Below are 262,323 nucleotides of genomic sequence, written 5' to 3'. Positions count from 1 at the left end.
GTTAAAGGTCATCGTTATGACCTGGAGTTTGGTGTGGCAGAACTCAACAAAGAACCTCCTCATTTCCCTTCTCAAATTGGGGTCAGAAGTTTATGTTCTAACAAGAAAATGTATGTCAGTAATTCTAATATGTATAATGAAAAGTCAGTGAGGTTTTTAGTAATCAGAACCCTGTTTTGCCCCTAGTAAGCACTCAATGTTTACTCTGACTTATTGACTTTAATTGCCTTAAAATGCAAATGTATATTGTGATTCAGAAATGGATTTTTAAAGGGAGATTATTATTCTGGGAAGAAGGAGTCACTTACCTGTGTGAAGTTGCCAGGTTATGCCCAAGTTATGGGTTAATAAAATCTGTGACAGTGATTTTCTAAGTGTGGTCTCCTGATCAGGAACATCAGTATCACCTGGAAACTTGTTAGAAATGCAAATTATCAGAATTTCTACATTACACATTTGTGGGTGGGGCCCAGAAATTTGTGTTCTAACAAGCCCTCCAGGTGATTTTGTTGCATACTCAAATTTGAGAACCACTGCCATAAGAGAATTCAGGGTGGCTAATCAAACGTTCTGAGATGGTACCAAAAAGAGAACATAAATGAGGGGAGAAACAGAGTTTCCTGGAGCAAGAATAGTTGAGCCAGAAACTAAATAGCTTTATTCTTTAAAATACCAAGGGAACTCTCTTGCATTCCTATACACTAATGATGAAAAATCTGAAAAAGAAATTAAGGAAACACTCCCATTTACCACTGCAACAAAAAGAATAAAATACCTAGGAATAAACCTACCTAAGGAGACAAAAGACCTGTATACAGAAAACTATAAGACACTGATGAAAGAAATTAAAGATGATACAAACAGATGGAGAGATCTACCAAGTTCTTGGATTGGAAGAATGAGCCTGTGAAAATGACTATAATACCCAAAGCAATCTACAGATTCAATACAATCCCTATCAAACTACCAACTGCATTTTTCACAGAACTAAACAAAAAATTTCACAATTTGTATGGAAACACAAAAGACCCCAAATAGCCAAAGCAATCTTGAGGAAGAAAAACTGAGCTGGAGGAATCAGGCTCCCTGACTCCAGACTATTACTGTAACTACAAAGTTACAGTAATCAAGACAATATGGTACTGGCACAAAAATAGAAATATAGATCAGTGGAACAGTATAGAAAGCCCAGAGATAGACCCACACACCTATGGTCACCTTATCTTTGATAAAGGAGGCAAGAGAATACAATGGAGAAAAGACAGCCTCTTCAATAAGTGGTGCTGGGAAAACTGGACAGCTACATGTAAAAGAATGAAAGAACACTTCCTTACACAAAAATAAACTCCAAATGGATTAAAGACCTAAATGTAAGGCCAGACACTATCAATCTCTTAGAGGAAAACATAGAACACTATATGGCATAAATCACAGCAAGATCCTTTTTGACCCACCTCCTAGAGAAATGGAAATAAAAACAAAAACTAAAAAATGTGACCTAATGAAACTTAAAAGCTTTTGCACAGCAAAGGAAACTATAAACAAGACGAAAAGACAACCCTCAGAATGGGAGAAAATATTTGCAAACGAAGCAACTGACAAAGGATTAATCTCCAAAATATACAAGCAGCTCATGCAGCTCAATATCAAAAAAACAAACAACCCAATCCAAAAATGGGCAGAAGACCTAAATAGACATTTCTCCAAAGAAGATATACAGATTGCCAGCAAACACATGAAAGGATGCTCAACATCACTAAACATTAGAGAAATGCAAATCAAAACTACAATGAGGTATCATCTCACACAGGTCAGAATGGCCATCATCAAAAAATCTACAAACAATAAATGCTAGAGAGGGTGTGGAGAGAAGGGAACCTTCTTATGCTATTGATGGGAATGTAAATTGATATAGCCACTATGGAGAACAGTATGGAGGTTCCTTAAAAAACTACAAATAGAACTACCATATGACCCAGCAATCCCACTCCTGGGCATATACCCTGGGAAAACCATAATTCAAAAAGACTCACGTACCAAAACGTTCACTGCAGCACTATTTACAATAGCCAGGACATGGAAGCAACCTAAGTGTCCATCGACAGATGAATGGATAGAGAAGGTGTGGCACATATATACAATGGAATATTACTCAGCCATAAAAAGAAACAAAATTGAGTTATTTGTAGTGAGGTGGATGGACCTAGAGTCTGTCATACAGAGTGAAGTAAGTCAGAAATAGAAAAACAAATACCATATGCTAACACATATATATGGAATCTAAAAAAAAAGACGGTTCTGATGAACAGGGCAGGACAGGAATAAAGATGCTTACGTAGAGAGTGGACTTGAGGACACGAAGAAGGGGAAAGGTAAGGTGGAACGAAGTGAGAGAGTAGCATTTACATATATACATTACCAAATGTAAAATAGATAGCTAGTGGGAAGCAGCTGTATCCCACAGGGAAATCAGCTCGGTGCTTTGTGACCACCTAGAGGGGTGGGATAGGGAGGGTGGGAGGGAGTCTCAAGAGGGAGGGGATATGGGGATATATGTATGCATATAGCTGATTCACTTTGTTATACAGCAGAAGTTAACACTCCATTTTAAAGCAATTATACTCCAATAAGGATGTTAAAAAAAAAAAATACCAGTACAAATACTGGTAGAAGAATGGAAGATGGAATTTGCAAGGCCTGACCAGTACAATTGTAATCGCTAGAACGGTGGTTTCCAAGCCCTGTAGTTTCTCTGAATCACTTGGAGAGCTTTAAGAAAAACATACTTCAGTCCTAGAGATTATGATTCTCAGTCTGGTGGAAGGCCTGGGTAGCTAATTTGTAAAAAACATTCAATGATTGTAAAGGGCAGCCAGAAGTGAGAATCACTGACTTGGAGATGTTGACTTAATTTAGAAATCAACAACCAAGGGTGAGAGGGGAAAAGTTTGAATGTGTTCTGGCTTTGGAAAAATAGACAAGGGGTGGGGCAAAGAGTGAAGAAGATTTCACTTGACAAGAACAGCACAAACAGGATGGATGGATGGGGCCGGGAAACAAACATTCTGGAGACGATTTGATTTTGCAGATATCTCAGACTGCTAGAAAGGAACCACCCTAAATAGTGCTCTTTTTAAATTTTATCCATCTTTGGCTTAGCGTTTCCTAAAACAAGGGATGATAGGGGACAAGAGAAAGTTAATAATTTTGTTTAAAAATATTATATTTCAAGCTGAATGAGAAGTGAAAAGTAAAATGATGCATTAAGGTGATGGCATTATGGGTGGGGTGTTTTTCTCTCATAAATTTTTGGATAATTCATTCTTAGTAACTATGATGTTTTTCCTTTTATGAAGGCTCAAAGGATAAACCATGGGTATTCACATTAACTAGTTAGGTACAGCTGTGAGAGAACTTGGAGGTAAAATGGGCTGTGGTAAAGTTGGGGGGATATAGACGTACCTTCAGATAATGGAATATTGACAGTGCACTACTGTAGCGTAGAACAACATGGTCTTCATATGCTGTTCTCTCTGAGCTTGGGCATTACTTGGAACGTCTTTGTGAAATTTGATGATGTAATTCAGACTGATGTATGAAGCAAATATGCTATAAGAATTCAAGGTAATCCACTTGGAGTTAAAGCTTTTCTGCGAGAGGCTTAACATGAGTCCTGTAGCGTAATACATGAATTCAGTATTTTATTATGGCCTCTTAAAGATGAGAGGCCTAATAGGCTTGCCAAAAGCTCAGTGAGTCAGTGTTGACACCAAATATGTTTATATAGACATAGCGTTTTCAAAGTTCTGAACAAAGGACAATGTAAGAATGAAAAGTCTATCGTCATAGCTTCATGACTCATTGTTTCCACATCAGTTTTCTTATTTCTATCTCAGTGACTCTACTTCTCAGGAAGTGTTACTTTACAGATTTTCTTCTGGCAGGCAAAGTTGTTTTTTTTTTTTTTAACAAAATGATGTGTAGAACTCATAATATATATATTTTATATGGTAAAATAAATAACATAGGTGATACGAATAAGATTGAAATGAGACTTGACAGATTTCGTTTTAAAGTTTAAAATTTCTCCTAATTTACGTATTTCTAAAAGATCTGAAATTTGACAGAAGGGAGATTAAATCTCATGAACATACAAAGTGAGTAATTAAGTAATGATAACTATGCCCAGCATTTCATTATGGTGCTTAACCGTGAGCCAGGCATGTATTAAGCATGTTATGTACATTGTCTCATCTAATCCTTATTACTTTCCTATGAGGTGAGAACTCTTACTGTTTGGTCCATAAGGAAACTGAGGCTTAGAGGTTAAGTAAATTGTTTAAGATTTTATATCTATCCAGTAAGAAGCAAAGCTGGAAAGTGAACCCAGAGTCTGAATCCAGAGACCCACTCTTTTTGTTAATTTTTTAATCAGAAAATTTCAAACATACACAATAGTAGAGAACAGAATAATGACCCTTTGTTACTTAGTTCCTAACAATTAACATTGGCTAATCCTGTTTCATTTAATTCCCACTTCCCAAACCCCAGTGAGTTACTTTAAATTTAATTCTACATAAAAACCTTAATATAATTCTTTTATATCATCTGCTATAGACTGGATGTTTGTGTCCTCCCAGAATTTATATATTGAAAGCTAACCCTCAGTGTGATAATGTTAGGAGGTGAGGCCTTTGGGAAGTGATTAGGTCATGAAGGTGGAGTTCTCATGAATAGGATTAGTGCCCTTATACAAGATACCCCAGAGAGTTCCCTTGCCCCTTCTTCCCTGTGAGGACACAGTGAAAAAAGATAGCCATTTATCTATGAACCAGTAAGTGGAAACTCACCAGACAGTAAATCTGCCAGCATCTTGGTCTTAGACTTCCCAGCTTCCAGATATGTGAAAAGTAAATTTCTGTTGTCTACAAGTCACCCAGTCTATGGTATTTTTGTTATAGTAAGCCTGAATGGACCAAAACATCATCTAATATCCAACCAGTGTTCACATTTCCCCAAGTATCACATATTTATCTTTTTAATATTGATTTATTTGAATCAGGCTCTGCTTGAGTTCATTTATTGCCTTTGACTATTTGTCTGTTTTTAACCTATCCAGGTCCTCCTCCCTCTTTTTTAAAAAGTATTTATTAGTTGGAAAAAATTAGTTGTTTTTCCAGTGTCATTTTGCAGATTTTGGATTTCATGTTCATGGTGTCCTTTAGCATTTTCCTCTATCTTCCATATTTCCTGAAAATTGTAGTTGAATCTGAAGTTTGATCAGATTCAGGCTTTTTTTTTTTTTTTAATAAAAAATACTTTGTAGATGGTTCTGCATACTTCCAATACAACTTAAATCTGGATAATTCCTCCAGACCTCACTGAGGTCACCTTCAAATGAGATTGCAAGCCCTTTAAAGATAGAGGTACCCAGTGGTGCCCAGCAGTGGGAAAGGAGTCCAACTTGTCAAAGGAAGCCATTTCTCCAAAAAGCCTTGGTTCCTTTGAATAAGAAATGGTATTTAGATACTGTAAATATCTAGGCACTAGTAGTATTTATTGCTAGAGGTTCTAGACTCTTTTAGGAGACTGAGCTAGAAAATACATTTTGTCTGTTGTGAAAAGAAAAATATGATGTGTTATACTGATAATTCCAATTTTTAAAAATCAGGTACTTTTGGACTTTATATTTGTGTCCCTTCTTAAGCTGAAAATCTTGGTTCCTAACAATCAGTGTAATTATTTATTTTCTTTATATTACTGTGATGGTTAATTTTATGTGGCAACTTGGTTGGGCCATGATGTACAGATATTTGGTCAAACATTATTCTGGATGTTTCTGTGATAGTGTTTTTGGGTAAGATTAACCTTTAAATTATTAGACTTTAAGTAAAGCAGATTGCCCTTCTTACATAGGCAATCCCTTCAACTCCAATCACAGTTGAAGTCCCTAATAGAACAAGGACTGACCTGTCCTGGGCAAGAAGGAATTCTGCCAGCAGATGGCCTTTGAACTTGAACTGCAACATTGGCTCGTCCCTTGGTCTCTAGCTTTCTGGTCTACCCTACAGATTTTGGATTTACCAGTCTACAATTGCATTAGCTAATTACTTAAAACAAATCTCTCAATATATACACACATCCTATTGGTCTGTTTCTGTGGAGCTTAAGAGAGACTAACTGGGTTTGCCCTCCTACCTGAAACAACTAAAAAACCAGATTAAATAAATGAAACAATGGCACTGAAGACATTGGCCATCAGGCAGTGAAGGTCAGTAATCCCTGGGAGACAGGACATAAATGAAGTAAGCCCTGTGATTGTTCCAGATGGCTGCCTGGAGAGGATTTGCAGGCAATAGCGCAGGAAGGAGGAACTAGGAAAAATATGGCTGTCTCCCTGAGTTGAGGAAATAGAGCTAGGAGTTTGGGAAAGCCAAAGTAGCTGGAGTTCACAGCACAGCATACTAGAGAAGAGAGAGCTGCACAAAGAAAACAAGATCTGCAAAGGCACTTCTTTGAGTATTCAGTTGAGTATGATCACATGTGTGCAGAGAAACTACTTGAGGCTGAGGAAAGAACCATCTGAAAGGACAGTGCTTGGAGTGGAAAACCTCGTAATTCACACTATTGGGTAGAGTACTAAGAAAGTTCTTGTTTAGACTAAGTGCAGTTCCTGTGCAGCCTAACAAAGCTTAAAAGCAAGGCCGAAAGGATCAAGCTGTGTCCACATAATTTAATGATGTCTGTATTATTTTTTTATTGCTGCATAACAAAACCATATATATTTTCTTATAGTTTCTGAAGATTCAGAATCCAGGCTTAGCTGCATGGTTCTGGCTCAGGTTCTCTCATCAGGTTGCAATCAATCTGTCATCCAAGGTGGAAATCATCTGATGGCTTGACTAGGGCTGGAGAATCTGATGCTAAACTCACTCATGTGGCCATTGGCAAGAGTCCCCAGTTCCTTTGCTATGGAGCCTCTCCAGATTGCTGCTTATAACAGGGAAGCTGGCTTTCCTCAGCATGAGTGATCCAAGCAAGAGAGAGAGCAAGCAAGATGGAAGCCACAGCTTCTATAAGCTAATCTCAGGAGTCACACAGCAACACTTATTGAATTTTGTATTGGTCATTTATTGTGCAATACTGGAAGGGACTGCTTAAAGGTGGCAGAGATCATTAGGAGTCATCTTAGAGGCTGGCTGCCATGAACATAGGTGTAAAATTCTTAACATTTTAGCAAATTGAATCCAATGATATATAAAATGGATAATGTATTATAACAAAGTGGGATTTATCCTGGGAATGCATGATTGGTTTAACATTTGAAAATTAATCAATGTGATTCACCATACTAACAGCCTAAAAAAGACAAATTATAGATTAAGAAAATGCATTTGACATAATTCAACATCCTTTGCTGATAAAAAGTCTTACTGCACTAGGGATAGAAGGGATGAATGAGATAAACAAATGTCATGTATGTAGAATCTACAGTTTAATATCACAATGGTGAACGATTATGTGCTTTCTCTCCCAAATCAGGAACAAGGCAGTATGTTCATCCTCACCACTTCAATGTTGTATGGAAGTTTTAGCCAGTGTGATAAGGCAAGCAAAAGATACAGAAGGCATCCAGCTTGGAAAGGAAGAAGTAAACCTGTCTTTATTTGCACATGATATGACCATCTACCAAGAAAATCCTATGGGATCTACATAAAAGTTATTAGAACTGATAAGTTGGTTTACTCTTCGAAGTTGTACCTCAATTAAGAAGAAAAAATAGATATCTTACTCCCTATGCGTTTTGAGTTTTAAAATACATTTAAAAATAATTCATTGATCAAAGAGAAAGTTTAAATAACATCTAAAATTCCGTAACTTAGTAGATGGAACAGTAGGAATGAAAATCCACCTCCATCTGACTCTAAAACCCCTGCTTTTCATTACTATGCTATCTGCTTCCTGCCGTGCCTTCTCCTAATCCCAACAACATTCTAAAAAATGCTATGTGCACCAACTATAGCTTTTGAAAGAGAAAAGTAATGTAATAGTTGTGTGTTGCAACTCCTAAGTTGTCAAGGTTGAGGAGGAATGGAAAAAACTAATAGTGAAGGGAGAGCAGTTGCTCTCAGTGAACTTCACAATTAGCAGTTCAATTGAAAGGCAACTTGGTAAGAGATTGGTTTGGCCTACAGTCTCAAAGGAGGAAGGATTTTAAGCACAACAAGAGAGATACCAGATGATGATCAGAACCAGATGGCTGTCGCCAGGGCCGTGCTCAAGTCAGTGTGAAATAAGGGGAATCACGACAAGGTTATGCAACACCAGTCCCAAGCCAATTACTGTTCTTGAGCCTACACTACATTTCCTCTTTGTAGGAAAGCGTGTGTGTGTGTGTGTGTGTATGTGTGTGTGTAGTTGCGGGGAATAGCAAAGAGCAGTTCTGGGAGTAACTAACCAACATTCGAGAGTAGACTTGGGCTATATTTAGATAAGTGTAGTTGTTTCAATGGAAAAGTTTTTCTCATACTTTTTCCCCCCTCCCTTTCTTGTATTCTCAGCCTACATCTGTCCACTGCTCATAAAAGCCATACTAAGGGGCAGTGCATTTGGCAGGCTGAATTTGGCACTGGTTGGGTTGTCTCAGCAGAGAAAAAGGCCAGAGGACACTAAATTCTATTCAATCCCATTTACTGAGCTGTTGGGAAATGGAATGGGAATCTTGATAACTTGCTTCTGGGGAGTGAGAAGAAAAACAAACACAAAGCTACAGTTGTACTTTGGGTTGCAGGTGGAAGTTGAAAACTTATCCCCGCAGAGAACAAAGTTGTAAGACTAACTACTTTGCTTATTGGCCTATTCTCAGAGATGAGAATACCCTAATGGTGATCAAATTAAGGGCCCATAGTACTCTTTCAACTAACGACTATTAGGAAAGTGCTTTTTTGCCTCACCCTATCCTTGTATCCATCTTTCAGTGGCCTTCCAATAGTGACACTCCCAGGGACTTGTTTCTGGAGTTTTCTGGAGTCCTCTGGAATGTGGCAGCAGCCCTTGGCCCCCTTGCTTGTCCTACCTTAATTTGCCCGGCTATCAGGGGGCTGGAGTAAGCAAAACTTGAGGGTAATGATGAGGTCATATCTGAAGTACTGGAGCAGAATGTATTTGCTTAAGCAGATTTTTATAGCTTGATTTTTCACTTGTTTTCTGACTGCATTATAGGTTAGTTCCTGTGACTCACTTGCCTCCCAGAGGGCCTTGTCCTGGCTGGCTTTGGTTCTTGGAGGCCTCCTAGCCTTCCTGGTGGGATTTTTTCTGTGCAGTAGAGGGCAGCAGTTTCAAATGCTCAGCCATTAGGAGAAAAGTGGGAACTTGAGGTTCCAGAATGTTGGAATATGTATGTGTATCTCAGAATGCCAGCATAAGTGCTCCGTGAGTCCACTTCCCGCTCCAGATTAACATTTCAGGAGGAGTCCTACCACAACCAGACCCACACAAACGTGTCTCCTTCGTTACCACTCTTATCTGCGGAAGGCATAAGAGATCACTCATCCGAGTACTTCACTTTACAGACAAGGCAACCCAGAGCCAAAGAGAAGTGACTCCCCCCAGGTCGCATGTCTCATAAGTGACAAAGTTCAGACTAGATTCTAGGTCTGAGCTGGAGTTAGGATTTGGGGGTCGTCAACTTATTGAGAGTAATTAAAGGTCTAGATGTGGATAAAATGGTAATGACTGTAGAGTAAGACAAGGAAGGGCAGAGTAGGACGGGGCCTGGACCGAGTCCCAGAAACAGTACCAACAGTATGGGTTAAAGAAATTTGTGAAATTTTCTTACTTTCATATGCTCTCTCCAGATTTCGCTCCAACAAAAGCCCTTTTGCGAAAAGGATCCAATAAATTTATTAATACTAAAATGATGCTTCACGGATTTCATTTGTTACTTCCCTTGATGTGTTTAGAAAATTAAGTGATAGTAAAAGGATTATTAAAACAATACTCATCCTCTGCGCCACTTCTACTGAACCTCCCTCCCAGTCCTGTTCTGTAGAAGTAACCACTTTAAATTCTTGTAGCTTTTTCTTCTGGTATTTACTTCCATATTTCCATATACAGATTTTCCTCAACTTACGATGCAGTTACGTCCCAATAAATCCATCTCAGTTGAAAATATTGTAAGTTGAAGTGCGTTTAATACACCTAAGCTACCAAACATTATAGCTTAGCCTCACCTACTTTAAATGTGCTCAGAACACTTACATTAGCCTGCAGTTGGGCAAAATCACTTAACACAAAGCCTGTTTTGTAATAAAGTGTTGAATATCTCATGTAATTTGTTGACTACTGTACTGAAAGTGAAAAACAGAATGGTTGTAATTATATCCATTGTTTACCCTGATGATACTGGCTGACTGGGAGGTGTGGCTCACTGCTGCTGCCCTGCATCACAAGAGAGTATTGTACCACATGTTGCTAGCTGGAAAAAAAAAAAATCAGAATTCAAAATTCGAAGTATGCATTCTACTGAATGCATATAGCTTTTGCACCATCTTAAATTTGAAAAACCGTAAGTCAAACCGCAAGTCAGGGACAATTTACACATGTATTTGTATATGTATATACTATGATTTATTAATTTATCAATTTTAGATGTTATCCATTAACTTTCTGTTATTGTAGATGAGGAACTAGCCTTCTAACACCTTCTCTTAATTATCTCCCCTTCATTCTCTTAATATTCTCCTAATATAATTATATCACAATATTTATAGTCTTATGTTTATATAAATGTGTCCCATAATTGCTCCAAGTAGTATGCTGTGATTATGCTTTCTTTTATACGTAAGTTTTGTTTAACCTAGGGTTAATAATTTCCTCATTTTTTCCATTTGCTTTGCTTTCTACTTACCTACTGCTATTTTATCTGAATACTCCAAAAAATCTGTAATGTACAAACAATAGTATTTTCAAAATTCTCAAACACCTCAGAACTCCCTTCCACTTCCCTCTATGCTCCCACATGAACTGGTTGTTTTCTAAGCCTTGTTCATGGCTTTTGTCCAGGTTCTTTCTTTTGCACCTTTTTATTGTTGGATTCTCTGTTTCCATGTCTTCTTCACTGACTTACTCCCTTGCAATGATAGAGAACATACTCCAGTACCTTCCCAAGAAAGTGTGTATGACAGGTAAATTTTTTGAATCCTTGCATACTATAAAATATTTTTCTTTACTGCCATACTTGATAGTTTGGTTGGGTACAATTTTTTAGGTTAAAAAATTTTTCCTTCAGATTTGGGAGGCATTGATTCATTGCCTTCTAGCTTCCAGTACTGCTGCTGAGAAATCTGTTGCAATACTGATTCTCAGCATAGGTCTCTGTGTGTATTGTTTTCTCTCTATAAGCTTTGAGAATCTTTTATCTCTGTTGTTCTGATTTCATGATAAAATTCCTGTTATTGATTTTGCTGACTTCTTGAGGATGCTTTCAAACTTGAGATTCATGTCTTTCAATTCTGGGAATCTTTTGTATTATATCTTTGGTAATCTCCTCTCCGTTAATCTCCTTGCTCTTCCTGTTGTGAAACTCCAGTGAGATATTGGACCTGCAGAATTTATTCTCTAATTTCTCATATTTTCCAATCTATTTTTCTTTTCTTTTTTTTCTACTTTATGGGGGATTTCCTTGTATTTAGTCCCTAACCCCCTTTTTCCTGAATTTTTTATCTTGTCTATCATATTTATTTAATTTCTAGGAGCTCTTCCATAATCAATTATGTTTTTAAAAAATATATAACATCTTATTCTTATTTTATGTATAGTGTCATCCCTCCACTTTCTTCCATAAAAACAAACTTTATCTTGAAGGTTTAAAGTTTTGTCTGTATTACCTCTGTTTTCTGCATTAGGTATATTTTCTCTAAATACCCTTCTTTTTTGGTTTATTTTAGTGTATTTCATGTTAGAAGTTTTCCTCTAACATTTATTTATATACAGTAATTGTATTTGTTTTATTTATAAACATATTTAAGAGTAGCTCTTAAAAAAAAAGGGAAACTCCATGTGCACAGCAAGGCTTGTGTCCTTGTGAGTTTGACTGCAGGGTCTCGATGGGTTTTAGCTGGCGGTTTGGTTGGTTCAGGCTGTGCAAACAACTTCACCAAGCTCACTCTGCTTTCACATCTGTGCTTTCTGCTGCCCTGTGCTGTTCCTGTTGCTCCTGAGCCCAGAGCCTATCTGATTAAATTTCCCTGAGAATGAACGTTGGTTCTCCCCTGGCAGAGTGGGCACAAATTGGAGATCCTGACTGCTTGGGTTGTGGAGGAGAGTCTCCCTCTCCTGTGAGCCCTGTGCCTCATCCCTGCCTGCTTGGCTACATGGGGCTTCTCAGTCCTAAGCTTTTCCAGTGCTCTCTGGGGACAATGTGGCCCACTTTTCATCCACATTTCCCTGTGGAGGCACTTAAGCTTTATGATACTTCAGCTCTGCTAAGTGTGTTAACAAATCCTAATTTATCTTCCTAAAATTTGTTGAAATCCTTGTTCACTATTGCTTCCTGTCCCACATGATCAACCCACCATATTTAGTTAGGAAGTATCATGTTTATATTTTAGAATTAGAACTTTAAGTCAGAGAAACAAATTCCTAGTTGTGTAATTTTGGATATAATGACAGCTGTTTCAGAGATTTTTGTGTTCGGGAGGGCAGGGAGATGGAGTGGGATATGTGTTGGGAGACTATAAAGAAATCTTTATTGAAAACTAAACAAGACAAATTAAAATCTTTTCTGTTTGCTGCCTCTTAGTAGTTTAAAAGGAAAAAAGAGTCTGTCTTTAAAAAAAATACAGATGAATGAGTGAGGGCAGTTTGACTCAGAGAGGAAATAGTAGAGAATTATAAATGAAGAATATCATATGCTACTTTTCAAAAAAAATAAAATTTTAAAGCACAAATAAAATTCCCCTGTAGAGAAATAAGCTATTGATGACATTTGGGAAGAAAAGTTGAGACTATTTCTAATCATAGAGAAATAGAAAAGTATTTTAAAAATACCTTCTCAATAGAAACTGCAAAGACATTAGGATTGCTGTAAGATCTTCTAGTAGTCTCAGAATTGAAACAAAGATTAGAGCCTTTTTATAGCTATAAAGAAAGTGAAGATGTAGATACGTGAAACTTATAAATTTACGGTAGACTGAGTAGCCGTAAGCACACCCAGTGTCAGATCTTGGTTTCTAAATACCATTCCTTAGGGCTTCTTGGAGAAACAGCTGATTCTATGGCTGGGACAGGGAAAACACAAATGAGCATCTTGTAGTACCAGGAAGAAAGTACACAATCAACCAAAAGGATGGGGCATGTCAAAGGAACGCAGGAGTCAACTTGAAAGAGCTCCTGATGATCAAAGCTGGAATAATTTGAGTAACAAAATAAATAATGAAGTGTTGGATTATAAACTAAGGTATGAAATAAAAATACATGAGTCCATACTGATATAAATGAGTGAATGAATGAAAGGGGGAGAAGAGACAAATCTTTCTTAGAGAAGAATTCTAGGTGAAATATGCAGATACATCCTTCTCCAGGGGGTGAACCTCAATTATCATCCACCTCCCCTTGAGAGTGGGCTAGATTTAGTGATTTATCTCCAAAGATTAGAGTAGGGAAGGGGACACTACTAATTTAACCGTGGAGAAAACTTGCAAACCCTGGCTTAACCAAGTGATGAAGGTTAACATCACCAGTGATGTCATGTGTGTGTCATCTATCATCTGATATGCAACAAGGCAAATTCAACTCTGTGCTATTTCTTCCAGAAACTTATAACTTCAGTATAGTCATGAGAAAAACATGAGACAAATCCAGGCATTCTACAGGATACTTAGCAGTACTCTTTTTTTTTTTTTTTTTAGCAGTACTCTTGAAGACTGTCAAAGTCATGAAAAATAAGGAAGGATTGAGAAACTCACAAACCAGAGGAGACCGGAGAGACATGACAGTTAAATGCAATGTGGTACCATGAATTGGATGCTGGAATAGAAAGAGGATATTAATGGAAAAACTAGTGAAATCCAAATAAATCTGAGGTTTAGTTAATAATGTTCCAGTGTCAGTTTCTACTTTTTGAGAAATGTAAGAGTTAACAATGGGGGAAACTGTGTGAGGGTCACATAGGACATCTGTGTACTATCTATGCAACTTTTATAAATTTAAAATTATTCCAAAATAAGTTTATCAAAAGGAAAAAAATTAAAAGTACAGTAGAAAAAAGGATACTTTTATAATTTATACTGGAGCTACCTGATGTCCCCTGCTCTCTCTACTGCTTTTGAATAGAATTGCTTTTGAAAGAAGTCAATGTATTTCCTTAGGATTTGCCAAGCCAAGCATTCCTGCTCTATCTTTGTTGTGTGAAATGCCCACAGGCCTTCCTGGTTTTTCTTAAATTTATACTATGGAGAAAGCTGCCTAATTCATCTACCCTTAAAGCCAGGTCAAGTTACATGTAATGAGTAAAAACCCACCCACCGTCGGAGAGGTGCTAACATCATCCATGCTTGCACTCATCTGCCTTATTCTAGCAGATTAAGGGAATTCACACGCATTAAAGGAAACTCGGAAATGCAGAGAAATGGAAAGTGTATTTAAAGTCACCTCTTCTCTAATGCAGATGCTACTAATGTTTTTGTGTTTTTCTCTCAGATATTTTTTCTATGTATTGATACTTTTAAAAAGTCTTTAAGTAATTGACATGGCAGCATGTTGTTATTTAATATTTATAAACCTAATTTTTATTTGCTGGATAATGTTTCTTTGGATGGATTTGTTGGTCTAACCTTTTCCTTAGTGTTAAACATTAATATTTTTCTTCTAGATTTTTGCTACTATAAATAATGCTGTGACAAATATTTTTTTTAAATAAGAGGTTTTCCATATTTATGACTATTTCCTGTGTATGTATTCCCAGAAGTAGAATTATTTGGTTAAAGGATATAAATACTCTTAAAGTTCTGATTACATATTTTAATATTGCTTTCCTACAGGATTTTGCCAATCTATACTTTTACCAACTATGTTAATTTTCTACTGTTACTGTAAGAAATTACCACAAACTTAGTGGTTTAAACTATATACCTTTATTATATTTGTGCAGGTTAGATGTCTGGTATGGCTCTCACTGGCCTAAAATCAGGTTGTTATTGGGACTTCATTCCTTTCTGTTGGCTCTAGGGCAGAATCTATTTCCTTGTTCAATCAGGTGGCAGAGTTCAATTCCATGGGTTTGGTCTGAGGTCCCTGTTTCCTTGCTGCTGGCAGCTGGCAGCTGCCCGTAGCTCCTAGGGGCCTTTCTCTGCTGCGTACACGGCCCCTACTTCTCAGAAGCAGCAATGGGTATTGAATCCTTCTCATCCTGCCATCTTCCAGCTGACTTTTCTGCATTCCATTGTCTCATCTCTCTGATCCAGCCAGGAAAAGCTCTCCATTTTTAAGGGCTCATGTGATTAGATTGGGTCCACTTGGATAATGAAGGATAATCTCCCCATCTCAAGGTTCGTGCTCTTAATCACATCTGCAAAATTGCTGTTGGCTGTGTAAGGTAATATATTCATGAGTTCCTGGGATTAGGGCATAGACATCTTTGGGAGCCATTATTCTACCTATCACACCAAAAATAGACAAGTTGTTTATTTCACCCAGTCTTAACCTCACTGGGTAATATAATTCCAAACATTTTTGTGATAATCTGATAGGTTAAAAAAATGGTATCTTGTTATTTAAATGTGTATTTTTTATTTACTTGTGAGGATGAACAGTTTTCATACTTCATACAGTTATTTTTGTCTCTTGTAATTTTTGTTTATGCTTCTCTTGTTAGCAGAAGAACATATGCCTTTTCTATAATATTCCTACCAATTCTTCCTATTGCTTGGAATTTATTACATCTTTCTTCTTGAAGACACATCTACTTCTTTCTGCCACATTCTTCTTGAAATCACAGCTGTATCTTTCTTGGTTTTCATTCTCAGTTTGCTCCAAGTGTCCTCAAGCAACATCCTCAGAAAGTGTGAATGAGAATTAAACTTTCTGAGTTCTTACAAACTTTATTCTCATACTTGATAGATATTTTGTCAGAGTAGAAAATTCTAAGTTGGAAAAAATTTTCCTTCAAAACTTTAACAATCTCACTTCATCATCTTCAAACATCTATTGTTAATGAAAAGCCTGATGGCAATCTGTCTTGTTTATTTATAGGTAAATTATTTTTCTTTTCTCTGGAAGATTTAAGAATTTTCCCTGTATTCTGGGAGATGAAATTTCACCACAATATGCCTAATAGAGGGTATGTATCCTGATACTCCCCCCCCCCTTTTTTCTGGTAGTCTTTTAAAATTAGTTAATTTAAACTTTTTATTATGAAAAATTTCAAACATATAAGTAGAGAAAATAGTATAATGAACTTACTTGTATTCATGTACCCCTCACCCAATCTTGACGATCAATTTATTGCCAATCTTGTTTCATTTGAACCCTTCATTATCCCCCCAACTGAATTATTTTGAAGAAAATGAAAAGCATTATATCATTTTATCCTTAAATAATTCATTGTTTCTTTAAAAGGTAAGGAATTTAAAATTTATAAACCACACTAATAAAAATTCCTTAATATCCTTCAAATATCCAGTGTGTGTTAAACATTTCCCTGATCTGTCCTTTCTTTTGTGTTTTTACAAGTTTTTTCCAATCAGGATTTAAGTAAAGTCCATACACTGCAATTAATTATATGTCTCTTAAGTCTTATTTAAGCTATAAATTTCACATCCCGCCATCTCTGTGTGGGTCTCTCTCTCTTTACTCCCTATGTAATTTATTATTTTAAGAAGATGGTAAAGAGAGCTTCCCTGGTGGCACAGTGGTTGAGAGTCCACCTGCCGATGCAGGGGACACGGGTTCGTGCCCCGGTCGGGGAAGATCCCACATGCCACAGAGAAGCTAGGCCTGTGAGCCATGGCCGCTGAGCCTGTGCGTCCGGAGCCTGTGCTCCACAATGGGAGAGGCCACAACAGTGAGAGGCCCGCGTACCGCAAAAAAAAAAAAAAAGAGCTTCCCACAGTTTTGATCTTATTGATTGCAACCCTAAGTAACGAACTGCAGTATTTTTTTGTGAATTGGAGTGAGATGAGAGGCTTGATTATATCATATTCAATTTTTTTTTGGCCAGAATATGTCATAGATGGTGTCTGCCAGAAGGTACATAATATCTAGTTCTCTTTTCTGTTTGTTTTTTTTAAACTTGATCCTTCCTTCCTGCTGCAGCTATTCCTCACATTCTGGTAGTCAGCTGTTGATTTGTATTTAAGGGGAGGAAAATACAGCTGCCTGGGAACTCTGTGATTGTTTCTTTCTCCTAGTAGTCTTTATTTTAGTACAGATAGGCAAAGAGTAAGCTGTTACAGTAGTACCTCCCAACTGCCATAATGTGAGAGCTGTCTTGAGTACTGTTGCTTTTTAGTAAGTTTTGAAATTGGGAAATACGAGTCCTCCAACTTTGTTTATCTTTTTCAAGATTGTTTTGGCTGTCCTGGGTCTCTAGCATTTACATTGAATTGCTGGATCAGTTTGGTAATTTCTGAAAAAAAAAAAGCCTGATGGGAATTTCATAGGGATTGTGTTAAATCTGTATATCATTTTAGGGAATGCTGTCATCTTAATGATAGTCTTCTGATCTATGAGTAAGGAATACCTTTCATTAGGTCATTTATTTTTCAACAATTTTTTTTTTGCAATTTTCTGTGTACAAGTCCTGCACTTCTTTTGCAAATTTACTCCTAAGTATTTTTCTCTTTTTGTTACTATTATAAATGAAATTGTTACCTTAATTTCATTTTTGGAGTGTTCATTGCTAATGTTTAGAACTACAATTGATTTTTGTATATTGATCGTGTATCCTGCAACCCTGCTGAGGTTGTTTCTTAGTTTTAACCATTTGTGTGTGCATGTGTGTGTGTGGATTCCTTAGTATTTCCTATATACAAGATCATGTTACATGAGAATAGAGATATTTTTTCTTCCTACATACTGAGCTAGATTCCTTTTATTTCTCTTTCTTATCTAATTGCTCTGGACCTCCAGTGTGATGATGAATCGAAGTGGAGACAGTGGACATCCTTTTCTTGTTCCTGATCTTAAGAGGAAAGCTTTCACTCTTTCACCAGTGAGTACGATGTTAGCTGTGAATTTTCATAAATGCCATCAGTCAGATTAAGGAAGTTTCCTTCTACTCCTAGACCGTTGAATGTTTTTATCATGAAAATGTTGGATTTGTTAAATGCTTTTTTGTCATTAATTTAGATGATCATGTGCCTTTTCCTTCGTTCTACTGATGTGATGCATTACATTGAATGATTTTTACATATTGAAGCACTCTTTCGTTCCTGGTAAAAATAGCACCTGGTAATGTGTAAAATCCTCTTAGTATATTGCCATATTAGCTTAAATTTTTAAAATTAATTAATTAATTAATTTGGCTGCATCAGGTCTTCGTTGTGGCACACGGGATCTTTGTTGTGGTGCGAGGGCTCTTCTTGCGGCGCGTGGGCTTCTTTCTAGTTGTGGCGCATGGACTCTAAAGTGCGAGGCTCAGTAGTTGTGGTGTGTGGGCTTAGTTGCCCTGCAGCATGTGGGATCTCAGGTCCCTGACCAGGGATTCAACCTGTTTTTCCTGCATTGGAAGGTGGATTCTTAACCACTGGACTTCCAGAGAAGTTCCCATTTTACTAGTATCGAGGAATTTTTCTGTCTATATTCATAAGGGATATTGTTCTGTAGTTTTCTTTCCCATGATGTCTTTGTCTAGCTTTAGTATCAGAGTAATGCTGGCCTTATCAAATGAGTTATAAAGTGATCCCTTCTCTTCTATATTTTGGAAGAACTTGAGAAGAACTGACATAAATTCTTCACATGTTTGGTAGAATTCACCAGTGAAGCCATGTGGGCCTGGGCTTTTCTTTGTGGGTAGCTTTTTGATTCTTAATTCAGTTTCCTTTATTATTTTAGATCTATTCAGATTTTCTGTTTCTTCTTCAGTCAGTTCGTGTACTTTGTGTTTTACTAAGAAATTGTCAGTTTCCTCTAAGTTATCCAATTTGTTGGCATACAGTTATAGTATTCTCTTATAATCTTTTAAAAATTATTTTTGTAAGGTTGATAATAATGTCCTTCTTTCATTTCTGACTTTAGTAATTTGGGCCCTCTCTCTTTTCTCTTGTCAGTCTAGCTAAAAGTTTGTCAATTCTGTTGATCTTTTCAAAGAATCCACCCTTGGTTTTGTTGATTTTCTCTATTATTTTTCTATTCCCTATTTTATTTATGTCTGCTCTAGTCTTTATTATTTACTTTCTTTTGTTCGCTTTAGTTCTCTTTCCTTTTTCTAATTTATTAATTAGAAAGAAGCTAGAAGTAGAAGTTAGGTTATTTTCAATATTTCTTTTTTAATATATACATTTACAGCTGCAAATTTCCCTTTAATCATCTTTTTCTGTCCTTTAACTCTAATCTATATGTGTGTTTGAATCTAAAGTGGGTCTCTGGTAGATAGTGTGTATGTATATACAGACACACAAACGTACATATATATTTAATTTTGGCCTTTTAATTGGATGTTTAATCCACTTACATTTAATGTAATTATCAATAATGTAGGATTTACATCTGCCATTTTGTTATCGTTTTCTATTTGCTTTATGTGTTTTTTACCCTCTGTTCCTACATTAATACCTTCTTCTGTTGGTTAAATAAGTATTTTCTAGTGTATCATTTTAATTCCTTTCCTTTTTCTTTTACTATATATTCTTCATTATTTTTTAGTGCTTTTCCTGGGGATTACAATGAACATGTTAACTTAAAAGAATCTGGTTCAAATTAATACTAACTTTATGTTGGAGAGGTTGTGGTGAAAAGGGAACCCTGTACGCTCTTGGTGGTAATGTAAATTGATGCAGCCACTAGGGAAAACAGTATAGAAATTCCTCAAAAAATTAAGAATAGAACTACCATATGATCCAGCTATTCCACTTCTGGGTATCTATCTGGTTGAATATGGAAATGCTAATTCAAAAAGATACATGCACCACATGTTCATTGCAGCATTATTTACAATACCCAAGATATGGAAATAACCTAAGTGCCCATTGATGGAAGAATGGATAAAGAGATGTTATACACACATACACATACACACACACACACACCGGAAGACAGAATACTACTTAGCCATAGAAAAGATGAAATCTTGCCTTTTGTGACAACCCAGATAGACCTGGAGGGTATTATGCTAAGTGAAATAAGTCAGACAAAGAAAGACAAATATCTCACTCATATGTGGGGAAAAAAATGAACAACAACAAAAACAACAAAAACAAACACATGGATACAGAAGGCAGATTAGTGGTTACTGGAGGGGAAGGGGGATTGGGGAAGGGCAAAATGTATGAAGGGGGTCAACTGTATGGTTACAGGTAAAAACTAAACGTTTCCTGGTGAGCACACTGTAGTGTATACAGAAGTCAAATTACAGTATTGTACACATGAAACTTATATAATGTTATAAATCAATGTCAGCTCAATAAAAAACTACCAATTTAATTTTAATAATATACAAAACTTAGTATCCACTATTGCTCTTCTCCTTACCCACTCCTTTCTGCTATGATTATCTATGCAAATTATATTGTTATATGTTATATAACATATTTTTATAATTCTTGCTTACGTAGTTATCTTCTAAATCAACTAGAAGAACAGTGTTAAAAACAAAAATATGTTTATACTGTTTTCACATATACTTGTATGGTTACTTTTACCAGTGCTTTTAATTTCTTCATATGGTTTTGAGTTTCTGTCTACAATTCTTTCATTTGAGCCCGAAGTACTCACCTTAGTATTTCTTTCATAGAATGTATGCTAGCCAAAAATTCTTTCAGTTTAAAAAATCCCTGGTAATATCTTATTTTCTTTCTCATTTTTGAAGGATGTTTTACAGGAGATAAAATTCTTGGTTGCCATTCTTTTGGTTTCAGCACTTTAAATATGTTATCCCACTGCCTTCTGACCTCCATGGTATCTGATGAGGAGTCAGCATTTAATCTTAATTTTGATCTCTTGTTATGATGAGTCAATTTTCTCTTGATGCTTTCAAGATTCTGTTTTAGTCTTGAGTGTTCAATAGGTTGACTATGATGTATCTAGGTGTAGATCTTTTACATTTATTCTCCTTGGAGTTCATTGATCTTGGATGTGTAGATTAATTTTTGTCATCAAATTTGATATGTTCTTGGGCATTATTTGTTCATATATTCTTCTTGTCCCTTTCTCCCTTGTTTTCTTCCAGGGTTCCCATTATGCATATGTTGGTACATTTGATAGTATCACACAGGTCTATGAGGCTCTGTTCCTTTTTCTTTATTATTTTTCTTTATATTTCTCAGACTGGGTAATCACAATTGATCTCTCCTCAAGTTACTGATTCTCACTTCTACCAGGTCAAATCTGTTGAGCCCCTCTAGTGAATTTTTGATTACAGTTATTGTACTTTTCAAATCCAAAATTTCTACTTAGTTATTTTTTGTAACTTTTATCTCTTTATTTATATTATCTATTTGATGAAACATTGTTCTCATACTTTTAATTCTTTGGGTATAGCTTCCTTTAGTTCTTAGAAAATATTTATAATAGCTGATTTAATGTCTTTGGCTAGTAAGTTCAACATTTGGTCTTCTTCAGGGATAGGTTTTGTTGACTGCTTTTTTTCCTTTGTGGGCCATACTTCCCTGGTTGTGTTCATGTGTCTTTTTTTAACTGGACAATTCAGATATAATTGGCAGTTCAGATATAATGTGGCAACCTAGAAATCAGGTTCTCCTCTCTCAGCAGGGCTTGTTGGCTTTTTGTTATTACTATTTGTTTGTTTAGTGACTTTTCTTGACTAATTCTGTAGTCTGTATTCTTTGCATGTGTGGCCACTGGAATCTCTGCTGTATTAACTTAGAGGTCAGCTATTGATTGGACAGAGATTTTCTTGAATGCTTTGAACAAAAAGTCTACCACTCTTTGCTGAGGGGCTCTGTCTTGCACACACCTTCAATACATTGACCATCAGTTTACAATTCTCCTTAAGTCTTTAGTTCCTACTTGCACAGAGCCTTGATGTTAGTTAGAGGAGAGAGTTTAGGTCTTTCTCAGATCCTTCCTGGGCATGCCTACAGATTTATATATGTGTGTGGCCTTCTAGGAATATTTTGGGACTTTCCAAAGTCCACTATGGACATAACATACCCAGATTTTCCTTTTTAGTTTTTTGACCAGCCTCTTGTTTGCCTCAACTAGTATTGCTGTCTTACATCACTGCAGTGTTAAACCATTGCCACTGATTGTTTTTTTTTTTCATTTTTTTTTGCGATACGCAGGCCTCTCACTGTTGTGGCCTCTCCCGTTGCAGAGCGCAGGCTCAGCGGCCGTGGCTCACAGGCCTAGCCGCTACACGGCATGTGGGATCTTCCCAGACCAGGGCGCGAACCTGTGTCCCCTGCATCGGCAGGTGGACTCTCAACCACTGCGCCACCAGGGAAGCCCTTTTTTTTTCTTTTTTTAAATAAATTTATTTATTTATTTTTGGCTGCGTTGGGTCTTTGTTTCTGTGCGTGGGCTTTCTCTAGTTGCGGCAAGCGGGGGCTACTCTTCATCGTGGTGCGCAGGCTTCTCACTGCAGTGGCTTCTCTTGTTGTGGAGCATGGGCTCTAGATGCTTGTGCTTCAGTAGTTGTGGCATGTGGGCTCAGCAGTTGTGGCTCGTGGGCTCTAGAGCACAGGCTCAGTAGCTGTGGCTCATGGGCTTAGTTGCTCCATGGCATGTGGGATCTTCCTGGACCAGGGCTCGAACCCATGTCCCCTGCATTAGCAGGCAGATTCTTAACCTCTATATTACTATTCCTCCTATAATATACTGGCCTAAACACATCTCACACAGGCAAATTATTTTATAATCATGTCTCAGGGTTTGTGAACATAACCTTAAAATCTGGAGTTCTAGTTAAAAGAGAACACATATCATGACTAATCTAGTGACTTTGAATTTTGGAGAGAATACAAACTGGTGGATGGCAATGCATCCATATCCCTTTTTGTTTTTTGCGGTACGCGGACCTCTCACTGCTGTGGCCTCTCCCGTTGCGGAGCACAGGCTCCGGACGTGCAGGCTCGGCGGCCATGGCTCACGGGACCAGCCGCTCCGCGGCATGTGGGATCCTCCCGGACCAGGGCACGAACCCGTGTCCCCCGCATCGGCAGGCGGACCCCCAACCACTAAGCCACCAGGGAAGCCCCATATGCCTTATTTTTAAAGGATACCAGGTAAAAGATACAAATATTTTACTCTCTTGACAGTTCCCTTAAATATATACAGACATTGTCCTTAATGTTCATTTTTATAAGTGGACAAACTGAAGCATTAAATTTTATGGTTCAGACCAGAATAATTTATAACCTATGGTTAGCTAAGAACCATTAATCTTTGAGCCTTTGTTCATCTTACTTGGTTTAGGTGAATGAACCAAAAAGGATTTAATGGGTAGTAAAGTTGGACCCAGAGCTTTGCTACACCTTTATAGGAATGCAAAAGGTGAGACCCAGAGGCCTCTTTGTCTGCTGTCATTAAAAAATCTCCCAACACGTTGCTTTTCTTACTTCCCATACTCTGCAAAAGATTCTCTATAGGAAAAAGCTGTTTAACTCATGGAGGAAAACTCTACCTAGTATTTACAAATAAACCCTTGACTGAAAGCATAATGAAAACATCAATTTTCAGCTGGCAGACGAAATAAAAGTTCTATTTTAGACATTTTTTTCTTATTGTTTTTCAAGTGTGCAGCTGAATTTATGATGGTAGTTTCACATTTCTATAATCTATTTTTTTCTTTTTTTATATTGGGCCTGTTTAGGTCCCCAAACCCAGAACACCAATTTTATTTTCATTTGATTCTTCTTTTCTTTGAAAACTACAAATTAAGTCCCTTTATATTATTCCAAAAACAGGCTTCCTTTCTTTTCTCCATCCTGGTTTCTCAAATAATTGCTCCTTTGTGAAGAACCGAACAATAGCAAACCACTGGTAATCTGTTGTTGGTTTAAGTCCTATATTTAACCAGCAAGTTGTTTAATCAGAAACATAATCTGACCCATTGGGTAACCAAATTTTGTTTAATATATCTGAGAATAATATATCTCCATTTCTAACTGAGACATTCTCATCTAGTTTTCCGTGGACAACAGAGACTTTTTAGTACAAAACAAGATATACCAAAATTATATCATTTGATAAAATTTGAAAGTGGAAAATTAAAAGTGGAAAATTAAAAGTTTAACCAATATTTTGTTTTTATTTTTATCATTCCACAGAAGGTTTTTGTGTGGTTGCTTTTTCTACTTTTTTTTTCATTTTCTTTGAGACATTATTCTCAGATGTACATTTTGGGATATGATTATGATTATACAATATTGTGTTTCAGATTTGGATACTTTGTGGGTTGTTTCTAGAGCCACTGTCTTTTAGACTAATTTCAATATAGAAATAAAAATGCTGGAGGATTGAAACTGAGATATAGGAGGCCAGTTCAATGCAGCCGGTCCTCAGTAACCTTCACATCTTAACTTCTCTGAGTCTCCCTCTTATTCTACTAGTAAGTCACTTCAGATCTTGATCAGCTGGTTGGGTCACCTTTACAGCATTTTCTGTGAGACGGTTGCTCTACACTGGATTGGGAATCAAGATCCTTAGGTCCTCATCCTGCCTTGTTATTAACCAGGGTGACCCGGGATCAAGTTATTTATTCTTTCTGAACCTCAGGTTTCTTCATCTATAGAATGAAGCAGAGTGTGTGGCAGGGAAAGAGCTGGGTTCAGTGAGCTTTAAGTATATTATTCTATGACTCAAAAGAGAAATATTTCTAGTTATGCAATAAAAGCCTTAATTACCCAGTGCCTTTGACTTTTCCCAATTTCCTTGATAATCATCCTCTGTCTATATATATATGTGTGTGTGTGTGTGTATGTGTATTTCTGTCTTCTGTATTCTAGCTAGTTAACATTTATTGAGTGGTAACTATGAGGCAGATACTGTTGTAACTGCTTTATATTTATTAGCTCATTATTCCTCACAACAAGAATCCAAGCTATCTATCATGGAAATGGGGCTCAGAGAGATTAAATAAGTTGTTCAAGATCACTCTGATAGCAAGTAGCTTAACTCAAGATTTAAACTCAAATAGCCAGGTACCAGAATCATGTCCTTAAATGCTGCATTGTATCACTTTTATGTAAGAATCCCATGCTACATCGTAATACAGCTTCAAACTACTTTTTATTCTTTGCCTTTCACTATAAAATTGTAGAAAATATTATTCCTCATTCAATGTTCTTTCTTTCCTCCAAATACTCATTCCTCAACACCTGGCAAGCTGACTCTTCATTCCCATTTTGAAGAGTTGTAACACCGAATTCAGTATCTCTTTCTCCTCCACATTCTGTTATCTTCTCTAACAGTACCTGGTTTTTACTTTTGCTCTTCCTGTCAACCACAAATGCCTTCCTCTCTTCTCTACTTCAGATACACGCAGGCATATTTGGGACCTTGTCATCGTTTCTTTTTGCCACTAAAATGTGGTCTGCACTTTCTGGCCTTGATATCTCTGTTGGCTTGGTTCTATCTGCCTGGAATTCCAAGTTGTATTTGTTCTCCAAGACCTTGAAAACTGCTATTTTCTCCATGAAGCCTTTGTGATCCATCCAACAGGTTGTTCTCTCTTCTAAAATCATATAACATTTGATATAACCCTCACTAATGGCATTTATTTTCTACCATGCATTATAATTCTGCTGGCATGGATTGAATTCCTACTATGAGCTAGAGATACTGGGAATACAAAGATGAATAAGGCACAATATTAATTTTCAAGAGGTTTTGAGGATGGTGGAGGTGACAGTCATTTGAATATTCAACATGGAGATGTGGGAGGGGAGGGAGAAGGGACTATGCTAGGTAGGGGTACTGAAACTGAAGCTTCCCTGCAAATATGCCTCTGTGGGAGGGTTTCCTGGAGAGACTAATGGACCCCAGTTAATCATCATGTTCTGTGACTGTGTAGAGGACCCTTCTTTCTTTGGGAAAATTTCTGGCAGAGACACTCAAGGCTTATTGTAATCATTTAGGAAAGTAACTGTTATATTTTCCAGGTGGGAGCACTTAACACTTGAGAGGGAATTAAGACACTGATGGACTTAGATCTGGGTAGGATTGAAGGAAATGGTATTTGGGAGCCTGGAGTGAGCAGAAAGACCATTAAAGGAATTGGTCAAGCTTGCATTTAAGAATGATAATTATATTATAAAGGTAATATATAATGGTATAATTATAATTGTAATAATGGCTAATACTAACTGCAGAATTCCAGCACCATTATAGATTCTTGAAGTCTTGCAGCACCAACTCATTTATACCTATTTACATTTCCACAGGATAGATACTATTAACATCCCCATTTTACAGGTAAGAAAACTGAGGCCCAGAAAATTTAGGTCATGGGTAGAATGGCTTCCTTTTAAGTTGCACAGAATCCTAGAATGAAAACTTGCCTTGCTCACTGTGAGAATTTTGGTAAAAGTCTTGCCCAAATTCTCATTGTTAATAAGTGGCAGAGAAGATAAAGGGAAATGAGTCAAGGGGAACAAAGTTTTAGTTGTGCAAGAGGTATAAGTTCTGGAGATCTAAGCTACAGTAGTATGAATATAGTTGATAATACTGTATTGTATACTTGAAACTTGCTAAAGGCTATATATCTCAAGTGTTCTTACTACACACACAGAAAATAACTATGTGAGGTGATAGATATGTTAATTAGTTTGATTGTGGTGATGCTTTCACAGTGTATGGATATATGAAAATATCAAATTGTATACCTTAAATATGTACATTTTTTGTCAATTGTACCTTAATAAAGGTAGGGAAAAATGGTGGAACATGGATTAAAACACTGTAATTCTCAGGGACCAGCTAAGTCACCTGATGGGAGCATGCTCAGGGACTTGGCTGAAGCCACACACAACTACACCCCTGGTGAAAGGCCTGCCAACTGCAGACTTGACTGCAGATCCAGCAACAGCTATAAGACTTGGGCCCTGCTTGACCGCAATTCTGGAGGCAGTCCCATTAATCCAGGGACCCAGCAGGGAAAGGTCTTTCAAAACCAGTCTGTAAAGACTGGAGGAGGTGTCTGCTCTTATGCATAGACACCAATGCAAGACTACGTGGATCATGAAGAATGAGGCAAACAAACATAACACCATCAAAGGAAACTAATAAAGCTCAAGTAACCAACCCTAAAGAAACGAAGAGCCATGAACTGCTAACAAAGAATTCAAAATAATCATCTTAAAATCGCTAATGAGCTACAGGAGAACACGGACAAGTGAACAAAATTAGGAAAACAATACACAGACAAAATAAGAAGTTTAGCAAAGAAATAGAAACTGTTAAAAAGACCAAAAAGAAATCCTGGAGCTGAATAATACAATGACTGAACCAAAAAATTCAATAGAGAACTTCATTAATAAACTTGATCATGCAGAGGAAAGAATCAGCAAACTCAAAGACAAGTAATTTTTTTTTTTACATCTTTATTGGAGTATAATTGCTTTACAATGGTGTGTTAGTTTCTGCTTTATAACAAAGTGAATCAGTTATACATATACATATGTTTCCATATCTCTTCCCTCTTGTATCTCCGTCCCTCCCACCCTCCCTATCCCACCCCTCCAGGCAGTCACAAAGCACTGAGCTGATATCCCTGTGCTATGCGGCTGCTTCCCACTAGCTATCTACCTTACGTTTGGTAGTGTATATATGTCCATGCCTCGCTCTCACTTTGTCAAAGCTTACCCTTCCCACTCCCCATATCCTCAAGTCCATTCTCTAGTAGGTCTGTGTCTTTATTCCTGTCTTACCCCTAGGTTCTTCATGAGAAGACAAGTAATTTGGAATGATCCAATTAGAGGAATAAAAATAATAAAAAAGAGGGAAGAATGCCTACATGACCTATGAGACAAAAAGGAAAGAACTAGTATATGCATTATGGGAGTCCCAGAAGGGGCAGAGAATAAGGAAGTGGCAGAAAGTGTATTTAAAGAAATAATATCAGAAAACTTTCCAAATCTGCAGAGGGAAATGAACATCCAGATTCATGATGCCCAAAGAACCCCAAATAGACTGGACTTCAAGAGATTTTCACTGAGACGTATTATAATCAAATTTCCAAAAGACAAAGAGAGAATTTTGAAAGCAGCAAGAGAAAAACAACTCATCACATAGAAAGCAGCCCCATAAGACTGACAGCAGATTTCTCAGCAGAAAGTTTGTTTGGTTTCTTGAAAAGATAAAGTTGACAATCCTTCAGCTAGACTAAGAAAAGACTCTAATAAGATAGTAAAAGAAAGAGGATACATTACAACTAATACCACAGAAATACAGAGACTACTAGGAACAATTGTATGCTAATGAATTGGATAACCTAGAAGAGACAGAAAATTTTAACAGACCAATAATGAGTAAGGTGATTGAATCAGTAATTAAAAACTTCCCAACAAAGAAAAACCCAGGACCAGGTGATGTCCCTGGTGAATTCTACCATACATTTAAAGGAGAATTAACACCAACCCTTCTCAAGCTTCCAAAAAAATAGAAAAGGAAGGTTCACTTCTGAACTTATTTTATGAAGCCAGCATTACCCTCATACCAAAGCCAAACAAGGACACTACAGGAAGAGAAAATTACATGACAATATCCCTGAAGAACATAGACACAAAAATCCTCAATAAAATACTAGCAAACCAAGTTCAATAGTACATTAGCATGATCAAGTGGGATTTATCCCTGGGATGCAGGGCTGGTTCACCATCTGCAAATCAGTAAATGTGATACACCACATTAACAGAGTGAAATTTAAAATCATATGATCACCTCAAAGGCGCAGAAAAGCTTTTGCAAAATTCAACATCCTTTCATGATAAAACCTCTCAAAACCTTAGGTATAGAAGGTATGTATCTCAACATGATAAACGTCATTAAGACAAGCCTACAGCTAACATCATATTCAACAGTGAAAAGCTGAAAGCTCTACCTCTAAAATCAGGAGCAAGATAAGAATGCTCATTCTTGCCACTTTTATTCAGTATAATGCTGGAAGTCCTAGCCAGAGAAGTTAGGCAAGAAAAAGAAATGAGGCATCCAAATTGGAAAGGAAGAAGTAAAATTGTCTGTTTGCAGATGACATGATCCTATATATAGAAAACTCCAAAGACTACCAAAAAACTGTTAGAACTAATAAATGAATTCGGTAAATTTACAAGATACACAATCAACATACAAAAATTGTTTGTGTTTCTATACACTATCAGTGAAATATCCAAAAAAGAAACAGAAAACAATCCTAGGGAATTCCCTGGTGGTCCAGTGGTTAGGACTTGGTGCTTTCACTGTGGGGGCCTGGGTTCAGTCCCTGATTGGGGAACTAAGATACCACAAGCCACATTGTGTGGAAAGAAAGGAAGAAAGAAAAGAAAGAAAGAAAGAAAAGAAAAGAAAGAAAGAAAGAAAAAGAAAAGAAAAGAAAAGAATCCCATTTAAAACAGAGTCAAATAGAATAGAATACTTAGAAATGTATTTAACTGAGGAAGTGAAAAATCTGTATACTGAAAACTACAAAACATTGATGAAAGAAATTGAAAAAGACAAAAATAAATGGAAAGATACTCTGTGCTCATGAAGTGGAATAATTAATATTGTTAAAATGTCCATACTACCCAAATCAGTCTACAGGTTCAATGCAATCCATGTCAAAATTCCAATAGCATTTTTCATAGAAATAGGATAAACAATTCTAAAATTTGTATGGAGCCACAAAAGATCCTGAATAGTCAAAGCAATCTTGAGCAAAAAGAACAAAGCTGGAGGCATCACACTTCCTGATTTCAAACTATATTACAAAGCTATAGTAATCAAAACAGTATGATATTGGCAAAAGAACAGATACATAGACCAATGAAAGAGACTAGAGAGCCCAGAAATAAGCACATGCATATATGGTCAATTGATTTTAGACAAAGGTGCCAAGAATATACAGTGGGGGAAGTATAGTCTCTTCAATAAATGGTGCTGGGAAAACTGGACAGCCACATGCAAAATAATGAAACTAGATCCCCATCTTAATACCATATACAAAAATCAACTCAAAATAGATTAAAGACTTAAATGTAAGACTTGATACTGTAAAACTAGTAGGAGAAAACATAGGGGAAAAGCTATTTAATATTGGTATGGATGAGGATTTTTCGGATATGATCCCCAAAACACAGGTAATAAAAGCAAAAATAGACAAGTCTGATTGCATCACACTAAAAAGCTTCTGCACAGCAAAGGAAACAACAGAATGAAGAGACAACCTATGAAATGGGAGAAAATATTTGCAAACCATACATCTGATATGTAATTAATTTCCAATATGTATAGGAAACTAAAATACCTCAATAGCCCAAAACCAAATAACCTGATTTAAAAATGGGCAAAGGATCTGAACAGACATTTCTCAAAAGAAGATATATTAATGGCCAATAGTTATATTAAACAGTGCTTAACATCACTAATCATCAGGGAAATTCAAATCAAAACCACAGTGAGATGTCTGCTCATACCTGTTAGGATGGCTTTTATCAAAAAGTCAAGAGATGACAAGTGTTGCCCAGAATGTGAAGAAAAGGAAACCCTTGAATACTGTTGATGGGAATGTAAATTGGTACAGCTATAATGGAAAACAGCATGTAGGTTCATCAAAAAATTAAAAATAGAAGTACCATATGATCCAGCAGTCCCACCTCTGGCTATATATCCAAAGGAAATGCAATATGGAAACAACCTAAGTGTCCACTGACTGATGAATGAATAAAGAAAATGGGATACACACACACAATGGGATATTATTCAGCATTTAAGAAGAAGGAAATCCTGCTATTTGTGACAAAATGGATGAACCTAGAGGACATTATACTAAGTAAAATAAATCAGACAAAGAAACACAAATACTGCATGATCTCACTTATATGTGGACTCTAAAAAAGTTGAACTCATAGAAGCACAGAGCAGAATGGTATTTTCCAGGGACTGGATGGTGGAACAAACAAGATGGTCAAAGGGTATAAAGTTTCAGTTATATAGGATAAATGAGTTCTGGGAATCTAATATATAGGATGGTGACTATAGTTAATAACTCTGTATTGTATACCTGAAATTTGCTGAGAGAGTAGACCTTAAGTATTTCCATCACACACACACACACACACACACACACACACACACACACACACACACACACAAGGTAACTCTGTGAGATGATGTAAATGTTAATTAGCTTGATTGTGGTAATCATTTGACAATGTATATGTAAATCAAAGCCTCACATGTAAACCTTAAATAAATACTATTTTTTATTTGTCAATTATGCTTCAATAAAGCTGTTAAAAATGAGCTCTGTAATTCTCACTCTAGAACCCCTGCTCCTTACTGCTCTGTTTCCTGTACTGTTTTGGATTTTTCCTGCTGCTGGTGAAATGAGGGGACCATTGCTACATAGCCATAAGCTTTTATTCCTCCCTGGTTAGAATGCATTGGCAGGTGCGGGAGAAATGTGAAATTTTGGGATGCAGAGAAACGAGAACAAGGGTTCAGGGATAGCCCCTTTAAGGAAGTATCAGGATCGGGCTGGCCCCTAGTTTGGGTTCCCCCATCTCTATGAGTCTCATAAGGAGCGCGTTTCCTAAGAACTGCTGGGATTTCAGGCTCCACTAGCACCATGTTTTTCTTCAAGTCATTGTGACTCATCCTCCAGTGATGGAGACATAGCAGAGTGAATGATGCCTGGAATTCTTCATTCCTGAGTGAGAAAATCTTATTCTCTCCACTTAGGCAAGCATAACTTGTTTTGAGGATAAGGAACAAAGCTCATAGCTAGCCTGGACCTATACTGGGATTTTCTGAAGGGATGGAAAGACTGCCAAACCCCAAAGTCTCCATCCCGATGTCCCACTGCTCCCATACTGCCACATACATGCCCCTGCTTCATCTTTATCTTTTAACAGATTATCTTTCTCCACTATGAGGCTTAGATACCTCATGCAGCACCAGCTCATTTGGCTTATTGGAGTAAGAGCTGCCGAAAGAGCTGGGTACCCTTTTTTAAAAATTTTATTTTTTTGAAGTATAGTTGATTTACAATGTTGCGTTAATTTCTGCTGTACAGCAAAGTGATTCAGTTATACATGTATATACATTCTTTTTCATATCTTTTCCGTTATGGTTTATCACAGGATATTGAATATAGTTCCCTGTGCTATACAGTAGGACTCTGTTGTCCATTCTATATATAATAGTTTGCATCTGCTAATCCCAAACTCCCAATCCATCCCTCCCCACTCCCCTTCCCCTTGGCAACCACGGATCTGTTCTTTATGCCTGTGAGTCTGTTTCTCTTTCATAGATAAGTTCATTTGTGTCGTATTTTAGATTCCACATATAAGTGATATCATATGCTATTTGTGCTTCTCCTTCTGACTTAGTTCACTTTGTATGATAGTCTCTATGTCCATCCATGTTGCTACAAATGGCATTATTTCATTCTTTTTTTATGGCTAGGTATATTCCATTGTATATATGTACCACATATTCTTTATCCATTCCTCTGTTGAAGGACATTTAGGTTGTTTCCATGTCTTGGCTATTGTGAATAGTGCTGCTATGAACATAGGGGTGTATGTATCTGTTTGAATTATAATTTGTTTGGATATATGCCCAAGAGTTGGGTACTCTTGACCCCTACCTTGCTCATTTTAGTCCTTATTCCAGAATGGCCCTGAACGCTCTAGGAGCTTTGGTGTTTATCTCTCTCCAGGTGACTCCTAGAGGTGACTTCTAGGATGGGCAAAAGATATTCTCTCTGTTTTCTTTCTGTCTTTTTTGTTTAGAACACACACATTTCCAGCTCTCTCAGTTCTTACTGTGGGCATTACTTAATTAAGTCATTCAACATTCAATAAATATTTATGAGTTCCTACTATATGCCGAGAACAATTATAGACATTTGGGAATATGGTAGTAAACAAAATAAATAGTGTTTACATTCTAGTGGATATGAAGAAGTATATAGTGTGTTAATCAGTTGTAAAATGAAAAAAAAAAAGAAATGGCAGATAGAAAGTATTAGGGTAAAATATTAGAAATGGTGGTCAGATTTCACTGAAAAGTCCTGTAGGAAGTTAGGGAGAAATCCAGGTGACTAGGTGGGGAAGATTATTCCATGTAAAGGGAATAGCAAGTGCAAAGGCCCTGGGGCTGGTTATCTGATCTAAGGAGGCATACTGGCATATTGGAATAGTTGAAGCAAGTTGGAGCTGCCTTAGAAAGGCCATGGTTTAGGATTAGAAACATTCTGTGGAGAGGAGTGGTGCCTGGCACACTAAACCAGGTATAGCCATTGAAAGAAGGTTCAGGTGGCACAGCAAAGACTGGCATCTAAGTAAGGAGGGCACACGTGGGTGGCAATCTGGACAAGACATTGGTAATGGGTGGAGAGTGTGTCCAAGTCGTGGTGATTTTGCCTGTTGTCTCTCAGCTTTAAATCCATTCTTCTATGCTCTGTTCTGTGACGCTGGAACTGGGTCTCAGAGATTCCTTTACCAACAGACCTCCTTTTAGATTCTGCCAATAAGAGGCAGGAGATGAGTGAAAGCTGGGAGGAGGAGAGAAGAGAAGAGAGTCATTTCCTGTTTCTTGGTATCAGAGTTGTTACTCCATTAGTGGCCCTTAGCTCCAGCAGTAGCATTTCATGCCATCAGGGCAGTTTGGTCCAGGTTCCAGCTTCTTTCCACACTCCCATAACCAGCCTCAACATGTCATATCAATGGTACCATAAGAAACCAGATTATGAACCATCTTAGATATGTGAGCTGTAGTTACGTGGTGCCCCCTCCTTCCAGCTCCTAAGTTCTCATAGCCCAAACCCCTTTTATTCTCCCAGTGTTAGGGTGGTGGCTGATTTCTGCAGTTATTATTTCTGATTGGTCAGCCCTCCAACACCTTTATGGCTAATTCCTTATGTAAGATCCCTTCTGTTGAAATAGCTAGTGTGGTGTGTTTTCCTGACTGGATCCTGAATGATACAGGAGAAGAACTCAGAGCACAGAACTCAAGAGGGAGATATTACTCAAGAATCCAGGCATACAAGTAGTTGGTCAACAAGTAGTTAGCCAAAAAGTTACTGGGAATGCCTAGGTGAGACTCTGAGTGGGTTTTCTTGTCAGTTATAATTGGAATAAGGATACCCACCTTCTATTCTTGTTGAGGTGTTAATTTACCAGAAGAGATGCCTGTGCAGAGGCCTAAAAGGAGTGTGATTTCAAGTTAAAGAAGCCCACTTGATGCAGTTTGAGCAACACATGTGAATGTATTATAAGGATACAGAGTGTCTTATGGGATCCAAGAGCAGGAAATGCATCCTGACCTTGGAAGGAGCTTGGGACTGGGAACTAGAAAACTGCCAGGATTCTCAGTTGCCTTTTCATTTTCTGTACATTGACTTCATTCTTTTCTCGCTGTAGACCAGCTTTCTCTGCTTCCGTGGTCCATGTGATGCAGAGACTATTACCACCTAGGGTTTCAGAGTCAAGATCTCCTCTTTCTAAGAAACTAGTTCAGACTGGAGTTTGCAATCCCTTGATGCATTTTCAAACTTTATGGAATGATTTCTTGCATTTTATGAAATATAATTCAAAAAACAGCTTGGATCACTAGCTTGGGTCACACACTATTCAGAAAATAGCTTGTATATTCCTGATCCCTTCAATTATGGCCAAGGAAGTGAAGGTTATGTAATACAAGCATGGATTTTGGTAGTCCACCCCTGTAGGAGAGAGGGCAGTACTGAGGTCACTGTGGATTGAGCAGACCTACAGATATTTACTATCCTCGTCCTCAGATAAAACTTGGAATCAGGGCCATGACAAGATGTAGGTCTTTAATCAAAGACAGACCAGCCATGACTGCACAGATCCTCCTATATCAGGCTCAGAGTGATTCTAACAAGGTCGAGGGAGAAGGGGGTGCAACCGAGTCTGCAGGTGAGGATCCAGGGGCCTCCATTGTAGGGAGTGGAAGGGATGCAGACTTAGGATCCGTCTCTCCATTCACCTCTGCCACATCTCTCTCAAGCGTATTTAGATTTCTCATGACAAAATAATTCTACCTCTATCTAACCTTCATCCTGTTGAAGAAACTGGGGCTGCCCATGGGCAAAGCAAAGAACAAGAGACTGTAGGACTTCATCTGTGTTCTCAGAGACTGCTGACATCTCATGAGGTGATCTTCTCCAGACTCCATTCCCATCTGGCCACTCCCCTGGCCTTCACTTGGTCTACAGATGCTTTACCTATTTTTTCCTATTTATTTTGTTGGCCTTAAATATTTTAACTGTTTCAAGTAAAAAAGTATTCTGTGCAATTGCACGGTGCTTTGGAAAGAGTAATGAATAGGGACTCAAGAGAGGTGAGTTCTATGCTGTGCTTTCCCCTCCTGTTTTGTGTGACCTCAGAAAAGCCACTTAACTGTGCTGGGACTCAGCTGTAAAACAAGAGCGCGAGGCTTGTTGACCTCGGAGGCTTCTTCCAGCTTACGCTGAACTGGGGTCAGCGTAGAAGAATTTGCCCTTGCTTTGTGTCGCACGGGTTTTACAACTGAAACTTGTCTTGCTAGTTGTGAGAGCTCTGTCAAAAGGCCACTGGAGAATTCTGATGGAGCCTGGCTTGGTGTAAATGGTTCCTCTCTGGGATGTGAAGGGCCCTGGAGAACGTGGATTCCATCCATAAGACTAACATCTGAGCTTTCCCAGAAGCACACAAGGATTACATGGAATCAGAATCTGGTCTTTATCTTGAAAGGCAATTTGAGTGCTGCTGGACATTCCAAACTGGAATTGTACATGGAAAAATAACATTGGCCTATAAATTCCTTTCCGCTTTGAAATATGTTGTGTGTTAGAAACAGAAAGGTGGTGTTTACGGTGTAACTCAGGGCAATGGGATGGAGTTATGCATTGAAAGATGAATGATAGGGCGTTAAGCAAACAAAGTCTCTAACGTGAGATATTTTAGAGGATAAAATAATATTTGATAATTCTGTAGCGCCTTCCCCCCACCCCCCACAAGAACTCAGAGATATTAATCTCTGAAGCTTCTCAGTGCCCTCCATAGATACATGAGGAAAGGAGGATGAATCCCTAAAAGCAAGACTCAAATAACTAAAAGTCCTTTGATTTTTCCAAGTTTCTTGGATCCCTAACAGGACAGTCAGTGGGGATTATGTTGTTCCTCTTCCAGACGCCGGAAAAACCCCAGCCTGGACGAGAGGCAGCTGAGGGTCTTCAAATTTCATAAGGAGGGTTATCATTATGTATAAGATGATTGCTCCAAACTGGGCCTGAGCATGGAAAAATAATACTGCTGCTCAAACTCCACTCTGCTCTGAAATATGTGTGTATAAGGAGCTGGGAAATAATTTAGCTGAGGGTTATTTTCACTGAGTGCAGACAAGGAGGAGGTAACATGGTAGCAGGGGAGATTTGGGGTAGATAAAAAGCAGAACTTTTGACACTGAGTGTTGGTAAACACGAAGGCTGTTGAGAGATCCTCTTCCCTTGGAGATATTAAAAGTAGGTTACTTTCTTATCTGACAAAGACAGTTTAGGTTTACAGACTTTAGCCCGGAGAAGGGTTACATTCCTAGGATGAGTCTGTGAAATGCATTGTTTTAAAAACTCTTTTTGTAACCCTCACTCTCCTTAGGAAATCTAAGGCTGAGCTACACTTCTGAGTTCTCCATGTCTATTTTCTCACCCCTCATCTCAGAATTTCTACCGCGGTGAGGGTTTTGTTATTCTTTCTCCACAGTGAAAAAGGAAATTGAAGAACAGTAAAACAGGGAAACCAGATAACCTAGTTAACTAGAACTGGGTGTAAATCAAGAGGCTAGAGGCTCTCAGGTTTTTTGTTGATGCTAAATGGGCAGAAAGAGAACTGCGAAGCAGAAGAAATGGATTCAAACTCAGATTCTGCCATTTACCAGCAACAACTTCAAGTAAGTTACTACTTCCCTGAGCTTCATTTTCCTTATTTGTCAAATATCTGCACTGAGTACATATTGGGGCTGTCTGAGGATCAGATGAAGTCATGTCTGTGAAAGCACTCCTTTAAACTGTGAAATATTATATGTGGCATTGTTAAAAACACAAGTGAATAAGAACATTATTTTGGCCATTAACCTCAGCTTCCTCTTTACTTGACTTTTCAGCTCGTCCATGGAAGAGTCACAGACAGAATGATTTTAATTTTAAAAAAATTTCTCGGGCTTCCCTGGTGGCGCAGTTGTTGAGAGTCTGCCTGCCGATGCAGGGGACACGGGTTCGTGCCCTGGTCCGGGAAGATCCCACATGCCGCGGAGCGGCTGGGCCCGTGAGCCACGGCCGCTGAGCCTGCGCGTCCGGAGCCTGTGCTCCGCAACGGGAGGGGCCACAACAGTTAGAGGCCTGCGTACCGCAAAAAAAAAAAAAATTCTCATTTCTTTCTCTGGTGGAAGTGCTAAGAAGCAGTGACACAAAGATGGGCTTCAGGGGAGAAAGAATGGAATGGAAAATAATGTAGATGATTCTCCACATGGATTACCAGACTTCAATCCCTGAATAGCTAAGAATTGACTCTTTCCCACACACTGTACATCTTTCCTGTTCACCCATAAACACACACACTTTACTATCAACAAAACACATATATACATACATGTGGTCTAGCTCACCAGGTATGATCCTGGGCAAGTTTGGATTTTTGTGCATTAATTTCCACATCTGGACCTTGGGGAAATAATAGTACGTACCCCATAAAGTTCTTTTGAGAAATGAAATGATAAATGTAACGTTCCTAGAGGAATGCCTGCATACAGTAAGTACTCAGCAAGTGATTCTTTTCTGATCTAATTTTATTCTCACAACCCTGTGAGTTGTGCATTCATATCATCCTTCATTTTATTGATGGGAAAGTTAATGACTTGTTCAAGGTGACTCTGATCACAAGGGGCTTGGACGTGGATCATCTTCCACTGAAGTCCATCAGAGAAGAATGGCATCTAGTAGTATGTAGAGTTAAGACCCAGCCCATTGAGGGAAAGATCTCTTAGGGTTAAGATTATCTTTGAGACCTTCAAATCACTTATAAATGTAGCATTCATGCTTTTGTGGATACAACTCCATAGGATAACTATTAAGCACACTAAGATTCTTGAATCATGAGCTAAACTCAGGAAGAAACCAAAGGAAAGTCTATATGCAGCTCTCTGGACATTAAGACCACTCTGCTTTTAAGAAAATCAAAGTATATCTATTGCCTACAAGATTTCCTCTGTATTGATTTTTTCAAAAATTAAGCCTTTCTGACTTAATACATGTCAATGGATTTATCTGTTATGGACAGATTAACCAATAAAAAGACATCTTATTTAAAGGATTAGGTTCTAAAGTTGGTACTTAAGTTAAATATGTACACAATATGACTTCGCTGTATTCTTTGTCCTCTTGTTTTGTTTGGTGAAGTATAATTTCTTTAAAATCCAGGGATTGCTTTTGCGCAGCAAAGGAAACCATAAACAAGACCAAAAGACAACCCTCAGAATGGGAGAAAATATTTGCAAATGAAGCAACAGACAAAGGATTAATCTCCAAAATTTATAAGCAGCTCATGCATCTTAATCACAAAAAACCAAACAACCCAATCCAAAAATGGGCAGAAGACCTAAATAAACATTTCTCCAAAGAAGATATACAGACTGCCAACAAACACATGAAAGAATGCTCAACATCACTAATCATTAGAGAAATGCAAATCAAAACTACAATGAGGTATCATCTCACACCAGCCAGAATGGCCATCATCAAAAAATCTAGAAACAAAAAATGCTGGAGAGGGTGTGGAGAAAAGGGAACCCTCCTGCACGGTTGGTGGGAATGTAAATTGATACAGCCACTATGGAGAACAGTATGGAGGTTCCGTAAAAAACTACAAATAGAACTACCATATGACCCAGCAATCCCACTACTGGGCATATACCCTGAGAAAACCATAATTCAAAAAGAGTCATGTACCAAAATGTTCATTGCAGCTCTATTTACAATAGCCCGGAGATGGAAACAACCTAAGTGTCCATCATCGGATGAATGGATAAAGAAGATGTGGCACATATATACAATGGAATATTACTCAGCCATAAAAAGAAACGAAATTGAGCTATTTGTAATGAGGTGGATAGACCTAGAGTCTGTCATACAGAGTGAAGTAAGTCAGAAAGAGAGAGACAAATACCGTATGCTAACACATATATATGGAATTTAAGAAAAAAAAATGTCATGAAAAACCTAGGGGTGAAACAGGAATAAAGACACAGACTTACTAGAGAATGGACTTGAGGATATGGGGAGGGGGAAGGGTAAACTGTGACAAAGCGAGAGAGAGGCATGGACATATATACACTACCAAACATAAGGTAGATAGCTAGTGGGAAGCAGCCGCATAGCACAGGGAGATCAGCTCGGTGCTTTGTGACCGCCTGGAGGGGTGCGATAGGGAGGGTGGTAGGGAGGGAGACGCAAGCGGGAAGAGATATGGGAACATATGTATATATATAACTGATTCATTTTGTTGTGAAGCTGAAACTAACATACTATTGTAAAGCAATTATACTCCAATAAAGATGTTAAAATGAAAAAAAAATAAAAATAAAATAAAATAAAATCCAGGGATTGTCAGGCTTTTTTAATTATTGATGTAGCAGATACTTTTGGCTTGTCTTTCTTTTTTCTTAAATTTATTTTTTATTGAAGTATAATTGATTTACAATGTTGTGTTAATTTCTGCTGTACAGCAAAGTGACTTAGTTATACGCCTATATACGTTCTTTTTTATATATTATTTTCCATTATGGTTTATCACACAGTATTGAATATAGTTCTCTGTGCTATACAGTAGGACCTTATTGTTTATCCATTTTATATGTAGTAGTTTGCATCTACTAACCCCAAACTCCCAGTCCTTTTCTCTTCCACCCCCACCCCCTCCCCCTTGGCAACCACAGATCTGTGCTCTATGTCTGTGAGTCTGTTTCTGTTTCGTAGATAAATTCATTTGTGTCATATTTTAGATTCCACATGTAAGTGATATCATATGGCATTTGTCTTTCTCTTTCTGACTTAACTTAGTATGATAATCTCTAGTTGCATCCATGTTGAAGCAAATGGTATTATTTCGTTCCTTTTTATGGCTGAATAGTATTCCATTGTATATATGTACCATATATTCTTTATCCATTCCTCTGTTGAAGGACATTTAGGTTGTTTCCATGTCTTGGCTATTGTGAATAGTGCTGTTATGAACATAGGGGTGCATGTATCTTTTTGAATTATAGTTTTGTTCAGATATACTGGCTTATCTTTCAATGTATGACACCGCTTTTCTGAGAATTGACCTACCTGTGAACGTGATGGAGCAATTTTCATATTACATGACCCATTGCCCTCACAGTTTAGAGATAGAGGATGAATACATGAAACACACCTGACCAATCGAATTCTTCATCTCAGGATTCCAGAACAGGGCTTCAAAAAACTAGTCATTCTTTCTCATTCACTTGAAGTGAGGAGATATATATATATATTTGAGAGATAAGACATCATTTTAGGGTAACCACCTTTAATAATGTGTGAAAAGAAGTAGAAAAGTCTGGTCTGCTGAAAAAGAATAGGTTAAAGCAAGATGTGTAGAGATAAGGAGAGAGAGATGGGAAATAAATGAATGAATGAACAGAGAGATATAGGGAGGGAGGGAAGAAGAGAGGGAGGAGAGGGAGAAAAGAAGGAGGAGAAAGAGAAGGAAAAGAAAGAGAAAAGAGAAGACAATTAATTAGGCATGAGGTTACTGGTGGCTAATTTCTGATTTTAATTCCTTGTGAAGCTTAAATATACCAACTGGGTTTGGTTTCTGTGAATACCCATATAGCCTCTTAAGATTTGTGTGTGTGTGTGTGTGTGTGTGTGTGTGTGTGTATTTCTTAAACTGAGTTAGTTACGTTCCTTTTATTTCCATCCTTTATTTGACTTCCTATGGCACCACAAATGTATCCAACCCTTGTGAATTTGGAGACAGAAATACTATAGTTATTTCAGCTCTTAACACTTGTATTTACTTGAACCTTGGTTTGTAGACTAGAAAAGATCTTGAAAAGTAATCTTGCACATTTCTTCCAGTTAATCCTGCATCCTGACCATTCCAGATAGATCTATCTTATTTTTAGTGAAGTCCAGGTAATGGAATTCTATTACTGTTTGTCAGTAATTCGTTTCTAGTGTGAAACAGTCCTCATAACTAGGATATGTTACCTCCCATGGAACATAAATAATTCTGATTGCAATGACTCATGTTTCCCAAGCCAGTCCAGGGGGCAAAATCTGTTCACAAAAAAGTAACGAAATCATATTTCTCCACATCTGTTCCCACAATTTTAAGAATTCCAGGCTTACTCAAAACTCTGTCAAATAATTATGAGAATCTCCAGGAAATGTTTTCTGTGTATTCTGCGAATCACTGCTTTCAACTTTGAAGTGGCATTTGCCATTGTCTTTCTTTTCAGCTGTGGCTTCGTGCAGCCGTGGCTGTTGTCATATCTGAAGGAGCATACCCCTCTCCCCCAACCAGATCTGTAGACTCAAATCTGATGATCCCTCCTGATGCTTTCAGTATCCCTCAAATATTTTAGTAAAATACTGCTTTCAGCTTTTCCTTACTCTATTTTTGGTAGCATCTTCTTCTTAGAGTTCATGATTAGACCCCAGATTTGCATAAGAATAACCTGAGTTATAGACATGGTAGTTTTCTTAGAGCTTCTCCTTACTTTTGACACAGCTTGGTTGCACTTGGTGCCTGTCTTTTGTCCCTTGGTTCTTTCTTCACTGAGCGAGTTCTTCCCAAAAGTCTCCTTGGTCTGCATACCAATAAACCCTTGACAGGGCTACCCGTCATTCCTCAGACAGACCCCAGTGTGTCTGAGTTTTGGAGTCAGCATCACTGGCTCAAGCTGGATTCCTAGTTATACACATACACAGACAAACAACCAACCCTGACTATGGAGTAGAACCACCTTAAATACTGGTGTTTGAGGATTCATACTTTATCTGTCCTTTATTAGCTTCTGGCTTTATGAAATTATTATACTGTTTTCCGTATCTGACTTATAGTCTCACCAAATCTGTGAAATTATAGGTCAGGCTATCAGTGCGTTCTTCATGGTCATGCCAAAGAGGTAAGCAATTACAGGGCTAGATATTTGGGAGGATTCTAGGACTATTTCTATAACAAGTTGTCTGTAGTTGGTTCAGGCAAGCACTCAGTAAAGTGCCTGATAAATGCTCAATATATATTTATTGAGTTGAGCTGAGTTGGTCACCCTCAGCTAACTTTGGGCTTTCTAAGTTATTTGAAGTCTTCTTAATAGGTTTATCTCTGTGCTGTTTCTTCTCTTTGTAAAATAACCCTAGTTCTAGTGTTTCCTCTTAGGTCTTGTTTTCTACCTTTAATCATCTCTGTGGCTGCCCTCTAAGAACTCTCCGGATTCTCTGTGTCCTCTTCTTTCTGGCAAGTACAGATATGAAAGGCCACTTTCTGACTGAGCTTAAGGGCTTTTTTAGGGACTGAACACTGGCAGCTTGTCTCCTCATGGCATCCCAGTTGGAGGTCTTCTTGCCTCCCTGCTCCTCGCCTGAAGTACCTCTCGCTCCAAACTTACCATGGGGACGTCCTTCCATGATCTCTTTCCACTCTCCTCTTCCTGTTTGTCACACCTCTCTTCTTGCTCCTCCTGGGGGCATGCAATCCCAGATTGCCTGCCAAAGTACAAGCAGAGAAGAGTTGGGGATAGCTTAAGAGCCCAGAGGCAGTAAGTCTCTTTACGAGGAGGCCAACACTCAGAGGTGGGTTAGGTCTTTTTTTGTCTGTGTGGTACACGGGCCTCTCACTGCTGTGGTCTCTCCCGTTGCGGAGCACAGGCTCCGGACGCGCAGGCTCAGCGGCCATGGCTCACGGGCCCAGCCGCTCCGCGGCGTGTGGGATCTTCCCGGACCGGGGCACGAACCCATGTCCCCTGAATCGGCAGGCGGACTCTCAACCACTGCGCCACCAGGGAGGCCACGGTTAGGTCTTCTTAACCTCTCTTTTGCCATCTACCTTTCTCTACAGATCTCCTGAACTTGAGTCTCTGCTTACCCTGCATTTCCTGTACTCACAGAGAATCAAGACCTCTAGGGCAGACCAAGCCTGTGCTTGGTAAAGAATGATCCAGGCTTGGAAGGGTTAATGCCAGGAGCCTTGATGGATGGGAAGAATTATTAGTTACTCTTTTTAAAGAGCCAAGGAAGGGTTCCTCCCTGTCACTTACACTCCCCTTTCACATGATCTCTCTTCATGGCCGTGGATAGGAAAAAAAAAAAAGAGGAAAATGAAAAAAGTTTCAAAATAATTTAGAAAGTCCTCACAAACGCTTGTGTTTCCATTTAGCAGCATGGATTCAGGACAGCCACAGACCCTCAGAGGGAGCAACCAACTGGGAATTGAGTGGAAAAAAATAGGAATCCTAGACTCTCAAACTATCCAGTTTTTTTTTTTTTTTTTTTTTTGGTGGGAGAGATAGTTCCGGAGCAGGGAGGATTAAATCAAATCTTTTAGGGGAAGGGCTCAGCTCTGGGCTTTCATGGATAAAACACTAAAGATCAGCTCCATGTGTGTGACCCAACTGTCCTGGAAGCGTCAATTGGAAGAGAATCCAAACCTTAAGTTGTGCTCATAGCTTCAGCTCAAGTAAGAAAAATGAGGTGGGGGTCACAGGGTGGGGACCAAGTCTTAGATGGAAGAAGGGGAGGGCTTGGGGATGGATGCGGTGGGGATAAGGCGGAAGGGAGCTATGTCTTTAAGTCTGTCCTATGGTTATACATATTTTTTCTTCTATGAATGGGTTTTGCTGTAAATTATAGCTTTGCCCGTGGTCCCTTGGGTCAAAAGAAATAGTCTCTAAACAGAAAACAGCTCTGATTGGTGACTTTCCTTCTTCCCTCCCCAACCCCCTTCCTAATTGAAACCAAATGTGCAATATATTGGATGCTGGGATCCCTGGCGCTTTCCCAGGAATCCTCAGAATGTGAGGTTTCTCTCAAAGGCATCTTGCATCAGCCTGTGGATGTATGCCTACCACCGGGCTCCTCCACCGGCAAAGTGGAAAAAGAAGCGTTTCACAACAGATTCTTCTTTTTGGGTTGGGGGAACGCAGTGGATTATAGCTCTGTTTTCTTCTTTCCCAAACTGTGCACTCCTGGATGAACGTAAGTTGTGTGTTTTGGGGCTTTTTTTCCCTTCATTTTTTTTTTTTTCTTTCTTTTCCGAAAACGAAAGCTCTAAATATCCTTCTCCTGGTGTCTCAGGAAAAGTTTTAAAAAGGAGGCAGAAGGGGGTTTCAAGTGAGGCGAGGAAGGGAAGGGAATGGGGCACCCTAGGCACGAGAAATCCAAGATTTCACGTTTTGGGGGGGCTGGATTTATGTTATGGAGAGAAGAATAAAGCACTGCTAACCAAAGAAGACTGAAGCATAATAAACGAATCCATCGCAGCTGCAAGATACAATAAACAACGTTCGCAGGGTTGAAGCTGTTGGCAGGCAAGACAGGCCGATCACAGAGCTGGTTAGGTTTTCGGCATTTAGTAGCGGCGTTCGAGGGTCCTGAGTTTGGGAGAGGACAGCTTTTTGTATGTTTGATTTTTCAGGGGAGTCGTTGACCTAATTGTGAGAAGGACAACTTCGGGTGACGGGTGCCTTCACCTTGAGGTTTGAGGTGGTTGGGGGTCTGGGTGGATGGGGCATTTTCCAGTTGGTGAGGATCCTTATCTTCCCCATTTCGCTGGCCTGGGTGCCTTTCCCTTTGTTACCGAATGACTTGGGACTGTTTGCAGTTGGGACCTCTGAGTCCTGGCTGAGGTTCAAGAGTCCCATCCAAGGGGAAAGAGAATTTTTCCAAGTGGCTGAAACTCTCAGGCCAGCCATTTGAGGCGGGAGTTCGCAGTGTTCAAGCCAGGAGGGGTTCAGCACCATTTTGCTGACTGCTTGCCTTCTGCCTCGTTTCCCTGGAGGAACGACAGAGTCAGAGTCTGTGAAGAGCCTTAGAGATCTCTTCTGACCTCCTCATTTCACAGGCGGTGGAAGTGACAGAAGGGGGGTTGACACATTCAGGGTCAACACAGCACGTTAGTAGTGAAGTTGCAGATGAAATCCAAGTTTTCTTTACTGCTAATCAGTGCTCTTTCCATTCCATACCTCTATGTTCATGTTCATTTCTCTCGAGACTGAGGTGATAGAGGCAGTTTAATTAACAAGTCCCCACAAGGACGTTAGTTATCAGCAAGAGAGCATGCTAATGGCGGTTCATCAGCAGGTGGTATCTATGGTCATGTTTAGTTTTGTGTCTGTGTGTAAAATAAAAAAAGCTAAGTGCTTGCTCTGCACCAGGCTCCATGCTCAGAGCTCTATGTACATAATTTGATTGAATCCTCAGAGTTCCTGAGGCATTATTCCTATTTTATGAATAAGGGCATTAAAGCTTAGAGAAGAAGAATGATTTGCTTAAGCAAGTACAGCTAGTAAGGTTGAGACTCATGCATGTCTGACTCTAAACTCTGTGCTCTGAATCACTCTGCAATAACACTGCCCTCCCCCACTCCACACACACGTTTGACTACTTTCCGAGTCAAGTTCCACGTTTCCCTCGGTGACTGGTGACTAGGAGGTGAAGGTGTCAGGCTAGGGGAGCAGTGCAGATCCTCTCTTGAAGGCCACTTCCGCACTTGGATGGGTATTTATCTGGATACCGGAAAGGGGCTGCGGGTGGGCAGCTCTCTGCATTAATTCTGGGTGTTTGGTATATACTTACCTTTGTTCTGCAAAGAGCCTGGGATTTAGATTCCGAACCCAAGTTCAAGTTCTGGCTCTACCTTTTATTATTTGGCAAAGTTGCTTTACCTTCCTGCACGTAGGCCTCTGTATTTATTACACGGTAAAAATAGCGATACTTTCAGTATTATTGTTGTTGTTATTGTTTTTAAGAATTTTATTTATTTATTTATTCATTGGCTGCGTTGGGTCTTCGTTGCTGTGCGCGGGCTTTCTCTAGTTGCGGCGAGCAGGGGCTACTCTTTGTTGCGGTGCACGGGCTTCTCGTTGCGGTGGCTTCTCTTGTTGTGGAGCACGGGCTCTAGGCACGTGGGCTTCAGTAGTTGTGGCACGTGGGCTCAGTAGTCGTGGCTCATGGGCTCTAGAGCGCAGGCTCAGGAGTTGTGGAGCATGGGCTTAGCTGCTCCCCGGCGTGTGGGATCTTCCCGGACCAGGGCTTGAACCCGTGTCCCCTGCATTGGCAGGTGGATTCTTAACCACTGTGCCACCAGGGAAGTCCCCAGTATTATTGTTTCAAGAGACATTGGATGTGAATGCGTTCTGAAGGCTGTGAAGGCCTTTCCCATACCAGTTCTTGTGACAGTGACCCCTGAACACTGGAACAAAATGTGAGGCAGCCTCTGCCATGCTGGGTCATGCAGGTGGTGCTGATGCTGGCGTGAGGGTGGCTGTATTGGGCTGTGTGTGAAACCCTGGAATGGGTGGCCTTGGTCTTAGTGCCCATCTCTTTTGAGTGGAAGCAATCCCTCCTCACAGGGAATATTCCCAGGTTTTCTTTTTTAATTAATTAATTATTTATTTATTTTTGGCTGTGTTAGGTCTTCGTTTCTGTGCGAGGGCTTTCTCTAGTTGTGGCAAGCGAGGGCCACTCTTCATTGCAGTGTGCGGGCCTCTCACTATCGCGGCCTCTCTTGTTGCGGAGCACAGGCTCCAGACGCGCAGGCTCAGTAGTTGTGGCTCACAGGCCTAGTTGCTCTCTCCTCCCAGACCAGGGCTCGAACCCGTGTCCCCTGCATTGGCAGGCAGATTCTCAACCACTGCGCCACCAGGGAAGCCCTATTCCCAGGTTTTCTATCTGAAACTTTCCTCTGGTGCCTGGCTTGGCCATGCTTCCTCACCCAGTGAGCTCAGTGGAAGCTGAAGGACACCATGGTGTTCAAGCTTCCCTTGCCTGGGTCTGTGCGGTCTCTGAACGAGAAAGGTTTAGTTAAGATCAGTCCACAAGTCTCTCCTCAAAGGAGATGGCTTTCGAGGAGCTTCATATCTAGTTGAGGGTAGATCCTTGACCCTGGATCTTCTTCATGTTCACTCCTCTGTGCCTGTCATCAGAAGGAATGCAGCTGCTCCTGGGGGTGGGATTGGAGGCCCAGCAGGGGGTGGGGAGGCCCCTGCCTCTGCTTCTGCTTAAGATCTGTTTGCTTTATAAACACTAAAGGTAAGGGAAGTAGGGAAGGCGTTTCCAGATTCTTTTACTTAGAATCCACGAGTTGTGACTCCAACAGTATCCATGTCTGTGACATATGCAAAAAATATATATTGGTCTCTTCCCCTGGCTCCTGGCACAGAGCTCCTGAAACTCTTGTAGTTTCCTAAGTGATAAGAGCACTAGAGCATCTTTTGTTCTAATATTTGGTCTCTGACTCCCATTCCTGACATAGAGCTCTTAAGTCCCTTGGAATTTCCTGGGTGAGAGGAGTGTCTTTTGTTCTAATGAGGTGATTTTGGGTGGGCTCCTGAATGGGGGCTTTGTCCCCAGAAAGACCAAGCCATGCTTAGAAGCTAGGAATTTTCAGCCCCACCTCTTCCTTCCAGGCAGGGAGGCAGGGCTGGAGACTGAGCTGATGATTAATCATGCCTACATGATGGAAATCCCCAAAGTATCAAGTTGGAGGAGCTTCTGGGTTGGTGAACACATCCATGTGTTGGGAAACTAGTGCACCCCAACTCCACAGGGACAGAAGATCCTACGCTGGAGACCCTTCCAGACTTTATATATCTCTTTGTCTGGTTGTTTATCTGTATCCTTTATTATATAATAAACTAGTACACATAAGTGTTTCCCTGAGTTTTGTGAGCTGGTCTAGCAAGCGATTGAATCCAAGGCTGGCAGTAGGGGAGGGGTCATGAGAACCTCTGATTTGTAGCCAAGTTGGAAAGAAGTTGTGGGTAACTTGGGGACTTACTACTCATAATTGGTGTCTGTGCTGCAGGGACGGTCTTGTGGGTCCGAGCCCTTAGCCTGTGGGGTCTGCACTAGCTCCAGGCAGTGAGTGTGTTAGTAGGGGAAAAAAGTGAGTTTTTCCTAGACGATGTCCAAGCACAGAGTGGGAGTGTCGTCCAAAGGAGTCTCATCACCTCCTCACTCTCCCCTCGCCTCTCTGTTAACTCACTGTTTTCTTCCCTTCTTATATAGTCACATCCCAGACTTTGTCATATGAACTATCTCTCACATGCAACAAATCTAGTTCAGACCTTTCCATATGATTACACTTTTAATAGACACACTAAAAAATTAGAGTTTCCCCCCTTATATTAATGTCACACCATTTTAAATTAGCATTAACTCTCAGGCACTTCCTCCCAAGTTTCTTTGTAAGGTCCACTTTCAGGCGCTTTACATCACCCTCACCTCAAACGCACATCTCACAGGCATTCAGAAAGCTAACGCCACTCTGAAAACGGACCTCCACAGACCTGCTGATGTCATGCACCAGTTGACATAAATGGTGACCTGCCCACAACTCAGACACGCTGGATTCTTTACACCCCTTGCCCTGTTTGAAGCCGCGCAAGGTATGAGTGGACCCTCTCCTGACACTGACTACTCAGTCCAGATATGTGTCCTACATCCCCAGGCCTCCCAGAGCTTCTCTGAAGTCAGCAACCGTCCACAATGAGGGCTGCTCACCACTACGTTAGGAAGCTCGGGTAGACCTTAAGGATCAATTAAATTAGAGTATCTGAGGGTAGGGGTTGAAGTGAATACACTTCAGTATTTTGAAGTGTTCCCCATGTGATTCCAACCTGAACCTCTGCTGGTAAGTCTCCACGTTTGTTGCCTCAGCCATTCCTCAGTGGGGAGTAAGGGCGCCCTTTATAGGACAACGCCACCCCTGTTGTCCTGTAAGGAATTTACGGTCAGTGCCTCCCTCCTCTAGGTGGCTTCTTTGATCTTGGTCAGGACCACCTCATGGTGTCCACAGCCTGCCTCTTCCCCTTAACACCTGCCTTTTCCCTGGACACTTGCCCAGGCCTCAGCCTCTTTCTGATGTGAAGTCAGACCTGATTTCCACTCCCAGCTCTATACGCACTGGCTGTGTGACCTCGGGCAAGCCGCTTCAACTCTCTCAGTTTCCTACTCTGTAAAATAAGGATCATAATTCCCATCTAATAGGTATTACACATACCTCTTGTGAGTACATAGCATAATGTTTGGCATGTAGTTAATAAATGAAGTTGATGATGATTGCTTTTATTAATAATTTGGCACAGATGTTCAGCCACATAGCACCAGCCCAGCTATTTTTCCATATCCTTAGTCCAAAAACATTCTTCCAGGCAGCAATGTTCACCCACCAAAATCCCCTTCTACAAATAATGCTCCTCAAAGTACTTTTGCAGTGAAAAGGATATGGGTTTAAATTCTGGCTTTGCCACCACTTACTAGCCGTGTAACCTTGGACGAGATCTTGAACCTCTCCAAGTCTCATTTTTCTTACCTCATAGGTTTGGTATATGAAATAGGGGCCATTAGATATGCAAAGAGGCCAACACAGAGCCTCATACGTAGCAGATGCTCTGAGTAAGTGAATGCTCACTCAGTGTCACTTCTCTTTCTTCTTCCGGTGGAATCTTCAATGCTTTGTGGTTTAAAAGCCTATCATGTGTGAACCATCGAGATTGTTATCTTGGATTGATCCCTTTCATTTGAACACTTTGGTTTGATCATGGATGCGATCTGTTGGAAATTTGCCCTCTTTGATTTGAAAAGACAGCTGTCCATTCATCTCCTTGCCTCCACTCCCTCATCCATTCCCACCTCACTTTTATCCAACCTTTCTCTTAATGCTCAAAACACACTTGTGCATAATGCTGTCTTTACAGGGGAGCTAAACACAAGAGTGGATTACTTGGCTAGGGGTCCGTACAACACCAGAAGAAAAAAAGGAGTTGGCACTTTGGGGCAGGTAGGGAAGAAGGGATACTATATATTATATATTAGACAAGATAATCCTATTACAATGGAGAGATTTAGTGGGCAGTATAAAACAGTATGGGTCACAATTGCTACTGCTGTTGTACCTAAATGCGAAATGCATTCAGGAAAGGGACAGATGAGTTAACAAAAGAGAAATACAGGTTTTGTGCTTCTGTAGAAGTCATCCAGCAACTAGCTCGTCCCACCAAGGCCTCCAAGATGGAGGGACCACTGGGGGAAAATTGGTCTTGACTTATGTTCACCATTCTTTTCCTCTCCTACTCCTAATGCCCAAGTCTCTGCCCCTTTTCCCCATCTGGCTACTTTTTTCAGTAGTTCCTAACCTGTTTCTCTCCCTGATTGTTCTGGAATCCCTTGGCAATTCAATTTTATTTTACTTGGCTTAATTCTATTTAGCAAGGATTTATTGACTGCTTCCTAGTGTAAGGTACTCTGCTTAACATTTTCTAATAACAATAGCTTAATAAAGGAACTGAGATGTCCAGATACCTGCCTGGGGATATTCATCAAAACACCAATCACCTAATGGCTAAAGTGATGGTCTCTCTAAACTTTCTCCATCTCTTTAAATTTTATTTGCATGCATTTGGACCTGTTATGATTGAGCCTATGTTATTCAGATATGATTTGGCTGAAAATAATTCTCTTCTTATTTTGATTTTCTTTCTTATTTTTGCTTTCTGTCCTTCCTGTTGTGCATGGAACTATTTGATGTTTCCAAGTTCTGTAATTCTCCAAGCAATGGAGATCCCAGCCTTTGACAAGTTGTATACTTATTAAATGGAATCTCACTTTGGTCTCTAAGCACCGAGAAAGGTTAGGTTTGAGCCAGCCCAAGTATCACTGAGGCCTGGAAGAGCAGTGAAAAGGCAGAAGGGTTTTAAATGGTGTTTAGACTTACTTTGAAACTCCTGGGTTCAGCTAGGCTTCTCCAGGAGGTTGGCATTGTCTATAATGGATTCACTCATTCAACTGTCTTTTGGCTTGTGTTTTGTGCCTAGCGAGACCCCAAAGAAATGTTTGAGGAGTCCCTTGTACCTGCTGGTCAGAGGTTAATGCTGTGTGCTACGTGGTGTGGGTTTATAAGAATAGAACCTTGTGTGCAAAAGGTAGTGAGGAGAATATGCAGTAAGTTTTGGTCTCAGCACCATCATTTTCTAGATTTTTTACCTCAGAGAAGTCTTTTACCTTCAGTGGTCCTCAATTTCCTCAACTGTTTCCCTCATATACTTTTTTTATTTTTATTTTTTTGCGGTACGTGGGCCTCTCACCATTGCGGCCTCTCCCGTTGCGGAGCACAGGCTCCGGATGTGCAGGCTCAGCGGCCATGGCTCACGGGCCCAGCCGCTCTGCGGCATGTGGGATCTTCCCGGACCGGGGCATGAACCCGCGTCCCCTGCATCGGCAGGTGGACTCTCAACCACTGCGCCACCAGGGAAGCCCCCTCATGTACTTTTATATCCTTTTTTTATGTTCAGAAAAGGTAATGTGTCAGAAGCTTTGTAAAGGGGAAAGCACTGTGCCTATGAAGATGGTAGGTGGGGATGCCCTTTTGAACGCATTTCATAGATAGCTAATCCAGCAAAATTTACTGTGCGCAAGGTTGCCTTGGAAGTGCTCATGCGAGCTATACCAACAACATGCCTTGCAGGACTGTAAGCATATAAAACTTAGACGAGTGGTGAAGGTTACAAAGGCTGTTGGGGCTTGTCCTTTAGGATGTACTCTCTTGAGATTCGGGGGAACAAGTTGATCTAGAGGAGAGAGTAGTGGGAGTTAAATTCACTCAAGAGTAGCTAATCGTTCCTCAGACGGATGTAGTTCTAATTCTAGAATGTGTACACTATATAGATTTTTAAAATTGAGATAACAATGTTAAAATAATATCAAAGGAAATTAAAAATAAATCCTAATCCCCCCCCAAATCCTAGCAAGTTATCTTGTGAATACTGACAAACTGATTCTAAAGTTTATATGGAGAGGCAAAAGACCCAGAATAGCCAACACAATATTGGAGGAGAAGAACAAAGTCAGAGGACAGAAATTACTTGATTTTAAGACTACTGTAAAGTTACAGTAATTAAGACAGTGTGGTATTGCTGAAAGAATAGATAAATAGATCAACAGAACAGAATAGAAAGCCCAGAAATAGATCTACGTAAATATAGTCAACTGATCTCTGTCAAAGAAGCAAAGGCAATACAATGGAGCAAAGATAGTCTTTTCACCAAATGGTGCTGGAATAACTGGACATCCACATGCAAAAACACACAAATCTAGACTCAGACCTTACATTCTTCACAAGAATGACCTCAAAATAGATCATGGGCCTAAATGTAAAATGCAAAATCAGGAAACTCCTAGAAGATAACATAGGAGAAAGCCTAGGTGGCCTTGGGTATGGTGATGACTTTTCGACACCAAACGCACAATCCTTGAAAGAAAAAATTGATAAAGTGGACTATGTTAAAATTAAAAAGTTTTGCTCTGTGAAAACTAGTATCAAGACAATGAGACTACAAGCCATAGACTGGGAGAAAATATTTGCAAAAGACACATCCGATAGAGGACTGTCACCCAAAATATATAAGGAACTCTTAAAATTCAACAGTAAGAAAATGAATAGCTTGATTAAAAACTAGGCAAAAGATCTGAACAGACAGCTCACCAAAGAAGATATACGGGTGGCAAGTAAACATGAAACAATGTTCAACATTATATGTCATTTGGGAATTTCAAATTAAAACAACAATGAATTACTACTACCTACCTGTTAGAATGGTCAAAATCCAGAACACTGACTATACCAAATGCTGGTGCTGATATAGAGCAATAATAACTCTCATTCATTGCTGGTGGAAATGCAAAATTGTACAGCCACTTTGAAAGATAGTTTGGCGGTTTTTTATAGAACTCAGCATATTCTTATGCATGATCAAGAAATCGTGCTTCTTGGTATTTACCCAAACAAATTGACAACTTACTTTCCCACAGAAACCTACATACAGATGTTTATAGCAGTTTTACTCATAACTTCAAGACCTGGAAGCAACGAAGATGTCCTTCAGTAGGTGAATGGATAAATAAACTGTGGTACATCCAGACAATGGAGTATTATTTAGCACTAAAAAGAAATTAGCTATTAAGTCATGAAAAGACAAGAAGGAACCTTAAATGCACATTGCTAAGTGAAAGAAGCCAATCTGTAAAGGCTACATACTATATGATTCTAACTACATGACATTCTGGAAAAGGCAAAACTATGGAGACAGTAGAAAGATTAGTGGTTGCAAGAGGCTACAGGGGAGGTGGGGATGAATAGGCAGAGCACAGCGGGTTTTTAGGGCAATGAAGCTATTCTGTTGGTGGTGGATACCTGCCATAAAATTTTCCAAATCCATAGAATGTGTAATACCAAGAGTGAACCCTCATGTAAACTATGGACGTTGGGTGATAATAATGTGTCAGTGTAAGTTCATCAATTGTAACCCATGTACCACTGTGGTGAGGGATGTTGATATTGGGGGAGGTTGTGAGTGTACGTGTGGAGATATATGTGAACTCTCTACTTCCTGCTCAATTTTTCTGTGAACTGAAAACTGCTCTAAAAAAAGTCCCAAATTCCCAAAACTCTGATTTTATCCTGGCTATTTCTTTCTTATTTGATGTCAGACCTTGTAATATAGTTATATAATAGACTCCTAATTATTAATTTTGTTTTTCAGTTAAGTATTGCCAGTTTATCCTAAACTTTAATAATATTATTTAATCTAATGGAAGCAGAAACTTAAAATTATCGAGAAAGACTAATTCAACAGGTTAATAGCAGATATTTGGGAAATCTCTTAGTCACATCATTCAAATTAGAATAACTTATCACTTGAAAGAATATTCATTGAAATTGTTTTAACTAATGCCACGTACAAACATTCTCACTTAAAATCATGGTATGGTGGAAAGAGTGATGGGCCAGGAGTTAACAGGGTGAGATTTAAATTTTAACTTTGCCACCTACTAGCAGTTGAACTTTGTGCAACTATATTTTTTAAACTAATTGCACTTCAGTTTTCTCATCTGTAAAGGGCAATATAAAATTTCTACATTTTCCAGTTCAATTATGCTAATCACTGCCTATACCAGCACCCATACCCCCAATATTCACTTTCATAGTTAAGTGTTGAATCATTTGTCTCCACTTCAGTTTTCACTACCCACCCCCCCCCCGCCCCCGCCCCATACTGTAAGTATTCTCCTCTCTCCTCTCATGTTAGCCAAATACCACCGTTCCTTAAAGGTTAGCTTAAGTTTCCGACCCTCTGGCCAACTCAGATCTTACTTCTTGGAATCCCTAGTTCTTTTGGTCAGTATCACCTAGTCTAGTAAAGGTCATGTCTTAGGCGATCTCTATAACTCATCTTAGAACATAACCCATAAATATTTACTGAGTTCTCAAGATATAGTATGTTAGAGACTTATTACATACCTCGCATAGTAATTACTTGTTGCCAGAAAAATTCTTAGAGGGGAGTAATTGAAGCCTCACATACTATACTTTTTGTGGATTTAACAGGGCTCAAAAATTTTCTATTACTTGGTTATTCTGTAAGATTGGAATCTCAAGAGAGCCAGGTCATGGAGAGATGGTGTAAGCACTAGGTTTGCTATCAGAAGCACTGGGTTCAGATGGTGCTATTTTTAGTTGTGAAAATTGCAGGCAGTCATGTCTTCATGAGTACAAATGTGGAGGAATAGATAAGCTCACATATGAATACTTGGTGTGTACTGGGTATAAAATGCACACAGGGCTATTTTTCTTTAAGCAGTAAATAGAAAATGGTTATTCCCAGAGGGTGATGATTGTCATTCTAGGTTTTAGGATACAGCTGCAGATTTGGTTTTTCCTGGTTTGACCATGGGCAGAGCTGGTGTCTTTCTCCTCGTCATGCTTCTTTCCTTATAGGTGTGTCCAGACCTCTGATAATAGAAGTGCTTACCTTTCACTCTTCCCTTTCACACTGAGTGGTCTCTCTTCCCTGAGACCACTTTCATTAAAAAGAAAATTCTCATTTGATCATTTAGTGTCATGTAAAGAGTAAATTAACTGCTATTTAATATCATGTTTGGAGGTAAAGATTTTTCTAAGCCTTTTGTTCAGTCATTCATTAGCAAAGGGGTGTCAAGCTTCGATGTCAAGCTAGGATGTAAATTCTAGACTTACGTGGATCCCTCGAGGGAGTGTGAAAAGTTACTTACTAATCCTTTTGTATTAGCTGTATTGTTGGTGACGGACTTGGCCTTTGCAGGGTAAAAGTTGATTGAAGCTCTTCCCATTATCTCTCCTTCACAACTGTGATGTTTACTTACATCTTTCATTTTCATGACTTAGGGTGCTAACTTCTTGCCCTCTCCTAGATCCACAGGCACCCCACACCCTCTATAAAAAGGGGGCTGTGCCGTGCCTTTTGCTCAGCTGTAGGAAGTTCCCCTTCTAGGCTCCCGGGTGCTCACTTTCATTTTCCAACTGATCAAGTATTGCCAACATTTACAAAACATATTCTGTCAAAGACCTCAGGCTGTCTAATGTTATCCCATATATATATGTAAAATTCAGTGACTGTGACAGTGACCCATGTCCCCTGAATCGGCAGGCGGACTCTCAACCACTGCGCCACCAGGGAAGCCCTAGCATTATTTTTTATAACAAAGTACTTGGTGAGGTGGAATGGGGAGGTTGCTATAATATTTTCAGCGCTTGGCGCCTCTAAAGGTCTGAATCCAGCCCTTTGTAGGAACAGAAGCTATTGTCATCCACAACTTGTTCCTAAGTGTACTCAGTCACCATTCCTCAGAGCTACTGGGAAAAGTACTATTATGCTCTTCAAAAATACGTTCAAGGGCTTCCCTGGTGGCGCAGTGGTTGAGAGTCTGCCTGCCGATGCAGGGGACGCGGGTTCGTGCCCCGGTCCGGGAAGATCCCACATGCCGCGGAGCGGCTGGGCCCCTGAGCCATGGCCGCTGAGCCTGCGTGTCTGGAGCCTGTGCTCCACAACGGGAGAGGCCACAACAGTGAGAGGCCCGCGTACCGCAAAAAAAAACCAAAAAACGTTCAAGTCCATCCTTACCATGAGGATGTTATTATGGTTACCACTGCATGATTCAGTAATTGGTATTGGGGAAAAATACCCACCCCACTGATCATGGGGTGTTAAAATACTTTCTCGTGGATAAAGGAAGTTTAGGTGAGAGTGGTGACAAAGCATTGGGATATTTAGGCCCATGTCATTTCCTTTCATCACAGCTCAATAATCTCCCCCCATCACCAACCACACTTCTTAAGGCCAAGTAAATGGCTTCAAGTGTAAGGTAACTGCTGTTCCACATTCAAAGAAGTACTATCTTCCCCATCCCCACTCTCCCCAACATAGTAGCTTTGCTGCTGCTGATGGAGGGTCCACTGGGAAGATAGACAGCTGCTGAGGCTGTAGGAAACTGACATCTTGTAGCGATGGTTTTAGTCATGGGTTTCTAAATGAGCAGGTTCTCTACTGCTTCCCTTGGGGAAAAGGCTTGACAGGCTTTTTCAAGAGAGACAGAATAGACTCAGCGCTCTAAAAAACTTCCCTTAGGATTATCTAATTTGGTATTACTCAAACCTGAACAATATATGGACCAATTTTATAGGGAAATTTTTTTCAGCTCCTTAGGATGATGGATCGTTTGGACACTATTAAAACATGTACAAACATAAAGCTAGGTATACACTTAAATGAGGTTCCTGGACCCAATTTCCACATGCGTGTTGTGTGCGTGTGTGTGGGTGTTCCCACACAACACCTAACAGTTCTCTGGACACCACCTGAGTGTCCTACAATTCAAATGAATTCTGACACTACCCAGAGATAGCATCAGATTCCCCAGGTTAAGGGTTCAGTCCTACAAGACCGCCCCCACCCCTTTCCTACACCTCAGTTCAGAGGCCATTTGCAGGCTCAGGCTGCTATACCTGTGCTTCGGATCGACTGGCTACAAATCAGAGACTCCCAAGACCCCCTTCTTGGGTTTGATTAATTTGCTAGAGCGGCTCACAGAACTCAGAGAAACATTTTATTTGCTAGATGACAGGTTTATCATAAAAGGATTTAACTCAGGGACAGCGAGATGATGAGATGCATAGGGCAAGGTATGGGGAAAGGGAGAGGAGCTTTTGTGCCCTTACTAGGCACCATTCTCCCCAAATCTCCGTGTATTCTTCAACTTGGAATCTCTCTGAACCCTGTCCTTTTGAGTTTTTATGGAGGCCTCATTACACAGGCATGACTGATTAAATCATTGGCCCTTGGCGATTGATTCAACCTCCAGCCCCTCCTCTCCCTGGAGCTCAGTGGAGTGGGACTGAAAGTTCCAGCCCTCTAATCACAAGGTTGGTTTCCCTGGCAACCAGCTCCCATCCTTAGGTGGGGTCCTAGAATCACTTCATTAACCTAACAAAAGGCCTTTATGGCTCTTGTCACTTAGGAAATTCCAAGGGGTTTGGGAGCTCTGTGAGCCTGCATCTGTGGATGAAGTCCAAATATATATGAGAAATATATTTTGGTCCTCTGAATGACCAGATATTTATTTATTTATTTTTAGCATCTTTATTGGAGTATGATTGCTTTACAATGGTGTGTTAGTTTCCGCTTTATAAAAAAGTGAATCAGTTACACTATATACTTCTTATAAATCACAATATCACAACATCTCTTATGCTTTAGTTCTTGTGCAACTATAAATCCAAAGCAGATTTATAAGTGAAATCAAATATAGTTATAAACTCAACAAAACATTATTTTAATGCGTGAGATGATTTGGTTTGTTGAAACTAACCACTGGTGTGGAGGTTAAAGATAGAGTGGACACATGTGGCCCCAGGGCCTGGTCTATATTTAATTTGGGTCTGTTGTTTAAGCAATTAATACTCATGCACAAAATGCCTGTTGGAGTGAGTTAAACAGATAGTTATTAATAGCCTTAAGGGGTTATGCGTTGAGGGGGTGGGAATCAGACCTCATACTTACTTAACCAAAGCTCTACTGGTAGACAATAGTCAAATGTTAGTTTTAACTTGGTATCATTAGATAATTTGTTAAATTGTCTATTCACTTGAAGATAAGGTTAGCATGGGGGTGATAATGAAGTAACTAACAATGGGTATCTAATCTAATTACTAATAGAATTAGTGACAGAACCACTGTGCTTTGTGTGTTTATGCCTTATAGGTTTCTGTCTATAAACTGATAGGCTTCGGTATATAGAGTCAGAGCCTGCATGACACAGCTGCTTGCAGCATGAACACGGCGCTGACCACAATGGCTGAGCGGATTAAACTGCCCTGTACCACCCAATGACTCAACTCTCCCACAGCCCGTTGCCTCTGTTTCTAGCTTTGACTTGCTCCGGCTTTCATTTGGCATTTGGACGATTGTAAACACAAAGAAAAGGCAGGCCCTGAAATCGCATGGCAGTGCTTGGTTACCATTAGTATGAAAAGTTCCAAATTATAGAATCAAAGGTATAAACTTTAAAACATTCTAGAAATGTTGAGGACTGAAAGAATACATTTACACTTGGAGATACTCTGTTTTAAAACTAAATTTAAGCTACTATTTTTTTCAGGAAAACCTTTCTGATCTGCCCTTGTTTCTTTAAATTTCATTAATAATCAAAAATGTCTAGGGAATTCCCTGGTGGTTCAGTGGTTAGGACTCAGAGCTTTCACTGCTGGGGCCTGGGTTCAATCCCTGGTCAAGGGAACTAAGATCCTGTAAGCCAAAAAAAAAAGAAAAAACATCCATTTGTAAATTTATATATATAATAGAACCTATCATGACAACGTAGTGATGAGTGCTTATTGTGTACCAAGATTTATGTTAAGCACTTTATATACTTGATCTCATTGAAACCTTATATAATTGTGTGAAGTGGGTATTTTTCTTATGTTATATATGAGAACACATGACACTAAGAGAGGTTCACTTGCATAGTGAATAAGTAGCAGAATAAGAATTGGAACCTAGGTCTTTCTCACTGCAACACCTAACTCTTTACCACTGCTTCGTTACTCTCCTTGAGCCTGTGTCATACCTTGTGGATATCTTTTTTTGCAAGTAGGCGCCACTGTTTTATAATCTTCTCCTTATATGCCCGTCCTTCCATGGAACCAGAGAGTCTCAAACTTCAGTATACATCAGAATCACCTGGAGTTCTTTTTAAAAATGCAGATCCCAGGGCTTCCCTGGTGGCGCGGTGGTTGAGAGTCCGCCTGCCGATGCAGGGGACGCGGGTTCGTGCCCTGGTCCGGGAGGATCCCACATGCCACGGAGCGGCTGTGCCCGTGGGCCACGGCCGCTGTGGGTGCCTCAAGGACCATGATTGTTTTCTATCCACCCTTGTAGCTCAAGGATTCACTCAGTAAATGTTTGTCAAATAGTTCAAAGAATGAAGGAAGGAAGGAACAATTGTCAGTAGAGGATATGTTCTTGGAAAAAACATTCTTTTGGCTAGACCCGTGGAGAATTTAGAGATACATGTTTAAATATCACCTAATGTACTCTGTCTAGGCTGTCTCCTGGAGGCCAAGCACTGCAGGGAAACTATGAGAAGGAGCAAGAAAGCACAGCTCTGTCTGTAAAAAAAAAGAATGAAAACTCGCCAGCTGCCCCAGGATGGGGTAAAATCAATCTTCTTCCCCTTTCCTAAAACTAAGATCAATTGAACTAAAAAGGTAGAAATGCCTTTGAGGCGCAGAAAAGGGTTCGTTTTCCTAGTGTTTTGTAGGCATGAAATTTTCTGCTTAACTCTTTGTTCCGAGGTTAATAAAGGATTTATTCCTTTATGCAGCAAAAGGTTTGTTTTGTTTTGTTTTTTGAGCATTTACTGAGTGCCTTGACTGTCATAAGGCACAGTCATTTCCTGAGTTTGTTATCAGTTAGAAAATTCAGGAAATGGTAAAGGAAACGTGGGGCTAGTTGCTCAGTGCCTGCAAGCACAGGAGTGCAGGGAAGGGGTTGTATTGTCAGGGGACTTGAGCTGGATGCTGGAAGTGGAGTAAGAATTGGATGGAATTAGATAGGCAGGAGGCAAAGAGCAGGAAGAACAGAGGCTTGGTAGTCAGACTGCTTATGACCCGCCGGCTCTGAACAGTGAGGATGTGAGCCTGGGGTGGTGGAAATTTGCACTGGAGAGCATGGAGAAATAACCTTGTATAGATGTGTTTTATTACATTAAGGAGAGCTGTGGATGTCGTGGAGTTTTGAACATTTTCCTTTATCTTAAAGCAGGTGCAGTGCTGTTTTGAGAAGATTAATGTGACGGCAGCATGTCAGGGAAGTTGCAGGGGAGAAGGAGTTAAGTTGGGGAGACTCACCCAGGCTGCTGTCAGTCCTCCAGATGTGAAGTGACAGGGTTTCGACCAGGGTGGTGGAAGGAGCAAGGACAAGCTAGAGTCGCTGTGGATGTAACTTGACGGACACTGATGAGAGAGTATTGCTACTAATGGTGGGGCTAGAGGCAGGGTGAAACCCGCACGCTAGCTGATGTGGAGTGTTTGAGAACCTGGAAACCCATTTTCCCACAAGAAGTCAAGGTTGGAGATGATTTCCACTTCAACTGCCTTAAGCTTATAACCAGGATCCTGAGTCAAAACTTCTCAAGTAGCTGTTTCGCCCTTTGATGTTGGCAGGGCAGATGGCTCTGGATGAGACTGGGGCTCTTTGCTGTTTCTCTCTCCTTCTCTGTCTCTCACTGCTACCCCACCCGGTTCACACAGGGAGGACCTCAGTATTGGCACTTCTTCTTGGGACCTAACAAAGGAAATCTTGCTAACTGGGCAAAGGTGGTGCTTCCCAAATTACAATCCTTGGAAACCAGTGGGTTTTTAAATGGAGAACGATAGGGCCAGGGCCAGGGCCAGAGTTCTGTGGCCAAATAAGTTTTTGGGAAGTATTCTTAGAGACTTGAGCAGGTTTCTTTACTGCAAGGACTTCCCAAGGTCTTTAATGTGGTAATAAGCATTTTGACCGTCCAAGAGAGATATAGCTTATAGCACTCCACAAACATTTTGGACCATGGAGCTCGTTTTTTAAAGAAGCATCTTGAGGGGAGAGGGCTACATAGCATAATTTCAAGAAATTAAAGACACGAAACATTGTCTTAAAAATAAGTCTCTTGCACTAAGGGTTGGTAGTGTAATGGAAAGAAAAAAAGAGTTTGGAATTTTAGTCTGGGGTCTACTGCTAACTGGTCATCTGGTCATTGAACTTCTCTGGCTCTGTTTGCACAGGGGCTGTACTAATACTAGATGAATTCTTAAGTTCTTTCAACTCCGAAAGTCTGTGGTCATGTGCATATTCAGAAGAGGAAAATAATCTGATTTTTCTACTCTGTAATAACGACGGTAGCGGAGACAGTGGTAAGGAAAGTGAGGGGAGAGGGACAGTGACAACAAGATGAGTAAGATGTGGTTTGAACCCCTGAGCTGATTATATGGTTGGGCAGGGTCACAGTGCTGAACTGATGGAGCAGAGGTAAATGAAGCTTCTGGTTTGCTCTCAGGCTTCTCTGAATCCAAGCATGTCATACGGTGCACATGCAAGTATCCAGTTGCTAAGGCAAGACTAATTCCCAAGTCACTTCATTTGTCTAGTCTCAGTTTTGCTGATAAGCAGCTGTGAGGCCTTGGATAAATCAGTTAACTGTCTGGGCCTGAGTCTTCTTTATCTGTAAACTGAGGGAGGTGGGTTAGATCAGGGGTGCTGATGTTTTGTGAGGAGGAACTGTTTTTAAGTTGTCTTGAGTCTCACCCAGAGGGTAGTAGGGGAAGCAGAGACGTTCTTCCACCAGTCCGTGCAGATAGGCCCCAGGGTTCTGTCTTTAGTTTTCTTCTTTTCCTTCTTCCCAGATCATCTCATCTTCTCAGACTTTAATTATTGCTTTTATGGACTTGATGTTCAAATATGAATCCATAACACCAAACTCTCTCCTTTTTATGGCCAAGTAGTATTCCACTGTGTGTGTGTGTGTGTGTGTGTGTGTGTGTGTGTGTGTGTATTCTTTATCCATTCATCTATTGATGGAACCAAACTCTCTCTTGAAGGCCAGACTCAGATTTCTACTCCTCTGCTCGCTGTATTAATCTGTTTCCATTGAGAGGAAGCCAAATTCTTTATGTTCAAAACCAAACTCACAATCATCCTTTGTAAACCAATCCCTCTTCCAGTTTTCCCAGGTTTTGTTAATACGTAATGACGTGCTCCTGGTCACTTGCAGGCTGGAAACGCAGGCTTCCTTGACTCCTTCCTTCTTCCCTGCTGTAGCTAGTCGCTGAGCGATCCAGTCCTCGCCACCTGATTATTATCATACCTCCACGTTATTTCTTTTCCCTTCCTGATGTCATTGTTCTAGGTCAGGCTCCCATTGGTCACTCTGCCCCTCTCTCTCCTCTAAAGCATTCCACATGCCAGGTTAAGCCTTATAGAGCCTCCCTCACCCCGTCATTCCTCTTCCAAAGCTTTTCCTGGGTCGCCTGTTCTCACCTCTTGCCAGCGTCCATAGCCTCAACCATCTTCCAGCTCTAGCTTCAATTACTGAGCTTTTCCTGTCCTCCAGCAACTATTTATTGATATCCTCATTCCATAACTTGCCTATTCAAATTGTTCCCTTTTCTTAGACTTTTATTTTTACTTTTTCTGACAAAATCCCAGTTATATTTCAAGAGTCCACTTAAATGATGCCTTCTCCCTCCTTCAAGTCTTCCCTGAACATTCCACTGGCTTGATTTCTCCTTCTTTTAGTATCTTATTCTTTTCTATCTTATTATCTCACCAACCCAAATATATATATTATGTATATATATATATACTATATATAGTAGTTATATCTATTATATCTTATAATATCCACTATATCTTCTTCTTCAAGGACAAGGAACATGTTTTCTTCATCTTTAACACTTATAGTACTTGATGTATACTAGGAGCTAGAAATACTATTGGCTAAATTAAATTATTAATCTATTTTTTAAAATAATAATCTATAAATTGAAACAACCTATTAATCTTAATAATTGATCTAATCAAATGCAAATAAAATAAGATAATCTACAAATCCAAAACTAATAAAATATTGGTTTTGGTGTCCTGCCATTCTACTTTGCATCTAGTTGAGGTATGATTTTCTGAAGAATTTTGATTTTGATTTTTTACACTACTGGGTTAGTAAATCCTTAACTTACAGTTAAGGATAATTTCTCCCTCTGTGAGACCATTTCCATGAAGCTGCCGGCCTTGCTATGTCATGACAGGACTGGTTTCCTTTCTAGTTAGAGCATCATATGATGATGTGGTTAAAAATTTGAGCTTTGGAATAGGACAAACCTGGTTTTGAGTTCCCACCCTGCCCTTGTTAGCTGTGTTACCTTGGGGAATTTACCTAATGTCTCCAGACCTTAGTTTCTTCATCTGTAAATGGAGGTGATAATGATTCTGTCTGTAATTATCGTAAGTGCTGCTTCTACTCCTGGGAATTGTTCAGAAGTAAATCTCTGCTCATCCTCACCTGAGGGGTTCCTCCAAACCTGATGGATTTTCTGTAGAGTCTGTGGGCCTAAAAGTGCAAACCACGCTGGCCTATATAATTTCAGAGACAGATGGAAAAGTTGAAACAGAAATGCCGGAAATGTTGGTGCCAGTTTTCCTGGCCTAGTGAGGAGGAAAGCAGACCTGTGTCTCTCATTTTGAATCAGACAGATGACAAACATCACAAGAGGAAAAAAAAATCTCCATCCTCTTCTCTTGTCCCAGTCTCTTATAGCTCCAGACTTCCTAAAAGACTAGATTATTGGGGTTCCCTGAAAAGCCAGCTCAGTCCATGACATGAGATCAGTCTCACACATTATTTCTGCTCATAGAACAATAAGGGGAGAGGGCTAGCAGTCACTGAGCATTGAGCACCTACTGTGTGGCAGGCACATTTACTAGAGAATTACAACTCTTCTTCTTCATAACTATGTGAGATAGTTATCATTATCTCCATCTTACAAGTAAGTAGAAGCTAAGTAACTCCCAAGATTATACAGCTAGTAAATCTCAGAGTGAGGAGATGAACGCAGGTAGTCTGCATACATTTTAGCATTTGAAGCCTGCAATGTAATTAGACCAAATTAGCCCTATGAGGTGAGGGTTTCCTTCAGATGACAGGTTTTCTATGTCAGGGAAATTGTGATCTAACAGGGCTAACCTTTGTAACCTTAGTACCACAGGGAAATAGTTTTCAGAAATACTGTCTGGGGACCCTTGGACCCTGATCCTGCTTTCTTCCCCCATGATGATGTGGCGCTGATGATAGTATGTTTCAAAAGAGGTTGATGTTTGTAAACATTGTGGTACAAACAGGCACAGAGATATTAGTACAGGTTTTTCTGGAACACTGAGGGAAGCCCCAAGTATAAAAGGACAGTAGTATTGCCAAAGTTGGGATATTTTCTCAAAGTTTGAAGACTTCAGCTGCATGCCTTGTTAGGGAACTAGAAGTCAGAGGAAGGCTGTACTAATATATGTGACATTCATTCTTGCTCCATGTGGCCACTTTATTTGCATTAAGTTCTAAATCCTTCACTGAAGAAATTGGCAACTTATGGTAGCCGTTCAGTAACCCACTTGGACCCTGTGGCACTATGTAGAGGTATATATCCTTGTATCCATTGAGTGGAATACTATAGACCTGTGAAAAGGAATGATGTAACTACAGATGCTGAAATGCAACTGCCCCCAACATGTATAACAGAAAACCCAAGGTGAAATATATGGGATGCTATACTTGATTTTTTTAAATTAAAAAAATCCTATCCATCCATATATTTTTACATATGTTTAGGATAGTTCTAGAAGACTACTCAGGTAACTGATAACTAGCTGCATCTGAGGAAGGGGACTGATAGTCCGAGGTGGAAGCGTGACTTCTTTTGACCGTATGGAGCACTGGTTCCTGTGTACTCGGGGGATCCCTGCGAGTTCTTGAGACCCTTTCAGGGGGTCCACAGGATAAAAACTGTTTTCATAATAACACTAGGATGTTTTTGCTTTTTTCACTCTCATTCTCCCACAAGTATATGGTGGAATTTTCCAGAGGTTAAATGACTTGTGCTATTACTGCAACAAATTGAATCCAGAAGCAGATAGAATCTGTTTGATTAAGCCAGATATCAAAGAGATTTTTAAAAATGTAAAACAATGTCACTCTTCTCACTAAACGTTTTATGAAAAATTCTTATTTGTGTTAACATAGAATTATTATTTTAATGAATTAATAAGTAATAAATTAAAAATTCAGTTTTTTTATTTCTAAGTTGGTAAATATCAATAGCATAAGCCCCATAAACAAAAACTCTTTGAGGATTTGTCAAATTCCTTCAGTGCCAGGGGTCCTGGGGAGGCTTCTCTTCGATAGTGGTGGGCAGAAACGTCAAACAGGAAAGAAAACATGAATGAAGAAAACATCTGTAATAAAACATTGCTTTCTGTTTTTTCCCCCTCTGTAAAGGGAGATCTACAACTAGTCGGGGGTTCAATGCTCTAGAAAGTGCTGAGACTTGTGACTTGAAGCAAAGAAGCTACGATCATTGAAGCGAAGCAGAGGCCAGCTGTTCCTGAGGATCCTGCCCCTCAGAGGATGTTCTGCACCCGTTGATGTAAGTAGGGCAGTCACTGAAGCTGGGTCACCACAGGAGATTGGGGGTGACAGTGTGGCTCCCCTCGAGCCCCTCACTTACCCTGGTAGGTGTCATGGGGAAAGGTGAGCCTCGGGTTCTGTCCTAGAGCTGATATCAAATGAAAAGATCATGGATTTGATTGTACAGGGAACCTGATACTGAATGTCTGTTTCCTCTTTGTACTTCATTGATCCAGTTGTAGCCAGCCCAGATTAGAGGCCCCTCCTGGGGTGTCCTGTGTCCCCAGCTCCGAGTGACCCAGGATCTCTAGGTCTTCCCTGTCCCTATAAGACCCACTGGAATCTCTGGGGTTCCTGGATCAATCTGGGCCTCTTCTAATAGAAAAGATCATTTATAAATTTTTAAATAAATTGCCCTCTTCCAGCAATAATTTGAGGTGGTTTAGAGAAAAATAATACTTAACAGAACTACTAAAATCAGGGTAAGAGAACCAGAGCCCTGAAATAAGTTTTGGGAGAGTTAAATGTACAAGAAAACCTAGCCCAGGGATGCTTATTGCAGTTAAGTGTACTACTTAGCTCTGGGACCCAAGGCAGAAAGAGAAACATGATACACTGCAGAGCTTTCATGAGGAAACCAAAAACGTTTGCACAGGTCTAGGTGGTCTGCTGTAGGTGAATTTTGGTCTGAATGGGACTTCTCAGTTCATGCTTTAGGAGACTCAAATCCCATCAACAAAACTAGAACGGTAGCAATTGCACGTGTCTGAGACCTTCTCAGTCTGGAGCTTATTGAAGGCAGAAACCACATCTCCTTCATGCCTGCATCCCTAGCATCTAGCATGGGGTCTGGCATGTGGAAGATGCTCATTGAGGACTCAGTGCCTTGATTTAGACTTACATCGCTCACAGCTTCTGTAATACTTGTTAAGTGAATGTGCAACTGAGTAAATAATGTGGACCATGTTTGGGATGAAGGATGAGGATGGGAGGGTAAAGTACTATTTCCTCACATTCCCCAGGAGATTTCTTCTCACTGTCAAATGCTCCTGGGGTTATATACTCCTTTCTGTTTATGATCTAGGTCATCCTACCCACCCTCCCTCCGCATTACTCCTTAGCTTCCTTGTGGTGATAAAATAGCTTGGGTCCCTTTATTCCCATAGATTGCCTTGAAACTAATTTCGTCCCTCCCTCCCTCCCTCCCTTCCTTCCTTCCAATAGACTCTTGATACTGGAGAGCTAAGCAGTCTTAACTTGAGCCTTCATGGTGTACATTTCAGAATGAATAATCCATAGCTACACTTAACCACTAACCAGAGGTTACTGCAGGTTACTGCAGAGTTTCTCTATTCCATTTGACTCCTCAAACATTATTTATCTGTGACCCATTCTGCTTTACCTTTCAGAAGGGTAAAGTTACCTATCATTGTGGTCTTTTCTTCCCCTGCCACCCAACCTTAAATGACTAGTTCTAGAAATTATTATTATTATTATCTAAGCAGAGGTCTTCTTAGAAGCCCATATGATTTAAATCTATTTATTTATTTATTTATGGATGTGTTGGGTCTTCGTTTCTGTGCGAGGGCTTTCTCTAGTTGCGGCAAGCGGGGGCCACTCTTCATCGCAGTGCGTGGACCTCTCACTATCGTGGCCTCTCTTGTTGCGGAGCACAGGCTCCAGATGTGCAGGCTCAGTAGTTGTGGTTCGTGGACTCTAGAGCGCAGGCTCAGTAGTTGTGGCTCACGGGACCAGTTGCTCCGCGGCATGTGGGATCCTCCCAGACCAGGGCCCGAACCCACGTCCCCTGCATTGGCAGGCAGACTCTCAACCACTGTGCCACCAGGGAAGCCCTAGAAATTATTATTTCAATATCCAAGGCACGTGCTATAAATAGCCTTGGCTCGAGAAGCCTAATCTTGGTGCCTTCCCCACCCTTACCATCATAGTATTATGCCTAGAATTATCTCAAGTACTTTGGTTCTCCCAGGAAGGAGTCCTGGTTTCTTCTGGTCTCTTCTGGTCACCAATGCAGGCTTCCTCCTTTTCTGAGAATGATGAGACTAAGTATTTCAGTCTGTTTAGAGACTTAATAAGTTTCAGCTTCCTGTGTCTCTTATTAATAGGAAGCGTGAGTAATTTAACATCTAAACCGGAACACTTGTGAGGGAAAGGGGACATTATTAACAGAAACTCTGGAACATGAGGCTTCGTCTGTATGTATGCTCACGGACTTTTCAAAGATCTTGCATCTCTAATGAAGGCTGAATGCAGAAGGTTAACAAGAGCCTTTGGGGACAGACTCCCTGAATTCTATTCAGTTGTCTGTTTTGGGCCCAGGGGACTCTGACATACACTTCAGAGCTCTGAGTGTTTCTAATAAGCCAGTGGAGAGCCTGTCCCCTGGTGGATGACACAGCTCCTGGGGGAGAGCGGCAGGGTTGCCACAGAACTGGTGGCCCGTGTTCGTTAGACCCAGCGGTGCAGGCCCCTCCTCCTCTGCCTTTTCCACCTCCTCCTCTGCTCCCTTCTCCTTTTGTTTTTGACCCTCATTCTCTTGCTCTGCGACCCACCTCCTTCCGGTTTGTGCCCCCCCCCACCCCCGCCCTTATCTGTCTTCCCTCTTCTTTTCTCTCTTGTCTCCCTCTCTTTCACTATTTTCTGCTCTCCATTTGTCACTCACACTTCCTTCCTTTCCCTCTGTCTCCCAAAATGGCTCTTTCAACACTGCTGGAGGGCAGCTGAGAAGAGCACTGCTGCCAACGTTACTTTCTCCTTTAAAGGAAAATCTTGTATTTCCAACTGTTTTCCCTTTGCAAGTGGTCTGTTTCTCACGAGCCACTCTGATGGAAGGTTCTGGTTTCATGTGTCCTGGGGGACATGTGTGCTAGGGCATGAAGACAGCATGGGGGGGCTGTTGGAGGGGGGAGGCCATGGGGGTGGGGGGAAGTTGGGGCCGTGACAGGAGCAAACCTGAGAGGCGTCTGCTTGTCACAGAATGGATTACAGTTGAGACGATTGAGACCCTGTGATCGTGCTGCTGCATAAACCCGAATGTCTGAGATTTTGGAGTTTGGGCTGTGCCGGGATCATTTTAGAGAAGGCAAGGTCTGGGTCAGCATCTAACTAATCAGGGAGCCACAGGTATGGTGGGTGTGCCACCGCAGGACAGGGGAGGGGAGCCCAATAGAAATGGAGGAAGCAAACTTGGCACAGGGAACTGGGGCTTGGATGTGCCAGAGGTTGATTTGGACGTTTCTGGATGAACAAGGCTCTGAAAATGTTCTGAAAAGGAGAAACAGAACGGACCATGGTGATCTGAAAAAGAACCTATGGGTTAGACTACATGCTCTTTTTTTGTTGTTGTTCATGGTTATCCAAGGACTTTGCATAGTATTTTTACTTACTAACATAATAACGCTGTTTATGGAGCACCTGTGATGTGTAAGCGACTCTGGAAGTGACCTGAAGGGATTCAAATATAAACGAGAGAGAACCCAGCCTGAGTTGCTCATGGCTAATACGAGAGGGAAGGAGCACAAAAGAGAAGTACGCTCCAGGGAGGTAAGGATGCGTCAAGAGGGTGATGAAAGGTTGAAGGAAGGAGAGAGCACTTGTGTCCGGGCTGGTCAGAGAACAAATGCCTTGACTATGGAGGGCGTGGAGCTTGGGCCAAACCTTGGAGGCCAGGCAGGGATTCGATACTCAGAAAGGTGTGGGTCAGTCATTCTTGGCAGAGCGGACCTAGGCAACAAAGATACAGAGTGACCAGTAAACAAGGATCGGATTGGGCACGTGGATGGAGGGGAAGGAGGAAATAGTAATCTCCTGGGAGCAGAGTGTTGGGGTCGAGGAGGGGTGGAAGATAAAGCTGGAAAGGAGGGAGGCTGCCAGCCTGGGGAGGGCTCTGCCTGCTGGCTGGGCTGAGACATCTGGATGCCGTCCTCGGGACTGAGCATCTGTGTGGTACATGCTCTAGGAGAGGGGGATGACGTTGCTTTGGGAGATGCTCGTTTCTGATGCCCCTCTTGCTGAGTGTGGGTGCAGTTCGGAGCCAGATTTAAGGTGTCGTAATAATAAGTCTTAGGGGGAAGTATCTGGAGGCCTAAAAATACATATGCATGAAACACTTTGAGCCTGTTTTCTAAAATCTCAGTCTCTCGTTTTTGCTTTGATCTTTGTAGCTTTTAAGAGTAGATTTAAGGGTCAGCCACAAACTGTATTGCCCTCAGAGTTTACGTAAGTCTGGTAGAATCTTATTTCCATTGTTTTAATATTCAATGCCTTATAATTTCTCATATTACATCAGCTCTTTTATTCAGAGATTGTGGGCTGAAGGAATCGTGTTGTGTTCCTGGCTGGAAATGTTCACTGAATTTCCTCCTGACCCTGAATCTACTCAAAATTCCTGCTTCCTGGCTTACAGAGCCCCTGGTTCCTCCCTTTATGACGGATGGGAGGGATTGAGGGTCTTCCTGCTAGACATTCATAGCATATGTCAGGGTTTTTCACTGATGTCGTATTGTCTTACAAGAGACATTCATACAACCTCTTGTATTGATTACTTTTTTATTTATATGAGGTCCCCCCCTCAAAAGATTGTGAGACCCTCTTACTCAAGGTCTCAGTCTCTGTCAGATATTTTTGCTTTGGCATAACATTTAGCATAGTATTATGCATGCATTATTCTGTTTGGAGGTAGAGAAACTGGGTGGGTAGTGGTGGGCTGCTGGTACCCACCAGTTCCCATGTTCTACCCCAGTATTGGGTTTTGTAGAGAATCACCAAAATAGATCTTTGCTAATTAAACATCATCCACTGACAGCATCAGTATCACCTGGTAGCTTGTTGAAACTACAGAACCTCAGGCCTCAGAATCTATCAATATAATTTGATCAGTATTTGAGACACATTGGTTTCCAGATGTACTGTATACAGATCACCTGGAGATCACGTTAAATGTAGGTTCTGATTTTTTTTAGGGGTAATTTAGGTAATGGTAGAACAAGTAGGCCAGTTTTTGTAAATAAAGTATTTTGTAAATAAAGTATTATTAGAACCCAGCTATGCTCATTTATTTACATACTGTCTGTGAATTCTTTTGCGCTACATCAGCTGAGTTGGATAGTTGCAACAGAATTCTTCTGGCCCACAAAGTCTAAAATATTTGCTATCTGGGCCTTTACAGAAACAAGTTTGCTGACCCCCCCGCCCCCCCAGCATATGAACTGAACCCTGTTTCCTTAAAGGAAAGGACGGTAGCTGTGATCTTTTGCCCCAGTGGCAACATTTGCAAGCCCATTTTAATCCATCATGGAGTAGCTGAATCATTAAATCTTAATTCCCAAGAGGGCAATGAAGGCTCTTGAGCCCCAAACTGATCCAAATAATGGTACCAAAGAGTCTGTGACTTTCCAAGGCCCATTTCATATCTCCCTTCTTAAAGAAATGACTGTGATTTTATTGATGTGACTCTCCTCCACAGACTGATTTCATCAATCGTTCAAAATAAGTTAGACTTTCCTCAAGAATTGGAAAGAGCCAAGAGGAAATTCTGAGTAGAAATGTTTGGGACCAAGGAATAAAGACAGCCTTGTATGGGTTTGGTAGAATCTGCCTTTTAACTACTGAACCAGTAGCCTTAGCCCAACCCACCCGTAGGCTGCTCACTGGGCAGCCAGACTCAGACGGCGTGGGCTTGGAGTCCTTCTTTTAATTCCCTGGGAGAATCCTACCACCTGTCTCTTATTTGGGGTTTCTGAATTGTGCAATGATGGCACACACAAGCTCCAAGCTTGCTGCATGTGTATGCCAAGCACACGAAGACAGAAGGCAGAGATTTGGGCCGAGAAGCAGGAAGTGCAGAAGGGGGGTTGCTGGCACGGAGACATCTGCTCCACAAACACAGTGGAACAGGAGGTTGTGGGAGGAGACGGGCAGCCCCATGTAAACACTTGAGGATGTGGGCACATTGCTCTGATCTTCAAGTCTTCGAGATCCTGGCTTTCCTCCTTGCAGAACCAAATTTCAGAGGAGGTAGGCGTAGGAGAATTAGGATCCATTTTCCTTACACAGAGTTATTTGGAGCCAGAGGGGTTTAGTGTGGGATTCTGTGGGAATCTTTGCTGTAGCACTAGGAACTCTGGTCTTACTTAGTTTCTTTTCCCTCTGTCTGCAAAGCCCAGGACACTAAAAAAGGTTTTTTGAGGCAGTGGAGTAGACAAAAGTGGTGAGTCCTCTCCTCAATTCTAGAATCTATCAACCAATTCTGAGAGATTGTAGGAGTGAATTCGGGCTCCATATGTTGAGAACCATCTGCCTTGTTGCCAGGGAGCCCTCCTGGAATTCCCTAAGGTGCATTAGCTGATTAGCTCAGCTGGTCAGAATGTGGGAGTTTTAAAGCCAAAGTTACTGTTTGGGCTGGCATTTCAGCCATTCTCTCCACTGGAAGAAGCATAATGTATTCATTCATTCATTCATTCATTTCTTCTGTTACTCAATGAATATCCATTGAAAACCTACCGTGTCACAGGATGGTGGGAAAAACATGAATTGGAGAGTTGGACAAACCTGAGTTTAAATTCTAGTTTCCCCACCTGTGAGCCAATGACTCAGTCAAGTTGTAGTTTAGTTGACATGTTTCTTCCCTCCTCACCCACTTTCTCTGAATCTCCCTGAATCTGTGGGTTGGTCTGGATGATGTCTTCTCTCTACTTGTGGTGCAGCTTCTGCCTAATCTGTCCTCACACCGTATTACGTCGAAATTATTCTTTTAGGTATCTCTCTCTCTCCCCAGATTGTAAAGTCATTGATGGCAGAGATCTTTGTGAATACTTGTTCACCCTTAATTTCTGACACACATTAGAATTTAAACATATGTCTGTAGCACAGAAAGGAACTGGCTATGTGACATAAGTTCCCTAAAGCATGGTTTTCTCATCTGTAAAATGAAGATGATAAGAACATACCTCGTGATTTTGTTGTGAGGGTTAAATTACAACAAGATATTGTGTGAAGAGTTCGGAATGTTTGAAAGAGTGTTCTGTAAATATAAAGTGTCTGCAGTATTGTGGTTGTTCTAATGTCTGGATTGATTGGGATTTGGTAGAAGACCAGTCCAAGAGAATCATGAGGATACATGGGGATGCCCTAGTCCATTTTTCCTAAACTAGATGATTGAATGGGGGAGGACCTGGAGACTTAGGTTTCTGAGGCATGGTTTGGGTGTATGAGTTGACACTGGACAGGGGACACCCTCCTGCAAACTCAATGTCTCCTCCACTAGATTATCTGCTCTTGCAAGTGGGGCATGCCTTGTTTATTTCTGTACCCTTCTGTGTTCCTAAGCCCTCACTACTAGGAAAGTGATTAAGTAGATAGCTGGATTTTTTAAAAAAAATATTTGTTTGGCTGCACTGGGTCTTAGTTGCGGCACACGGGATCTTCGTCGCAGCACGTGGGATCCAGTTCCCTGACCAGGGATGGAACCCGGGACCCCTGTATTGGGAGCGTGGAGTCTTAGCCACTGGACCACCAGGGAAGTCCCAGATAGCTGGATTTTGATGGGCACTACAAGGCCGAAATCTCCTGACCCCGATATCTCCCTATATTCCTGGCTTGTATCTGTCTTGTCTTGAGAACCTGGATAGTGGGACCATTCTATAGAAAACGTAGATTGCAGGGGAAGAGAGTAAGTTCCGTTTGAAACAAGTTGAGTGTGAGAGCCAGCCGTCAAATATGCAGGGCTGGAGAACTGGAAGTCGGTGGGAGGGGGAGCCTTGTTATTTAACTTTTCACATGTCTGTTTCAGCTCCCAGAACCAGACATAGAGCTCATTGTATAGCTCCCATGGTGCTTAGTGCTCACTCATTAACAAGCACGTGCTAAACATTTATTGATCCACTGCAAACTGTTGGGCCCTGTTTCGCACGTAGGTAACAAAGAACTGCAGCAGATGTTGGAGCAGAGTTTTAACACGATATGACTTCTGCTCCAGGAAGACCTGACCTTGCTGCGGTATATGAGAAAGATTGGAAGGGGAAGGAAGGAGGTGGAGGTGGGGAGCCCAGCAAGAGAGCAGGTGGGCAGTGAGGGAGTCTGAAGCAGAACTCTGCCAGGAGGGACGGAGAGGAGGGGGTCTGACTATACGAGAGGCCGGTGACTCATCTCTCTCCCTACCATTAGCCCTAGAGAAGTCTCCCTGCTCTGGGAGGAGCAATGACCAGCCTCGAGTGGCTTTGGAACGAAAACCAATGACTGCATCCAAGGGAAGATAATGAGAAACACACAGGCCATGAAGATCAGGAAAGCACCACTAATCTTTTTTTTTTTGCAAAACTTTACTTCCCGAAGCCCTGGGCAAGGGTGCAGAAGCCTCTGTGTGTGAACTTGGCCTCTTTACTGAGGTATACAGGATGGAGTGTCCCTTGATAAATCGCAGAACTGATCATATCCAAGAATCTGAGAGGCTGGGAGAGGAGAGGGGTGAGGTAGGTTGTGAGGCAGGGAAGAGGGATGTAGCCCTAATCAGAAGACAGGAGAAAGCAGCAATACAGAAAATGCCCAAGCGTGAGCAGACATTAAATTTCATGTAAAAACCCTCTGCCGCCCCCTGCCCTGCCCTGCCCCAGCAGTCTAATTTTATAGAGATTGTTTTTTTCTTCAAATATGATATATTCTTGTAATTAGAGAAGAGCCATTAAAAAGGAGAAACTGCTTTCATTCCGTTAAAAACTCTAGCCATTCTCTCTATATAAAAAGACCCCCAGAATTATAAATCAATTCAACAAGATGAATGAATGACCTTAAAAATATGTCCATGCTATTTTATGTAGGAATTTAACTTTTATGACTCTGTTCTGAGAAAACATCCTGAAAGGGACAAAATTTATACACAAAGATGAAGCATTAGATACAAAAAAGAAATAATGTAAGTGGCTAACATTGAGGATATGGTTAAGTATAAAGGTTTTAAGCTTTTGAAATGATAGTTTTGAGGATTTTAGACACCACAGGAAGGTATTTTTGGTTTTATATTAAGTAAAATTAAAAGTCACAAAGCTATATAAAGGTATGGGATCCGTTATATAAAACATGCACAGGAAAAAAACCTCTAAAGGAGATATACCAGAAGATTAACCATCTTTGATTTTAAATGAGGAGATTACAGGATCATTTTTGGCTCTTCATACAACTGAAATTTCATAAATAAGCATGCATTACTTTTATATCAGAAAAAGACAGAAAAGAAGGTATGTAAGTTTTTAAAAAGGAAGATATTATAAAAGAGTATTTGTTCTTTTCAGAGAGAATATATGAAAAATCTAGGTACCCTCTTTCCTTCCCTGGGATTCAGAGATTATTTTTATTCTCAGGAAGATCTTTCCTTGCTCTAGTTAAATTATCCTCACAGGTCAGTCTGTTTCTGGGGAGGAAAAATAGCGAGTTTACAATCTGAGCTCTGCTCCAATATATGTGGTAGTTCTGTGTTACCTTCTTGGGAAAAATGGTGTAAACACATTGATATGGTATTCAAGGCCTTTCAGAACAAAACCCCACTCGATCTTTCCAACTTCATTTCCCATCAGTTTCCTACATGTATTTTAATTAATTGATTAATTATTTTTATTGGAGTATAATTGACCTACAACATTATGTTAGTTCCAAGTTTACAGCATAGTGACTCGATATTTCTATTCATTACAAAATGATCACCATGATAAGTCTAGTTACTATCTGTCACCATACAAAGATGTTACAATACTTTTAACCATATTGCCCATGCTGTACATTTCATCCCCATGATTCATGTATTCCTACCTGTATTTTCTGCTCAAACCAAAACCCCTCTCAGACTTGCTGTTTCTTGCCTGTGTCCCCAGCTTCCCGTTTCTGAACCTCTCCTTCAGGTTCCTGGGGACATGTTCACAGAACACGTATTAAACAGTCAAGCAGACCAGGGGCCTCTTTCAACATGACCAGGATGCTACTGCTGTGTGGTCTTTACAAGCCATTGCACCTCTCTGGACCTTAGATGGTACACCTGTGACATGAGGTAGGGTGATAGATGGTTGCCAAGGTTCCTTGCAGCTCTAGAGCTTGGCGAGCCTTGCTCCCTCATGGTCCTAGGTGGGCTCATTCACCTGCCTGCACCTTGTCTTGGGTTGTGACTGCTGCCGTATGTGCCCATGGCCCTCCTCTGCACCTGTCAGAGTCTACACTTCCTAGCTCATGTGCCTTGTCCTTCATGACGTGTCCCCCGCAGTTCCAATTAACAATGACTGTGTGTACCAGTCCTTTGGCCACTCATATGTACTGTCTCTTATGAAAACCATGTTGCATGCCAAGGATATAAAAGATACTATCATTTGAAAAATATTCAACTCCATGGGGGAAGAAAGACAAATTAAGTGAACTTTGAGATGAAGGTGCACACTTCTCTAAATCCTTTGTTTATGGTCCAGTAGGGCCCAATCTGTGATTCCCATATATATAAGGAGAGAGACTTATTTGCAATATTTAGACTATTTACAACATTCCGAAAATCCTAGGAAAAATCACCCATGAACCCACAGTAAGTCTGTGTTTCTTTATTTCGACTCAGAGGAATTTTTTCCTTTTTCACCAGCATATAAATGTGAACTTCACAGGAGCCATCAGAGAATAGTTCCCTGCTTCTATCAACCATTTGTTTAACCTTCAGTTCATGTATCACTTCTTCCACAACCAGAGCCTTCCACTCCCTTCAAATTTCTACAAATACATTGCTCCCCTCCTTTCTCTCCACTCACCGTATGTTCAAACGGGACAAAAATAAGAGGTTGGTTGAGAAAACTGAAAATATGCCCAAATGTCGAGAGCATCTTTGCCATGTTCCAGCACAAAAGGGCACTTTAGAAGGAGCGGGTCAGAGTCATCTTCTGACTCAACTTCACAAGGGTAGCCGGGGCAGATGGACAGTTCCCCACTGTTTACTCTCTCTCTGCCCACGAAGCATTCCTTTTCCTTCCGTTTCTTATAAACAACAAAAGAGACTGTGAACTGCTGAAGGGCAAAAATTTTGCCTTGTTCATCTTTGCAGCTTTTTCTGGAACCAAGTGTGGTGCTAAACACAGGGTAGGCATTAGTAAGTGTTAGTAGAATGAATGAATGAACAAATGAAGGACAGACAGACTCTGATGGTGACAGGAGCAGTGTGAACTATGGAAAGAGGACAGGGTTGTAGTCAGAGTGGTGGATGGGTCATTGCTCTGACTTACTGGTTATGTAACCTTATGTAACCTTGGGCAAGCCCCTTCATCACTGTGACATTAGTTCCCCCAGCTGTTGAAAAAGTGTGAGGGCTGTGTGTGTGTGTGTGTGTGTGGTTTGTGATGGAAAATGTGTACCTTAAGAAGAATATATGCAAAGTCATGTGGCACATGGTTGCAGCTAAAGAGCAGGCACTTATGTAGCACTGTTTTTCCTTAAATATTTTTAAATTAAAAAACCTGAAAATCGCTCAGGAAACGCAACCCATAATCCCATCATTTAAGAATGATGTGAAATGAGAAGTAAAATTTCCCTTCTCAGCCATCTCTTTTTTTTTTTTTGTGGTACGCGGGCCTCTCACTGTTGTGGCCTCTCCCGTTGCGGAGCACAGGCTCCGGATGCGCAGGCTCAGTGGCCATGGCTCACAGGCCCAGCTGCTCTGCAGCATGTGGGATCTTCCCGGACCGGGGCACGAACCCATGTCCCCTGCATCGGCAGGCGGACTCTCAACCACTGCGCCACCAGGGAAGCCCAGCCATCTCTTTTAATTCCCCAGAGATAACTACTTTCCTTAACATTTAAGGTTTGATGCTCATCCTTCCTGATATTTTTGCAAAGTTGCATAGGCATGTCTATATGCACACATACCCACATTTTCAACACAGAACTATTCATATCTATTTGCCTATCAATTATCTATCATCTATCTATCTATCTACCTATCTTTCTTTTACCTACCTATCATTTATCATCTCTAAGCTGATTATTTTTTGAATGATAGCAGAATTATTCATTGTTTGAATATACCATAATGTATCACCATTGCCACAGTTGCACTGTTTTGTGATTACAAACAATGCTGCAATGAACTTCCTTATACGTATACATTTATAAGCTTTTGTTTAGCACTTACTTTATCAACAAGGCACTTAAACTTTTATTATTTTCTTGACTCATAACCACTATGAGAAGGAAGGGTAGATATTGTTACTCCATTTTACGGATAAAAGAGAACAAGTAACAGCTGAATTGTGGCAGAGCCAGGAGTTCCCGGTGCCTTGAATTCTAGCTCAGAACTCCTCTTATCAAACAGTCAGGTGTGACAAAGCACTCAAAGCCCTAGTCAAGAGGGAACAGCCACAACCAGACAGAGAAGAGTGAGTCAGTGAGCAGGCAGCTGCATTAAAGTATATTAAACACACACACACACACACACACACACGCACACGCGCACACACACACACACACACGCACACGCACACACACAAAACAGAAAACACAAGAAAACTCAAGGCCGAACATATTTAAAAGACATTATTTGGAAGAAATGCACTAGCAGCGAGTGGGGGACCAGCATATGATGACCTGTTCTTATCTAGTTATCATCTCTTTTGAAATATTCTCCAGGTGACATCGAAAAGGTGAGGGAGGCTTAGGTTGCACAGATGTGGCAGGAGAATTACAAAGGACACCCCAACAGTTCCAACAATGACATTACTCCCACCCCACCCCACCCCAGGGAAGTATCTAGAAAAGACCTGTAGACTTCAGCTTAGGATTGGCCTTAACTGACATCTTCCTCAATTATCTGCAGGAAATATCAAGTATGTTATTAAAATTCACAGATGCAGTCGATTGTCAGAGTCACTGGAGACCAAGCATTGTTTCACAGGCATCAAGACTGTTGCGGAGGCTGGCAGGAAGGAGAACAATTCAGCCTGGAAAAATGCAGACTAATGGACACAGTGGGAAAAGGCTTAGGGGAACAGGGCTGGAGACGGGGTGAGTCAGGGAGGCACTCACTTCCGGTAGAACTTTAAAGGGGCTCTAGACACCCAGTGATCAAGATAAATAACAACATATTAAGGTACAGCAGCAAGGGAGATCCAAGCTAATTCTCTGACATGTGAAAGCCTTGGTTAAGCATGTGGAAGACATACCAACCTTAGGCTGTAATTTACAGAAAAAATACTCCGGAAGAAAAAGAATAAGTGGGTTTATTTCTGTTCGTTTCCTAGGGCTGCCTTAACAAGTTGTCACCAACTGGTTGGCTTAAGACAACAGAAATTTATTTTCACATAGTTCTAGAGGCTAGAAGGCCAAAATGAAGGTGTCAGCAGGGTCATGCTCCATCTGAAGGCTCTAGGGAAGCATCCCTCCTTGCCTCTTCTAGCTTCTGGTGACTCCTGCCGTCACTCCAATCCCTGCCTCTGTAGTCGCTTAGCCTTCTTCCCCGTGTGTGTCTCTAGGTCTCGTGCCTGAACCTCCCTCTCCTTTCTCTTCTAAAGATACCAGTCATTGGATGATATCCTAATCTAGTATGACCTCGATTCAACTTGATAACACCTGTGAAGATTCTGTTTCCAAATAAGGCCCCATTCATAGGTACTAGGGGTTAGGTCTTCTTTGGTGGGGGTGGGGACACCATTTGACCTACTACACTATTAAGCACTGTGGGAGCAGTTCACTTAGATGCAGCAGAAACATATTATCTGTTTGTAGGAATCTGGCAGCTGAGGCATGGGCCAATGCCTGCCATGATTTAAATACCTAAGGAAATATTTAAGGAAATACAGTTTGGTTTCTTTGGGGTACATATGTTATAGCCTCTGCTAATGGACAGGGTGAGAAATAGATGCAGGATGTTTAAGAGTAGTCCTGATTTCAAATATTCAAATAATAGTGACTGGAAAACCTTTTTGCTCAATTTTATATTTCTTTTGTTGACATTTTATTTTTTTCTATAAAAGCAATTTACTAATTGATTATGAGTATAATATGGATTCATGATATGAATATGATAACTTTTAGAGATTTTTCACATAAGTGCGCAAACTAGAGGAAAACAATCCTTTGTCAGACCCAGCATCCTGAATTTTGGTTCATGAAATATGGCTATTATGCCTCTAAGACCTGCTAGAAGGTGGTAAAACAGTGGGGATCTTTGGATGTCGTTTGCATTTTAAAATAAGTTGAGATGTACGTGGGAACCAAATCTGTTTCCTCCCATTTTTCAGACACATCCCAGCCAAGTTCCAAAACATAAATGGGGCATATAGTCCTTTTGTGAACATTGTTGTTATTAATATGCAATTAACATACAATTCGTTGTATCAGCAATAATAATAATATTAGTTATTTTGATTATTGTCTCATTAATCCATGATTATTATATAATCAATGTATCATAATTAAGTTAATGATTCAATAATAATAGCTAATATTTGAGTGCTTTTTATGTACCAGACACAGGGATAGATCCCTTTATGTGCATTATTTCACTTACTAATGCAGTAATTCTTTCTTACGAACAGTATTCTGTTTACTTGGGTTTGACATGGCCTGCATATTTTTTCTGCTTTTGGTCAAGGATCACTAGCCCATTTAGAGATAATTCTGTACGTAGGCTGTTTTCCATATGAGAGCATTTAACCTGAACTTGTAGGAAGCATGGCCAGCAAGGGCTGCTGGCACTGGTGAAGGAGTGAGTCCTGCTGTAATGAACAGAGAGAAGTCAGTTGTCATGAACATGCACATTGTTGATACATTCATTAAACTACTAAAACATTTTTTAAGAGCTTGAAAAGAGTTTACTTTTTCAAAAAGGCTAAACTTCTCTCTGCAGTGTAGTTTGTAGAAGTGATTGATTTGCTTTGTAAACATTTTTTTATAGTACAAAGGTAAAATTGAACTTATTTTATTTTAATTCAGTTTATCCCTCATTATAAACTAAAATCAGTAGAAACTAAATAACTACATAATTTTAGAAAGTGTCTAAAGAATGAAGTCCCAGAATTTGAATTAAGTGACTAAAGGAGTTTTTTCTTTTTCACACACACACACACACACACACACACACTGTATTTTATTTTTACAAGAGATAAATCAACTGACACCAAGCATTGTAAATGGATGACCACAGCAAAAGCAACAATGATTGCAATTACCAAACAGGAAACACACTCATACTATGTCATAATATTGACATTCAGTCCAGGAATCCTCCACTGTAACAGCTCCTAAAGGAGTTTTTAGACTTTCCATTCCTGATGAAAATTTAAATTTGTTTAAATACCCAACATTTAATTGCTTTAAGTATGCACTTGTCTTGAGGCAGGAGAAGGGACTAAAATAAAGATTTGTAAATCTGAGGTTCACACACGAGTTCTTTGGGTAGAATTTGGAGGGGGGTGTTCTAGCCTTGGATAGGAAAAAAATTCTGTATTTATTTTTCTAAACTCTGACCAAAATTTAGAATTTCTTCCAATTAGTAGAAATTTATAGTATTTTTATATCACATTATAATTTTAGCAACAATCTCAAAATATTGTATATACTCATCAGCCCTTTGAAACTATAGTGTTATTAGACTCTTGACTAGATCTTGTTATTTAATGGATTAATAAGATCTATTATTCTACTATACTTTTTAAAATATTTTGATAACTGTATTTCAAATATTTTATAACCAGTATCGTTCGTTTTCTTTGTAATCCTATGTTCTTTTTTTTACGCATTTAACATTATTCCTGGAAAAGGCTCAGAAGATTTACCAGACTGGAAAAAGGGTCCATGGCACAAAAGGTCCATGGGTTAGGAACTTCTGGGTTGGAGGAGCCCTGCTGGGCCCTTCTCAGTTTTGATTCTATCTGTGAGTTCATAAGGGCTTGGGTGTGATGCTGTATTAGGATGTGTGTGTGTGTGTGTGTGCGTGCGCGCGTGTGTGTGATAGCAGGGTGTGGCCTTATAGATGGCTGATGGGTCAATAGGAAAGAAGTGAAATAGCTGTAAAGTTTTCCATTGCATGACTCCTTACTTAAGACGACACTTTGCTGTCCACCTTCACCCAGGGTAGTGTGCAGGCATCAGAATGTACATTGACTTGGAGCAGAGAGGCAGGCATCTGATCTGCACCTGGCTGCTTTGTAAGTGTGTGACCTTAGTCTGATCAACCCCTCTGTGTCTTATCTGTAAAATGAGGTGAATAGCATCTCTCTTGCCTCATGTGATTGATCTCAGTGGTGATCGAGCAAGAGAGAGAGAGAGAGAGAGAGAGAGAAAGTGAAAGAGAGAGGGAACGGAAAACTTGCCTGTAAACTCCAAAGTGCCCTAGAAGCATAAGGGAGTCCTGTGGCAGAGAGCTCATCTGGACGCTGATCTAGTTTGACCGTGCCGCCTAGCACTATGGGACAGGCACAAGGAGAAGTGGGCAACTATACCCGGATGCTCTTTGGCCTGGGATGGCTGAGAGCAGAGGTAATCTAGTGGGAGAGGGCAAGGGGCTTTTGGTAGGCTGAATGATGCCCCCTGAAGATGCCCATGTCCTAATCCTTGGAACCTGTGACTGTGTTACCTTACATGGTAAAAGGGACTTTGCAGATGGATTAAGTTTGACCTTGAAATGGAGAGATTATTCTCTATTATCTGGGTGGGCCCGATGTAATCACAAGGGTCCTTAAAAGAGGGAGTCAGGAGATCAGAGTTAAAGAGAGAAGATGTAAAGATGGAAGCAGAGGTCAGAGAGGAGAGAAGATGCTATACTTCTGACCGTGGGCCCAGGATTGTAGGCAGCTTCTAGAAGCTGGAAAAGGCAAGAAAATGGATTCTCCCCTAGAGCCTTCAGAAGGAAGAGAGTCCTGCCAATACATTGATTTTTAGGACTTCTGACCTCAGGAGAATAAATTCGTGTTGTCCTAAGCCACTAAATTTGTGATAATCTGTTAACAGCAACAGTAGAAACCGAATACAGGGCCACTGGGCCTTTTGTTGTGGCAGAGTGCTACTGGCTTGTACAGGGCCCTTCTTGCCACACTGCTGATGTTACCTCAATTTTTTGACTGTCATCGTTTCATATTTTTCTCTTGTTTTACCTTTGTTTCTTTAGGCTGGTGTGGATAAACTTGAGTTACTAAAACAGCGAATAAAGAAAAAAAGTATTTTCTGACTGTCTGCATCCCCAATTAGAGAATCACCAACTCTTTCCCTTTCGTGGCATTCAAATCTCTTCTAATAGCTGCAGGGATCCTTAGGGGACGTCTCTCCAGTGGTTCAGGAACACGGGCCCCTCATCTACCCCGAGGCAGCTCCATTTTTCTCCTCTTCTTTCCCCACTCGCGCATCTGCCCTTGAGGGCTCTGATGCCTGCACAGCAGGAGGGAAGGTGTCAGCTCCTGCCGCTGCCACCACTGTTTCCTCTACAGCCACACCTCCTGCCCCAACCCAGCCCAGGGAATCACCCATGAATGTCCACCTCTGGCAGCTGTACCAAAGCTGCACTGAGACAACTCTGCGGGACCCCACCTGCCGAGTCTTGCCAAACTCCAACCCTCTTGATACCACATCTGGGTTTTTCACTGAAAAGGAGGTATCCTTTTCATCCAACTTTAATGCCAGGATCCAGCCTGTCTGGTGTTTTCAATGCCTCACAAAGAATATATATGTATGTGAGTGTGTATATATATATTTAAAATGAAAACAGATTTGTTTCAGCCTTAAGTTGAAGATCCCTCTCCCAGGTGCTCAGACACCAGGTGTGTCAGCGGTGGCTGGCGTGAGTATGACACACTGCACTGAACTCATTGCCATCCTCTCCATCAACACGGAGGTGGGTCAAGTGGCCCAAGCTTATAATCCTGATTCTCTCTTCCTTAGGAGGAACAGTTTCCCTGGTGGAGCCTCGGTCCCTCATCAGACAGACTTCTAGAAAATTCCATCTCAAAATTCCTCCACCCAGGCTAGGACATATCTGAATCCCACACAGAACTCCACACAGGCTCTCTGCTGCACGTGTGCAGTGTGGAATCCCAGCTGGACCTTTGGTTTCAGCTGAAAAATCCGTGGGCGACCCAGAATTGCTGGACGCATATTAAAACGATCGTTCTGTTCTCATTTTGCCTGAGTTTCCAAGTGTCAGGGGTTCAAGTGTATACTCTCGAACTTATAACCTCTAAAATATATGCCTTAGTTGAGGCTAAAAAAAACCATCCACCTTTGCACTATATTCCCCACCCCCAACTGTGAAAAGAACATTTGAAGGTGGGATGCGTGGCAGGGTCGAGGTTTCAAAGGCCTGACCTAGGCTGGGTGGCAGAAGACAGAGTTTGTGTTGGATGCCCTGTTTTCCCTTTGGGCTCCTTCATCCTTTTGTGACTTAGAATCTACTTCCCTGAGCCCTGTGCCCAGGGCTGCTCTTGGCCACCCCTCCTAACTTCACTGCTTAGAAACCTGCTGTTTTTGTAGAGTTCTCCCTCATCTTAGGAAAAAGTGTTCAAAGGTTTTACGTCTATCAAATGGATCCTATTCCCTTACTCCCTTTGGAGTCCACATTTATGAGACAGCTGGGAAAGGGGAGTTCCAGGTACGTGCATTTAAGAGGGTTTGCAGCAACCACCAGCACCAAAGGCGGGGTTTCAGGCTGGCGTGAGAGGCACCTCTGGTGAGGCAGGCATCCTGGCGCTCATACACCACGAGATAACAGGCAGCAGCCCACTTCACCTGTCTTTATTCTGTTCCGTAGCCTCTCTGCCATCTAGAACAGGACGTGGCACCTGGTAAATGCTCAAAAAATATTTACTGACTGGGTGCATCTGTTCAGAGGTGATTCCAGATTGTGTCATTCAGGGTTCGAACAGAGAAGCAGATCCAGTGGGAGATACATATCACAAGCTTTATTGCAAGGATTTAGCTTGGATGATGGTGGCCACTGCCTAGGGAAGTCCAAAATCCACAGAGCAGACCATTAGGAAGGGCGGGCTGGAGCTGCTGTTTACAGTGGAATTTCTTCTTCAGAGAAATCTCAGCTCTGCTTTTAAGCCTTCCTATTGATCGAATTGGTTCCCTCCAGATTATCTAGGATAATCTCTAGGATTATCTAGGATAATAATTGATTATGGATTTTAATCAATTTACAAAACACCTTCACAATAACACACACAAAACTTTTTTTTTTGCTTTTGAATCAGTATATTAAGGAGACATTCATACATTTCAAGAATTGCCTAAATTCTGATATCCAGATTTAAGCTTGTGAACATATGACTTTAAACATATAATTAAAGCTATTCATAATTTGCTATTCTACCAACATTAAATTACAGTTACTTTGGAGCATAAGTTAAATGGTTTAAAGTAATATATGGAATTTAAGAAAAAAAAATGTCATGAAGAACCTAGGGGTAAGACAGGAATAAAGACACAGACCTACTAGAGAATGGACTTGAGGATATGGGGAGGGGAAAGGGTAAGCTGTGACGGGGCGAGAGAGAGGCATGGACATGTATGCACTACCACACGTAAAATAGATAGCTAGCGGGAAGCAGCCGCATAGCACAGGGAGATCAGCTTGGTGCTTTGTGACCGCCTGGAGGGGTGGGATAGGGAGGGTGGGAGGGAGGGAGACGCAAGACGGAAGAGATATGGGAACATATGTATATGTATAACTGATTCACTTTGTTGTAGGGCAGAAACTGACACACCATTGTGAAGCAATGATGCTCCAATAAAGATGTAAAAAAAAAATAAAGTAAGCCTGTAACATACCTGCAAAACACCTTCCTAACTCATACATGCAAATTACTTCTCATCACTCTAACCTCTAAGTTACCCTGCTCCAGAAGTGACTACTCTAAGGCTTACTGTGGTCCAAAGAGAAGGAAGAAAAAAAAAAAGTAACCAGGACCAATAGCCAGATATATTAAAAAATGTTTAGTATTTGAATAGTATTTAGTATTTGAATAACTGGGCACTAGAGCGCAGCCAAGTTGACAGATCAAAAAGACTAGGAACTGGTGATTAAAGAAACTTCCCTCTAGTTTCCTCTTGGGCACCGACAGCGTAGCTAATATCAACCTGAATACTTCTGATGATGTTGACTGAATTCAGCTTTGTTGCTCTCTCTGACTTCAGTTGCTTTAACCAAAAGTGCAAACCCTGAGCTGCTTCTGTCATCTGTTGATGCTCAAGGGTTCGAGTGGTCTGGAAGGGTAAGTGGCTCCTCTCTGATTTGCCAGAAGCGAGTGGTTAGGTTAGCTGAGGAGCCAGCACACTAATTTCAGTGATTTGACTCTGGTACAAGTTCTGCGGGGTCAGAGGGTGGGATGATGCTTTTGCCTTTGGCCTCGGTAAACATTTTATGCTTGTTCTGGTGGTTGAAATGCTGGATTTGATCTTTTATTTATGCGCCAGGAGGTTCACAGTAAATGAGGGGTGTGGTCTGTTAGGGGAAAGTGGCTGTGGCTTGGCCGCTGTGCACCCTGTCAGCACACACGCATATTCTGTAACATGTGAATGCATCGTGCGGGGGCTGCTCCTGAGAAAGTGTGGGCAGTGGTCTGGGGGAGGGGAGGGGAGGCGGTGGAGCATGGTAGAAGCAGCACCGGCCTGGGAAGGAGTTCCTATTGCTCACTAACTCCTACTACTTCTCATCAGTCAGGTTTCTCCAATCCTCTAATCATTCCTTCATTCCCTAGGACATACTGAGTTAGTGCCAGGCTAAGCCATAGCCTTCTAGAATTCAATAGTGAACAAGACAGACCTACCCCTGTCCTTTTAGAGCTTACTATCGAGCATATACTATGAGTAATAATGATCCTATCCTTAGTACTTACTGAGGGTTATCCTGTCCTAAGCATGTTGGTTATGATGGAAGTAGCAGGGAGTTAGTGTACGTTAGGTCAGGGGAGACTCTGGAAGATGACTAATTATTAATGCTTTTCCTACTTTGGACTCATGTCGTTTCTCTGACCTCATTTCCTCTGCTCTGTGTCCTGTCCCTTGGCTGTTTCGGGCCACCCCCTGGCTTGTCTACTCTCTTCAAAGACCCTCTCTCTGATCATCCTCTTTATCCTGACCTTTTGCTCAGGCTCTTGTCTTGAATCTCCAGCTGCGTGATGGACACCTTCTCATGGGAACCCTCAGGCATTTCAAAGGCATGACATCTGTGGAAGAACTCAACGTTGTCATTATTTTTTTTTCTTCCCTTTTCTGTCTCTGAGAATTTTATCACAATTCTTTTTTTTCATTATGTTAAAATCTTAGTCACCTTTGACCTACCCTCTCTATCACGCCTGCCAGTCACTTAGCCCTACCCTTAGTACCTGGGCAAGTTATTAACCACTGTGTTGCAGTTATTTCATCTGTAAACGAGTCGTGTCCATCTCATAAGGTTGTGATAAAGGTTAGATGAGTCAATGTGTGTGCAGTGCTTATTAAAGTGCCTGATATAATATCAGCATTCCATCCAGGTACATCCTCTGACCCCTTGTTTCTTCATGTGTTTCCTCTTGTTCCTTAACTTTTTGCTTTTCTAACTCTGATTGTCTATTATATTTCTAAATTATCGTTTGCAAAGTAGTCCACAGACTAGTGGCTGGACCTACATGAACTGCATGATACATGATATACTTGTTTTTCTTCACATTTCCCTGAAAACTCTCTCTCTCTCTCTCTCTCTCACACACACACACACACACACAGGTATACATATAAATATATACATATATACTAAACTATAACACACGTATACACACATATGCATATATGTACTGAACTGTACAAACACACACACATATATATATAGATTCACATATACTCTCTTCTTTGATTCTTAATTAATTGACTCAATGTTTTGATAATGCTTCAAAAAGAAAAAGACTTATTGTGTGATGGTGAAAGATTAATTTTTCAAAACTGTCCAGAGAATAGCTTTCCATCCCACTCATCATGATATATATATATATGTATATATATATATATATATATATACACATGTATACATTTTTTCAATGTCCCAATCTTTCTGATAAGGGTGGATTTGCTGACTGGTCTTAGTGAAAATTATCTGGGGTGATGTTCTCAGGGACTCTCTGTCCCTGTGAAATGGATCCACTCAAGAGACACAGAAAACCTTCCTTAGATAAGCTCATGTAAATGGTTTCTGTGATGAAAATAGCAATGTGAGGTAGTGCCAGGGATTTCAGGTTCACGGAGTATAGTTAGGATTTTTCCCGACTCATTGCACACTGTCATTTCATCATTATGTACATCTTTTAATTATGGGCTCTAATTGCCTATTTTAGTTCTGTAATTAGATATAAAGATGTTAATTTTGTAGATATTACAATCAGCTCAAATATACTTCCAGATTCTTTCCCCCACCCTACCTTTCAAAGAAAATTAATATATCATTAAAAAGTTTGTGCACAGGGCTTCCCTGGTGGCGCAGTGGTTCGAACACGGGTTCGTGCCCCGGTCCGGGAAGATCCCACATGCTGCGGAGCGGCTGGGCCCGTAAGCCATGGCCGCTGAGCCTGCGCGTCCGGAGCCTGTGCTCCGCAACGGGAGAGGCCACAACAGTGAGAGGCCCGCGTACCGCAAAAAAAAAAAAAAAAAGTGCCCAGAAGGAGCGTCTCAGAGGGCAGCTTTTGGGAGCCAGTGGGTGTTTTCATGGGAAGGATATGGGAGCATTACCCTGATTATATTCCCTGTAGACTGTGCAGCTTCATGTCAGAGAGACCTTGCTGGGTCTAGGGCAGTGAGAACTCCTTTTATTTATATAGAACCAATTTCTCTTGACTGGAGTATTTAAGGTGACATCAATTCTTAATGAATCTCAGGAGAGGAAGGAACTAATGTTAGAGCAACTCTGGCTTTTCGTTTCTCTTGTGACTTATTATTTTTTTTAACTTTGTTTTTTTAAAAAAAATTTATTAGACTATAGTTGATTTACAATGTTATGTTAGTTTCAGGTGTACAGCAAAGTGAATCTGTATTACATAGACATATAGCCACTCTTTTTAAGATTCTCTTCCTATATAGGCCATTAGAGTAGTGAGTAGAGTTCCCTGTGCTATAGAGTAGGTTCTTGTGACTTATTGAAGATGAAAAAGCATTTTAGATTCATGAAGTTTATAGTTTTTATTTGTGTATGGGCAGCTGATTATCTATGTTTCTATCTATCAGTCTATCATCTCTGTATCATCAGAGAGAGGGAGAGAGAGAGAGAGAGAGACAGAGAGCAATTGCCTTACATTTTTAACAAGCACAGACCTTAATTAAACTAGAATTTATTTTATAAGAACTCTCAATAATTCAGATCTCTCTTCATTTCTTTCTCTAGCTATAGCACTTTAAAAAAAGACCTAAAAGATAGGGTTTTTCCCTATGGGCCATACTATATATTCTACATATTTATCAAGTTGCCCCTATTTATAAATTTAAGCAAAAAGAGGAGTTTGGTAGAGTAGAAAGAGCCTTAGTAAGGGTCCTGGCCCTTTCATCTTCTCTTTTTGCATATATAGACTCTCTCTATTTCATCTCATTGGTCTCATACTTTAAATGCTGATTATATGCTTTTGTTCTTCAAATTTATATCTCTAGCCCCAACCTCTCCTCTGAGCTCCAGATTCAGGTAACAGTTAGAACTCTTGATATTCCCACTCGGATGACTCATAGGTATTTTATGCTTCTCGTGTCCAAAACTGAATTTACTTTTCCCCCAAACTCTTTGTTCTTCTATTCTTCCTAGACTCGGTAAATGACAACACCATTCACTCAGCTAGCCAAGGCAGAACCCTCAAAGTCATCCTCAGTGGTCCCTCTTTCTACACGTGAGCCATCAGCAAGGCTTGTTTTTTCTCCAGAAAATATCTTAAATCTGTCCAGTTCCCTCTTTCTCTGTTGCCAGTGTCCCAGTTCAGGCTGCCACCGCTGCTCACCTGGCTGACTGCAATAGCTTCTTGTTTTCTCCTCTTTGGTGCCTGTCCCTCTTCATCTTTCCCCCAATGCCAGCAAAAGCAATTGTTATAAAAACAAAACAAAAGATTGGGTCATGTCACTCCCTTGCTTAAAAAATTTTATGAATTTCCTTTGTATACAACTTGAATATCTTACCATGGTGTATTAATCATTTCGGGCTGCCGTAACAAAATGCCACAGACTGCGTGGCCTAAACAACTGAAATTTATTTCCTCACAGTTCTGGAGGCTGGAAAGACCAAAATCAAGGTCCGGCAGTGTTTAGTTTCTGGTAAGAGCTTCCTTTCTGGCTTGCAGAGGCTGCCTTCTTGCACGTGGCATAGAGAAAGAAAGTGAGTTCTCGGGTTCTCTTCTTATAAGGACACTAATCCTATCAGATCAGGCCCCCACCCTTATGATCTCACTCAACCTTGTTTACCTCCCTATGCGCCCTATCTCCAAATACAGTCATATTAGGGGTTATGGCTTCAACATGGATTTTGGGGGAGACACAAGTCTGTCTATAGCCCCTGGCTTTGAAGCTTTCTGTGGTGTGGTACTCTCCACTCACCATGGTCATCTTCATTCTAGGCACTCTTAACCCTTCTTCGTTTCTTCAACAGGTTAATTTCTTTTCTGTTTAGGACCTTTATGCAAACTATTTTATTTGCCTGGAACAACTAGCATCACCCCCTGCTTCTGCCCTTTCTCCTGGTGATTCCTTTATACCTTTCAGGTCTGAGCTTTCACCTTCTCAGGGAAGGCCTTCTATCTGCAGATACCCTTATTATTCTCAGTCCCTGTGTGCTGGACGTTTCTGTCACAGGACTCAGCATGCCTTGTAATTATTTCCCCCAACATGTAAATTCCACTAGGGCAGCAATTCATATACTCACTGATGAGGCTATCCAGCATTTAACACAGAACCTGGAACATATTCTATACTTGGTAATATATATTGAGGAATGAACGAATGAGTAACAGACACTCTGCCTCCTAGGAATGAATAATTCAGAGCAGGATTAGTGCATTTTCATAGGTAGTCAACGAACAGGGTAAAGTGTGACATTTACTTTTGGTGAGAGCAGACCATGCCTTTTGCTTTACTATTTCACCAACAAATCTCCCTTTTTTCCAGTTTTTTCTTGTGGTAAACACACATAATATAAAAATACCATTTTTAAGTATACAGTTCAGTGATATTAAATATATTCATAGGACTTCTCTGGTGGCGCAGTGGTTGAGAGTCCGCCTGCCGATGCAGGGGACACGGGTTCATGCCCCGGTCCGGGAAGATCCCACGTGCCGCGGAGCGGCTGGGCCCGTGAGCCATGGCCGCTGAGCCTGCGCGTCCGGAGCCTGTGCTCCGCAACGGGAGAGGCCACAGCAGTGAGAGGCCCGCGTACCGCAAAAAATAACTAACTAACTAACTAACTAACTAACTAAATAATTCATAATGTGCAACCATCACCACCATCCATCTCCATAGCTCTTTTCATCTTGTAAAACTGACACTCTATAACCATTAAATGATAATTCCCCATTTTCCCCTCCCCTCAGCCCCTGGCTACCATCATTCTACTTTCTGTCTCTCTGATCCCCCTTTTGTTTTCACCAGTTCTTCTGAACACAGAATTCAGTCAGAAGTCTGAATTTGAGTCCTATTTCTGCCCCGTCCCTCATATTCTGGTGGATAATATTGTACTAAACTTATCATTTGCTAATTACCTTGTAATTATTATTACTAAAGCTAATATCAACGTTGGAAACCCATCTGGATTTTCCTTTCTAGAACCACTTTAACAGTGAGGGATAAATACTGAAAACCAATTTTTCACAATTGGGAACCGAGGAGAAACACTGCTTCATTCAACAAGCACTTCCTAAGGGCTTCTCGTGGTCCAGAGACGATGCTGGACCCTCTGGATATGGGAATGGATAATACAGGGATCACAGGCTAGTGGGAGGATGGGAATGTAAACGAATGAGTGGAAGAAAGGGATGCTGGTGTTGGCACAGCACTCACCACACAGCAGAGTGGATGGGACCACGGAGGACATGTGGTCAGTTCTGTGAGGGCATGATGGTGAGAGAGGGGAGGCTGGTGATCATGTCACTGTCGGTGGTGAGTTTACCAGTCAAAAGGCACAGATGAGCAAAGACTTGGAGGCTGGAGATAGGTTGGGGCTTTCAATGAACCGCACTTCAGCCTGCTGAAGCGTGTGTTTCAAAGAGAATGTGCCTGGCCCAAAGACTTGCACATAGTAGTCACTTAGTTTATATTCAGTAAATGAATGAGTGGATAAAAGTGGCAGGGGGAGGCCAGAGACATTGGGAGAGGCAAGGTCATGGAGGGCCTCGTATGCTGTGCTAGGGCTGGTGATGGGAGTTGAGAGGTGGCCAGTGGAGTCTTCTTGAAGCAGGGAAGAGAATTGCAATTTTTTAAAAATCCCTTTGGCTGCAGAACAGAGGATGTATTGGAGAGAATGAGAGTGAAGCCATAAGCACAGACAGGAAGGGTCATAGCATTAGGTGGGAGCTGAAAGTGTGGACAAGAAGGGCCTTCAGAGATGGTTATATAATCCAGGGAGAAGGCCTGGGGCTGGCTGAGCAGTGTGGAGAGGTAGAGACAGGCAGGTGGAAAGCCACAATCTGGGAACTGATTGGAATGTGTGGGCACAAGTTGCATGTGTGCATTAGAGAGAGAAAGTTGGAAAGTGTGTGTTTGTGTGTGTGTGTGCATGCGTGCACATACATGTAGGAATGTGCAAGTGAGCAGTCAGAAATGATTTCTACTATTGCTTATCTATTTGGCCTAAAGGCTCATGAAGTACTCCTTATGCCTTACTCCCGATCACATACTCATGATCACATGCTCCAAGTCACATGCAGAAATGGGCAGAACAGCTCAGCCCAGTAATTCCTCCCTGAATCACACTAAGCTGTTTCCAGCCAACTTAATTAATCACTCCCCCCTTATGCTCACACAGCACTTTCCCCCATTACACTTGTCACACCACTATTTTTACGGGTTTATATAATACTTTCTCCTTGTTAGCGAAAGGAGAAAATGTGAAATCCTTATGGATGGGAAAACACGTCATTTATCTTTCTATCCCCAGAGCCTAACTTATTCAGGCACATAGTAGGTTCTCTAATGTTCGTTGAATAAGCTAACGGAAAAGCAGCAGTTTTGTAGCTTACTTAGCCAAAACCTACAGTCTCCAAAGCAAAGTCTCATTATTGCCTCCTGTATTTTGGAAACAATACTAATAATGGTTACCAACTTTAAAGAACCTGCTATGTGCTAGTTACGATGCCAGGTACATTATGTGCAATGTTTTTAGAGGTCCTTGGAGTTTAAAAACTCCTAGGAGATGAATAGTATCAACTGCCTTCTACAGATGACAGAGGGAGGCTCATGAAGGTCAAGTCACTTACCAAGTTACACACCTAGAAAGTACAGAGCTACAGCTGGAACCAAAGCCTGGCCCCTAACTCCTGTGTCCTGCAGCCTGCCGTTCCCTGTGGTGCGCCATCCCTGCACTCTGTTTCTTGCATGATGGCAAAAGTCACTGCCCTTCCTGTGAGAAACGAAAGGTTTAATCTGGTCAAAGGAAACAGTGTTTCCTCTGTGCTCAAGGAGGTTTGGCCAGTTGCAGAGAGGGAACCAAAAACAATATTATCCCAGAGATGTGGCCAGTTTGGGTTAACTCCAGTGCTGGAGGCTGGGAGCTGGTTCCCAGGAGCACAGGAGGAATGATAATTGTTCAGTTGAATTCCAAGCTCATGGCGGGTTGAGGATAAAGGTTCCCCTTCCCTCGAATGTTGGCCTTTTTCTTTTCTTCCCCTAGCATTCAGGCAGGATGCTTTCTACTCCGGGGGTGGGGGGGTCACTTACAAATTCTGCTGCTACTGGGTTGCAAACTCCAACTTTACTGAGGGTTTGCTATTTCCAACTCTAGTTACTATGGTGGATTCAAACAGAAAGGCAAAGACTCCCTATCTCCAGATTGCCTTGCATGTAGTTAGTATTCTATCAATATTTTATTTGTTGATGGGTCCTAACTGGCTGGTTAGTCTTTGCAAGGCTCCATTCATGGATAAATCACAGTTGGTCTTCCCAGGCTCTTTAGCTCTTTTCCCAGTGGGTTTCTCATTGTCGTGGGTAACCCAGGGAGAAAGAGGAAGCACAGAGGAGGCTCTCCCGCATGGGCAGGTGGGGGTATCCAAGGGAGGTGTTTTAGCTTGTTTTCTTTCTGCCTGACTTTTCTACACTCTCCAGTTTGGATGACTCATCCACACAGTCTTTTTATTTAGCATCTTGGGACTGAATAGCACCTCCCAGGGAGCCCTAAGCCCTGGGAACTGGGCAGAAATGAACACGGGGAGGTTGTGAATTTTGGGCAGTCAGGGATTTGGGGGTTGCAGGGAGGTATCCTACTTCCAAAACCACTTCCCTCATCTGCTGGATATTAGCTTCATTCCCTTAGGCTTAGATCTCTACTTTAGACACACTGTTAATCACCTCTCTCATTTCATAGTATTTATACCTATGTGTTGGGGTTTGGGCAAGGGTTTAAAAAAAATTATGGAAGGGGATCCATGAAGAGTTTGGGCAACTTGTAGGGAAGGGAGAGGGTGAATTTAGTGAGACCTGAAGTCAGTAAAGGTCACTCATTTGGGAGACCCTGAGTTCTGCAGACAGATCTTCCAACATCTAGAAGTTATGTAAGATATATATAGTTACAACTGTTAAGAACATGGCCTTGCAGCCAAACTGGCTGAGTTCAAGAGTTAACTCTGTTACCTACCAGTTTTCTGGCCTTGGGCAGGTTAGGGAACTTCTCTGAGCCTTATTTACTTGTATGTAACTTAATGATAATAATCATTTTTACCTCATAGTGTTGCCGCAAGAATTGGATAACACGCTACATGTAGAAAACTCAGAATAGTACATGACACGCAGAAAACACTCATTAAAATGAGCTATTATTAATATTTGGTTTATCTAAATAAAGTCTGTCCCACCTGATATGTCAGTCTCTCTCAAATAAACCCTCTGGGATTTAGCATTAGAAACCTAGGCTTGCAAAAAGTTAGGGGTGGGAGGAACCTTAGAGACTCTGTTTTGTAGTTGAGGAAATGTAGGCCCAAGGTCGCAGAGTGAGTCACGGAGGCATTAGCAAACGGTGTCCTGTCTGTTGCCCAGAACACGTTTCTTCTCACAGAGCTGCCCATCGTTGGCCTGGAGGGCAGATGGACCAGTCCTCCAGGTGTGACCTCATATCTCCCAGTAAAGCCATCTCCTCTCAAACAGTGGCACAATTTCTATGGGAGTCTGTCAGATAACATGGTATAATAGGTTGTGTTCAAAGACCAGTGAGGGAGAGAAACTGCCCCAGCCACTGATCCCCGGATTGAACTTGGTGAGGGGAGTTCAGTGGAGTCTGAGTGTCCTGGAGGCCTGTGTGTAAAGAAGTCTTTGGTAGGGAATGAGGAACACAAAAGTTCTCAAAGATACAGTTGAACATATTTTTGAGTTGAGGACTTGGGAAATTTTTGTCGTGATGGTTCCTGCAATGCTGAGGCATGTTCTTAACAAAAATGTCGCTCCCTAGCTCATTTCTTTCTTGTTAAAGGCCTCAGTTCACTAGTCTTAGACATATTTACAATGACGTTGGGGAAAATGGACTCCTTTAAGAAAAAAAGTATAAAAATAATACAGCCCAACCTTAGAGAAGATTTTTTTTCTGGCGGAGAGGACTTTACTCATCATCCTATCAGCTGAACACACTTGAGTCTTTTTCTATAAACACAGTGTTTTATAAAGTTGAAATTATAGAGCTAAACATTTCTAAGAAAACTCAAGTCCTGCTCTTGCTGACTATTCTCAGGGTAGTCAGTCTGGCTTCTTTTGGGGGAGGAACATGTTGCATCCTTACAAATGGGAGCATTGGAGTCTATTTCTGTGATGGATGTGGTGGAAACCAGACTCTAAGCCTGAGCTCTGCTTCTGTGTTTGCTGGATGACCTTGAGAAAGTGTCTTCACCTTTCTGGATTTGCTTTCTAGCTTTTGGAACATAGGTTACTGATGCACGGGTGATAGTTACCAGCTGGTTTACTGTGTACTGTGCTCAGTCTTGACACAGGCAAAACGTTTCCAGGGACTCAGGCTAAATTCTCATCTGTGTGGTCTTTGACTGCAATTTAGTTGATTGATTTATATGATTTGTGATTGTGGATTGATTGAGAGCTTTTACTATTTGTTTTTCTTCTATGCTCCAGGTCCTCTCCTCTCTGTGGCAACAGGGTTCATTTACCAGATCATTTTGTCCTTCTATTTTCATTAATTAATCCACTTAAGCCAACCCAGATCCCAGGAGACCTTGCGTAGATGATGGGGGTGGTAGGAGAGTGAATGTTCCCAGTGCAGAAATGTTCACAGCTGAAGGGAGCCATGAGCTGTGTGCAGAACTCCACTCCTTTGCCCTGAGTCATCTTATTTGCTGCTTCATTTCAAGAGAGGAAGGTTAATTTTGGGTCCCCTTTGGAACATTCAGGGGACTCTTGCCAAATCCAGGATAGCCTTGAACGGTAACCTCATGAGGCCCCTGGATGTGTCTGTGTGTCTGCTTTGGACCAGACCCAAGGTGCTGCCCTGTGTCCTATCCACAGTGAGGGTGGAGGATGGGGCTCAATGTTTATCTTGGTAGACCTCACTTGAACTGGACACTGCTGTTTTGTTGGCTCAGGTTGAAGTATACCTCTCTTTTTTTCATTGTTCGGGGACTCTCTCCCTGAACTTGGTCTGCTGATGATTTTGACCCCTGTTGCTCAGGTCCTCTGGGATCATAAGGAGAGCACTCTTTCTCCCTGCCTGCCCAAATCTAATAGCAGTCACTTATGACCAGCATGCATGGCTCCAAGTACTATCAGGTCAAAGGTCTAGCCAGTGAACTAGAACTTCACTTCTCTCCCTACTGGGGCTGAAGCTCCTGGGCAGGTGGACCTGTTAGAATACACATAGTCTGTGCCGAACTACTCCTGGGGCAAGAACAGGGTAGCCTGCTTGCTGCCTAGCTCAGGTTGTGAAGCACAGTGGAGGCAAGCAAGCATGCTGGTGCTAGGCTGGGTTCAAATGCCAACTCCACTGCTACCTGGATTTGTTAACTTAGGCAAACGTGTCTCAGTTTGCTAATTTGGTAAAATGGGTGTATTTTGAGGATATTGTATTGAGGATTAAATGAGCTAATACGTTAGATTGAAGCATATGTAATTGCTGATATTTTAACTGTTGTAAACCTATAAACATAACAAAGATTAGCAGAGTGTTGTATTTTTTTTAAAGATATTTTTGATGTGGACCACTTTTAAAGTCTTTATTGAATTTGTTACAATATTGCTTGTGTTTTATGTTTTGGTTTTTTTGGTCGCAAGGCATGTAGGGTCTTAGCTCCCTGACCAGGGATTGAACCCACACCCCCTGCATTGGAAGATGAAGTCTTAACCACTGGACCACCAGGGAAGTCCCTAGCAGAGTGCTTTAAAAACATGACTTCTATATGCTGTCTAAGAAACTTACTTCAAATATAATGATACAGGCATGTTGAAAGAAAAAGGATGAAAAAAGCTATATTATGAAAATATTAACCAAAAGAAAGCTGTAGTGGCTATATTAATAGATGTGAAAGTCCTCAACAAAATATTAGCAAATTAAATACAACAATGTATTTATACATTCTTTTTAAAGAATTGTATGCTACAACCAAGTGGGATTTATTCCAGCTATGCAAGGATAGTTCAATATGAAAAATCACATGATTACATTAATTGATATAGAAAAGTCACTTGACAAAATCCAACACCCACTCATGATAAAAACTCTCAGCAAGTTAGGAATAGAGGGGAATTGCCTCACTTGATAAAGAATATCTATAAAAGGTCTATAGCAAACAGCATACTTAATAATGAAAGACTGAATGCTTTCTCCCTAAGACTAGGATCAAGACAAAGATGTCTCCTCTTGACACTCTTATTCAACATAGTCCTGGAAGTTCTAGCCATTGCAAAAAAGAAATAAAGGAATTGGAAAAGAAGAAATACAGCTATGTTTAAAGATGACAGGATTGCCTACTTATAAAATCCCAAGAAACCTACCAAAAAACCCCCCTCCTGGAACAAATAAAGCGTTTCAGCAAAGTCACAGGGTACAAACTCAACAAGCTCATAAGATACAAAAATCAGTTGTATTTCCATATATGACCATGTGGACACCAAAATTAAAAATACAATGACATTTATAATCACTCAAAAATACTTACATATCTATTTAATAAAACATGGACAGAACTTGTTTGCTGAAAATTATAAAACCTGAGAAGAGAAATCAAAAGGACTAAATAAATGGAGAAATATACTATGTTCATGGATCAAGACTCAATATAGTAAAGATGCCAGTTCTCCCCAAATTGATATATAGGTTTAGCACAACTCTTATCAAAATATTAACAATTTTTTTTAATGAATACAGACCAGATTACTCTAAAATTTACATGGAAAGGTCAAGGAACTATAACAACTAGAACCATTTTTAAAAAGAATAATAAAGTGGGAGGAATCAGTCTACCCTGTTTGAAGACTTAAGTAGCTACAGTAGTCAAGACTGTGGGTACGGGCTGAAAGAACAGACACACAGATCAAAGGAGCACAATAGAGAATCCAGAAATAGACCCACACAAACATGGCTCTGTGTGGCTTTATTTTGCAAAAAAGCTCTAGATCCAGAGTCAGGAGGCCCAAGTTTAGGTCCCAGGACTACTATTCACTTGCTGTGTGGCCTTGGACCAGCGACTTCTTCCAGTTCTAAATGTCTTTGATTCTTTGGATCTAAATCACTTAACTTTTTCTGTCTCAGTTTCCTCTTCTATTTAAAGGGGACATCCTGTCCTCTTTTTTCCAACCCTCTGTTTACGGTGGGGCGGGGGGACAAAATACCTTTCTCTTTTATGTATCAAGGACTCTACAAGCCAAAAGAATTACTACATTGATTGAATTCTTTTTTTTTTAATGAAACTCTTTTTTTAAAAAAATAAATTTATTTTTGGCTGCATTGGGTCTTTGCTGCTGCATGCAGGCTCTTCTCTAGTTGCAGAGAGCGGGGGCTACTCCTTGTGGTGGTGCACGGGCTTCTTGCAGTGGCTTCTCTTGTTGTGGAGCACGGGCTTTAGGCACGTGGGCTTCAGTAGTTGTGGCACGTGGGCTCAGTAGCTGTGGCTCGCAGGCTGTAGAGCGAAGCCTCAGTAGTTGTGGCTCACGGGGTTAGTTGCTCCGCGGCATGTGGGATCTTCCCGGACCAGAGCTCAAACCAGTGTCCTGTGCATTGGCAAGCGGATTCTTAACCACTGCGCCACCAGGGAAGTCCAACATTGATTGAATTCTTAATAAACCTCAACACCATCAGAACTTGACTCTGTGCCCCCAAAGTCAAATGCCAAGAACTTTAGTGTAATTTGTTAATTTGGTTTCTTTCTTTCTTTCTAACACCATCAATTCCTCATCTGGACTTCTTAAGGAGCATGAGGAATGGGACTCATTTTTGTGGAAAAGATTTTGGAGTTCTCCAAGGCCCAAAGTTCTGGGTTTGGCTACGTAATAAACTCCTGAGAATGTCTGTGAATAAGACATTTATAGTAATTTATGAGAGGTTCAAAGATAGATACTGTGTTTCCCAGTAGAATACTTCTGCTTGTGTGGGCAGAAAGATCTTGAAATAATTCAACCAACTATCAGCCAATCACCCAAAGAAGATTATATGTAAAGTCATGTTGTGTGGGTACTGGGAGCTTCGAAAGCCACATACATGGAATGCAGATACACAGATAGACACACACACACATACAGTCTCACACACACACACACACACACACACACAGCAATAGCACCCTTAGCATCTATGCCACCTTCTGTGTTTAGTACCGTAAATACTCCTGGTTAAAACCAAGTAAGAAAATTTAAAATATATAGATGTCGTTAACACCCAAACTTTAACTGGGCCATGAGAACTTTTCTCTCTTATGCTACTGAGGCAGTACAGTATAGTGGTTAGAAGTATGAATTCTAGAGGCAGACTGCCTGGGTTGAAATCACAATCTCACCGTTTATTAGCTATGTTTTTAGACATATTATTTAACTACTTTGTGCCTGGTTTGCTCTTCAGTATAACTGGAATAATACCTGTCTCATAGGATTGCTTTGAGGATTTGAAGAAATAATTTATGCTGAGCTCCTATGCATAAAACACATTTAGAACAGAGTAAAACAGACATTATTGTGTCCTTTCATATAATGTATGAATGGAGTGGGACAGTTGGAGGCCCACTGCCCTAAAATAATTTCTCCATATATCTCGTCATGGTACTGTTGCCACAATACTCCTACAACATTATTCATTTCTTTGTTTGAGTCACTAAATACAAAGATTTTTTTGAGGCAGGTTGGTGGAGTGATTTATAAACCAGCTTATTAGACTGAGGGGCAGTTTGAAGACCTGGGTTAGGGGCCTGGGTCTAATCTCTGGGCGCCTGTTAATAAGGTTTATAATTGTGGAGAAATCAGTTGGGAGTCGCTGAACCTCATTCTAACCTGTACACTGAGGAGGCTGAACTGTATGATCACTGAGGTCCTTTCTAGCTCTAACGTCTGAAGAGACAGGGTGCTCCTTAGATGAAGAGATTGTTCTCCTATGGAAGCTTAATAATAGTTAGATATTCATCGAGCACTGTTTCTGTAGCTGCCACTTTTCTGAGCCTTTTGACCTGTTGAACCCTTGCAGCGATCCTATGAAGAAGGCTTTGTCATGATTCCCACGTTATATATATGGAAACTGAAGCAGAGAGAGGCTAAATGATCTGCCCAAGGTCACGTGGCTATTAAGTGGCAGAACTGGGATTCATATCCAGGTAATGGAGAGTACACATGCTAGGCATTTTGTTCAGCAGCAGGCAGTGCTGGGCAAATGATAATTAAAGAAGAGGGTCTGTGTGAGAATACCTGGAGCTTCATATAGATCCTCAGTAAACATTTATCATTCTTGTTGTTGACTATGCTGATACAGATCTGGTGGGGATGGAGGAAATGCTTGAGGCACTAAACCAGAGGTGATATTGCCTGGACCAGACTGGGGTCAGGGAAGAATTTGAATTCTAAGACCTTGACCTCATCAATTTGGGCCCCAATATAGTTACTAACCTGATCCCACGATGAATAATGAGTATTTAGAGTACACATACCAAGCATTAATGGTGTAATTGAGTGGATCATTTTTATTTATTTATTTATTTGCGGTACACGGGCCTCTCACTGTTGTGGCCTCTCCCGTTGCGGAGCACAGGCTCCGGACGCGCAGGCTCAGCGGCCATGGCTTACGGGCCCAGCCGCTCTGCTGCATGTGGGATCTTCCCGGACCAGGGCACGAACCCGCATCCCCTGCATCGGCAGGCGGACTCTCAACCACTGCGCCACCAGGGAAGCCCGAGTGGATCATTTTTGTGGGTCCCCTTTTATAAGTTAGTAAAACCAGAGAAACAAGACATGATGTAGGTGGTCATCTGGTGTTTTCACTCGCAGCTTTTAGAAACTGCAACCCAATCTACTAAAAGTTTCCAGGCTGACTCAGTGCAAAGGTGACTGTTGTGGAAAATCTGAATGAGATTGGTTCAGCAACTCGAGTGTTATGCAAGTGAAGGGATGAAGGCAGTTGAAAGAACTTTTGCTCTGGACACATTCTAAGTGACTTTAACCAGGGGGAATACTTGAGCATGGGTTAAGGGTGAAACATGTAAGACTAACATAATTGTCCTGTCAAGCGCCGGCACACACAAATGAACATAGTCTCTTGTTCTGTACAGTGTGAGACTTCTTCTGTGTTTCCTTTCTCTTCATGTGCACAGATGCCTTTACCACCCAAATGCCTTTACCATTTGTCAGATACTTCCTAAGTGTCTTACATGTTACCTCCTTTAGTCTCATGGAAGTCATATGCCGTAGGTATAATTGTTATGGTTTACTGATAAGGCAGCCGAGGCTCAGAAAGGTTAAGATCTTACCTAAGGTAAGGAAATGGTTCAGCCAAGATTTGAAGTCAGGGGGCACCTGGCTCTAGAGTCTAGACTTTTAACCACAATGCTATACTGTCTCTATAAAATCTGCAAGGTTATTGAGTTTAAACTCTGTTAATCGCAAAGCTTTTATACTCTATTTCTGTTAAACATCTGAATTGTGTGTGGGTTATAGATCTGTCTGTAAGGAAGACTCTGCAGGGGGGCGTCAGTAGACAAGATAATCCAAAAGCTGTCCTAGGTTGAACTCACCTGTTACGGCTGCCACAACCGTGGCTGAAGAAGGTCCAGGAAACTACAAATGATGGAAAGGTAACCTGAGAATGCTCAGTTCCCGGGAGCCCCTGGGCACCTGCCAATCCGTGGCTCAGCTGGTTCTGGCTGTGGTGCTGGCTATCCTCAGAGTCTTGTCAATGAGTTGATATTTTGGCAGCTTTGTTTCCCCTGTGATTCCCTTACAGCGTTCTGCCAGGGAATCGCCCACATTTTGTTGTGTGATGCGGTTCCTTAATTCGGTCTGGTCGACTGGACTTTGTTCCAGTAATCAGTGTTGTCATATGTGTTATTCTGCGGAAACGGGCTCTGGAAGGATGGGCTTCTCTAACATACTGCCTTGCACTTCAGGCCAGTGTCAGGGCTGCCCTAGGGGTTGGGACCATGGTTCTGGTGCCAGCTGTAACATGACCAACAGTTGCAAAGACAACCAATGGCAAGACAACAGCACAGTCCGTCATGTAGCTGAATTCATGGCAACACACGTGGATTCACATGAATGTCTGTTGTGGGTGGTGATGGCTATACTTGTAGTGCCATCCAAGTGCCAGTCACTGTTTTGTCCTCACCATGACCCTGTGTGGTAGCTGCAGTTATTAAACTCGTTTTATAATTGTAGAAGCAAAGGCACAGAGAGAGTATGTCACTTGGCCCGGGTCACTCAGTAAACAAATGGAGGAATTGGCATTTAAAGCTAAGCAGTTGAGGCCCATCATCTGTGCTCTTGACCACCAGGCTATCCCAGCTGCCCTCTGCTGGGCTTCATAGGGGATGAAGTGACAATTAACACAGGACCTTCCCTCAAAGATTGTCTCATTGGCCTCATTTATTTAGGTTTTTGGTAGTCTTCGGGTTTACATTAAGTTGATGGACTTCTGGAAGAAATATAAAGTGTCATTTATAAGTAATGCTTCAAGGTTTTGTCTCAGGCAAATTTTCCAGAGGGTTTCCCAAGAATACAGAAGGCAATGCTGAGCCATTAGGGCATAAGATCATTTAGTCCCACCTTATTATCTGTGGTTGATGGTAACGGCCATTGTATATTGAGCACATCCTGTGATCTGGGCACTTCCTAAATGCTTTATGTGTGTTTTCTCACCTTATGCTCGCAACTGCTTTCTGGGAGTGGATTATGATTATTCCCATCTTATGGAAGATGAAATTGAGGTTCAGGGGTGCTATATAAACAGCTTGCGGTCACACAGCTAGTAAATGGTAGGGCTTGGTCTAGGAACCCAGGCAGTCTGGCTCCAGAGTCCATGCTTTTAATTAACCACCACTTTAGGGTGGAAAGATCACTGGGGTTAGGACAGTCATGCCAACTCTGCCAAAATGTCAACATGTGTAATGCTGGCCATTTCTCCGGTTCTCATTCATTCAGTCAGCAACCGTTTATAGCACACCTACTGTGTGCCAGGCGTGGTTAGTGCTGGACAAATCCTGGTGAATAAGACAGACTTGGTCCATGCTCTTGTAGAATTTACAGTTGAATTATCAGTTTTCTCATCTGTAAAAGACAAGAATTAAAATATATTAACAACATTTCTCATCCTTTTGAAAACCCATGCCTCTTTTTTAAAATAGAAAATGTTACGCCTTCCCTAATGGTTTTTGAGATTTCTAAGTAAGTGAATTACCATGACTAAAAATAAATGAAAGCAATTATAATATTGAGTAATTTTTGTTTTGAATAACACAGGCCCTCATCTCTACCCCTAGGGAGATTCTTATATGCTGACCACCCCCCCCCCCACCAACCCTTGGCATTCTTTCGGTGAAGAATCATTGGGATGGTATTCTCACTCTAACAACAAAGGATCTACAGTTAAATTTTCAGTTGCTTTGAAATGTTGGCATTGTGTCTAATTTGTGTTCATTCTTTCGCCAAGTTTACGCTCTTGGGTTTGTGTGGCACATAAAACTTTACTCACTCCTTTTACTGAAAACCCCTCTCCCCATCCAGGGCATTGTCGTGAGTCATGAGCTCTCTCACCATCCGACGTTTCATCATCTTGTTTACGGAGGGAACACCAAGGAACACGCCCATGTGTCTGACACAGAGGCCCACAGGCTCCTCCTCTTTCAGTGGCCCTGTTAGGTGAAGCTTTCGGCTCTAGGAAATGTCTGGGCTGTTTGTACTTTGAAATTTGCATGGGAACAATGCTTCACAGACCTCTTAGGAACACCAAGTGGCTTATAAGTGCCTCGTGAGAAGTGGGCTCTGGAAGGATGGGCTTCTCTAACATACTGCCTTGCACTTGCTTATGCGTTACCCGTGCTGCCTTCTCATTGCTTCGGGGACTCACATATAAACTCTCAGGTATGGTGTCAGCATGCATAGTAAATGAACACGACAAACATGCTGGTTGTGCTGAAGAAGCAGAGAGCAAGATTCTTCCAAAATTTTTTTTTTAAGATTTTTTTGATGTGGACTATTTTTAAAGTCTTTATTGAATTTGTTACAATATTGCTTCTGTTTTATGTTTTTTTGGTGTTTTGGCTGTGAGGCATGTGGGATCTTAGCTCCCCTACCAGGGATTGAACCTGCAGCCCCTGCATTGGAAGGTGAAGTCTTTAACTGCGGGACCACCAGCGAAGTCCCTTTTCTTTTTTAGTTTTGACCAGAACATGAAATCTATCCCCTGAACAAATTTTAAGTGTGTAGGACATTGTTAATGACTGTAGGTACCATGTTGGACGGCAGATCTCCGGAGTATAACCCTCTTACTTAACTGAAACGTTATGCCTTGTTGATTAATAACTCCCCATTTCCCTTCCCCACCTCCTCCAGCCCCTGGCAACCACCATTCCCGTTTTTGATTTTATGATTTTGACTATTTTATATTCTTTGTGTAAATGGAATCATGTAATACTTGTCTTTCTGTGTTTGGCTTATTTCACTTAGCATAATGTCCAATTATAATGAGAATTTATTTACTTGGGGTTCTATAAGGTGTGATACGTGTTGTGAAAAAATGCAATTTAATTCAATAAATATTGGTGCAGGCACTATGTTCAGTGACAAGCGTATAGAGATGAATAATACCAGTGTCTAGTGGTATGCTGGCAAACGATTAACAACGGGCTCTGTGCGGGAGGGAGGAGCCCTAATGTGGAGCATTTGCTGACTTCCACACTGTGAAAATACTCTGGTTGATTTAAAATACCATGGTTGATTTCAAGCTACTGACATAATGTCAACTGGCTTGCAGACTTCTTGAAAATTTAATAGTTAGCTCTCGTGAGCCTGTACAAGCTGGTCCTGTACTCTGTTGCCAATGACTGCTTTCAAGAAGTTGTCAGTTTAGACTGGAACATAGATAAATTGCAATGCAGTATGATAAGGGCAGAGATAGAAGTACATACAAGGTAGAAAGCTGTTGTGGGAGACAGTGATTAAATTCTGTGATGGGCACATCCCCTGAGCTGCAGGAGCAGGAAAGATTGTGTAGGGAAGGCAGATGGGTAGGTGGAGACAGGACCTTAAAACATCGCCATTGTCTTCAGGTCAAAAGGAAGCACCTTGGCCAATTATAAGGCCCCTCTCAGTCTAGCGTCACCTTTCCTGGCTAACCTTTTCTTCTGGTCTTGGGAACACATCCCTGCCTTAGCTCACACTATATCCCTCCTTTGCAAAACACTTTCCCTTTGTCTCCATTTCCCTGCTTTCCTCACCCTCCTTTATGAACTCTTTCAAGTCTCAGAAAGTGTGAACCATAAAGGTAAAGATTGATGAGGCAGATTACTTCAGAGTTAAGAATTTATGTTCATCAAACCTCAGTGTTAAGAAAGTGAAAGGCAAACAAGAGAGTCAGGGTAAATATTTGCAGCAGTTCTAACCAATGAAGAGCTTGTATTTGGAATGTATTAACAGCCCTTACAAGTCAATAAGACAAAGGCAGAAAAAGGGAAAGAGACTTGAACAGGAACTTCACAAGCATTGATCCCCAAATGGCATATATGAAAAGATACTTACCTTCACTAGTCATTGGGGAGGTGAGATACCACCACCCACCCACCACTAAAATGAAATAGGTTTGCACTACCAAGTACTGTTGAGGATATGGAACAATGGAAAATAACATACATTGCAGATGAGAGTTGGAATTGATACAATTATTTTGATAACTTTTAGGTAGTATTTATTAAAACTGAACATATCCGTACTCTATGACTCAGCAATTATTTTCCTAGATATATAGCCCACCCTCCCTACCTTCCCAAATACATATGGTCACCTAAAGGTATGTACTGGAATGTTCATAGCAGTGTCAGTAGTAATGGCTCCAAATTGGAAGCAACCAGATGTTCATCAATAGTAGAAAGTAAGCTATGGGCCCTTCATAAAGTGGAATCCCATACAGCTACAAAAGAGAAGGAAGTATTGCTCTGTATAAAAACATGGATGAATCTCGCAAATCTAACATTAAGCGAAAGGGGCAAGACACAAAGAATACAAACGAAATTATTCCATTTATACATAGTTCAAGAACAGGTAAAGCTACTGATGGGGTTAGAAGTCAGTTTCCTGGTTACCTTTGGGGAGGAGCAAGGGGGTGAGTGATTGGGAGGGCCATGTTGGGGGCTCTGATGATGTTCTTTTTCTTGCTCTGCCTGCTGGTAACATGGTATATTCATTTTGTTATAATTCATTGAGCTGTACATGTCTGACTTGTGTACCTTTCTGTGTGTCTTAGAGTTTCACTGAAAAACAAAGGAGCTTCTGAACCAAAGTGTTACAAATAGAGGCAAGTGTGTGTTTTCTTAAACCACTTTTGTGTTTTCTCTTTCAGCGTTTCCTACCTTGGTGAATTTAATCATGAAACATTAAAAGATATGCTGAGGGTGACCATATGCCAGGAACTATTTTAGATACTGCGGATATATAGGGAACAAAATAGAAAAAAAATGATGCTATCATGGAGCCCACATTTTCATGGGGACAGAAAGGCGGCTTAACAAATACATAAAATGTCAGGTGGTGATAATTGCTGTGAAGGAATATTAGGGGTTAAGAGTATAGCGAGTAATGGGGCTGGGGGGAGAATTTGGGTACTGATTAAGTTTTGTATAGGATGAAGAAGACTCTGATAAGGCAGTAGTTGAGCAGGAGCCTGAATGAGGTGACAGAGGAGCCTCGGAGGTATATGGGTGAAGAGTATTCCAGGCAGAGAGAACAGTAAGTTCAAAGGCCCTGTGGTGAGACCCCCAGCTTCCCAAGCCAGAAACTTGGGCCTCACTCTTGGCTTCTTTCTCTCGTATTCAAACCAAACCACAAATCCATTTAATTCCATATGGAAACATCTCTTAATTTTTTCACTTTTTCTCCATCCTTAGTATTCTTGCCTATCCGGGCAACGGTTTCTTAACTCTGCCTTCTCATGTCCCATTTTTTTTGGAGTCCTCTGATGGGGTGCCCCTGTGCTCAGAGTAAATGCCCTACAAGACTCCTGCTTTCCTCTCTGGTTTCATTTCTTGCTGCTTGTGCCTTGTACCCCATGCTCCAGTCAGAAACGAAAATGAGTCCACTTCCCAAGATTCCCTCTGAGCCTCTGGTCTCTGGGACTTTCCACATGAGGGTGCTTCCTCTTTTGCAACATTCTTTCCCCTCCGCACCTACTTATTTCAGGCTTTGCACATCCTGCAGATCTTGCCTTGATATTGTTTATTCTGGGAAGTTTTTCCTGCCCCTTAACTGTTGGCCAGGTGTCCTCCCCAGGGGCTCTCATAGCACCCTGTGTCTCTCACTCATTGCTCTCTTATGTCATTCTGTAATTGCCTTTTAGTTTTCTGAACCTCTCGATAAACTCTAAGACACAGGTGGGAAGTAACTGTTTCTGTTTTGTGTCCCAGTGCTGAGCGCAGTTCCTGAAGTTTAGAAATTGCACAATAAATACTAAATGAATGAATGTGTGTTGAACTAGATCCCTGTGATATGACAACAGTCTAGGAGTGTTTTTATTAGTCACTGATAGAAATATTTTATAGTCAAAACAATCTTCATTAACTCCCAAAGGCCAGACCAGCTTTGTGTTTAAGTTCTTGTTCCTGGTAATTTTGTGTTCCATAATTTCTCAAACACATAAATATTATCTTTCAAATGTTAAGATTATCTTATTTCACTCAATCCCATGTAAAACTTCAATTCAGAGAGCTTTGAATCTATTCGCAAAAAAATTCAAATGTTGGGCTTCCCTGGTGGCGCAGTGGTTGAGAGTCCGCCTGCCGATGCAGGGGACGCGGGTTCGTGCCCTGGTCTGGGAAGATCCCACATGCCGCGGAGAGGCTGGGCCCGTGAGCCATGGCCACTGAGCCTGCGCGTCCGGAGCCTGTGCTCCGCAACAGGAGAGGCCACAACAGTGAGAGGCCCGCGTACCGCAAAAAAAAAAAAAAAAAAAAAAAATTCAAATGTTGAGACCCAAATGTGTTGCTCCGGCTGCAGAGCAGTATCATTATTGTGACTTATTTCTAGAGTTGAGAATTTCTAGAAAAAATTTCCAAATTAAACTGTATTAGTTTTGTCAAGTTTTGGGACTGGTAGGTGGACATTCTTTCCAATTTATCAGGTATGGAAATGAAAGCTTTTAACATGAGAGACTGGGAGAAGCAAGAGAAAGAAATAATAGAAACAGCAAAAGTAGTTCTTCTTATGCTGATGGTTTGTACTTAGGTGACAAGTGATGTGCTATTGATCCCTGTGGCATGAGAATTAGAAGAGAGTTGAGCTGGGACTTAAAACGGGGATGGGGCACTGTGCTAAAGCCTCTCAAATTGACCTTTAAAAATTGTTTTAACAGGATTATTTAGAGAATTATAAATATTTGAGCATCAGACACACTCATAGCTGCCATTTATTGAGGGTTTGCTCTATGCCAGGCAATATAACTGCTTTAAGCAGACAATCTTATTTAATTCTAATAACACTTGTGTGGAATCAATACCATTATATCCTCATCTTGCAGATGAGAATGTAAGGCTCAGAGAGGTTGAGTGATTTGCCCTAAGTTACACAGCAGGTCAGTAGTCATGCTGAGCTATGAACCCATTCTCTCTGGCTTGAAACGTGCAAGGGTCCTAAACACTAGGCTGTATTGCCTCCCGTATCAAAAGACAAACCATCTACTCCTTCTAAAGCAAAATGCATCTGACTTTAGGTTATCTATTCCTGTGGATTAACCATGGCATATTCCACCCATTATGCTCCTGTTCTGGTTAAAGCGTAGGAGAGAAGCAATAGCAAACTCCATGCAAATGTGGGCATCCGAACTACAGAAGACACGGAAGCATCATCTTTTTTCACCAAAAAACACGAAAAAAACTTCACCAAGCAAGGATTCGTAAAAGAAGATCTCTAAGTTGTGGGTGGGGCAGGTGAGTATACTCTTTGAGCAAAAATGAGTTCCTCCTCTTTGGGGGAACATTGATCCTGGAGAGAAAGAGAGAGAACGGCTGGCCATCTTTCCCCGAAGGGCCAGCGGCCCCCTCTCTGGCCTCTGGGCTCAGAGCGCTGGCTGAGGGTGTGTTTGTTTGGCTGTGACTCTTTTCCTGCAGTTCCCCTCTCTAGGTGTCATATTTCGTGAGCTCCAGGGCCAGAGCCTGCCACAGAGCTCCAGGCTCCCGCCTGTTTCAGCCTGAGCCCCTGGCTTTCATCCCTGCCTCCTTGGCCAAAGTAGGGTGAGGGTTTGAAAAATGACACTGATTGGATGCACATTTGATGGGAGTGATTGCTGGACAAGCAACTCACCCATCCCCAGCCCAAAATGAAACTGACAGCTACGCCCTCCTGGTTGGGGCCCAAACCACCACCTTATTAAGAGAGGCCCCTTGCCTCTCCTCCCCACTCACACCCTTGCAGCTTGCCCAGCTCTTCCTGCTGAAATCAGAGGTAGGCCATGTGCTTCGCAGCCTTCTTCCCTGCTCTGTCCTCTGCCCAGCCACTAGTTTTCCTCTGACAGAAAGCCCCCGCTTATTTAACTGGGCTAATCCTCCGCTTCAAGCTCCAGAATTCACTTCTGGATTTCTGGACCTTGCGTCCCTGTACTTAGCTGCCTAGAATCTCCATTTCCCTGCTGAGGTTTCCATCAGAGGCCAACCCAGAGCCCTCTCCTTGTGCCTCCACTCCTCATCTTGCTGAATCCCCCATCACCCCTCTGGGTGGAGGTGAAGGTAAGATTGGTGGGGACTCAGGCATCTGAGCATCATCTTAGGGCGAAAGCACAGAAGAGAATTAATAACACATTTATAAGCAACTCTTTCTCTGCTAATTTGTTTTTTTGAACTTCATAGAATTCATGGATTAAGTTTATTGGTTGAAGTGTGTGTTTCTTAGACAAGATGAAATTAGAGACTGTTTTTTTTTTTTTTTTTTTTTTTTTTTTTTTGCGGTACGCGGGCCTCTCACTGTTGTGGCCTCTCCCGTTGCGGAGCGCAGGCTCAGCGGCCGTGGCTCATGGGCCTAGCCGCTCCGCGGCATGTGGGATCTTCCCGGACCGGGGCACGAACCCGTGTCCCCTGCATCGGCAGGCGGACTCTCAACCACTGCGCCACCAGGGAAGCCCGAGACTGTTTTTAAGAAGAACCAAGGACTGTCTTCCAGGAGTGCACAGAGCAGCTCAGCTATCGGAGACAAAGTGGTCTCCTGGGAAGGTCAGAGAACCCAGGTCGTGAGACCCCCTGACAAGAAGAAATTGAAACTGCAAAATCTCACATAATCATTTGCTGAAAGCTGAAGTATCCCAGTTACTTTATAACTAATGTAGCATTAGACATACTTGGAGGAATATATTCCAGGAAGAGAATGAATCTGGCAACTTTGCATGCTAACCTGGACGGCTTTTTGTTAGGGCAAAGGAGGCGGAGCTTTTCGTTTGTTTTTGGTATGTTTGTTTTTGCTGCTAAGGGGTTGTAATGTCATGATTATTTATTATTATACGGATGAGCCCTAGCCATGTACTAGGGATAGTCAAAATAGATTTACTATGAGATGAGACATGCTCCAGTCGTTTAAACATCTCCAGTTGTAATAATAATAATAGCTACGATTTGAAGCCAAGCACTGTTCTAAGTATTAGATCACGGCGGTCCTTTTAGGAAGTTCTGCTGTTAGTATCCCATGTTTTAGATGAGGAAACTGAGGCCGAAGCATTACATAACTTACTTAAAATCACACAGCTAGTCAAGATCAGAGTAGAGATTTTAAGCCAGGCGATCTGGTTCCAGGGCCTGCGGCTCACCCACGGAGCTGTGCTGCTTGTTATGACTGTTGAAGGAGGGGTTACAGCAGTAGGCGGTCTAGGGTTCTCCATTTCCAGCCCTGAGGGTCTAGACTTACTGACTGGAATGCTAGCAAGTGCCAATTAAACAAATCTTCTCTGAGACTGAGAACAAAATCGAGGAATTTGTTGGTGACGGATGTTTGTCATTTATCTTCTTGTCCATGTGCCTTAGAACTGTCTTCTCAGGACACCTTGTTAAAGGAAACTGAACACTGAGACAGCTGACTGAGGGGAAAACCCAGAAGGTGGGAGAGTTGAGAAGGGGGAGAGGTCAGACAAATGGCAAAGCTCTGTGGGGTACCGTGTCCAAGCAGAGCAGTCCAGGGATTCAGTTCTCAGAAGCTGTCCAGGTAGATGCTCTGCTTACAGAGGGAATCAGCCCCTTGCTGTGTGCACGCTTGAGACTGTTCAAAGCCCAGGGAACTATGTATATTCAGTATCTTGTAATAACCTATAATGGAAAATAATCTGAAAAAAGTATATATTACTGAATCACTTTGTTGTACACCTAAACTAACACAATATTGTAAATCAACTATATTTCAATTAAAAAAAAAAAACCCACCACATCAGGGGAGGCACGGTCTCTGACTCATTTAAGGTGTTTAATCCTGCTGCCCCTTTAGGCCTGCCCAGCATGAGGATGTTTTAATTTACCCTTCCATCTCCTGTATTTTCACTCTGGATGTGCCGTGGTGATTGTTTTTCAGGGGAGAAGGAAGAATAGTACTTATCTCAAGCCGGGTTGAGGTCCAGCCCAATGATTGGGGTCGGGTTATTCTCCTCCCAACTCTCCCCTGCCTCCTGCTGTGTGGGTACAGCTTACGCATCTTCAGGGCCGGAGAGGGTCATGGTGAGGAATGTGCCCACCAGCAGAGGCTGACCGCTGGGAAGCTCGTAGGCACCTTGCAACACACAGCTCTCCTCTTGAACTATAAGGGCGTCCAAGGAGCCTGTTCAGAGGGCTCCTCCCTAACTGCTCCCATTGCTAGCTTTGGAGGGCTTCTCCCATCAGTCATGGGCTCCTAAAGAAGATGCTTTATTCCTAAAGGCCTGTCCTGGGTTTTCAGAGGAAAAGGAGGAGAGATTAGTAGGTTCTCCAAAGCCTGAAATTGCTCTGTTTGATTCACAGGGCGAGGAGCTTTTAATATGTAATCCTCTGGGGGCTTTGGGGGTGCTGTGAGTATATTTTCTGAGGCTCTCCATATCCTTATTTAACCAGAAGTATCTGCAACAGGATGCTCCCTTGTCAGGGAATGAAGAAGGCCAGCATAGACTGCTAACTTACATCAGTGCACCATGATGCCTGGGAACATGGGCAGAGGGCAAGGAGATTTTGAGAACTAACTAGAGGCATTTGCATTTGTCAATGCCGTGTAAAAAAAATGTTTGTTGAATTGAATTGAAACTTGTCTCATTAGTGTTATAATTCTAAATGCAGGCCTTGCTAGGCCATAACGATTTAATGATTGCCTTCATAAGATCTATGTTGGTTCCACTCACATCCATTTACATCCCATCGTTTCAATTCTGCATTAATTTTGGACACTTCCCTGATGTCAGTTGTTTGAAAAATGTTTACCCTGTCCTGCGCTGCAAATGCAATTTCTGTGAACAACTGACTGTCGTAGTTGCTCTAACTTGGGGTTGGTTACTTTTATGGACGTTGGCTTTGAAGAGCATGGGGTGTTGTTGGAGAACAGTTGTTGGAGGCTGAATGTGGTTGTGTGATCTGGTTCCTACAAACTGTCAGGCTGGTGGCTGGATACAGGATGTCATTCTCTATTTTGTGTGTGATTCATTTAGAGCATGAGAAAATAAAAGCCAAATGTAGAGTATCTTCAACGTGTTCAACTTCTCTTAAGTTTGTTTTTACTTCCTTTCTCTAAGAATCGCTCATTATTTCTACAAATGCCATCAATTTTATGCAAGTGAAAACCCAGTTTTAGTTTCATGACACCACGGATATAAGAATAAGAGCAAAAGTTCTATACTAAAATTCTTAAACATCAATACCAAGAGTTTTGGGTTTGCAAAGAGTTTAGATAATACTCAGAAAGATCTCTTCTTCCTGATTAGCTCCCATTCTCACCTTGGCCTGTTATGTTAGTTGGTATGTGATTCAGTTAGTCAGGAAAGTGATGTCCCACACATGCCCTGAGTACAATCATAGGCATTTTCAAACAGGGGTTGTTACTCATGAGAGAGCTTCTTTATTTTTTTCTCCTACCTTTTAATAATCTTTTATTTATTATTATTATTTTATTGAGGTATAGTACAATATTATATAAGTTTCAGGTGTACAACATCATGATTTTTAAAGGTTATATTTCATATCTAGTTATTATAAGATATTGGCTATATTTCCTGTGTTGTATAATATATCCTTGTAGCTTTTTTTTTTAAACTTTTTGTTTTATATTGGAGTATAGTTGATTAACAATGTTGTGTTAGTTTCAGGTGTACATCAGAGTGATTCAGTTATACATATACATGTATCTATTCTTTTTCAAATTCTTTTCCCATTTAGGTTGTTACATAATATTGAGCAGAGTTCCCTGTGCTATACAGTAGGTCCTTGTTGGTTATCCATTTTAAATAGAGCAGTGTGTACATGTCAATCCCAAACTCCCCAACTATACCTTTCCCCCTTCCCTTCCCCCTGGTAACCATAAGTCAGTTCATGAGAGAGCTCCTTTAAACTGTCATGGACCACACAGAGGGGGCATCCAGCACATTGGCAGTGACCGTAACTTTACTGTGAGCCTATCTCTCACTATGTTTCTTGCTTGCAATAGTGTAGGATCCAAACCTTAGGATTTGCTGTCTTCTTTTCAGCCTTAGCTCACCCTTCACTTGATGTTCATTCAGTAGCAATACCCTGGCTTCCACTGGGAACACTATCTTCTGCCACTTTGGGCAAATGTGCTCCTTCCTCTCAGCCCTGGATCCTCTACCCAGGCTTGGGACTTTGTGAGTGCTCTGCCTATTGGGCTATCGTGGACCCTACAGCCATGACCTAGATCCCTGTGTGTGCTACACCTCTTTTCAGGGAGCTAGGTCAAGGACATCATGAATCTCATTTGAGTGCTAGATTGAAGATTTACACCCAGGTGAATATTTTGTTCTGGGCAGCCTGAGACTCTGAGACTCCAGGATTGTAAGGATGGTATTGAGCTTTCAGAATTTTTATCATATGATTTCAGCGTTGGGATCCTTTGGTACATGCAAATCTCTACACAAGAGGAAGTTATTTGCATAGAAGCATGAGCATGCTTGAGTTGGGTCATTCTTTTACTAAACATGTTTAAATGTACATTCTAACCAAAATTTTAGAAGCAATGGCACTCCAGGACTCTAACATTGGGATTTGGGACCATGACAAGCCATTGGAAGAGATATTCTTGAGATGATGCAGCTCTGAGGTGTTACTCAGAGACATTAATTTCTTACAGGGCACTGTGAGGAACAGGACAGAGTCCATGCCCTCAAATGGCTTATAGCTACTGTGTAGAGACAGAAAAGGAAACTATACTCTGTGTAATTAAACCAGTATTTACCTTCCCATATTCTGTCTTCTACATATGTTGTGGTGAAATGAAATAAGAGAAACCCTGAGCAGTGTTGGCTTACATTTCAATGGTATTCAAGACCCTGATAAATAATTCAGGACTTAGGGGGATCAGGACATGAGAGGGGGAACTCAAAAACAAAGATAATTTACCCATGTATACTTACAAATTAAAACACTTGAATAACTAGGATTTTATGACTGACTACAATAAATCTAATTATTCTTTACAACTATTAAGTGGCATGAAATAGGTTGACCATATTTTCTTGGAAGAGTGATCAGTTTTGCCCTCCAGATCCACTTCTGACTGAAGCTCAAAGTTGCTGTAAACAATTTGGCTGTAGTAGAGAGTAGTCTTGTTACGCCACTAAAGTCTTGTTATGCCACTTTTGCCACAGAGTCTGGACCAGATGGTATATGCATAACAAGAAAAGTGACAATGACCAGCTGTGATGTGTGCATGTGTATGTGGTGTGAACATGTGAGAGACTCCATATGTCTACAGGCCATGTGACTCTTGGGCCGGAAGTTATCATTATGTGAGACTTCCAATCTGTATCAGCATAAATAAATTGTTCTTTCAACACCTGGGTACCTCTCAGAAACAGTCTATATCTGGAAGGGAGGGATTCCATTGTGGCACAGTGGTTAAGAATCTGTCTGCCAATTCAGGGGACATTGGTTCGAGCCCTGGTCTGGGAAGATCCCACATGCCGTGGAGCAACTAAGCCCGTGCGCCACAACTACTGAGTCTGCGCTCTAGAGCCCACGAGCCACAACTCCTGAAGCCCGCACGCACCTAGAGCCCGTGCTCTGCAACAATAGAAGCCACCACAACGAGAAGCCCGTGCACCACAATGAAGAGTAGCCCCCGCTCGCCTCAACTAGAGAAAGCCTGCGCACAGCAACAAAGACCCAATGCAGCCAAAAATAAATAAATTAATAAAAAAAATTTGGAAGGGCGTTTTGAAGTTAGCTAGCACAATCGCCTGCACAGAGAAGGACTCTTTCCTACAGTCTCCTAAATAAGATGATTATTCAGCCTTCACTTGAATGAACACTTCCAATAATGAGGAGCTCATATCCTCACAAAGAAATACACCCCAATTTCGGATGATTCTAATTTTTAGGATGTTCCCCTTTAGTTTTGGTCAAAGTCTTCCTCTCTGAAACTTCCTTAGTTATGATTTTGAATGTCTGTTGTATAGCCTGGATCCTTCTACTTCAGGACAGTGTATCATGTATATGAAGACCATTAACTCCCAATGGAGTCTTCTTTTTTTTCCAGTTGGAACATTCCAAAGTCTCCTTCAGTGAATCCTTTTGTTTGCTTTGTAGAGAAATAACCTCTCCCCTCTTCCCACTCATTGTGTATTAAACCCCTTGAACCCGTGGATCCTGGAAGTTCTGCTTCCTTGGACTTACACAAAGTCTAATACACCCTGTCTGAGGAAAGTCTCATTCTTCTTATTAGTTCCAGTTGTACAGTTTTGAGTTCTTCTCTTGATCCTCTTTGTCTTATTTTTCTTCTCAGCATTCTTATCACACAGGCATTATTGTGCATCGAGTACTGAATCATTTTTCTTATCTTTGCTCCTTTGCAGTTATTGTCACTCTGCCTTCCTTCTTGGATTATTTCCTCCATTGTCCTTTGAAAATTTTTAACTTCTTCATAATCTGCAGAAAAAAGAGATATCTTTAGTGTCTTTTCTTTCTCTTCCAGCTGTAAAACCGGATTATATTTACAGCTCATGAGTTCAGAAAGACCAAGAACAATGTAAAGTCTTATATTCACTCTCATTTTGCTTGGATGTTGTCTACCCAACTAGATTCATGTGTGTGACTCAGTATAGACGATTTGTTGAGTGTCTATCACTACTAAAGTCTCTGGGTATGCAGTTTGTTGATGTGGGCTTAACAGTAGTTGCTTCTATGGGTAGTTTAAATTTTACCTCCAAACTATTTCAACCTCATGGCTCTCATTTTCCTCTCAATAGCTATAGCAGTTTTACTTTCTACCACAGAATGTAATCACGTAAACTTTGGTACTGCTCATTGTGAAGAAGGAACAGAATATGAGAGAGGGCATGTCCTTGGCAGTCCTTCCCTTTGTTTTGCGGATTAAGAGACAGAATCTCAGGGAGAATATTTGGTTCATCCAAGGTTACATCATTAGTTGAGCAAATGGTCAGATACTGTTTCTGCTAGACCACTTAGCTAGCTAACTCTTTTGACTTTAGTAGAGAAGGAGGCTTAAACTGTGATATTTCTGACCTCTATTGTGTGCACGTGTATGTGTGTGTGTGTGTGTGTGTTCATCTTTTCCCTTTTGCCACCTAGCACATTGCCTGATATACGGTAAGTTCTCAATAAAAGCTGGTTAACAAATGGTTAAAGTCTTTTTTTTCTCCTTTTGAAAGTTGGGAAGATGTTTAAGGGGGAATAGACCATATTGAATAATGAGGAATTAAGTATAACTAGGGAAGTTGTATCTTGGGAGAGAGAGACTGTGAGTTTGTTCAGAGATAGATAAAGCATCAGGCTGGGTGCCATGGTGCCTACAAAGCATGTGTAACTTAGTCCCTGATCTCAGTGAGTTTATAATGAGAGGAATATAGTTGGCACTATACAAATGGGATAAAAATAGAGACAAGACTGCATCGTATGAAAAAAAAATTAACTTCCAGTCCAAGAGAGAATATATCAAGATCAATGAGGAGCTCAGAGAAGGGAAGGTAATAGAGGGCTTACTAGTATGTTGTTCTTGTTGGAAGGGTGGTGAGTATGAGGAAGGAAGGGAGGCCAGATGGAAAGCGAGAAACAGGTGTGCCCCAGAACAGCGTTATCTATTTAGTTCCAGCCATGAGTGGCAAACAGACCACAAACCCACAGTCAGCTTAAGTTCCTGAGCTGGAAGAGATTAAGAATGTAAAAAAGGGAAAAAGAGTTTATTGGGCACCTACTATACATTAATTCCTGAGCACCTGCTCCATGGCAGGCAGTGTGTTAGGTGTTGGGGAGTCAGCAATGATCAAGGGAGATGCTCTCTCTGCTTTTGTGGAACATAAATTCAAGTGCCGGTTAGGCCGTGTGCTAGGAACCATCTATTCCAGGTTCTGGTTTCCCTGTTTAATGGATTTTGCAGTAGCTTCTTTCCCTCCACCCAGCACCGGCCTTCTGCCGAGTCTCTGTCTTTCCCAGGCCTAGTTCTATCCTCTGTGGGCATGCTGGGATCCCCACGCATTGGTGACACCACCCGCCATTGGATGCGTTGCTCGATGCACATTCCTGAAGTTACTGCTGAGTGAGGTCCTGGCAAAAGGAGCTCAATCCTTCATTTAACTTCAGACCTTCTGCTTCCCTTTGAAAATGTCTGACTGACATAGTTATTGAGAAAGCTCAGCCTGAAAAGATCCTAAAGCTTAGAAAAGAGGTGCCCACGTGTGTTTGCTGTCAAACACAAATCACTGGCAGCGCTCCTCTTCACTTCCTTCTCTGGTGGAAGCACCACGTGTTAGAGGGTTCAGGGCATGGGGTTGGCGTGGTGTAGAAAGGGCACCTCCCTGGCCCTAAGCCCCATCTGTCCTAAGTGCCATGTTCCCTAACCACCAGGGACAGCCTTGGAGCAGTGGAGTCACACAGCCTGAGAGCTGTAAGCGGCCGGGGAGCCAGGTTTGCAGAGTATGTGCGTGAGCCTTTTTTCCTGTCTCTGTGGAGGATTGCTTGTGTGCATGTCCTTCACCATAATTTGACACATGCCAACATCAAACAACTAACTGATGGGGCCTCTGATCGGTCACGGACCATTTTATAGAATGTGGGTTGACTAGGGACTCTTTATGGTGAGCTGAACAGCTTAGTTCTTGCTTCAGGGAGTGGGCCTTGTAGGGTCTGCCGGCTTCCCCTGAGTATTTGCCCTTTGGCTTTGGGGAAGCCCCGTGGGAGAAAGTCCTTTCCATGTCGCCACAGCTCCTTCCCTTCTGATGAATGCTTGGTGTTCTGCTCAGCGGATGTCTCCCAGGGCCCTGTGGGGGAGACCAGCCTCCTTTCTGTGGAGACCTTTGGCTGGACTCCTCTGGCTCTCCTAGAGGTGAGAGACCGCGGTTCCTGCAGCCTCAGGCCTGGCACCAGCTCATCTCTGGTGGATCCAGAACCCTGATCTCCACCCTCACTCCAGCCAGGGCCTCTGTGTCCCAGAGTGACCTTGCGGGCTCTCCCTCCCACTGGCTCTTCACAGCCCCTGCCGTCGTTGGTGATTTTCATTCTAGACATGAGCCAATGGATTCCTGAAAGGGGTGTGTGGGCTCCCCTCACCATCTCTGCTCTGGCCTCGGTCTGGCGGCACTCTCCTCTGTGGTCTGGGCAGGGAATGATGATGAACCCGGGCTGCCCGTTGTTTTTGTTTTGTGATATTTAAAGCAACCTAAGCTCTCATTACTGTAATACAGTATGTGCCTGGGCTGGAGGGAGAAGCAGCATCCCTCCTGGACCAGGGGCGGTTCTGCGATGTTGCGGTGAAGAGCCTGGGAAAGTGCTTGGAGCCATGGCTGCTAGAGTTCAAGCACCAGGGCTGAGAGGGGCCGCAGAGCTCCCCCATTCTCACTCATCCCAGCCCCCTCATTTGAACCAGGAGGGAGCTGAGCCCGTTCGGGGAAAGAGATTGCTCAGGCAGTAGCGTGGTTAGTGGCAGAGCTGGGACTAGAGCTCGGGTCCTGAGGTGGGTTTGCTGATAGTGGGTGCAGCTTCTGCTTCTGCCCTCCTCATTAGTTCAAGATCCGTTTGAGGCCCTGAACTTAATTTTGTATTTGTAATTTTATATTATATTTCTTAATCAAATGGACCCTTCCAATGGTCTAAGCTTCGAGAGCCACAGAAGCATCTGCCCCTGCCCAGACCTTTCTACTACACTGAACTGCCTGTGTGTGTGAGTGGAAGGGGCAGGTGTGAACACTGAGCTGTCCCAGTGCTATGACGCCAAACGCAGCTCTGAGGTCCGGTACCTGAGAGGCTCCAGGTCAGCCAATGAGAAGCAAGGAGCACAAGTTAGAGGCAGGTGCATTGGATCCTGCAATCCCGCTCCTGGGCATATATCTGGAGAAAATTCTACTTAGAAGAGATGTATGCACCCCAGTGTTCATAGCAGCACTGTTTACAATATCCAAGACGTGGAAGCAACCTAAATGTTCATCTACAGATGCGTGGATAACGAAGATGTGGTACATGTATACAACGGACTATTACTCAGCCATAAAAAGGAATGAAATAATGCCATTTGCAGCTACATGGATGGACCTAGAGGTTATCATCCTAAGTGAAGTCCGTCAGAGAAAGACGAATATCATATGATATCACTTACATGTGGAATCTGAAATATGATACAAATGAACTTATTTACAAAACAGAAACAGACTCACAGACATAGAAAACGAACTTACGGTTACCAAAGGGGAAAGGAGATGGGGGGATAAATCAGGAGTATGGGATTAGCAGATACACACTACTGTATATAAAATAGATAACCAACAAGGTCCTACTGTATAGCACAGGGAACTATATTTAATATCCTGTAATAAACCATAATGGAAAGGAATATGAAAAAGAATATATACATATACATATATATGTGTGTGTGTGTGTATCTGAACCACTTTGCTGTACACCAGAAACTAACACAAATTGTAAATCAACTCTACTTTAATTTAAAAAAGAGGTGGAGGCAGGTAGGGACTGCCTCCTGAAGACAGACTCACTTGCTGGCAATGTGATAGAAATCTCGCAAGTAGAGGAGAGCTGAGCATACCTTTGTGCCCGAAGAGAATGTCCAATTAAACGGGACTGGGTGGGAAGAATGTGGCAGCACCCAGCTCCTAGACCTCATCAACCATCCATAGGTAACGACATATTGAAAGCTGTTGCATTTGCTACTTGTGTGATCTTGGGCAAATTATCGACACTCTGTGTCTCCATCATCTTCTCATCTGCAAAATGAGGATAAAAATAATAAAAACCTCAGAGAGTTGTTACGAGGGCCAAATGAGAAAATTCATATTGCCTGGTATATAATACGTGCTCCAGAAATATTTATTATTACTCTCATAAGCACTGAGAGATGAGAAATATTCTTGCCCTTCAGGAGCTCACAGTTTTACTGTGGAGACAAGATTTTCACAGACATATACAAGCACAACTAGGAAGCAATGTAAGTCACTGTATGGTGTCTGCTAAGTTACAGAGTATAGATGTGATGGAGTCGAGAGAGGAGACTCCGTTATGACCTGGAAGAAGTGCCAGAGAGGAGGTAAGAGACTAGTTGAAAAAGCCGGCACACGCCATATCTCAGCTGTTAGCAGTGAGATGGATGGGCAACTGCCACTCCTGGATTCTAAGGACCCCTCTGGTCATCCATTCATCTGCCCAACACATTCACTGATTATCTCTAGACTCTGCACCGGAAATTCAAAGAAGGCATGAAAAGGTCCCTCCCTGCAGGAGCTTACACAGTCTAGCTAGGGAGGGAGCATGCAGAGAAATATTGCAACTAACAAATGTTACATTCATATCTATTTATATCTCCAAGCCAATCATCTGAGCCCAAAGGTGGGATGGGGCAAGTCAGACAGGTGTTCAGAGCAAGAGTTTGAAGGAAAGCATGGATCTACTTGGTGAAAAGGGGCAACTCAGAAGCCATGAGGTCTTATTCAAAGAGCTGGTAGGTGTGAGTCTTTCTTCAGGAGAGGTGGAGTTGACTAGAACATTCTGAGACCGAGACTGGGGGAGCTTTGAGGCCAGGATCGGGCAGGCTTTTGGTCTCCCACTTGGCCCTGGCAATGTAGGGTCTTTGAGCTGGGCTACGAATTGGAGAGGGTTAGGCCTGGCAGGTTGGAGAGAGGAGGCTCTTCACACATCAAGAGTAAGTACCAGGCCCTGGTCATGCAAAGGGAAACTTCCTGAAGTCAGATGAAGTCTGCAGATGTTTCATAGCCTTAAGTAAACTTATATTTTCCGCACCTCTTGGTTCAGAGGCTGCCAGTGAAAGTAACACAGAAGGGAATGTCCAGCTAGCAACGTGAAGGAAGCATGAAATAGAAATGGCTGGAGGCTGAACTTCTCTTCATCAGTGACATTATTATTTGGGCAAGGATTGCAGGAGCTGCAGGTGCAGAGAGAGTGACTTGCTTGAAGAAAACGGTAGCATCCAGGAAAGGAATCCCAGACACTTGGTCCTAACCCAACTGCTGAATGAAGTTTTCAGGCTCTGGGATTTGGGCAGGAGCTCCTGAGCTGTATTTGTCCAAGGTCTTGGGGCCCATGAGCCTTCACTCTTAGTGTCTATATGTCCCCATGCCAATAGTTGCATAATACCCCGTCTTCCACTTTGCTCTGCTACTCCTAAACTCAGAGCAAAATGAGAAGATTAAATTTATCACTACCGCTCCATGTCCTTGCCCTGCTTGTTTTTCCTAAGACTTTTGAGTCTAAAAAGACCTTCCAAGTCCCTGAGAGGGTCTACAAGGTGTCAGAGCCTGGTAGTGATGGCAGATAAGCTGGTCAGCTCTGAATTCCTCTTTCTCTTTTTCTCTCCCATCCTTGAAGGTCTTCGTGAGCCTTTGCCTCTTTCATTGGCCAGACCATTCAAACGTTGGCACTTTTTCATGATTCCTTATTTTGTATTTTTCCTTCTTGGTCTTTCCTAAAATCTATTTGTCCACGTCCACTTGTACATCTCCTCCTCTGTCACACCATCCCTGCAGCCATGGCCTGCCATGAACTTGCGTGCCTACTATCTTTGTTTTTCCAAATGTTCACGTGTGCCAGCCATGTAAATCTCCTGATGCTTTTTTGTTGTATTACCTCCAGGTGACCCAACCTATCCTGGGCTCACAATAGATGCCCAATATATATGTGTCACCTTGACTACTGATCGTTTTTTCTTCCTGTACACCATTCTATTCATAATACCACTACTAATGGCTAAATCTTTTTTTTTTTAACATCTTTGTTGGAGTATAATTGCTTGACAATGTGTGTTAGTTTCTGCTTTATAACAGAGTGAATCAGCTATACATATGCGTATATCCCCATATCTCTTCCCTCTTGCGTCTGCCTCCCACCCTCCTTATCCCACCCCTCTAGGTGGTCACAAAGCACTGAGCTGATCTCCCTGTACTATGCGGCTGCTTCCCACTAGCTATCCGTTTTACGTTTGGTAGTATATATAAGTCCATGCCACTCTCTCACTTCGTCCCAGCTTACCCTTCCCCCTGCCCGTGTCCTCAAGTCCATTCTCTATGTCTGTCTGCATCTTTATTCCTATCCTGCCCCTAGGTTCTTCATAACCATTTTTTTTTTTTAGATCCCATATGTATATGTGTTAGCATACTAAATCTTAATAAGTACTTACTATCTCCCAGGCACCAGTGCTTTAAGTCCTTTATATACATCATCTCATTTAATTTTAATTGTGACACCATTTTCTACTTTTACCCATATTTCGTACTTTCCAGATCTATAGAAAAGTGTCCTTTTTTTTTTTTAAGATTCCACATATAAGCATGATCGTACATATTTGTCTTTCTCTGTCTGACCTACTTAACTCGGTATGACAATCTCTAGGTCCATCCATGTTGCTGCGAACTTATGGTTACTGGTGGTGGGGGAAGGTGTGGGGAGGGATGGTTAGGGGGTTTGGGATTGACATGTAAACACTGCTCTATTTAAAATGGACAACCAACCAGGACCTACTGTATAGCACAGGGAACTCTGCTCAATGTTCCCTAACAACCTAATTGGGTAAAGAATTTGAAAAAGAATAGATACATGTATATGTATTACTGAATCACTTTGTCATACACCTGAAACTAACACAACATTGTTAATCAACTATACTCCAATATAAAATAAAACGTTAAAAAGAATTAATGTTGTGCCCAGCCAAAAAAGGAAAGCAAAGTGCCTTTCAACCCAGAGGTTTATTCGTTTCTGGCTGTTTTAGAAGTGCTTGACCTGTATCATTGCTGAAAATGTTCACTACAGAATATGGTTGCAAAGGGCTAAAAGGTGAACTCCTTGCTTCCTCGTTCAGCTGATCGTTTCAGAGAAGGTGAGGGGTCTCCCTTCTCTTCGTGGCGAGAGCACTGGTGTTAACCCTCATATACAGGAGTCTCTGAATATGTTAAGGGAAAGACACCTAGGTTTCTTTGCTGAAAGGGTAGATGCTGGCTGGTGTCTGGGAATGTGGATCCAAGTGTCTCCCTGGAGTTCCTCCTGCAGGGAACTGGAAGCAGTGTTCATTGGCATCACACCAGATCTCTTCTGAGGTTCAGGAGGGTTTCCTATGGCTGGATGAGATTGAATTTATTCCTGTCCCAGAGGTGCTTCAAGCCCATGTTGATTGGGCCTGTGCAAATTAGTAAGAAGCCTGATAGAGTCACGTGTTCTAAAGAGGCCAGCACGGCCACGGAGCACAAGAATAGGGCAGGCCTGGTGGAAACAGCATGACTGGAACAAGTTCTTGGCCCTCGCGGCTTTGGGTGGCTGGATTGGATGGTCTTGGGGGCGTGTGTGCTCTCTCACGCGGGAGCAGAGCAGCACTCGATCTAGCAGTGTGATCACATCACTGTCCCTCAAGACGTGGCCAGCGCCCTTCTCTCCTCGGCCCCAGGCTGGTTTCTGCTGTGCTGGCTCATAGTTAAGTGCATGAGTCTTTCGTGACCTCTGAATGACTGTCCATAAAGGGTCAAGTCACTTTCTCCAGAGGCAGCATCACTCAGGATGTACCCAGCAAGGTTTAGTGCGCTTGTCAAAGGCGAGGAGTTTGTACTGTTGTTCTTGCCTGTTTTATTACCATTGAAATGACCTGCCAAGCAACTGGCATCCACTGTGTAGGTGTCAGCTGATACAGATATAAGGAGACGGATGGGGGAGGCATGCTTTTTGCCCCTAACTTGCAAATTTATTGAGGATACAAGGCCTGGGCACAGTAAAAATAAAATAGAAATACAAATATACGTGAACATTTGTGAGCCGGGCATTGTTCTAAGTACTTCCTGTGTAATAACTCATTCCATCCTCATGACATTCTACAGGAGCAGGTGCCATTATTGCTCTCATTTTACAGGTGAGGAAACAGAAAAACCAAGGTTCAGGGGTGTGTGTGGCCAGGTCTACATACCTGGTGCAGGAGGAGACAGGATTCAAACCCGGCAAGTCTGGCTATGGCCGTGGTGGCTGAGAAGGGCTGCCTGAAGAGCTAGTCCTACCTCTGGGGTAGGGGCCCAGGTGCAATAGGAAGGGGGGATCCAGTGAGTAAGATGCTGCTTCGGGGTTCACTGCCAAGCCCTCAAGGGAAAGGCATCTCGTACGTTAGTCTTTCAACTCACTTCTGGGTTTAATGAGAGAGCTGTGTCTCTTGCTTACCATTGTTTCCATCTGACCCCTTTACTGTGTGGCCTAAGTTTTCATTCTAGGCTTTGAGGCAATGGACAGATTGGTGATAAGTGAAAACTTGGCAGTGTTCAAAACCCAACACTTACATTTGCAAGGAGGCTGTGCCTTACTTACCCAAGGAGGTTTTTCCAGTTATTTCTTGCCGGGTAATAAATCACCTCACAACTTAGTGGCTTAACACACAACAATCATGTTATTGTTATCATTGCTCATGTTTCTGAGGTGACTGGCCTCAGCTAGGCTGTCTTGCCCGGGGTCTCTCCTGTGGTTGCCCCAGATGGTGGCTGGGACCAGAGTCACCAGAGCCTTCTTCACTCACAAGTGTGAGAGTTTCTTCTGCTGTCTGCAGGGACCTCAGCAACGGTATTGGCCAGAAGACCTACACATGGCTTCTCCACATGGCCTGGCTTCCCTCGCCACATGGCAGTGGGTTTCCAGGGCAAGTCTAAGAGAGAGAGAGAGAGAGAGAGAGAGAGAGAGAGCCCAGTGGATGTGTATCACCTTCTGGGACCTAGCTCTGGAGTTTCACAGCCATCACTTTCACTGTATTCATTTTGTTAGAAGCGAGTCACTCAGTCGAGCTTGTATTCAAGAGAAAGGAAATTAGATCCTAGCTCTCCATGGGAGAGTGTCAGAGAATTTGTGGACAAATTTGAAAACCATCACAGAGGTTTTCCAAATAACTTCACTCTGGTTTAAAGAAATCAGTTACTGAGATGGACAGGGCCTAAAGAAGGTGTGTGAGCTCAGAGTTTAAGGAAAGAAAAACAGGAGGTTGGGCCAGGGAGAGGCGGTGGCACCAGAGAACCAGTGCTAACCTGGGTGACCAGAGGCCTGGCCCTGCCTCTGACCAGCTGTTGACCTTGTGGAGGCCTGTCTGCTTTGGAGGCTGCCCTACCTTCGTCACCTTTAACCACAGAGGACTGAGAAAGATGGGCACTCAGATACCTTCAAGCTTTCGTGGCAGTGGGCCTATACTTTTGAGGACTAACGTCTTCATATCATAACCTCCAAAACCCTCCAACCGTAGGCCCTCCTGCTGACGTCAGTGTGCTCAGTAGTGGTGCAGGCGGCCCTCTGATCACCAGCACATGCATCAGGGCTCCTGAGGGGCCTGGGGTAGAGGGTGGGATGCAGAAAGAAAATGAGAGGGGCTGGGTGGGACAGGTGCCCAAGTGTGGGATAGTGGAAGTCAGGGGTGGGAGTGAAATATCCCCATGAAGAGCCAGGGGCTGCTAGAGCTCAGTGAGGTTAAATGAGCTGCCCAAGGTCTTAGCAGGCCCAGGGATACTGAGCTTCTAACGGACCCTTTTGTGTTTGGAAAATGCCCTGCCTTCACTTTGTATTTACTCTCCTTTCTCCTCCCACTAATCTCATGACGGCATTAGATTTGACGTCACTAGTGCTTATACGATAGAAAGGATAACAGGCAAATGATACCACGCCGTGGATGTTTTGTGGTCCATCCTGCCCCGGCAGGGGGAGTGTCTTCTGTGACAGTGATTTCTTTCAGCGTCCTCTGCTCTTTCTGGATGGCGAGTGAGAGGATGAGATAGCTGTCTGGCTGTTCCCCCCCAACCCTCCACTGCTTTGGCAAAACTCTAGTTGCCTCCAAAGAAGGTGAAAAGAGTGAGGAAAGCAAAGTGCTCTTCTAACAAAGGCAGGAGCAGAGCTTGCTGTTGCATCCTCCTCTGAGCAGTGAAGGTCACCTTGGGTCATCCTTTGTGCTTAAACACTTACAGATTGGGCCAGTCTGGGCCTTTGGCTCAGCACTGAGCAGCTACATTTTGAGAAGCAAGAGATTGGGACTCCCAGAGGAAAGCTGGGAATGAGAAAGACATCAACAAATCCTTGGGAATCAAGATAAAACATGAGGGTGTTTGGTACAGCGATGAGGTGTGTGTGTGTGTGTGTGTGTGTGTGTGTGTGTGTGTGTGTGTGTGTGTGTGTGTGTGTGTGTGTGTGGCTCATCTTCTGCCAAAACCAAGCTCATTTCTGCATATTTGTTTGCTGAGTATTAAATACTCCAAAGATTGCTCTTTCTATTTGTTGAATCTGAAATGAAAAATGACTCAGCAGAGAGGAAAACAAGCCTCGAATGCCCTGAATGGCCTCTGAATGAAAATCTACAGCTGTAAATCACGTGGTTTCTCTTCTCCCCACCAGGTCCTTCAACACACACACAAGCACAAGTACCACACACAGTTGTGCACACACCGCATCTCGGATCGGCTCCAGTCCGACCCAAGTCCCTTTATCTCATTTCCCTTCCCACTCCAGCCTTTCCAGGGCCCTACCCCTTCCTGTAGGAAGATCTGTCCGAGTTTAGGTGGAGGCAGCCTGGCTGCAGCCCACGGCTGATTTTCCAGAAGGGCAGACGCTTCCTATTTGGCCCCTTTCACGGGCTCAGCGTGAAGATCCCTCAGGAAGATCGGAGACTTTTTATTCTTCGACCAAGGGGTGGGCACCTCAGATTGTCTCTAGCTTTCGGACCTGGAAGGATGGATTGTCTGGGGAAAAGGACCGTCTGCCCAGTCAGATGTGCCCTGCTTTGTATAGAAACTGTACTCCTGAAAAGTTGAGTACAAACCGGATTTAGGTATACTGAATCATATTCTGAATTGCTGGAAGGATTTGCTGTCAGAGGAACCCAGTCGTGGATCCCTTTGTGAAGTGAAGAATTATTTTGTAACGTGGAGACTCCCTCAGTGATTTATGAGTTTGGTGCGTAGATGGAACATTATACCGGATGTTATTTTAAATGTATTGTGTGGAAACTTGTTATTCAAAGGTACCCAGCACTGAAGGCTTGTTCAAAGAATTCTGTAATGTGGATAAACATGTCATGATTTATGAGCTTGGCAAGTTCAGACATTTCTTAAAGTGGGATATACCTCCAGCACTGCTTCAGAGAAAGAGGGTGGTTTTTACTAATAATCAGACCTGGGGGAAAAATGAGAGCTCTACTATCTGTAAGTTACAGTCACTTCAAAGGGGCTTGGGAGAAACAAAGAACTGAAACTTTCCGTTTTGTTAAGGCAAGAAATCCAAAGGCTTGCCTGCTTTGCTTGCTCTCCTTATCACTGAGGGGGAATGATGGGGCTGTTCTTCCAAATAAATGCAGTTAACTATTATAGCAACACTTATAAAAGTGTTTCTTTTTATATTTAAGTCTATATCATCTGTCTACCTCTCTATCTATCATGTGTCTATTATCTCTCTCTCTCTCTCTCTCTCTCTCTCTACCATCTATCAGTCCTACAGTAAAAAACAGACACTGTAGTAGGGCGTGTGCTTTGGAGCACAGAAAGCTGTTTCTCCACTAGTACAGAGAGCCTCATACCCTGAGATGTCTGGGTGTCTGAGTTAGGTGAGAGACCTTAGCTTCCTGCTCACCCTTTCTCACTCAGCAGTTCAAAAGTCATTTCAGCACTCATCTCCCAGGGTTCGCAGCTCTATCCTCACTCACTCTCCTATTCGGGCACTAGAGTAGAGCTTATTACTAGGGATGTGGTCTGACTCCCCCCCCCCAGCTTTATTGAGATATAATTGACATATAACGTTGTGTAAGTTTAAGGTGTACAGCATGTTGATTTGATACACTTATATATTGCAAAATGATGATCACCATAGCATTAAGTAACACTTTCATCCTGTCCCATGATTACCATTTCCTTTCTGTAGTAAGAACATTTAAGATCTACGCTTTGGTACAAAATATAGTATCATTAGCTATAATCACTATGCTGTGCATCAGATCCCCAGAACTTATTCATCTTATAACTGGAAGTTTGTACTCTTTGATCAATACCTCTCCATTCCACCCCACACCCAGCCCCTGGCAACCACCACTCTACTTTCTGATTCTCTGAGTTGGGCTTTTTTAGATTCCACATATAAGTGATAGCATAAAGTAGGAAATGGTCTGACTTTTTAAGGCAGTTGGAAAAGAGGAGTTTGTTACTGCCTCAGCTGTGTGTAACCTGGAGCTGCAGGAGACACAGGACTGACCAGGAGCGAGCCCTATCTGTGTGAACTCTCCACAGAATGGGATGGTATCAGGCAGGATGTGCTGATGACTTGCTCTTAAACCGTGATGTGGCCCTGACTGTGTTTCAGAAAGAGGCCTTTGAAGCTCACCCAAGTACAGAAATAACTTGTAAGAAATTTGATTCTAGGTTCTTTTAAAAAAATTCCCGATAATTCCTGGCTGTGGCTGTCACACTCCCATCTGCCTACCCTTCCATTTACTTCCTGGTTTTTCTGATGGCTTTGACCCATAGCCTGTCTAGATCCTGGTGTGGGCAGTCCTGAGATGGAGAGTCAACCATCTCCCGTCGGATCTGGGAGGTCCTGAGTCGTGGCTCCTTTGGAGTCAGTGTGGAGTGTTCATCCAGCTTGGCTAGGGCAGGAGATTTTGACTGTGAAGCGGAAGTGGGGTTTTCATTACACAGGACATATACTCTCTGAGCTACACAGTCATTGACATTCCTTGGAAACTATTGGGCTGTGGGTGAAGTAACACTGGCCGTGGAGTCAGAAGAACTGGAAGAGTTTTAACTCTGTCTCTAGTTTTGTGACCCAGGCAAGTTAGAATTAATCTGATGTTGATGTAGAGAGAAGCAAGACCCCTAATCTTAAATGACTCACAGTCTGGCTTGAAAGACAGACAGAACTGTAATTCAGCGTGATGAGTGGGAACCAGCAGCCAGACCAGGTAAGTCTGCCTAGGTTGTGGGTGAAGTGACTTAGGGACTCACTTTCCTGCTTTGTAAAGGCAGGTGGTAATCTCTCCTTTCAGGCTTATTGTAAGGCTTGATGAGTATGCATTTGTAGGTATGTACTAAGGGGCAGGTGTTCTAAAAAATGAAAGGTATAAGTAGCAACTCTCAAACTTTTTTTCTTTTGCTTCTCTATTTATCTGCAAGATATACTAATCGATAATATCTCTCAATACTGCAAGTGATTCTCAAAATATAAGACAGGTTCACCCAATACCTTGAACCTGTGGGATATGCATGGTTGGTTGGAAAGCACCCTCGAGATTCTGATAGACTGCCCCCAGGAATTTTTTTTTTGTCAGAGAAACCAATGTGAATGACATTAACAGGGAACATATTTTCTTTGTTAAAATCAAAACATCGCAAATAAGGCTAGAGTTTCCCTTTGATCACCATTTCCAATCTCCCCTGCCAAACACTATGATCTCTGAGGGAACTACTATTATCAGCATTTGCCTTCTAGGGTTCCTTGCTCTATCCTCACATACCACCCTATCCGAGCACTATAGTGTGCAGTAGATTAAAGTTTGTTATCAGCATGGTGTTTAACTTTCTAGATCTTTTATGTACATATAAATGTATGTGAATGTGTGTATATATCCATAAAAGTATATAGTGTGCTTCATATAAATCTTGAAACCTGCTTGTTCACCTAAAAACCACGTCATGGGCATCTAACCATGCAATTACATGTGGCTCTAACTCATACTTTTAAGCTATTGCATAGTATTTCATAGCAGGAATATGCCACAGTTTATAGTACTCCCTTATTGATAGAAATTTTTCCAAGTTTTGTTATTTAAAAAAAATATTGTACCCACAGGGTTCAACGGTTCCAATTTCTCCACACTCTTGTCTACACTTATTGTCCTTCATTTTTTTTTCTTTTTTGATAATAGCCATCATGACAGATGTGAGGTGATATCTCATTGTGGTTTTGATTTGTATCTCCTGATGATTAGCAGTGTTGAGCATTTTTTCATATATCTGTTGGCCATTTGTATGTCTTCTTTGGAGAAATGTCCATTCAAGTCCTTAGCCCATTTTAAGGAATTTTATTAGGTTTTTTGGTTTTGTTTTTTTGTTTGTGTGGGTGTTTCCTTTTTTTCTTTTTTGCTATTGAGTTATATGAGTTCCTTGTATATTTTGGATATTAATCACTTATTATATTGTTTGCAAACATTTTCTCCTTTTCTGTATGTTGCCTTTTCATGCTGTTGATAGTTTGCTCTGCAAAAGCTTTTTGGTTTGAGGTAGTTTCACTTGTTTATTTTTGTTTGTGCTGCCAGAACTTTTGGAGTCATATCAATGTAGTCATTTCCAAGGCCACCATTGTGAAGTTTTTCCTCTGTGTTTTCTTCTAGAAGTTTAACGTTTCAGGTCTTACATTTAAGTCTTTAATTCACTTTGAGTTGATTTTTGTGTATGGTGTAAGATAAGGGTTCAATTTCATTCTTTTGCATGTGGGTACCTAGTTTTCTTAATACAATTTATTTAAGAGTCTCATTTTTCCCCATTATATATTTTTGGCATCCTTCTTGAAGATGAGTTGGCCACAACCTCTATGGAAAACAGTATGGAGATTCCTCAAAAATTTAATATAGAACTACCACATGACCCAGCAATCCCACTTCTGGGTATTTATCCAAGATAGTTAAAATCAGGATCTTGAAGAAATATTAGCACTCCCATGTTCATTGTAGCATTATTCACAATAGTCAATATGTGGAAATAAACTAAATGTTGACAAATGAATGGAAAAAGAAAATGTGGCTTCTACATACAATGGAATATTATTTAGCCTTAAAAAAGCATACTTTGCAATATGCAACAACATGGATGAAACTTGAGGACATTATGTTAAGGGAAATAAGTCAGTCACAGAAAGACAAATAGTACATGATACCAATTATGTCAAATTCATAGAATTAATGAGGGGAACTGTGGTTGCCAGGGGCAACTGTGGTTGCCAGGAGGAAATGGAGAGTTAATCAACAGGCAGAAAGTTTCAATTAAGCAAGTTGAGTAGGTTCCGGAGATCTGACGTACAACATTATACCGATAGTCAACAATAATGTGTTGCACACTTAAAAATTTGTTGAGGCATGAATGGATTAAATGCGCCAACCAAAAGACACAGGGTTGTTGAATGGATACAAAAACAGGACCCATATATATGCTGTCTACAAGAGACCCACTTCAGACCTAGGGACACACACAGACTGAAAGTGAGGGGATGGAAAAAGATATTCCATGCAAATGGAAATCAAAAAAAGCTGGAGTAGCAATACTCATATCAGATAAAATAGACTTTAAAATAAAGAATGTTACAAGAGACAAGGAAGGACACTACATAATGATCAAGGGATCAATCCAAGAAGACGATATAACAATTATAAATATATATGCACCCAACATAGGAGCACCTCAATACATAAGGCAACTGCTAACAGCTTTAAAAGAGGAAATTGACAGTAACACAATAATAGTGGGGGACTTTAACACCTCACTTCCACCAATGGACAGATCATCCAGACAGAAAAATTAAAACGGATACACAAGCTTTAAATGACACAATAGAGCAGACAGATTTAATTGATATTTATAGGACATTCCACCCAAAAGTGGCAGAATACACTTTCTTCTCAAGTGCACACGGAACATTCTCCAGGATAGATCACATCTTGGGTCACAAATCAAGCCTCAGTAAATTTAAGAAAATTGAAATCATATAAAGCATTTTTTCTGACCACAGCGCTGTGAGATTAGAAATGAATTACAGGGAAAAAAACGTAAAAAACACAAACACATGGAGGCTAAACAATACGTTACTAAATAACCAAGAGATCACTGAAGAAATCAAAGAGGAAATCAAAAAATACCTACAGACAAATGACAATGAAAACACGACGATCCAAACCTATGGGATGCAGCAAAAGCAGTTCTAAGAGGGAAGTTTATAGCTATACAAGCCTACCTCAAGAAACAAGAAAAATCTCAAATAAACAATCTAAACTTACACTTAAAGGAACTAGAGAAAGAAGAACAAACGAAACCCAAAGTTAGCAGAAGGAAAGAAATCATAAAGGTCAGAGCAGAAATAAATGAAATTGAAACAAAGAAAACAATAGCAAAGATCAATACAACTAAAAGCTGGTTCTTTGAGAAGATAAACAAAATGGATAAGCCATTAGCCAGATTCATCAAGAAAAAGAGGGAGAGGACTCAAATCAATAAAATTAGAAATGAAAAAGGAGACGTTAAAACAGACACCGCAGAAATACAAAACATCCTAAGAGACTACTACAAGCAACCCTATGCCAATGAAATGGGCAACCTGGAAGAAATGGACAAATTCTTAGAAAGGTATAACCTTCCAAGACTGAACCAGGAAGAAATAGAAAACATGAACAGACCAATAACAAGTAATGAAATTGAAACTGTGATTAAGACAACCCTCAGAATGGGAGAAAATATTTGCAAATGAAGCAACCGACAAAGGATTAATCTCCAAAATTTACAAGCAGCTCATGCAGCTCAATAACAAGAAAACAAACAACCCAATCCAAAAATGGGCAGAAGACCTAAATAGACATTTCTCCAAAGAAGATATACAGACTGCCAACAAACACATGAAAGAATGCTCAACATCATTAATCATTAGAGAAATGCAAATCAAAACTACAATGAGATATCATCTCACACCAGTCAGAATGGCCATCATCAAAAAATCTAGAAACAAAAAATGCTGGAGAGGGTGTGGAGAAAAGGGAACACTCTTGCACTGCTGGTGGGAATGTGAATTGGTTCAGCCACTATGGAGAACAGTATGGAGGTTCCTTAAAAAACTACAAATAGAACTACCATATGACCCAGCAATCCCACTACTGGGCGTATACCCTGAGAAAACCAAAATTCAAAAAGAGTCATGTACCAAAATGTTCATTGCAGCTCTATTTACAATAGCCCGGAGATGGAAACAACCTAAGTGCCCGTCATCGGATGAATGGATAAAGAAGATGTGGCACATATATACAATGGAATAGTACTCAGCCATAAAAAGAAACGAAATTGAGCTATTTGTAATGAGGTGGATAGACCTAGAGTCTGTCATACAGAGTGAAGTAAGTCAGAAAGAAAAAGACAAATACTGTATGCTAACACATATATATGGAATTTAAGAAAAAAAATGTCATGAAGAACCTAGGGGTAAAGCAGGAATAAAGACGCAGACCTCCTAGAGAACGGACATGAGGTTATGGGGAGGGGGAAGGGTGAGCTGTGACAGGGCGAGAGAGAGTCATGGGCATATACACACTAACAAACGTAGTAAGGTAGATAGCTAGTGGGAAGCAGCCGCATGGCACAGGGATATTGGCTCGGTGCTTTGTGACAGCCTGGAGGGGTGGGATAGGGAGGGTGGGAGGGAGGGAGACGCAACAGGGAAGACATATGGGAACATATGTTTATGTATGACTGATTCACTTTGTTATAAAGCAGAAACTAACACACCATTGTAAAGCAATTACACCCCAATAAAGATGTTAAAAAAAAAAAAATCTTCCAACAAACAAAAGTCCAGGACCAGATGGCTTCACAGGTGAACTCTACCAAAATTTAGAGAAGAGCTAACACCCATCCTTCTCAAACTCTTCCAAAAAATTGCAGGGGAAGGAACACTCCTAAACTCATTCTGTGAGGCCACCGTCACCCTGATACGAAAACCAGACAAAGATACTACCAAAAATGAAAACTACAGACCAATATCACTGATAAATATAGATGCAAAAATCCTCAACAAAATACCAGCAAACAGAGTCCAACAACACATTAAAAGGATCATACACCATGATCAAGTAGGATTTATCCCAGGGATGCAAGGATTCTTCAATATACGCAAATCAATCAATGTGATACACTATATTAACAAATTGAAGAATAAAACCATATGATCATCTCAATAGATGCAGAAAAGGCTTTTGACAAAATTCGACACCAATTTATGATAAAAACTCTGCAGAAAGTGGGCATAGAGGGAACCTCCCTCAACATAATAAAGGCCATATACGATAAACCCACAGCAAACATCATTCTCAATGCTAAAAAACTGAAAGCATTTCCTCTAAGATCAGGAACAAGACAAGGAGGTCCACTCTCACCACTATTATTCCACATAGTTTTGGAAGTCCTAGCCATGGAAATCAGAGAAGAAAAAGAAATAAAAGGAATACAAATTGGAAAAGAAGAAGTAAAACTGTCACTGTTTGCAGATGACATGATACTATATAAAGGGAATCCTAAAGATGCCACCAGAAAACTACTAGAGGTAATCAATGAATTTGGTAAAGTTGCAGGATAGAAAATTAATGCACAGAAATCTCTTGCATTCCTATATACTAATGATAAAAAATCTGAAAGAGAAATTAAGGAAACATTCCCATTCACCAATGCAACAAAAAGAATAAAATACCTAGGAATAAACCTACCTATGGAAACAAAAGACCTGTATGCAGAAAACTATAAGACACTGATGAAAGAAATTAAAGATGATACAAATAGATGGAGAGATATACCATGTTCTTGGATTGGAAGAGTCAACATTTTGAAAATGACTATACTACCCAATGCAATCTACAGATTCAATGCATTCCCTATCAAATTACCAATGGCATTTTTTACAGAACTAGAACAAAAATCTTAAAATTTGTATGGAGACACAAAAGACCCCAAATAGCCAAAGCAGTCTTGAGGGAATAAAACGGAGCTGGAGGAATCAGACTCCCTGACTTCAGACTGTACTACAAAGCTACAGTAATGAAGACAATATGGTACTGGAATAAAAACAGAAACATAGATCAATGGAACAGGATAGAAAGCCCAGAGATAAACCCACACACCTATGGTCAACTAATCGATGACAAAGGAGGCAAGGATATACAATGGAGAAAAGACAGTCTCTTCAATAAGTGGTGCTGGGAAAACTGGACAGCTACATATAAAAGAATGAAATTAGAACACTCTGTAACACCATACACAAAAATAAACTCAAAATGGATTAGAGACCTAAATGTAAGACTGGACACTATAAAACTCTTAGAGGAAACATAGGAAGAACACTCTTTGACATAAATCACAGCAAGATCTTTTTTTGATCCACCTTCTAGAGTAATGGAAATAAAAACATAAATAAACAAATGGGACCTAATGAAACTTAAAAGCTTTTGCACAGCAAAGGCAACCATAAACAAGATGAAAAGACAACCCTCAGAATGGGAGAAAATATTTGCAAATGAATCAAAGGACAAAGGATTAATCTCCAAAATAGATACACAGCTCATGCAGCTTAATATTAAAAAAACAAACAACCCAATCCAAAAATGGGCAGAAGACCTAAATAAACTTTTCTCTACAGATAGCCAAGAAGCACATGAAAAGCTGCTCAATGTCACTAATTATTAGAGAAATGCAAATCAATACTAAAATTAGGTATCACCTCATACCAGTCAGAATGGGCATCATCAGAAAACCTACAAACAACAAATGCTGGAGAGGGTGTGGAGAAAAGGGAACCCTCTTGCACTGTTGGTGGGAATGTAAATTGATACAGACACTATGGAGAACAGTATGGAGGTTCCTTAAAAAACTAAAAATAGAATTACCATATGACCCAGCAATCCCACTACTGGGCATATACCCAGAGAAAACCTAATTCAAAAAGACACATGCACCCCAATATTCATTGCAACGCTATTTACAATAGCCAGGTCATGGAAGCATCCTAAATGCCCATCAACAGATGAATGGATAAAGAAGATGTGGCACATATACACAATGGAATATTACCCAGCCATAAAAAGAAACGAAATTGAGTTATTTGTAGTGAAGTGGATGGACCTAAAGTCTGTCATACAGAGTGAAGTAAGTCAGAAAGAGAAAAACAAATACCGTATGCTAACATATATATATGGAATCTAAGAAAAAGAAAAAGGTTCTGATGAACCTAGGGGCAGGACGGGAATAAAGACACAGACCTACTAGAGAATGGTCTTGAGGATATGGGGAGGGGGAAGGGTAAACTGGGACAAAGCGAGAGAGAGGCATGGGCATATATACACTACCAAACGTAAAATAGATAGCTAGTGGGAAGCAGCCGCATAGCACAGGGAGATCAGCTCAGTGCTTTGTGACTACCTAGAGGGGTGGGATAAGGAGGGTGGGAGGGAGACGCAAGAGGGAAGAGATATGGGGATATACGTATATGTATAGCTGATTCACTTTGTTATAAAGCAGAAACTAACACACCATTGTAAAGCAATTATACTCCAATAAAGATGTTAAAAAAATAAAAGGAGAGTGTAGTATAATGACAAACAAAGACAGAAACAAAATAAACAACAACAAAAGGACCTAAGTGGATTTTAGAGTAATACCAACCCTGGGTTCATGTATGAGTTTTGGTGCCTATCAGCTGTGTAACCAGATCAGTTTTAACCTCTTCCTCCTCAATTACCTTACTGATGAAAACAAACCTCATTGGGTTACTGTGAATATTACATGAGATAGCCCTTGGCACGTGTTAGATATCCATGGTATAGTTATAGTACTCCTAGGTTTGTTAATGGTTCTTTTGTGTTTGTTAGCTGCTGGACACCCTAATTTTAAGCAAACAAACAGAAATAATCACTGGTATTGGAGATTCACAGCCTGCAACCAAGTAAGAGTTTCCAAAAGGAAATTCAGTCAACACTTTTTGAGCAACTTGTGAATCCTTAGTTCAGTTAAAAACTGTTTTTGAGCACCTCCTTTGTACGAGATATAATGTATTCTTTTGGAGATACAAGAATGAGTCATTTTGAAGCTAATGATTAAATGGGTAATTTTATAACCATGTTACGGAGGATCTAATAGAAGCAAATTCAGTGTGTGAAGGGAATGAGGTGTAGGAGACAGTCCTTAAAGAAGGAACCACTGGGGAAGGTCATGGAGGGGAGAAAGTAATGGCCAAGAACCCACAAAGAAGGTGTCATGAAAGAGAATTGTAGCACTCTTCTTCAAAAGGCTGCTAAGAGAGGGTGGTTACCCAAGGCAGTGCTCGCAAGGCTGAATGGCTGCTCACAAGGAGCTCAGATCTTTGTAGAAGGACATCCTGGATCATGGTCATGGGTTAGTGCTAGACTACAGCCAAGATCAATGTCTCCAAGGTCTGCCCGTGTGTTTCTTTTCTGGGCATGTTTGTTTGTGGACTCATTTATAGAAACGCAGTGTTCCTGCTGCTGGCAGTGTGTAGGCACTGAGACATATTTTATCTCTCCAAATCAATGCCATGAAACTATGGTCATCACCCTTTTGTGGTCTGTGGGTCACTTGCCCCTGCCCCCTACCGTGATGCCACTTTAGTCTTTTGTATTTGATTAGTTTCTGGCTCTATCCTCTTCAGGCAGAACTATCTGAATACCTATTTTTTTTTCTTACCATTTTGGGTGGGTCAGAGTTCTACTACCTAGAAAACATCATAGAAAGCTCCTGTTTCCTCAAAAAAGTGTCTTAGCTATGTCATCCTATTATTTACTCTATTCCCATTATTGCCCATTAAAATCTTATTCATCCTTCAAGAATCTGATCAGATGCTGATTTCATCATGAAACCTTCTCTGATCACTCAAGCTTAAAGGGATTTTGTCTCCCTTTATAATTTTGTTTTACATATTTTTCCTAACAGTGGATCCAGTGTTTGTTGACTATTAGTGTTACCTGGAAGAGAGTTTCTTTTTTAAATAAACTTTATTCTTGAACAGTTTTATATTTACAGAATCATTGCAAAGATGGTACATAGATTTCCTATTTACCCACTACCTAAGTTCCCCTATTATTAACATCTTACATTAGTGTAGTACATATGTCATAGTTAGTGAACCAATATTGACACATCATTATTAACTAAAGTCTCTACTTTATTCAGATTTCCTCAGTTTTCCCCAAATGTCCTTTTTCTGTTCCAGGATCCCATCCAGGATGTCACATTACCTTTAGTCGTCCTGTCTTCTTTGGCTCCCTTAGCTGTGTCGGTTTCCCAGACTTTCTAGTCTTGGGTGACCATGACAGTTTTGAGGATTATGTATCAGGAATTTTGTAGAATTTCCCTTAATTGGGATTTGTCTGATGTGTTTCTCATGATTAGGCTGGAGTAATGGGGTTTTGGGAAAAAGACCACAGAGGCTAAGTGCCATTCACATCACATCGTATCAAGGATACATACTATCAGTGTGACTTAACAAAGTTGATGCTAACCTTGATCACCTGGCTTGAGGTAGTGTTTGTCATGTTTCTCTACTGAAAAATTACCTTCTCCATTTCGATACTGTACTCTGAAGAAAGTCACTGTGTGCAGCCCACACTTAAGGAGTCGGGGGTGGGGAAGTGAGAGGGGTGGTTATGCACCACCTCTTTAAGAGTAGAGAGTATCTACATAATTATTTAGAATTCTTTTGCATGAGAAATTTGTCTATTCTCCTCCATTTGTTTATTCAATCATTTATTTATATCAACATGGACTTGTAAATATTTATTTTATATCTTGAGTTATAATCCAATACTACTTGACTCATTTTGTTGCTTAAGTTGTTCCAGCTTTGGCCACTGGGAACTCTTTCTGTTGGCTCCATGTTCCTTTGCCATAAACCCATCATTTTTTTTTTTTTTTTTGCGGTACGCGGGCCTCTCACTGTTGTGGCCTCTCCCGTTGCGGAGCACAGGCTCCGGACGCGCAGGCTCAGCAGCCATGGCTCACGGGCCCAGCCGCTCCATGGCATGTGGGATCTTCCCGGACCGGGGCACGAACCTGTGTCCCCTGCATCGGCAGGCGGACTCTCAACCACTGCGCCACCAGGGAAGCCCTCCCCATCATTTTTGTGTATGCTTTCTCAACTTGGGGCACTAAAAGATTCTGCAGGCTCATCTGGCACTAAAATATTCTCCAAGATCATCATATTTCCTGCCCCAGTCCTGGAATTAGCAGTTTCTCCAAGGGAACCCTGGTTCCTTTTATTGGAGAATGGTATTAGAAATCAAGATCTGGGTACTAGGTTTGCTCGTTGCTATTGGGGTATCATTGTTTCTAGGCCCTCTTAGCTTATATAGCAAGGAGATAGATATATGTGTGTGTGTGCTAACCTATGTGTACACGTATCTATAAATATTTCCATATGTGACCATCTATATCTCTATTAAGCTAAACGTGAGTTCATGCTGATGTCTCAACTCTAATCCACTAATAACATGGATTATTCTGGGGGAGCTTAAAAATACAGAATTTCAGGTACCATTCTAGAGCTAATAATTCTAGAGCTAAAAAGGATAAATATTGACCTTACATCTTTTGAAAGGCAAACACATTAACGTCATTGAATGTTTTTCTTGATTTAATACTGGAATCAATATTAAAATTATGAAAAAACATTGTAAATGTAAGTTTTACTTTATCACCATTCACAATTTGGGTAAGTATTTATCTTACTAAAACGTTGTTACCCACCTACAGTTTGGCTAATTTTAATTCCATGAGTATATGATCTAATAGAGTTTGAAAATTCTTATATTACATAACTATTGAATGTCCCAGAGTTTGAAAATTCTTATAGTATGTGACTATTGAATGTCCCATTCAAGTATTAAACTCCATGATTTAAAGTTCTGAATATAGAAATAAACACTGTAAGAACACAAAGATGCAAGTTGTGTTCATTCATGTTGAAAGTATCTGCCTCACTCATTTCCTCTTCTTCTCTTTCTTGTTTTCTTGCATTTTTGGTGGGCTGCAGGCTCCAGTTCCAACACCATCTTCTGAGATGATCCTGATTCCCAGAATGCCCTTGGTGCTGCTCCTGCTGCTGCCTATCTTGAGTTCTGCAAAAGCTCAGGTTAACCCAGGTAACACAGCCATTGCTCAGCCCCACGCTGGAAGACAGCTGAACACTCAAGCCCATCAAGGTTCATCTTGGGAAAGGCACTGCTAAGGGGCCCAAAAGGTCATTCCTCCCTCCCTTTTTTTCCCTCCATGGTGAAACCTGGCCATAGCAGGAACAGAAATTACTATACTCTCTCTATGACATATTGTGAAAGGGCTTCTTATATGGAGTAGGGTAGAATAAAAGGAAAATGTTTAAAAATGGGAGGTGGAAGAAACAAACATTTGCTTCTGCATTTTCTGGGACACCGAAGGAGAGAATTTTTAGATGCCTTGGAGAAATTCTGCAGGTTGGTTTTCTAGTTATGTTTGGCTGTCCGAGGCCTGTATTTTACTTGGATGTCATGTTATGTTTTGGGGACCCTGGTCTTGTAGGATCTCAGGCAGTTTCTCTTTCCTACAGGGTGTGGCCATGCTCAAAAATAGGTATGTTAGTCCCCTTCCCCCAATTTTTTAAATTACATGTGTATTTTAACTTTAAATTGAAGTATACAGTTGTATCACTTGTCTATTACCATAGTAATGCCGCTTAACAACTTATGCAAAACTGGTGATTTAGTCTGGTCTTTGTTGGACTATTCTTCTTGTCTCTTTTGGATTCATGCACATATCTCGGAGTAAGCTGGTTATTGGCTCATTGAGGATGGCCTTGGCTCTGACAACTGGGGCAACTTTGCTGTGCTCTCTTCCAGCAGATTAGTATAGATATGTTTTAATGGAAATTGCACAGCAGTGAGAGCAGAAAGGGAAACATGCAACATGTTTCAAGCCAGTGCTTGAGTCATGTTCTCTGAGATATCATTGTCCAAAGCAAGTCACATGGCCAAGCCCAGAGTCAGAGTGGGAGAGCACAAAAAAATTACACAGGGAAGGTCTGAATACCTTCAGGGAAGGGAAGGGTGAAGGGTTGAAGTCATTTTTTTCATCTTGCCACAAATATAAATATAGGAAAGTAGATATAGCATAAGTGCTCAATTTGATGAATTTTACAAACTGAGCACATCGATCTAAGCAGTATCCAGATTAAGAAACAGAACTGTACCAGCACTTCAGAAGCTCTCCTCACACTCTCTTTCAGTCACTTTTCCCCACCCTCCCCCCAAGGGTAGTCATTATTTTGTTTTCTAACAACATAAATTCATTCTTCCTGGTTTTGTACTTTGTTTAAGTGGAGTCATCTTTTGTGTCTGGCTTCTTTCATTCAATATTTTGTTCATGACATTCATCCATATCATTGCATGCAGTTGGTGACTGTCTCCATTGTTGTATATTATTATTTTATTTGAATATTTTATTTATTCAGTCTACTGTGGATGGGAATTTGGATCATTTCCAGTTTGAGCTCATTATGAATAAAGCTCCTATAACCCTTCTTGTAAAGGTCTTTTGATAGAGGTATATACTCAAGTCAAAAGACTTGACTTGAGTATATACCTAGAGTATATACCTAGAAGTGGCTTATAGTTTCATATAATCTGTTTTTCTACGTGTGGCCAAAGAGTTTTCCAAAGTGATTTTACCAATATGCCACCCCATGGCAGTGTATGAGCGTTCCAGTGGCTTCATTCTGTATTTGGATTCCTGAGGGCATTTTCATTTCCTCTTCTTCATATAGCATGAGTGTACATTTGTGAAATGCTCACCTTATTGCTTTCTTATAATAAGCTTAGTTGGTGTATCCCAGATCTGAACTTTGACACCATTCTTTCATTTTTCTGCTTTGTATTCCTCTCACCTAGTTGAAGTCTGGTTGCCTCCTACTACATTTACCAAGCCCAGTGTCATTCTCCCTGCTTTGGTCTCCAAGGAAGAGTTGCTGTGAATGCACAGAATGGTAGGATGTTTTGGTGCTTGGCACACTCACAGAGACTGGTGTGACATGAGGCTATTTCAATGACTAAACCAAAAGAGCTAGCCATCTGTGTTTGACAACATCGCTGTAGCCCTGGAACAGAAAACAGGCTGTTTGAAGACAGCAAGCAGTTATCTTTAAAACGTTTTCCCCCATTCCTGGCATCAGCTATTCCTGCTGGCTCTCTCTGCCAAGGAAAAAGAAATAAAGGTCTTGACTTGCAAAGAACTTTATAGGAACATGGAATATTTGAGGTATGCTGAGGGGATAATACTTCCCTCTACCATTTCTTGTATTTTACCAGGTTAAGCTGGAGACAAGCAATGGGAAGCAGTGAGTCTAGTCACAAAGCTTGGGGCTCATGGAGGCTTAGGGCTCGCACACACTGATGAGCTCAGAGTAGGTACACAATAAATGCATGTTGATTTAAGGATGACTTTTCAGAAGTCCTTATTGGTGTCACCGAAGGACTGAAAGTAATAGAGTAAATTCTTGGCCAGTTAGATTTTCCCCACAGGCTGGCCATTTGGTATAAATAGATGAAATGTTGGAGTTAAGTTAGGAGAATAGGGTAGTAAACAAATCTTATATACAATCTATTGTTAAATATTGAAATATGTTTTAATGGATTATTAAGTGTAAATATTGTTTGGCAAATAGTAACTGAGCTAAGTATTAAATTCAATTAATATATAAAGTCTAAAAAAAACACTGATTTAAGTTCATTTTGAAGATTTCACCATGGCCATTGGTCAGTGAGCCTTCTGTCTTAGTATGACTTATTCATAATAAGGATATTGAATATTTAAAAATATCAATCTAGACAAAGAAGCAGAAGCCAACAGACGGTGAATAATGTTGCTGTTTAGAGAAATTCTCTACAATTGAGATCACAAGTGTCCTGCAGTTGCCACCCCCATGGAGGCTGCAGAGTAGTGCTAGTGTGATACAGGTCAAGGCATGAGGGCAGTTGGGCTGGTGGCTCACTGCTCTGAAGCACTGGAGTTTTGACAGTGGTAGCAAAGCAGGTAGTGGGTCAGGTGATGTTAGTAGCATTTCCAGTAGTGGCAGTGTTGAAATTGGTATTGTCACCACGGGCTGCTGTGGAAGGTTTGCAAGTCCATATGGGAAATACTGATGTACAGGTGTGTGTACATAGTCTTGAAGTGTGAAAAGTGTGCCTAGCTCTCTTCTAGCTGCAACAGTGCATCAGGGATTGGGACCTACTGACTGTCAGTTCAAGGAGGAAGTCATTGGAAAAGTTTGAGGCAGTTCCCTCTGTCAACATCTTGTCTCAGGAGAATCATTTAGCTATTGACATCTGCATCAAAGAATCATACCGACAATTTCTGAACAACATTTCTACAAATAATTAAATGATTTGGATATTATTAGAATATTCTAATGAATGATTTGTAGTTCATTTGGAAAATAATATTTAACTCACTTAGAAAATTATTTTGAGAACAATCTTAGTTACAATCTGGCTTTGTTTTTTTTTTAATTGAAGTGTAGTTGCTATACAATATTATAGGTGTACAATGTAGTGATTCACAACTTTTTAAGGTTATACTCCATTTATAGTTATTATAAAATAGTGGCTATATTCCCCATTTTGCACAGTATATCCTTGTAGCTTGTTTTATACCTAATAGTTTGCACCTTTTAATCCCCTACTCTCCTCTCTGGTATTGCCCCTCCCCCCTTCTCTGTCCCCTCTGGTAACCACTAGTTTGTTCTCTATATCTGTGAGTCTGCTTCTTTCTTGTTATATTCACTAGTTTGTTGTATTTTTTAGATTCCACATATCAATGATATCATACAGTATTTGTCTTTGTCTGACTTATTTCACTTAGCATAATGCCCTCCAGTTCCATTCATGTTGGTGAAATGGCAAAATTTCATTATTTTTTATGGTTGAGTAGTATTCCACTGTATATATACACCACATCTTCTTGATCCATTCATTTGTTGAAAGACATTTAGGTTGCTTCCTTGGCTTGGTCTTAAATTAGTTGCATAACACTACTAAGTCATTATATTTTTCTTTGTACTTTCTTAATCCTTTCACCAGTAGTAAAATGAAGTTGGATTAGATAGTGTATGAGATCCTTTGTCACAAACCTACTATGACTTAGTGGTATGGGGACTTTACTGCCCATATTGGAAGACATTGCTAGGCTTTGGGCTTGGAAACAGGGTCCCTGAACTTGCATGGCTATTCTTTGTAAGAAAGACCATTTGTCCCCAGCTCCCTGCCACTTCCCAGGCTCAAGGATCTAAAGTCTGAACTTCAGAAGAATCTTGCCTTTAAGGCTAAGCACATAGGAGATAGCTGATGAATATTTTTACAATTTAAATCCTAAAATGCTCCCTAGTGAGAGGTTGAGTCCAGAAACCCCGCCCCAGCCTAACCTGCAGGAGCTTCATAGTACTAGAAGCCACCTTCTCTAGGGAATCTTTTTCTCTAGAGGTGGGTCCAAGAGGAAACCTTTTAGACAGAAGAAATAGCACAAGCAATGGCTGGGAGGGAGAGAGAGTACACATGCAGGGTGATGAGCAAAGGACCCAATAGGGCAGTTTTCCATCCTCCGGTAGGGTCCGTGGGTCAAGAACCCTCTTTCTTAACTTGGGCTGCGGCTACTGGACTTAATAGGAGAGCCAAGGCTACCTCCATGGGAAATGGACACCTCTAGACTCCACAATGAAGGACAAGAATACTCCTGGCTATCGAAGTCGTTTGATCAGTCACCAGGGTCAGGGTCCTTCAGAATGTATAAAACCGGTGTTTCAGTGGACATTAAGGGTCCAGAACCTTGTGGAGTTCCAGGTAGGAGGAAGTAATAGAAGTAACCTGGTTATTCTGAAAACCTAGTCCTGAAAACCTGAAGTCCTGAGGACTTACTCAGCCAACTAGATCACTGCTGTATGTGAAGAGCATGGGGCAATTGTCCCTACAATCCTGACTTGGCTTGTGACAACTACTTGTGGTTGGAAAAGGGAGAAACACCTCTTCTCTCCAACGGGCAACCCAGGCATTTAGGATCCATGGTACAGAGCCAGGGCAGGGCAGTGCTGGGACTTCCCATTTCCATCCTGGATTTTCCCCTCATAGGAAGCAGGCAACTTGCTAGCAGTTCAGAGCTCTGAGGTGGGGCAGTCCTCCTTTGGTATCTAGAATGTTCCCACTTTGAAAGGAGGAACAAAGACATTAAGGGTTTGAGATTCAGAGAGGAGTTCTCCTACTGGCTCCAAATTGGTTTTCGGTTCATCCCTGTGGTTTTATTCTTTCCAGCATCAGTCCTGCATTCAGTGAGTTCTTAGGGCCTAGGGACCTAGAATCCTGGGCTATTCATGCTGCAATGAACCTTAGAGATATTTAAGTCCTTCCTTCTCCTTTTACAGATAAAGGAACTGGGCGTCAAAGGGGGTGAATGATTTTTCCATGACTACATACATAGCTAATGGCAAAGCAGGGACCCCCAGCTCCTGTCTCCCAGCCCCAGGTTTCTTCCACCAGACTACCCACTCCTCTGGGAGCCATTTGAGGAAATGATCTTTCTCTAATTATCATGTATAGCTGGGCAGCCTCATGGTTTCCTTTCTGTGACTTCTGATGTACATTTATGGGGGTGAGAGGTAATTTGGGTTTGAGGGACAGCCTGAAGCCAAGGAATAGGGTAAGACAACAGGGTCCTATAGAGGTCACACTTGGAACCTCGCTCTTGTTAGCACACTCAGCAAGCAAGGCTAGAGCTAGAAGCCCTTCAGGACCAACTCACCCTTGCAAAGAAACCAAAGTACTGGAGATGCTATGGTGCTTTCCGCACAGAGTTGTCCCCTTCTCCCCACTCCCTCGTCTCCCACCAAGGCTGATACCTGCTACATTACCAACACACGTTTCCATACTGAAAAATCATTTCTGTTTCCCAGGGTTCTCATTATTCATTTTCTCCAGAGATGTGCTGAGAGGGTTTATGGGGCCTCAACTGTTAATCAGAATGTGGTGCTAGTTCCAGGTTTCTGAAACCAGGCCTGAGGTGCTAAGGCTGTGTGTTTGTACGTATGTGTACGTGTGTACTTCATATGGCTTGAGCAGGGCCCTGGGAAGCCACCTCCTGGGTTGAATTTCTCGTAAGTGAACAATGCTAGCTGCTGCCCAGATTGGCTCTTTCTTGCTTGTATGTTTGTTTGTCGAGTCTAGCCTCAGGGTGGCCTTTGGTATCCTTCCTGCCAGTAAAAAGATCTCTCTCTGGGGATAACAGGAACTCATTTGCCTCTTAAGCACTCTTAGTTGTGCCAAATGGGGGAAAAGAGAATGCAAATTTTGAAGAAGAATACCAACTAATATTTAATGAGCACTTAATATATTCCTGGTACCATTCTAAGTGGCGTCAACAAATATAATCTTCACAATCATCTTATGAAGTAGGTGGTATTGTTATTCCAGTTTCACCGAGGGGAAATTGAGGCCCAGGAACATTAGGTAACTCAAGATTATAGACCTAGCCAAGTGGCAGAGCTGGGTTGTGATCCTCCTCCGGGGAGCACATTCTTGACCTCTGTGCTCTACTGCCTCCTGGAGTGTTAGACTCATTTTATGTTTGTGCTACCCAATCACATCAAGTCTCCAATGTCAGGCTGGCTGAGATGGTGAAGGTATGAGAGTGACCCAGAGATAAAGGAATTTGCCAGTCTCAGTGAAAAAAGGAAGGGAGAGCACTGAGCTCAAGTAAAGGCACAGAGCCACAAATAGCAAAAACAAGAGAGTGGAGGTGGTTGTCACTGAGGGGTCATAGGGCAAAGATGAGGTCAAGGTGTTGCCAAAAACAGGAACCACATGATTTTGGGATCCTCGGTATGTGACAAGTGCTTTCTGATCAAAGGCTTTGCCTTCACCCAGTGATAACAAAATGCTGTGCCAATGTCTTCCCTCCCAGGATGCACGTTCCTTTTGCTGTAAAATTTCAACAAATCTGGGATCAAGACTTTCTAAAATCTAAACAAGCAATAAGCTTCTCTGGGCCCTCTTTCTAGATTGTCCCCTAAATTGGTGTTTCTTCTTGACCCTGAGGTCATATTACAGACAGCATGGAGAGTATGTGCTGACAGCAGAGTGTGATGACAACAAAGATGGTGAAGAGACCACGGCAACTGAGAGGTCTAGATTCTAGTTCCAGCTCTGTCACTATCTAGCTCAGTGACTTTAGCTAACTCTCTGCACCTCACTTTGCTCCCTTATAAAATGGGAAGAATAAACTCTGCTTTCTGCACTTCACAGGGTTACTATAGGGAGACCAAATGAGACAATGAAGTCAATGGGCTTTGGAAAGTTATATGCAAATATCAAGTGTTGTGATTTGTTACTTTTGGAAGAGAAGGAAATTAAAATAACCCAAACACTATAAAACAATAGTTTCTATCAAGCAGATGACGGAGGAGGAAAGAGAAAAAGCGTTCATTAGTGACTATTATCGTCTCTTGTGGTCTCCAAGAGAGACTCAAGTTACCTTTGGAGAATAGGGGTTTCTAACAACCCTGAACTCCGGCCATCCTAATTCCAAGGGATTCAGGGCCGTGTGCCCAGGCTGAGCATATCCATGACGGTGTATTTTTTCTGGGGAGAATAGTGTGATTGTTGACTTAGCTCTTGGTCTTAGCCAACAGGACTCTGAAGAGCATGGATGTGGTAAGATAGCCCTCCCAGAATTTTTCAGTGGTTTGGACACATACACAATAAAGTAAAGCAAAAGTTAAGACATTCAAAACAATGAAGATTTTGGAGTGGGGGGGGCCTAAGTGGGAGGTGATGAGTTGTTAAAAAGTACGCAACTTCTTTTTTTCCTGCTTCACAGATGTTTATGACTTTGGCTATTGTCTTATTTGGTGTGGTCGATCTCTTGTGTCCTCATGACAGACACCTATCACAGTGCTTGGCCTATAGAGGCAATCAATAAATATTTGAGGAATAAAAAGAAGGCAGGAAAGAAGGGAATTTGAGAAGCTCCCAGGCTTCTCTTTTTTTCTACAAAAATGGATCTAAATTATGCCATGTGAGACTTGACCTCACAAAGATGTTCAGAAGCTGAGAAGAGGCTATACGATATCATCCCTTTAAGTGACGGGAGTGCAAAGTAGAGGGATGATAGACTGAAGTTCCCTGAGCTGCAGCTACTAATGCGCAGTAAAGAGGTCCAGCCTCTGATGTCCGAGGGCGGAGAGCCCTTCGCCTTGCAGAGGTAGAGTGCAGCCTCTGCTTATTCCTAAAAGCTTAAGGTCTCCCTCCTTTGGCCTGTGGGCAGAGCATTTTAGTGGATATCAATAAAGAAAAATATGCTTAAGTTTACCCAAATATGTGTAAAGCTTTTACTCTTGACTTTTCAAGGGAGGGATTCAGATTTAATCTTTTGGGTGCTGTAAGCTGTAGTCAATATATAAGGTCTAACAGTGAAGAGTATCTTCTATGTATAAGCATTGCTAACTTAAGAAATGGTTCATCCTGGCATAAGAGAAGCCCTGGCTATGGGGACAGGCTAAAACCACCTTGAGAAAGCTATAATATTAGTTTGTTTGTTTTTAGTAGGTTAGACCAATACTTAGGACTTTGTCATAGCTTTTCTTATTGAGGAACTTGCTCAATAGTGATGGATGGCTATCCTCCTCCTCCTACTACTACTATAATACTAGTACTGCTACAACTACTAATTATAACAGCAACAACGACATGGTATATCTATGGCTACTGGTTGTGTTTCTTCATTAAGTAAAATTAATCCTTCATTTCTTTTATGAGGATGAATCTAAATTCCTCTCTTGAAGTGCCAAGAGTAAGAAATTTACAAATACTGGGGTAAATTCAAACATATTTTTCTTTATTTATAACCACTAAGATGTCCTGAAATTGACTTGGCCCACTTTTCTGTGAGGCTGGGGTGGTCTTCTCTTTAGAAATGTGTTTGGATCTTTGATTTTCTTAAGAAGAGGTGAACCCAGAGTCCAGATTGGCCAACAGTGAAAGCAGTTGGATCTCCCTTTACTTGGTGGGGTAGAATTTCTTCACTCTGGGCAATTGGTAAGGGTATAAGCTTCGATTCTTGGTTATTCAGTGCTTTTTAAAAACTCCTGTGTTTTCTCTGTGGCCTCTCTTCCTGTGGGTCCTGAACTCTAATCTTTGTTTTGTCAGACTCAAAAACTCAGTTCAGCCTTTCAGAGGGTTTCTCCTTAGGTTTCTCCACTGCGTCTCTACACAGCCCCATCATTTGGCAAATGTGCTGAGCAAGAAAAAAGCCGCCTGCTAGGAGGATCCCAGGTCTACTTCAAAAGCTCTTAGATTTTATCCTCTAGTGACCCTCTAACCAGTGCAAAGCCCAGAGTCAGCCTCTTGCCCTTGTCTCCAGTTGACAAAGGGCTACATATGACTACAGAAGTTATGTCACCTGTCCGATTCTCCCTTCTCTGAAGCTTCAGTTTCTCTGTTCTCACTACCTCAGCATCAATCAGATGCTTTCACGTAGATGATTTGTGAATTTTATTCAGTTCTTCCAGTTATCCTCAGGTGGAGGTTTACTGTAAGCTACTCCATGCCACCTGGAAACAGAAATAAAAAGTTAACTTTTATCTCGTTGCCATTGTGATTCATATTAACTGATTATGCTTTGCTTTTCCAATTGGCTAGTAGGAAGCTTAGAGACAAATTTGAGGCCCATCACCGGCAAAAGGTATAGAACCAAATGTATTATTTTGGATACAAACCTTAGCTCCGTCTTATCTTATTGTCCCTGTTCTCTTTCCCCTTACCCACATTTCTCCACTTATTTCTCTGTTTATTTATTTACTTAGTATCTTATACAGCTTTGGAAGCCAATTCCAATCTTTTTTTTTTTTTAGAATGAATCAGTAAAAATAGTTAAGAAAATAACACCTAACCTTTATTAAACGTTACTGTTCTAAGCATTACTCTGCTCTAAACATTACTATCTAGGTACTTGACATATATAACTCATATTTCCTTACAACATTCTTATGAACGAGTACTATTATCACTGTTAAACTGAGAGGCTTAAAGCTTAATTAATCTTCCTAAGGCCATAAAACCTTTGAATTGCTTAAGAAAACGTTAATATAATATCCCCTCTCCTTCTCCTATATCATTTACTGAGCCCTATTGTCTTCCAGGAAGTGTGCTAAGTTCTTTGCATACATTATATTAAATCTCCACAACAACCCCGCTTGGCAGGCTTATTAAGAGACTAGGAAGTTGAGGTTCGGAGAGGCTTAGTAACTTGTCTTGGGGGTCGCGCAAGAGTCAGGTTTTAAACATAGACCTGTTTTGATTCCAAACTATGCCGTGGCTTTCTTCTCAACTCCTGACTCATGGCTACCCAGCTGTGTCTTCAGCCTACCTCCCTGTTGAGGGAATGAACACACTATTTTACTACAAGTCTTTCGCTGACTTTGTTAACCAGGAAGAAGAACATATCTTGTCTGGCCCTCATCTGAGTACCCGGAAATCCAGTATAGCTTGGGGACCCCTCTTCTGGAGCTCTGCAATAACTGTTTCTGGAAAATATTTGGGGCTTTTAGGAGAACTGCAATTCTAAAGAACTGTTCCTAAGGGGAATTTAGACTTGGGCAAAAGAGGTCTTGGCAAAATAGCTTCATTGTACCTAGAGGAACCCAAATAATTTTCCTTGGCACCTAGCAAGATCCCTTTATGTAGATATTTACCTGCACAGCGAACCAGTCTGAAGTAGCCTGCTAGGTAGAGCTTATGGAGAGAAAGGGCCCAAATAACAGCTTCTTTAACTAGACCACCTTGTCCTCTCTGGAGCTAAAAAAACTAGGTCATGGTAGCCTGAGCTTGAAGAAAGAGGAACCAGGGATCAGGGGATCTGAATTTCAGTCCTGATTACCCTAGTCAGCTGTGCATCCTTGAGTAAGTCAATTCACCTTTCTGGGCCTCAGAGATTCTAATATTTAACATGGAGCCGTTAAAGGGATTGGTTTCCTAAAGTCCTGGCTCTAAAGTTTTATGATTGCAAATGTTCCTTTAGGCCAGAGACTGTCTTGGGTCCCCTGGTTGACCCTAGTAACTGTACCCCGCCCCGTCAGTCTTAACCTTGCCTGTGCCCAGAGAGGCCCAGCTGTCAGCTCTTCGTGCCTCAGGCCTTCTGTGTGTCGTGTGTGTGTTTTCTTGGAAGCTGCATATAGGACACTCATTGATGGGGGCCTGTGGTCTGGAGCTAACAGTGAGATGGTAAACATCATGGAACAAGCAGCCCTTTCAGGCTCTCAACTTTGGCAGCACAGTGTGAAAATAGTTCTTGGAAGCTGGGGCCTGGTGGCCGCTGCTTCTCCTCAGCCTGCCTGCCAGGTTCTACCAGAGCTCAGGATGGACCGAGCTCCCGCCTGGGCATGTAGCAGCCAGTACTGGTAGTTTTCCACTCTGAGAAACTGGAAAAGTGAGTTGGCTTCTCTGTCCAGGAGACTGGTGGATAGTGGAAGCGTCAGGAAACCACCAAGACAACTCAGCAGGCAAAATCAGGTGATACTTCTCTGCTGCAGGGTCTCTTGCTTCCCTTGCTATTTTCTGCCTTTTCCTGCTGCTTTACATTTCATAATGTGGAGCTCAGAGGCAGATGGATGGGCTCTGATAAACGATGAGGTAGGCTTGGGGGAAAGTAAGGGGACCTGACAATTAGGACTTGGCAATTCTGAGTCTTTGCTATTGGCTGGGATCCCTTCCACAGAAGGAGTTTACCAAAAATAGGCATATTCAATAGGAAAACCACACTGGTACTGCTAAGAAGGGCCACGTTGGCTGCCCTGGGCCAAGGTTCATCCTGGTTCCAAAGACCCACTAGGATGAGAAAGGCCATCCAAGATCATCTTGTCTATTTTCCTGTGTCCTTTCTCGGAGGCCCCTGGCAAGACTGATTCATCAAGACACTTTGCCTAATGGCTGCTTTGCTGGCTCTTGTCTCTGAATTCCCTTTCCTCATCCTTATAGTCCTTGGTCTCAACTTCTAGACCTCCAGCCCCACTCCATTGTCTGAAGAGGGTTTGTAACACTTGTGGCCCAGAGCCTTATCCTAGCTTGAGCTGGGGATCCTCCACTGACTAATATTCAGGTCAGAACTTCTCTTCCTTTCATGCAAATGCCCACAAAGCCCTTGAAAGAGCATCCCTGCCACTCTCTGTCCTCTGGAGATGGTTGTGAGCTGGGAACAAGATGGCGCTCACTCTGACAAACCTTGACCCTTGTTGGGGAAATGCAACTGAGCAGGGTATTTTTTCAGCAAATGTGGGCTGAGTATCTTTTGTGGCCAGGCATTTTGGGAGGTTCTGGGGCAGAGAAATGAATCAGTTGCAGCACCTGCTCTGAAGAATTCAACTTGTGGTTAAGTTCACAGTCTCCATTCATCCATCCTTTCATTCATCCTTCTGTCCATCTACCCATCTCTCTACTTCTTTGTCTACTTATTTATTTGCCAAGTGTGTGTTGAGCATCTAATGGTGCTCTGTGTTGGCCGATGGTGAGGGGGAAAAGAAAGAATCTGATGTGATTACTATTCTCAAAATTGCTTACAGTTTCAATAAGCAGGTAAACAAGCACAAGTAAAACGGAAACTCTCTGATGAAGGTTGTTACCTAAAAGAACCCCCCATTTTCCCCACCATCACTTTTATCCTCATACCATGTTTTAGTGTTTTCCATAGTTTTGTCACACTACCTGAAATAGTAATAGCTAATAAGAGCTATAGTCAAATAGACAATTTGATTGCCTATTTTTAAAAAAATTTATTTATTTAATTTATGTATTTTTGGCTGTATTGGGTCTCCATTGCTGCACGCGGGCTTTCTCTAGTTGCGGCGAGTGGGAGCTACTCTTCCTTGCAGTGTGCGGGCTTCTCATTGCCGTGGCTTCTTTTGTTGTGGAGCACGGGCTCTAGGCGCGTGGGCTTCAGTAGTTGTGGCATGCAGGCTCAGTAGTTGTGGCACGTGAGCTCAGTAGTTGTGGCTCTCGGGCACTAGAGCGCAGGCTCAGTAGTTGTGGCACGCAAACTTAGAGGTGCTCCGTGGCATGTGGGATCTTCCCTGAACAGAGCTCGAACCCGTGTCCCCTGCATTGGCAGGCAGATTCTTAACCACTGTGCCACCAGGGAAGCCCTGATTGCCTATTTGATTGTTGAAAATCTATTGCCTTTTGTCTGTCTCCCCTACCAGAAAGTAAGGTCCATGAGATAAATCATTTTCTCTATCTTGTTCACTACTGTATCTTCAGAATAGTACCTTACACATAGCAGAAACTTATTTATTAAATAAATACACAAATAGTCATTAAATAAATATACTTGTTAAATAAATCCATGAACAAATCCATTAATAAATCCATGATAGGTTGCAATAAAATATGTAATGGCCCAGGCTTACGAGGAAGTCTCAGATGTCTGCTGCCTGGTTAAATGTCATTAGTAGGGGCTATCCTTCTCTAACTTCCCAGGCCTTTGTTTTTAAGTTCTGTAATAATAAACAACATAAAACTCTTCTTTTGCCACTTTTTCAACAGATATTTATTGAGGACTCAGTTAACGCCAGACACCCTACTAGAAACTAGAGAGACAACAGAGAGAAAGATAGACAGGATCCTGCCCTCAAAGCATGTACTGTTTGGTGGGGAGACTGAAATTAAACAATTATTTGTTCTACATGCGTGAAAGGTGCTATAAAGGAAAAGCAGTGTGTTATAAGCATTTAACAGAGATTTCTAATTTAGCTGGGGGCTCAGAGGAATTCTCTAAGGAAGGCGTGGTCTGAGAGCTGGAGGAATAGCAGGAGTTAGTAGGTAAAGGAGGGGAAAGGAAGAACATTTCAGGCAAAGCGTACATCATGTTTAGAGAGACCTCGAGGCTGGAAGGTACTTTGTGTCGTTGTGAAGTTGAAATAAGACCAGTGTGCTGGGATATAGAGAGCAAAGATCTGGGATGTCCCGAGATGAGGCCACATTATCCTGAGAAGAATGAGAAGCTGTTAGAAGGTTTATGCTAGGGTAAGGCTTTAGGAAGCTCACCTGTGCTACTATATGGAGAAGGGACAATAGGGGAACCAGGAAGAAGAACTAGAAGGCATTATAGTTGTCCACAAGTGAGATGGTGGAGATTGGGCCCTGCATAGGAGGTGTGGGGAAGGAGAGAAATAGCTGGACTTAAGAAATTTGCAGGTGATACATTTGTGGGTTTTACTGATGGGCCCAGTGATTCTCAGAGGCCAAGTTTACATCTCACCCCTTGATCGCCTCTTAGCAGAGGTAACATGTCACCTATCATCCTGAATTCCTCCTCTCCAATAACTCTATATCCATCTCCAGGCAGAGGTTCAGAGACCCTGCTCTTGACTCAGGGAGAGCCCTTGTAGTTTTCGTCAATGTTGTTGCCACTCTGCTGTCTACACACAATGGGCTTAAACCCTTCTGTGTGATGCTTCGGTGTGATGGAAGGGCTGGAGGGGATGAGGACGAGGGGAGCTCTGACACATTTGCATTTTTTTATGTGGAGAGCTGAACCCTCATCTTCTCCCCCAGTTCCTCTAATTATCAAACTTGATTGTGCATCAGAGTCACCTGGAAGGCTGGTGACACCATACTTTGCTGGGCCCCATCCCCAGAGTGTCTGATCCAGTAGGACTGGGATGGGGACTGAGAATTTGCATTTCTACCAAGTTCCTGGGTGATGGTGATGCTGCTGGTCCTGGGAGCATACTTTGAGGCCCATGGCTCTAACACAACGATAGATAAGGAGAACAGAGCCTTCGGGAGGGAGTTGATACTCCTTTACACCCAGGAGAGTATCCTATGTGGGATCTCGGTGTCTCTCTTTCCCTCTTTCTCTGTTAAATAGGGTAAGTTCTTGTAAGACTTTAGTTAGAACACAAAATAGAAAGGATCCCTGAGCCCGGGAAATATAATGGAACTGAAATGTTCCATGAAGCAGTTATAGCAGCAGCATCTCTGTTGAAACTTCTTGGTTGCTGTTCCCAGGATAAGCAGCGCCTTGGTGGGGAAGTTCTTTGCAACAATGTCATGATTCACCCCATGCGACCCTCCTTCCCCATTTCTAGTTTACTTTAGATGTTCCAGGAAGCAGTTCTCATTACATTCATGGCTCAGTGACTAGAGATACATGATAGCCAGGAATGAAAGCCCAGTGGGACTGTGAATGAAGATTTCTCTGGTTGTCTGGCAGAGTCCCAGAGGATCATCCTGGGTCCAGGCTGGGAGGGATCTGGGAGCAGTGTGGCTGCACAGCAGAATCACCCGGGAGACTTTAGAAATTTGTGGGTTCCTGGGTTCAGCTTCAGATATGCCAAAAACAAATCTCTAAGACGAGGCTCTTAAATATGTATTCTAGAACCTTCCCAAGAGATCCTAAAGTAATTGGTCCATGGACTGGCTTTTGAGAACCACTGCCTTAGAGAACGTCTCCTCTGACTCCCTTGTTCCCCTCAGGAAGAAACTGAGATCTAAAGAGGGTGTGTGGAGTTTGCTCAGATCCCACATGGTTTAAATCAGGGGTCCCCAACCCCCAGGCCTCGGACCGGCACCGGTCCGTGGCCTGTTAGGAACCGGGCCGCACAGCAGGGGGTGAGCAGGGGGTGAGCAAAGCTTCATCTGCCGCTCCCCATCGCTCCCCATTGCTCGCATTACTGCCCGAACCATTGGTCGCATTACTGCCTGAACCATTCCCCCATACCACCCACGCCCCACCCCCTCCCTGCCCCTCATCCATGGAAAAATTGTCTTCCATCAAACCGGTCCCTGGTGCCAAAAATGTTGGGGACCGCTGGTTTAGGTGGTAGAGCCAGGAATGAGTTTGAAATCACTTGATTTTCAGAGGTTGTATAGTTTAGTGAGGTCACAGCCTCTAGAGTTAGATTCTAATCTGAGTTAGTAAGGTCTTGGGCAGTTACTTAAACTCTTACCAGTAAAATGGGTAATAAGTGGGAAACTTGAAATAATGAGTGACAAAATGCTTATCTCGTTGCCTGCACTTGATAAATGCTTCTAAATGGAGGCTATTCTTACCATATTTCATCGAATTTAAGAAACTTCTGACTCTAAGATGTATCACTACTTTCTGTGCCTCTAAGGAAAAAAACAAAACAAAACTATCTGTGACTCACTATTTGCTTGCAAGAGGCACTCAGATTTGTAGAGATGTTAACATGTGGGGAAAAAAAAGGGAAATGTGGTATTCCAATTCTCTTTCCTCCACCCTACGAAGGTTATTATGTTATTAAATTAAATACTTCAACAATAAATGCAGATTTCTGAAGAAGAAGCACACAGTGTGCTAGAAGAACAGCAAAGAGGCCAGCATGGCTGACGGGCAGGGTAGGGTGGAAATGAGGTCCAGGACACTCAGGGCACAGATGATGTGTAAGGTTTTTGAATTTTATTATGAGTGAGATGGGAAGTTAATGGAGTGCTTTGAGCAGAAGAGTTACATGATCTGATTTACATTTTAGTAGACACATGGGACAAAAGCAGGCCGGTAGGAGGTTCTTGTTCTCTTCTTGGTGATAGGGGACAGTGAATTGGCCTAGATTGGTAGCACGATATTTGTAAAAGGTAGGTGGGATACAGGAATATTTTTAGAGTAGCTAATAGGATTTACTATTACCTGATGGACTGGATATGAAGTATGAAAGGAGTCAAGGATGGGCCTCAAGATCTTTGGCTCAAGTCATTGGAAGAATGGAGTTGGCTGAAATGGAAAAAGCTAGGGAATGAGTTTTGTAGGAAGACTATATTTTACTCAACTTTCTTCTTATTCCTGATCTATATCTATTTCAAAGGTTTACCTTCTGTTTTCGATAATTTTTTTTTTTTTTCCCAGTACGCGGGCCTCTCACTGTTGTGGCCTCTCCCGTTGCGGAGCACAGGCTCTGGACGCGCAGGCTCAGCGGCCATGGCTCACGGGCCCAGCCGCTCCGCGGCATGTGGGATCCCCCCGGACCGGGGCATGAACCCGCGTCCCCTGCATCGGCAGGCCAACTCTTAACCAGTGTGCCACCAGGGAAGCCCTCGATAAATGTTTTTTAAGCACCTATTCTCTCCCCTGATGTGCAATGAGAAATAAAAGAAATAAAAACAAACAAGATACAGTCCTTTTATTTTTCCCTCCAAAAGTTTGGCATCTGTAGGGGAGATAGGACTCACAGAAATAATTATATTACATAGCAGTCTGTACCTACTGCTATAACAGAGATGTTGAAAATGTCAGAAATCAGAGGAAGGAGAAATTTATTGGAAGTGGTACTATCCTCCCTCAGAAATGCTTGCTTTAGTTGAGTATGAGTTCATTAGCCTGCAAAGGGAGGGTGCTAGATAATAACTTAGGTTAGTCTTTCCACTGCAGGTGCACTGACCTTGCTGTACCTCCAGCAGCCAAGAACGCTCTTTCCTTGCATTTCGTGTGCCCTTTACACGAAGCATGTTCCCCTCTGGAGTCACCTGGCTTGCTGTCTTCCTTCACTGAGCTCTCTGCTCAGTCAGCTTATCTCAGAGGTCTTCCTGATCTCTTTAGTTAAAAGAGAACCTATTCCCTTTCTATACTTTATTTTCTTCACAGCATTTACCATCTCCTCCCCTACTAAATTTTTATTTGCCTTTTGTCTTCTCTCCCACCCTAGAATGTAAACTCTGTGATGAAAGGCACTTTGTTTTGTTTGCTGTTGTAACCCCATAAAGATCCCCCCCAAATCATTGGGTGAATGAATTAATAACAATAGGATATTTTAAAAACCATGGATTTAGTAAGCAACAAGCAAACAAGTAGATTATCATGCTGTGGGTGATGTTGAGATTGGACTGGATTCGGGAACGACCTTTGGTTTCGGAAGGGACGGAGGGTGCCAGAGAGCAGCTCGCTTACTGATCAGCTGAGCTGCCATCAGCATCCTGTCATCTTGGGAGAGACAGCTTTCCTCAGGTCATTCTTTTGGCTAAACCAGAGCGGGGCAGTCTGGTGCACTGGGACAAACTTTGTGTTAGGACTCAGAGATGTGATCTAAGTCAAACCCCTATCGTTTAATAGCCATGGGACTTCAGCTGGTTTCCTCATATACAATTTGAAAATAATAATACATGCCCTCCCTACCACATCGGGTTACTGGGTGGGTAGAAAACAGGTAGGCGGGCTTCCCTGATGGAGCAGTGGTTAGGAATCGCCTGCAATGCAGGGGACACGGGTTCGAGCCCTGGTCCGGGAAGATCCCACATGCCGCGGAGGAGCTAAGCCCTCGTGCCACAACTACTGCAGCCCGCGCACCTAGAGCCCATGCTCCACAACAAGAGAAGCCTCCGCAACAAGAAAAGCCACCACAACAAGAAGCCCGCGCACCGCAATGCAGAGTAGCCCCTGCTCACCGCAACTAGAGAAAGCTCGCGCATAGCAATGAAGACCCAACGCAGCCAAAAATAAATAAATAAATAAATTTATTTTTTAAAAAGTCATTATAAATATTGGCTATATTCCCTGTGCTGTAAAATTTAGAAAAAGAGGTAGGCAGTTGGACAGCACTTTTCAAATTGTGAAGAATTGTACTTTAGGGGTCAAGATGGCAATTGGGGGCACTATGACATGGCTGACAGCCAAAAGAGCCAGGAATGTCTGCCGTGGCGAGCCAGGCCCCCTCCCCAGGATGTCTCTGAGGGAAATATACACACAGGGGACGGTGGCAAAGGGAAAGCGAAGTTCTACTTTATTAGTAGCTGGGCTTGTGTCCTAAATGCCAATGCAGGTGCTCTGGTAAACTGGACTGGGGCATGTAGCATGTGGGTTAAAGGCCTCCAGAAGCCTCTCCTTGCCCATTAAGTCACTGATGCTAATGACTAAAACACTTAGCACATGCAACAACATGGAGGAAAAACTTTGAGGAGGGGACTAGAGCAGACCTTTAGTCAGGGCGTGGCCTTTGCTGCCTGATGGGATGAAGCAGAAGAGAGGACAGTGCCCTGTGTGTGACTTTGAAACATACATTGACCTCACTCATTGGTAATTTTGGCCTCTTTGGGATCCTGTATTAGTATTTCCTCATCCTTACTCCTCCCTTCAATTTCATGTTCCAGAGTCTTCAGATTTTGAGAATCTGATGCTTCATTCCTGAACCTCCCAGATTCAAGCATAATGATTATCTGCAGAACCAATCACCTCTGATGGAGAAATTATATATTTGACAAGAATAGGCAAAATGATACTTTCAAATCTGACTTGGAAAATGCAGTGGACAGTAACATAGAAGAGTTTCAGTTGGGTATATGGCCATGTTTCTTGTCAAAGCTGCCTGTATATGGTTTTGCTTAATCATACTGTTTCTTAAAGTGTCAGCTGGCCCTTGACTCAGAGTCATCCTCCCCTTTCCTAGGGTTGGAAAAGAATCCAGGAACTTTTCTGGGTGTGATACGGACGGAAGGGCTTCTTGCCTTCAGCTTGTCATGATTATAGTGGATATCCTTATTCTCCAAGCCCTCCATGTTCTTCAGGGACAGCAGTTTGGCTGTTTCTGTGCCAAGCTTGGGCACGATGCTCACATGAAACCATTTTCCCTTTGATGTTTTGCTACCTCTCCAGGGAACTTCTAGGAAAGGAGCTTGGTTCCTGTTAGCCCTGTAAGTTGCCAACCTTTGTCTTCTTCTAGCCTAGGGAAACCTCACCCATCTTCCTGCCGCCTCTACTTCATCCTACGGTCGCTTAATGAGGGCAGGCTTTCCAGGAAGCCATTAGTCTTCAAGCAGTTTCTTATTTCTGCCCAGTAAACATAAATCTCCCATGGGGCAAAGGAGCAGGAAGGCTTTGGCTATCAGCTTTGGAAAGGGGCGTGAAAATATACAAATAAAAATCTCAATATATTATCCTACCCCAGAGGTTACTTTTTGAAAAACAGCTTCACTGACATATAATTGACATACAATAAACTACACACATTAAAAATGCACAATTTGGGCTTCCCTGGTGGCGCAGTGGTTGAAAGTCCGCCTGCCGATGCAGGGGACGCGGGTTCGTGCCCTGGTCCGGGAGGATCCCACATGCCGCGGAGCGGCTGGGCCCGTGAGCCATGGCCGCTGAGCCGGCGCGTCCGGAGCCTGTGCTCCGCAACGGGAGAGGCCACAACAGTGAGAGGCCCATGTACTGGGGAAAAAAAAAAAAAAAGCAGCACAATTTGATCTGTTTTGACATGTGTATAAACCTGTGAAATCATCACCATAATCAAGATTATGACCATATCCGTCACTGTCAAAAGTTTCTTTGTGTCCTCTTGTAATTCCTTCTGCCCACTCCTTCCTTCCCTAGGTAACCACTGGTCTGCTTTCTGTCACTGTAGATTGACTTGTTTTCATTTTCTAGAATTGTATAATATACAATATAAATGGACGCATACGGTATATACTCTTTTTGCCTGGTTCATACTCTTCTATCCCTCAGCACAATTATTTTGAAATTTATCTGTGTTGTAGCATGTATCAATAGAGCATTCTTTTTTATTACTGAGTAGCAGAGATGGGACTAGGGTGAGGCAAGGGAGGTGCCTAGGGTGCAAAGTGCAAGCTGGTGCTCACCCTCGGGATCCTGCAAAGGCAGCACTGGGACTTCCATGACCCTGGGAGTGGGCACCTCCTTGTATTTTGCACCCTAAACACCTCACTTGCTTCGTTCTAATCCCAGTCCTGCTGAGTAGTATTTCACTGCATGGATATATCGCAATTTGTTTATCCATTTACCTGTTGATGACATATGATTGTTTCCCAATTTGCATTGTCTGTTACAAATAAAGCTGTTAAGGACACTCCTAAGCCTTTGTATGGACTTACACTTTTATTTCTTTTGGACAAATGCCTAGGAGTGAGTGGCTGCAGGACAGAATCAGTGTATAGATATATGGGTCTACTTCTGGACTTTCTCCTGTTTCTTTGGTATGTTTGTTTATCTTATACCAACATCCCACTGTCTTGATTTCTGTAGTTTTATAATGTTTTAAAATCTGATGTTAGTTCTTCCTCTTTGATCTTCTTTTTCAAAGTTGTTTTGACTATTCTGGGATCTTTGCTCTTCCATATGATTTTTAGAATCAATTTGTTCGTTTATACAAAAATGCCTGCTGAGACTTTGATTGGGTAGAATGGACATCTTAATAGTATTGATTCTTTTGACCCATGAACTTGTAATATATTATCTCCACTTATTTAGATCTTTAATTTCTTTTTGCAGTGTTGGGTAGTTTTTAGTACACAGGTCTTTCACATTTTTTGTCTTGTTTATCCTTAAGTATTTTGTAATTTTTGATGCTACTGTAACTTGTAATTGTTCACTGCTAGTTTATAGAAACACAGCTGATTGTTGTATATTGATCTTATGTCCTGAAACCTTATTAAACTCATCTTTTAGTTCTAGTAGTAGCTTTTTTGTAGATTTCATCTGATTTCTTACATAACTGATACTGTTACCTGCAATTAAAGGCAGTTTTATGTCTTCCTTTCCGATATGGGTGCCTTTTACTATTTTTTTTTTCCTTGCCTTATTGCTTTATCTGGAAATTCCAATATAATTTTTAAAATTGAGTTATAATTGACATATAACAGTGTACTAGTTTCAGGTATATAACATATTGATCCTATATTTGTATATATTGAGAAATGGTCACCATAATAAGTCTAAGTTAACATCTATCACCATACATAGTTACAAAAATAATTTTTTCTTGTGATGAGAACTTTTAAAATCTACTCTCTTTGTAACTTTCAAATATGCGATACAGGTTATTAAGTCCCATGCTGTATATTGCATCCCTGTGACTTACTTATTTTGTAACTGGAAGTTTGTCCCTTTTGATCCCCTATACCCATTTGGCTCAACCAATCTGTTCTCTGTATATATGAGCTTTTTATTTTTTTTGGTTGTTTGTTTTTTAGATTCCACATATAAGTGAAATCATATGATATTTGTCTTTCTCTGTCTGACTTATTTCACTTAGCATAATGCCCTCAAGATCCATCCATGTTGTCACAAATGGCAAGATTTCATTCTTTTTTATGGTTAAATAAACCATATATATGGTATGTATGTGTATATATATCACATCTTCTTTATCCATTCATCCATCAATGGACACTTAGGATGTTCCATAACTTAGCTATTGTAAATAATGCTGCAGTAAACATGGGGGTGCATATATCATTTTGAGTAGTGTTTTCATTTTCTTCAGATAAATACCCAGAAGTGGAATTGCTGGATTACATGGTAATTCTTTTTTTAATTTTTTGAGGAACCTCCATATCATTTTCCATGGTCACTGCACCAATTTACATTTCCACCAACAGTGCACGAGCATTCCCTTTTCTACACATCCTTGCCAATACTTGTAATTTCTGATCTTTTTGATAATAGCCGTTCTAACAGATGTGTGCTATCTTGCTGTGGTTTTGATATGCATTTCCTTGATGACTAGTGATGTTAAGCTCTTTTCATGTACCTGTTGGCCTTCTATATGTCTTCTTTGGAAAGAAGTTAGTTGAGGAATAATTGAAATCTCCAGCTATAATTGTGGATTTGTCCATTATTTTGTATTTTTTTTTGCTTCATTTGTTGTGAAACTCTGTTATTAGATACATAAGTATTTAGGACTGTCCTGTATTCTTGATGAACTAGCCCCTGTATCACTGTGAAATCCCATCTTTATTCCTTGTCTTGAAATTTTTTGTGTCTGGTATTAATATAACCACTTTACCTTTCATTTGATTAAGTTTTTGTAGTATGTTTTTTTCCATATTTTCTTGTGACTTATCTGTGTTTTTATATTTAAAGTGTGTTTCTCATACACCATGTGTAGTTTAAACTTGCTTTTTTAAAAAAATCCAGTCTGACAATCTCTACTTTCTAATTAGGGTATGTAGACCATTTATATTTAATGGGAGTATTTATATGATTAACTTAAAATCTATATTCTTGCTATTTGTTTTCTATTTGTCCTGTGCTCTTTGTTTCCTTTTCTTCTGCCTTCTTTTCAATTAATTGAATTTTTATGATTCTGTTTTATCTTTTCTTGACTTATTAGCTATAAGTCTTTTAAAAAATATTATTTTTGTGCTTGCTTTAGCGTTTGCAATATACATCTTTAGCTAAAGTCTATCTTCAAATAACATTATACCACTTCACATAGAGTATAAGAACCTTTCAACAAGATAACTTCCATTTTTCCCTTTAAGCCTTTATGCTATTGTTGTCATGCATTTTACTTTTGTGTATGTTGTAAACACCACAATATGTTGTTATTTTTGTTTAAGTAGCCAATTACCACTTACAGAGATATAAATAACATTAAAAATCATCTTATATATTTACCATGTAATTGCCATTTTGGGAAATTTGCTGTCGTCTTTATCTTTGGTCCTCGGTGCATAATGTGTCCTTTTCCTCTAGATGCTTTTAAAATTTTCTCTTTATTATCTGCTCTAAGCAATTGGATTATGATATACTGTAGTGTCGTTTTCTTCATGTTTCTTGTGCTTCAGGTTGTTAAGTTTCTTGGGTTTATAATTTTCATCAAATTAAAACAATTTTCCACCTTTTTTTTTTTTTTTTTGTGGTACGCGGGCCTCTCACTGCTGTGGTCTCTCCCGTTGCGGAGCACAGGCTCCGGACGTGCAGGCCCAGCGGCCATGGCTCACGGGCCCAGCCGCTCCGCGACATGTGGGATCCTCCCGGACCGGGGCACGAACCCGCGTCCCCTGCGTCAGCAGGCGGACTCTCAACCACTGCGCCACCAGGGAAGCCCACCATGTTTTATTCAAATAATTTTCTGTCTTTCTCCCTCCTCTTTTTCAAGGTATCCATTTACATGTATATCTAGATGTTTGAAATTGTTTCACATCTTACTAATGTTCTGCTTTTTGTTTATTGATTTATTGACTGATTCTCTTTTCTTTCATTTTTTCATTTTGGATAGTTTCTATAGTTGTCTTTATGTTCCTTTTTTTTTCCTCCAGTATGTAATCTGCTTTTAATCCCATACAGTGTATTTCATCTCACACATTCAAGTTTTATCTCTAGAAATTTGACTTACTTCTTTTCTCTATCCTCTATAGCTCCCCTTATATTTCTGAACATATGCAACACAGTTATAATTATTTTGGTGTTCTTCTTTTCTAATTTAACTTCTATATTAATTCTGAATCAGTTTCAACTGATTTATTTATTTTTCTTATTACAGGTTCTATCTCTCTGCTTCTCTTAAAGCCTGGTATTTTTTTTTTTTTTTTGGCATGGGACATATCTGTACTAAAAAATTATTCATTGTTTATCTGAAATTTAAATTTAGCCAGGGATCCTGTATTTTATCGGCAGTCCTACGTCCTGAGAGCTCTAGTCCCCTTGACCTCTACAGACTCTTACCTTTGTCTTCTGAGCTCAGGGAATTCTCCAGCCTCTGCCGGAGTTTTCACTCACTGTGCTACAGCCTGGACGTTCTCTCATGGAAGTAAGCTTTTGCAGTTGTAGGGTTCATTTTCTTTGTTTCCTGTCTCTCAGGGATTGCTGCCCTTTGTTGTCTGATATTCATTATGTTGAAATCCAATTTTTCATATACTATTCCCGTTTTCTGGTTGTTTCACCCAGGAGAATAAATCTGGTCTTTATTACTCTGTCTTGGATGGAGGAGGAAGTCCAATTCCAGAGGTTATTATTTTTACCCAGAGTCTAAAACATGGTACCAATGGGGGCCAAAGCTGAGAGTTCAGTACCTTTATAGGAGAGGTGTTTTTTTTAGCTCTGCTCCATAGTTTCATGAAATCAGCTATCTAGGAAAAGAAAACGCTATGGATCATAAAAGGTACCTAGTGATTATGAGGACGGCTCACCACTGTTGGGAAACTGATTAGAAATGCATGTCTGCTAATAAGGAAATGGGGATGGGCCATAGAGTTATTACCAAATAAAAGAGTAAATCAGCACATAACAGTATTGTCAGAGTTTGGACCAAAAGATAAAGTTAGCTGAGGTTCAAATGCTTGGAAAATTGAACGCTAATAAGTTTGGAGGCAGGGCCAGGAAGAAAAGGCTGAGAGAGTCATAGCGGTCAAACTGGGGTCATAGAGGGGCCTAGTCCCTCTTTCCTGTCTAATAATCAATTGCATTCTAGCTGGGGGTCTCTGAAAATAAAAGGATTTCCTCTCTTTTCTCTTTGGTTTCTCTTGGTTCAGCCATATGCCGCTATCCTCTGGGCATGTCGGGAGGCCACATTCCAGATGAAGACATCACAGCTTCCAGTCAGTGGTCAGAGTCCACAGCTGCCAAATATGGAAGGTGAGAATGGATGCCTCAAGAACACCTGAGTTCTGGGTTGGACAGAATTACTGACTCCAGGTCTAAGGAAGAAGCGTGGTACTTGGTGGGAGCTGGTGGGAATGGGGGAAGGACATCAAAGTGGACCTGCTCTGCATGTTTTCAGGTAGAGAATTTGGGGCCCAGCAGCACGTGCTGGTCTAGCAACCTCACCCTAACCACAGGGGCCCTGGAGCCACACCACCCACAGCAGATCGGCTTATTGATATGCAGTGCACTTTCTTTATCTCACGTTCTCACCATGAGCTACTGCAGGAAGTGGACTACAGTGGTACCTATGAAAAAGTGCAGATTAGGTAGGTCACTGAGAGTTAGGAGACATGGCCCTCTTCTCAGTGGGCCCATGAGAAGGCATCAAGGCCTTAAATAGACATTGAGGCATCCAACAAATTCTCCCCTCCTCTCAAGGATACCTCACATAGAAGGGCCACCCTCATCCATAAACAAAGTGTGTTGGGTTTCTTGTGGTCTAATATCAGGGGTCCTTTAAAGCAATAAACTATTGCTTGTCAAAAATTATTGTCAAAAACTATTCAGCTTGTTAAGAAGTAACCTTCTTCCTGGAATCTAGTTCTTTTGGTGTAAAGCATTGATTTCTGTTAAAATGGAATCATCCATAGGAAAAGCAACCCTGTAAACCTCCTCCATGATTTCTGTCTTAGTGTATGCAAGATTAGAGTGATGCTTGGTGGGGTTGGAAGGGAGCAACAATGAGCAGGTGCCGTCTGTGAGAGAAGGCACATTCCAGGGAAGAGGGAAAGGGGTAAGAGGGTCCCAAAATAAGCCTTATAATGATTTCACAGTTTTGTTTGTGGGTAGCTCAGCCTGGAGGTAGTAAAATGAAACCAGATTATTTACTATTCCCTGACATACTCTTACCCCTCACTTTCACCATAGGTTTCCATGGCTTTTTGCTGAGCTGCCATGCTCACCCTGCTGGTTAAAATTCCACTACATTACACAACCCACACTGCAGGTCTTATGATTCCTCCCTCCCCACTCTTATAACTTGATATCCAGGCAAGGAATGGTTAGCCTTGTTATACTGAGACTGAAAATGGGGGCTGGGGGTGAGGGTGGTAAAATAACTCAGTGGGGAATAGAGGGTAGGAAGGGTTTCACTGCATGGGACCTCCCTTGAGATCACTAAATCAGGATGGGAAATAAAGGCTCCATGTCATCTGAAGGCTTATAGCTCCCTGGTGGTGACTGTCTTTCTGGGTTTCATGGTGCCCCAGGAAGAGGGAACTGACCACAAGTGGGTACTGTGGTGACAGTCAGACTGGTAGGGAGAGCCCAAAAAGTCCATCTGGACTGGACTCTCAGCCTGCTGTCTCTCTTCAGCACTGGGCAGCTGCTTGCTGGGGACTGGTAAATAACTCTGTGGTTTCGTGGTTCCTTCCTCTACCCCCAACCCTCGTCAACCAAGGCTGGACTCAGAAGAAGGGGATGGAGCCTGGTGTCCAGAGATTCCAGTGGAACCTGATGACCTGAAGGAGTTTCTTCAGATTGACTTGCACACCCTGCACTTTATCACTCTGGTGGGGACCCAGGGGCGCCATGCAGGGGGCCATGGCATTGAGTTTGCCCCCATGTACAAGATCAATTACAGTCGGGATGGCACTCGCTGGATCTCTTGGCGGAACCGGCATGGGAAACAGGTGAGAAGAAGACACATTCAGACCCTGGGATGTCTGGGACCATATTTTGACTTGGGCTAGAAGAGGAAGTACACAGGTTGTCTATGTAGGTATGTGTGTCTGCAGACCTGGGATGCCCTTGTAAATGTGTGACCCAAGATGAAGGAGGGTGGGGTGGGGGGCACACATAGGGATATCAAGGCTGCTGAGTGGATACATTCTGCTCCTTGAATTAAAAGGAGAGGTTCCATCAAAGAGATTATGACTTGGGGAATGAAGAAGGGTCAGCATAACTTCATAGCATCTTCTCACTCTTTCTTTTATCTCTTCTCAGGTGCTGGATGGAAATAGTAACCCCTATGACATTTTCCTAAAGGACTTGGAGCCACCCATTGTGGCCAGATTTGTCCGCTTTATCCCAGTCACTGATCACTCCATGAATGTGTGCATGAGGGTGGAGCTTTATGGCTGTGTCTGGCTAGGTAGGTCTCTAGAGAGAGCGTGTAGACCTTATTAAAAACCCCAGCCCCTCGGAAATAAAGGCAATCAAATCAGAAAGAGGAATTACCTTCACCAAGATTTTCACCAGAATTACTAATCTCCAAGAAGTGATCCCCTCTTGGTTAGAGTAAAGAAAGGAATATTATTCATCCACCCAGGACTTGGTGCCCCACACCTGGCATACTGCATTCCAGGTCACTTTGCTGACTGCTGCTGAGGAGTACTCCCTGTGTGCCCAGATTGAGTCCTAGGTGGACACATTGCTCAAGATTGCAGTCTTGAAGCCTCAGGTAGTTCCCTGGGATAGTTGTTCTGAGCAGCAGGTGCATCTCCTTCCCAAAGGCACTGACACATCTGTGTTTCCTTTGGCAGATGGCTTGGTGTCTTATAATGCTCCAGCTGGACAGCAGTTTGTACTACCAGGAGGCTCCATCATTTATCTGAACGATTCTGTCTATGATGGGGCCGTTGGGTACAGGTAAATTCTGTATTGTTCTGGGAACAATAATCAATGACTCAATCAGTCAACTAGCCAATGTTTATTTAGCCCTTATACTAGGCATTGTGAGATAAATTTAGACGAAGTAAAATATGTAGTCTTTATTTGGAAGGAACTAAGAGCCTAGTTTGGGAAGACAAAGTAATCAGAAGGAAAACAACAAATTATACAAAGTAAGGGCTAAACTTTGTGGTATGGCTCTAAGTACGGTAGCCATAATTTTTGACCCTCAAAACAAGATGTGTGGTCTGACAAAAATAATAGCCTACTTATGGAAACAAAGGGACAGAAGATTTGAAGTTACAAGTATAATAAACTGGACAGGTAAAGAAGTTCAGAAAGAATGAACCCCAGAAATGTAAATGCTTTAGAAATTGTGAAAAGAAGGAGACTATTAAGGCTTACAATAGACAAGAAAAGATTCTAGGATGAGATGATAATTGGAGCAGAGGAGGTAGGTAGAGGGGAGCAGAAGAAGGGAATCAGGGATGAGGACCAGAATGGCCTGACTATAGCAAAAGCTAGAACTGGGAACAGCAGAAGGGCCAATGGATACATGAAATGAACCAAGGGAAGGCCATGGTGAAGTATGTTCAGATACAGAATGAACTTAGGGTTGGATAAGAGATGTTCCCACCTATCCCAATTCACTCCAAGTCTTGCCGTTCTTCTTCTACCCCACTTCAACACTTTTCTCTCTTAGGTTAATCTTTGTCTGCAAAGATTGAGCCTGGCAGAGAAGTTAGACCATAGTGAAGTCCACACCAGATGGTGGAGGTTGCTGGTGGTTGAGAGAGAGATTATTGAGTCTCAGGAAGAGGAGTGTGGAATTACAGCACTTCCATTGTCTTGGGTGTGAAGAATAAACTGCTGCCCTCCAGCTTCCATGCCTTGTGTGAAGCTTCCATGCCCCACTCATCCAGTCTTCTATTACTAATCACTTCCTCTCCATCTGCTTAGTCATTGTTCTTCCCCTTTTACATAATCTGTCTTGGCATCATTTCACTTAGCCACACCCAACTGCCATCAACTCAAGGCACAGAGGAAATCAGAGGTCAATTGAATTCAGTTTAGTTTAGTGAGTGTTTGCTAATCAACTGTTACTATGTGCAAGGAATTTGGTAGGGATTCAAATATAATAAAGTCATTGGTCCTACCTTTAAGAAGCTCACAGTTAGGAATGGGGACTAAACCAGGATATAAATTACTATGATACAAGCATAAGAGTAAGAGATACACAATGAGTGCTTTGGGATTCAAAGAAACAAGGAAGCTATAGAAGGAAAACAGAGCATTGGGAGTGAAAACACCTGGATTCATGTCATAAAATTATTTCTGTTTACTATGAGACTGAAGTGATAAAAAAAAAGTATATAAGGAAAGCATTTTGTAGAGATAATGTGCTATATACATGTAAGTTATTATCTGATTGGAGGACCAGTTAAAACATAATAGAATAGAGGAAATCTGAAATGACCCCAAAGGATGGGTAGAACTTTCACAGGCAAAGAATCTTGAAATGGCATTTTAGGCAGAGGGAATACCATGATGACAAAAGAATCATGGTTGTAAAGTTTAGGGGAATGTCTGGGAAAGATCAGCAGTTTAGTTAACCATGGGCCATATTTATGTAGCAAGGCAGTACATTAGAAGCATAGCAAGGCGGATTTTGTCATATTTTGGAGGAACTTGAATGTCAGGGCCAGGAAGAAGAGGGGAGGAGGAGTTGTTCTTTACCAACATCATCAACGCAATGTGTCACTGAAGGTTTTTAAAGCTGGGGAAGAGCATGATGGGAGCTGTGCTTCAGACAGATTAATCAAGCTGCATTCAAAGTTTAGATTTGAATAGGAAGGGAGGAGATGAGGGGGACATTTTCTAATTCCAAATTCTGTCAGATGAAAAGAATTAATGACCCAGGCCATAATGCTGACTGTGGGAATGGGAATGAGAAAGATACTCATTTAGGGAATATTTGTAGTCTGATTGGATACAGGGGGCAAGACAGTAATGTGAGAAAAAGAGTTAGATGAAACAATAGTCTAAAACAATGGAGACAACATTTATTCATTCAACAAACATATTTTGAATGCTTATCATGTGCCAGGGACCCTTAGTGGATATGGAAGAGAAGCATAATTGACAGAATTGGGAAACCTAGGTGAAAGACTTAGTTTAGAAAGGGATGATGATGGATTCAGTTTGGAATATAAGTTCAAGGGACTGACAGGACATTCAAATAGAGAAATAAGGCAGGTAACTGGAAATATGGCTCTGGATGAACCCCAGAGGAAAGATAACAAAATAATCACAGAGATTTAGACACAGCCAGCTTCCATCTAATAATTGAGGTCATGAGCTACCTAGCTGGGGGGTGGCTAAGTGATGAGATACAGAGTTACCTAATTCAAGCTCTCAGGAAATAAATAGTCATAGTAGCAAAAGTTACTTATTTAAATTTTAAAAAAATTCTAAAAGTAATATATACTGTTGTAGAAATTCTAACAATTCTAAAGTATATGAAGTAAACAGGGAAAGTTTCTTTCCTTATTGATTAAATTTTGATGAAAGAGAAATTGACTAAGCATTCCTTCTAATTTGTACTGCTTTTCTGAAGACTTTCATGGGGATTTATTTTTCTGGGGATAATGGGAAATATATTCATTGCAAGTAAACTTATGTTCTCCTAGCCTTCTGATCTGTAGAGAGAAGAAAAAGATGGCAAAACCTTGGAAGGGAGATCCAGGCTCTGGTCACTGTGGATAAGGCCAGTCAAATTTTATAATTTGCCAAACATTTTTCAATGAACAAGTATATTTAAAAATGTACCTGTAAGGCTGGCATAATCACTCTTAATCCTTTTTTTTTTTTTTTGGTAATTCACAAATTTTACATAACATTGGTCTGCCTATAACCTCATGGGTCATATGGAGTATTGCTTGAGTGTGAATATCCCAATCTCTTCATTTGGGAGACTCTCGACATATCTTCCAGAGCTTGAGGAGAGAGAAGTTCCACACGATGGGTTCTTGTTCTGTCCCTCCATAAACAGAAGGAGGTCTCTTTATGTTCTTCACATAGTCAAATTAACATCAATACACATCCATCCCACCCAGCAGTCAGGCTTCTGGCAAACTCAGCCATTCAAACAGAGCCTTACACTCGGAAGTGAAAAGGGTGCCAAGCTAGAAAATAAAACGAAATCCAGTGCCTGAGACTCCCATGTGGTCCATGCATTTTACTCCATGAGTCTAGTATTCTTCAAATGTAATTAAATTTAAATATAAATCAGTATTTAAATTTGTTAGAAGTTACTTTTTCCCCCTTTTGTTCGATATCGAATCAAGTTGTTGGAGATGTGGGGTAGAAGAAGGCATGACTGGCTTCCCTGGATTTGATTCACTGAACAATGACAACATGCAGTCAAAGTAGAGTCAGAAAAGTTTCCAACCAGCTCTGGGACCATTTATTTAGCGATGAGCAAGTGCCACCATCTGCTGTAGTATTTGTTCTATGCATTCATTCATTTACTCATTAATGGATGAATTAGTCAAATGCATTTGATAATATTGAATCATTATATAAAGACTTGTTAAGTATATAAGAACCGGTAAGGATACAATAGATCATAGAAAGCTTTTCCTATAAAATGATTTAAAAAAGGTATTTAAAAGCTTTGCTATTATAGAGTTAAGCATCAAATATTTCGTAAAATTCATTTATATGAAATTCTTAGTTCTCCACTGATGCAGGATAAATGAGTCAGTACTACAAAATATATTGGATTTTTCATAATTCTTCAACCTCCGAGATAATCAGCTCTTACAAAACCTGGGGTGAAGAAACTGGGTAAAACTCTTCCATGAATATGTAATTAACTCCAGGTTCCTCTCTCCCTTTTCCTTCTCCTCTTTTGACTTGAGCAGCATGACTGAAGGGCTGGGCCAATTGACCGATGGGGTGTCTGGCCTGGATGATTTCACCCAGACCCATGAGTACCATGTGTGGCCAGGCTATGACTACGTGGGCTGGAGAAATGAGAGTGCCACCAATGGTTACATCGAGATCATGTTTGAGTTTGACCGCATCAGGAATTTTACTACTATGAAGGTCAGTGGAGTTAGGCGTAGAAGCCAAAATCATGGTGTAGGGAAAAAGCATGCTGGAAAGAACCCTAGGGTGGTACCAGCAGAATGGCATTCAAGCACATATTCTGCTGCTAACTAGCTGCACGCATCTCTTGAGTCACTTCATCTGTCTGGGCTTGTTTCTTCATTTGTAAATAAGGATGTTAGATTAGGTCACTGTTTCACAATGTATTTGGCTGTTGTTGTTGTCTCAACACCAGAGTGGACATATCCATTATGCAAAGTGGGCACCGTGTCTGGGACCCACGATACTTGTAAGGCCCATGGAAATGGGCCTTTAACTTCTTTTACTGTCAGAATAAAAGAAATGAGCCTTAACGTTGAAAGTTTTTACATTTTTAACAAAACAGTTGTAAAATATAATTTTAACATATTTTTTGTGGAGGGAGTGGCCCACAAAGGCAGTAGTGATGAGGGCCCTTGGAAGTCATTCCATGGCCCCACCCAGCCCTCTGCAGGGAGGGGACACACTCTTACCAGTAAGCGTGTCTCATTGCAGCTCTGATTCTCAATGGAAGAAGAAGGAGCTTTGTATTTTGAACCACTTCCCATCCCTGAGTGTTTCCTCCATGCCCACAGCACTAAGAAATCACGACAGAAGATCCCATACTGTTCTGTTCCCAGAGTTCTTTGTTTCCTATCTATTATCATTTATCTGTCTATGTGTCTGGTTCTCTTACTAGACCTCAAGCTCCTTCTCAGACTCTGCTTTCTGGTCTTTGTACCCAAGCGTCTGACACTTAATATATACAGGCTCAATAAATGTTTGCAAGTGAACAAATGATATACCTTATTGCCTACTCTAGCCATTTATGGTTATAAATATCTCTGCCACCTGGGGTAGAAGGAGGAGGAGATATGATGAACATCAGTAAGACACTGAGAATATAATAGTATTTTCCTAACTATAAACAGAAACTTGAAGAAGGACTGGGGCCAGGCAGGAGGAATCACTGTGACTCCTGGCTGGGCTACCATCCGGATTCTAGACCTCAGGCCCAGGGTTTCAGTTTGTCTTCTCTGTGGACCTCCATGACTCTTTGCCCAGTCAGAGGAGTTGGTTATCCAATGAGTGAGATTCAAGGGTGAAATGAGGTGGTTTTTCTAAGGCCTCAAATGTAAATTATTAGGTTTTTGGGTTTGTTTTTTCTGAAACACCATCACCCAGAAGTCTGTATTAAAATGCAAGTATTTTACCTCAGGGGGAGTAAAACAATAAAAAAAAATTAATGTCTTAAATGCAATAGCAGAAGTTATTTTATCAGTTAACTATTACAGAGTAGTTAAGAGTGAGTAGGTAAATTTCATTGAGTACTTGGATGGAAGCTGAAAGACCTGGGAGAAGCCCAGACTGGGTGTGCTCTGGAGAGAGGTAAGTGCAGACCATGAGAAGAACTGGACGGGGGGACTTAAGGCCTGATTTCCATTTTCTCTGGGGTAGGGCCTTTCAGGAGAGCCTACCCTGGATGTAAGGGTTGAGGACCTTTCCGTTGGTATGGTGAGTTTCCTGATACTTAGCTCAAATGATAGTTTTTCCTTTTTTCTTACTCAATTCCAAGTATGTTTCAGAGAGAAAGGAATGGAAGAAAAGTCCATGCAAAAAGTGACCAGATTAGACGTTAAACCTGAATTCTAGGTTCTGGGGGTAAACAGATGAATAAGAAATGGTCCCTACCTTGGGGCAATTTGCAGTTCAGTGGGGGAAGACACTATTTATTTGCAAAAGAAGGTATGTAGAATGACATGGGGACACTGAAGAAGGGAAACTGTATCATTCCCAATAAATAAAAATTTGTTATTCTTGGCACAAACCTGGAATCAAAAAGAAAATGCATGTCTACTACATCACTCTCACATGTTAAGATGATAATATCTCCTAGTTGGATTAATAGCTATTAGTTAAATGATGAGAACAGAAGGATCAACACATACCCAATCTGCCAGTGTGTTGCTCAAAATGGCTCTTGGGAAGTTGTAAAATGTGTGTGAAATCGTGTGTTAACACATTATTCTTTACAGGTTTATGGGGGGGGGGTGTGGAGGGAAATATGCCCAGTAACAAAACTATGTATGCTTCAAGGAAAAATTTATTTGTATTGCTGAATAATGTGTATACCCAATATGTACCTATGAACATGTGTATCAATTCATTATAGATCATTGGGAGAATTTCTAGTCACAAAAATAATAAAATGTATTTTAAAGTCCCCATAAAGTTATAATATTCGTTCAATTGACTTTGATCTTCCTGAGTCCCCAGGAGCTCCTGTTTAACTAGTTTATCACAGATCAAAATTATTCAAAAGCATATGTCTGCATTTAGAAGGTGCCAGAAACCTCTCAGGAGCTGACTCAGAGCTAGTCTTCTCAGGACTAGCAGGCCAAGCAGGTGTCTACCATATTTTAATTTTTCTGAGACAAATGAAAAGTAAAAGACGACTTTCAGGTCACTGAAGTCTTCTAGAGAGTAGTTTTTTACTTCTTAGGCAAAGTACTGCGTATTTCCCTCCCTGCTCTGATTATAGTTAAAATACAGCGTTTAAAAGAAAATCAACAACCCAATCCAAAAATGGGCAGAAGACCTAAATAGACATTTCTCCAAAGAAGGTATACAGACTGCCAACAAACACATGAAAGAATGCTCAACATCATTAATCATTAGAGAAATGCAAATCAAAACTACAATGAGATATCATCTCACACCAGTCAGAATGGCCATCATCAAAAAATCTAGAAACAATAAATGCTGGAGAGGGTGTGGAGAAAAGGGAACCCTCTTGCACTGTTGGTGGGAATGTAAATTGATACAGCCACTGTGGAGAACAGTATGGAGGTTCCTTAAAAAACTACAAATAGAACTACCATATGACCCAGCAGTCCCACTACTGGCCATATACCCTGAGAAAACCAAAATTCAAAAAGAGTCATGTACCAAAAAGTTCATTGCAGCTCTATTTACAATAGCCTGGAGAGGGAAACAACCTAAGTGTCCATCATTGGATGAATGGATAAAGAAGATGTGGCACATATATACAATGGAATATTACTCAGCCATAAAAAGAAATGAAATTGAGCTATTTGTAATGAGGTGGATAGACCTAGAGTCTGTCATACAGAGTGAAGTAAGTCAGAAAGAGAAAGACAAATACCGTAAACTAACACATATATATGGAATTTCAGAAAAAAAAACTGTCATGAAGAACCTAGGGGTAAGACAGGAATAAAGACACAGACCTACTAGAGAATGGACTTGAGGATATGGGGAGGGGGAAGGGTAAGCTGTGACAAAGCGAGAGAGAGGCATGGACATATACACACTACCAAACGTAAGGTAGATAGCTTGTGGGAAGCAGCCGCATAGCACAGGGAGATCAGCTCGGTGCCTTGTGACCGCCTGGAGGGGTGGGATAGGGAAGGTGGGAGGGAGGGAGACGCAAGAGGGAAGAGATATGGGAACATATGTATATGTATAAGTGATTCACTTTGTTATAAAGCAGAAACTAACATACCATTGTAAAGCCATTATACTCCAATAAAAACAAAACAAAACAAAACAAAACAAATAAAAAAGAAAAGAAAATCAAATCCACAAAGCATTTAGAAAATGAAAAATTACATATATCAAAACAAATGGGATACATATAAAACCACACTGAATAAAATTCATGGTACTGAATACATTCTTTATTATTTTTTAAAATCTTTATTGGAGTGTAATTACTTCACAATACTGTGTTAGTTTCTGTTGTACAACAAAGTGAATCAGCCATATGCATACATATATCCCCATATCCCCTGCCTCTTTAGCCTCGCTCCTACCCTCCCTATCCCACCTCTCTAGGTCATTGCAAAGCACTGAGCTGATCTCCCTGTGCTATGCTGCTGCTTCCCACTAGCTGTCTATTTTACATTCGGTAGTGTATATATGTCGATGCTACTCTCACTTTGCCCCAGCTTCCCCCTTCCCCCCTACCCCATGTCCTCAAGTCCATTCTCTATGTCTACATCTTTATTCCTGCCCTGCCACTAGGTCCATCCGTCTAACATCAAAGATAAATGCATAAACCAATTAATTAAAGTCAGAAAACTATAGAAAGGATCATAAATCCAAGACCTTATTTTTGGAAAAATAGAAAAAATTTTACTATACAAATCAAGAAAAAATAAATTGAAAGAGATTCTGAAACATATATATTTATATATAAATGCATTTTAAAATATATTCTATTTATTACATAAATATGTTAAGTCCACAGGAGAATGAAATCCTATGCTATTTACTTGCATTCTAGAAGGATTCCCAAAACATCTGTAGGAAAGATTATTACCTTCCCCACAGGCTACTTATCCAACACTTTGCAGATTTCAAAACATCTGAAAAATGTATTGAAGCTGTAGTTGGTATTTCTTTGATTTTGTTCTTAGCCTTGTTCCATTTACTTGTGTTCAATAAACTAGAACTGTTAATTCATCCCAAGGAAGGTACAACAAAAAAGCTACCTTCCTAAAGGCCTTTTTTTCTCATCTCAGAAAATATCTATGAGGAAGATTTGAGGCTCTCATCAGAATGGCTTTACCTAAGCTGAATTTAATTAAGAGAGATAATTAAGTTTTGTGTCTCTGGCTGACAAATGCTAATACCTGGCAGTGGAAATGAGATTTCTAAAGAGAAAGATGAAATTATATTGGATTGTGTGTTATTTCAGGTTTCTCATCGAAACCTGTTGAAAGAAGTGGACTGGCTTTGGAATGTACATAGGAGAAAGTAGTTCAGAATAGCTCCATTCTGGGCAGATAGCAACCGTGGTTGAGAGGACTGGAGTGGTTGGGTTATAGAGCAGAGAGAGTTCAGGGCAAGGAAGGAACTGAGAGGATGCTGGTCCAGCCCTCATTTAACAGATAAGGACGCTACTCCCAGCAGCATGCAGTGAGGTAGCCAGGGGAGCACAATTGCAAAGAGGTGACTGGGGTAGCAGCCCAGGTTTTATAAGGTATCACTGCCACTGTGAGATTCCTAGAAGGGAAAAACGCAAGACTGCAGAGCACCAATTATTCACCAAGGGTGGTGATCAGAGAAATTTGGCAGGTCTAAGATCTTACTGGGTTAGGTTGCAGTGTGTCCCTAGTGCCACCCAACAGGGTCACCCTGTCACTCACATGCCTCTTTCTCTGCCAGGTCCACTGCAACAACATGTTTGCCAAAGGTGTGAAGATTTTTAAGGAGGTACAGTGCTACTTTCGCTCTGAAGCCAATGAATGGGAACCTAACGCTGTCTCCTTCCCCCTTGTCCTGGATGACGTCAACCCCAGTGCTCGGTTCGTCACGGTGCCCCTCCACCACCGCATGGCCAGTGCCATCAAGTGCCAATACCATTTTGCTGACACCTGGATGATGTTCAGTGAGATCACCTTCCAATCAGGTTGGGAGCTCGGGGGCCCCTTAGGGAAATGGGAGCAGGGTGGTGAAGGAGGAAGGCAGTGTCCAGAGCTTCTCACTGGCGGGTGTCTGAAAGGAGGACGGTTGTACAGGTGGCTTCTCATGGGTAGATAGAGGGACTCTTTTCTGCGACTAGTGTAGTTGTGGAAGGGTAGGGATGAGGATGTAGAAGTGGACAGAATGTTTACTTGGCTCTCACACATATTTGTCTAAAAGAGATGTAAGATAAAGGATTAAAGAAAATGAGTACAATGTGTTAAAACCTTTATGTAAATCAAGCCAGTTAAGGGGAAGGGCACCTAAACATTATTAAAATATTTAAATGAAGATGTCTAAATAAAAGTAAAGAGAACAATGAACCCCCATCCATCACCTAGCTTTACTAACCATTGATTTTTTTTTTTTGTCATGCTTGTTTCCTTTATCCCTCCCTTTTTGGTATAGTATTTTGAAGCAGATCTGAGACATTATTTGATTTCACTACTAAAATTTTAGAATACACCTGAGAAAATAACATTACCTTCATAATAAAGCCATTATTACATCCAACAAATTTATTAGTAAATAATTCCTTAATATAATATAATAGCCAGTCCACATTCAAGTATCCCTGATTATCTAATAGTGTCTTACTACAGTTGGCTTGATTGAATTAGGATCCAACTAATTAGCCCCTCTTGGTGTATTTCCTTTATTATATTACTAGGTGGTATCTCTGTTAACCTAAAACAGTTTTTTAAAAATAATTCCATTCTGGTTTTGCTGATTACTTTCTGTGGTGTAATTTTACTGGAGCTTCTGTCCTCTGTCATCCTGTAGACTGGTGGTTATATCTACAGGTGAACTTGATTCAAATTCAGTATTCATTTTTGCCAAGGATTTTTCATGGATAGTGCTGTGTACTCTATGCTGAACCTCATCATGGGGATGTTATGTTAGAATCTCTTACTTTTAGTGATGCTAAGATTGATCTCTGGGCTCAGGTGGTTATCCTTTCATTGAAAAGTTCCCAATGAACTTTCTCCTTAGGTTTTATCCTCCATTGATGACCAGTGCTTAAATTATTTCATTAGGAGTTGCTAAATGGTGATTTTCTAATTCTTTTATTCCTTCTGCATTTATTACCTGAGTTTCTTCTGAATAGGAGAACTATTCCCCATATGCTTGTTAACCCTGAAATACAGTTCATGTTGGAAGGGCAGCATACATAATTAATTTTTTCATCAATTTACAGAGTAATGAGTCAATGCTCTAGCAACCTTCAGTGGTATCTAATAGATTTTATTTTGGTTTTCATCCTCACTAACATTAAAGAGGACACATTTTTAGAGGTGTGTTTAAAAAAAGGATTTTTTAAAAATTTACTTATTTGGTTGCGCTGGGTCTTAGTTGCAGCAGGCGGGCTCCTTAGTTGCAGCTTGCAGGCTTCTTAGTGGTGGCTCGCCAGCTCCTTGGTTGCAGTACATGTGTTCCTTAGTTGCGGCATGCGAACTCTTAGTTGCAGCGTGCATGCAGGATCTAGTTCCCTGACCAGGGATCGAACCCAGGCCCCCTGCATTGGGAGTGTGGAGTCTTATCCACTGTGCCCCAGGGAAGTTCCCTCTCTGAGGATTTAAATCTTATGACAGGATTCTTTACCTGCCTTAGAGAAGCATCCATCTCTTAATCAAAATAGAAGTCACTAAGTATCATATATGTACAGTTGACCCGTGAACAACATGGGTTTGAACTGCACGGGTCTATCTCTATATGGATTTTTTTCCATAGTAAATATTACAGTACTACACAATCCACAGTTGGTTGAATCCATGGATGCAGAACCTCGGATATGGAAGAACCATGTATATGGAGGGCTGATTTTAAGTTATATGCAGATTTTCCACTGCGCAGAGTACTCAGTGCCCCTAACCTGCACGTTGTTCAAGGGTCAATGGTACATCTCAAAGAGGAATATAATTACTTAATTCAAAACAGTTTCTTCCTGAGAATCTCTTCTTTTTTATTCTACTGACCAGAGTCCTTTTAGACACTGTCTTGAATCTCAGTCTTAAGGGTCTGACTTTACAGCACTTATCTGATTGTTCCTTGTATATCTCCTTCACTGTTACTTCCTCTTTATACCATATACTACTTACAATGAACATGTGTGCATTCATGCATAAAACATTATTGAGCATCTACTATATACCATGCACTGTCTTATTTATTAGGTTACAATGACAACAAGACAATGCCCTTGACCTAAAGGTGCCCAATGTTTCATAGAAGATGGATGAGTAAACTTAAAATATGAAACACTGTGGTATGTACTAAATGATATAGGCACTGGGTACTACGGAGACAAAGAAGAAGTAAATCCAAATCAGACTTAGGCAGGAGTATATTATTTGGGGTAGGGTGGGCTGTTGTAACAAATACTCCAATAACTTATTATTGCTGCCTAATTATTATTTATTATTACTGATAGTCTTTGCATATTCTAATTCTTGACCCCCTTGATTAGACAAGTCAGAGGGAAAAATTAGTTACCAACATCAATCTGTCAAATACACTTTTGGGAGCTAGTCCTAGAAGCTTCAACATGACTGTAAAGGGTACTCTATTTCTTTTTTTTTTTTTTAACACCTTTATTGGGGTATAATTGCTTTACAATGGTGTGTTAGCTTCTGCCCTACAACAAAGTGAATCAGTTACACATATACATACGTTCCCACATCTCTTCCCTCTTGCGTCTCCCTCCCTCCCACCCTCCCTATCCCACCCCTCCAGGCTGTCACAAAGCACCGAGCCAATATCCCTGTGCCATGCGGCTGCTTCCCACTAGCTAAGGAAGAAGGCTTAATTTATAAATTAAAGAGCTAGGACTCTGAGGCATAGTGAAAACTCTTTGTAAAACGCTGTAATTTCCTTGAAGGGAAAGCGCATCTGAACCCTATGTCTGTCCTGTGTCTACTTACCCATTGTATTCTCTCTACATTTTGTTGAATTTAGATCTCACTTCCTATGCATGATTTATGATAATGTGTGGTCACAGCCCTCTGATAACTCTCTTTAACTTTTTTGTACCATGACACTTAGTAGGTAATAATTGAAACAAAATTTTTACAAAAGAAAAGTTACCCTTACTATTTAGATGAATGGCAATATTTTTTACTTAATATATTATATGATTTAATTTCTAAGAAAGGCTTGTAGCAAGCCAGTAAATCGATTTCACAAAGTGCTAGCTTACAACCTGCCTTCAGAAAAACCACTATCGAGCTGTCTTCTTCCCAGCTCTGACTCACCCGTGTTTTGTGACAGATGCTGCTATGTACAACAACTCTGGAGCCCTTCCCACATCGCCTGTGGCACCCACAACCTATGGTATGTATGCTTCTTGGTTATAAAAATTAAGTTGAAGGGACCTCCTGGAGGATGAAGAAGGGTGGAGATTTGCAAAGGCTTGACTGTGTAGCAGGCTTGATACCAGGTGGCTTTCAATGAAGAGTAACTCTGGAAAGATAGGACAGACCACCTCCAAAGTTAAGGGCCCAACCTCACTCTCTTCCCTGCTGGTCCATGTGATTCTTCTGCTGAGGCAGAGTCTGGAGCTGTTCCAACTGCTTCTTAGAAGTTTGGGAAGCTTGGAGCCAAAACAGGGAAAGGGCTATTTCTAGGTGAGACCCATTGTAGGGATCTCAATGAATGAATGGAACAAAAAGCTAGTCTCTCCAATTGGAGAGAAATATGGAAAAGTGTATGCATTGCTTCAAACAGTCACTGGCTGTATAAGTCAGCAATCTGGGAAACACGTGATCAAGTGTCTCCAAAGAGGACTCTCAGCTGCCTTGGCATGTCTCAATGCAGAGTGAAACTGATTCTTCACCTGTTTTTCATGAGGTGTGATTAGGGGCCGTGGTATAAAGGGAGCAAAATTTTGGGAGGAATGGAAAACCTCTCCATTATCTAGTCTAATACATGAGGAAGAGGAAGCTACTGTCCCATGGAGGAGGGCTGTAGGATATAAGAGCACAGGAATACAAGAGTAGCAAGACCAAGTGTTAAGTGGCATCTTGTGGAATTATCCTGAAGGAATAGGTTCTGCCTTCTTATCTCTAGTCCAAGCCCTTATGCTCTTCCTTGCCCCTTGAGATGATAATATTCTTCGTCCTTTTCCTGGTTACAGATCCAATGCTTAAAGTTGATGACAGCAACACTCGAATCCTGATTGGCTGCTTAGTGGCCATAATCTTCATCCTCCTGGCTATCATTGTCATCATCCTCTGGAGGCAGTTCTGGCAGAAAATGCTGGAGAAGGTGAGGAGGTGCAGGACAATCCCGGGGTAGGAAGCTGCTCCATCCTTTCCTGTGCTGCTTCGTTAATATCCAAGCCAAGTTTCTCACAGTCCTATTCCTACTTCTTTTTGTACTTGAAAGTTATGGTTGGGGAGAACCTGCCAGTCCAGTGGTTAGGACTCTGTGCTTCCACTGCAGGGAGCACATGCTTCCCCCCTGGTTGGGGAACTAAGATCCTGCATGCCACATGGTACGGCCCCAAAAAAAGAAAGTTATGGTTATGCATCCTTCTGAGTGCCTCCTCAGATTCTTTTAGTCTAGGCCAAATGATCTATATACTTTCTATTACATTTGTCTAACACTTTACAGTCTGCAAAGACTTTTTCCTTGATTTTACTTGAACCTCACTGAATAATTGTGAGTTGGGCAGAGTAGTTATATTTAACTGTTTTGCTGATGAGAAAATGTGATGTGCTCAAGGTCATACAGTTAATGTCCTGCTTTCTATGCTTGTTCTAATTGTCAGTCTTGAAATTTGTTGACTTCTTTTCTTCTAAAATATATACCTTTCACCACGGATGGAATATCTACGACTTTTCTTGGTGTCTTAGACCAGATAGCAATTCTGGGCACTGCTGCTAAATGTGTGATACTCTTGGGGTTGGCTGATGATAAAGTGTTTCTACCTTTAGTCATGGACCTTGTCCCTGGTCAGTGAGCTCAAATGGATGTGGACTGTGAGAGACCATAGATACTCTGGGCTGTGAGGCTTTGAGGTGCCCATCGAGGGCAGGGAACAGGAGGGAGGGAATAGGCTGATTGTGTTTATAGCCTAAATATTTGGGGATGGGATCTCAGGAGACCAGTGCCTATGTAGAGTACATATTAGACAAAGGGAAAGGGCACTGTGAGAATGGACTGGAACCTTCTGAACTCTTTGTGGGTAGGACAAGAGGAAGGGGCTGAAATCAGAAAAGTGAGGGGAATGACCCAGACAAGTAGCATGCAATTCCTTCTGATATGTTACACATTCAAGTTCTGAGATGACTGAGGTTTATTTTAAGGACTTTAGGCAGGAATATTTCACAGAAGAGAGGGTCTCTTTGCTTCCCACAGAGACTTCTAACATTAGTCTAAAAAATTAAATTAAAAGTTTCAATCCATAAATAGTGACTGAAGGCTGAAAGGCAGAATCCACAGAGAGCTCACCCACTGGCATGATGAGGCAACATCAAAACCTTTTGTCTTTTAGAATGCTAGAACACACGTGGTATCTAAATTCCAGGATGCGGGGTAGCAAAGAGTGGTGGTGGTAGCAGCTGATGGTCTGACGGTTCATTGGACAGCTTGAAGCTGTGTTCTTACTGAACAGTCTGTTATGACTGCATTTTAGTTGATGGGGGAGAGTCTGTGTTCTCTTCTCTGTGAGCTATTTTTCTCTTTATTTGAGCCAGAATTTACCACTCTTTGAGTCTTTCTTCTGAGTCCCACTGGCATATATTCATGGTCTGGGAGAAGAATTTTGGATTGGAGACTCTCCAGGTAAAAGGGAGAACAAAAATTTTGCCCTTGAATATTTAACTTGGTCCTTCAAGAAATTCTTTCTGTCCCTGTACATCCTGAGTAAGATAACTCAAGATGCTCTGGAATGACACAGGATTTCTTCTGGGGGAAAGAATTTTTTTGTAGAATACCCTTAAGCATACCTATGTATTCCAAATACATTGCTCAAAATAGCCTTATGCTGTAGCATTATCTGCAGGATACTTACAGTGGTGTCCTCAGAATTCTCTCTTTGAGAGAGTCAACCGATATTTATCGAGTACCTAGTATGTGCTGGGCTCCATGCTCAGTACTGAGGATATTACTGCAACAAAGGAACTCTCAGTCTAGGGTATGGAGCAGATATCTAAGTTTCTCCACTGAGCACCCAAAGTGTGTTTGTTGGAGTTGAACGTTTCATGTGTTTAAATCCAAATAGTCACCTATACTTAGATTATGAGATTTTCCTTTTGAAGGAGCAGGCAGGTCATATTAAATAGAATGACAGAACAATTAGCTGTTTTATTCTTCTTATTCCTGTGTTGGGTATAATTCATGTTAGTATCCCTAGCACCTAGGGCTTTCCTTTCTTATTTTGTAGCCATTTTATTTTTGGTTAGTGAAAATGCAGAGTCAAGCGGGTATTACCCTAATCTACAATGCCAGAGTGGTCAGGTGAACTACAGATTCATCATGTTACAGCACATTTGTTACATTAATAAGCACTTTAATTTATGCCTACACAAAATCAATCAGTTGAGTGGTGTCAGGAAAACCCATTATTTAACAGAACATTGAAAACTCTAAGACTGAGAAACTCTTTGATTGGCTACTGATAGGTTCTAATGGTGTCACGTGAATAATGCTTGTAAGTGTTTCAATGGAAGTTAATTAATGTTGGCAGTGCAGAAATTTGGAAGTCAAATTCTGCCTTGAAGAAACGAAAGATGATTCTGAGTTTCTACAACACTGGCATTTGTGGAACCAGACTGAAGCCCTGTCACTTGCATTGCTTCTGGAGTTTGAGTATTAGAGAGTTATTTCATCTGAGTGGACGAGCTGGGTTTAAGAAGAGGAGGGAGTGATGATCCCTTTTGTGTCAACATGCCTTTCTCCCCTGTCCTTCTCTTTCAGGCGTCCCGGAGGATGCTGGATGATGAAATGACAGTCAGCCTTTCCCTGCCAAGCGAGTCCAGCATGTTCAACAATAACCGCTCCTCATCGCCAAGCGAGCAGGAGTCCAACTCCACTTACGATCGCATCTTTCCCCTTCGCCCTGACTACCAGGAGCCGTCCAGGCTGATACGGAAACTCCCAGAATTTGCTCCAGGGGAGGAAGAATCAGGTGAGGATGAAACAGTGAGCAGAAAGTTGAGGGACAAGATTTATGAAGGTGTGACACTATTGCTCCTACTCAACCAAGTCTAATTTTAGCCTAGAGAAGTCCACCTTCTCCTGGGAAGTCCACACTGTCTTTCTAGATTTGCTCCTAATTGAATCTGGACATCTCTCCTTTGCTACTGCACGTAGCAAATGTTTGGAGGGACCCACATGTCAGAAGAAGAAAAATAAATAAAATGCGTTCCTAAGGCATTAACACCAGAAGAACCTAAACAGTCCAACTAGTCCAACCTTCTCATTTTTTATAGGAGGAAAGTGAGAAGGCCCAGATAAGGTACTCGCCCAACATCAAACAGCAATAGGGGTAAATTCAGGACTAGAATTTCACTTGGAGAAAAAACAACGAAGCTAAAGAGATCCTAGAATCCCCAGGTTTTAGTCACCTAGATAATTGAGTTATTTAACTTTTGTTCATTTCTCTTTGGTGAAAATTTACTTGACTGATACAAGATTTTATTATGAGAGCAAATATTTCTTGTCTTTTCTCAATAAAGCGTTGCTTCGGTAAAATGGTGCCAATTGATTCACATTCTAGTGTCTTTTAAAAAGAGCTGCAGAGTGACATCAGAGGGGATGCTGGGGTCATCGCTGAGGCTCAGAGCAGCTTTTCTGTCCATAATGTCAGCATCCGAGGAGTGACCCCAGTCAGTGGAAGAGGACTGATGGTGTTCAGGGGAGAGCTGATTGGAGAAGTAGCAGGACTAACCATGAGAGCAGAGGCTTTTCAAGGGAGTCCTTCCAAAGGAAGAGAGGAAACTAATGTGTATTTACCACTCAGTGGATAGCAAACATTGAAGGAGCGTATTGAACTATGGGAATTTTACAGAGACAGCAAGAATAGGGATGTAATTTATTTCCTAGGCTGAACCAAAGTGATCTACCTACTTTCTGAAGTCTAAAACATCCCCCCTCATATTTTAATATTTTTTTAAGTCAGGATGTGTCTTAAGCTAGATCATATAAATTTAATCACAGTTTTTAATCCCTGAAATAGGTTATTAAAATCAGCGACTATATCTTAAAAGTAAGGAAATATGCCATTAAATCCTAAAACTTTAATACTCCTACCCTAACTAGTATAGCGAGCCTTCCTGGAGCTTCACCACAATTCCACAAGATTAACCAAGGAGGTTATTAATGATCACGTAGTTATGAGGAGAAGATAAGAGATAAAATGGTGCCTACATTGTGGAGGCCACAAGAAAGAATCTCCAGAGGAACCATTCTCCAAGTAAGAATGTCATGGCGTAGGTTAGGCTGTCTTGGGGGCATGTTTTAGCCCTCCTCTCATATTTCCTTTCTTGAAGATATCTCCAAAGAGGCCCCTTGGAACGAGACTCATTGTCCTTGTCTTCGCAGGCTGCAGTGGCATTGTGAAGCCAGTCCAGCCCAGTGGGCCTGAGGGTGTGCCCCACTATGCAGAGGCTGACATTGTGAACCTCCAGGGGGTGACTGGAGGCAACACCTACTCCGTGCCTGCCATTACCATGGACCTGCTCTCGGGGAAGGATGTGGCTGTGGAAGAGTTCCCCAGGAAACTCTTAACTTTCAAGGAGAAGCTGGGAGAAGGCCAGTTTGGGGAGGTGAGCTGATTCTTTGAGTGGGGCCTCCAGTCCTTGGTCGTTCAAAGGAAGTGGTTGAATAAAAATGGTCAGTAGAGCAAACTGTCCCATCCAATGTGGATTCACATCAAACGTCTCCTCCACTTGTCTCTCCTTGCATTGTTCTCTAGAAGACTAGTATTGGTCAGCCTCATCTTTGTCAAACAGCTGTGGAAATCCTGGGAATTCTGATTTCTATATAAGAGTTTTTAAAGCAGGAAAGTCACTAGACTTAGATATTCTGAAAAACGTTCAATATTTTCAAAAATTTTTACAACAGGTTACAAAGGGTGGGGACCCATAAGATGTGATCATCTTTTATAAACTGTCCAAGAACATCCTGCTATTGGATAGCCACTTTGTTTTTTCCCTTTTAATTGGAGTTACATGTAAAATGGTCAGAAAACAACCTCGCCCCTGCCTTTGGTCCCAGAACCAACCACTAGGGAATGAATCACTAACCAAGATAAGGAGGAACACACTTCTCAATTGCCCTCAGAGTGATGCATGTAATATTTGACTTTTCACTCTTACATCAGTCACATGAGCCTTCTGAGAATTCAAAGCAATGATTTAAGTGGCAATAGAAGCTCTTGAACACCACCATCTAAATTCCAAATGTAATTTGGTTTCATAAGAATATGTTATTGGTTTCCAGCATGGGTGGCGTGCTTTAACCTTGGTTAGGTTTGGTGGTGGTGGAGGTAGAAGGGTCCACGGCATCTGTTTGTGGTGTTATATACACTCATTCTGTCTCCTGGGTTGGAAACACAGGCTTGTTATACAGTTACTAATGCCTAGAGGTTCTGATAATGCTAATCCCATACTAAGGGCTTACCTTAGAGAAGAAATTGCCTTATGTTTTGCACGATCCCGTAACTAAACTTCCTTGAATCAAAGTTCAAGTATTTATACCGAATGACGTTTTATAGTGGGCTATGCTTTCATAAAATACCATGTTATAGATTCATTCACATATTTAATGTTCCAATCAATGTATTTCTTTTATAAAGCAGTAACATATCACTTAGCTGGGTACCTTACCATTTTCTAAAATCAGTTATTTGAGTCAAAGATGTGTTGCACGTATCTTCTTACTGGTCTTTTTGATTATTTTGCCTGAGTTGTAAGAGTTAGTTTATCTCCAGGAAATGCCCAGCAAGAGTACTGAGACATCTTCAGGAGAAATGATGATGCTGAGACTAGATGACTTTTGTCTAGGTTCATCTCTGTGAAGTGGAGGGAATGGAAAAATTCAAAGACAAAGATTTTGCCCTAGATGTCAGTGCCAACCAGCCTGTCCTGGTGGCCGTGAAAATGCTCCGAGCAGACGCCAACAAGAATGCCAGGTCTGTGGTCTGCATTTTAAATTTTCCTTTATGTGTTTCATCTTCAGGATCAGGAACCCTCCTGGAAACTTCTGAGCAATTTGTTGCTTTTGAGATGGGAAGGTCTGTGAGCTACCTCACATTTCCATTGTTGTGCTTTATTTTTCTGATGGCTCAGTAGTCTTCAGCTTCATTCTCATCTCTCTCAAAAACAAATGTACATTTTCTTTTGGGTATGCTACACATTCACTTCCTAACCCCCTTTGCACAGCACTGTACACCCCAACATACACTAGAGACTGAATACGTACCTCTTCAATCATTATACACAGACACACGCCTGAATGTCATTACCTCCCCTTGCAGACTTTTCGCAATCACACACATCTTTCTTGCTAAGTTTCTCCCATTCTCCTTTTTCCCCCCACATCTCTATTTACTTTCTCATCCTCTTTTTTCTCTTTTATGCTCCTTTTCTTCTATGTCCAGCAACCCCCCAAATGAGAAGCTACCTCTACTTGGAAAAGTATCCATGGACCTCAAAGCAAAAGGATCCACAGTCCTTTAGCAGTTTTCCAAACTGGCTAATAATCTCTTGGATCCTTTACTACATAAATTGCAGTTTCCAGCCACACTGCGTTGTCTGACAGCCTTTCCATTACAGTAATGGTGAGTTAATCCTCACCCAGAGAGGCATGCTGGTTGAAAGCTGGTTGTATGTGTCTCAGAGAAATCTGCACATCTGGGTAACATATGTATTTCCCCATTTGTGTTGGCTTGATGTGTCTCACTGATATTCAAATTTAGAGAAAGTTTATGATCCCTATTCCTTAAATTATCATAAATTCCAAAAATGGTGTTAGGGTTTTATTAAAAGTCTTGCAATTGAAAGGATATGGCATGAAGAAGAAAGAAAAGCAAGGGAACAGAACTGTGGAGATTTTGGAATTTTAACTGCAAGAATTTCAATTTAAGGATACTAGTATGAGTGAAAAGGGACATCCTCTGGGTCCCATAGAGAGATAGAATATTCCTGATATTAATCTTAGCACGTGATTGGAGAAGGTGGCAAGATGAAAGAAAAAAACTATGGGATGTGACAAAGCCTTTGCCCATTGTTTTTTTTGGTGACGTTTGGTGTCCCACCTGTGCCCACTCCAATTTAGCAGTGATGGATGGCTTAGGCTCTGAGCTCTCCCAAGCCATGGACCCCCCCGCTGGGTTTGAGATTGAAGGGGTAATGAAAGAGGAGAGGTGTTGTATCAGGACCACACTGATTTCAAGGATTTTATATTGACATAGTATGACTTCCAGTCCAGGATTCCTAGGAAACTCACAGGAGACTTATAACAGGTCTGCTTCAATAGTTTTGAGAATGTGGGTTAGTCTCACTAACCCAAATATTGCTACTTGGAAGGTTATAGCCCACTTTGTGACTCAAGGGTGGTTGTCACCATCTATTCAAACAATTATTAGTTTTGGCCAAGTGAGTACTTCTTTTGAAATGATGCTGCATTACCACTGTGAACTTTAAACAGCTGTTTTGAACAGGCTACTAAGTATGTGTTGTGACTGACTGCTGGTGCACCCTGCATTAAAAGAAACCAGTATGAGAAAATAAAAAATTATCAGATTAAACCAGAGGGTGGTTATTCACTTTATAAAAAGTGCCTTCACTTTACTTATAGAGTGACTCCACGGCTTTTTGTTTGTTTTTCTCTTTTGGGGGGTGCTGCATTGGGTCTTTGCTGCTGCACGTGGGCTTTCTCTATTTGTGGTGAGCAGGGCTACTCTTCGCTGCAGTGAGCGCACTTCTTGTTGTGGTGGCTTCTCTTGTTGTGGAGCACGGGCTCTGGAGCGCAGGCTTCAGTAGTTGTGTCACACAGGCTCAGTAGTTGTGGCTTGCGGGCTCTAGAACGCAGGCTCAGTAGTTGTGGCGCACAGGCTTAGTTGCTCCGCGGCATGCGGGATCTTCCCGGACCAGGGCTCGAACCCGTGCCCTCTGCGTTTGCAGGCAGATTCTTAACCACTGCACCACCAGGGAAGTCCCTTCATGGCTTTAAAAAAGGTAAAGACCCCAGTGCACTTAAGATATGACTTTCAGTTGAAGGTTTTATTTTTAAGACAAGTTTTTAGCAACATATATTTGATTTAGCAAATATTAATCACTTTCTATGGGGCAGGCCTTCTGTTGGATACTAGGGATGCACATGTGAATGTCATGGTCCATGTTCCCCCCGCCAAATGATAGTTGAATAAGGGCACATCGCATTCCAGGATGAGTAGAATGAGACAGTTTCCAGGTACCAATTTCTCTGTTCTCTCAAAGGTTATCCAAAGGGAAACAAGACTCAGTATAATGGTTAGGACTAGACTTTGCTGTGTCTTCTTTGCCCTCTTGATCCTAACTCTGGCAACCTCTGGGTTTATCTATGTCTCTGTCCTCCAAAGGAATGATTTTCTTAAGGAGATAAAGATCATGTCCCGGCTCAAGGACCCAAACATCATCCGTCTCTTAGCTGTGTGTATTACTGACGATCCTCTCTGCATGATCACTGAGTACATGGAGAATGGAGATCTCAATCAGTTTCTTTCCCGCCACGAGCCCCCCAGTTCTTCCTTCAGCAACGTACCCACTGTCAGGTAAATACGCCGGGTCTTCTGTCTCTTCCCTGTGTTCATGAGACTAAGCTGGGATCTGAAGTGGGGAGCAGTGAGCCTTAAAGTTCATCATTGTTCTGGAATGGTTGGGGAGGTTAGTATGCAGGGAATAATAAAGCAGCTGCCCTTTAGGGGAAAGCAAAGAGATTCATAAAGAATAGAGAAGGGATGTTGAGGTTGGAACCCTAGTTTGTTGGTACCAACTATAGGGTGTGTACCTTTCACAACTTCTTCTTTCCAGAGGCTACTTTCTCTCTTCCTTTATATTTCCTCAGTTATGCCAACCTGAAGTTTATGGCTACCCAGATTGCATCTGGCATGAAGTACCTTTCCTCGCTTAATTTTGTTCATCGAGATCTGGCCACACGAAACTGCTTAGTGGGTAAGAACTATACCATCAAGATAGCTGACTTTGGAATGAGCAGAAACCTGTACAGCGGTGACTACTACCGAATCCAGGGCCGGGCAGTACTCCCGATCCGCTGGATGTCTTGGGAGAGCATCTTGCTGGTGAGTTTCCTGTGTTTCTGAGCTCTGCCCTAGGAGCTGGCATGTAGGCAGATGCAGACGGTGTGTAGGGGTGCACCTGAGACAGCAGGAGACAGACAATAAATAGACTTTGATATTTTCTCTGACTTGATATGATTTACTTTGTGTACTAATTATTATTTTTAACACTTACCTGTTTCTGCTGATAAAATATAACATGCTTACCATAGAAAGTATGGAGGAAAAGGTTAAAAATATACCCATAATGAGAAGAGATTTAGTACCATTTTTTTCATCTCTACCCTTTCCACCTACTGACTGATCTTAATTAATTTAGAGTATTAAAATCTTGTCATTTGAAGAACTGTTATCCACACAAAATATTTTTCTTCTGTATTAATTTCATAACCATGTTTCTAATTAATTATTTAGATGGATCTCTATATTTGTATTTTAATGATTTTCACCATTTACTTTTTAAGGTCCTCATTCTTTGCTTTATAATTTTTATCCAGCTCTTGGTATTCTGGACCACAAGTGAATACGTTTTTTTCAAATGCCTCTTAGAAATATATCTTCTGACCATGCGTATTTGGGACAATTTACTGTTGATTTTATACCACTTAGCTGATTTATAGAATTATTAGACTTTAAACTTTTACTTCCTACAATGCTGTGTATGTGTAATTTTGTCTTTTGTCATTTAATATTGTGGAGAAAAGCCTAGCAAAACTAGCAATCTAGTTTTGTTAATTTATTATTAATCTGTTTGTTTCTTGTTCATATCTTATAGGGTTCATAATTAATGTTGAGATAAGAAATGTATAGTTATCCCCTTCCTCTCACCAAGATAACCACTATTAATATTAATATTTTAGTGTATTTCCTTTGAGGATTTTTTCTATACATGTATTTCTCTGAATATATGTATTATATATATAATTATTTTATGTATTGGGATGATACTATGCACATACAATTCTCTCTCACTGGCAGTAAATATTCTTCAAAAACATGATTTTAATTGCTGCATAATATTCTATTGTGTGGATATATCCTATAATTTAATAATGTCACTATAATTTGATATTTAAGTACTTTCCAATTTCCTTCGATTATAAATGATGCTGTGATATATACCATTTTATGTAAATCCTTATAAAGATCTTTATCACCTATATAGATGAATCACGTATTTTACTCATTTCTAATGCGATTATTAAGCTTTGCTCCCTTTAAAGGTATTGTGTGGTGTTGTAAAAGATTATTAGACCAAGATTCAGAGGGTTTTGGTCCAAATCTCAGTTTTTCCATTATTAATGGTCTCGTTAACCAGGGAATTTTAGTAAACCTCTTGTCTCACCTTTCTGATCTGAAAAATGAGGATAAATAATATCATCTATGTCAGCACTGTATTTATTGAATAGAACATATGCAAGTATTTAATACCTGCTGATTGCATCTGAATCTCATTGCTGTCACTTGTTAGTCTATCCTTCAAGGCTGTGACGATTATTGAACAAGGACTACTCGGGGCACTTACACTAGATTTCCGTATCTCTCACATAGAAACAATTGCTTCCCATTCTAATTTTGCCTTTCCCCTGGGCGTTTCTCCAAGGCTACCCTAGATCCTAGAGTTTGACCTTCTAACATGCACTGGAAGAGTCAGATAGCTTACGGCTGCATCCTTTTCAGCCCTTGGATCTCACCTCCAAGAGAAGTATACCTCAGCAGAGATCCTGAGGGTGAGAAAAGGGCCTGTAGCTTGGCATCGAGACAACTTCCTATTGTTGTTTCCAGATCGCCCATGAGTATCTTGGCAGTCCCAGTATTCCTTGCCCTGGGTTGTAAAAGTGGCAAAACTCCAGATTATGAAAACCTAATCAGCTCTTGTTATGCATAGATTATTCTTTTTCTTATTTAAACAGGGCAAATTCACCACAGCAAGTGATGTGTGGGCCTTCGGAGTGACTCTGTGGGAGACCTTCACCTTCTGCCAGGAACAGCCCTATTCCCAGCTGTCAGATGAACAGGTCATCGAGAATACTGGAGAGTTCTTCCGAGACCAAGGGAGGCAGGTGAGAACTGTTGGGGTTGGAGAGATGTGGCCTTGGGTGCTCTTGAAGGAGAGAGAAAGAAAAGTTCTGACTTAACAGGATAGGTCTGAGCTGGAAAATGGGCTACCTGGATCATAGTTGTTTGTCACTAATTATCCAGCTAATGTAAAAGACCAAGAACTTTTGTCACTAATTATCCAGGTGATGTGAAAGACCAAGGTCCTCCCTAGGCATCCATACACTCTGCTTTATCCATGTGTCAACCCGTTGGTCATTGGAGAACATGAGGGGTCCCCTCAGGCTGCTCCCCAACTCAAAGATACCAGAAAATAAAATCCTATCTCTCATGTTTGATCTATTTCCTGGTCTAGGCTCTATGGTTTGTCTTCCTGGTTGAGAAACATAGGAACAAAAACGTAAGCTTAAAAGTGAATGAGGGATTTATTAGCATTCGTTAAAAATTTGGTTTGGACTGTCTAGAAATGTTTCTTGACTTACATGTCCAGAGACCTTCAGGTACATCCTGGCCTTGCTGTTCTTGGAAGGCACCTCTGGGCCCAGCTGCTGTGGCATCTCAGGACTCAGGAAAAGCTGGGCTTCTTAGCTTACAAGGGCCCCAATTCCTAGTTAAGATACTACAAGTTTCCTTTGGATGACTCAGTGTTTAAAGTTCCTGTGAGACGTGGGATTGAAAGCTTGCTGGTGGTGGGAGCACTGAAACCCCAGAGTGGCCTGGCTACAGCACACACTTGGAGTGTGGCATCTCAGGCAGGAAGATGATAACAGTTGAGGAGAGGGAGAAGGCTCTTGCAGAAGATTAAAAGTAGATCCTCTGTGGCTTAAATGGATCAAAGCAAGCAAAAGATAAGGGAATGACTAGAGATTGTACAATATGCAGCTTAAAAATAGGAAGGAGGGGTCCTAGAATTTTATCTTGATACTCTGTAGATATTCTGGTAGCAGGAGATCTAAATTATCTATCTCGATTATGGAGTAATTGCCTTCTTACCTTGGCAAAGGGCAGATTTACTCCGGTGTGCATGGATAAGAGAGTAGAACAAGGAAAAATGTTTTTTCTCCTGGACTAGTAGCACATCGTGGCCACCTGGTTGACCTACTAGATTCTTGTGGCCAATTAAAGGCGGTGCATTCAATTAGAAAGTGTAATTTTATTATCATAATGATTCTAACTTGAGTACATCCTAGAATTGTAGGCAAAGGGAGGAATATTTTAAACCTTTCAGTTTCCCTCCTCTTATTATTCAGTGACTGCAATCCCACATGGAAAAAAAAAATTTACACGAAGCAAAATTGAACTATCAAACATTCAGGCAAGAAAGGCATGCTTCCCCTCCCCCCACTTCATGTCCACTGTCTGCTTTGCATTTGAATAGTAAAGTCAAATATTTGACTGAAGCCAAGGCCAAAGCCAAATATTACCATTATATGCTAGTAAGCTTCTCATCTATAAGTTTATAAATTTTTGATAAAAGTTTATTTAATTTAACATATGGACTTACTAAACATAATTTATTAAATTTGTATTTTATTACAATTTACAAAATTTAATTACTTTAAATTTTATTAAAATTTCAGTATTCAAATTTTAAAAGTTTGACATTAGAATTAAGGACGGTAATTTCTCAACACTATCAGCTGCTAGATGGATTTTATGGTCTCTAGACTACACATGTGTGATCTAATTTGTTTTCACATGGCACAATGTCACCAACTTGTTGAACATAGCAGATATAATGCAGAAGAAAACTTTTCAGTAGCACAAATTCTAGAAAGAATCTTATACTTAGGGCTTACAGCTTAAGCAAAGCTTAAATCTTTTGTATTCAATTGGAAGTCTATAACAATAATTTCAATAATTTTAAAATGTATTTGACATTTTTGTTTTCAATTTATTTTTACAAACTGTAAAGAATTCTCAGATAGCACTTTTCTTAAAAGCTCATGGTCTAAATGGAATTAAATAATTAAAAACTGGGACTTCCCTGGTGGTGCAATGGTTAAGAATCCACCTGCCAGTGCAGGGGACACAAGTTCATGCCCTGGTCTGGGAAGATCCCACATGCCACGGAGCAACTAAGCCCGTGCGCCACAACTACTGAGCCTGTGCTCTAGAGCCCGCGAGCTACAACTACTGAAGCCCGCATGCCTAGAGCCCATGCTCCACAACAAGAGAAGCCACCACCATGAGAAGCCCACGCACCACAACGAAGAGTAGACCCTGCTCGCCACTAGAGAAAAGCCCATACACAGCAACGAAGACCCAATGCAGCCAAAAATAAATAAATGAATGAATGGATAAATAAATGAATAAATAACTAAAGTTTAAATTTAAAAAAATGAATGCTCAAAACCATCATAAGATATCATCTCACAACTTTAGAATGGCTGTTATCAAAAAGACAAGAAACAACAAGTGCTAGTGAGGATGTGGAGAAAAGGGAACCCTCATGCCCTGTTGGTGGGAATGTAAATTGGTGCAGCCTCTGTGGAAAACAGTGTGGAGGTTCCTCAAAAAATTAAAGATAGAGCTTCGTTATGATCCTATGATGCATGACATAAGCTGGTGTTGGTGTGGGAGAAGGCAAGATGGAAATAGTTAATGATTTACCAGCTGCAAATGTTGGACCCATGTTTCAAAGAGCTTGAGAAATTTAGGTTTGCTTTAGGAATATGTCAATATACCAAGGTGTTAAAAAACATAGGTAAGGAAATGACAGCAACAGATTACAGGCAAACAGAAGATGACCTGGAGTCAGTAGAGTGGCATCTTGCTGGTGGAAGCAGTCAGTAACTGGTTCTTTGGGAGTAGAGCCAAATACAACTCTAGGCTGGAATTCAGGGCAGGGCTGTAGAGGGGGTAAATGTACAAATATTGGTGAATAATGTAAGGAAGAAGTCCAATCTTCTCTCCCTGGGCCAGTACAGGAGAGAGGGAGCACAGAGAAGGTTATGGTTAGGAGCTACATGGATATATCCCACATCTCAGTGACTAGGGTTTTATTCCAATAAAGGAGCTGAGGCAGCTAGTATACTTTCTGCCCTTTTGCCATGATTGGCTCAATCAGAATAAATCTCATTGTGGCTAGGCTATAAATAGAGGTTTGGTGTTCTAATCACTTGCTTTCCAGTCTAAGATGTCTTCTTGCTTCAGTTTCATCTTTTACATGATGGTAGGGACCACAGGATGGCCCATCAGGAAATTCTGCTCCAGAGAACTGGAAAAGACAAAAGGAATGGAAAAGGGACTGATGGGATTTAGAATCCTCATGAATAGGAAGAATAGACACCCCACTCATTTCACTTTCCAAGTCCAAGAAAATGGGGAGTGGGCAAATCATACTATGATGCAACTGCTCTTCCTTTCTCTGCGCTCTTCTTAATAGTCTCATTTTTTGTTCATTTTTCTTTCCAAAGACTTACCTCCCCCAGCCTGCCATTTGCCCTGACTCTGTGTATAAGCTGATGCTCAGCTGCTGGAGAAGAGACACCAAGCACCGTCCCTCATTCCAGGAAATCCACCTTCTGCTTCTTCAGCAAGGGGACGAGTGATGCTGTCAATGCCTGGCAACAGGTCCTCCTCACAAGACCTACCACTCACCCACGCCTAAGCCACTCCATTTGGACATTGAATGGACCTGAGAGACAGAGGCTTGTTTGCCTTTATCTCTTTCTGTCCCTCGTCTCCCTCCACTCCACTCCCCCACTCTCTACCCCGACACATATATACTTTTTTTACATTAAAGAACTAAAAAAGAAAAAAAAAAGCCTAGGGCAGAATAGGGCAGATAAAATCTAGTAAAGAATCTTACTTGATATACTAAAAAAGTTGGATAACAAAGGCTAGATAATTGAGATAATTTATAAAGGTTAAATATGCTTGTGTTTATGAATGTGCAGATTCTACAATATGTTTTCCATGTCATCTTTTTTAAAAAAATGGTTTCAGAAAGAAAACACTTGAAGAATAGTAATGTCTTAGGAAACATGAGATTAGACTTAGGGAAAGTACTTGGTAAGTGTGGAGAATCTGATGAAATGGTATTCAGTAACTAGTCACCAATGGTTTAATTTCCTAATTCGGCCTGTAGACATGTCCTGAACTCTGCATTTTCCTCTCCTGGCAAAGTAGATGTTAACATGCTTGAAAAAACCCACCTTCTTTGAATGGGTGTTTTGTTTGTTCATGGGCAGGGATCAGGGTTGAGATCTATATGCATAGGAAATACAGAGGATGTACATAGGAAAGAATATCTACTGCAAGGCTACATGAACAGGAATCGTCATTTGCAAAACAAAAACAAAAAAAGCCTCGTGCATGGAAATATTCTTGAATAGAGAATGGACACAGGGAAAGAGGCCTGTGGAGGACAGGTAACAGATGTGATGTTCACTACTGTAGAGGGTCCTCCTCTTGTCTTGTTCAGACATTTTCAGGTGTGTGTTTTAGTGAGAGCCTGATTTTGAGTCGGTACAAACTGTTGTTTTTTGATATCTTGATCCTAGGCCTTTTGGTTTATCTTCTCCAAATTTTCCAACTCTTTTAATGGATGAATACCAAATGGAACCCAAGGGCTGGTGATTGAATTTCTCAGGCATAAATCTGAAGGCCATGCACAATAGGGAATAGATATGTTCTGAGCACTCCCAAAGGGTTGACTGAGGACCAATGAGGGGAAGTTACAGGGAGATTGATTTCCACTCCTTACTAGGGAAAACATAACCAGAGATAGAACATGCAAGGATGAATGGGCTGCCTCCAGAGATGGGGAGTCCTTTGTCACTGTCCTTTTGTCAATAGGGTTTCAAACATAAGTGGTTGTGGGAGATGATGCTTAATGTCCTTTTAACCCTAGGAGTCCCTTGAGGGGAGCAGGTTGAGCGTGGAGGAGTCATTCGCTGCTGTTGCTTGGTGTTCACACTCTTGCCTTGGAGATGGTATGACCAGCAGAAAAAGAAAGTTTGAGGTTCTGGCTTCAGAATCCATGGATACTGATAACACTGTCAAATAAGAGTCCCCTCAGAACAGATTCTGAGCTTTCACACTCCACAGATCCTCAGATTCAGTAGGAAACAGGGAAAGAGAACCCTCAATTCCCTCTGAGGAGAAACAAGAAAAGATCACAATATAAGCTTCCCAAACTTAGAAGAGATAGACCTGACCCCTTGGGTCTGCTTCTGTTGCCTTCACCCAGCCCACCTTCTACACAGTCTCTCAGGAACTTGAGTGTTTCCCCCTGTCCAGCCTTCAGCGTTGCTCCAGGCCACAGCAGAAGCATAAATCCCCAATCCCCAAGGTTCATTTTGCGGGTCATCTTCCTTCCCCTAGAAAACACCCTTTCCCCATGGTTGTCTTGTGAGTCTGGCCTTCAGTGTCTCCCAGGACTAACTTTGGAGAGAACATCAGTTTGGGAGCTGTGACCCTATTTCTGCCTCAAGCCAAGTGTATCATCTTGGACAAGTCACTTTGCTTCTCTGGACTTTTGTTTCTTTATTGGAACAAGTTAGATGAGATGGTCTTGAAGTCTCTTCCAGTTCTGATACGTTCAGTGTTCATTGGATAACTGGATGTACAATTGATGCAGACTCAGTTATCTGATCATCTCCTTCTCTGAAGATCGTGGTCAGCAAAAGAGATCATGTAGGGAAGCCACTATAATAGTAGTAATAGTAACACCTGTCATTTGTTCAGTGCTTTAAAGTTTACCATGTAGTGTACCACATACATTATCTCATCTGATATATGCAGGGCCAGACATGTTCTTTTATACTTGGGGCCTGCCACACTCTCTACATTCCCAAGATCAGTGTTAACTTCATGTATTATTCAGAGTTCTCCAGAGGAACAGAACTAACAGACTATATATGTATATGGAATTGGGGGATTGGCTTACACAATTATGGAGGCTGAGAAGTCCCACAATCTGACATCTGCAATCTGGAGATCCAGGAAAGCTGCTGGTGCTGTAGTTCTGAGAACCAGAAGGCCAATGGTATAAGTCCCAGTTGAGGGCAGGAGAAGACTGATGTGTCAGCTCAAGCAGTCAGGCAGAGAGGGCAAACTCCCCCTTACTTTTTTCTTCTATTCAGGGCTTCATTGGTTTGGATGATGCCCACCCACATTGGAGAGGGCAATCTGCCTTACTGAATTCACCAACTCAAATGCTAATCTCATCCAGAAACACCCTCACAGAAACACCCAGAAATAATGTTTAATCTGAGTGCCACATGTCCCAGTCAAGTTGACACGTTAATCATTCCATTTCAGTAGAATCATAGGGACTTGAAATCAGGGCCTGTAGCTTATTCTCCTTTATCCACGTACTTCTGGCAGGAGTACATCCAGACCAGGCCATGACTTCCTATGTGGCAAGAGGAAAGACATAATTTCCCCTTCCTTCGCCTTATATCTCTCCACTTACTTCTTTTTACAATTCTGCGTCAATACACTGCATTTCATGATCCCATAAAAAATCATATTTAAAATGAATTTAGTATGTCTGGATTTTTCTGGCCTTGAGTCATAGAGGTAATCTATTTCAAGCAGCTGGCAAATATGTATTGTCAGGTACAGTTATCTTTTTCTGAGATGAGGAAGGCACCATTTTCTGGTGCTAAGGCTTTGGTACTACAGATACAGTTTTAACTTCTCCCTTAGTCAGACCCATCGAGTTTAGCAGCACAAATCTGAGAGACCCAACAGAGCGCAATGGCGAAGGCTTAGTATGTCGACTTTAAAGGTAGCTGGAATCCAAATTGGAAGAATGAAGCGAGGAATTATGTAGAAAAGGAGATAGGAAAAGGGATGAGAAACTGTGGGGCCTTGTTACCTTTCTAGGAAGTTATCCTCTTCATGATATATGTGAAATATTTTATGTCCAGATTGTGGTTTTGGGGTATTCAGATTTAAATATATACTTTTGCTGGTGAATGTGCTGATAGCTAAGTCCAAATCTTGATGTGCTGTCCAGACACATACGTGCTCAGAAAAGATCTGGAGTAGAAAGAGGCCCCCGAGGGGGAAAAGTGGTTTTAATGCAATGGAAAGATCGCTTGCAAGTGTATAAGACTATATGACAAAGGGCATTGTATGGAAATGGAGCAAAGGATGAATAAATGAACGTGCATGTGACTGGACCAGGCACGTGGGAGTTAGAAAGAAGACTACATAATAAAGGATAATGGAGAGTGCGTGAGAAGGATGGGGGAGGTCAGGGCAAGCAAGATGGACACAGGGGGTGCTGTTGAGAATCCATTCTGAAGCATGAAAGCAGATCTCTCTGAAGAGAGAGCCGAGAGAGGACAGAAAGTAAGTGTGTTGAAGATAAAAGATAGATGTATATGGAGAGAGAAGCAATTCTGGATGATAGAGATTATAAAAGTATTTATTTAAAAAATGAAAAGTCAGGTGCAGAGTATGACATGGAAGGGAGCTTTTCAGAGATTTAAGAAAAGGGCAGCCCAGCATGAACCTAAAAACACACAAGCAACCACCAGGGAATGACCTTTTCATCTCACAGGAAGTGGGAGAGGGAGGCAGTTTGAACACGTGTGTTCTAGACCACCTCAGGTCCTGGGGGTTAATGGTGGTGAGAAGAAATCAACTTTTTGTCTGAACAGGACATGGCTTTCCCAGTGCTGCTTTGGAAATGAAGACCAAGAGATGGGGAATTTATGTTAGCTCATGAGGCTTTGTGTTCCCTTCTTTGCTTCTGTGAATGAAATCCATTTTAAATAATGCTCATCACTGTTGTGCCTAGAAAGGCCACAGGGAAACATTGGAACAACAGGCTTAAGTTAAACTAGACTGAATCTTGTTTGATATCTGCACAAAGAGGTACATGCCATGTTGGAACCATGTGTTTTTCTAGTCTCATCCAGACTTCCTACAAGAAAGCCATGATGTGGGGCTAAGCCGTATGTTTTGAGTAAAGGAGAACTGAAGAAGGGGAAAGAGATGAAGATGTTCCAAGGAAATAGTCTAAAACAGAATAGCATCTGTTTTGCCCAAATATACCCCAAAAATGAAGAAAATTACAGTTAAGGCTTAAATTACTCCCAGTATAGAGGTAGGAAGGCTTTGATCCTACATTGAGTTTATAGACCTGGAATTTGCCATCTTAGTCTTTTCAGTAAGACCTCTGACCTCTGGCAGTGCATATGGTAGGTTTCTGGAAGACACAGATCCAGATCTATGCTGGAATTTCCTTCTGAATTAAAATTTAACATTTTTATAGAAACAGATGAATGTCTTTTCCACTTGGTAAATGTCTTGGAATGCTAAATTGAGATGGAAAGAGACTGGAATGGTTAATGTTTATTGGATTTCTGGCATTTTGAGTTCTCTGCTACAATTAGCTACATTGCTTGGCTCAGACCATGGTGGGTAATTTGTTTAGTTGCTGTATCCTTTTTTTTTTTTTTTCAATTTGTTATTTTGAAATGCTTTAAGACTCCCAAGAAAATAGTACAGAGTGGCCTTTCCCTAACACCAGGCTTTCCAATTGATAACATTTTACATAACCATAGTCCAGTTTCAAAACCAGAAAATTGACATTGGTATAATACTATTAACTAAACTACAGACCTTACTCAGAGTTCACCAGTTCTTCACATGTACACATTTCATTTCTGGATAGTTTTAACCCTTGCTGATTTGTAACCTGGTCTTCTTGGTTGCATCAGGAAAGACATTGTCTGGATACAATTCTATAAAATCCTAAAGAGAATATAACAAAATTAATCTGTTCCTTTATCAACAAGCAATATCCTACCTAGACTGTTTCCACATTTTCTGACTAGTTTGGCTGTTCAGCATCTGAAACATTCCAAGAACGGCTTAGAAAAATCAGGCAACACAAAGGACAGTAAGACCCACAGCTCACTAGCTAGGATAGAAGGAAATTAATTATAGGTGGTTTCTGTGGTTCCTACGAGTAGGATTTGTATGATGGCAAGGAGAGGACTTTAGAATAAATCAGAATTTTGGTCAAGAGCTAAGGTGGTACTTCCTTAATGGCACCAGGGAGAGCTTTTGGAAGGAATAGAGTACAAGGGTAGAGACCCCCCCTAGTGAGTAGCAAAACACTATTCTCAGAAGAGTAGAGAAGTTTCATTTGCCTGAAAGTCTATTCTTAAATGGAATAGCAACCACATTGGACCAAATGAAATGCAAATACAGCTGCAACCTGTAGGTTGCAGCTGTAGCCCAGAGATTTGGAGGGGACAGGGGAGTTGAAACTGGTTTTGTGGATTACAGCTTTGAGTTTTATGATGGCATGTTTAAGCTGCCCTGTTTAAGGGTCACAAGATTCTACGTAAGTTCACCTCTGTATACCCCATGTCCTGTAAAGTTCTTAGCACATAGCGAGCACACCACAAATATTTGCCGAATGTTGTTTTTTGAATGAATAAAAGGTAGAAGCAGACACTTGTCATCCGGCATAACTGGGGTGAATTTAGGGAAAATTGCTTTGCTCTAATGTAGAGGGTTTATTTTCAAAGGAGGAAAGAGGAAAAAGTGCCCAGACTTGTACCTGTAAGTTACATCCTCCATTTCTAGGTTTACTGATGGTGAAATTGATCTATGGAAATGTCTTATCCTTTGAGGTATTTAGACAGAAATGCAAGGTACTTCTCTCCATGGCACCCCATCAAGAGCAGGGAGCGACCCTGGCCCCAAACCCAGCTCTTTTGGAACAAGATTTTTAGTTTCTCTTGCAAACACCTTGTCAACAACTTCACGGGCCTGCAAAGGAGAAAGATGGGAGTCCCAAGCTAGCCCATGCTTACCCACATTCACAACTGCATGTAAAGGAATTTGCAAAGAGACTCAAGGGAAAGCCCAAAGGGATAGGTAATCACTTGCAGTGAAAAACTGTTTTCTTGAAAAGAGGTTTGGAAATAATTGAAAGTTGAGTGGATTCCTACAAACGCACCAAGAGTTTGTAATCTAGCCTATTCATTTTATGTCCTTTACTATTCATGATATCCTATTCTTCTACCCCGTTGTCTGGGAATTTTTTCTGAGGATTGACTTTCTGAAGCAATGTGGTGCACTCTTCCTATGAGGAGGAAACATCTGGGCTTTATTCTGCAGGCTTTGGAGGATGATGTGTCTTGTCAAGGGGTAAATAGCAAACTGATTTAATTTTTGCTTAAAACTATCTTAGTCATTCCAAAATAGAATGCATAAAAATTCTCTGTATTAGAAAAAGAAATGAGATATACCAATTGTATATTGTCTTTTCTTTATTTATTCTCTGTAAGTCTGTCAGATGATAAATTGTAAATAACGATGATTAAAGAAATATGCTACTGACGGATCCTTTTTTTCTGTGAAAATAGCACTGTTTCTGGGTTTTATTACCCGTAACTCCTTACTCCCTTACATCCTTTTTGGAGAAGTGATGGGGGGTGGGGACACAGTTAAGGGGTGTATGTGGTGGGGATACCTGTTTGTTGAGGGTTATCCGACAGAGGGTTATTTACGTAGGCCTCGCATATATTAGTTGATTGTTTATTGGAAGAAAATTACTTTGGTCCCTGGCATATCCAAACATACTAGAGATTGGGATTTTATGTTTTCACATTGGTCCAGTTCCAGGGAATCTAGTCCAGAATTAGGGATCCTTTATTATTGTTGTTACAAAGTTGTCTTGTTTGATACACAGAAATCCCTTCTAAATCCAAATATCATCTGTCCAAGACTGCTCACGCATACAAAGAGCAACAAAAAACTATGAACAACCAGAATACAGACTCAGTCTTCATAATAGAGAGTAGGATGGAACCACCCAAAACAACATATGTCTTACCTGGTCCCTGAAGAATACATTTATACTTTTAATAATCTGAGTAATATGAACTTATTTTTTTTTCAGTGACAGCCATAGTAGGTAAGGGAATGGATATAAATTCCCAGAGAATAACCAGAGGACTCATGAATGTACACTCTGACCACCAGAGTATCTGGTTTGATTCCAGGACTGAAGGCCAGGTGTTCAAGTATCTGTGTAGTGAGAGTGGGGTATTGGGGGTGAAGGAGAAAAAAAAATAAACAGGAACAGCAGAGATGCTCAAAGAGGTACAATTCTATTCTCAACAACTATTGCCTAAGTTTAAAGGTAGACATGAGTGATACATTTGCGTCCATATGTGATAAGCCATAGATACATATTATGCATATATCTGAAAATATAATTCGTTACTGAGGACGGAGATTACGTCTGCTCTTTTACATTTGAACTAACAACTTGAAGGGCACTGCATTTTTCAAGTGCTAAGAACTAGAAAACTGATATATCTCCATTTATAACTTTATACTCATTTGTATTTGAAAAAGTAATGTATACACTTATAACATCCTCTGGTCCTTGAGTCCTCCAGAACAATAGCTTCTTATGCATAAGCAACAGATGACCTTTTACTATCTAATGAAATGGGTAAAATCCCACTCAAAGTAGTTCTGCACCAGGCTGGTTGTATAGTGATTTGAAGAAAAAAAGAGATGAAAGATATCTACAAGAAAAGTCACATGACCCCACTGGCAGCTGTTCTTTTGCCCCTGTTTGCAAACCAGAGGGAAGTTAGTTCTGGAGAGAATTATAAGGGCCCAGAACAGAGCTCTGTTATGGAGGCTAAAGATAACTTTACTCATCTTTATCTACCTAAGAGCTATTTCAGGCACGATAAAAGAAATCAGAGATCAGTTTCAGGGTTTAGGGTAAAGGCAGATTTATTATATGAAGCAGCGAACAGACAGTCAAAGGTAAAGTGGCTACATTTACTCTTCCAATCATGGGGCCAAGGATTGGGATAAATGGGATCACTGTGCACCATGTTTCCTTCTGGTATTTCCAGGAAAATAGTCCATGAACAATACAAACTCAAGGTGACTAGTTTGAGATGATAAAAAAAATTACATTTACTTGTAAATAAAAATGCATTATGACTCTTACTGAGCAGTATCCTACATGTGATAAAATATTTTTAAAATACAAAATTAAATATCTGTCATCAACAGAGTTCTATTCTCCTTGTCTCTCTGGCACCTCTAGCAGTTCAGCCTGTCTTTCAAAGGTTGCAGAACCTTGAAAGTAGCAACTTTATTTGAAAGAAGGAAGAGGAGACCAAGGTCTCCTCACATGGCTTGGATGGACATCATGATGGAAGGAGAGACGGCTGGTCTTGCTCTGAAGTCTTCAGGCCTTCCCTTAAGTCACAGTCAGTCCTACACTGGTTGTCACCCTAAGATTGTGAAGATGCTGCATCTTCACCTTATTTGTAGGAAAGAGTTTTTCATAGGATAGCCACACAACACTTGTGTCCCCTCTCTTATTCGTTTTACAAGTCATCTCAGAGCTCTAAGACACTCTAAAAGGAGACTTTGGGTCTAGAGTCTAAAGTTTGGGGTGTACCGTCAGGCCTTATAAGATGGCCTCCCTCTTGCTCTCTGTACAGCCCTGCCCTACCTGGCCCTGCCTCACCCTTACCTTATGCACATGACTGCCTCCTTCTCCTAAGCACAAAGTTTAATTAGTAACTACCTCTATGATCAGCCCAACCCCCAGCTAACTATTGTTCTAGCCCGAGGACCAGAATGACTCCAGTATGTTTGATCATCAACAAGAAAATCTGGCCCTTGCAATGGTTGCTAAACCAAAGAACAAGACCTTCCAGCAGTCCCCCTGGCAACCAAGGAGCTCTTTTGATGTCAAATCCCCTATTACTGATAACCTTCTCCTCTACTGTGTAGCGAAGATTGCTGCCTTGTCCTGCCTGCTGTTGGCCATACACAGTGGGGTGTCACTCCAGGATCATTGCCTCTGACTTGTAAGGTTCCCTGTGCAATAAATCATTGATGTCTCTGTAGCTGACTTCTGGTTCTTTCTTTGGTCTAGCGACTGGGCAGTTGCAAGGATTGCAAGACTGCAGGGTGCAGCCCAACATGGGGTTAATTTTACCCCAAGACTTTGAGAAAATATTATTAAATTGTGGCCTCTTAGAATAATTGAAAGTGGGATTAAGGATAGTAGCTGTGTTTCACCCAAATAATAAAGAAGAATTGATAATTTAGGAATCAAATCTTTAATAATCACATTTATTCTTTCAGTCTAATTTTATTGGTATAGGATTTATCTCATACTTAACTGATACCAAATTAATCAAAACCTCTAGGTATTCAAAAGCCAATATAAATGATCTCAGTCATATCTTTCAGAGATCATTGCTGTTTATAAATAACTAAAATTTTGAAAGAGGCCGTGAAATAAAGTGTGTTGCACAGAGTTTGATACATGATGCGCAGTATTCCTTAGTGTGGACCGGGACTGGTGATGGTCATATTGTTACCAGTCCACAATAATCCAGAAACCTAAAGTAAGTTTTTTTTTTTTGTTTTTTTTTTTGTTTTTTTTTTTTTGCGGTACGCGGGGCTCTCACTGCTGTGGCCTCTCCCGTTGCGGGGCACAGGCTCTGGACGTGCAGGCTCAGCGGCCATGGCTCACAGGCCCAGCCGCTCCACGGCATGTGGGATCCTCCCGGACCAGGGCACGAACCCGTGTCCCCTGCATTGGCAGGTGGACTCCCAGCCACTGAGCCACCAGGGAAGCCCCTAAAGTAAGTTTTTATAGCAGTTTGGCAGAGTATCATCTGTTGAAGCTAATAAAAAAAATTGGGGCTTGTATGCCTTTTGCATTTTATTTCATTTTTCTAGTAATTTATTTTTATTGTATATTACAAAAGTACCCATCTGGGATGGCTTTGAAAAACAAAGCGGGTCTTTTACCACAAAGAGTTTGAAACATAATGAAATAGGAGGTTACAGTACACGACCCATTGCGTCCTACGGAGTTCTGAGATTCTCTGGTTCCATACCATATTCCAAGTTTTGAAAATTGGTACTTCATGCATGATTCTACGTAAAGTTCTTAATAAAACAAATGTTCATTTTCGCGAAGATGAGTTTTTTAGAGGAGGAGGAGTTCTGGGGTAGCTGGGCTGTTAAGTGGCACAGTGCCTGGATGGAAAACTAAGTAGATGATAGTCCCCAAACTTCAGTTCCTAGATTCAAACCTTTCCTCTAAAATAAGGAGCTCTGGTGCAAATATCCTGAGGTCTTCCTGCAGTGAAGCGCCAATCGGAGGCGCCAGGGTATCGACCCTGTGTATACCACGAAGCCCGTACCCTATCGCTCTGCTGGGAGCACAGCCCAAGCAAGACAAACGCCTTACGCCACCAGCGCGCGCAGGGTCTGGGGCGGGACACCTGCTCCGCCGAGGGGCGGGGCGAGCAGGGTCAGGGGCGGGGCGAGCCCGGATTGGCTTGGGCCTTGGGCGACATGCGGCTCCGCCCCTCGGCCTATCTCACTCCATCCCCGCCCCCGCGCCGCGAGCGGAAGGCGGGCTGCGATGGAGGAGGGGCCCAGCGCGAAGTAGATGACGCAAAGGGAGGCGGGGCCCCGCCGGGCCCTGATTGAAGGGCTGGGGGCGCGGCCGGGGCGGGGATACGGGTCAAAGTATAATACTTGTGAGAAGCTTTGCGCGGTACCTGCTTCAGGGTGCGTGGTGATAGGGTGCGCGACCATGCGGAAAGTGGTTTTGATCACCGGGGCGAGCAGGTGAGGGCTCCATCGCGATACTGGCGGCGGCGGCGGGGTGGAGTGGGGGGGCGGTCCGAGGGAGCAGGAAGTACCGGGCCAGGAGGACCTGCCGCAGACCGACCCTGGGAGCTCCCGTCGCTGACCCTGCCTCGGTGGGGACTATGGCCGAGACCCTGGCCCGCTCTTCCCTGGGTCCCCCACTGCGCGAGGTACCGGACTTGTCGGCCCAGTGAGGGGCTCAGTAACTGGTGCTTTGAATTAAACATGACAGCGGAAAGAAAACTAGAGCGCCACTAAGAGATGAGTCTCTCAATGACGATACTGTCTGTATCCAGGGAAAGGGCGCTTCCCACGCAGACCTCGCCTCCTTCCCGTCTTTGACTTTCTCATCACTGGTAATTTAATCGTGACCAGGTTGCCATATTTTGTACTCCAGCTGTTTTTTTTTTTTGTGCTAGGCTTCTGGCCCTAGGTAAATTTCAGCGTCCATGAGCGTTAGAACACTGGGGGGAAAAATCTCATTCCATGTAACACCGTGCTAGACACCTAGTATATATACTCTTCAGAAACTCAGAGAAAAGCAACTTTTTCCTGTTAAGGCATGAAAGGAGTGCAAATAACCATACTGCCAATGAGTAATTACTCCAGGGTTGGGCATTTGGATTCAGCCTCTTCTAGTGCCTGTTTTACTTCTCATTTGCTATTAAGTGAACAGTATGTGGAGGATGAAAGTAACCAAACCATTTTTCTAATTGTTGCATTTAGAGTTTTGGGGGGATTAAGACTGAGGATATGTTAAATGTCATTTAAAATTAGTTCACTTTCAGTTATCTGGCCATGTCCATGTTGACTAAGCCAAACCTGGCAGGTGTCTGTAATGGGCAGAATTTTAGCGTGCCCTCACCTGAGTAACTTTAACAACTGGTTCGGTGCTTCCTATGTGGAAGTTGCTTAAATAAGTCAGACTTGATTTTGTGTGTTTGTTTCTTTTACAAATATTGTGATACGTGCAGTTGTATATTTGTAGTAAAGGCCTATTCTCAAGTGGGGATGAATAAACATAGCTATATTTGATGCTCAGGTTACTGATGGTACTAGGCTTTTTGCCTGGAATCAGCTTAAGTCTTGGAAGAAAACCCATTTACCCAGGTTTTCATTGTTATCAGCCAACCTGGTCTGAATGCTGTCCCCATTATGTGGTTTCACAATGCTCTTTCTGAAGGAGGTCATTTATCTTTGACACTTGTACTCATCCCTGCTTCTCTCTCCTGGTACCCATCTTATATGTCCCATTCCTATCTTCTACTTAATCATGTTGAGTTCTTTCTCTTCTGTTGGTTATTCAATCGTAGCAGTTGAGAGGGACTTGTATCTCCTGCCATGTTACTTATACCTTTTCCTTGAAAGATTCATCCATTCCTTATCAGGAATTTCTGGTGCTCCTGCTACTGGCCATGATACCAACAGATAGTAGAGCCCTTGCCCTCGAGGAACTTAGCGGAGTAAAACATGCACACCGGAAAACACTAATAAGATGTTCTTTTCCACATTTGCTGGTGATGTACTGAATCACTTTCATGAGTGTCATAATCAGTGTAAAGTGAAAACCACTGGCAGGATAAACTCTGTCTTAAAAGAAATGCTAAAGGAGAACTCTGATTTGCAGTCGAGTTATTTGGGTCATCGAGCTTTTGCAGAATGAAAGAGACACAAACGGGACAACGTCCTGAGCCAGTGACTATTAGAGTTGGAGGGTTCCCCCTTCTTTACATAATTTTTTTTTCTTTTACATTTTTTTATTGCAACATTATTTTTTTTTTATTGCTTTACAATGGTGTGTTAGTTTCTGCTTTACAACAAAATGAATCAGTTATACATATACATATGTTCCCATATCTCTTCCCTCTTGCATCTCCCTCCCTCCCACCCTCCCTATCCCACCCCTCTAGGTGGTCACAAAGCACCGAGCTGATCTCCCTGTGCTATGCGGCTGCTTCCCACTAGCTATCTACCATACGTTTGGTAGTGTATATATGTCCCAAAATGTTCATTGCAGCTCTATTTACAATAGCCCGGAGATGGAAACAACCTAAGTGTCCATCATCGGATGAATGGATAAAGAAGATGTGGCACATATATACATAATTTTTGAATTCTTTCTGTCTACCTGGGCTCCCGGTTGGGGCTCAAGCTGACAAAATCAGTCTTCTGAGCCAGGGAGAAATGCTTCTATTTGGCACCATCTCATTGAATGCATATTCTGTATCTGAATTGTCCTTTCAGTGGCGTTGGCCTAGCCCTCTGCAGGCGGTTGCTGGAGGAAGACCATGAGCTTCACCTGTGCTTGGCGTGCAGGAACATGAGCAAAGCGGAAGCCGTCCGCACTGCTCTGCTGGCCTCCCACCCCACCGCCGAGGTCTCCACTGTGCAGGTGGATGTCAGCAGCCTGCCGTCAGTGTTCCAGGCCTCCAAGGAGCTCAAGCAAAGGTATGCCTCTTGTGGATGGCTTTTCTCTCATGTGATTGTGCAACACAACAGCTAATAGAATAAGAAAGGATAGGAAAACCTAAAAAAGAAATAGGTGCAGTATAAAAAGAAGTTACGCTGAGGAAATCTGTATAGAATGACCCGTTATTGCCTTGCCTCAGTACCAAAATTTCATTCTCAGTCAAAATCATGACCATTCCATGAAGATTAATTTCTCAGTGTGTTTTGACATGTGGTCAGTTGTGAAGCTTTATGTTAGTGTAAGTCCTTTGATGTTTGAATGCATTTTTTGCATCTTTCCTTCACATAAGAACTTCATTAAGTGGTAGGGCAGGTACTGACAAGTGAAGAAACTTCCCCAGGCCACTAAAAATTTCTTCATACCTGGACAGTAATTGGCATGTAATAAACATTTGATAAATATTTAGTATATGAAGGGATAGAGTCCTTGGATGTATAAATTCCCAGAAAGTGTGTACAATAAATTGCATATGGGTGCACAATGCATTTTTCTGGAGAGAGAGGGCATGCTTTTTATTAAATTCTAAGAGGAATTTATGATCAAAAAGTCAAGAACCTGCACTAGTCCATGCTGAGTCCTAGCAATATCTGGAATAATTAAATTTAATCAGTCATTTAATTTAAACAATAAATTATTAATTATATTTTTGTAATTGAGGCCCTTACAAAGCAAGAGCTGCTTTATTTCCTTGGACAATAAAATGAACTTCAGTATACATAAGGAAGACCTTCTTGGTTAAAGCGTTGGCTGAAGAATAATAGTTTGCTTTTGTTTTGTTTTTGTTTTGCGGTACGGGGGCCTCTCACTATTGTGGCCTCTCCTGTTGCGGAGCACAGGCTCCGGACGCGCAGGCTCAGAGGCCATGGCTCACGGGCCCAGCCTCTCCGTGGCATGTGGGATCTTCCCGGGACACGAACCCGTGTCCCCTGCATCGGCAGGTGGACTCTCAACCACTGCGCCACCAGGGAAGCCCAATAGTTTGCATTTTGTATATGTTTATTGATAGCAATTTGCATTACCCTGTTCCACATGTACAAGTTACAAAGTGAAACTGGTTTTCTTCGGCACAGTTTTCCCTGCAGCCTTAGCCCTTTGTAAATGAGGGTTTGCTCTCCTCTACTGCTGAGCTCCTAGAATTTTCTGTCACACTGTCTTTCTAAAAACTGAGCTTTTCTAGGTTTCACATCTACTTTTCCATAACTTGTCTCCAAGTCTGTGAAACTATACAGTCAGTGTTCTTGCTGATTTAAAAACCCTCAAGTCGGGAGAGCATTTATGAGTTTCAAGTCGTGTTTGCAGGCTTTCTGTCCCCAAACCTTCTCAGCCAGTTGGCTCTCTCATCCTGTTTTGTATAGATTTAGTTATTTCCTTGTTTAGCAGAATAGAACCTTCATCCTCAGTTAGTCGTAGCCCATTTCAGTACAGTTTTGAGATTTCATGTTGCGACATTCATAGTACTGACTATTCTCAACTGCCTTCAAAGGCTCAGGATAGGTTATCACAGTTTTAGTAATTTAGTATTTAGTAAGATATTTAGTAATTCGACCCAAACGTAAGGGGGGAGGCTGTGGGGAAGAAGGTAGCACTAGGATGATGAGTTGTCCCAGCTGCCTGTCAGCATTTAAGTGCAGCGTTGATGTATTTATTTAATCCTCAAAACAGCTCTCTTTGAGGTGGGTGGTATTATCCGAATTTAGGAAATGATGGTTGTAGTGATACTGACAAATTTGGGAATATGTGACAGTGTCCAGATAGATCTCTTGCTTATACGAAGGATGTCTTGCACTTCATGGCCCAAATGGATATCTTCGACTGTGGACCTAAATTTAGAGGCTAAGAGAGCTTGAGAAGGGCCCTTTCCAGTTGGCTGAAGCAGCACCGTTCCTGATGCTGGTCTTTCCACCTGTGATACTCTGTTCTATTAGATTTGTGCCGCTGAAAACTGATAAGGAATAGTGGTTCTGTTTTATCCAGAATAGAGCACTTGTGTCAATCATTTAAGCTTTCAAGGGTACCATGCCGTTTAACTGCAGCCAGACCTGAATTTGGAAATTTGCCATTTCCACTCTTTGCTACACATTCCCTCTCCATTCCCAGCGAGATTTGTTAGTATACTTAGATGAAAGTTTGCAAGTTAGATAATGGAACAACTAGCAATAGCTGGACCCATACTGTCTTTGTGGCTCTTACATGGATAACCTGATGGTATCAGTATGAGCAATTTAAACAGTTTATAATTAGAGCCATGCGGCTGTTGATTACTTATAGGATGATCAGGAAATGTTGTGTGTGGTGTGTATTGGTAACCATGTATGATCCTGAGGTACCAGCTTTAGTAGCTGTGGCCCGTGTTGTCCTGGATTATACGGAGGACAGGGAGACAGTGTGGTGCACAGAATTCTAGGCGACAGTTTGAATATTCATAGTGTCTGTAAGTGTAATGAGCACGGGCTCTACTTACCTTGAATCTAGTTCAAAAAGAATACACTTAGATCAAGGTTTATGTTGGTGAAAAAGGCTTCGCAAGTCAGCATTTCACACGTGTCCTGGAGGGAGCCTATCGGAAGCACCTTACCCCCATTCAGCTTCTGTAATCTCACTGTATTCTTGTGAGCTTTCATCATTTTATGACACAGAGCACCTGGCCATGAACAAGGAGAGGTTTCCACATGGATCTAATGCTCTAGTGGATATCTTGGCGTTCAGATTCCAGCACTGATGGATCAGATTATATAGATTTCACTTGTCAATGAGGGAAGATGTGAATTAAAAAAAAATGCAAAAAACTTTCTAAGACCAGAAGGAGAGTGGGTTTAATAGAAAGTTGCTTCAGTGCCTTGTTGGGAGGACTAAGCTGGAAGGGGCATTGATCAGAGAAGATTGGACTTCAAAGCCCGTTATAGCTCTCCAAATTCTGTTTGAAGCCACCATCAAAAAAAGGAATACTCAAATATTTACCATGGCTAAAGAAAAACTGTTGAGAATGTAATACTGATGCTTTAGCTTGCTATGGCCATCTTTTTGGTTCAGAAAGTACTTTCTGTCCTTCATAGGCCTTCTTGATTCTAGTTGCTCAAAGAGATAACTAACGATCTTTTCTTGGTTTTACTTGCAGGTTTCAGAGATTTGACTATGTATATCTAAATGCTGGGATCATGCCTAATCCACAGCTAAATATCAAAGCACTTTTCTGTGGCCTCTTTTCAAGGTAATTTCCGTCTTCTAGGTGAACTGATTAGAAGGAAGGTGTTTATTACTTTGCCTAGTTTTGCTCTCAGTAGGATAACTTGAGATGAGGGGGTGTTGAGAAGGATGAAGACAGAAAGGACGTGTTGCAGCCATGTCATGAAAGAAGGTTTCATCTTTGTGAGGAATGTTGCAAGTCATGATTCTTATTGTGTTCTTGGTCCCCAGGACATTCTGAGTGGTTGGACGTTTTGGCAGGTCAATTTTGGTCTGCCTGACTGTGTCTGTTAGCAAGAACATTTCAGAACTAGGCAGAATTGTCAGTGAGACTCTAATACCCAGGAAGGCAACTTGAGAAGCATTTCTCAGCTGTATGCCAGGTGCCCTGACCAGCAGGCTGGGGAAATGTACAGACCTAAATACCTTCCTGGGAGATTCTCTATATGCATTATTAGAGTGGCTTCCAAAAATGTTTAACCACAACCTACAGTAAGAAATAAATCTTATTTTGTGACCCAGGGTACTTATTCATAAACAGATATTACTCTCACTGCATGCTATTTCCTATACTGCTACTTTTGTTTTACTTCTCTGCCATTAAACAGAGCCCTACACACAAAATTCCACGCTGGTCTTGACCTACGACATAGATCTCACAGCAAATCAATTAGTATATTCGGTGCTTCAAGAATTCCTGATAATAAAACAGCCTGTTTAACTTTGTTCAGCAGTTAAAAGTCAGTGTTCAGGGGATGACTTTTTCTTCTTGGCGTAGCTATTATTTCCCCAGGGCAGCTGACTTGTAACCTGGTTTGGAAAGAGGTGACGAGAGTTTTTGCAGCAGGTTTTTGAGAGACTCAGGTTCCTATTGGTAGTATGAGCTATAACTATGTAAGTCCTTCTGTGAATTGGGGCAAGAAAGCATTTTTGCATTTGATTTAGTACTCATGATAACCCACTCTGAGAAATAGGTATTTTTGTTCCTGTTATTACAGAATCAAGGAAAATGTAGTTTTAGGGTGGGGGAAGGCAGGAGGGGGTGTCTGTTTAGTATCTTCAGTTAAAAAAGCTTTAAAAAGTCATGCAATTGTCTTCTACTGTTTCAGAAAAGCGATTCATATATTCTCTACAGCTGAAGGAGTGCTGACCCAGAGTGAAAAGATTACTGCCGATGGCCTCCAGGAGGTGTTTGCAACCAATGTCTTTGGCCACTTTATCCTGGTAAAAAGGCTTTGGGCTTAATAAGCCAACACTTAGTACTGTGATCCTAAACGCTTGCACAGATAGATCACAGTGCTGTTTTGTTAAGCTCATTAGTTTATGGCTAGCATTAAATCTTTGCGTGTTTAAATAGGGTGATCACTCTACTCTTTTAAGACATTGCTTAAAGCAGCCTACTGGTATATTTTTTCTTTTGACATCAGCTTTAGAGATCGGAGAGAAAGTAAGGTATAAACACACAAGCACCTTCAGAAACAATGTACAGAACCGAGTAAGTGCACCAGTACTGTTCTAAATGGTCTTTGAAACTGGGCTTTGCATCAGATAGGATGGGGTGACAGGGAAGCCATTATTAAACACTACTTCATGGTTAATCTTTTACTATCTTGATTTGTGATTTTTTTTTAAGCATCCAGTCTGGTGTGCCACAATTTCAGGCAACTATAATGTTAAGCAAGGGATGTGCAACTTGTCTAGGTTGTTCTGTGCTTTTCCCTCAGGTTTAGTCTCATAGGACAGCTTTAATATCTAGATTAAGTAATGGCCAGATATGTTGCCAGTTGCTTTCAATTCCTTGGTGCGAGAAGAACTCCTTCTAATGCTGGGTTTGCTTGCATAGAACTTGTATCTCTGACACTTTTATATTCATGATCACTTTTTTCACCTTAAACCTAATTTCCCTCAAAATTGGACCTCCTTGAGGACTAGCCTGGATATACATAATTTAAGATATACATAAACATTGGAATATTGTGAAACCACTAAAAGAAATCAGATAAATATTTTGCACTTACATGGGATAGCCTGTAGTATTTCATTATTGAGAAGAAATAGCAGGTTGTAATTTGTATAGTGTGATCTCATTTGTATAAACAAACAAAAATATATATCTTTACACATTGTATATACATGTATATACCATTTCTAGAATGATACAGATGAAATTGGGAACAGTGGATACCTTTGAACTGGGGTGCCAGAGCATCAGGGATGAGTGGGAGATTCATGTTTCATTCTAGATCCTTTAGAATGAAACATGAATCTTAAAAAAAATATGTGGTATTACCTTTTCAATGACAAAAGTTAAAATATAGTTCAGGATGGGATTGAATTCTTATATGGTCATGTTTTATAACTCTACAGGGATTCATTATCTAATATTTCCTTTATCTTTTCATAAGGTAAAAGATAAAGGAAATATTTTGCTCTCTTTTCAAATTCAAATGCTCTCTTTTCAAATTATTAAATGAATTGGCAGTGGTAGAGGGTAAGTTAATTGTTGCTGTTAATAGTCTGTTAATTTTTTGATGAATCTATTGTTTAAAAAATTAAGTTGTTAAGGATATCTAGTATTGGGGTAATCCAGGTTGGGGGAATGGCAGAGGAGAGTTGTGGCCAAAGGCACAGTTATTACAGGTGTCCTTGTGACATGACTTATCTTTATGTATTCTTATATAGGTAGGCTATCAGCAGGGGTTTTGGGATTGATTTATCAAATAAAATGATAGGAAGGTTGATGATGCCTTCCACTCTCTCCAAATTAGTTTTAGGAATCTTACAACTTTTTATGGATCACAAACTTGGATTCTATGTCCAGATGTAAAAGCATTATATAAATGGATCCATCCCCAGTTTGATTATAAATGACCAAATTTTTAGGGCTGTTAAAAGAGTAGAGAGAATTTCTGTAAAGTTCCAGGCACAGTGCAATATTACAGTTGTGGAACCAGGTAACTGATTTAATCTCATGTTCATGAGTTCTCTTGATTGTGTTTGATGTAAATGTTCATTGCACATCTGGAAGCTTTCCTAGATTTTTCTTTAATAAAACTTTAGTTTTAGGATAATCTTAGATTTATAGAATTATTGCAAAGAGAGTTCCTGCATACACTATGCCCAGTTTCCTCTATTATTGACATCTTACATTAGTATGGTAGATTTGTCACAATTAGTGAACCAATATTGATACATTACTATTAATGAAAGTCCATACCTTATTCAGAACTCTTTAATTTTGTGTGATGTCCCTTTTCAGTTCTAGCACCCCTTCTAGGATACCACATTACATTTAATAGTCAAATCTCCTTAGGCTCTTCTTGGTTGTGATAGTTTCTCACACTTTCCTTGTTTTTGAAGACCTTGACAGTTTTGGGATTACTGCTCAGGTATTTGTACATGGTCCCTTGATTGGGATTTGTCTGTTTTCCTCATGGTTAGATTTGAGAAAATGTGTTTTTAGGAAGAAGACCACAGAGACGGAGTGCCATTCTCATCACATCCAATCAATATGTTTTATCAGTATTGATGTTCTTTTTTTTTTAAACATCTTTATTGGAGTATAATTGCTTTACAATGGTGTGTTAGTTTCTACTTTGTAACAAAGTGCATCAGTTATACATATGTTCCCATATCTCCTCCCTCTTGCGTCTCCCTCCCTCCCACCCTCCCTATATCACACCCCTCTGGGTGGTCACAAAGCACGGAGCTGATCTCCCTGTGCTATGCGGCTGCTTCCCACTAGCTATCTCTTTTACATTTGGTAGTGTATATATGTCAGTGCCACTTTCTCACTTCATCCCAGCTTACCCTTCCCCCTCCCCATATCCTCAAGTCCATTCTCTATGTCTTCGTCTTTATTCCTGTCCTGCCCTTAGGTTCATCAGAACCTTTTTTTTTTTTTTAGATTCCATATATATGTGTTAGCATATGGTATTTGTTTTTCTCTTTCTGACTTACTTCACTCTGTATGACAGACTCTAGGTATATTGATGTTCTTTTTGATCCCCTGACTTGAATCAGTGTTTGTCAGGTTTTTCCACTATTAAGTTACTTGTTTCTTTCTCCCTTTACATACTGTACTCTTTGGAAGAGTTACTATGTGTAGCCCACACTTAAGGGGTTGTGCTTGACCTCCTTAAGAGTAGAGTAGCTACTGCAAGTAGCTCTCTGCAAGGGAGATTTGTCTATTCTCCTCCACTTAAATCTTTATCCAATCACTTATTTATTGGCCTATTATTCCTCAGTAAAACTGAAAAAAATCATGTTATATCCATGCAGATTCATGGATATATATTTTTCTCCTTTGTATTATAAATACTACTTTATTTTCTTGCTCAAATTATTTTAGTTTGGGCCATTGGGAGCTCTTTCAGTTGGAACCTCTATATCTTTTTTAAAAATTTATTTATTTATTAAAAATTTTATTGAAGTACAATTGATTCAGAATGTTGTGTTAGTTTCAGGTGTACAGCAAAGTGATTCAGTTATACGTACATGTATGTGTGTGTATATATATATATACACACACACACACATATCTTTTTTTTTTCAGATTCTTTTCCCATATAGATTATTACAAAATATTGAGTATAGTTCCCTGTGCTATACTTGTTGGTTATCTATTTTTTATATGGTAGTGTGTATATGTTATTCCCAAATTTCTAATCTATCCCTCCCCCCTGACCTTTCCTCTTTGATAACCATAAGTTTGTTTTCTGTGTCTGTTTCATAAATAAGTTCATTTGTATCATTTTTTTAGATTTCACATATAAGTGATGTCATATGATATTTGTCTTTCTCTGACTTACTTTACTTAGTATGATAGGTCCATCCATGTTGCTGCAAATGGTATTATTCCATTCTTTTTTATGGCTGAGTAGTATTCCATTGTGGCATATATATATATATATATATATATCTATCTCACATCGTCTTTATCCATTTATCAGTCGATGGACATGTAGATTGCTTCCATGTCTTGGGTATTATAAATAGTACTTCAATGAACATTGGGGTGCATGTATCTTTTTGCAGTATGGTTTTCTCCAGATGCCCAAGAGTGGGATTGCAGGATCATATGGTAGCTCTATTTTTAGTAGAGCTCCTCCATACTGTTCTCCATAGTGGCTGTACCAGTTTACATTCCCATCAGCAGTGTAGGAGGGTTCCCTTTTCTCCACACCCTCCCCAGCATTTATTATTTGTAGTCTGGTATGAGGTGACACCTCATCGTAGTTTTGATTTGCATTTCTCTAATAAGTAGCGATGTTGAGCATCTTTTCATGTGCCTCTTGGCCATCTGTATGTCTTCTTTGGAGAAATGTCTATTTAGATCTCCTGCCCATTTTTTGACTGGGTTGTTTGTTTTTTCTGATATTGAGCTGTATGAGCTGTTTGTATATTTTGGAAATTAATCCCTTTTTGGTTGCATCATTTGCAAATATTTTCTCCCATTCTGTAGGTTGTATTTTTGTTTTGTTTATGGTTTCCTTTGCTGTGCAAAAGCTTTTAAGTTTAATTAGGTCCCATTTGTTTATTTTTGTTTTCATTTTCATTACTCTAGGAGGTGGATCCAAAAAGATATTGCTGGGCTTCTCTGGTGGCGCGGTGGTTGAGAGTCCGCCTGCCGATGCAGGGGACACGGGTTCGTGCCCCGGTCCGGGAAGATCCCACATGCCATGGAGCGGCTGGGCCCGTGAGCCATGGCCGCTGAGCCTGTGCGTCCGGAGCCTGTGCTCCGCAACGGGAGAGGCCACAACAGTGAAAGGCCCGCGTACCGCAAAACAAAAAACAAAACAAAACAAAACAAAAAGATATTGCTGCAATTTCTGTCAAAGAATGTTCTGCCTATGTTTTCCTCTAGGAGTTTTATACTATCTGGTCTTACATTTAGGTCTTTAATCCACTTTGAGTTTATTTTTGTGTATGGTGTTAGAGAATGTTCTAATTTCATTCTTTTACATGTAGCTGTCCAGTTTTCCCCTCACCACTTATTGAAGAGACTGTCTTTTCTCCATTGTATATTCTTGCCTCCTTTGTCTTAGGTTAATTGACCATAGCTGCGTGGGTTTATTTCTAGGCTTTCTGTCCTGTGGAACCTCTATATCTTCAACGTGCCCTCATCATTATGGCTTTCTGGTTTTGTTTTGAGCACATCCTTTCTGGCATCACATGATGTTTAAGACTCATCTTACGTATTTCCTATCCCAGTCTTAGAATCAGCCATTTTCCTAAGGAGATCTGTTTCCTTTTATTGGAGAATGGTACTAGAAACCAAGGTCTGGGTGCTTATTGCTGTTGAGATAGCATTTGCTTCTAGGCTCTCTCAGCTAACAGAGCAAGGATGTATCTACGTGCATACTAACCCATTTATGTATAAATATCTGTAAATATTTTGTATGTAACCATCTGAATCTTTATTAAGCTAATCATGAGTTCACACTGATGTCTCTGACTCTAATCCCTTACCACATAGATCAGTCTAGTCTCTTCTCTTGTGTACCTGTGTCCCACTCTACCAATGACATACCTGTTCAATTCTAGTGTACATTTATATTGGTTTCAAAATTGTTATCTTGTACTCCCCCAGTATATTTTGATACATTTTTTTGTTTCTTTTATTCCTCATTCAGATTCGGGAACTGGAATCTCTCCTGTGTCATAGTGACAGTCCATCTCAGCTCATCTGGACATCATCTCGTAATGCAGTGAAATCTAATTTCAACCTTGAGGACATCCAGCACAGCAAAGGCCAGGAGCCCTACAGCTCTTCCAAATATGCTATTGACCTTCTGAGTGTGGCTTTGAACAGGAACTTCAACCAGGGGGTGAGGCCTGTCTCAGTGATATGGAAATGGCAGGGCAGTGATTTCTGAACTACCACTGATTTCCTAGTAAGATGGCTGGCTTTCTAGTAACTATGGTAGTTTAGAAGATGAAATATTGTTTCTTGAGCAGGATTGCTATGAGGACAAGATAAGACATGATGAAGACTGATAGTTGGTGTATAGGAAAGTTTTAGGGCCGAGATGATTAGCTCCTGACCTTTTAGATATATGGGGGTTCACTCACCATTCCATAGCTCTTCAAGAGCTATATTTTATATAACAGAATGATACTACTAACAATGTCAGTAGTTACTGTTAAGCATTTGCTATGTTTTAGGTGCCATCCTTTTTATCTATGTATGCCATTTAATACCTTTCCCATCATAGTAAGGTAGGTCTGAGTATTCCCATTTTCATATGAGGACACGAAAGATTGGAGCCCTTAAGTCATTTACCCAGAAGTCACGCAGCTAGTAAAGGGTAGAGCTCAGAGTTGAGCCCACGGCTAACTTCATAGCTTGGATTTTTCCCACTAAGCCATGCGGCCACGCAGTGTTTATTATATCTGATGTTACAGGACAGTTGGTACTTAGAAAGCCTTCTGGAGAGTGGTGACCTTTGGTGAGGCTGCAGAGCTCTGTCTCTGTGAGGACCCGGGTTTTGAGAGCAGCTGTTGTCAGTCATGCTGGCTCCTTGTGTCCTCTGTGGTCTGGAACTTAGTGCTTCTTTGTGTGTCTCTCTTGCCCAGGTCTAAAATCTTAACTGGAAATCTCTGGTCTTTCCCATGGGCATTTTCCTTTGTTTGCTTTGACTGTGTTTTTTGAGTGTGGGACTGGGGAGAAATTTAATTCCACTAATATTTACAAAAGACTGACCATTTTTAGGGTACTGGCTCAGGCTCAGAATCGAGGAGGAAGGAAAAATAAAAAGACAGTGCAGAAACTATCTGCCCTTAAGGGACATTCTTTGATCACACTTTAGGTACAGCAATCTAAGCCTTACGTAATGGTCTAGACCTGGTTGATTCTGCAGTGGAGACCTTCATCAGGTGGAATTCTCACTTCTGAGAACTGGCTCTTAGAATCAAGCCTCTTAGTGAAGAGGGTGGTATAAAAGTAGAAGCTATGAGCATATTCTCTAGAAATGCATTTGAATCCTTGCTTTGTCACCAGCTTTGTAAACTTGGACAAATTATTTAATCTCCTTGTACTTCAGTTTCCTTATCTGAGAAACAGGGATAATAATAGTGCCTGCCTCATAGATTTGTTGGGAGGCTTGAATGATGGGATTGGTACGAAGCAGTCACAGCCATGCTTTGTGCTCAGAATGTGTGTGTGTGTGCTTGTGTGCGTGTGTGCATGTGTCTGCACACATGTGGGCGTGAATGCGTGGGGGGTGGGAGGGTGTGTGCTTGTGTGCATGCATACACGTGTGAGTGTGCCTATCCACATGCACGTGTGGTTTTTTTGGGTGTGTGCATATGTATATGAATGTGATTGTATATGTGGTATGTGTGCTTGGGTATGGGTGTCTGTGGTCATGTGGTCTGCACCTGTGTGTGCGTGTGCTTATGTGTGTTTGTGTGTTGACTGTTCTTCTTGTTATTATTTGAGCTCAGTGTGTTGGTCCAGTTGTTAGCCTCCTCCTGAGATTTCTTGAGATGTTTAAAAACTTGTCACAACTGCTTGTCCTCTGGAAACTCCCTTTTAGGGGTAAGGTCAGAGTGGATTAGCTTCTCTTTTCATAATAAGCTCTGGGATTTTGCTTGTCTCAATTGTCAGATAAGTTTTGGGATTTCATCTTTTACAGAAAAGGGAGATTTAGCTGATGCTGCCGCCTCCTAAAATCTGTGTGATTATTTTGCAGCCTGTGATTTTTCTCCTTGGCTTTTATGAATAGAGAAGTAGCTAATAAAGAACTACCTCCCTTTGAAGCCTTGTATGACTGGAAATGTTGTTAGGTCTGTACAAGCTACCTGAAAGACTAACCATCCATGAATGGCCCCTCACACAGGCCTTGTGGAAGTACTCAGGGTCGTCACACTCATTCCCTAGGATTAAACATGTGGGGTGACTGTAGTCTTGGATAAGACGGCCTCCTTGCTTGTTTCTTTTGTTGCTTAATGTCAGAAAGTTGTATGTGTTGGAAGCCCTGGATTTTAGTTCACAGATGTCTTCATTTAGGGCTGAAAAGGCCCTAACTGTTCCTGGCTAGTTCCCAGAATAAGAAATTTTCCTTAGCTATCTTTGGGGCAAAATATTCTTGGGAAGAATTTTTGGTCTCTAAGACTCCTGACTTTTTTCAGAGGACTGTTGGTAAATCAGGGGGACTCTCGGGGGCTGGATTATCCGTGTCAGGCACCTCCAGGCCCTTGCAGCACTGAATAAAGAAGAAGACCTTCCAGCTTTTGATGCTCAGGGTACTTTCTGTCCATTGAACTGACTCTGCTACACTGGCATTTTCTATTTTTGTTTAAAAGAAAAATAATAAGATTAAAAGTAATAAAAATATAAATTAAAATGGTCAACATCAAAATAAGGTAAAATGCAGTGAAAATTAAACCAAATAAACTAGTAAAACAAATCCCAGTGCTCCAAGGATTACTAAAGACCACCCAGGGCCTCTTCTATTACTAATACGTGCCGTATGTTAACTGGGGCTCTCTTTATAGAACAGATCTTTCTAAAATGATGAGTCCTGCTAAGAACCTGATTTAGAGATCTTCAGTTGGAGGAGGTCTTTGTGGAACCACACACAGCCCTCATTCCTCTCTGATGCCAGGAGCTCCCAACTCAAGCTGGAGATATGGACCTTATATACCTGCAGGGAAACAGACACAGTTGAGGTTTAGTTGTCTATATTTACTAGATCAGAAACTTCTTGCAGGCAAAGACTTTACTGTGTATGTCTTTTTTTATCTTAACTGCTTATTATTTTTTTAACATCTTTATTGGAGTATAATTGCTTTACAGTGGTGTGTTAGTTTCTGCTTTATAACAAAGTGAATCAGTTATACATATACACATGTTCCCATATCTCTTCCCTCTTGCGTCTCCCTCCCTCCCACCCTCCCTATCCCACCCCTCCAGGCGGTCACAAAGCACTGAGCTGATGTCCCTGTGCTATGCGGCTGCTTCCCACTAGCTATCTACCTTACGTTTGGTAGTGTATCTATGTCCATGCCACTCTCTCGCTTTGTCACAGCTTATTTTGATTGGTCAGCTGATCTTCAATTAAGCTAATAACATGGAAAACTCAGGTAACCAGGTCCTACTTTTCTCGTCCAGCTTCAAGCTTGGTTATTCTTTGTTCTCTAAGTTTCTTGAGAATAGAGACTTTATCTTACTATTTTTTGCATCCTGAGTGCCTCTCAGAGTGAGTTCTCAGTACATGATTCTTAAACTGAAATGGTCTACCCAGCTTCAAGGACAACTTAGAGCATAAATCCTTGATGCCCTGGCTTGCTGGCTCATTTGTGTATCTCCTTTATTAACTAGCACATAGGTGACTCAAAGTATGTTGAATTAAAATTAATTGCTACCCCTCTCTGTGTTCCCAGGGTCTGTATTCCAGTGTAGCGTGCCCAGGTACGGTGTTGACCAATTTGACATATGGAATTATGCCTCCCTTTGTGTGGACGTTGATCATGCCAATCATATGGCTGGTAAGTGATGAATACTTCTTGTCTTAGTTTACTTAAGCTGTTCGAGTTGGAACCAAAAAGTTGTGTTTAAGGGTTGGGAAATAAGAAATTGAGTCTAAAGGTGGCAGAATTCCATTTCATTCAAGGGTTTTGACGTTACTTAGTATGTAATCTCTGCTTCATACTACCTGATATTCCGACTGTACCACCATCTGAGTGTCCACTTTTCTTTAAGGGAATGTTTCTTTGGTCATGCACCATAGATCCCAAGAGTTCTATGATTATATAATTTTGGGAAACCTGTGTTCACATGTTATTGAGACGTATATTATGTCTCAGTAATATGTTATATACGTCTCAGAGACATATTAATACGTCTTTTGTTACCCAAACGTTATTGACTAGAGACGTTTCAATATTCATAACAAATTACCGGCTACAGGCATTAGTTTCTGCAAAAATCCCCTGGTCAATAACGAGTTAAAGGATATCAAATTGGATTTCTCTGAGCTTTTAATGTAGTCAGATGCATTAAAAGTTCCCCAAAAGTGTACGATTGTGCATTGTATGATCATAGAATCATGTTTTTGCTTGTTTGTTTTGTATTTTGAATATCTTGCAGGACCAGTGTCCTCCAGCACACATTAGAAAATGTTGCTTTTAGGAAATGTCCCTCCTTGTAGAGCTCAGGAAAAAAATATCCCTCCATTATAGCAGGCAGAGAAAAAAGATGAGAAGGAAATATGCCTTCATGTTAAAAGTGGTTGATTGGAGTAATGGAGATTAAGTGATATTTCTTATTTAGATTTCTTTATTTTTTGAAACTTAAAAAATGCTCTATAATAAGAAATGCAGGTTGTCTTTTATTAATATTTAAATGAATAATGCTTTTGTGACTCTAAACCACCACGAAATGACTATGGTTTTCTTTTTCTTAGTTCCGCTTTTTCGCAAATGCTTTCACGTTGACACCATACAATGGAACAGAAGCACTGGTATGTTACTAGAGTTTTAATATATTGTATTCACTTCACAGATGTAGACTGTAAGTTCACTGGTTTAGAAACAATCTTAACAGAAAAGATAAGAGAACAAGCTCTGAATAATCAAGGTCCTGTTTAGGACTAAGTTCTGAGCATTAGGAGTGAACTTTGAAAGTTTAGTATGTTTCATGGCACTGGATACCATGGTTGTGGGGACAGCACTTCTGTAGAAGCAAAATACATGAGCAGCCGGAGGAGAGCACAGCGTGGAATACTGCAGCGGCAGGCAAAGCAAGACGGTGGCTGGGCAGTCAGTGTGAGATTTCCTGTGGAGAAGGTGTGTTTCATGGGTCAAGAGTAGAGGCAACGAAGTCCAGCTCCATTTCCTTATGGGAAGGTTCTCTTTTCTCTGTTAATATTCGAGAATCGAGTTGTTACTTTATTAGAAAACAAGTTCGTTTCCTTAAATCGCACATGTGTGGATTGCATGTGTTTCCTCATCAATGGCAGACATTAGTAATGGATCATAATACTCTGTTCTGCTTACATAAATGATGTCTCTGAGTGTTTTTCAACTCAAGGCCCAACGACATCCACTACTAATGGATCAGAATCATCATACAAGATGAAATTTATTTGTCCTCTGTGCTTTACACCATCTGGTTGAAATTCTATTGTACTAACGTCAGTTCTGTGTGTGTGTCTGCCTCACTCCATTTAGCTCCCTCAGGACTTTTGCTAGGCATCTTGAAAACCCAAGAGCCTAGCACTGTAGTGCTCATACTTAACAGATTCTTAAATCGTAGCTGAATTGAAATTAAGGCAAACGTTAAGGGAATTGACTTGGCACTCTTCTTTTGGTAAACATTGCAGAAACAAATGCATTGATTGTAGAGACACACAGTAGAAGCAAGTACTTTTAAACTAATTTTAATTATTTCTTAATATATATGTCAAACTATTTAAGATAATGAATAGTCCTTTAGGGCACTCATTCCGCACATTTATGTCACTGAAAATCAAGTCTAGAGGTCAAGTATATATTGAGTGTCGGTGGTGTGGAAATAGAAGTCAAAATCTAGTTAGAAGTCAAAATAGTTAGAAGTTACTAAGGAGCTTAGAGTCATGTTTAGAAAAAAAGAATGAATAGAGAAAATAGACAAGAAAGTAAGACATTCTGTCATCTGGTGGCAGGTACTGTAGGAATAATAAGAAAGGAGGATCACAGTGGGGCTGGACTGGTTGGAGGAGGCTTTGCTTGCTGAGTCGGGCTTAATCCGGGCTCTGAAGGATAGGTTGGATTTGGATGAGATGAGCAGCATGACCCCAGTGTCACAGTTTTAAAAGTTTGTTGTGACCCTGCTGTAATTTCCTTCAGTGTGGATGGGTGGGAGGTAATTACCACTTAGTGATGGTTATATATGCTGGTGGATACAAATGAGGGTTTGAGCACACCACGTGTGTAGCAAGAATCTCTTCAATCTTTGGATAAGTTTTATCTCCTTAGATGGTTTGAACCTGAGTGGCCTAAAGCACGGTGGTTAAGAATGTGCTATATATAATTCTATTACTATAGAATTACAGTAATTCTGTTCGAATTCCATTTCTCCAGTTTCTGGCTGTGAACCCTTGGGCACATGTTTTTCACTCATCTAAGCCTTTTGCTATTAACTATAAAATAGGAATTATAGGAGTAAATGAGAGAAGGCTTATTGTAAAGGATTCTGTGTATTTCAGCATTTGAGATTTTAAAGAAGACCATCTTAATGAAACAAGTATAGTTCTGGCATGTGAACTGACAGATCAATGGAACAGAATAGAAAGTTGAGAATAGGCCCATAGCATACAGGGATTTGGTATATGATAATGATGGCCTTCCAAAACAATGGGGAAAAGATGGTTTATTCAGAAAATAATAGAATAGGATCTTTTCTTCTTACCTTACTGTCAAATAAAATTCTAGGTAAGTTAAAAGATCCATAAAAATTAAAATATATAGTTACTAGAAAAAAATACGGGGGGGGTGGGGCACTAAGATCCTACAGGCTGCTTGGTGCTGCCAAAAAAAAAACAAAAACGGGGAAGTTATAAAATAATTTAAGAGTGTGGAGGCTTAGCTACGCCCAGTAACCATAAAAGAAAAGACTGAAAATTTTGATTTAATAAAAGTAAAAAAATTTTACATGACTAAAATTCTCACTACACATACACTCGAAAGAGTAACCACAAAGTGGAAGAACACCTGCTACTCATACCATAGATAAAGGGTTACATTTTCTTACTATCTAAGGAGCTTCAACAAATCAAGAAAAACAACCTATTGGAACAATAGGCAAAGGACATGAACAGAGAGTTTTGAAACTGTTTTAATCATGTGAAAAGATGCCTAATCTTACTCCTACTAAGAGAAATGCGAATTAAAACTATAATGAAAAACTGTTTTTCAACTCTGATTAGCAAAGATTAGAAAGTTTGATAATGTACTATATTGGCAGTGGTCTAGGGAAATAAGCAGTCTTCTACATTGCTGGGGGAGAGTAGACTCATATAGCCTCTATGAAGGACTCTTTGACAAGATCATTCAAAATAATAAACACACATACCCTTAACCCAGCATTTCTATCTTTGATATTTATCTTATAGATGTACTCAAACTTATATGGAATGATGTATTCATCATTCATCACAGGTTTGTAATAGCAAAAACTGGAAAGAACCTCTAGGTCTAGCAGTTGAAAACTGATTATATAAAGTGTGGCACATCCATGAAATGGAATACTGTGCTACTTTAAAAGAGAATAAAATTTTCATATACTGATTTGAAAGTATCTCCAAGGCCTGTTCAAGTGAAAAATGCAAAGTGTGGAGTAGTGTGTATATTTTGCTTCCATTTGCATAAGAGAAATGGATATATATGTTTTTAAGCAAATAGACTTCCTTAGAAGAATATACAAAACAGTAGCATGAGTGTTTGCTTCCAGAGAGGAGAACTGGGTGGCTAGAAAATTGGGGAGGAAGACTTTTTACCACGTACATCTTTTGAAAGATGTACGTGTGTGTGCTTATCTATTAATAAAATATCACATCAGTGACCCATACTTTACTGTGGCGTGAGCTGAGTATCCACTCTGAATAAGCTCCAGACCACATGCCATGAACTTTAATCTGGGGATTAAGAGAAGAGACAGCTAAAATATGGTTTTTTGCTTTAAATAAAAATTTCACAGGATGCTATTAAGCAGGCTGCCCTACTGTCTTCCTTCGAATTATAGTAGTGGTTCATGAAGGCATCACAGTGAGCTGATGCTGTTCAGGAGGACTTTTAGAATTTGTCTGGGGCTCTGTAAAGTGCTGATTGTACATCCCCTCCAGCCTCACTCACCTTGGGCAGAAGAGAAGAATCACTGACACCCTCTTCTTTTCCAGGTCTGGCTTTTCCACCAAAAGCCCGAGTCTCTCGATCCTCTGGTGAAATATCTGAGTGCCACCACTGGCTTTGGAAGCAATTACGTAACATCCAAAAAGGTAAATGTTTCCTTTGTTTCACTGAAGAGGTTGCTGCTGGTTCCTGACCAGCCCTACCAGCTGCCCAGCTTCTCTCTCCTGGAGCTCCCGTCTCCGCTCGCTGGCATCACGTGGGCCTGTTTTCATTTCTTTCTGCTGTCTCCTGCCTCTCAGCCATGGCACACCTTCTCTCCACCTAAACTGCTCTTACCCTTCTTTCTACTGATTCATTTCTACTGTTTATCTTTAAGATCACAGCTTTCACGTGACCTTTTACATCAGGTCAGATGCTTTCATGCTAGGCTTTTTTGACCTCTTATGCCAGTTCTGTGTAGTATTCATTCAGTAGCGGGCCACCTTGTCCAAGGATAAGCTCCATGAGGAGGGGGGGATTGCACCCCCTTTCCTAGCATGTTCCCTTGCACATGGCAGGTGCTCAAGAAATGTGTCACAAGTTGGATGAAATATAAAGCATCTTTCTGAGTGAAGTTAGCTTCCCTTTGAGTGTTCAGTTCCACTTATGACAACTGTTAGCTTTAATAGACTGGTGTTTTGAGGAGGAACGGGATGGAGTTTGGAAAAAAAATGAATGCTGTGTTTTGTAGACTCTGTGTAACCTAAAATGAAATTAAACATAGTTACAGGAGACTTCCCTGGTGGCCCAGTGGTTAAGACTCACCACTCCCAATGCAGGGGGGCCGGGGTTCGATCCCTGGTCAGGGAACTAGGTCTCACATGCCACAACTAAAAATGATCCCGTATGCTGCACCTAAAGATCCCACACGCGGCAACGAAGATCCTGTCTGCTGCAACCAAGATACGGCACAGCCAGATAAATAAATAATAAAAATAAACCTAGTTACATATTAGAAAAATGAAAAAAGTTTTATTTTGACCCTGTAAGGATTAATTTTGTTGTTGTTGTTGTTTTTTCTTTTTGGCTGCATTGGGTCTTCGTTGCTGCACGTGGGCTTTCTCTAGTTGCGGCGAGCGGGGTCTACTCTTCCTTGCAGTGCACAGGCTTCTCATTGCAGTGGCTTCTCTTGTTGCAGAGTACGGGCTCCAGGTGCGTGGGCCTCAGTAGCTGTGGCTCACGGGCTCTAGAGCACAGGCTCAGTAGTTGTGGCGCACGGGCTTAGTTGCTTTGAGACATGTGGGATCTTCCTGGACCAGGGCTCGAATCCGTGTCCCTCGCATTGGTAGGTGGATTGGTAAGCGGATTCTTAACCACTGCGCCACCAGTGAAGTCCTAATTTTGTTGTATTTTTGTCATGAGTAAGGTTTACTTTAGCTTCCCATTTTTCACTGCCTATCTTATTGTGAGGAGGAATCAGCATAAAATAAACTTAGATTGAAGCAAATAAGTTAGCTAAGTCAGAGTCAAAATTGTCAGTGATCTTGTCTATGTCAGTAGCTTGAGGTCTAAGGGGAACCAGGCTCTCTGCTTCCCGTGGTATATGTTTACTGAAAATGAACCTATGAACCTCCAGTGTTTCCCAAAATACCTTTTGTGGGATAGTTCCTTGAGATTTGCAGAAAGCAGTTTGTCAGCCAAGTAAATTTGAGAAATGCTTCATATTATATGTCCCTCTTTCAGAGACATGCACAATGCACATTAGCCCAGTAAAGGCTTTGAGAAGTTGATACAGTTAAGAAGTATGTGTGACGTGTTTCATCCTGCTGCTTGCAAGCTATTCTTGACTATACAACTTTTTCTTTTCTCTTTAAATTTTACATAATGCTTAACATCATCCCAAAGAACACACTTAGGGAACTCTATTGTAAACTAATGAGCTTACTTTTAGGCCCTCAGAATTTGTTTGGACTTACTATCTATTGATCTTGAAGGAATAATTGGTTTACCAAGGGGAGAAAATGTTTAATTCTATAAACCAAAGTATTTTATTAGCATTTCATAGAAATGCAGAATTGCAGAATGCAATTGCAGAAATTGCAGAATGTTTTTTTTTTAACATCTTTATTGGGGTATAATTGCTTTACAATGGTGTGTTAGTTTCTGCTTTATAACAAAGTGAATCACTTATACATATACATATGTTCCCATATCTCTTCCCTGTTGCGTCTCCCTCCCTCCCACCCTCCCTATCCCACCCCTCCAGGCGGTCACAAGGCACCGAGCTGATCTCCCTGTGCCATACGGCTGCTTCCTACTAGCTACCTACCTTACGTTTGTTAGTGTATATATGTCCATGCCTCTCTCACGCCCTGTCACAGCTCACCCTTCCCCCTCCCCATATCCTCAAGTCCGTTCTCCAGTAGGTCTGTGTCTTTATTCCTGTCTTACCCCTAGGTTCTTCATGACATTTTTTTTTCTTAAATTCCATATATATGTGTTAGCATATGGTATTTGTCTTTCTCTTTCTGACTTACTTCACTCTGTATGACAGACTCTAGGTCTATCCACCTCATTACAAATAGCTCAATTTCATTTCTTTTTATGGCTGAGTAATATTCCATTGTATATATGTGCCACATCTTCTTTATCCATTCATCTGATGATGAGCACTTAGGATGTTTCCATCTCTGGCCTATTGTAAATAGAGCTGCAATGAACATTCTGGTACATGACTCTTTTTGAATTTTGGTTTTCTCAGGTATATGCCCAGTAGTGGGATTGCTGGGTCATATGGTAGTTCTATTTGTAGTTTTTTAAGGAACCTCCATACTGTTCTCCATAGTGGCTCTATCAATTTACATTCCCACCAGCAGTGCAAGAGGGTTCCCTTTTCTCCACACCCTCTCCAGCATTTATTGTTTCTAGATTTTTTGATGATGGCCATTCTGACTGGTGTGAGATGATATCTCATTGTAGTTTTGATTTGCATTTCTCTAATGATTAATGATGTTGAGCATTCTTTCATGTGTTTGTTGGCAGTCTGTATATCTTCTTTGGAGAAATGTCTATTTAGGTCTTCTGCCCATTTTTGGATGGGGTTGTTTTTTTGTTATTGAACTGCATGAGCTGCTTGTAAATTTTGGAAATTAATCCTTTGTCAGTTGCTTCATTTGAAAATATTTTCTCCCATTCTGAGGGTTGTCTTTTGGTCTTGTTTATGGTTTCCTTTGCTGTGCAAAAGCTTTGAAGTTCCATTAGGTCCCATTTTTTAATTTTTATTTCCATTTCTCTAGGAGGTGGGTCAAAAAGGATCTTCCTGTGAGTTATGTCATAGAGTGTTCTGCCTATGTTTTCCTCTAAGAGTTTGATACTTTCTGGCCTTACATTTAGGTCTTTAATCCATTTTGAGCTTATTTTTGGTTATGGTGTTAGGGAGTGATCTAATCTCATACTTTTACATGTACCTGTCCAGATTTCCCAGCACCACTTATTGAAGAGGCTGTCCTTTCTCCACTGTACATTCCTGCCACCTTTATCAAAGATAAGGTGTCCATATGTGCGTGGGTTTATATCTAGGCTTTCTATACTGTTCCATTGATCTTTCTGTTTTTGTGCCAGTACCATACTGTCTTGATTACTGTAGCTTTGTAGTATAGTCTGAAGTCAGGGAGCCTGATTCCTCCAGCTCCGTTTTTTGTTCTCAAGATTGCTTTGGCTATTCGGGGTCTTTTGTGTTTCCATACAAATTGTGAAATTTTTTGTTCTAGTTCTGTGAAAAATGCCAGTGGTAGTTTGATAGGGATTGCATTGAATCTATAGATTGCTTTGGGTAGTAGAGTCATTTTCACAATGTTGATTCTTCCAATCCAAGAACATGGTATATCTCTCCATCTCTTTGTATCATCTTAAATTTCTTTCATCAGTGTCTTATAATTTTCTGCATACAGGTCTTTTGTCTCCTTAGCTAGGTTTATTCCTAGATATTTTATTCTTTTTGTTGCAGTGGTAAATGGGAGTGTTTTCTTGATTTCACTTTCAGATTTTTCATCATTAGTATATAGGAATGCCAGAGATTTCTGTGCATTAATTTTGTATCCTGCAACTTTACCAAATTCATTGATTAGCCTCAATAGTTTTCTGGTAGCATCTTTAGGATTCTCTATGTATAGTATCATGTCATCTGCAAACAGGGACAGCTTTACTTCTTCCTTTCTGATTTGGATTCCTTTTATTTCCTTTACTTCTCTGATTGCTGTGGCTAAAACTTCCAAAACTATGTTGAATAAGAGTGGTGAGAGTGGGCAACCTTGTCTTGTTCCTGATCTTAGTGGAAATGCTTTCAGTTTTTCACCATTGAGGATGATGTTTGCTGTGGGCTTGTCATATATGGCCTTTATTATGTTGAGGAAAGTTCCCTCTGTGCCTACTTTCTGCAGGGCTTTTATCATAAATGGGTGTTGAATTTTGTCAAAAGCTTTCTCTGCATCTATTGAGGTGATCATATGGTTTTTCTCCTTCAATTTGTTAATATGGTTTATCACATTGATAGATTTGCATATATTGAAGAATCCTTGCATTCCTGGAATAAACCCCACTTGATCATGGTGTATGACCCTTTTAATGTGCTGTTGGATTCTGTTTGCTAGTATTTTGTTGAGGATTTTTGCATCTATGTTCATCAGTGATATTGGCCTGTAGTTTTCTTTCTTTGTGACATCCTTGTCTGGTTTTGGTATCAAGGTGTTGGTGGCCTCCTAGAAGGAATTTGGGAGTGTTCCTCCCTCTGCTATATTTTGGAAGAGTTTGAGAAGGATGGGTGTTAGCTCTTCTCTAAATGTTTGATAGAATTCCCTGTGAAGCCACCTGGTCCTGGGCTTTTGTTTGTTGGAAGATTTTTAATCACAGTTTCAATTTCAGTGCTTGTGATTGGTCTGTTCATATTTTCTATTTCTTCCTGCTTCAGTCTTGGCAGGTTGTGCATTTCTAAGAATTTGTCCATTTCTTCCAGATTGTCCATTTTATTAGCATAGAGTTCCTTGTAGTAATCTCTCATGATCTTTTTTATTTTATTTCTGCAGTGTCAGTTGTTACTTCTCCTTTTTCATTTCTAATTCTATTGATTTGAGTCTTCTCCCTTTTTTTCTTGATGAGTCTGGCTAATGGTTTATCTATTTTGTTTATCTTCTCAAAGAACCAGCTTTTAGTTTTATTGATCTTTGCTATTGTTTCATTTCTTTTTCATTTATTTCTGATCTGATTTTCTGATCTGATTTTTATGATTTCTTTCCTTCTGCTAACTTTGGGGGTTTTTTGTTCTTCTTTCTCTAATTGCTTGAGGTGCAAGGTTAGGGTGTTTATTCGAGATGTTTCCTGCTTCTTAAGATGGGCTTGTATTGCTATAAACTTCCCCCTTAGAACTGCTTTTGCTGCATCCCATAGATTTTGGGTCATTGTGTCTCCATTGTCATTTGTTTCTTGGTATTTTTTAATTTCTTCTTTGATTTCTTCAGTGATCACTTCATTATTAAGTAGTGTATTGTTTAGCTTCCATGTGTTTGTATTTTATACAGCTCTTTTCCTGTAATTGATATCTAGTCTCATTGCAGTCAGAAAAGATACTTGATACAATTTCAGTTTTCTTAAATTTACCAAGGCTTGATTTGTGACCCAAGATATGATCTATCCTGGAGAATGTTCCATGAGCACTTGAGAAAAATGTGTATTCTGTTGTTTTTGGATGGAGTGTCCTATAAATATCAATTAAGTCATCTTGTTTAATGTATCATTTAAAGCTTGTGTTTCCTTATTTATTTTCATTTTGGATGATCTGTCCATGGGTGAAAGTGGGTTGTTAAAGTCCCCTACTATGTATGTGTTACTGTCAATTCCCCCTTTTATGGCTGTTAGTTTTTGCCTTATGTATTGAGGTGCTCCTGTGTTGGGTGCATAAATATTTACAATTTTTATATCTTCTTCTTGGATCAATCCCTTGAACATTATGTAGTGTCCTTCTTTGTCTCTTCTAATAGTCTTTATTTTAAAGTCTATTTTGTCTGATATGAGAATTGCTACTCCAGCTTTCTTTTGGTTTCCATTTGTATGAAATATCTTTTTCCATCCCCTCAGGTTCAGCCTGTATGTGTCTCTAGGTCTGAAGTGGGTCTCTTGTAGACAGCATATATAAGGGTCTTGCTTTTGTATCCATTCAGCCAATCTGTGTCTTTTGGTGGGAGCATTTAGTCCATTTACTTTTAAGGTAATTATCGATATGTATGTTCCTATTCCCATTTTCTAAATTGTTTTGGGTTCGTTATTATAGGTCTTTTCCTTCTCTTGTGTTTCTTATCTAGAGAAGTTCCTTTAGCATTTGTTGTAAAGCTGGTTTGGTGGTGCTGAACTCTCTCAGCTTTTGCTTCTCTGTAAAGGTTTTAATTTCTCCATGAAATCTGAATGAGATCCTTGCTGGGTAGAGAAATCTTGGTTGCACGTTTTTCTCCTTCATCACTTTCAGTATGTCCTGCCACTCCTTCTGGCTTGCAGAGTTTCTGCTGAGAGATCAGCTGTTAACCTTATGGGGATTCCCTTGTGTGTTATTTGTTATTTTTCCCTTGCTGCTTTTAATATGCTTTCTTTGTATTTAATTTTTGACAGTTTGATTAATATGTGTCTTGGCATGTTTCTCCTTGGATTTATCCTGTATGGAACTCTCTGTGCTTCCTGGACTTAACTATTTCCTTTCCCATATTAGGGAAGTTTTCAAGTATAATCTCTTCAAATATTTTCTCATTCCCTTTCTTTTTCTCTTCTTCTTCTGGAACCCCTATAATTCGAATGTTGGTGCATTTAATGTTGTCCCAGAGGTCTCTGAGACTGTCCTCAGTTCTTTTCATTCTTTTTTCTTTATTCTGCTCTGCAGTAGGTAGTTCCACTATTTTATCTTCCAGATCACTTATCCGTTCTTCTGCCTCAGTTTTTCTGCTATTGATGCCATCTAGAGTATTTTTAATTTCATTTATTGTGTTGTTCATCGTTGCTTTTTTCATCTTTATTTCTTGTAGGTCCTTGTTAACTGTTTCTTGCATTTTCTCTATTTCCAAGATTTTGGATCATCCTTACTATCATTATTCTGAATTCTTGTTCAGGTAGACTGCCTATTTCCTCTTCATATGTTAGGTCTGGTGCATTTTTACCTTGCTCCTTCATCTGCTGTGTTTTTCTGTCTTCTCATTTTGCTTATCTTACTGTGTTTGGGGTCTCCTTTTTGCAGGCTGCAGGTTCGTAGTTCCCGTTGTTTTTGATGTCTGTCTCCAGTGGCTAAGGCTGGTTCAGTGGGTTGTGTAGGCTTCCTGGTGGAGGGGACTAGTGCCTGTGTTGTGGTGGATGAGGCTGGATCTTGTCTCTCTAGTGGGCAGGTCCACGTCTGGTGGTGTGTTTTGGGGTGTCTGTGGCCTTCTTATGATTTTAGGCAGCCTCTCTGCTAACGGGTGGGGTTGTGTTCCTGTTTGCTAGTTGTTTGGCATAGGTTGTCCAGCACTGTAGCTTGCTGGTCGTTGAGTGAAGCTGGGTGCTGGTGTTGAGATGAAGATCTCTGGGAGATTTTTGCTGTTTGATATTACGTGGAGCTGGGAGGTCTCTTGTTGACCAGTGTCCTGAAGTTGGCTCTCCCACCTCAGAGGCAGAGCCCTGACTCCTGGCTGGAGCACCAAGAGCCTTTCATCCACACGGCTCAGAATAAAAGGGAGAAAAAGTAGAGAGAATTAGTAGAAGTATGAAGAAATAAAGAAAGAAGGAGGGAAGGAAGGAAGAAAGAAAAAGAAGAAAAGAGGGAAAGAAAGGAGGGAAGGAAGGAAAAAAGACAAAGAAAGAAGATACAGTAAAATAAAAGTATAATAAATTATTGAATTAAAAAATAGTTATTTAGGAAAAAAAGGGACAGATAGATAGAACCTTAGGACAAATGGTGGAAGGAAAACTATACAGACAAAATCTTACACAGAAGCATACACATACACCTTCACAAAAAGAGGTAAAGGGGAAAAAATCATAAATCTTGCTCTCAAAGTCCACCTCCTCAATTTGGGATGATTCGTTGTCTAAAGGAGGGAAGGAAGGGAAGAAAGAAAGAAAGAAAGAAAGAATAAAGGAGGGAAGAAAGAAAGAAAGAAGGTAAAGTATAATAAAGTTATTAAAATTATTAAGAAAAAATTAAAAAAAAAACAATGGATGGATAGAACCCTAGGACAAATGGTGGAAGCAAAGCTATACAGACAAGATCTCACACAGAAGCATACACATACACATTCACAAAAAGAGGAAAAGGGGAAAAAATCATAGATCTTGCTCTCGAAGTCCACCTCCTTAATTTGGGATGATTCGTTGTCTATTCATGTATTCCACAGATGCAGTGTACATCGAGTTGATTGTGGAGCTTTAATCCGCTGTTTCTGAGGCTGCTGGGAGAGATTTCCCTTTCTCTTCTTCATTCTCACAGCTCCCAGGGGCTCAGCTTTGGATTTGGCCCCGCCTCTGCGTGTAGGTTGCTGGAGGGTGTCTGTTTTTTGCTCAGACAGGACGGGGTTAAAGGAGCTGCTGATTCGGGGGCTCTGGCGCACTCAGTCCAAGGGGAGGGAGGGGCACTGCGTGCGGGGCGGGCCTGCGGCGGCAGAGGCCAGCGTGACGTTGCACCAGCCTGAGGCCAGCCGTGTGTTCTCCCGGGGAAGTTGTCCCTGGATCCTGGGAACCTGGCAGTGGTGGGCTGCACAGGCTCCCTGGAAGAGGGGTGTGGATAGTGACCTGTGCTCGCACACAGGCCCCTTGGTGGCGGCAGCAGCAGCAGCCTTAGCGTCTCCCCCCCGTCTCTGGGGTCCGTGCTTTTAGCCGCGGCTCGCGCCCGTCTCTGGGGTCTATGCTTTTAACCGCGGCTCGCGCCCGTCTCTGGAATTCCTTTAAGCAGCGCTCTTAAACCCCTCTTCTCGTGCACCAGGAAACAAAGAGGGAAGAAAAAGTCTCTTGCCTCTTCGGCAGGTGCAGACTTTTCCCCAGACTTTTCCCCGGACTCCCTCCCGGCTAGCCGTGGTGCACTAACCCCTTCAGGCTATGTTCAAGCCGCCAACCCCAGTCCTTCTCCCTGTGCTCCGACCGAAGCCCGAGCCTCAGCTTGTGGCCCCGCCCACCCCGGCGGGTGAGCAGACAAGCCTCTCAGGCTGGTGAGTGCCGGTCGGCACCGATCCTCTGTGCGGGAATCTCCCCACTTTGCCCTCCGCACCCGTTGCTGTGCTCTCCTCCGTGGCTCCGAAGCTCCCCCCTCCGCCTCCCGCAGTCTCCACCTGCGAAGGGGTTTCCTAGTGTGTGGAAACTTTTCCTCCTTCACAGCTCCCTCCCACTGGTGCAGGTGCCGTCCCTATTCTTTTGTCTCTGTTTTTTCTTTTGCCCTGCCTAGGTACGTGGGGAGTTTCTTGCCTTTTGGGAGGTCTGAGGTCTTCTGCCAGCCTTCAGTAGTTGTTCTGTAGGAGTTGCTCCACGTGTAGATGTATTTCTGGTGTATCTGTGGGGAGGAAGGTGATCTCCACGTCTTACTCTTCCACCATTTTCCCAGCACTGCAGAATATGTTTTAACCTTTGATTAATTTTGGGAAGTCAGCTCTCTGCTCTGTTTAAAGGTTGGGTTGAACTAAAGAGAGCTATAATGTCTTTTCCAGTTACAACATGAAAAAACACTAATATAATTGAACGAATAGAAATATTTTTTCCAAAATGTTATAAAATTTTCTTTCACTTTTTAGCCTTTTAGCTTCATGAAGAAAGAGTTTTTTTTAAGTTTAGGCTCTGTGTTGACTTGGAAAGAGATAACAAACACTTTATAGGGGCTGGAAGTTTGCTTTTACGTACAGTGTGTAAGTTAAAATTAGATTTTCTACATAAAAGAGAAGAGTGTAAAATAATAGTGGATTAAACAAGATAAAAGCTTAGGTTTCTCGCATGTAAAGCAGTTTGGAGAGGCAACCTTAGGCTGGCCTGGCAGCTCTGCAAATTGTCAGGTGCCCAGGTTCCTTCTGTCATCCCTGAGGTGTGGCCTTCATCCTTATAGCTTAGGGGAGCAGCATGGAAGAAGGGAGAAAGAAAGGGGTGCCCCATTCCTTTTAAAGAGAGTCCTGGATAGGTACCATACAACACTTCCACTTACATCTCATTGGCCAGAACATGGTCACCTGGTACCACTAACTTCAGTGTAGGCTGGAAATGTAGTCTTTCATCTGCAGGGCAGTGAGCTCAGCTAAGATCAGGGCTCTTTTTACTAAAGAATGTGGATATTAGGAAGTAAGTAGCAGTTGAAATTAAAAAAAAAATTTCTTGATTTTCCTCTTTGCCTTCTTTATATCACAGATGTTTGGTGTCTTCTGTTACTAGGTACACAGCAGTTAGGGGAGACAGCAAAGCTCAGATCTTTCAGTCTTGCTATTTAAGGGAAGCATCAGTAGGCTTGGTGAGTGTTGGAGTTTGGATGGAGAGTTAATGTGTCCTCAGGATTCCTAACATTCCCCACATGGCTGCCACCACAGCCCATTCCAACTGGCCCTATTTTGGGTTCTCTTACCTGTGTTATTTAAGTGGCTCCCTTTTATTCAAATACTATTCATTTCATTTTTCCTTCGTAGTCATCCCTATCTTTGTTTCTTTTCCAGATAGACCTAGATGAAGACACTGCTGAAAAATTTTACCAAAACTTACTGGAACTGGAAAAGGATATTAGGGTCACCATTCAAAAAAGCAAAAACCAGAGCTGAAAATGGTGCTCTCTGAGCACCATTTTCATGCCTTCTGTGGATTCTGGAGCACCTGGGTTTCTGAGTTGGATGGTATGCATTTGTGGTAAACTGTGAGTTCTGATTTTCTCTTTGTTTCAGAATTACCTCTATGACTGTGTGTGTGTTTGTGCATGTGAGAAAAAGATTGATAAAATATAATATATTCTTAAGAATGGTGTTATATCAAAATTGTCCTAAGTGTCCATCATCGGATGAATGGATAAAGAAGATGTGGCACATATATACAATGGAATATTACTCAGCCATAAAAAGAAACGAAATTGAGCTGTTTGTAAGGAGGTGGATGGACCTAGAGTCTGTCATGCAGAGTGAAGTAAGTCAGAAAGAGAAAGACAAATACCATATGCTAACACATATATATGGAATTTAAGAAAAAAAAATGTCATGAAGAACCTAGGGGTAAGATGAGAATAAAGACACAGATCTACTAGAGAATGGACTTGAGGGTATGGGGAGGGGGAAGGGTAAGCTGTGACAAAGCAAGAGAGTGGCATGGACATACATACACTACCAAACGTAAAATAGGTAGTGGGAAGCAGCCGCATAGCACAGGGAGATCAGCTCAGTGCTTTGTGACCACCTAGAGGGGTGGGAGGGAGGGAGACGCAAGAGGGAAGAGATATGGGAACATGTGTATATGTATAACTGATTCACTTTTTTATAAAGCAGAAACTAACACACCACTGTAAAGCAATTATACTCCAATAAAGATGTAAAAAAAAAAAAAATTGTGCTAGTCACAATTTGTTTATTCTGTGAACTGCAGCCCAAGCTACCCTTCATGGGATGAGGTGTAGACTTGAATAATCATGACACAGACACACACTTTCTCCTTTTCACCTGCCCCAGCAGGAGGAAATACTGCCCATTCTCTGAGTGACCATCTTAGCCTTGTTCCTTTCGAGTAGTTTTCCTAGGTCTTGTACCTTATTTCTTCTTCCACATGCTGCTTTTACCAATCTTAATACAGATGCCCATGTAATTAATCATAGTAACAAAGTATATGTATTTGGGCCACTTGAATTATTTTTTTCTTATTTTAAAAATGTCTTTTATTGAGATTGATTTAGTCCATGTTAATAGTGGGCCTGACCTTTAACACAATTTGCAAATTTGTTTATTACTTACCCACTCGTTTTCATGACATTTTAATGGATGTAATCTTGCAGCAAAAATGATTTATTCAGATTGTTTCAATGAAATTTTCCAATTGAATAATTACTGGTGGAATGTCTCCTGGTATCAGTAGTGGTCAAAAGTGGTTAGGACTTAGTTTGCATGATATGAAGACAAAATGCTAAGATGCTTAGATGTTTCAACCAACACCTGTAATATAACAGTTACAGTTTGAATGAGTTAATGTGAAAAATTATATGTAAATATAATTTCTTTACATTTTAAAGTATGGATTTTTGGTTATACTTTAAGTTTGTTGCTAAAGATATTTTTAATAACAAACATGTGAAAATTAGGGCTGAACACTGTCTTCAAGAAAGAAGGGTAAAGTTGGAGAGCTGAAAGCAGAGCTGGTTTTTGATCTTCTGTTCACTCGCTGTTAATTGGGAAGAAGGACTTTGTTATGGATCTCAAACTCTTCATCTGTGAAGGAATTATCTTTCTGCTTCCTCTGTTCATGGGTATGAAGTGAGCATTAAATGCAATAATATGTGAATGAATAAAGAGCATTTTTTGAGAATGATGACTACAAAGTTTTTATTAGGGATTAATAAGCCAGAGTGTCATAGTTGAAATATTACTGTGTAAGGCACTGAGTGACCACGTCCCACCTAACTGAGAGTTGGTTCTGTTTCCCGAATGTTTTGTTTTAAATTGAAGTACAGTTGACTTACAGTGTTTCAGATGTACAGCAAAGTAATTCAGTTATTTATATATATGTATATTTCAGATTCTATTCCATTATAGGTATTACAAGATATTGAATATAGTTCCCTGTGCCATACAGTAGTTCCTTGTTGTTTATTTTACGCATAGTAGCATGTATCTGTTAATCCCAAACTCCTAATTTATCTCCCCCAGCCCTGCTATCCCCTTTAGTAACCATAAGCTTGTTTTCTTTGTGAGCCTATTTGTTTTATAAATAAGTTCATTTGTATCATATTTTTAGAATCCATGTATAAGTGATATCATGTGATATTTGTCTTTCTGTCTGACTTATTTCACTTAGTATGATAATCCCTGGGTCCATCCATGTTGGTGCAAATGGCATTATTTCATTCTTTTTTATGGCTGAGTAGTAGTCCATTGTATATTGTATGTGTGTGTGTGTGTCTGTGTATCATGTATTCTTTATCCATTCATCTGTCTATAGACATTTAGGTGGCTTCCATGTCTTGGCTATTGTGAATAGTGCTGCTATGAACATAGGGGTGCTTGTATCTTTTCCAGCCGGAGTTTTCATCTTTTCCAGATATATACCCAGAAGTGGGATTGCTGGATCATATGGTAACTGTTTTTACATTTTTAAGGAACCTCCAGACTGTTCTCCATAGTGGCTCTACCAATTTACATTCCAACCTACAGCCTAGGAGGGTTCCCTTTTCTCCACACCCTCTCCAGCATTTGCTATTTGTAGACCTTTTTTTTAATTTGCTTTGGCTGTGTTGGGTCTTCATTGCTGTGTGCGCAGGCTTTCTCTAGTTGCAGTGAGCAGGAGCTACTCTTTGTTGCGGTGCATGGGCTGCTCACTGCGGTGGCTCCTCTTGTTGCAGAGCACGGGCTCCAGTAGTTGTGGCGCATGGGCTTAGTTTCTCCACGGCATGTGGGATCTTCCCGGACTAGGGATCAAACCCATGTCCCCTGCGTTAACAGGTGGATTCTTAACCACTGTGCCACCAGGGAAGTCCCTATTTGTAGACTTTTTGATGACGACCATTCTGACCGGTGTGAGGTGATACCTATTTTAGTTTTGATGTGCATTTCTCTAATAATTAGCAATGTTGAGCATCTTTTTATGTGCTTTTTGGCCATCTGTATGTCTTCTGTTGAGAAATGTCTATTTAGGTCTTCTGTTCATTTTTTTTGATTGGGGTATTTGGTTTTGTTTCAACATTGAGTGGTATAAGCTATTTGTATATTTTAGAAATTAATCCCTTGTCAATCACATCATTTGTAAGTATTTTCTCCCATTCTGTAGGTTGTCTTTTCATTTTATTGATGGTTCCCTTTGCTTTTAAGTTTAATTAGGTCCCATTTGTTTATTTTTGCTTTTATTTATTTCTTTTACTTTACGAGATGGACACAAAAAAGTATTGCTGCAATTTATGTGTTCTGCCTATATTTTCCTCTAGGAGTTTTATAGTATCCACTCTTAGGCATTTAATCCATTTTGAGTTTTGTTTTGTTTTTTTGTATAGGGTATTACAGAATGTTGTAATTTAATTTTTTTACATGTATCTGTCCAGTTTTCCCAGCACCACTTAATGAAGAGACTGTCTTTTCTCCATTGTATATCCTTGCCTCCTTTGTCATAGATTAATTGACCATAGCTGCATGGGTTTATTTCTGGGCTTTCTATCCTCTTCCTTGATCTATGTGTCTGTTTTTGTGTCAGTACCATATTGTTTTGATGACTATAGCTTTGTAGTATAGTCTGTAGTCAGTGAGCCTGATTCCTCCAGCTCCGTTTTTCTTAAGATTCCTTTGGCATTTCAGGGTTTTATGTTTCTACACAAATTTAAATTTTTTTTTGTTTTAGTTCTGTGAAAAATACCATTGGTAATTTGCTAGGGATTGTATTGAATCTGTAGACTGCCTTGGGAAGTATGGTCATTTTTACAATATTGATTCTTCCAATCCAAGAACACATTATATCTTTCCGTTTGTGTCATTCTCAATTTCTTTCATCAGCATATTATAGTTTTTGGAGTACAGGACTTTTGCCTCCTTAGGTAGGTTTATTCCTAGGTATTTTATTCTTTTTCATGCAATAGTAAATGGGATTGTTTCCTTAATTACTCTTTCTGAGATTTCATTGTTAGTGTATAGAAATGCAACAGATTTCTGTGTATTAATTCTGTATCCTGTAATTTTACCGAATTCATTGATGAACTCTGGTAGTTTTCTGGTAGCATCTTTAGGATTTTCTATATATAGTATCATGTCATCTGCAAACAGAGACAGTTTTACTTCTTCCTTTCCAATTTGGATTCCTTTTATTCCTTTTTCTTCTCTGATATGGCTAGGACTTCCAAAACTTTTGAATAAAAGTGGCAAGAGTGGGCATCATTGTCTTATTCCTGATCTTAAAGGGAATGTGTTTAGCTCTTCACAGTTGAGTATGTTAGCTGTGGGTTTGTCATATATGTCCTTTATTATTTTAAGGTATATTCCCTCTATGCCCACTTCCTGGAGAGTTTTTATCATAAAACGATGGTGAATTTTATCAAAAGCTTTTTCTTTGTCTATTGAGATTAACAAATTGAAGGATAAAAACCACATGATAATGTGGTATATCAGGTTGATTGACTTGCAGATATTGAAAAATCCTTGCATCCTGGGGATAAATCCCACCTGATCATGGTGTATGATCCTTTTAATGTATCGTTGGATTCAGTTTGCTTATATTTTGTTGAGGATTTTTGCATCTATATTCATCACTGATATTGGCCTGTAATTTTCTTTGTGGCATCTTTGGTTTTGGTATCAGGGTGATGGTGGCCTCAGAGAATGAGTTTGAAAGTGTTTCTTCCTTTGCAGTTTTTTTAGAATAGTTTCAGAAGGACAGGTGGTACCTCTTCTCTAAATGATTGGTAGAATTCACCTATGAAGGTATCTGGTCCTGGACTTTTGTTTGTTAGGAGTTTAATTACTGATTCAATTTCATTACTGGTAATTGGTCTGTTCATATTTTCTATTTCTTCCTAGTTCAGTCTTGGGAGATTGTACATTTCTAAGAATTTTTCTATTTCTTCTAGGTTATCCATTTTATTGGCATATAATTGCTTGAAGTAGTCTCTTATGGCCATTTGTAACTTCTTTTTCATTTCTGATTTTGTTGATTTTGGCCCTCTTTTTTTTTCCTGTTTAGTCTGGATAAAGGTTTATCAATTTTGTTTCTTTTCAGAGACAGTTTTTAATGCCACTGATCTTTACTATTGTTTTTCAGTCTCTATTTTATTTATTTCTGCTCTGATCTTTATAATTTCTTTCCTTGTACTAACTATGGGTTTTGTTTGTTCTTCTTTCTCTAGTTCCTTTAGGTGTAAGGTTAGATTGTTTATTTGAGAGGTAAGTTCATATCGCTATAAACTTCCCTCTTAGAACTGCTTTTGCTGCATCCCATAGGTTTTTCATTTATCGCTAAGTATTTTTTGATTTCCTCTTTGATTTCTTAAGTGATCTATTGGTTGTTTAGTAGCATATTGTTTAGTCTTCATGTGTTCTTAGGTTTTTTTTTGAAGTTTTATTTTTGTAGTTGATTTCTAGTATCATAGTGTTTTGGTCAGAAAAGATGCTTGATATGATTTCAGTTTTCTTAAATTCACTGAGGCTTGCTTTATGTCCTAGCTTGTGATCTATCCTGGAGAATGCTCCACGTGAATTTGAAAAGAATGTGTATTCTGCTGCTTTCTGGTGGAATGCTCTGTAAATATCAATTAACTTCTTTGGCCTAATGTGTCATTTAAGGCCTGCATTTCCTTATTGATTTTCTGGCTGGCTGATCTGTCCATTGATGTAAGTGGGTTTTAAAGACCCCTATTATTGTCTTACTGTCAATTTCTCCCTTTATATCTGTTAATATTTGCCTTGTATGTTAAGGTGCACTGCCACTGAACAGAAAAAAAGAATGAAAAGAAATGAGGACAGTTTAAGAGACTTCTAGGACAACATCAAGTGTACTAATATTCACATTAGAGAGTCCCAGAAGGACCTATATGTAAATATATATGTTGGGTCCATTTATATTTATAATTGCTATGTCTTCTTGGATTGATCCTTTGATCATAATGTAGTGTTCTTCCATGTCTCTTGTAACAGTTTTCATGTTAAAGTCTATTTTGTCTGATATAAGTATTGCTCTTCCAGCTTTCTTTTCATTTCCATTTGTGTGGAATACCTTTTTCTATCCCCTCACTTTCCATCTGTATGTGTCTCTAGATCTGAAGTGAGTCTCTTGTAGGCAGCATATTTACAGGTCTTTTTTTTGTATCCATTCAGCCAGTCTATGTCTTTTGGTTGGAACATTTAGTCCATTTATATTTAAGGTAATTATCGATATGTATGTTTTTATTGCCATTTTGTTAATTGTTTTGGATTTGTTTTTGTAGATCTTTTTTCCCTTGTGTTCTCTTTTGTGATTTGTTGACCAACTTTAGTGTTATGTTTGGATTCCTTTTTCTTTGTTTTCTATATATCATATTTTTGGTTTGTAGTTACGATGAGGTTTTTATATAGCAGTCTCTATATATGTGATTGTTTTTAAGTTGGTGGTCTGTTCATTTCAAAGATGTTTTACATACCCTTCATTTGTATTCTCCTGCCCTCACTATTACTGGTTTTGATATATTTTACATCTAATTGTTTCATGTATCCCATAACTGCTTGTTGATACAGATGATTTTACTACTTTTGTCTTTGAACCTCACTACTAGTTTTGTGTGTGGATGATTTCATACCTTGACTGTATGTTTGCCTTTACTGGTGAGCTTTGTCCTTCCCTAATTTTCTTGTTTTTAATCTGTGACATTGTCTTTTCCACCTAGAGAAGTTCCTTTAGCATTTTTTGTAAAGTGGTTTTGTGGTACTGAATTCTTCTAGCTTTTGCTTGTCTGTAAACCTTTTGATTTCTCCATCAAATCTGAATGAGAGCCTTGCTGGGTGAGTATTCTTGATTGTAGGTTTTTCCCTTTCATCACCTTATGTATATCATGCCACTCCCTTCTGGCCTATAGATTTTTTGCTGGCCTTATGGGAGTTGCCCTGTAATTTGTTGTTCTCCCTTGTGGCGTTTAGTATCCTCTCTTTATCTTTAATCTTTTTTATTTTGATTACAATGTGTCTTTGTGTGTTCCTCTATGGGACTCTGCACTTTTGGGCTTGGGTGACTGTTTCATTTCCCAAGATAGGGAGGTGTTCAGCTGTTATGTCTTCAAATATTTTCTTGGGCCCTTTCTCTCTCTTTTCTCCTTCTGGGACTCTCTAATGTAAATATTAGTGTACTTGATGTTGTCCTAGAGGTCTCTTAAACTGTCCTCATTTCTTTTCTTTTTTTTTTCTTTTCAGTGGCAGTGATGTCCACTTCTCTGTCTTCCAGGTCACATATTCTTTCTTCTGAATCATTTAGTCTACTATTGATTCCTTCTAGTTTATTTTTCATTTGTTATTGTATTCTTCATCTCTGTTTGGTTGTTCTTTATATTTTCTAACTCTTCGTTTAAAACTTCTAACTTCTCGCTCCGTGCATCTATTCTCCCAAGTTCTTTGATCATCTTTATGATCATTACTGTGAACTCTTTCTCAGGTAGATTGCCCATCTCCACATAGTTCTTCTGGAGTTCTATCTTCATTCCTTCCTCATTTTGTCTAAGTTGCTGTTTGTATTTTTATGTATATGTGGTAAGTTATGTTTCTCGACCTTGGAGATGTGGTCTTCTGTAGGAGGCATCCTGTGAGTCCCAGCAGTGCACTCCCCTCTTGTCACCCAAGCTCTATGCTCTGGGGGTTCCCCCTGAGGTCTGCATAGGTCCTTCTGTTGTGGCGGCTGACTTTGTGGGCAGCCTGGTAGGCTTGGTTGGCCCCTAGTCTTGTTGGTTGCCAGGACCTGCCTTGTGCAGGTGCTGCTGGCTGTTGTTTAGTGGAGCCTGGTCATGATGTGACTGGCTGTGGAATCTTAGGGGGCCATGGAGCTAGTGCTGGCTCACTGGTGGGCGAGGCAGGGTCCCGAAGACTCTGGTGCTGTTGCCAATCCACTGGCAGGTGAAGCCACATCCTGGGGTTAGTGCCAGACCACTAGCAGGCGGAGTTGGTTTCTGGAGTCTGGCTGCAGGTCCCAGGGACCCCAGAGCTTTTTTCAGATCGTTGCAGGGAGAGGGTGTTCCTGATGCAGCAGGATGTCTGGAAGTTTGCTTTGGCCTGCTAGTGGGCAGGTCCAGCTGGTCCCAGGGTAGGGTAGGGCCTGCGTTGTGGTATCATAGTTTTGTTTCTGGTGTCTGCCCCCTGGTGGTTGAGGCTGGTCTAGAGGCTTGTGCAGGCTTCCTGGCAGGACAGGCCTGTACCTGTCCACTGGTGGGTGAAGCTGGGTCTTGGCCCTCTGATGGGCTGGGCTATGTCTAGGGGCATTTCCAGAGGTTGCTGTGGACTCTTTAGTCTTAACGCACCCTGTCTGCTGATGGCTGGGACTGGGTCCCTGCCCAGTTAGTTGTTTTGCTCTGAGGCGTCCCAGCACTGGAACCTATAGGCTTTTGGGCGGGGTCAGGTCTTGGCACTAATGATCCAAGACATCAGCATCCAGGAGTGTTAATGTGGCTGAATGTTCCTCAGTATGGCTGCCACCAGTGTCTGTGTCCCCAGGATGAGCCACAGCTGCCCCCTGCCTCTCCAGGACTCTCCAAGACCAGAAGGCAGGTCTGACCCAGGCTCCTATCAAATTACTGCTTTTGCCCTGGGTCCCAGTGCATGCTGGATTTTGTGTGTGCCCTTTAAGAGTGACGTATCTATTTCCCCCAGTCCTGTGGAGCTCCTGCAATTAAACTCCGCTGGCCTTCAAAGCCAAATGCTCTGGGGGCTCATCTTTCTGGTGCCAGAACCCTGGCCTGGGGAGCTTAATGTGGGGCTCAGAACTATTTCTTCTGTGGGAGAACCTCTGCAATATAATTCTACAGTTTGTGAGTCATCCACCCAGGCATTATGTGATTTGATTATATCGCGAGCTTGTGCTTCTTACCTGTCTCATTGTGGTTCCTTCTTTATGTCTTTAGTTATAGAATATCTTTTCTGGTAGGTGCCTGTCTTTTTCATTGATGGTTATTCTGCATATAGTTGTGATTTTCATGTGCTTGTGAGAGGAAGTGAGCTCAGGGTCTTTCTGTATTCTCCATCAAGGCCACTCTCCCCACTCTGTTTTCCGAATATTGAGTCATCACCTAGGAGCAGCATCAGGTCAAGTGTGAGCGTGTGGGGGGAAGAGTGTGGGCTCTGGGACTGGGCAGACATTGAATCAAATTTTAGCCGTTAACTAGCATGAGTTCTGGCAAGTTGCTTGAATTTATACCTCAACTTAATTATAAAAAATACTGATGCTTACCTTGCAGAATTGTTATATTATAGCCTAATGTACTCACAGTTAATATAACATTTCATTCTGTCCCACATGAAGTACAGAAAAGGAGATTTTAAACATGAACTAAATCCTGATTTCAAGTCATTTATGATGTGTCAGTAGGTTGGTGCTCTATATATTTTCTGAGTCATTACATCCAATTTCCCTAAAATAGAGAACAAATCATAGACCCTTTATACATTAACATATCTGATGTACTTTTTACATTTTTAATCATAACATTACTATACAGAAATAAAATATACAATTTCCAAACCAACAGAGGTATAAAAAAATACAAGCCATCCAAAAAAATAAAATGGAAAGGAGAAGCAGATGATAATAGAAAAAAACAGATAAATAAAAATTCCCCAATTCGATTTTTAAAATATATTCTAATATTCTCAAAAATCTGAAAATAGAACTACCATATGACCCAGCATTTCTACTCCAGGGTAAATAAAAAACCCAAAACACTAATTCAAAAAGATACTATACTTCCAATGTTCATAGCAGCATTATTTACAATTCCCAAAATATTGCAGCAACCTAAATGTCCATCAACAGATTAATGGATAAGGAAGATGTGGCTATATATACAATGGAATACTACTCAGTCAGTCATAAAAAATAATGAGATTTTGCCATCTGTAACAAGATGGATGGACTTAGAGGGTATTATACTACATGAAATAAGTCATACAGAGAAAAATATAAATACAATATGATATCACTTATATGTGGAATCTAAAAAAAAAAGCAGTTAGTGATTATAACAAAACAGACTCATGGATATAGAGAACTGCTAGTTTTAGCAGTTACCAGTGAGGAGAAGGAAGGGGGAGGAGGGTCAAGATAGAGGTAGAGGATTAAGAGATACAAACTACTATGTATAAAATAAACTACAAGGATATATTGTACAACAGAGAATACAGCCAATATTTTATAATAACAATAAATGAAACATAACCTTTGAAAATTATGACTCATTACATTGTATACCAGAAACTTATATAATACTGTACAACAATAGCCTCAACTTTTTAAAAAAAAGCTACAAGAGGAAGATGGCAGAAGAGTAAGATGCAGAGATCACCTTCCTCCCCACAGATACACCAGAAATACATCTACACGTGGAACAACTCCTACAGACACCACTGAATGCTGGCAGAAGACCTCAGACCTCCCAAAAGGCAAGAAACTCCCCACGTACCTGGGTAGGGCAAAAGAAAAAAAGAAAAAAACAGAGACAAAAGAATAGGGACAGGACCTGCACCAGTGGGAGGGAGCTGTGAAGGAGGAAAGGTTTCCACACACTAGGAAGCCCCTTTGCGGGCGGAGACTGCGGGAGGCTGAGGGGGGAGCTTCAGAGCCACAGAGGAGTGCACAGCAACGGGTGCGGAGGGCAAAGCAGGGAGATTCCCGCACAGAGGATCGGTGCCGACCGTCACTCACCAGCCCAAGAGACTTGTCTGCTCACCCGCCGGGGTGGGAGGGGCTGCGAGCTGAGGCTCCAGTTTCGGTTGGAGTGCAGGGAGAGGACTGGGGTTGGCGGCTTGAACATAGCCTGAAGGGGTTAGTTCACCACAGCTAGCCAGGAGAGAGTCCGGGGAAAAGTCTGCACCTGCTGAAGAGGCAAGAGACTTTTTCTTCCCTCTGTTTCCTAGTGCGCGAGGAGAGGGGTTTAAGAGCGCTGCTTAAAGGAACTCCAGAGATGGGCGCGAGCCGTGGCTAAAAGCACGATCCCCAGAGACGGGCACGAGCCGTGGCTAAAAGCAGACCCCAGAGACGGGCGCGAGCCGCGGCTAAAAGCACAGACCCCAGAGACGGGCATGAGCCGCGGCTAAAAGCACAGACCCCAGGGACCGGGGGGGAGATGCTAAGGCTGCTGCTGCCGCCACCAATGGGCCTGTGTGCGAGCACAGGTCACTATCCACACCCCTCTTCCACGGAGCCTGTGCAGCCCGCCACTGCCAGGTTCCCGGGATCCAGGGACAACTTCCCCAGGAGAACGCACGGCGGGCCTCAGGCTGGTGCAACGTCATGCTGGCCTCTGCCGCTGCAGGCCCGCCCCGCACGCAGTGCCCCTCCCTCCCCTTGGACTGAGTGCGCCAGAGCCCCCGAATCAGCGGCTCCTTTAACCCTGTCCTGTCTGAGCAAATAACAGAGCCCTCTAGCGACCTACACGCAGAGGCAGCGCCAAATGCAAAGCTGAGCCCCTGTGAGCTGTGAGAACAAAGAAGAGAAAGGGAAATCTCTGCCAGCAGCCTCAGAAACAGCGGATTAAAGCTCCACAATCAACTTGATGTACCCTGCATCTTTGGAATACATGAATAGACAACGAATCATCCCAAATTGAGGAGGTGGGCTTCGAGAGCAAGATCTATGATTTTTTCCCCTTTTCCTCTTTTTGTGAATGTGTATGTGTATGCTTCTGTGTGAGATCTTGTCTGTATAGCTTTGCTTCCACCATTTGTCCTAGGGTTCTATCCGTCCTTGGTTTTTTCTTAATAATTAATTTTAATAACTTTATTATACTTTACATTCTTTCTTTCCTTCCTTCCTTCCCTCCTTTCTTTATTTCTTCATACTTCTACTAATTCTCTCTACTTTTTCTCCCTTTTATTCTGAGCCGTGTGGATGAAAGGCTCTTGGTGCTCCAGCCAGGAGTCAGGGCTCTGCCTCTGAGGTGGGAGAGCCAACTTCAGGACACTGGTCAACAAGAGACCTCCCAGCTCCACATAATGTCAAACAGCGAAAATCTCCCAGAGACCTCCATCTTAACACCAGCACCCAGCTTCACTCAACAACCAGCAAGCTACAGTGCTGGACAACCTATGCCAAACAACTAGCAAAACAGGAACACAACCCCACCCATTAGCAGAGAGGCTGCCTAAAATCATAAGAAGGCCACAGACACCCCAAAACACACCACCAGACGTGGACCTGCCCACTAGAGAGACAAGATCCAGCCTCATCCACCACAACACAGGCACTAGTCCCCTCCACCAGGAAGCCTACACAACCCACTGAACCAACCTCAGCCACTGGAGACAGACATCAAAAACAACGGGAACTACGAACCTGCAGCCTGCAAAAAGGAGACCCCAAACACAGTAAGATAAGCAAAATGAGAAGACAGAAAAACACAGCAGATGAAGGAGCAAGGTAAAAATGCACCAGACCTAACAAATGAAGAGGAAATAGGCAGTCTACCTGAACAAGAATTCAGAATAATGATAGTAAAGATGATCCAAAATCTTGGAAATAGAATGGACAAAATGCAAGAAACAGTTAACAAGGACCTACAAGAAATAAAAATGAAACAAGCAACGATGAACAGCACAATAAATGAAATTAAAAGTACTCTAGATGGGATCAATAGCAGAATAACTGAGGCAGAGGAACGGATAAGTGACCTGGAAGATAGAATAGTGGAAATAACTACTGCAGAGCAGAATAAAGAAAAAAGAATGAAAAGAACTGAGGACAGTCTCAGAGACCTCTGGGACAACATTAAATGCACTAACATTCAAATTATAGGGGTTCCAGAAAAAGAAGAGAAAAAGAAAGGGAATGAGAAAATATTTGAAGAGATTAGAGTTGAAAACTTCCCTAATATGGGAAAGGAAATAGTTAATCAAGTCCAGGAAGTACAGAGAGTCCCATACAGGATAAATCCAAGGAGAAATACTCCAAGACACATATTAATCAAACTGTCAAAAATTAAATACAAAGAAAGCATATTAAAAGCAGCAAGGGAAAAACAACAAATAACGCACAAGGGAATCCCCATAAGGTTAACAGCTGATCTCTCAGCAGAAACCCTACAAGCCAGAAGGGAGCGGCAGGACATACTGAAAGTGATGAAGGAGAAAAACCTGCAACCAAGACTACTCTACCCAGCAAGGACCTCATTCAGATTTGATGGAGAAATTAAAACCTTTACAGAGAAGCAAAAGCTGAGAGAGTTCAGCACCACCAAACCAGCTTTACAACAAATGCTAAAGGAACTTCTCTAGACAAGAAACACAAGAGAAGGAAAAGATCTATAATATAGAACCCAAAACAATTTAGAAAATGGGAATAGGAACATACATATCAATAATTACCTTAAATGTAAATGGACTAAATGCTCCCACCAAAAGACACAGATTGGCTGAATGGATACAAAAGCAAGACCCTTATATATGCTGTCTACAAGAGACCCACTTCAGACCTAGAGACACATACAGACTGAACGGAAGGGGATGGAAAAAGATGCAAATGGAAAACAAAAGAAAGCTGGAGTAGCAATCCTCATATCAGACAAAATAGACTTTAAAATAAAGACTATTAGAAGAGACAAAGAAGGACACTACATAATGATCAAGGGATCGATCCAAGAAGAAGATATAAAAATTGTAAATATTTATGCACCCAACACAGGAGCACCTCAATACATAAGGCAAATACTAACAGCCATAAAAGGGGAAATCAACAGTAACACATTCATAGTAGGGGACTTTAACACCCCACTTTCACCCATGGACAGATCATCCAAAATGAAAATAAATAAGGAAACACAAGCTTTAAATGATACATTAAACAAGATGACTTAATTGATATTTATAGGACACTCCATCCAAAAACAACAGAATACACATTTTTCTCAAGTGCTCATGGAACATTCTCCAGGATAGATCATATCTTGGGTCACAAATCAAGCCTTGGTAAATTTAAGAAAATTGAAATTGTATCAAGTATCTTTTCCGACCACATTGCCATGAGACTAGATATCAATTACAGGAAAAGATTTGTAAAAAATACAAACACGTGGAGGCTAAACAATACACTACTTAATAACGAAGTGATCACTGAAGAAATCAAAGAAGAAATAAAAAAATACCTAGAAACAAATGACAATGGAGACACAATGACCCAAAACCTATGGGATGTAGCAAAAGCAGTTCTAAGGGGGAAGTTTATAGCAATACAAGCCCACCTTAAGAAGCAGGAAACATCTCGAATAAACAACCTAACCTTGCACCTAAAGCAATTACAGAAAGAAGAACAAAAAACCCCAAAGTTAGAAGGACAGAAATCATAAAAATCAGATCAGAAATAAATGAAAAAGAAATGAAGGAAACAATAGCAAAGATCAATAAAACTAAAAGCTGGTTCTTTGAGAAGATAAACAAAATAGATAAACCATTAGCAAGACTCATCAAGAAAAAAAGGGAGAAGACTCAAATCAATAGAATTAGAAATGAAAAAGGAGAAGTAACAACTGACACTGCAGAAATAAAGAAGATCATGAGAGATTACTACAAGGAACTCTATGCCAATAAAATAGACAACCTGGAAGAAATGGACAAATTCTTAGAAATGCACAACCTGCCAAGACTGAATCAGGAAGAAATAGAAATTATGAACAGACCAGTCACAAGCACTGAAATTGAAACTGTGATTAAAAATCTTCCAACAAACAAAACCCCAGGACCAGGTGGCTTCACAGGGGAATTCTATCAAACATTTAGAGAAGAGCTAACACCTATCCTTCTCAAACTCTTCCAAAATATAGCAGAGGGAGGAACACTCCCAAATTCCTTCTACGAGGCCACCATCACCTTGATACCAAAACCAGAGAAGGATGTCACAAAGAAAGAAAGAAAATCAAAGAAGAAATAAAAAAATACCTAGAAACAAATATTATTGGCCTACAGGCCAATATCACTGATGAACATAGATGCAAAAATCCTCAACAAAATACTAGCAAACAGAATCCAACAGCACATTAAAAGGATCATACACCGTGATCAAGTGGGGTTTATTCCAGGAATGCAAGGATTCTTCAATATACGCAAATCTATCAATGTGATAAACCATATTAACAAATTGAAGGAGAAAAACCATATGATCACCTCAATAGATGCAGAGAAAGCTTTTGACAAAATTCAACACCCATTTATGATAAAAGCCCTGCAGAAAGTAGGCACAGAGGGAACTTTCCTCAACATAATAAAGGCCATATATGACAAGCCCACAGCAAACATCATCCTCAATGATGAAACACTGAAAGCATTTCCACTAAGATCAGGAAAAAGACAAGGTTGCCCACTCTCACCACTCTTATTCAACATAGTTTTGGAAGTTTTAGCCACAGCAATCAGAGAAGAAAAGGAAATAAAAGGAATCCAAATCAGAAAGGAAGAAGTAAAGCTGTCACTCTTTGCAGATGACATGATACTATACATAGAGAATCCTAAAGATGCTACCAGAAAACTACTAGAGCTAATCAATGAATTTGGTAAAGCAGCAGGATACAAAATTAATGCACAGAAATCTCTGACATTCCTATACACTAATGATGAAAAATCTGAAAGTGAAATCAAGAAAACACTCCCATTTACCATTGCAGCAAAAAGAATAAAATATCTAGGAATAAACATACCTCAGGACACAAAAGACCTGTATGCAGAAAATTATAAGACACTGATGAAAGAAATTTAAGATGATACAAAGAGATGGAGAAATATACCATGTTCTTGGATTGGAAGAATCAACATTGTGAAAATGACTCTACTACCCAAAGCAATCTATAGATTCAATGCAATCCCTATCAAACTACCACTGGCATTTTTCACAGAACTAGAACAAAAAATTTCACAATCTGTATGGAAACACAAAAGACCCCGAATAGCCAAAGCAATCTTGAGAATGAAAAACGGAACTGGATGAATCAGGCTCCCTGACTTCAGACTATACTCCAAAGCTACAGTAATCAAGACAGTATGGTACTGGCACAAAAACAGAAAAATAGATCAATGGAACAGGATAGAAAGCCCAGGGATAAACCCACACACATATAGTTACCTTATCTTTGTTAATGGAGGCAGGAATGTACAGTGGAGAAAGGACAGCCTCTTCAATAAGTGGTGCTGGGAAATCTGGACAGGTACATGTAAAAGTATGAAATTAGATCACTCCCTAACACCATAACCAAAAATAAGCTCAAAACGGATTAAAGAACTAAATGTAAGGCCAGAAAGTATCAAACTCTTAGAGGAAAACATAGGCAGAACACTTCTTGACATAAATCACAGCAAGATCCTTTTGGACCCACCTCCTAGAGAAATGCAAATTAAAACAAAAATAAACAAATGGGACCTAATGAAACTTCAAAGCTTTTGCACAGCAAAGGAAACCATAAACAAGACCAAAAGACAACCCTCAGAATGGGAGAAAATATTTGCAAATGAAGCAATTGACAAAGGATTAATTTCCAAAATTTACAAGCAGCTCATGCAGCTCAATAACAAAAAAACAAACAACCCAATCCAAAGATGGGCAGAAGACCTAAATAGACATTTCTCCAAAGAAGATATACAGACTGCCAACAAACGCATGAAAGAATGCTCAACTTCACTAATCATTAGAGAAATGCAAATCAAAACTACAATGAGATATCATCTCACACCAGTCAGAATGGCCATCATCAAAAAATCTAGAAACAATAAATGCTGGAGAGAGTGTGGAGTAAAGGGAACCCTCTTGCACTGCTGGTGGGAATGTGAATTGGTTCAGCCACTATGGAGAACAGTATGGAGGTTCCTTAAAAAACTACAAATAGAACTACCATATGACCTAGCAATCCCACTACTGGGCATATACCCTGAGAAAACCAAAATTCAAAAAGAGTCATGTACCAAAATGTTCATTGCAGCTCTATTTACAATAGCCTGGAGATGGAAACAACCTAAGAGCCCATCATTGGATTAATGGATAAAGAAGATGTGGCACATATATACAATGGAATATTAGTCATAAAAAGAAACGAAACTGAGCTATTTTTAATGAGGTGGATAGACCTAGAGTCTGTCATACAGAGTGAAGTAAGTCAGAAAGAGAAAGACAAATACCATAAACTAACACATATATATGGAATTTCAGAAGAAAAAAACTGTCATGAAGAACCTAGGGGTAAGACAGGAAGAAAGACACAGACCTACTGGAGAACGGACTTGAGGATATGGTGAGGGGGAAGGGTGAGCTGTGACAAAGCGAGCGAGAGTCATGGACATATATACACTAACAAACGTAGGTAGATAGCTAGTGGGAAGCAGCCGCATAGCACAGGGATATCAGCTCGGTGCTTTGTGACCACCTGGAGGGGTGGGATAGGGAGGGTGGGAGTGAGGGAGACACAATAGGGAAGAGATATGGGAAAATATGTATATGTATAACTGATTCACTTTGTTATAAAGCAGAAACTGACACACAATTGTAAAGCAATTATACCCCAATAAAGATGTTAAAAAAAGAAAAAAGAAATTTGTAGGCTAAGTTTACTTAATACAAAGATCTCATAACTGAATATAGCAATATATTAACAAACACAACTAAACATGACCAAGTTGTATTTGTACTAAAAATGCAAGTATAGCTCAGCACCAGAAGAGCTAATAATATAATTTATTATGTTGAAAGAATAAGGAAGAAAAGTAATGTGATCCTTTTGGTATATGCAGATATACATTTAATAAGATTCTACACTCATGTATAATAAAATCATCTTAACAAATCAGTAATAGAAGGAAACTTCTGGAATTGAAATCAAGATGGTAGAGTAGAAGGATGTGGAACTTGCCTCCTCCCACAAATACATGGAAAATACATCTACATATGGAACAATTCTCACAGAATACCTACTGAACACAGGCAGAAGATGTTAAAAACTTGAAAGGACAAGAAAGATCTCCACAGAACTGGGTAGGATGAAAGAAAAAAAAAAGGAAGCAGGATGGGAACTGCTCCCCTGTGAGGGAGGTGAGAAAGAGAAAAGTTTCCCAATCACTGAGAAGTCCCCTCATCAGTGGGGAGATCAACCAGGACAGAGGGAGAGCTTCAGAGGCTCAGTGGAGAGCACAACAACCAGTTTGCAGCAGGCAGAACAAGAGAGACCTGCACAGATGGTCTGTGCCACTCTCCTGTGCTCCCAACACCAGATGTGCGTCCACCTGGTAAGGGCAGGGGCTGGGTGCTGAAACTCGGGGTTTAGAGGACAGACCCAGGGAGAGGACTGGGGTTGGCTGCACGGAGACAGCCTGAAGGGGCTGGAGCATGGTATGGCTGCAACCAGGGGTGTACACGGAAGAAGCCAGGGCCTGCCACAGAAGTGAAGCACCACTGTTAAGTGGCACATGAAGGGAGGGGTGGAGCCCACGTCAGCAGCCTCTTTGCACACCAGTCGCCACCTCAGTGGGCTCTGGGAGTGTACGTACCAGCTGCCGCCTCAGCAGGCTCCTGAAGCAGGTGCCAGCGGGTGGCCCACAGAGAGAGGTTGGGCTGAAATCATAGCTGAGTCCCAGGGGCCACACAATTTAGGAAGTAGAACTGAAATCTCTCCCCACAGCTGTGCAAGCCACCACTGGCTTTGTGAACTGGGTGCCTGCGGGGCATCAGAGCAGACAAAAGGTGCTCCTGTGGCTGAGATGGATTTGGACTTAACAGGTGTGGACATTGTGGGTGCGTGCACATGGGGGCTGGGCTAGGCTGGGCCAGGGTCTGAGCTGCTTCCATAGCTCCCATAGTGGGTCCAGGTGCACGACGACTGCAGTCCAGGGACTTGACATCAGCAGTTCTTCACTGGCGGCCTTGTGAAAACAATACCTGAGTGACACAAGGGCCAATTGCTGGTGTTGAGGAGGGGCTGAGGGAAGCACCAACAACAGTGTACTTTGTGACAGGTGGCACAGCAGAGTGCACTCCCCAGTGGACAGCTCCGGTGGAGGAATACTCAGTAGTTTCTTTCCCAGTGGGAGCCCTCTGATACCACTTACCTCACACTGCAGATTAGAAACACGGCTCAGAAATGAATCTGGGGGCTTCTACTCCAACAATTAGGGAGCAGACCCTACCTGAGACAGGGCTGTGACAACCACAGAGCAAAGAGGATGACCTGATCAACATCTAGTGTAGGCTCTGGTCACCACAACACCAGTCATACTCCCCTTATCAAGGGGATAATGGCCATGACACACTGAGGAAAGAGTTGGCAGACAACCATACTAAAAACAACCCTTGAACCAAAATACTAAACCAACAGAGGATACACAGGGATGCTCCCACATATAAATAGCCCTCTAAGACCACAGTAGATAACCATTTCTCCTAAAATCACAGAGTAAGAGAAATAAGTAAAATGAAGAATTAGAGGAACCACTCTGAGTTAAAAGGTCAAGAGAACTCCCTTAAAAAAAATGAAACAGACATCTTTAGTTTGGTAGACACCAAGTTTGAAAAGGAGATAATGAAAATACTGAAGGAATTAAGAAAGACTATCAATAGAAAGGCAGATTATTATGAAAAGGAACTAGAAACTATAAAGAGCAAAGAAGAATTAGAAAACTCTTTTGCTGAGATGAAATGAAAGCTGAGCTAAAGGCAATGAATAGCAGAATGAATAATGCAGAAGAATGAATAAGTGATATGGAATATAGAATAATGGAAATCACCCAGCAGACAGAAAGCCAAAAAAAAAACCACAAAAAAACAAAAACAAAAGCAACATAGGAGACTATTGGATAATATAAAGTGGGTCAATCTGTGCGAAATAGGAATTCCAGAAGGAGAAGAAGAGAAAAGGAGATTGAAAATGTATTTGAAGAAATTATGGCTGAAAACCCCCAAACCTAAAGAAGGAAACAGATATCCAGGGACAGGAAGCACAGAGGGTCCCAAACAAGATGAACCCAAACAGACCTCCACCAAGATGTGCTATAATTAACATGGCAAAAGATATAAAGAGAGGATTCTAAAGTCAGCAAGAGATAAAAGAAGAGTTAATTACAAGGGACCCCCCCCATAAGGTTATCAGCTGATTCCTCTACAGAAATGTTGCAGGCCAGAAGGGAGTGGCAAGATATATTCAAAGGCCTGAAAGGAAAAAATCTGAAACTTAGGATACTTTACCCAGTAAAGATTATCATTTAGAAGGAGAGATAAAGAATTTCTCAGACAAGCAAAAATGAAAAGAATACAGCAATACTAAACCTATCCTAAAAGAAATATTGAAAGGTCTTCTCTAAACAGAAAAGAAGCAAGAAGCTATAGGAAAGAGAAAATCACAATTGGAAAGTAAATCACTTAAATAAGCCAGTATACAGATTTTTCTTAAATAATTTTTTTTTGAAAGCAATGATGATCAGAATGAACAGCAAAAGGATAAACATGAAAATGTAAAACAAGACATCAAAATAATATAATCTGGAGGAAGATAGTAAGAAAATGTAGATTTTTTCTTCTTTCTTTTAGAATGCATTTGAGTCTAAATGACTATAATTTAAAGCAAGTAGAAATAGGAAGTGGTTAGCATACTTGAAAAATAGCATACCCACAAATCAAAAACATAACAGAATCACAAAAACCAAAAAAAAAGAACACACAAACATAATACAAAAGGAAGTCATTAAAACACAAATGGAAAAACAAAAAGGATAAAAGTAGAAATACAGAATCAACTGGAAAACAATGTATAAAATGGCAACAAATACATATCTATTGATAATTACCTCAAATGTCAATGTCAAATGTCAGTGCTTCAATCAAAAGACAAAGAGTGGCAGACTGGATTTAAAAAAAAAAAAAGAGAGAGCCTACAATATGCTGCCTAAAAGATACTCACTTTAGGACAAAGGACACACATAGATTGAAAATTTGGGGTTGTAAAAAGATATTTCATAAAAAGGAAATGACAAGAAAATGGGGGTTGCAATACTCAGACAAAGTAGACTTTAAAAGAAAGGCCATAAAGAAAGATAAAGAAGGACACTGTATAATGATAAAAGGATCAATACAAAAAGAGAATATTACAGTTGTCAACATATATGCACCAAATATAGGAGCACCAAAATAAGTAAAGCAAATACTAACAGACATAAAGGAAAAAAATTATGGGAATACAATGATAGTAGGAGACTTTAACACTCTGCTCACATCAATGGAGAGATCTTCTAGACAGAAAATCAGTAAGGCAACAGAGATCCTAAATGACACAATAGAAATTAGACTTAATTGATACTTTCAGGACATTGCATCCACACCCCCACACCCCCACCACACACACACACACACAAAATCCAACATACACTTTCTTTTCAAGTGTACATGGAATATTTTTTAGGATTGACAACAAACTAGGACATAAAACATGCCTCAACATATTTAAGACTATAGAAATTATTTCAATCATCTTTTCTGACCAGAATTGCATGAAACTAGAAATCAACCACAGAAAAAGAAATGAGAAAAAACGATTACATGGAGACTAAACAACATGCTACTAAAAAACCAATGGGTAAATGATGAAATCAAAGAGGAAATTAAAAAATACCTTGAGACAAATGACAATGAAAACAGAACCATACAAACTCTATGTATGGGTTTCAGCAAAGGCTGTTCTTAGAGAGAAGTTCATAGCGACACAGGCCAAATAAATAACCACCTAAAAGAATTGGAAAAAGAAGAATAAACAAAACCTAAAGTCAGTAAAAGGAAGGAAATCAAAAGCAGAGAAGAAATAAATAAAATAGAGTTTTAAAAAACAATAGAAAAAAAATCAATAAAACCAAGAGCTCATTCTTTGAAAGGGTAATAAACAAAATTGACAAAACTCTGTGCAGGCTCGACAAGAAGAAAAGAGAGAGGACCCAAATAAACAAAAGAAA

General features: G+C 41.0%; 2 protein-coding genes across 6 annotated transcripts; both read left to right on the top strand.

The window, feature by feature from the left end:
- Positions 1-43,920: 43,920 nt before the first annotated feature.
- DDR2 (discoidin domain receptor tyrosine kinase 2) lies at positions 43,921-204,723 on the top strand. Of its 3 annotated transcripts, none has more exons than XM_030847406.3 (18): positions 43,921-44,081; positions 66,014-66,161; positions 141,409-141,517; positions 166,658-166,760; positions 168,229-168,460; positions 168,774-168,921; positions 169,313-169,418; positions 173,366-173,549; positions 178,764-179,007; positions 182,328-182,390; positions 183,193-183,323; positions 185,979-186,189; positions 187,605-187,828; positions 189,068-189,195; positions 191,626-191,817; positions 192,111-192,345; positions 194,256-194,405; positions 197,820-204,723. In XM_030847406.3, exons 3-18 carry the CDS (start codon positions 141,436-141,438, stop codon positions 197,952-197,954), a joined length of 2,568 nt encoding a protein of 855 aa, XP_030703266.1. In that variant the 5' UTR covers positions 43,921-44,081; positions 66,014-66,161; positions 141,409-141,435; the 3' UTR covers positions 197,955-204,723. The 3 variants fall into 3 exon arrangements, with proteins under 3 accessions (XP_030703266.1, XP_030703265.1, XP_060153084.1); XM_030847405.2 differs by lacking the exon at positions 43,921-44,081 and adding an exon at positions 44,417-44,599; XM_060297101.1 differs by lacking the exon at positions 43,921-44,081 and adding an exon at positions 44,987-45,099.
- Positions 204,724-208,861: 4,138 nt separating this feature from the next.
- On the top strand, positions 208,862-242,035 carry HSD17B7 (hydroxysteroid 17-beta dehydrogenase 7). 3 transcript variants are annotated; one of them, XM_060297072.1, is made up of 9 exons: positions 208,862-209,022; positions 211,288-211,491; positions 214,629-214,721; positions 215,806-215,920; positions 221,332-221,526; positions 225,086-225,190; positions 226,108-226,164; positions 229,579-229,677; positions 240,200-242,035. In XM_060297072.1, the coding sequence occupies exons 1-9, from the start codon at positions 208,988-208,990 to the stop codon at positions 240,203-240,205; spliced, it is 909 nt and encodes a 302-aa protein (XP_060153055.1). In that variant the 5' UTR covers positions 208,862-208,987; the 3' UTR covers positions 240,206-242,035. The 3 variants fall into 3 exon arrangements, with proteins under 3 accessions (XP_060153055.1, XP_030703282.2, XP_060153061.1); XM_030847422.2 differs by having other exon boundaries at positions 240,196-242,035; XM_060297078.1 differs by lacking the exon at positions 208,862-209,022 and adding an exon at positions 209,247-209,399 and having other exon boundaries at positions 240,196-242,035.
- The last annotated feature ends 20,288 nt before the right edge of the window (positions 242,036-262,323 follow it).

The sequence above is a fragment of the Globicephala melas genome, chromosome 1 (genome assembly GCF_963455315.2).
Source record: "Globicephala melas chromosome 1, mGloMel1.2, whole genome shotgun sequence".
Lineage (NCBI taxonomy): Eukaryota > Metazoa > Chordata > Mammalia > Artiodactyla > Delphinidae > Globicephala > Globicephala melas.
The sequence above is the reverse complement of the archived record's forward strand: the minus strand, read 5'-3'. Positions and strand labels throughout refer to the sequence as shown.

What these genes read in the sequence shown, in the direction of transcription:
- DDR2 (XM_030847406.3), top strand. Translation starts at nt 141,436, where the DNA reads ATGATCCTGATTCCCAGAATGCCCTTGGTGCTGCTCCTGCTGCTGCCT. An exon ending in GATGGGGCCGTTGGGTACAG is followed by an intron (nt 169,419 to 173,365) that starts GTAAATTCTGTA and finishes TGACTTGAGCAG; the next exon opens with CATGACTGAAGGGCTGGGCC. An exon ending in TCCAGGGGAGGAAGAATCAG is followed by an intron (nt 186,190 to 187,604) that starts GTGAGGATGAAA and finishes TTGTCTTCGCAG; the next exon opens with GCTGCAGTGGCATTGTGAAG.
- HSD17B7 (XM_030847422.2), top strand. Translation starts at nt 208,988, where the DNA reads ATGCGGAAAGTGGTTTTGATCACCGGGGCGAGCAG. An exon ending in TTGATCACCGGGGCGAGCAG is followed by an intron (nt 209,023 to 211,287) that starts GTGAGGGCTCCA and finishes TTGTCCTTTCAG; the next exon opens with TGGCGTTGGCCTAGCCCTCT. An exon ending in TTCTGTGGCCTCTTTTCAAG is followed by an intron (nt 214,722 to 215,805) that starts GTAATTTCCGTC and finishes CTACTGTTTCAG; the next exon opens with AAAAGCGATTCATATATTCT.